The 288,358-nt window shown below is 33.4% G+C and overlaps 8 protein-coding genes across 9 annotated transcripts; 5 read left to right on the top strand and 3 right to left on the bottom strand.

Annotated features, from left to right (window-relative positions):
- Window positions 1-602: 602 nt before the first annotated feature.
- LOC133325552 (prohibitin-2-like) lies at window positions 603-3,396 on the bottom strand. Its single transcript, XM_061534292.1, has 6 exons — window positions 3,325-3,396; window positions 3,092-3,226; window positions 2,312-2,658; window positions 2,010-2,243; window positions 832-909; window positions 603-761 (listed from the first exon to the last, which is right to left on the bottom strand). Exons 2-6 carry the CDS (start codon window positions 3,222-3,224, stop codon window positions 654-656), a joined length of 900 nt encoding a protein of 299 aa, XP_061390276.1. The 5' UTR covers window positions 3,225-3,226; window positions 3,325-3,396; the 3' UTR covers window positions 603-653.
- Window positions 3,397-7,580: 4,184 nt separating this feature from the next.
- On the top strand, window positions 7,581-9,464 carry LOC133325549 (tubulin--tyrosine ligase-like protein 12). Its single transcript, XM_061534288.1, has one exon. The coding sequence runs from the start codon at window positions 7,581-7,583 to the stop codon at window positions 9,462-9,464; it is 1,884 nt and encodes a 627-aa protein (XP_061390272.1).
- Window positions 9,465-21,244: 11,780 nt separating this feature from the next.
- Window positions 21,245-35,464, top strand: LOC133325555 (ATP-binding cassette sub-family G member 4-like). The gene is made up of 10 exons (XM_061534296.1): window positions 21,245-21,374; window positions 21,652-21,769; window positions 31,933-32,268; window positions 32,328-32,566; window positions 32,639-32,910; window positions 32,979-33,147; window positions 33,416-33,672; window positions 34,072-34,345; window positions 34,934-35,139; window positions 35,192-35,464. Exons 1-10 carry the CDS (start codon window positions 21,245-21,247, stop codon window positions 35,462-35,464), a joined length of 2,274 nt encoding a protein of 757 aa, XP_061390280.1.
- A 1,481-nt stretch (window positions 35,465-36,945) lies between these two features.
- Window positions 36,946-41,753, top strand: LOC133325551 (D-aspartate oxidase). The gene is made up of 5 exons (XM_061534290.1): window positions 36,946-37,133; window positions 37,195-37,318; window positions 40,755-40,900; window positions 40,967-41,382; window positions 41,611-41,753. Exons 1-5 carry the CDS (start codon window positions 36,946-36,948, stop codon window positions 41,751-41,753), a joined length of 1,017 nt encoding a protein of 338 aa, XP_061390274.1.
- Window positions 41,754-45,657: 3,904 nt separating this feature from the next.
- On the top strand, window positions 45,658-88,536 carry LOC133325556 (ubiquitin-conjugating enzyme E2 W). Its single transcript, XM_061534297.1, has 4 exons — window positions 45,658-45,709; window positions 85,319-85,410; window positions 87,889-88,223; window positions 88,302-88,536. Exons 1-4 carry the CDS (start codon window positions 45,683-45,685, stop codon window positions 88,313-88,315), a joined length of 468 nt encoding a protein of 155 aa, XP_061390281.1. The 5' UTR covers window positions 45,658-45,682; the 3' UTR covers window positions 88,316-88,536.
- Window positions 88,537-93,124: 4,588 nt separating this feature from the next.
- LOC133325554 (CDK-activating kinase assembly factor MAT1) lies at window positions 93,125-94,078 on the bottom strand. Its single transcript, XM_061534295.1, has one exon. It carries the CDS (start codon window positions 94,076-94,078, stop codon window positions 93,125-93,127), a length of 954 nt encoding a protein of 317 aa, XP_061390279.1.
- An 8,508-nt stretch (window positions 94,079-102,586) lies between these two features.
- Window positions 102,587-216,138, bottom strand: LOC133325550 (uncharacterized). The gene is made up of 9 exons (XM_061534289.1): window positions 216,047-216,138; window positions 214,564-215,977; window positions 214,285-214,437; window positions 209,602-211,743; window positions 105,463-105,625; window positions 104,960-105,261; window positions 104,557-104,760; window positions 104,230-104,480; window positions 102,587-102,596 (listed from the first exon to the last, which is right to left on the bottom strand). Exons 1-9 carry the CDS (start codon window positions 216,136-216,138, stop codon window positions 102,587-102,589), a joined length of 4,731 nt encoding a protein of 1,576 aa, XP_061390273.1.
- Window positions 113,343-116,252, top strand: LOC133325553 (V-type proton ATPase catalytic subunit A). 2 transcript variants are annotated; one of them, XM_061534294.1, is made up of 4 exons: window positions 113,343-113,476; window positions 114,136-114,277; window positions 114,379-116,054; window positions 116,123-116,244. In XM_061534294.1, exons 2-4 carry the CDS (start codon window positions 114,202-114,204, stop codon window positions 116,213-116,215), a joined length of 1,845 nt encoding a protein of 614 aa, XP_061390278.1. In that variant the 5' UTR covers window positions 113,343-113,476; window positions 114,136-114,201; the 3' UTR covers window positions 116,216-116,244. The 2 variants fall into 2 exon arrangements, with proteins under 2 accessions (XP_061390278.1, XP_061390277.1); XM_061534293.1 differs by having other exon boundaries at window positions 113,349-113,472; window positions 116,123-116,252.
- Window positions 216,139-288,358: the final 72,220 nt, after the last annotated feature.

The raw sequence follows: 288,358 nt of genomic DNA, 5'->3' as shown, positions 1-288,358 counted from the left end.
ATTATACAGTTTTTTTCTTTTAAATCCATATGGTTTAGGGGAGGAAGAAAGGAGCTGCTACTAAATTGTAGATGAAGAAAATATTTCTTTTCCCATATGTATATGGATTCAGCATTAAAACAATTAAAAAAATATAATTAAATGTAAAAGTTATTATAAATGAAATTAACAAAAAAGTGATTCGAAATGAATAAAACTGAATGGCTCATCAAATGCATTTCTAGCAGAAAGTTCTTGTTAGTGTTGCTGCTGCTGTTGTTGACGTGGATGATCGAATATATCCTCGGGTAAGGCTAAACATCATTGGAGGTTTTAGCAATAATAATTAACAAAAAAATTTAGATCAAAAAGCAGAAAGAAATACCAAAAGAAAAGAGAGAGATAGAGAAAATACAAGTAAATTTTTCATCATTTACATCTCCGGGAACACTAGTTTTTGTTTATAAATTCATAAGTTTAGTTAATAATGGGTACCAAGGTTTATGGTACCGCAAACAAATGCAATGTGACATGATTTGCCAATTTTGTTTCTTTTCACACTTTTTTGTTAATCTTCTTTTCTTTCTTTTAACACATGGTGTTGGTTAAGATAATTTTTAGTTTATTTTTAGTTGATGGGGGGTTGTTGTTTTGTTGATGTTCATAGAAACGATTTATTTACTTTTGTAAACTTTTTCAGTCATGTCATCAAAGCTGGAATCTTGGATGTTCAACATCAAGCTATCAGCCGAGAGGTAGACCTTGTTCTGTGAGTTGGCAATCTGTAAGAGAAGGAAACAAATTGTTTTTGTTCAGTAGAAAAAAAGATTTTGCTAATAAATTGAAACTTACGGTTCTAGCTATGCTTTGAGCAGCACGGATTTTACGCAATTTCAAGTAGGCGGGATTCTGTTTAACAGCCAGACCTAAGTAAACTTTGCAGTTAAGAAAACCATGTTTTGTTTTTTGGGGAGTAGAAAATATTTGTGTTTAATAAATAGGGAGAGGGTTATGGTAAATTAAGACTAGAACCGTGACGAAAAATTAAAAACTCCGTTATTCTACACAGAATCTCTCTGAAAGACATATCAGCAGCAAACTCTAGAGGTGTTCCATATATAGAAAAATATTTAAGATTTCCTTAAGGTATTTTATCTATGTAAATCTATTTATAGACGACATCTAAAAGTCTCCTATTTTATAGGAGGGTAGGGTATTCTATTTGTAGAAATCCTCTGACAGATCTTAAAAGTAGTCTTATCTATGAAATACTTTTGAAATGTCTTCTATAAATAAAATATCTCTTAATGGTATCCTATATTTAAACATGATTTTCTGTCTATAGATTTCTGAAAGGTTTTGTAACAATAATGAAAAGATTTTCAACAATGAAAAGTAACCCTTCTATAAAAAATGTTTTAAAGCCATTTTAGAATAGATGTTCTGTGAAGTTTTTCTACACCTAAAATAATTTATCTGAAAAGGCTTTGGGAGGCTTTTTGATATAAATAAGTCCTTTGGATGCCACCAATTAATAATAATTTTCTATATGTAGAATAACTTCGAAGTACATTCTAACTAAGCAATAGCTCTGTAAGGTCTATCAGAGCAACCTATGGGCGTACTTCCATCTTTAGAAGAACTCTGAAAATTGTTCCATATGTAAAAGACATCTGATGTGTCATTAATTACTAGAAGTCCTTTGGAGGAACATTTGCATTATACCTCTGTAAGGTCTGTCAGGGAAACTTAGGGACGTCCTTTAATCATCATAAGAACTCTGGAATGTTTTCCCTGTGTAATAGATACCTGATGTTTAATTTATTTCTAGAAATCCTTTGGGAGGACCATTTGCATTATGCCACTGGAATGTCTTATATTTTTGAATGGGCTCTAAACTTCACTTTTCTCTTTTTATGTTCCAATATGTACCCTAAATTCAAAAACCAATTTCTAACATTTCGCAGCAAGTCTAAAATTACCATACCCACTTTGATTTAAAAATTGTAATAATGTTTTGAAAAGGATATCATTTTTGCGGCTTCAGCTTCACCCTCAGCTTGGACAATCTTTTGCTGTTTCTCCTGCTTGGCGCGTTCAACAAAGAACACAGCACGTTGGGCTTCTTGTTGAGCAACCTGTTTGGCTTCAACGGCGGCGGTATATTCCTTGCCGAAACTCAATTCTGTTAAGGAAACATCATCCAAAATAATGTTGAAGTCACGGGCACGTTCCATCAATTCTTTGCGGATCAAGAGGGAAACCTAAAAGCACAAACAATTTCAATAAAAATCTATTTTCAATTTGAAATTTAAAAAATTCTCCAACTTACTTGTGCACGCTGTGTAATCAATTGGGAAGCATTGAATTTGGCAACAACACCCTTCAAAACTTCATTACAGATGGAGGGCAAAACCTTCTCATCATAATCCAAACCCAATTGACGATGAACTGTGGGAAGACGGGATGAATCGGGACGTGAAAGGACACGCAATGAAATGTTCACCATTTGCAAATCCTTTGAACCGGTAGGGGAAGAGATTTTACGGGGACGAGAACGGATATCGTAGATAATGGGATATTGGAACCATGGAATGCGGAAATGTAAACCTTCGGAGTAGATATCATTTTGGATGCCACCAAGTCTGCTGAAGATAATGGCACGGTGACCACCATCAACTGGAAAAGTTAAAGAAAAACAAAATCAAATCACATTCTTAATTAATCAGTTCATGTTATGGTGTGTAATACAACATAGCACCAATCAAGGCGGCAATTGGTATATGGGTTTAAAGGTTATGCAACCGGTCCACCATTCAACGTTCAAAAACATTTCTTGACAGAATTCTAACACAAATTCATTTCACATTAGCAGTTTATAGTCTTTTTCATTGAAATAATTTAAATTATTTCAAGAATCTTCATTCATTTTTGTATTTTGCAACATCACGTTGTTATTATGAAATTTACCGACAAATTATCGGTAACATCTTTGCATGCACACAGACACACACCGATTTGAGGTTAGGTTTTCACAATAAATGTTTTCCAGTATTTCACAATTTCCAAGCTCTTTTCAAGAACTTTGGACACTTTATTTCAAGAAACTCACCGGTATACAAGGATTGGTTGACACCATAGGCAGCAGCTCCAACGGCAGCCAACAATTTAAGACCGGTGGTCAAACCTGGTGGACCACCTTTGCCGAATTTACCAGCCAAATCGTTCAATTTGCTTTGAGCCATTCCTAAACAAAACACAAATGCACGCACACACAAACACGGAGAAATAATTGATTAGTGAATAATTTAAATATTTTTCTTTTGTAAATTAATAATAAATTACTTTTTGCTTAAAATAAATGCAATCCTCTGCGAGTAATTTCAATGAAAGAAACCCGATTAAACACACTCGTCTCTCAACTGAATGACAATCAGTTCGATTCTTTGCCCTAATCGTTTTGCTGATAACGAGGATAATCGATTACACATTGATTGTTCTGTTGTTATCGAAATGTCGTGATATCGTGTGTGGATATAGACACGATTTACACGATGCAATTTCGCACAAATGAAGGTTTATAAAAATTAATGCTGTAAAAGGTGGAAATTAGTCACTGCCATTTGGAAAACAAATTGAATTTTTTGGAATACTAAGGATATTCCTTAATCGAAAGTTGAAGTTAATTTATAAATACATAGATAAACCAAACCTAAAGCAACTAAAATTGAAAAGTTAATAAATTGTTCCTATACTTATTTTGATTTTTCTACATCATTTTTAAAAGGATGTTATTACAATAAAATGTGCCTGTTTTCATTTTTGACATACGGCAAAAAAAAATAAAAACATACAAATATGTCATTATATCAGTAGGGAGGGAGGCAGTGGAAAACATCAGTTCGTACTTTGGATATAAACTCAAGATCAGAGCGTGAACCTACGGTAGCAGGCCTACATGCCCGGTTCTTTTCAGAAATATTATTCTATTTCTGAAAGAATCGAAAAGCCAGATTGACTTTCGCAAAAGCTCATATTAATTGAAATCCGTCTCAGTGGAAAAATATTATACTCCCGCATAAATTAAAGGTAAAAAATAAAGACTCGGACATGAAAAAAATTGCCGTGTGAAAGTCCACAAATGAAAGTCATGCCACAGTATTGCAAGGGTTCTGTTAAGAATGGAGGAAGGCAAATAATGGTATTGGGCTGTAGTTTTTTATGGAGTTCGATATATTTACGATATTTATGAAGTAATAGATCGGATTGTCTATACAATTGTGTTAAAAAACGCTATGGTCCCCATCGCTGAAGAAAATATACCGCTTGTTTGGGTGTTTCAGCTTGACAATAACCTCCAAATTATACCAAAACATGTCAAATATTAGTTGTAGGAGTCAAAACAATCATCACAATCAACCAACACAATCATCAGATCTTCATCCTATAGAGAATCTTTGGAACACCATAGATAGCAAAATCAAAAGGGATTCACTAACAAACATTAACTCTTCCCTCTGACCTACAGACGGCACAGGCTAGTGGGTGCCCACTTTCCACCGTGTCTAAGCTTCTTTGTAACTATGGAACCTGTTTTAATTTACGTCTTCATCCATGGTATAATAATAGAAGGTAACAGCAAGTGTTGTTGTACAAAAAACGATACAACAACCACATGGAAATTTGTTTTTGTAAGTTCTACTAGTGTCAACTCTTTTGACAGAAAAATGTAAACAAATAAACAAATTATCATCAAATTATTTTTATTTTGAAAATGAAATATTTTCGAATCTTCAAAATAAAAATTGAAAAACATGAATGAAAATCTATCAAATTTATATTTCTATCGCTTCCACATCTTTCCTATAATTGAGCCATTGCCATATATATGTGTAACACATATGAAAGGAGCACATTTAATAAAGAACAATTTCAAATTGTATGCGTTCCCAATTTTCCTGTTGGGTGATTTTTAAAAACATAATTTGTCAAATTCATATTGACACTAGTATTACATTGGAATCAAATCAGCTGGGATTTGCTGTTACCTTTTATAATTGTACCATGGTCTTCATCTTAAGTGGTTGGGAAAGTGCAACCTTAGCACGTAATATGCCTTCTGTTCAAATTTCTATAGCCATCGAAACTATTTCTTACCTACCTCTTCATACTTCCATGTTTTAGCTTATTATCATTTCTATCCCCAGCTTTTTTTAGTGACTGCCCATCCACAAAACTAACCTCTTCCGCAAGGTTTAGGATAAATAATAAATATTACTTTTGTATTCTTTCGTTTTTTAAAATGAATAAATTACCTATTTATTTCTGAAAAAACTTCCACTATAACATTACTTTCAAAAAAGTTACAGGTCATTTATTCAATTTGTCATTTCAGTTTCTTTAGTTTTAAAAAATTAATAAAATAATAATTGTTAATCTATTTTTCCGGTTAGCCCCCATATAGGTTGGTCATTTTGACCTCTTGTGAAATATTAAATAATCAAACTACTTTTATTATTGTATAAAGTAAATTTTTTATATGACCAGATCAGTACAACAACATCGAAACCCGTTTGCTACTCTAAAAACACATACGAACACACAAATCGGGAAAAATTAATTTTATATTTCCAGTCGATTTCGCTCTTACAGCCTGTTTTTGTAAACGAACGAATTCGAGTGACTTACGACCAAACTCCTTGGTTTTGAAAAATATGTCATTTATTTTTGTTTTGAATCAAAAACACATTTCGAGTGACTTACGACCAAACTCCTTGGTTTTGAAAAATATGTCATTTATTTTTGTTTTGAATCAAAAACACATTTTTCTACATAAATAAAGGTTTGGTAGTAATTCGTCCGAATTGTTTCGATTTGAATTTTACAAAAACAGGCTGTTAGAGTAAACACTCTTTTTCGAACATTTTGTCCGCGTTTTTTTATTTTTCAAAAAGGGAAACTCGAGAGCCCTCCGACCGAAAACAAATAATAACAACGTTTTGTATGATTGTAAATTATGTAAAAAATAAGTTAAAAAAATTTCTTTACACAATAAAAATTCTTTCATTCGGGATTCGAACAACGTAGTTCGCTCTCAGAATTACGTACATGAATTAACCCGTTCATACAACACTATTCTTAATTCATGTCATCACAGTTTTTTATTTCAAACTTTTTGTTTCTTGTTTTACACCAAAATTCTAACATATTTGCATGAAGCACATATCGATCTAAATAGAAAAATTAATTCTCTTTCTCATGACTATAGTATGAAACCATATCTATTTACTTTTAATTCATGTTTTCCATTTTTTCTGAAAATATTGTTGTTTTCATACATTTTTATATTTTGTAAATTCAAATGTCACACATAAAAATTTGGAGAATTTTTTGTTTGAGTTTCCCCAAAGTTGTTTCTTGTTTTGTACGCTAATTAGAACCAAGGGGAAAGAAATTCATATTGCATTATGTAGATAACAAAATTTACATCCTGCTGCATATATAAAAACTAAACAATTTTTTACTTTTCATTCATCATTTTCAATTTTATTAAAAAAGTCTAAAAAATGTATAAATATTTTCAAGCTGTCAAAATTAAATTGTTTTCGATAAATGTTCTCAATTGTTAGGGATGGGACAATTTTCTTGGTTATTCGGAGAGTGATTCGAATTGAACAACGCACAAAAGTCGGTGTTCGCTCAGAAAATTTTGTATGGGGAACTAAGTAATTACTTAATAATTAAGGGTCGAACAACGAATGAGAGAGCGAACAACGCTCGTCTGTACATGGCATTAACAGAGCTCTTTTAGGCAGACTTAGTAACTTGCAATCTTGGTCAAATTAACCGATTATCTATTTGGTCACTGAATGTAATCAGAGATAATGACACCGACTGAATAAGATAGTTTTTTGACTTTAATAATACAGGAGAGAAGAAGAAGAATTTAATTGTTTTATTAGTGTTAAATGTCTGTTTTTATGTTTAAATATGAAATATAATACGTTGTGTTAATTTTATTGTTTCAGGGAGCAAGTTTGAGAGTATGCTGTGAGTGCGTATGTGTTAGATCCAAATTCAATAAGTGTTCATTCCCTAGAGTTGATGGTGGCAGAGTTAAAAGCCTCCCCTGAATGAAGCTTTTTCCGACAGCCCCCATATAACGGTCTCCCAAAATTTCAGTATTTTGGACTTGAATTTCAATTGAATTCGTTGCAATTTGATATTTGATATTCATATTGAGTAACAAATCTCCCTTCCAAAAATTATTTATATTCGCGTTTAAGATATTTTTTCCGTTACATTAATTTCACTTTAGATATCCCGCATTATTTTACCATTACGTTACGCAGTCGAATAATTACTTACCTTTCTTCAATGCCCTCTTTCTAAACATGACCGGTGCCATGACAGCGTTATGCTTTATACTCATTCGTAAACATTACGGACCATTCTCTCCTATCTCCCGCATTCGTAGCTTTCAGAACGTTTTTAACCTCACATCATATGTTCCAGACTAATCGGTGGACGACGGTATTCATTCATTTCGTACATATACAAATCGAATCATTCACATTTCACCGACAACTGCCCTGCAAATAATGGACGGCATTAATCTATTTCATCAATTTGTGGCACGCCACAAACCCCAACTGGAAGCTGCTGCTGTACCACAACATTTTTGGCAATCAATTTATCGGAAAGTAACAACGGAGACCTTCGATGCTGGTGTCGTGTTGCAGCTGATGCTCATCGAATATGACGAAGAGGATGCCGAGGATACCAATGTGACAGATGATGAGAAGGAGTGTCGGCCAGTGTTTGCCCTGTCCGTCGCTGCCGAGGGTGGTGTTCGTGCCAATGATCCAAATGCTGTATTCTTGGTCGATCATGCCTGGACATTTAGAACAAATATTGCCCGCCAGCAGTTGGAACAATATGACCATTTGCTGAATCGCATGTGCGCAATTACGGGTGTGGATTTGGAGGATGAACAACGTGTGGACAAGGTGCTTGCGAAAATCTGGAAATATGCCCAAGTTTATACACTGAACAGTGAACAATTATCCGATGAAGATCGTCAACCAATTTGGTATATTATGGATGAAGTGGGCTCTGCGGTGGTCCATTCAGATGACCCCAACTTTAGAATGGTACCATTTTTGCATTTAGACAGCCAGGTGACCTACAGTTTACTGTTCCCCATTAAGGATTGTGAGCAGGGTGATCAGGTGTGTCGTGACTTTGTGGAATATGTGGCCAAAGATGCCGAGGAACGTAAGGTGTTGCTATTGCCATGGCAATTTACCGATTTAACCGATGAAAGTTTTGTACAGTGTGAACCCTCGGTTGAATACTACACGGCAGGTCACATACCCGAAACATATCCCAATGAGGATAATTTGTGCGAACCAGAAATTGATAGAAATGAACCCTTGAAGGTATACGCCGAATATGATATTGTTAGGCAACACTTGACATCCCCCTATTTTACACTGGTGGACAATTCTGAAGATGCCGACGTTTTGTGGTTGACAACACATTTCAAAGATTTCGACGAGCTGGCTCGCACCACCCCTAATAAATTTGTCAACCAATTCCCCTTTGAATATGTTATAACCATAAAGGATCTGCTGAGCATCACCTGCCGTAGGGCAGCCACTGAACATCACAACAAGGAAACACTGGAAACCTATCCCAAATGGTTGCCAACAACGTATAACCTAAAAACGGAACTTTTACAATTTGCCTCGTATTATCAGAATAGAGCTGCCAAGGGACTGGACAATCATTGGATTGTTAAACCATGGAATTTGGCCAGAGCTCTTGATACACACATCTCCAATAGCCTGAGTCATATTGTACGTCTACCCACCACGGGGCCTAAAATTGCCCAAAAATATATCGAAGATCCAGTGCTGTTCTATCGTGACAGTCTCAGTGCCAAGGTTAAATTTGATGTACGCTATGTGGTGCTGTTGAAAAGTGTGAAGCCCCTGGAAGCATTTGTGCATCGTAAATTCTATTTGAGATTTTCGAATAAACCTTTCTCGTTGGACCATTTTGACGACTATGAAAAACATTTTACCGTTATGAATTATCAAGACAATGCCGAGCTGCATCATGTCAAGTGTGATGACTTTTTGGAGATGTGGCAGCAACAATATCCCAAACATTCTTGGTCGGAAATTGAAGATCGCATTTGTTCCATGCTGTATGAAATGTTGGAATGTGCCACCAAATCACCAGCACCATGTGGCATACAGCCATGCTCGCAATCAAGAGCCTTGTATGCGGCTGATATTATGTTGGCATGGGAGAATAAATCCAGCATCATGCAACCGAAGCTGTTGGAAGTAAATTGGACACCAGATTGTAAGAGAGCCTGCGACTATTATCCTGATTTTTATAATGACATATTTAAGTTGTTATTCCTCAATGAGGCAAACGATGAAGTTTTTAAACCATTGCAAAAGGAGTATTAAGATGCATGTATATGTGTGTGCTGGCAAAAATGTAGCACCCCTTTATGTAGACACAACGAATACATAGCATATGGGTTGCAACAATGGTAGGGTATACAAGCTATCGAAGCCGTTTTATTAGCCGTTTAATTAACGGGCTTATTGTTTTTTTATTTAAGAATTTTGTATTCTTATATATTGTAATTACTATATTGACTGCAAAAATAAATGCAAAGTTATTTTGATGAGCTTTTTTCAAACAAAATAAATAAAATTATTCTTTATTTTTTTGTGGTTTGTTCATGTTGTAACAAATAGGTTGAAGTCCAAAGTTAGGCAGAAAATAAGAGGAAATGGAAAGGTCTATCAACACATTGGCGGAAGCAAAATAATTGTGCGAGCTGCAAAAATAGATCGTTTTTTACATTTGAAATATTTAGTCTTATTCTGGATATTCGTTGGGAGATATCTAGCATTGTAATTTAATTGTGTAATATTTTTCAATAATTTATTAATTGATTTTTTTATTAAAAATGTTTACTTTTTATTGTTATTTAAACTTTATAACAATACAAATGTGAAATATCAATAATCCGCTGTATAAATGCTTTGTAATTAAAAGAAAATAAATTAAAGTTTAAAAATATGGCAACCTAAAATATGCCATGTGAAACAGCTGTTCATTGTCCTTATGCAATTTGATGCAACAACTACAATAGATTACAAATAAAAGAACATTTTTTATGATGGCAAAAACACAACGAATAATGCGAAGAAATCTGCGATTGAATTAATTAATTCACAGTTTATTATTTCACTACATAATTATGTGCCTTTTTATTTAATTTCGATATTTATCTCCCCAAATTCTTAAAGTGGCCAGTTATGTTAAGATTCGCTCCTACTCCTTTATTTCTTCCTTCAAATCACGTACACGATAATTTTGAAAAAAAAAAATATTTTTTGTAGCTTTATTTTTGTTCTTTCATAATTTTTATTTAAGTTTTTCACTGTTAAGCTCATTAGACAAATTTGGTTTTTCCATAATTTTTAAAATTTGTTTCTTGAGAGACAGATCCTCACGCAAAATGTCTTTATTTCGCCTCTAAAATGCATCAAACTCGACTTAAATATTCCTTATTACCTTTATACATTCCTTGGCAATATTTGGTTCAGCATTCATCGTTATCAATAGGATTTCAATGGCATTTTATTTGTTGTTTTCGAGTTCAAAATTTGCTTACTATCATTTATAATATTCTAAATCGTCATAGAATAACTATTGTGTAAATATTTTTCATAAAAATAGTTATTACTTATGTTTTTGTAGTCAGCTCCCTTTGAATTTATTAGCGAAAAATTTCACACAAAATTCCATCTCCAAAGTTCCATTCTCCTACTCCCTGTAATCCAGAATACCTAATCTTTCCCCAAAGCGGATTTTTTCGCTTTCGAACTTCATTCAGAATAAGGCGAAAGCGAGAATGCGAAAAAATTCACAGGAAAATGTTGTTCAGAATAAGTCGAAGGGCATGACGCAATAATAAGGTGATGTATCAAAACAAAAACATTTGTTTTTGTCTCGATTATCTGTCGAATTTTTCCATATAATATTTCAAATGGTTGGCAACACTGCACATCGAATTCAAGTAGAATTTACCCACTTTGACAGTTAATCAAGACATCAGCTGCGCTAAATGGACTACCTATTCATTGTGCCATGTCGAAGGGGAAGAGCGAGTAAATTCACGTGGAATTGACATCCAGAATAATGCTGATTATTAAATAAGCATGAACAGAAGAATAATAAAGCAGCAGATGTCGATGAATAACCAGCCGAACAATTGAAGGCCGGTGGCCAGATGCTGATCAGGAGCATCAATTGATTAGTACAATTTGGCTAAAGGAATACATGCCCAATGATTGGAACCTCAGCATCCATCAACATGAGCAATATGTGCCAACTACAGAGACATTAGTCTTAGTTACCCAGCGTGCTGTGTGAACGACTGAAGCCTAGGGTCAATGACATTATTGGACCATACCAATGCGGCTTCAGACCTGGCAAATCCACCTTTAACCAAATTTTCACAAATCCACATAGGCATATTCCACCTATTCGTCGACTATAAAGCGCAGAGGTGTTTAAAGCCATGTCTGCGTTTGACATTCCTGACATACGGCTATACAGCCTAACTTTAACTGGACAAGATCAGCAGTTAAAGTCGGAAAGTCAGAGTCCTTCAATACCGAACGTATCAGTTTGTCGTGTGAACTGTTTAACATCATGCTGGAAAAGGTCATACGAGAGGCAAATGTGAACAAAAATAACACTCTGAACATCAAATAACACATGTTACTAGCTTAAACCGATGACATCGATATAATCATTGCGAGCGGTAACGGCCACCTTAGAACGAATTGAGAAGGAGTCTACAAAAATGGGACTGGCCGTAAATGTCCAGAAGACCGAGTTGATGGTATCAACGCGCAAGACGTCCACTAGATTCGGATCAACTGTGGAACTTGAAAACAACAGCTCCGAGATAGCGAACGATTTTATATACCTCGGTACCGCCATATACAAAACTATTAACATCAACTTTGAAATCCGGAGAATAATAGCGTGGGCCAACAGATGCTACTATGGTCTGAGTAAGCAATTTAAGAACAAGGTCACCTCTCGTCGAAAATCCGAAAAAAATACCCAGGTTTATGATATGTTTTGGATGAACTTTCACTTTGTAATAAGTGTGTGGATTAATTATTATTTTGATTAATTAAATTATTATTTTAATAAACGGCTGTACTTAAAAATATAATTGCAAAAATAAGTTGTTTAATGGTCTCTCTAATCTATCGACCTGACAATTCCATTTTTAAAATCGCTTTTGTATATAATGGATGGGATGTTTTGTTGTCACAATAAAAATTATTAACATATTACTAGACATTTTATTTTTTTTAAAGTAAAATATCAACAACTTTAACAAAATAATGGATACTACTTAGTTACATAATCTGCTGGATTGAGTGAGATCTTATGCATAGTATAAAATTAAAAACAAGTTGAACGTTTAGGGCGTCTATATACAAATAGAAGTAAACAAATCCCAATATTTTAGATCTGTCCATTTTTCATTGATTAATTTAAACAATTTTTTTTAAAAATGTTGCTGTGCCAGAAATATATAATAATAGTAAGCATAGCATGTCGAAGATTTCCCCGATAGTGTAACATCAATGGTATAGGGGAGACTGGGCACCTTCGGCATCGGGGCACATTCGGCATTCGCGTTTTCGATATGAAGCTCTCATCCATGCTGCAATAATAAGGTGATGTATCAAAACAAAAACTTTTGTTTTTGTCTCGATTATCTGTCAAATTTTACTATATAATATTTCAAATAGTTGGCAACACTACACATCGAATTCAAGTAGAAATTACCCACTTTGACAGTTAATCAAGACCATGATGCAATAATAAGGTGATTTATCAAAACAAATGCCATTGTTTTTGTCTCGATTATCTGTCAATTTGCATCGAATTCAAGTAGGTATTACGCACTTTGACAGTTAATCGAGACATCAGCTGTTCTAAATGGACTACCTATTTATTGTGCCATGATCAAGACAGTTTGACAGTCAATCATTTAGCTCAGCTGATGTCTCGATTAACTGTCAAAGTGGTTGGCAATATCGAATCCAAGTAGAAATTACAAACTTTTACAGTTAATCGAGGCATCAGCTGAGCTAGATGGACTACTTATTTATCATTCCGTGGTGATAACCTTTGCCTCTCGTATGTCTTTCCCCAGGATGTTAAAAAGATCACGCGGCAAACTGTCACCTTGTCTGAATCCTCGTTCGGTAGTATTATCCTGCATAAGTATTGTGTCAGTTAGTATTATCCTGCATAAGTATTAATTTTGCAGGAATGCCGAACGCAGGAATTGCTACTTCTTTTGTATTCTAATGAAATTTTTAAAATCAATTTTAATTATATGATGATTTTTTTAAACTTATTTATATCTTACAATATGTTTGTGGGTGGGATATTTTCAATAAAATTAATGGCTTGAAAATGCCATGACTAACTAAAAAATGTTATAAGGGATTGGGAAAGCTATTGAGGTGTTACATCTAAACCTTTAAAGTTAAAGGTAATCAAAATAGTGTTCAATTGCAATTTTAGTGTAACTGTATCTAATTTTCGTTTAAATTCAAAAAGGTATTCAAATTTTATGTGGGCAGTTAAAGAGGAAAGAACATACCACTTTCGGCGAGCTAAGCCTCAGCCCAAGATTTATAAATAAGGTCACCCAGCTAGCGAAAGTCAGCCGTTTTTTCTGAAGTCTATTTTTTGATTTTGTTTACGTTTTTATAATGGAAGTCAATTCACAACAATAGATTTGACAGCAAACTTGGGAGGCAGCTGATAACCAGCGGCTCTCCCTGGATGACATGATTAATTGATCTTGTCTCAGCCTAAGACCTAAATACCAAATCCGCATAAAATTATTGTAACAAATCAGCTGTTTCGGTACAAACTTTTTACTCGATTACAAACGTCGATTCCATAATGCAATGATAAGGTGATGTATCAAAACAAAAATCTTTGTTTTATATGTCAAATTTTTCCTTATAATATTTCAAATGGTTGGCAACACTTCACATCGAATTCAAGTGGAAATTATCCACTTTGAAAGTTAATCGAGACATCAGCTGCGCTAAATGGACTACCTAATCATTGTGCCATGCTCGATTCCATAGTGTATACGTCACGTTAATCCTGTTCACAGTGGATTTTATTTGACGTATACGCTGTGGAATTCACATTTGAGATTGAGTCGTTTTCATGAATCTAAATGAACTTTTAATGAGTTTTTACAAATTCATACCGGACATTTACTCAATACAAATTTTAAATTATATCAGCTGATGCTTATTTGTTTATTTTTTATGAACAGATAAGAACAGTTTTCAAAATTTCTTGCGGAATTGAAATTATAATATATAATATATGAAATTGGCTGAATTATGCGTTGTAACTTTAATGGCTTTTTTGTGGTGTATTTCAAAGATGAGATTTATCGAAAATGCGTCTTGGAAAAAGATTATTAGGTGTGTCTGGTTACTTTTCCAGTAACATTTATTCAGTAAGTTCTAGTTCAGAGAGTAAGCCTTTTTTACGCTCTTTTGCGATAATACCGAAAAAAGTAAACAGACAACATTTAGTAAAATTTAGCAAATAAACAGCTGATTCAAGAAAACATTTGATTTGCGCCAAAATAAACAACAAATGAAGGACGAACACAATTATTTGTATTGCATTTAATATTAAAAATAAAATGAATAATAAAAGAAAAATTGATCTGGTATGTTCCCCGGGAACATTTAAGCTCCCTGCATCAATACATTGCCTTCTATCTGGAACTTGCCTAAAAATATATAAGGAATTAGTTTCTAATTTAATGAAACTTTGCATTACTTACGAATTTTCTTCCATTTTATGTAATTATCTTTAAATTGAACTTTGCAAATTAAAAATAATGTTTTAAATAATTTTTGTGTTTGGTGAGTTGCAAAATCTTACTGAATAAAATTCTTTCAGTAAACACCAGTAACTTTGTTGTTGTTCAACTGTCAAACTTGCGCTCTCACTTGACTCTCTTTTACTGGATTTTTGTGTAAACAGACAACATTTAGTAACATTTGATAACAATTGTTACCAAATATCGAGTTAACAGACAGAGCTATTATCAGATTATACAAATTGTATTTGTGGTTCAATTTTGATGAGTATATAATTTTTGACATTCACACGTTTATTTGTCCGTTTTTTTTCTTTTTTACAACTATAAAGTGTTTGGGCATAGCAAGTTATTACTTGTTATCGTTTCTTTTAAATTTATGTGTGTGTTGTTGTTACGGAAGTGTTCGTTTTTGTTTTTAATATTTATTATGATAGGTCAGATTTTAATTAACACATAATTTGCTGAGTGGTGATTTGTTGTAGCTTTTTTGTCTATTCGATAAATAATTACAATGCACGCTATTTTGAGAGTTTTATTTAAAAATAAATGTTTAGCATTATTATTTTGGAATTGGTCACCAACAGTAGATAGCTATCATTTCAAATCTACCCATAGATCCTAAGGAAACTGATCGGCAAATTTTAAAGACAAGGAAGACTATAGTTTCAAATCTAGCCACAGATCCTCTCTTAAACCAATTTTATGAGGATTTATATATATATATATATATATATATGTATATATATATATATATATATATATATATACAATAGAATTGACAATTTAAACCCACTGGGTTAACGAAATCCAGTGCAATGTAAACATACCATTGGACTCCTGTTTCTTAAGTATATTCTCCCCGAAAGTTACTAAACAAGTCTTAAAAGATTTATACGGAAGTGAAAATATTTTTGTAAATTTCTGACACAATTGAAATACTAAACTTACATCGTCGTGTTATGAGTTTAAACAAATATATTAATTAAAAATAATAAACACAGTATTTTAATACCAACTGACGAATCAATTACTAGGCGAATATCCAATCAATGGTTTTGAAAACAAAACCAGCCATGGCCCACACACACTCGCACACAATTATTTATGTATTATTGCATTTAACCTCTTTGTCAAGTGAAAATCAAAACGACTGAAACAAAAATTTATACGCAGTCACACCAATTTCAATTTCATATGCATTGTTTTTTATTTCATTATACCCTACATCATGGCACAATAAATAGGTAGTCCATTTTGCGCAGCTGATGTCTTGATTAACTGTCAAAATGCGTAATTTCTACTTGAATTCGATGTGCAATGTTGCCAACCATGTGAAATATTATAAGGAAACATTTGACCCATGATGCAATAATAAGGTGATGTATCAAAACAAAAACATCTGTTTTTGTCTCGATTATCTGTCAAATTTTTCATTATATTTCAAATGGTTGGCAACACTGCACATCGAATTCATGTAAAATTATCCACTTTGACAGTTAATCGAGACATCAGTTGCGCTAAATGGACTACATATTCAATGTGCCATGATTTGACCGATGGTCGAGAGAAAAACAAATGGCTATTATTAAGATCACACAGAAAGCCAGAAACATATGTTAGTTCGCATGTTAAATGTCAACAAATTTGGACGTTGAGAAACAATTCACAATAATAATTCCATTACATATTTGTCAAATAAATAATAACGTAGTTTAACCATGCAAAAAGTTCTAATGTACATGTCGTTTTATCTTGAAATTGCATACCAAGGCCTTTAAAAAAGTTATCCAGTGTGCTGCTGCTTTTCAAGTTTGCTGTCAAAATCCATTTTTGTAAATTGACTTCCATTCTGAAAACCTAAACCAAGGCCAAGTTTTTGAAATTCGTCTTGAGAACAAACTGCTGACTTTCGCTTGCTGGGTGACCTTATTAATAAATCTTGTTGCATACTTATTATCATGGTACAATAAATAGGTAGTCCATTTAGCGCAAATGATGTCTCAATTAACTGCCAAAGTGGGTAATTTCTACTTGAATGCGATGTGCAATGTTACCAACCATGTGAAATATTATAAGGAAACATTTGACAGAGGGTCGAGACAAAAACAAATGCGTTTTATACATCACCTTATTATTGCATCATGCTTATTATTTTTGCTACACCTTGAAGGGTATTAAACGATTCGGGGCGACCAAACGTTAAACTTTATTTTGTACTTGTTCTTTATTTATAACAGAACAAAAATGCATACAAATTACAGTGGTGTTTACAAGAGTGTGGACGGTACAACAATTCAATATTTAAATTCAGGTTCACCCTAACCGTTTACACATACTTTTGGTCGTGATCTAATTGGTAATCAGCTGATTTCGCTTTATGGAAGATTGCACTTTCGGCAACAGAACGAAACTAAATTTTGAAATAGCTTATAAAATAATTATTTGAAAATAAAAAAAGAGTATACAAATTGAAATGTTCCTTCAATATTGTGACCTTTTGGGTGGTAATAAAATCCTTCTAAAAACAATAATTAAAAAGGTGTATGCATGTATTACAAAAACAACATTATAGTCAAGGTTTATTCATACGGTTAACAGGGAGGCGAATTCGAAGTCTTAATTGACTGTCAAATTTATTGTTTGAAGAATAAATAAACAAAAATTATTTTTTCGAACTAAAATATATGTTCACATTTCTATCATTACGTTTTCCTTAAATATATTTTGATTTTTTATCCTGTTCTGGTTGGTATTTCGCAATTAAAATGTTGACGGCAAGAGAAGACTAAGGCATGAATTCGTCTGTCTATTAACCTTATGAATAAACCTTGAATATTGTTATAGAAAATAAATTGTGAATGCCTAAAATTGAATAGTAGGGTTGGTTGGTCATAGATTTGTTCGGAAAATATATAAAATGATTAATCTAATCTCCTAATTTTGGGACCAATTTAAAATAAGTTTAATGAAAATATTATTTGAAGTGAAGCACCCTAATATATTCTCACAATTTATTTTACAAAAAAGTAAAAAGACCACATACACCGTGGTGCAAACATTCAGACATATAATTTAAGAAGTAACAGCATCTCCATTGTTGCAATGTATACTAACAAACATCAGCTGATTGACATTTATATCACGAGTAAAGGTATTTGTAAACAATTAGTGTGTATTTCTGGATTTCAATAATCAAGTCGAGTCTCGTCTTCGAGGACCAACAAGAGCAATTGAGTTAATTTGCTCTCTCAAAGGAAAAATATTGCTAAATGTAAACGAAAGAAATATGCAATTCTTCCTCTGAATTGACCAGAAGTGTATTTCCCAACAGGCAGATTGAGTAAAATGAATACGGGAGGACATTTAATAAAGAACAATTTCGAATTGTATGCGGTCCCAATTTTCCTGTTGGGTGATAAAACAGCTGATTAAATATCAGCTGATACAACTGGAATATATATAGAGCAGGTATATACTACAAAATACACACGATTTCAAACATCCCGTACTAATTTATAAAAAATATTTATCTTAAAAGCATATTTTATTTTTAAGTTTTGGAATATTTTTGAAAATGTATTGTGCAGGAAAGGATAGGATTCTCCTATTGCAGAGATGAGTTTGTACACTTCATCTGATAATCAGCTGTTTTTGATTAACCCTTTATGGCCCAATGTTGTCCACAGGCAACAACAAGTTTTAAAGCTTATATTTAATATGTAGCCAGTAGATATATATTCTTTGGATTTAATACGTCAAAGCCTGATTATGGACGACACATATCAAAAGAAAAATCTCAAATATTTAAATTTGTTGTATAGTTATGAGCTTTTCAATGTATATAAGGGGAAAAATGTGTACAGTACTAATTTTTGTATACAGTCCAAATTTTTTAAATCGCTTCGTATTCGAATTGTACGAAGATTGTCATCAGAATTATTTATGATTCTTGTAAAAATAAAAAAGGGAATAATTTAAATCAATTTTTCCGTCGATTTTGCATTTGGTTTTCTTGATAGTGTACTTTTTAGAAACTTTGTATCTCTCGAATCATATCCTATTTAGGATAGTTGCTTTAAATCTCTGAACAGAAAATTGTTCTATGTTAACGAAAAAAAAATTCGAGCCACAAAGGGTTAAAGAATGTTCTCTTGCCTTACTGCAAGAATCTACAAATTTTTAATATTTTTTCAATATCCCATAGAAAAAATTGTTATCGTAGTTAGAAATTAGGTTCGGGAGCAGCTAGTAAAAGGGAAACATTTCAAAATCGCTCTCAGAGTACAAAATAATTTGAAAAGTTCGGGAACGCAAATCTAGTAAATATGCCAAAATTAGATGGCAATACTTCAAAATCAACATAACGGCCAATCAGAAGTTGGAATTGGCTGTTTACCATTTTTACTCGGCATAATTTTTCGAGTAAAAAGTTTACAAAGAGGACGTCATTTTCTTTTGTGTTCTCTTAAAATTGATTCAATGTTTTACCAGTTTTGTGGGTTCGGGAACGCTTGCCGAGTAAAAAGTTGCAAAACCTGTCAAATTAGTAGATTCTTCTTGTAGGTTCTGGAACGGAACTTATATTTAAACCAGCGTTAAATATCATGGCATAATTATAGAAGGTAGTCTCATTTGGGAAATATTGGCAACTCTTTTTAATTTGCGGCAAGTCTTTGACTGTAGGAGGGAGTGGCAAGGGGAATAGAAATGGAAAAAAAATTGCTCGTACCGACAATTTTCTGGCAATTCGTTTTATGTATTTCGTATTTGTTGACATTTTATATTTATTTAAATGTGGAAAAACTATTGACATCAAATGAAAACAGAAATATTTTCGAAACCAAATTGCCTTGTATAGACGCATGAAGCAAGTTCAAAAGGGAACGATAATAATTGCCGCAAGTAATCTCGCCTAATATAAATCAGGACTATCAATATCAAATTGTTTGTTAAAAAATTCCATAAAATTGTATCCATGCTGAATGGCATATTTTTAAAAAAATTAAACATTTATATTTTCTGGTAATAAATATCTCAATTTTGTTATTAATATTGCTCTTAAGACATATCTATAGATGTTAAAAATTATATTTATAGATTATAGATATTGCCACTGAACACGTGTTGTGCGTACATTTCGAAGGAGGATATTTTCATTTGAATTTTGAAAGCTGAATGTTGTCAAAAGTAAAATTATGAAAAAATTGGAATCATATGTCTGCATGAGACACCTTGTGTAATTATGCCATGTATTTTGCTAAATGCGGATTGGAAATTAGTACAGTAAACCCCGCTAAATTACCTCAGTGAAAATTTCAAGATTTTTGAGTAATTATCCGTGGAAGGGAATTAAGCGTGCACTGTAAATTACCTCGCTAGGGTAATTATCCGTGGACCCCGGTTAATTTTGTTTTTTTCTTTTTTGCTTGAGATATATTTTATGTGCACATGTGTGGCAAGTCCACTAGCAAATTTAAGCCATTTGAAGTGAAGTTGCCAGATTTAAAAAATACATTGGGTAATTACATGGGACAGATTTAAAGGTACGGTTACTTTAGAGTAGGTTTTTAGGGGCAAATAAATGAAATGGGTAATTAAAAGGGGGTAATTAAACGTGCAATTTTGTAAGATATTGTACTGGAAAATGTTAATAAAAATATAATTTTTAAATGGAAAATGTTAATAAAAATATAATTTTTAGACCTTTAAATTACCCTGGTCTTCCTATTCCAATAATATATTTAAAATACATTTCAATTATTAGTTAATATTACTATTTCCCTAATTAATATCGTCAACATCCTCATGAATACCAAATTATTGTGTATTTGAATACATTAATCATTCCAAAAATAATTTCGCTCTTCAGACGCAGTTGTCTGCAAAAAAAATCTGCCGATGATGCTTACGATAGCAATTAAATGGTCTTTGAACCCAATTCAGCAGCATTTCAGCATTTTATCTAATATTTTCGATACAGAACAAAGTTTAAGATTTATTTTGATTATTCATTGTTTTTTTGAAAACGAAAACAAAACGAAAGAAAAACAACAACAAAAAAACCAAAACAAGTTTTCATTTTACTTTTTGTGCCGGAATTGGTATCGTTTGGCAAGCACTGTAGCCGTAAATGCCGAATACTAGAACTCCAGCTTGTTGATTGGTGGTGGTAGTCAGTGGCACTACTTAAGAATTAGTACAATATTAGAGCGCCAAGTGAAAACATATCGAGCGGAATACTACTACAAACGATTTCCAATTGTAATGCGTCGAAATTCAGCGATAACTGCCTGCTTGACAGGTCCCGGTTCGGTGGACTATAGTATATTTCAGCGTACCACAAATGATGCGTCAATTAATTTACAATTCAGCGAATTAACATATGAAACTGAAAGTAATTTGTATTTTTTGTGATGATTTGTATTTTTTGTTTTTGTGATGATGATTTGTATTTTTGGTGTTATATATAAAAAATTAAAGTAAAGAAAAAATAATGAAAATAAAATCAACATTTTGAAAAGTGCTAAATTGATTTTGAAAATATTTTATTAATTATTATTCTGGAAAAATTAATATTTAAAAATGTTATTAAAATAATTAATTATTAATAATTAATTATTATTAAAAAAATAAAATATTTAAAATTTTATTAAAAAAATTTCATCCGCTAGATTCCAAAAAAATTGTTAATGGTGTTAGTGGTATATTTCGTTCCAATGAATTGACAGCCATTATTGGTCCTTCGGGATGTGGAAAAACAACATTATTAAATCTATTGTCAGGTTATCGGTAAGTTTTAATCTGCAGTGCATTTATATTTAAGTAATACCTTTATTACCTCAGAAAATGCAAAACATTGTTGCAGCATTTTGGTCATTAAAACCTTTTCAATAGCGGAATTATTTTGCTTATTTAAGCATTTTTAAGGTGTCTTTTTTACTTTTCCAGTTAGATTTATTCAGAATATTTTACTCTTTCTTACGAAAATAGAGCAACAAATAAAAAAGAAAACTTATAGTAAAATCGAGCAGAATTACAACTTAAAAGTTTCCGCAACCTTAAATGAAAATAAAATGAGAAAATAAAATTGTAAAAAGTGACAAAATGTATATTTTTTTACGAAATGAAAAATAAATATAGAAATTGAATAAATTGTGAAATAGATTTTAAATGAGAACGAGTGGACAGTCCATTGTTTGGCAATGTTTACAAATTTTAACTTTAATCGTCTGATTTTCAAAGCAATTGGATTGTGATTACTTGAGGAAATTTTGGAATAAATTTAGTATTAATAGTACGTTTACATTCTCTCACATACAAACTATAGAAATGTATATCAGGACTAAGATAACATTTTTAACTTTTTTCAGTAAAAATTGCTGACATTTATAGTACATTTGCATTGTACCGGATTTCGTTAATTCGGTCATTAAATTCGTTAAATTGTAAATATACATATGTCAAAGAAATCCTCATAAAGTCCTAATGAAAATGCCATTTAAAAGTATTTATAATAAGCATTAACATTATTTAATTTAACATTTATCAAAAAACCAACACACAAGAGTTCCGTTCCCGAACCTAAAATAATCTACTAATTTTACAAGTTTTGCAACTTTTTACTCGAAAACCGTTCCTGAAACCACACAACTGGTAAAACACTGAATCAAATTTAAGATAGCACAAAACAAAATGTAAACTTTTGACTTTAAATAACAACGCCTATTAATTTTTCTATATATTTTATCTGATAATAAAAACAAACAAATAAAAAGAATCAATATTTTTAATAAATTCATGGAATTTGTTTTGTTTATTCTATATAACAATTAAATATTATACATAATTTCCACACAGAAATTAGTACAACATTCTAAATAGTAAAATGTATGTTGGAAATTTATTAAAATTAATATTATAAAATAAAAAAAAAAATATTTCGTTACCATTCGAATATAAATGCCTACACACAGTTTCGGTGATTATGTTTTTTTTTAAGAATTTGTTAATCAAACCGGAAAAGATAAACATATTTATTCGTTATAGAATATTCTACATTTTCAATGATATTTTTTTTTCGTTTATTCTAATTATGCTAATTTCTATCTCGAAAAAAACATCTGGGAATAACAAAACGAATGCTGAGCACACAAATAAGAATTACAAATAACCGAATAAAAAATAAAAGAAAGTTCCAATCTAGATTAAATTTACCAAGATCGTTAAAAATGTGCAAATTTAAAGCAAATCTTAAAATACATTCGTAAATGGCATTTAGATTAGAACTTTTTACCGTTTAAAAAATTTAAATTTAAACCCACTGGGTTTACGGAATCCGACACAATGTAAAAGCACTATAACAGTTTACAAATTTCTTGCGATAATAGGTATGTCTGTTTACTCAATATTTGTACAAATTGTTATTGCATGTTGTTCGTTTACGCAAAATTCCAATAAAAGAGAGTTGTGTTACCGAGTATTTGCAAATTCTTACTATGTAACATCAGCTGATATTTTATCAGCTGTTTTGTAAACAAATTATCAGCTGTTTTGTAAACAAATTACTTTTTCTCTTTTTAGTTTATACTCTCAGTAAATTCTCTTTTTTTAACAAATGAATACCAAGAGAAAAAATAAATGTTACAAAAATGAAAAAAAAAAACAAATTGCTTGACATCAATTTGTTTACAGATCATAAAAAAAGAGCTAATTGACTATCAGCTGATGTTATTGGAGAATCTTTAATGGGTAAATTTTTCTTGTATGCATTTACAAATACTCAGTAACACAATTCACTTTCTTCTACTGGACTTATACGTAAACGAAAAACATCCAGTAACAATATGTATAAACTATCAAGTAAACGAACACTCCTATTATAAGATATTACACTAGACTACAGTTTTTATTAATTTCGCCAAAAAATTCTACTTTTTATTGTGACATGTGTTCTTATACATATCTAGGTTCGTTCGTTTACTCAATAATTTGTACAAATTATTACAAAATGTTGTTCGTTTACCCAAAAGTCCTGTAATTTGTGTTATAAATTATCTTACAAGGAAAAATTTACTGAGTAAGAATTTTCTTGTGCCATCAGCTGTTATTTAATCAGCTGTTTTGTTATGTTTTGTAAACAAATAACAAAATTGTTGTCATGCAAATTGATTGTTTTGTAAATTTTATTAGGATTTTGTATTATTAAACATTAAAATGGACGAAGAAAACTAAAGTATTTATTTTCCGCTTGTTATCCATTTTTCTGCTTTTTGTTTGCGCCAAATTGTGTGTTGTTGTAATCAGCTGTGTCGATACAACATTTTTACTGGATGTTGTTCGTTTACTTTTTGCAATTTTCTCTCTTCCAAACGAAAAATGTATATTTTACTCTCTGCAAATTATTACTGAGTAAATGTTACTGGGATAGTGAACGAACGGACTTTCTGACCTATGAAAGTATCGACTGAAAATTGCCACAGAAATTATGAAACCATTGAAATGTGTATGTACATATAACCATAGTATAATTATTACAAGGTAGGGTACATGGTATAATAATAGAAGGTAACAGCAAGTGTTGTTGTACAAAAAACGGGAAATTTGTTGTTGTACTTCTACTAGTGTCAACTCATTTCTGTAAATAAACAAACAAATCTCATCAAATTATTTTTATTTTGAAAAATGTATATTTTACTCTCTGCAAATAAAAATTGAAAAATATGAATGAAAATCTAAAATTTATATTTCTATCTATTCCACATCTTTCCTATAATTGAGCCATTGCCATATATATGTGTAACACATATGAAAATGCTTGGAATAGCGAGTTATTCCTTGAAGAAAGATTTGCTTCCTCAAACTTTCCCAGCTGGCAGATTGAGTAAATTGAATACAGGAGCACATTTAATAAAGAACAATTTTAAATTGTATGCGTTCCCAATTTTCCTGTTGGGTGATTTTTAAAAACATAATTTGTCAAATTCATATTGACACTAGTATAACGTTGGAATCAAATCAGCTGGGATTTGCTGTTACCTTTTGTAATTGTACCATGGGTAGGGTACAGCTACCAACTGATTCTCAAGGTGGCTTGTTCCATCAAATCAAAATACATATTTTGTGTATGTGTGTATTGTTTTGAATACTATGTCAAATAAATTGAAATATATTCAAGTTTAATTGAAATGAAAATTATGTTTTTAACATGTTCGTCTGGAAGTAATTACATTGTTATGGATGAAACAAACATTTGATGGTATTCCCTACTGGATTTTGGGAAGAAATCATAACCTTTCATCCATTTTTCGCGTTTTTATAAACACAAACACTTGTTGCGTATATTATTTTATTTTTGACAGAAGCCACACGTGCATAGTTGCTTTTTTGTTATTCGCCTCAAGCTGCCCTACCTTGTATTATTGTACCATGCATATAACCACGACACAATGAATATGTAGTCCATTTAGCGCAGCTGATGTCTTGATTAACTGTCAAAGTGGGTAATTTCTACTTGAATTCGATGTGCAGTGTTGCCAACCATTTGAACTATTATATGGAAAAATTTGACAGATAATCGAGACAAAAACAAAGGTTTTTGTTTTGATACATCACCTTATTATTGCACCATGCATATAACTAAACGAACAACAGGTGATTGTCAACTTTATATAACTTTAATACTAGGATTTGGTAACTCGATTAAAAAATCAATTCGATGAAAAAGACATGATCTAAAGACGCCTTTAAAAATTAAATGTAAAATTAAACTGGTCGATATTTTATAAAGATATGTGGTCTCTGTACAGAATTAGGCTACCTTAAGACTACTAAATCCAAACAGTTTTAAACGTCACTTTTATAGCGAATACGCCACGTTAATTTTGATCACAAATCCAGTGAATTATATTTGACGTTCACGCAATAGAATTGACATATGAGTGGATTTCATAAATCTAAACGTACCTTAATCGATCCAATTGTTATTTATAATAACATGTGGTTTCTATATAGACGAATTAGATTGTAATAAAGATCTGTATTTTCTATATAGAAGAAATGTTGTCTTAAAAATGATCTGTGTTCTCAACACAGGTAAAGTGTTCACTTTTTAGTATCATTATCGACTACAAATGTGCCAACCTAAACGTTTATACATATTTTAAACTAGTTCTCACCTTTCTTTTACGTTTTCGTTCGGTTCCATGTCTGCACATTCTTTTGATCAGCATTCGTTTTATTTCCAGATGTTTATTATTATTATTTTTTAAGACAATAGAAATTTACATAATGAGATTACATTGTATTCTATCTTGTATACGATTATCTGTTCTTTTGATTTCCGGTTTGATTAACATTTTTTGTATTCGAGTGAAAACGAAACCCACTCTTTTAACCAACAGAAATTTATTAATAATATATGTATTGCTTTAATAAATATTATTAAATAACAGTATTTGCAATAATTAAATTTGTTTGTGTCTTTATATACACATGTATGTATGCTAATATATGTATATTACATTTTACGTAGTTAAAAAATATTTCCATTCGCTGTCTATCACTCGTCGTATTACGGAGAATGCGAATTATGCATAATAATTAATTGCTATACGTATTTAACGAAAAATTCCATGAATTTATTAGAGAAAATTTTGATTTGGGGTGTTTTGTTTGTTTTTTAATTACCAGATGAAATGGATATACAAAATTGATAGGTGATGTAATTTAACGGTACATGTTTCAAAGTTGTTACATTTAATAATATGTATAATACAACAATTGCAATCAATTTAAATAATCTATAATATTATTCATAAGCTAATGAAATATTAGGTAATATTCTACATTTATTTCACGATCATGTTAATGCCACTGAAAATCACATCAGTGACATCTTTCCTAATAAATTTGACGTATGATCAAACGAGTTGACAATCTAAATTACGCATTTTACTAAAACAGGTTTGATGTTGATTATTAAAGTTGATTTTTTCATTGGATGTTGTTTGTTTACGCAAAAGTTTACTAAAAGAAAGTGTAGTCGAATATTCTGGATTATCAATAAAATATCTTTGAAAATATATCAATCAATATGGTAGCAAAGATTCTGGTGATAACGCTGAAATAGCAGACATGTTTGCAGATTTCTTTCAAAGTACTTACTCTACATTCACATTAAACTCTAATTATGCTTTTAATATTGATAAAATAAACAATTTCCCTACTTTTCTTCTAACAGAAGATGAAGTGTTGAATGGTTTAGTGTCAATAAAGTATTGTTGCTCCCCAGGTCCTGATGGAGTACCTGCGAATATATTGAAAACTTGTGCTTGTGAACTATATAAGCCCCTCACTGCTATTTTTAATCTTTCGCTATCTACAGGATATTTTCCTCTGTTCTGGAGATCTATCCACTTACATAAGTCTGGTAGCAGAAATGTTATTGAGAATTATAGGGGTATTGCAAAATTAAGCGCCATTCCAAAACTTTTCGAACTTCTAGTATCACGTAGAATAATTCATTTCGTTTCGCCAATAATTTCACCTTGTCAACATGGTTTCATAAAAGGGAGATTGACTTTAACTAATCTGATGGAATTAACATGCCATGCACACCATGGATTTTATACAAAGCAACAAACAGATGTAATTTACACTGATTTTAGTGAAGCGTTTGATACGGTGTTACACAAACTTTTATTATTTAAAATTGACGTCATGGGTTTTTCATTCAAAATTTTGTCCTGGATTTCATCCTACTTGCAAAACCGTACTCAAAGCGTGTCTTATAATGATATTTTCTCTAAAAATATTTATGTTCATTCTGGAATCCCTCAAGGTAGCCATTTAGGTCCATTATTATTTGTGTTATACCTTAATGATCTTCCATCAGTGATTAAATTTTCTAAAGTGTTGATGTAAAACTTTTCAGAAATTTAGACTCACAAAATCAAGCCCTTACTCTACAAAATGATTTGCACTCTCTTGAATACTTGTGCAGTATTAACGGCATGTCACTAAATCTTAAAAAATTGTAAAAAAATTATGCCTATCTAAATGTCGTTCAATTTCTACCGATTATTTTATAGGATCTTACAAATTAGATAATGTTGACTCCTTTGTTGATCTTGGCGTTATCTTAGATGATAAATTGCGATTTAATTTGCATATTAAGTCATGCGTAAATAAAGCCAAATCTTTACTAGGATTCATAAAACGATGGTCTAAAGAGTTTGACGACCCTTATGTGACAAAACGTTTATTTGTTAGTCTAGTTCGGCCTACATTAGAATATGGACGTGTATTGTGGAGTCCGTTTTACAGTTGTTAGAATAAAATCGAATCTGTCCAAACACAATTCCTCTTATTTGCTCTTAGAGGTTTGCCTTGGAGTACAGTTGAAGCACTCCCCCCTTATGAAAATCGTTTAAAACTTATTAATCTTCCAACACTAGAACGAAGACGTTTAATGCTAAGATCTATATTTTTAATAAAACTTTTACGCGGTCAAATTGACTCGAAATTTTTAATCGGTGAAATCAAGTTTAATGTACCTGCACGTCTTACTCGTAATTATATATTCCTTTATCTTCCTTTAGTGAGATCTAATTATGAGTTATGTAATTTTAGATCACTATGTGAAACATATAACAACCTGTATAATCGCATCTCTTTATCTGATCCAATACATGTAATAAAAAATTCTATTCTACGTTTAGAACTGTAGAGTGCAAGCAGTTGCCAGATGTTTGTGTTTGTCCTTATTGTTCTGTTGAATTAACTTTAAATTGTAACCGGCTGATGTTTTCTGTAGCCGGGGTTCCCAAAATTACTAACCCTCCATAATCCGGATTATGGGGTGTACATTCTCCCTACGTTATGGGGAGGAGGCCCTCTCGGCCGGCAGGGGCGAGTAAGAGTGGCGTGGGAACGATCGAAAGACTAGTGCTGATTACAAAAACAAGCTGATATGACCGATAAAAAATTAAAAGAAAGCGCGGAACTGTTTTAAAATGCTTAATAGAAGAAATATTTGAACTACTCTAAAAACTGCAAGAATCTTCTATTGATCGAAATAGTTTTTTTTTTTTAATTGCAAAACATTTTCTATAATTTTAAACAATAAATTGGTCTGTTCCCGTAATTTAATTTTTTAAATAACGAATTTTCCTCTATGATATCGAAGAAAATGGTAAAATCTATAGATTCTTGCAGTACGGGAACAGACCAAATGTGTGGCATTCTTGAAATAATGAAGTAAAATTCTCAAAAAAATTTTGAAAATATTAATTGGAAAATTACCACAGAAATTATCAAAGCGGTAAAATGTGTATGTATACGTTAAAAAATAACAGTAAAAAAATTTACATTCTGGTTAGGATTTGATATCTCGATTTACAAATTGAGTCGATTTAGAAGGTATAATCTAAACGCGCCTTAAAAGAAGAACATACAATAGGGAGTGCCAAAGTCGTATTATCCAAGGGAAATTGCAGTAATAAGTAATTTTTGCAGAACATTTTCAATATTAGGTGTGTCTGGTTACTTTTTCAGTAACATTTAGTCATTAAGTTCTAGTTCAGAGAGTATGCCGTTTTTATTCTCTTTTGCGATAATGCTGAGAAAAGTAAACAGACAAAATTTAGTAAGATTTAGCAAATAAACAACTGATTCAAGAAAACATTTTATTTGCGAACAAATAAATTACGAACACTATTATTTGTATTGCATTTAATATTAAAAATAAAATGTACAATAAAAGAAACATTGATTTGATATGTTCCCCGGGAACATTTAAGCTTCTGGCATCAATACATTGCCCTCTTTCTGGAACTTGCCTAAAAATATAAAGAATTAGTTCCTTCCATTTTCTGTAATATTTATACACATTAACTTCAAATTGAACTTTGCAAATTAAAAAAAAGGTTTTGAATAATTTTTGTGTTTGGTCATAAAACAGCTGATCCAAAAATGGATGAGTTTGCAAAATCTTACTGCATAAAATTCTTTCAGTAAACTCCAGTATGTTTTTTGTTGTTGACCTGTCAAACTTGCTCTCTCACTTGACTCTCTTTTACTGGATTTTTGGGTAAACAGACAACATTTAGTAACAATTATTACAATATCGAGTAAACAGGCAGAGCTATTAGGTATGTTCGTTTACTCAATAATTTCTGCAAATTTTTACTGGATGTTGTTTGTTATCCAATAAAACATAGAGAATTGAGAGAGAAAATTTAACAGTTGTTTTACTGAGTACTTGTTGGGAAAATTTAGGCGGTAAAGATTTTTCTGTAATATCAGCTGATATTTTATCAGTTGTTTTAATAAAATTTGTAAACAAACAAAACAATTTGTTTACAAAAAAAATTGAATATTAGATGAATTTTTTTGTACTAGGTGTTTAGACTACTAACGATTTCAAACGTCAATTCCATAGCGTGAACGTCACGTTGATCCTCTTCAAAATCCAGTGGATATTTGACGTATACGCTATGGAATTGACATTTGAGATCGCACGTTTATATCATTAAACATTAAAATGGAAAAAGAAAACGCAATTACCAATAAAAATAAATAATATAAATAAGATTATATCTAGCTTTTCACGGTTTCATTAAAAATTCTAATAAAAATTAGGCATTTATACCGTACCAAACTTTTTGTTGTTGTAATAAGCTGTATCGATACAACATTTTACTGGATGCTGTTAGTCTACTTTTTGGAATTGTCTGCATTTTTCCTTTTTACTCCAAGTAAATTTCTACTGAGTGAATGTGACTGGAAAAGTGAAGGAACATGCCTATTGTATGTGTGAAAACATGTATCAGCTGACGGTCATTTAAATTATCTTAAAACGTGTGTAAATAACCTTAATAATTAACCATAAATCTACATAATTTAAAGGGTATATATCAATGTGCTATTAACATCCTCTATAATGACTTTTTTGACATATATGCAATAGATTTGACAATTTTGATCTATCCAATTTACAAAATCCAGTGCAATGTAAGTATACTACAGATTGATTGATTATTTGTCTGTTTACATAGTTGTGAAAATTTTCATAAAATTTACAAAATGTAAATGGAAAACAATTTAGATTAATGGGGGATTCTTGAAAGTTTTGGAACAGAGTAAATATAAGTTCCGTTCCAGAACCTAAAAGAATCTACTAATTTTACAAGTTTTGCAACTTTTACATGAAAATCGTTCCTGAACCCACAAAACTGAACCAAATTTAAGAGAACACAAAAAAAATTGCGTTCTCCTTATAAACTTTTTACTCGAAAAATTTGTCCGAGTAAAAATGGTAAACAGCCAATGCCAATTTCTGATTGGCCGTTATGTTGATTTTGAAGTATTGCCATCTAATTTTGACATATTTACTAAATATGCGTTTCCGAACTTTTCAAATTATTTTGTTCTCTGAGAGCGATTTTGAAATTTTTCCCTTTTACTAGTTTTACTATTAAAAAAGTACTGGAACAAACCAAAAGTTAAACCGGTAAAAAATCTAATATAAATGTCAGCACTTTTTACTGAAAAAGTTATCTTAGTCCTGATTTATATTTGACAACCTTAGTTGCCTCAATTCTATAGTTTGTATGTGAGAGAATGGAGGTGAATGGAAACCACTCTCGTCCACAAACTGACAATTCGAAGTAAAATTGCCTAATAGTACGTTTACATTTAACCGGATTTCGTTGACCCAGTGGGTTTGAAATTTCAATTCCTTTGAATATATGTCAAATAAATCCTCATAAAGTAGGTCAACCCGGTAAAAAGTTCTAATGTATATGCCGTTTGAAACGGCATTTACATTAGAACTTTTTGCACCCTTAACCTACTTTATGGGTTAACTAAATCCGGTACAATGTAAACTTACTATAAAGTAATTTTGGTATTATTTTCCTTATTAAAAAAATTGTCTATTTTCTTTCTTACAGAATCCGCAAAACATCCGGTGAAATTCTAGTCAATGGCGAACCACAAAATATGAAACAATTTCGCAAAGTATCACGCTATGTCCTACAAGATGATCACATTAGTCCCTACTTCAGTCTCATGGAGACAATGATGTTTGCCAGCGAACTGAAATTGGATACGAAATTTACAATGGAACAACGGCAAAAAGTTATCTATGAAATTTTAGATATTTTACATTTGCGATCACAGGTCAATACGATGATTGCAAATTTATCGGGTGGACAGCGGAAACGTTTGTGTATTGCCTTGGAGCTAATTGATAATCCGTCAGTATTATTTTTAGATGAACCAACGACGTAAGTATTTCGAAATTATTATATAAATGCAGATTTTGTAAAAAAAAACTATTTTTCAGTGGCCTAGATGAATTCTCCGCCTCGCAATGTATACGACTTTTGAAGAAGTTGGCCAAATGTGGCCGAACCATAATTTGTTCGCTGCATTGTCCCTCGGCCACACTGTTTCAGATGTTCGACAAAGTCTATGCCATGTCGGGTGGTCAGTGTATATATCAGGGTGCGGTTAACGATATTGTGCCATATTTACAGCAGTTCGATTTAAATTGTCCCCAGACATATAATCCCACAGATTTTAGTGAGTATGATTTAAATAGGATTTCGAAAATTATTTCAAATTTTTAATAATTTTTACTTTTTATCTTCCTAGTTATCGAAGTGGCAACAAAAATCTATGGTGATTACAACAAAGAATTGGTGGCAACAATTGAAAATGGCAAAATTGCCAAATGGATACCCACGTCCCCCAATAAGTTAGACAATTTTGAAATGTTGCATTCCAAATCATTGGAATCCAAACCCTATTTGGATAATTTAAGCGAAGAGGCAAAGAAAAATACGGCGACTCCTTTCCGCAATTCATGGTGGTGTGAATTTAAAATTTTATTTTTCCATATTTTAAATCAAATGTGGCGTGATAAGGTAGAGTATATTGAAAAAATATTCTAAATAATAAAAAAAATCTAATATTATGTTGCATTTCTTTGCAGTCAAATTGTAAAATGAGAATTGTTATACATATCCTGTCATCGCTTCTAATTGGTTTCACTTATACGAAGGTCACAAGCAATGCTAGCGTTAGCATTTTTACCTATCATCTGTCGATGATAATTATTATTAAATACTTTTTCTTGCCGATGACACCGCTGCTGGCATGTGGTGAGTAAATTTAATTAAAATTTATACGAGTTCAGAAGTAACCAAGGCGGTGGAATCCACCCTGCATTCGGAAAACGTTTTAATTCCGCAATACAGTGGTCCTCTATATCTGTATATCATATCTGTTTCATTTCATGTTGTAATTGTAAAAATTAGATAATAATAATGCCTTTGGTTCTCCTGAATTATCGCGACTGAACTATGTATTTTCAATATCCCTCATCCCATTAATATATATTTTAATTTTTTTATTTTTTTTAATTTTCAGTGCCACGTGATATGATGTATTTGCGGCGAGAATACTTTAATCAATGGTATCGTTTAAGTTCATACTTTATGGCCCTGATATGTGCCCAACTGCCTATGCTGAGTTCGATGGCAGTGCTTGGTTCAGCAATAATCTATGTCTCAAGTGGTCAACCGATGGAATTATATCGTTTTATGTTCTTTGTTGGCATTTCATTTTTAATATCCCTGATGGCATCGAGTTTTGGTTTGCTATTCGGTTCCAGATTTAATGTGGTGGTAAGTAGATATCGAACAAGATCTATTAATACCGGAAAACAGCTGTTTTTTCTCAAGTGTCAAAAACTTTGACAATGAATGAAGTTATCAGCTGCGCTAAATGGACTACCTATTTATTGTTCCATGGCCTGATCTAGAACAAGGATAGAACAAGGTTATCCATGGAGACCAGCTGCATCTCCAGATTGCTGTGAAAATCCATTATTGTGAATTGACTTCCATTATAAAAAGATAAACAAAGTTCAATTTTTTTGGCATTAGACTTAGAGAAAAACAGCAGACTTTCGCTTTTTGGGTGAACTTATTGATAGATCTTGATCTAGAAGAAAATTCAACAAATATATATAAATATATATATATATATATATATTATAACTCATTTTCCCCCATTCTTTCCAGCACGCTCTCTATTTGGCCCCCTATGTCATGGTACTGATGGTTGTAATAGCATCCTATACTGCCGAACGTAATGATCTCTCGATATGGGAACAACTAATGGTCTATAGTAGTTTCCTCAAATATGCCTTGGATGGTTATCTATATGCGCTGTTAGATTTTAATCGTAAGGATTTCCCTTGCCCACCGTCCGAATTGTTTTGCATAACCTCAAAACCTAAATATATTCTTAAATTAGCCGGTAGTTTAAGACCAAGTTATATATTCTCTGTTCTAGGTATGTTTGGTTTCTATGTTCTATTCACCTTCCTATCGTATATGATATTTAAACAACGTTTAGCAAATCATAGAAATTCTAAAGGTAAATTGGCGAAAATTTTTAGGAAAATATTTAATTTTAGATTAGTTAAAATGTAAGTAAATATATTTTTTATAATTGTTAATTTGTATGTAATAATAAAATACATTTTTTGTAGAAAATAAAAAATAATGTTTTTTTTATTAATTTCCCAAAATTATATTTCTACCTCTTTATGAGAAAGCTTTCATATTTTAAAACAGCTGTTTTAAGGAGCTTTTATTTTAATTGAGTACGGATATAAAGAGTTGCCAGTATGCTAGGTTTTTTTTTTGACTTGAAATCCCTCTAATAAAATAAATAAATTGTAATAAATTAAAATTAAGTATAGTTTCATCTGATAATAGTAAAATCGGTATTAAAAAGTCAAAATTATAAATCATACTGTAAAAAATTCCAATCAGATTTTAATATATGCAAAGAGCATTATCGACGCTGTCACGATGGGCCAAGGCTAACGGCCTTGCAGTAAATCCAACAAATACAGAACTGGTTAATGTTCACTAGGAAATGTAAGCTCGGCGTCTTTGCTCTATCAACAATGGATGGAGTGTAGCTTCATACGTCGCCCGAAGCAAAATAACTTGGCACAATCCTGGACTGTCAACTACGATGGAATAGGAACTGGCGAAGAGAGGACAGATTGCACTCTATGCATACAAGAACTCCAGCGAGAAAAGCTGGGGGCTAAAACCATCGACTATACACTGGTTGTATAACACGGTGGTAAGGCCCATCATTTCCTATGGTTCGCTTGTTTGGTAGCACTGCTTGCGCCACAATTCGACATCCACCAAACTAGACAAGGTACAAAGAGCCGCCTCGATTCTAATAACTGGAGCCGCGAGAAGCACCCCACAAGTCGTTATCCCTAGTAGAGACGACTGGAACCGTAGTAACCCTCCTTTGGACGGTTTGGCTTTCTTTACAGACGGACCCAAGATAAAAGAAGGTACAGGGGCCGGCGTCTACTGTGAAAGGCTAGACCTTGAGCTCACCTACAAGCTGGATAGCAACTGTAGTGCTTTCCAAGCTTAAATCTTCGCTATTTGGAAGCAGCGGAATTGATAAAAAGTCTGGATGCAGAGATCGTTGATCTGGTGACTCTGCGGATCTCTGTGGATAGTTAGGCGGCTTTTAAAGCCATCAAATCCTGTAATATCAAATCTGATGTTGTCCTCGAGTGTAGAGCAGTTTTGGGAACACTCACTTACAGCTTTCGGCTGTGTTTGGTACCACCGTGACACGTGGGTAATGAAAAAGCAGACAAATTAGCTAGACGAGGATCTCAATCTACAGATCTAGCAATTCATGCCCAGTCCTGGCCTACAGACGGCACAGACTAGTGGGTGCTTACTTTCCACTGAGTCTTAGGTTCTTCTCAACAACGGAACCTGCTCTAATCTACACCATCATTAGAAAACTAAAGTGGTTAGGAAAGTGGTACCTTGACACGTAATATATATTCTTTCCGATCTCTATAGCCATCGATACTATATCATAATAACCTTCTCGCACTTCCTTGTAAGCTTCTCATCTCTTTCTATCCCCCCTTCTTTTCTCCCCATAGATCTCTCCATATCTGATGGTCTCAGAGTGCTGCAACCACATAAGTGACTGCACATCGTCAAACCAAACCTAGCTTCAATAATAAATAGAAAGTGGACAAGTTGAAGAAGGAGTAAAGACGAAAAAAAAAACGAAAACTGCGCCTGTTCTGTACAACGTGCGCACATTCCACGTGCAGATTCGCAGATTGTGGTCCTTTATACGTTTGCGGGGGTCTTTTACATTAGGGGGTTTCGTTGCTTTTTCATAGTAGAAAGGGTTTTCCGAGTGTGGGCAATTAACCCAACGTCTCCACCCAGCGGGTGATGAAAGTAGCTACCCCAGGTGACACTGCGGGGAGGTCAGTGTCCACAATTGAGATGAAAGAGGCCGTACTATAAATTCCAAGATTTTGACACGCCCAAATATTTTATCTTTAAATATCGCAGCCTATATTCATCTTCAAGCCTACTTGAAAATCTATAAAAAATAAACCGAGCTTATTTTCTTTAAAACCTCTTTAAATATTTACACGCTTCTTTTCGTATACTACTACTTGACCCTGTCTTCTATGGACCAAAACAAATCTATAGAAAAATTAAACCTCCTCATAATCTTTAGGTTAGGGATGTAAATTTTATGAAAATACATCGGATTTTCAATACTTATTAAAAAAATCCCATTTCTTTAAAAATCCCAAATTCTGGCAACACTGCAGCCTAATAAAAACAAATTGTTTTTCATTTCTGATAAGAACGCAATTCTCTTTTACTCTCATTTTGTGATAATAAATCAACAAATAAGAAATAAAAAAAGAAACATTTATAAACTATCTGGTGACCGGCAGAAACTCAATCAGTTAAACAAAACGATTTCAGAAGACGACAACTTCCTTGGTCGATTGCTTCGTCTAATTTATTTCTGAATATTTGTCCCATTTTGTGGCCGGTTACTTTGTCTAACAGCGCACCATGCATTTCGGTATTGTAGGTAGCGGTGTTATTGGTCTAACCACTGCTTTGGAACTGCAAAATAATTTTCCCAATGCCAAAGTGACCATTTTGGCTGATCGTTTTAATGAAGATACGACCAGTTATGTGGCAGCTGGAATATTTAGACCTGGTACCAGTTTTATGGGTCCAACACAAGAGATAACACAGTAAGTTTATATAGTAAAATAACGGTTGGTATTATTTTGAATAATTTTTTTCTTTTTGCAGACAATGGATAACTGATGCCTTCCATTATTGGGATGATATTCGCCGTTCGAGCAAAGCATCTTTGGCAGGTGTATGCCAATTATCAGGTTATATATTCTCCAGTACATCTCCTTCGATAGTAAGAGTAAGTAGTAGTGACCAATTGAGATATGCATGCAGGGATGTATGTATATAGTAGATGTATATATATTTCTAGATTATATTTTTCCAAAGTGTTACTGATAAGATTTGTGTACCTCTGTCTGCAAAAGATTCTTAATTGATTTTAGTGTCGATTATGATAAGCATTTCCTACAGCTAGCTATACAATAATTAAATGTTAATTGTTATTGCCTTAAAAATGGTTGGCAAAAAAAAGAAAAAAAAATAAACAAGTTCGAGTAGTAGGTATAAATTCAATATCGATTGGAAATATAGATCATTATCGAAGATGTAAACAAGGGAATATGGGGGTAGAATGAGAATATAATAATGATTGGAAACATTGATAATTATGTCACAATTTTTAATAAATTTAATAACGAATGAAGACTGACCTATTTGGAAAACATATATCTATTTTCAATTCAATTGAATTAAAATTTAAAATGTATTCGATTTGTGTTCGTTTTGATTGTGAATTATAATGAAATAATTATAAGTAATGCATTCTTCAAATCTTCTCTAATTTGAACTAAATGTGGCCGCTGTAGTTTTCGCATTTTTATGACATTTCTTATCAAAAGAAACGCTATGTTCCTAATTGCCTACTGATACCCTAAGAAATTTGTCAAAATATTAACAGTTTGCTACAAAACAACAAAAAAATTATTCAGGGGTTCAAATGTACCAATTCTGTTTAGTTCGAGTCCCTGGATCACGAAAATACCTTTGGTTTTTCTGGGTCACTTCGAAAATTAATTGTATAATGGTAAATGTAGAGAAAAACATGGTCTCATAGATTTTTAATTTGAGACGCGAATTATATATTTGCTTTATTACGGATTTATATTGTTCTTATTTTCTTTCAGTACAAAAATGTGTATAAGTCATCCATTTTTTAACCGATTCTAAGAGATGGAATCTTATAGAGATGGAATCTTGAAAATAGGAATTGAGGTAGCTTTAAAAATCTTACTTATGTGCACCAAAGGCACTAAATTGTACTAAATTTGGAACAAGGTATTGGAAATGAACAAATAGATCTGGACTTCTTAAATTGAACTTACGATTACTATTTGAAAGCAGGATTGAGGTAGAAATTTGTACTAAAGGGCAGTAATAGAGGTGGAATTCGAAATTATAGTACAACAAAGCATAAGGTATTCACGATTTCCATATAAAATAATGTTTTTTGTATTTCCTTTCCGCATACGAAGTAGCAGTCACTTTGCTAAAATTCTATGTCGATTTATGATAGAGCTTTGAAAATTTCCACATACATTGCTACTACTCCTAGGACATTTGGTATTGATAATGGAATATATATATAGCCCCCATATAAGGGTACACCAAATGTTCGGTATTTTGTGGATTTTTGGTACGTGTTTGGACTGAATTGGCCTTTATTTGGTACTTAGAGTTTTCATTGGCAGCCACATCTTCCTATCAGAATTCATTAATACCGGTCCACGTTTTGGTATAGCCCACATACAACATCACCCCAGCATTTTCCGTATTTTGGTACCCGTTTTACGATAGCTCCCCTATAATTACAGATTCACATTGTGTAGCAAACCGTTCTTCTACAAACTGGCCAAATTTTTACAGTAGACCCCATATAACGGAACCGACTTTTATTCGACATGTTGAGTGTTATGAGGCAGTTTTTTACCCTAATTGGCTGTAATTTCGTTCTCATTGGGTTATTGCATATCCCACGATATATATATCCAAAAATTCTTAAAAAAAAGTAACTTATAGCCTCTAGCTTCGCTCTTCCAAAAAATCTTTGGAAAATTAGGTAAAATTTTCGATACTTCTCGCCCAAAAATTCCACCGATATTCATACCCCAGCTCCACCAACACATCTTTGGAAAATTAGGTTAAATGTTCGTTACTTCTCGTCCATAAATTCCTGGCTTCACAAAAAAACTTTAAAAAATGCACGCCTATTTTTACCTTTTGCTCCACAAAAAAATATATATTTTTTGTTATTTGAATTTTGCCTTGTAAGGGAAAGTAATTTTTTTAAGTGATTATTTATACTCTTTCGAGTTAAAAAAACACTCTTATTTTCAAAAAAAAAAAAAAAAAAAACAGTAAGGAAAGTAGTAATGTCGGACGGGGCCGACCATATGATACCCTTCACGACTTTGGGTATATTCAACAGATGAGTCCTAACAGACGTTGAAGGGCCATAAACACGAAAATGGATCCATAAACAAGTCATTCTGCAACCTATACTAAATTTTTCATTTGGTCAGATATATATATATATATATAATGTGAACCGATTTCAATGAGACTTGCCAGAGATTAAGAAGAAAAGATATATATGAGCTATATCTAAATATGAACCGATTTTCACCGATTCACGACACGACACACTATGTCCTGAAAATTAAAGACTGTGGTGCACCATTTACATTAAATCGGAGGAAAATATATATGGGAGCTATATCTAAATCTAAATCATTGCGTTATGACAAATTTCGTACAAATCGAAATATATGTAGGGACTTTGATACACCATTTACATTAAATCGGACGAAAATATATATGTGAGCTATATCTAAATCTGGACCGATTTTCAAGAAAACTTAACACACATCATTCTAGAAAAATATATATCTAAATCTGGACCGATTTTCAGGAAACTTGACACATATCATTCTAGACCTAATTCAGTACGCTGTGCCAAATTTCGTGCAAATCGAAAGATATATAAGGACCTTGGTAAAAAATCGACGCCTATTTTCACATTCAGTTCACCGAATAATATTAATAATTATAATTATTTTTAATTCACGCCTATTTATATCTATAGCTCTACTAAAAATTTTTAAAAAAATCCTCTCCTATTTTTACCTTTAGCTCCACCAACAAATATTTAAAAAATCCACGCCGATTTTTACCTTCGGATCTTCTAAAAAAAATCCAAGCATTTTTTACCTTCAACACCTCCAAATATTTTATAAAAAGCACGTCTATTTTTGTCATCAGCTCCACCAAAAAATCTTAAAAAACCAACCCAATTTTGTATCGTTTTCTCCCGCAAAAAATTAAAAATCAAAGCCTTTTTTCAATTTTTATTTTTAGATTTAAAAAAAAATCCACGCTTATTTTTAACATCAGTTCTGCAAAAAAAAACAGTAAAATATGAATCCCTTTTTTATCTTCATCTCGGCCAACAAATCATTAAAAAATCCAAGCCTCCTTCAACAAATCTAAGAATAGTTACATCTTCAGCTCCAACAAAAAATCTTTTTTTTCAACTAAAAAACCTCCAAAAAATCTTACAATTTAGGCTGTATAAAAATTTGTAAATGTTTTTAATACAAGACAATTTTCTTCTTATTCCGACGTATGTCCGATGAAAATCTAGTAATTTATCTTCATTGATTTAATTCTCTTTTCAGAATCATTTTATTGAAAAATTACTACCCATTTATCGTCAAGCCACCGATGAGGAATTGAAATTGTGCCAAGGCAATTGGAAATATGGTTCCTTCTTTACCACCTGTGTTACGGAAAGTCGACTTTTCCTGCCCTATGCCACACAAAAGTAAGTTTACAAAATTTTTTTAATTAATTCTTTACTTAAAACTAAAAAAAATGGTCTTCCTTTCAGATTCAAGGAAGCTGGCGGTGTTGTCTTATTCCATCACGTCAATTCATTGAAAGCTCTTCCCGAAAAATATGACATTGTTGTGAATTGTACGGGTATGGGTGCCAAGGAATTGTGTGGTGATCAACAATTGGTACCCATTCGTGGTCAAGTGTTGAAAGTTCGTGCTCCCTGGATTAAGACAGCATTCTATGGTGATTATGATACATATATTGTACCCGGCTTTGAGACAGTGACTCTTGGTGGTTGTCGTCAATATGATAGTTACAATGCGGATGTTTGTAAATACGATTCAATGGCCATTAAGGAACGTTGCTATAACATGTTGCCAAGTTTGCATAAAGCCGAGGTTGTACGTGAATTGGTGGGATTGAGACCGCACCGCTCTGTTGTACGTGTTGAAAAGGAAATTATGCAACGTTCGGATGATGGCAGCCCAATAGGTCTATTTATATCTTTAGCTACATTAAAAAAAAAATTTAAAAAAATCCTCGCCTATTTTTACCTTTAGCTCCACCAACAAATATTTAAAAAATCCACGATTTTTTTACTTTCAGCTCCACCAAAAAAATTTAAAAAATCCAAGCCTTTTTTACCTTCAACACCTCCAAATATTTCATAAAAAGTACGTCTATTTTTGTCATCAGCTCCACCAAAAAATCTTAAAAAACCACCCAATTTTGTTCACAATTATGGTCATGGTGGTTATGGTGTTACCACGGCTCCGGGTACGGCGAAATATGCTGTTAAATTGGTTCGTGAATTGTTGGTGGGCAATAGTAAATTGTAAAAAAGAAATAGAAATGTGTGATGATGTCAGTTGTTGTTGGAAAGTTAATACAAGAGATTTTGTATTTTTAGATTCCACAACTTGTTTAAATGTTATAAATATTAATATGTTATTATAATTCCAATAAAGATATTTGGTCTGTTCCCGTACTGCAATAATCTACTATTTTTTACTACGATAACACTTTTTTCCTTTATGATATCGAAAAAAATAGTAAAAACTCGTAGATTCTGGCAGTACGGGAACAGACCAATTGTTATATTTTACCTTTTTTGTGTTTTTGTCATAAAAATAAATTTTATAGTTTTGCAATAATTGCCTTATTGGAATACCATGGTACAATTATAAAAGGTAACAGCAAATCCCAGCTGATTTGATTCCAACGTTATACTAGTGTCAATATGAATTTGACAAATTATGTTTTTAAAAATCACCCAACAGGAAAATTGGGAACGCATACAATTTGAAATTGTTCTTTATTAATGTGCTCCCGTATTCAATTTACTCAATCTGCCTGCTGGGAAAGTTTGAGGAAGCAAATCTTTCTTGAAGGAATAACTCGCTATTCCCAGCATTGTCATATGTGTTACACATATATATGACAATGGCTCAATTAAAGGAAAGATGTGGAAGCGATAGAAATATAAATTTGATAGATTTTCATTCATGTTTTTCAATTTTTATTTTGAGGATTCAAAAATATTCCATTTTCAAAATAAAAGTAATTTGATGATAATTTGTTTGTTTGTTTACATTTTTCTGTCAAATGAGTTGACACTAGTAGAACTTACAACAACAATTTTCCATGTGGTTGTTGTATCGTTTTTTGTACAACAACACTTGCTGTTACCTTTTATTATTATACCATGTTGGAATACGATTATTTAGATATCATAACTGTCAAAGATTAAAATTTTACAGTAAGAAAAGGTTATACAAAATTTATTTTTTTATAGTTCGAAGTGATTTTTATGATCCTTGTTTATCTTCAATGATAAAACCAGAACGTTAGAGTTGCTTACTTTATTAAACGTAAGGACTTTTCGAACCTCGCAATTTTATTTGATATTTTGAATTTTAATTGGTTCTAAAAGTTCCCCTCTTAAGTGCAAGCAATTTAGTTAATGGCAGATTTACTACTTCTGTATGAAATGAGTTAGGAAAATAGGACTTAAAATTCCAACTTGCAAGGTTAGTAGCTATTACGTACCAACCGAAAATATACGTACGAATCTGAGTCGATTAATTTAAATTACACATCGTGTTCGCTTGCGTATGAAAAGCAATTATAAATGAGCATCTAAAAATATTTTGATAAATAGTGGATTCATACAGTTTCTTCATAATAACCAGAGGGGCATGGCCGGGCATATATGTATATAGTTTGTTGGAAAAGAAAAATGGAAAAATATATTGACTTGTCTTAATGGGGTGAGGATTTGAGGAGGGTAGTCGTAGAAATTATTATATAGAAAATAAACTTAATTTTGCTGTCTGGAGGGACACCTATTTAGCATTCCGGGACAATGTGCTCTCGATATGAATTGAGAACATTGCTATACCCGTATCTTAGTTGTGGCAGAATCGAACGGGTTTGCCTAGGAAGAAGCCTCTCACTGTCCAAAATTGCAGGCGAATGTTGGTGTAGGACTTTATTGCATCTGTAGCTATTTATGATTTCCGAGAACGCCTGTGGATGCATGGATTTTATCCCGTTCGCTATCGACGATCTGTTGACGTCTGATGGTTTTACGCATTTGATGGCTTCCCGGTAGCGCCTGGTCTCCTCTTTGAGGTAATCGACGCTTGTCATCTGGATACACCTGTTTGCATTTCGGAGTGCATTATTTTGAGTAGTTTGCAAAGATCTCCATTGTGCGTCACTAAGGAAAGAAGACCCGATTGGGAATGCTTAATTAAGGATGGAAAGACCAATGGCCTCGCATTTTTATCCTTGCCCCAGGAGGTGCCAGCCAAAGTTTTCAGAAGTTTATTCCTGGCTTTCACCTTCTGATTAACGTAGTTGGAATGCAAGTCAAAATAAAGGAGGTTATCGAAGACCATCCCAAGGATTTTCGGAATTCGCCTATCTTCGATGGAAATGTCAAGTTTTATATTGATTTCAAGCGTCCAGAAAGTGAAAAGTTTCACAGTAGACTGCAGTGGTGATATCTTGTTTTGCACGGCGTACCCACAAGAATAAGGTGAGCATGATGAGCTTTGACGTACAAACTATACTACAGATCACTGATTCTGTCACACTTACCGATAAGAAAATCCGACCCGATCAATTCATAGATAAGCACAGTAATGACTTAGATATCTTGATTGTGACAGATCATTTGTTCCGACCGTCTCTTGCGCAGCTTTTCAAATTTGCGCCAAAATGTTGTCTTCCACTTGATCTTTCCATCGGATTCAGTTGGCTCGCGTTTATATGCTTTATGAGGTGGGGCATCCTCATCCATTCTCACAACATGACGTAGCTGCAGCTCGATGCGTCTTACTTTGTCTATGTCCGAGAATATATGGTACAACTCATGGTTCATTCGACAGAGATATTTACAGTCAACGCAGATCGGCCCATATATCTCTCGGAGAATTTTTCTCTCAAACACTCTAAGAGCTGCCTCATCGGATTGAGCAAGAACCCATGCTTCAGATTCTGTTGCTTATTCTTTTTCCGAATTGCTTACTTAGACCATAGTAGCATCTGTTGGCCAACACTATTCTCTTCCGAATTTCAAAATGGATGCCATTAGTTGTGACTACCTTATCGCCTTGTTCCCATTTTTTGGGCACAAGACACAGATTGCTGGGGTTCCAATCGTTGGATATGCATTCCTCTAGCCAAATTGTACTAATCAGATGGTGTATGCTCCTGTCCAGCATCTGAATAACGGTCTTGAATAGTCCGACTGGTAATCCATCGACACTTGCTGCTTTATTGTACTTCAGCCGATTAATTGTTATTCTGACCTAATCTTGGTTAGGTGGTATACAATCTATACCGCTATCTCTTATTGGTACCTCCTTGCCGCAACTATTCGATACCAGAAGCTTTGCAAAATGCTCAATACCCTATCTATATCTGTCACCAGGTTTCCATCTTCATCTCCTGCACCAAAGCTTTCGATTTGGTGTTTTACTCGTTGGAAAAAATTTCCGGACTTCATTCTGACTCCTGTACATTCCTACTCCGGTTAGAAGAAGAACCAAATTCTCAAATATAAATACCGAACAAGTTAAATATAGAAGCTGATCTACCGGTAGGATTTTTTAACAAATAATTTGGCCACTTGTTGCCGTTTCACAGCACAATGTAGCGGCATAAATCCATCCATTCGGACTTTGTAATCGATCCCCATAATTAATTTATTATTATTTTTTTAATTAAAACAAAATCCAAAACAACCCGCCAAATGAGCGAACCGAAAAACAATTCGTTGTGCTATCCACTGTAAAATGATTGCTTGTCGGCTTTCCAATTGGATTTTCACTGCTGATAGTACTTCGGCCCTTTTGTACACACACTTATTCGTAAACAACCATGTTTTGCTATTTTATGTTGTGTTCCCTCTTTTATCGTTCGTTCTCTCTCTGTCGCACCTATTCGTATCATTTGGAATAGTTCCTAACGTTCATGTTCCGGAATTTGTATCTTTGAACTAGTTCGTGGTTTTGACAAAACATTAGCAAGTCTACGAAGAAAAAAGAAAATTGAAAATTACAAAAATAAACAAAAACATTGGAAAAAAACGATTCGTATTCGAAATCTTAGTTAGAATTAGGCTGATTGTTGTGTTGACACCAGAATCGTAGTGCAGTTGCACAACGGAGAGATCAAGTAGTGACGTAGACGAATATCAACTAAAAAATATTTGGAGAGAAAATCAGGAATAATCACGACGAAATTGTTTGCACGAAAAATGTCAACACCACAAAGTCCGAGTGAGGTGAGTTATTATTAATAATTAATTTATATTTAATTGCCTGGTCTAATTATTACTGCCACGACTTCAAGAACACAACACAAAAAATCCCCCCGGTTGACCTGGTAACAGAAACAGTGTCGTTATTGATATTCTAAAAGAGATTTACGAGTTAATCACCCCTTTTTATGTGAAAGGGGGGCTTTTGGTGGTATTGTATATTACAGGTATGTGCTGCACTCTACAACTGCCCTTTTTGGGATGTATCAAAGGGAAAGACGGGGAGTAGTGGAATTTTTTGGTGGTATTAAAAGTTTCTTTGTTTTCCTTGGGCCAGGCAGACAAAGAAGTTTCTATGCGTTTCGTTGAATCGCGATATAGCAAAAATAAGAAGAACAACAATAACAACAACAGCATCCCAGCATGTGTGTACATATTGGTCTGTTTTCATTTTCAATATGGACCTACTGACAAATTATCTTATTTGTTTTTTGTAGTTGTTGTTATTTCTAGCTGTTGGGATGGTGTATTTTTTCCATTGTCATAATAGTGTGAAGTAAAAACTTTTGGGAGTTTTACAAGTTTTCCTATGAATACTCCTTTGTACAAACCTGTTTAAAACAATAGAACATTTTGTTTTAAACGGATTTAAACATGAATTATTTTAGGAACTAGTCTTCTTTAGGGGCTAGTGGTGGGTCGTTTTCATTACATCGGTATAAATTATTTATTGCGGAAATCTGTATTTCCGTAAGTATGGGCCTCCAAAGTTCCACTTGGACCCTTGTATTTTTTCATGATTTAGAAAATTCACTATGACAATATGGGTATAATTTATAGCGTTATCTTCCCTTACTTCCATATTTTAAAATTCACCACTACAATATCCTGTTTATAGAACAGACATACAATCTTTAGAGGACCTTTGAAATGGAATCGGTCGAAATTAAATGTGTGATCTACATAGATATTTGAACCTATTATAAAACCCCCTACACATGTCATTCTGAAATCTATGAAAAAGTTCATGTCAATCGAGGAGACTTGAATTATTTGGTGCACCATTTGTATGAAACCGAGCAAAATTGTGTATGTATATAAATCTGGGCCTCCACAATTCTATCTCATGGCTTCTCGGCGAGCCATTTATATAAAATCAGACGAAAATATATGGGAGCTATGTCTAAATCTAAACTAATTTTTGCAACTTTAGTACACATAACATTAAACTTATCTCTTTCAAATTTCGCACAAACATCGAACAACGAAAATATATTTGGGTGCTTTATCTAAACTGAATTGATCTCAAAAAAATTTCGTATACGTCTATCAGGGCCAGTATACTGCGCAATATATTGCGAGTTTGATGCACCATTTACATAGAATCGGGCGAAACTATTTATGGGAGCTATATCTAAATCTGAACTGATTCCAACAAAATGAGGACATAATTCAGTACGCTGTTGAAAATGTTGTCTGGATCGGATAAATATTGGGTGTTTGGTGAAACATTTAGATAAAATCGGACGAAACAATATATATGAGAGCTATATTTATCTCTGAACCGATTCCAACAAAATCAGGACATCAATCAATCAGGACATAATTCCGTACGCTGTGTAAAATTTTGACCCAATCGGACAATCTGTGGGAGTTTGGTGCACCGTTTACATAAAATCGGACGAAAATATATATGGAAGTTATATCTAAATCTGAACCGTTTTCAACAAAACTTCGCACACATCAATCTGCACCTAATTCTGTACGCTATGCAACATCTTGTGTCAATCAGCCTAACTTTAGGTCTTTTTGTGCACCATTTACATAAAATCGATCGAAGCTATATATAGGAGCTATATCTAAATCTGGACTAAATTCAGTACGCAGTGCAAATTTTTGTTTCGATCGGACAAATATTAGGTGTTTAGTGCACCATTTAGATAAAATCGGACGAAAATATGAATTAACTCCGAAAGTGATTTTATGCATATTCTCAAAAGGAACCATGTGTCTATCTCGTTTTCTTTTGCCTTTTACAAACATATATAATTATATTAACGTATAAAAAAGTCCATAAAAAAGTCCAGTGACATCCCAGGTAACAATTGTGTGCTGGTGCCCACGAATTCGGAAAGTTTTGCCGAAGAAAAAATGGAAAATTTGCAGATAATAGGAAGACTTTCGGAACCTTTAAGAAGTTCTAAAAATATCGTTCGTGTGATCTAAAATTCGGAAAATGATCGGGTGTTTATTTCGATTTCGGAAATTTATCGAATGCTTGATCCGAAATTCGGATGTTTGTCTGGTGTTTGATCAAAAATTTAAAAAAACAGAATACTTTGGAACGTTTTATTTGAAAGTTGTAAAATATTCGGACATTTCTTCTTTCCTTCTTAAATACGATGACTTTGTTCCTACATTTTGATCAGAGTTGTATGTCCTTCGACCTGAAAATTACGTTGGATGTCTTAAATTTAAATGGGCAAAAAATTGCATATGGACTGTAGCAAAAGGTGGTTCTAATGAGCCTATGCCTATGTCCTAAATCAATAATTTGGAATATTGTTATTCAATAGCCAGTAAGCAAAGCTATATATTCGGAAGGAGACAGATACAAGTACCACAATACTTCAGTTTGGTAAAGCATTCCAACTACATCAACCAGGAGGTGAAAGCTAGGAACAATGTTCTGAAAGCACTCACTTGCTGGGGCAAGGGTAAAGAAACGTTGGTAACGACATACAATTACATAAAATCGCACGAAACTATATATTTGAGATATATCTAAATCTGAACTGATTCCAAGGAATCCAGACAAAATTTTGTCTGGATCGGATAAATATTGGGTGTTTGGTGCACCATTTTCCATCCTTAATTATGCTGTCCAGGGCTGGACTTCCTTTATGAAACCCAGTAGAGATCCTTGCAAACTACTCAAAGTAATATACTCTCAAGCCATAAATGACTATAGATGCAACAACGTCCTACCCCAACCTCCTTCTGCAATTTCGGACAGTGAGAGATTTTGATTCTGGCACAATTACCATTCCGTTAGAGCAATGTTCTTATCCGTGCCGAAATAAGTGTTATCCTGCCAACACCGCCCCCTCGAAAGAACGTTCAATTTGTTACAACAACAATCACAAGACTTTGTTCCAACTTTTTGTAACTCCCAAAAATGTTGGAAAATCACATTTTTGAATAAAAAATAATTCATCGATTTTATTTTTTGTAAACAAAAAACATTTCTTATACAAAAATTGTCAAAATAAATAATTCAAATAAACGGGGTTTGTTTTCATAACAACTGTTTTGAAGACAGATTAGGCTATTTGTTTTCCTAATCAGACTGCAATAAATATTTGAATTATATACAAAATAGAAGAAACGCTATCTGCTGTTCGTTCGATTATTCTATTACCCAGGAAAAATGATAACATATTTTTGTATTTTCTTTTTTTTTTTTTTTTTGTATGAAATAAAGTTGAATGCATTTTCAAATAAACTGATTAGATTGCAGTAATGCAGACACAAAAAGCATGATGAAATGTGACATTTAAGACAATTTCTGCTAAATTTGTTTGTTTTTTAATGCATTAAATAATAAAATTTGATTATAAAATAACTTAGTATTTTTACAATGAAGCAATATGGTCTGGATCTATCTCCAAATTGGGATATGTGGTTACTTCCAATGGCTGCAACCACAGGTCTTGCGTTTTATATAAGGTTAAACATTTTTTTCTGCGCTCTAAATATTGCCGACGATTGAGTACGATGACTTTGTTCCAACATTTTGATCAGAGTTGTATGTCCTTCGATAGTTTGACAGCAGGTGGATTTGCAGCTATTCGTGGTTGCATCGTACCCTCCTTTCTACTATCATTTATACGGGCTCCCCTTCTGGTCGACTTCGACACTACCTTGTCCTCTTCGTAGTAGATGATGATGCCAAGAACCTCTCAACATACAGAGGGTTCTGAGTGATTATATTCATCTAGCTGAATTGAAGTAAAATGCATATTCAGCTAGCTGAATTGAAGTATAATTCATATTCAGGTAGCTGAATTGATGTACAATGAAATCTAGATTTTTATACCACATGATGGAACAATAATGTAGTTAATGATATATTCAGCTGGCTGAATTGTACCAAAATAAATTATATAAGGATTTTATACAGCAATCTTGAAAGAAATATCGTTTTTGAGCATATTAAGTTAGCTGAATTGAATAAATATACATATTCAGCTAGCTGAATTGTAATAAAACCACGAATTATAATTATTTTTTTTCAAATTATGATGATAATCAGCTAGCTGAATTGTGAGAAAATGTGCAATTTTATCGACTTATTTCAAAACTATTAAAATATTTTCTCTTTCATTTTCAGGTAAGCTGAATGTACATTATTAAATCTATTTTTTGAAGGATGGGGTAAGTTGATTTTTAAAGAATATTTTTTCAAGGCCCAATCGAGGCGTAGATTTTTAAAGAATATTTTTCCAAGGTCCAATAAGGTGTGCAATTTCAAAGAAAATTTTTCAATGCGCATATAAGGCGTGGATTTTGAAAGAATATTTTTCCAACGCCCAATCGAGGCGTAGATTTTTTAAGAATATTGTTTTCAAGGCCCGATCGAGGCGTAGATTTTTAAAGAATATTTTTCCAACGCCCAATCGAGGCGTAGATTTTTTAAGAATATTGTTTTCAAGGCCCGATCGAGGCGTAGATTTTTAAAGAATATTGTTTCCAATACCCAATAAGGCGTGAATTTTTAAAGAATATTGTTTCCAATACCCAATAAGGCGTGAATTTTTAAAGAATATTGTTTCCAAGGCCCAATAAGGCGTGGATGACATTGCGAAGGACTTCTTAATGGAAAGAATTTCTACGACGCGTGAGAAGGTGACCCCAGTCACGCCTCCAAAGAAGGAAAATACTGTGTGTAGTCTGAGCACAGCCGGTAAGCTCAGACTACACACAGTGTTCTCGTTTGGAGGGGTGACTGAGGTCACTTTCACACGCGTCGTAAAAATTCTTTCCATTAATGTGGCCTGGGTTTCAAAAAATCGGCTCCATAAAAGTGTTTTCAAGTGAAAACCTGAGGCCAGTCATGGCAAAGCCTTCGATCTCGGCAACCAAAACTGAAAAACTTGTTGAGACGCGCAACATGGCTCTATTCACCATACCCATTTTAGGTCGTAAATGACCTTACACCTGAGAAGTGGGTATTTAGGGGCATCATTCTCGCCTCGTGGATCATGGGATCGACGGCACTGAATCATTCTCTCCAAACTTTCTCCCAAGACCCACTGATTGTAATAGTTAGCTCTTTAACGAATGTCGATTATTGTATGGATTTAAGAACGTCGTTAATTTTTGATTTCCTTATAAAATATAATCATTATTTGTATTGTTATTTGCCATGACCCTATCACTTATATATTACCTCATCGGAGCTCCTCAGTCAATAAGACGAAAATTCATATCTCTCCGCTGGAAATTTTAAAATAAATCTGAACAATTTAAGGAAATGTTTTTTGCATCTCTGTATTTTGTTTTCTTCTTTGGAGGCCTTATCATATTGAAATGTATTTTTTTTATTAACAAAAAAAAAATAAATAAAATATATTATATAAGTTAACCAATGTTGCTGGTTCACTGGGCCTTGTGGGGAATACAAGTGATTTTTTTGTTTTTTTTTTATGTCATACAAAATATTATGTAATGATTTGCATGCAATGAGCCATCATTTCTTGACATGAAATAAATAAATTCCGTTCTTGTTTTTATGCATTACAAAAATAAACTGACAGTCGTGATAACAATTTTGGATTGTTGGGTGCTGTCGGTGGTGGTGGTAACCTGCAGTATAATGGATTATCGTCAAATGTCGTCAAACAAACAGAAAAAATGCAATTTCCTACCATTTACGGTGTTCTCTTTTTTTAGAACAATATATAACCGAATACAATAGAATGTCTATTGTCCTTGCACGCGATTCTGGAAGCAATAACATGTTAGACATTGTATACCAAAGAGATTTCCAATTAAGGAGGTATAGTTTACCACACTAAACTAGAATAAATATTTTATTCCGTGTAGTACTACGGGGTTTATTTTTGTTTTATTTTAATAAAGCGTATAGTAAATTTTACCTTAACATGTCAATGCAACAGACAAAAAATAATTTAACGATTTTTATATGTTTAAATTTTTTTTATTTTGATGGGCAAAATACGTGTCATACAAGGGTTTAATGAGCCTAAGTAATTGATCGCTGATAAGTCACTGTGTGATAAACTTATCAAGTTTACAGTGCTTTTAACTTTTTTTGAAACAAATTCTATATTTATTTTTGTTTTAAAAAATAATTGATAGAAAACATCTTTATTTATTACGACACATTTGTTTGCTGTCCAGGAAATTATAGCAGGATAAATATTTTAACTTTAATTTTGTTTTACTTTTTTCAGTTCCTTTTGATAGCTGGCAGTCATGCACACATATTACAGGTGGAACTTGGTCATGTTGTTTTTTTACTATTCTTGGCCTGTAACCACATAAACAAATGCAGTTTCACACTTGCATTGAAACCAAAGTGATGAAACCTTGGATGAACACTGCGAATACTTTAGGGCATTTCTTCTCAAATGCATTCATTGTTTTCCAAACTATGCTGCAGGTATTCGGATTTTTTGTTTGTTTTGCATGCGTGCATGTAGAAGTGAAGAGGTGCTTATTATGAGTAGTTCAAAGTTGTTGTGAAAACTATGATGGGATATGGCACTTTCATTGTAAGTCTATATAATGGGTGTTTAGAAGGAATATAATTGTTGGCGTTATATATTAGGAATATAATTGTTGGCATCATAGAAGGAATAGAATGGGAATTTATAAAAAATGTTGACCCTTTGTGGGAGGGTACTACAAGGAGTGGATCGGTACCATCATTCCACATTTCGTGCAAACCGAATGATTTATAGGGACTTTGGTGCACAATTTACATTAAATCGGGCGAAAATATATATCGGGGCTATATCTAAATCTGAACCGATTTTCACGAAACTAAGCACACATCATCTAGACTCAATTTAGTACGCTGTAGGATATTTCGTGCAAATCGAAAGATATATAGGGTATTTGGTACACAATTTACATTAAATCGGACGAAAATATATATGGGAGCTACATCCAAATCTGAACTGATTTTCACCATACAAATTTATCATGGTCGGTACTAAAATAATTGAATGATGCGCGACCTAAGCAGAAGTAGTAGTGACGACACCTGAAACCTGTGTATAATTGTGAGATTAAGTGAGGGTGTACGCCTGGATAATGTCTAGAAGCAGGAACAATATTCAAGTATCTATGGTGTATGTTTAAGTAAGAATCTCTTTTGTATGCATCGTTTGCAAATGCATCCTTTGAACACTCGTGTTCATTGTGTTTGATGGCGCAAAAACAATACTCATTAGAAAACTGCATAATCCTTATTGTTACAACATTGGACTGCCAGTTTTCTAATGAATATTGTTTTTGCGCCAATGTCATTTTTCAGAATTATTATTGTTCGTACTCGAAACACAGGTAATCTGTTTTTTTTCTAATTCTCTTTATTTCCCATATTATTATTTATATGTCAATATAATTCTAAAATCTGAAACTAAAACTAAAACGTTCGTGTTTAATTTTCTTAATTTTTCGAGACACAATTTCGGCGCCTTTACATTTTGGTCCTTCGAGCCGGATTCGGATTCGAGCATTGACACCAGGTCATTTCTTGGTAGGCGCACCGTTATTCGCTCCTCCTGAACCTGTCGTAATTGACGAACCTATATCGTTTGTGAATAGGTTTCGTAATGTTCAAGCGCTTGCGGATTTGTTTTGCACTCGATGGTAGGAGGAATATTTGAACAATTTTCACATGCGATATAAATGGAAATTTCTGTATGATCTTGTTTGTATTCGTAACGAGCAACTTCCACCGACGTCGTGGAAGTTAGGCCGAGTAGAAAACGTTTACCCAGGTATTAATGGTCACGTTCGAATTTTCGTCGTTCGGACCGCAAACGGCGTTGTAAATCGGGCTATTTCTAAATTAGTCACTTTGATCCAACAATTAATCTCTTCATCCAACTAAATTCTCATATTTTCCTAGTAACATGGATTCATCAAATATTTACAATATCGACCTCGTGAGCGAAATCTTGGACCATATTCGTATGGTTAATTCGGGGAGGTCGCCCGTAACTGCGAGCGATTCGAATGATCCGCATCGATAGAGTTGTCGTATTTGCCAACGCCGAGCGCATGCAGTGCATTTCTTGCCATGACGTTGGATTCGCGTATTAATAATGTGGCCAAATACCGGGAAAATGACACCAAGCCCGAGATTGCCATAGCAGGAAGGCCTGCAATAAATGTGGCGGCGGTCAAACTCATTGTTGCACGATGACCGAAAAGATGTTGCACAAACCTGTCAACCATTCTTCCGTCCGTGTCAAAGTTCAAGGTTACGTCCGTATCCCATTTCTGCGTCTCGTCCGAGTTCAAGGTCCGAGTCCCGCTCGTCTGAAGATTTTCACACTCTATGCCGTTCAAATGGTTATTCACTTGACACTTTGCCTTGCCGTTACAAACGGTGTCGACTATATCTCCGAGTATAATAGTGAGACTTCAATGCGTCGGACCGTCCTTCCCATTACGTGCGGTACTGGACTCATGCTCCATGCAGAGTTTAATATGCTCCTCCATGGTAGACCATTTGCAGCTACCCACCTCCAATAAAGACGGAGTGAGACTTGTCCGAGTTTCGGCCACGTCCGTCTATGATTCCACTCAAATTATATCGTTTACGGTGAGAGTAATAGATCTTCGGCATGTTTACACGCCAAGACAAGAAGTGTCCGCACAGGTGAAAGATGCATTTTTTGGGTTGCCGTAGGCGGACCCTAACTTTCTTAGTACTAATCGGGTTGCTTTGGCCTCGGTCCCGATGTTTACGTCAAAATTGTAACTCACCGAGTTACATATAGCACAATAGACCATATTTGATTGGGTATTATCTGGCGTGTGCTATACGTAGCCCGACAATATATGTACCCTCATAGTGTTAAGTTCGAACGATTCTTATTGATTTCTTGCCGTCATTTTTACTTTTATAATATAAGCCGTTTTGTTTTCTCTGCTTCTATTCATTTCGTTTCGCTTATGCAATTGATCCAAGCTATCTGTCCACACCGATTCTCAAGTGCATTCTCTAAGTTGAGTATCTGCAACACGTCATTTAAATAACAACAGGAGGTGGACAGTTGCAAAGAAACATTTTTTTTAAATGACCATCAACTTGACATTAGGCCACGCAATCATCACCACCTCCACCACGCCGTGAAATACGGAAGTTCAGTGTAAATATATTTTCTGGTTGTTGTTGTTGTGCTTTGCATTTTGAATTCATTGTTCGACAGTGGATACTGAGATGTATTGATGTTTAAATTTTGCCATCATTAAAAATGCACAGGAGGACATGTAATGGGATTAAGGTCGGGTGCGACACCTTTTATTATATATAATATATATAAATACTTTATAAAAACAATAATAAATATAGGTCCTCAGATTTATATTTTTGTATATTTCATTGGACATTTTTATTTTATAAAGAATATTTTTGTCTCACTAGACTTTGAATATTACGTTGCTGTTTTCCTCTTTGTCCCACTATACCCTCCAACATTGTGCAAAAGGTTTAAATGTAATTAAGTCCGTGTCTATAATTATTTTATACGCCCGCATTCTCTATGAAAAGAAATTATAGATGAATGACCAGACAAAGGAAGTGCTGGAAACTTGTGTAACATAGTTTGCGGATGTCAATATGTGTGTGTGGCAACGATGGTGATAATTGATTTTCTTTAACATTCAACCCCAACAGCCTATAATGGGTTACAGGAAAAAATGTGCAACAATTATTACATATCTATAGTCTCACCAGTTATTACATTGAGACATAGAAACAATAGTGAAGACAGGAAACAATAGTTGTCTAGAAGATGGTAATTTTAGCCATGCCAGATTTTTGACAAAGCCTAGGATCTGATCTCTCAATCGGAAGATTGGACGACTGTGAATCCCCTCGAGAAAGCTCCTCGGCTATCTCGTTCTCTTCTATGTTGCTATGTCCTGGAACCCAACATTAATTAACTATCCGTCGTATATGATGCAGAGCAGACTTGCAATCATGAATTGCTTTTTGAGTTTATAGTGCACGAATTTAAAGCCTTGGGGGCCGTCTGACTATCGTCATATATAGTCAGCACTCCCGTATTATCGGCAGTAAGTGTTTTATATATCTCGGCCGCTTTCGTGTTTGCAAGGATTTCTGCTTGAAAAACGCTACAAAGATTGTTAAGTTTATATGAGTTGTAGATTTCCAATTCCCTACAGTAAACGCCTGCACCACTGCCTTCCTCCATCTTTGACCCGTCTGTGAAAAATGACAGACCTGACAGAGGTAAGGAATCACTAGTCCAGAATTTCCTGCTAGGAAAATCTACTCTGATGTCGTTAAAGTCTCCATGAGGGGGAACTTAGTCACTAATGTGAGTACTTCTCCTCAAGAAGTCACAACTTGGCGTTATGTTGAGGATACTAGCGTGACCATAGTTCAGCGACTACCAGGCATCCGTTTCTCGAAGCCTCAGGGCATATCTAGTAGCCTGAACGTTAGAAGTGAGGGGATACCTGAGCTTACGAGAGCAGAATGGATGGCCTCCAGCTTCACATTGTTGAAAGCTCCCTTAATATCGAGGAACGCTGCCAAAGTGTCGCCGGAGGACTCAATCTTCTTCAGCCTTACCTCATGTAAGGCTGTATCCACTGACTTGCCTTTGATGTAGGCATGCTGGTAGTTGCTAACTTTATTTTGGTCAATAGTATTCCTACTTTCTGAGTGTTGTAACCTTTCTAAAGTCTTGAGTAGAAAGGACGAGAGGCTAATCGGTCTATAGTCCTTTGGTAGCGTATGACACGGCTTCCCGGATTTCGGGATGAAGGACACTGTTACCTCGTTCCATAGACTCGGTATGTACGATAGGAGTAGACAAGCCCTAAAAATGTCTTGCAGAGAGGCTAATACACGTTCATCTGCGTGTTGCTGCATACTAATTGGAATCCGACTCAGTTGAGAAATATGCTCTCAGATTTATTATTGGTTGCTGGATTTAAAAATCAGGTTTTTATAATGGCCAACGCAATCGTCAGATTTTTACCCTATAGAAAAATCTTTGGAGTATCATAGATAGCAAAATCAAAAGAGTTTCACAAACCAACAGACATATCCTCTTGCCACAGGGTTCAGTATGCAAAGAATAGTAGACTCATGGACCAAATTGAGCATTTTTTTGATACAATGCCTCGTAGGTGTGCTGCCGTAATGAAGAATAATGGTTATGCTGTCGATAACTAGGAAAATTTGCTTTTTATATCAAACCAGTCCGACGGCGCCGACCATATGATACCCTACACAACTTCCACGAAAAATCTAACTTTGAGTAGTTCTATATTCTGAACTTGGGCAATATTACGTGATATTTTTACCCGACCGACTAGAGGTCAACAAATATTAGTAATATTAAGTACAGAACTTGTAATTACTTGTCCAGATTATTTTGAGCGTGGGTTGTGTTGTGATGTTCGTCTTTCAATGAGGCCTAAAGATCGACTCGAAAAAAAACACACAAAAATAAGTTTTCGGTCCACTTCATCCCAAAATTATTAACCTAAACATCGCCACATCCGAGCACATACGACAATATAATTGGTATCAATTTAAAGGCCAACCACTCCTCTTGGATATACTATCAACTTCTCGGCTCTATGTCCTTCAGGAGTAAATATATACGCTATAGAATACAATTTTTCACACAAAAGTCAGGGTCTATTTGACCCTCTAAATATTGACCGATCGTTTTGAAAACAGGCATGATTATTCTTTGGCCCAATCCCCACAATCCATGTAAAAATTCGAGATGTTTGGGCAATAATTGCGGCCTCTGGAGCGACCAGAAAAACCGACAAAAAAATTCAGAATTTGGTCCATTTCATCCTCTAAATATTAAATATTAATCTTTACCAAAAACAATAGGGGTCTTCATTGGGCCGAACCCATCCTACATGCAAAATTTCGTGAAGATTAGTCCATAACTGTGGCCTGTATCGTGTTTACAAATTATAAGGGACAGACGGACGGACACACTGTCTCGTGGTGAAATTAATATTTACGTATTTACATATTCAATAAAATTACTTAACACCTTCGTGTAGCTTTCGTTTTTTCAGAAATCATTTTACATTTGAGTGATGGCGATGAAGTATTCCCTTGAATTGTATATTTTGGAACGTTTGTTGTTGACTCATCCGCAAATCCCGTTTCGTGACAATTATAAATATTATTTAAATAAATACAAAATCATTTACATTTCACAGTCGTGAGTAATACTTGAAACTGTCAAGCGAGATATATCTAGAAGTCTTTGGAGGTTTGTATGTTTCTTAACATTTTTTTTGGGTAGCATCACTAGCTGTTAAATGTTGTAAATGTCCGAAAGTTGTTAGAAAAAAATTGAGTATTCTTAAGATAAATCAATCTAAGCTGATGCGGTAGATACTTGTTTGTATCGACTACAAATACTCCTAAAACTATACAGCGCTTCTTAAGAATCTTGTACAACATGATGGCGGAACAGCATTGGAATATGCTGTGATTTGGAAGTTTTTTTTCTAATTTCTTCAGATCATCAATAGCTATTTAATATTGCAGATGTGCCAAGAATTCCTGGAGAAATTCTGAGCGATCGATTTAATGTAAGGCTGTATACAACCGCCATAACGGCTCCAAATGCAATGCTTCTTAAGAATGTTGTAAAAAATGAGGTATAGATGGCGAAGGTGCATTGTTATATAGCTTTGCACATTTCACTCGATTTTATAATGAATTTTCTAAACAATCCTCGACATTCGTTAATGAGAACTTTTATGTTTTTTTTTAATATCAGAAACGCATTAAATTATTTAAAAATAATCAGGGGTATATTAAAAAATCTCATGGCTGAAGTATAAATGGCGCACGTATATGTGTAATATCGCTTTACATATTTCGTCCATGATTAGAGGGACTTCAAAAAGTGTGATATTAAAAATGTATACAATATTTGTTGGCTTTAAACAATAAAATTAACTCAATACTATAGTCTATAGTCCTCACACTTATAACGCTAATAATTTGTTAACCAAAATATTTATTTATTTGAAAAAGGAATTCCTAACTAAATTCCTATAGTTTTTAATTAATTTGCCGGAATTTCCCTAAAATAAAATAGCAAACCAAACCATTTAGCCAACAAATACTTTAATTACCTGCACATTTGCTGTTTTTTTATTTTATTGCATTATTTATTTACTTAAAACGGTTTGGAGTGTATTTTGGAAAATATTTTCAAATATTTGTTTACAATTTAATGGCCTCAAGTCAATTATAGTTTACTTAATAGTTTGTTTATGTTTTTCTTCCAAACTATTTCTATAGTATTGGAAGGAGCATGAATTCAATATTGCCCTGTTTGTTTGTATATGTCTGCCATTACTTGGCTTTCATATAAATATACATAATATATATATATATCCAATTGGTGGTCAAACACTAGTTGAGGATCATCTATAGAATTTTTTATTGAGTCAAAAAAATTTTGAAAAATAAACAAAAAATATATTTTTTTGTTATTTTCGGAAAAAGTGCGGCAAGCAATAAATCTTTCCCGAACCATTACGATTGAATGTTTTTTTCTTTGCCAATTTTTCGTCATGTTCTTCTTCTTCTCTTTATGATCCATAATTCTCTTTTTTATGCTGTTTGGTTAATTTTGGATGAATTATTCATAACTTTTGTTTGTGGCGACTTGTCATAGCAAGAGGGTACTCCAAAATATATACTTTGTTTAAAATTATTGTGAATATCTGACGAACTGATTATTCACTTTGAATTTGATATAAAATTTTGATGTATTTTCAAACATGTATGCTATGGATTTTTGTATTTTTTGCCGTTGAATGCAAAATAACCTAAGTAATATTTTCCTCTTATTAAAATAAAATACAATAATAGGTTAGTATTTAAGATAGGGTTTTGAATTTTTACAGATACATTGCTACTGGATCTAGGTATGGAAAATTATATAAATCGGTCCACGTTTTGGTATATAAAGTTGCTTTCAAATATTCCGTATTTTCCTCCTTATTATCTACCTTGATACACGAAGTTAAAAAAAAAACTCAAAAATCCAGGCAACAAGATTTTGGTCAGTTATAAAATTCAAAAAGAAAATCTTGCGATATCCCATCTACTGTTAAATATAACAACATGACATACCGGTGTGGGCACGAGGTTTGCTAGTTTTTTTTCAGTCAAATTTTAAGGACTTGTAACAATACACCGATAATTTCATATTCTGCCATGTACATGGGACATGTTTATATATGTGATGATGACGTCCTGGAAGCTATTAATAAGAACAAAATAGTTTTACTCTATCGGAATTGTACCAAATATAGTACCATTTAGACAATTTGCAAAACTATCGACATCCAATACCAATCTTACATTGTGACGGTAATTTCAAATTTCAGGATTCCAGCTCCATCCGATTCTCGAAATTCAAATTGTATAGTAATGTTTGGTAGGTACTTTTCGTATTCATGATAACCAAAATAACCTCCTAATATCGACCCTACTTCCCAACATAAAATCGCATTCCAAATTTCAAGTATTTAGCTCCATTCATTCGGTACATAGTACCAAATTTAGTACATTTTATGAGAGCAGTTCGGAAAGTTCTTAGACTAGCACAAAAAGCGTGGTACAAACAGAAAAAAGTTAAATGTTTTGGAAACTTCCATCTCTGTTATGAACACATGTTCAATTTTCTTTCGATCTGACAACTCCTTCGTTTAGAAACAGGTGTTCAAAAAAGACGCATACGATTTTTTTACATTGGAAAAATTATAAATGCGTGATTTCATAGTAAAAAAATTGCGGATGCGTCTTTTTTGAACACATGTTTCTATATGAAGGAGTTGCCAGATCGAAACAAAATGTAACATGTGTTTATAACAGTAATGGATGTTTCCAAAACTCTTAACTTCTGTTTCTTCCGCGCTTTTTGTGCTATGCTAAGAACTTTCCGAACTGCCCTCGTAGTACTTTTAGGATACTTTTAGATCGAATTTCCAAAAGATATTTACCACAATGAATGGATTCGAAGTTTTGAATGAATATTACGACGTGCATGCCGGTTATTCCCTTGGTGAGTCATCATCCGTATATAAACTATTATTCACCTTCGCTGAGGGTATAAAAGTTGTCAAGTTTGGTTAAAAATTTGGATTCGAAATAGCAAAAACTGTTTGAGGTTATGTCGAAATATTCTGCAAGGGAGCTTTTCATCCTCTTAGAAATTAAATATCAACATACAATGTTGAGGATCTGAGGGTGGCACAATTGAAGCGGAATCTTGATATAGGTTATCCACAAACTTTCGATTTTAAGGAATGTTTTGTATTTTTTATTTATTTGATTTCATTACTTAAGTCATTTTGGTTTTTATCAACCACAAAATGATATATGGTATGTTGTTGCTGTTATTCTTCTCATCACCATTTGGCGTTATGTTGGCTCTTTGTTCTTTTTTTATTTTTTTTTATTTTTGTTCTTTTGAGCATTGCAATATTTTGCCGGTCTCTCGCAGAACAACAACATCGACACTATGGATAGCGGATTTATTATTTCATTTTATTTTCGCGGGAGTTCATAAGAAACAAAAACATGGTCTCCATCCTGCTCTGTCCTCTGGCGGGTGGGTCGTTCTATCTGTTTGGGGGCTTTTCGTATGGTTTTTGCGTTAAGTTGTGTTGCGTTGCCTTTGTGGGGCTATAATAATAACAACGACAACAACAACAAAACTACTAATGATGATGATTATGATGATGATGTTGTTGGTGGTGACCGACCGACCACACAGTGTCTGTCTTCTGACATTAGTCAGTTAACATTTGGCACGCGAATGAATACGACGACGACGATTTGGATTTCTGTTTTTTCTTGTTGTGCGAAACAAAAAATAAACCAAAAAAATATATAAAAAATTAAACAAAGTTTGTTTTCCTCTTCTTGATATTTGTGTGGCTTTTTTTAGTGTTAAATTAATTTTGTTTAGTTTATTACCATAAAAACAAAAATAATTTGAAATATAAATTATCTTTTTTTTAGAAAATTAGAAACAAGAAAAAAGTGAACAAAAATTGTTGGTGTAATTTTTTTCTAACCAAATTTTATTTTCCAATTTTATTCGAATTCTTATTTGTTGTTGATTGTTATATTGAACATTTTCGGTTTGTGTTCAGTGATATTGTTGTTGTGTGTTGTTTAATTGTGCTGCAGTAAAATAAAAAAGTGAAAGGATTTCAAAAAATTCGAAAATCTATTTTTTTATAACTTCGAATAGAAAATACAGAGACGAAATTTAATCAATCTCATCAACACGTGGATCAAACAAAAAAATATACGAAAATAAGTCCTCTATGTCAACCAGTGTTGCCGTTTTGGGCATTTCCGACGAAGTCGGTCCGAAAAAGTAATAAATTAGCAATTTGGTGCAATGGTTAAGCCATGCTACTAATTTAGGAAAATTTTTAATGTTGGATTGAAATTTCGGATTTTCCCCTTTTTGGGGATTATTTGGACCGATTTATCGAAAGCAACACTGATGTAACCCACACTTCAATGGATAATCCCATTCATATGGGTATCTTTTTTGTATTAATATATTTGGCACTTTACGGACAACACTCACAAAATTATGAAATTTTTACCATAGATAGATCTAATACTTATAACGAAAACATATTTCCGGGGGAAATCAGAACTTTCCGATATTTGAGGTTCCAAAGTTAAAAAAATACCTCCACTTTTTATTAAACATCTTTAAGACTACCACTCCGAAACGTTTGAGATTCATTTTATACGATTTTGAGTCGAAAAGTCCCTCTCTATTTAAAAAAATTAAATTTTTTGTAAGCATATATGAAGTTTATGGGTAGAGAATATCGGGCCGCTGTTTCTGATACCCACCCATTACTGCACTATTTAGAGCCGATTAATAAATATTCCTACGACTGGATAGTGCTCACGATAATTTGGAAATCAAGACCAGGTCGTGCTAACTTAGTACCAAAAATAGTTGAATGGGTCCTGATTACAACAACATACTTTTTCAACAACAACATACTTTTCTTTTATTCAGCAATATAATTACATTATTTATCACATCTTCATTCGCTTCCAATTATTGAAAAAATTGCCTAGAAGTTGGAATAAATTGAACATTTTGTGCAATTTTTTTTTACTCACCAAGAACCCGGAATACCAAACTACAGCCGGAATATCCAATGTCAGCCAAACTTAGTACATGGTAATATATTTATCATTCATAGATCGTGCTTGGTTCATTCCTTCTCATACCTTTTCCCCACAAAATGTCAACATTTTGAAAATTTGTTATTCCAATCTCAAGATCTAATTTGTTTCAAACCTTGTAAATTGTATAACATTTCCAAACCTATTTTGAAACCTAAGATGATTTCTTTAAGGCAACCTCTTCTGGTACCTCCCCTTAGATGATCAAAACTTATCATGAACATTTTCTGTCCGAAGTTGTCTGGGGTAGCCGATGAACAAGAAAATTCCGCCCAGCCGAATTTAAAGTGTATGTTCCCTGCCGTTGACCATAGTTTACACGCACCGATTCTTATGATGATTAACCATCTATTCTGTGACTAATATGCTGACATCCATAGTAATTTCTTTGACTTTGGGATCAGGGACATTAGGTCTCATCTCGGGTATTCAACCCAACAGGTGCCTCGAAATTTCCTTATTGCTACCTGAACTTCAGAAGTTATAGGTGAAACAATGGTTTGTGAACTCTCTGAATTCCAAACTATCGGATTTTCTATAGTTAATAAATGTGAGCCGTTCAGAGTTAATGAAATAAGGTGATCGGACTGCCAATGGCCATATGAAAAAAATTTCAGCAAATATGTTTTCCACACTCCAGAAACACGTGGCTCATCAGGCATATTGGGAAAAATTTCAGCAAATATGTTTTCCACACTCCAGAAACACGTGGCTCAGCAGGCATATTGGGAAATGTGGCTTACAAATGTCGTTACTTGATATATGGTATTTATTTCGAATATTGTTCCGATATTGCATTTACGAATTAAATTCAACGTTTCAAGATTCGGACATTTGACCAGAACATCCCTTTTCAGAGCAGATTTTTCTTGTAGTGACGGACTTTTTTTCCATATAACCTAAAATATTTTTTCTTCCATGGTATGCAATTGCATATTGTGCAAAGCCACCTCCTTATATTCCTAAGGCGTCGGACAACAATCAATAGGTGCCATGGGAACCAGGACGCAAATCGCAGCCGTGCTCAAGCGTTTTTTTTATCTTCTGAAATTCCGAAATGGAGGCTTATAGCAATTTCGGATGGAAAATTCCCTTATAACTATCAAAATACCCAAAAAACTAAAATAAGGGGTGGCCGATTTTCGAAAACTCTAGAACTATTGTATGTATGGTATATTTCGGTATTTTGGGGTTCTTGAGCGCGTCAACCGAATTCGCTGCAAATCTCCCTTCCAAAAATTTTTAATAATCGCCCCTTTTTGGGGTCGTCCCCATATAACCCCCTTTTTATATTAAAATCATATTCATCTGCGGAAGAAAAAAATAGAACATAAGGTTCGATAATAACTTATATATATATAAGAACTATGACCCGCATTTAGGTCTAGCCCCTGTGTGGAAGGTACCAGATGGAGTGGACCGATATTCCCCATTTTCGAACTTGAACAAATTTTTGAAGAAATAATAAGGTGGGCAAAGTTTGGATGAAATCAAAAATTTTTGAAACAAATTTGGTCCAAAAAAAAACCTTGGTCTAGGACCAATATTTAGAACCATAATCGGTTTGTAGAAATGTCGGTATAGGTACATTTTTTTGTATGTTCCCTATATTTTTATTTCATGTACCTGTTAGTATATCTATGGTGGAGGGTATCCAAAGTTCGGCCTGGCCAAACTTAACGCTTTTTCACTTGTTCTGGCTGCAATTTACCACAAAAAAAAGTTCCAATAAAATTTAGGAATATCGCATGTTTGTCTACATTTTGGTAGATGGTCTAAAGAGTTCCGCCCGACCGAACTACACGAAGTTTTGCACTTGATTATTCAAAATTTGCTAATTGCCAAACTTTTCCCTTTTGAATCTTTAAAATTCAAACCATATTATATATTTATTTATTAAGCTATGTTATTTTTTGTTCCTCCCCCAAATTAATATAATAAATGATCTAGACTTTATACCTTAACTATACATACATATCGTATATTAACGAATTTAAGATTCTATAACCGAAACATAAACGGTTTGCATTTAATTTGTATTTCATGCGAATTAATTATGATAAACACAGAATGGCAAACAAGGCACGCAAAAACACCAAAACCCCTCCAACAAAGTGCCAACGTCATTCCATCAATATTTGTTATGCAAAACTCATACAATGGTGGCGGACAGACAGACATAAAGGCAGGCTGTCTGTCTGTCAGGCATACGGATGGAATGCTTTTCGAATATTTTATTTATCTCTGGACTTGCGTGCGGATATTTAATTCTTTTCTTTTTGTGACGCCATAATAGGTTTTTGTTCACACATTCCGATAAATCAATATTTAATCGAAAAGAAGAACAACACAAATGAATATTCCGCCGTTGCCGATGATGGAGAAGTTATGGACATCGAACTTATTAATAATTCCACACTCACTCCTCCACTCCAACAACAAAAAACAACAGTAATAACAATGATGTTGATAATTATTATTAATATTGATTGTTGTCTTGTTGGTTGGTCGGTTGACTGACTGGTTGGCTGCCTGGCTGCCGGGCTGGCTTGCGTATTTTATTGAGACTTCTTGAATTTCCTTAAATAAATATATAATTATGTAAATATGATGAGAAAGGTTCAAAGAATTTCTGTTTACAAACAATTCACTTTTATTTTCCTCGCCGTGTCGAATGATGGCCTTTGTTTGGATATCAAGCAGATTGTGGTCGGATCGGTTGAGTGACTCCTTCATAGCCACGACAATAAAAGTGAATGGAAGCAAGAGTTCTTGGAATTTGTTATTATTAATTTTAATTAAGCCGAATGGTTAATTTTTATATCCGGCACTTTCTGGTTCGTAATGACCAAAATGTTGATGAATTGTCAAGAGTCATCCACATATAAGGCCACAAATTTACTACACTACCGTTTGTACCATAAGCCGAGCTGAACAAACATTTCCAGGCGCGACGGTCTTGTGCGCAGCTCATCCAATTTGAAAAGCCATGTTCCAAGATGTTGTCTTCTACTTGATATTTCCATCGGATTGTGCGTGAACCATCACTTGCCTTTTGAGTGGGAGAATCCTCATCCATTTTCACAACATGACCTAGCCAACGTAGTCGCTGCAGCCCGTCCCGTCTGACTATATCGATGTCCGAGAATAGATGGTACTGCTCATGGTTCATTCGATGGCGATATTCATCGTCGGCGCAGATCGGCCCATAGATCAGTGTATAATTTGTCTCTCAAACACTCCTAGAACTGCTTCATCTGCTTGCAAGAACTGCCTCATCTGTAGCCATGCTTCAGACCCATACAGCAGCACGAGTAGTATTAGCGCCTTGAAGAGTGTGAGTTTATATGGAGGTGTCATTGTTCTTGAATTGCTTACTCAGACCATATTAATATCTGTTGGTCAACACTATTCTTTTCAAAGCTGATATTATAAAAAATGTAATGTATATAAAATCGGTCACTACCTCGAAGCTGTAGCTCTCAAGTTCCACATTTGGCCCGAGTCTACTGGACGTCCTGCGCGTTGATACCATCACCTTAGTCTGCTCGCAATTTACTGCCAGTCCCACTTTGGTCGACTCCTTCTCATTTCGTTCAAAGGCGGCTGTTACCGCTCGCAATATTCGACTCATTATGCCGATATCATTGGTGTAGGTGAGTTGTTTGGTGTGCAGGAAGTTTTTTTCAGCAAGATGTTAAACAGGTCACACGACAAACTGTCACCTTGTTAGAATTCTCGTTCGGTATTGAAAGGCTCCGAGAGGTCCTTTCCGATTTTAACTGCTGACCTTGTGCAAGTTAAAGTTATCCTACATAGCCGTATTAATTTTTCAGGAATGTCGAACGCATGGCTTTAAACACCTCCGTCGAATGCAACATTATAGTCGACGAATAGGTGAAATGTGTCGATGTCTTTTTCGTGGGTCTTTTCCAGGATTTGGCACAGAGTGGTAATCTGGTCAACGGTGGTTTTACCAGACCGCATTGGTATGGTCCAATAATGTCATTGACCATTGGCTTCCGTCGTTCACACAGCACGCTGTATATCACTTTATATGCGATGAGAAGGAGAATTATTCCTCTATAGTTGACCCAAATCGTCTTGTCTCCTTTCTGTGCCCGGGGCATAGGATGCTGAGGTTCCAATAATTGGACATGCATTCCCCTAGCCAAATTGTACTAATCATCATGCTTGTGACCAGGCACCTGCTGCTTTATTGTCTTCAGTCGATTAATTGATATTCTGACCTCATCTTGGCTAGGTGGTATACACTCTATACCGTAATCTCTTATTGGTTCTGGGGTATCTTCTTCGCCGCCGCTATTTGATACCAGAAGCTTTTCAAAATGCTCCTTCCAAATCCTCAACACGCTATCTGTATCTGTCACCAGGTTTCCATATTCATCTCTGCAGGAGGATGTGCCTGCACCGAAGCCTTCGGTAAAATTTCCGGACTTCATTCTGACTCCTGTACATCTCGATTTGCTCACTTTTTCCTTGTTCGTTTTTCTGAAAATACGTTTCTCCTCTCTCTCGATAATTCTCCCTCGCCTTACGTGTTGCTACTGTCTGCGGTGATTCCCTATACGCTGCGTTTCACATCAAGACTTTACCACACTCCTGATCGTACCATGGGTTTCTTGATGGTTGTTTTTGTTGATACCCAAGTGCTCCTTCCAAATCCTCAATACGCTATCTGTATCTGTCACCAGGTTTCCATATTCATCTCTGCAGGAGGATGTGCCTGCACCGAAGCCTTCGGTAAAATTTCCGGACTTCATTCTGACTCCTGTACATCTCGATTTGATCACTTTTTCCTTGTTCGTTTTTCTGAAAAAACGTTTCTCCTCTCTCCCGATAATTCTTCCTCGCCTTACGTGTTGCTACTGTCTGCGGGGTTTCCCTATTCGCTGCGTTTTTCACATCAAAGCTTTACCACACTCCTGATCGTTTCTTGATGGTTGTTTTTGTTGATACCCAAGTGTTGATCTTGCTGCAGTTTGTAGGGAGTGGGCAATTCTTTGCCATTGTGCTTCTATACTATTATCGGGACAAGAAGTGTTTTCGTCAAGCAGGTGGGTAAGTTAAGTGGAGAAGGCTTCTGCTATCGGTTGTGTTTGCAGCCTTTCGACGTCGAGTTTCCGTGTTGTGTTAGATCGCACTTTTGCTGTAACAGACGAGTGCGAACCTTGGCTGCCACAAGGCAATGTTCCGAATCGATATTCGCTCTTCGTATCGATCGAACGTCTAAAACTCTGAATGAATGCCTTCCATCTATCACAACGCGATCAATTTGATTTCTTGTTGTTAGATCGGAAGAAAGTCAAGTGGCCTTGTGTATATCGAGATGCTTGAATCTGGCGCTGTTCACTACACCCTGTTTTTATGCTGCCGCGAAGTCAATCAACCTCATTCTGTTGTCGGATGTTCAAACAAAAATATTTTCCCTTTCGATGTTTGCATTAAAGTTTACTGGAGTGAATCTGGAGACGAGGTCTTTTATTCGTTTGATTTACTTACGCCTGTCCCTTTCCATCGCATTTCCTGTACATCCGCCAAAGCGAAAACTGCGCCTGTTCTGTACAACGTGCGCACATTCCAAGTGCAGGTTCGTAGATCGTGGTTCTTTATACGTTTGCTGTGGTCGTAAATATTGGGGCGGGAGTGGTTTTCTTTTTCGTTGCTTTTTTATGGTAGGAGGGGTTTTCCGAGTTTGGGGAACTAACCCGACGCTTCAACCCATTTTTTATAGTTCTTATGGGTGAACTCGCGGCACATATTAGCTCACTATTTCAACGGATGATGAAAGTTGAAAGAGAAAAACTATATGAAATTATACAATGTTCCTAATACCGGGAATATTTTTAAAACATAAAGAAAAACCAGTAAGGAAAGTGGTAAAGTCGGACGGGGCCGACTATATGATACCCTTCACCACTTTGGGTAAATTCAACAGATGAATCTTAACAGACGTCGCATTTTTTATTTTCACGAAACTTAACACACATCATTCTAGACTTTATTCAGTACGCTGTACCAAATTTCGTGGAAATCGAAAGGTATACAGAGACTTTGGTACATCATTTTCCTTAAATCGGACGAAAATATATATGGGAGTTATATCTAAATCTGAACCGATTTTCACGAAACTTAGCACACATCATTCTAGGCTTAATTCAGTACGCTGTGCCAAATTTCGTGCAAATCGAAAGATATTTAGGGACATTGGTGCACCATTTACCTTAAATCGGACGAAAATTTTTATGGGAGCTATATATAAATCTGAACCGATTTTTATTAAACTTAGCACACACCATTCTAGGCTTAATTAAGTACGCTGTGCCAAATTTCGTGCAAATCGAAAGATATATAGGGACTTTGGTGCACCATTTACCTTAAATCGGACGAAAATATATATAGGAGCTAAATATAAATCTGAACCGATTTTTATGAAACTTAGCACACACCATTCTAGGCTTAATTAAGTACGCTGTGCCAAATTTCGTGCAAATTAAAAGATATATAGGGACTTTGGTGCACCATTTACCTTAAATCGGACGAAAATATATATGGGAGCTATATCTAAATCTGAACCGATTTTTCCCAATTTCAATAGGGTTCGTCCTTGGGCCAAATAAGTGACGTATGCCAAATTTCATCCAATTCGGATAATAAATGCGACCTGTACTTTGGGTCTATCTTGATTCCTTTTGCCTGTTACAAACATAACACAAAGACATAATACCCTGTACCACAGTGTGGTGAAGGGTATAAAAAACCAAATTACAATAAGTTTTGGTTGAAAAACGCGCTCAAGAACCCCAAAATAAATTGACCTATATTTATAATTTATAGTGGAGAGATTTGCTACCTAATAAGAACTCGACGTACTAAATTACAGTCAATTCGGTCGAAAAATACGATCAGAACCCCCAAAATACCAAAAATTTGGTGGTACCGTTATATGGGGACTACCAGAAAAACTGGACTTTTATTTATAATTTTTAGTGGAGTAATTTGGTACCCAATAAGAACCCAATGTACAAAATTTCAGAGAATTCAGTTATAAAACGAGCTCAAGAACCCCAAAATACCGAAAATTGTGGGTACCCTTATATGGGGACTATCCGAAAAAATTGACCTATATTCATAATTTTTAGTAGGGAAATTTGCTACCCAATAAGAACTCAAAGTACCAAATTTCCGCAAATTCGGTCCAAAAATGCGATCAAAACCCCCAAAATACCGAAAATTGGGGCTACCCTTATATGGGGACTATCCGAAAAATTGACCTATATTTATAATTTTTAGTAGGGAGATTTGCTATCCAATAAGAACTCAAAGTACCAAATTTCAGCGAAGTCACCTAAAAACGTGCTAAATAACCTCAAAATACCGAAAATTGGGGGGTACCCTTATATGGGAGCTATGCCTAAACGTGGACCGATTTTCTCCAATTTAGTGACCTGTGCCAAATTTCATCCAAATCGGATCATAAATGCGACCTGTACTTTGTTAACAAAAATACATGGACGGACGGACAGACGGACATGCATAAATCGACCCCGAAAGTGATTCTATGCATATTCTCAAAAGCAACCATGGGTCTATCTCGATTGTTTTTGCCTTTACAAACATATGCACAAAGACATAATACCTTGTACCACAGTGTGGTGAAGGGTATAAAAAACAATCTCAACAGTTTTTTCTAAACAATTTTACAAAAAAAGACGTGCGAAGTCAACACCCAGTAACCGCAATAAAGATATTATATGATTAGTTGCTTTCATATATTTAATATACAATTTCATATTAAATTAATATGCCACTGATTATTATGACTCACCCAACTAAGCTGATAATTTCAATTTGAATAACAAATTGAATAAACGCGTGGTCAATATATTCCCTTGCCCTAAACAACTTGTTTTGATTTTTTTATTTTGAATATAAAACACTTGTCATGTGGGAAATTATACACAAGAAGTGGGCATAAGATACGGTTCAATAATTAATGGATTTTACCTTATAAACAAAACCAGAATAAGCCAATAAATATTTAATTTATTTTTTTTTTTTTATTTTGCAAAAAAAATAAATAATATTTGTTTTGAACTTTGTTTTCTGGCATTCATTTTATTGTAATTTCCCCCGACTTTTGTTGTTACCCCTTTTACATTGCGGATATAATTTCTGCGTTCTGTGACCTTTTTGTCTTGTTTTCATTTCTTTTCTGTGGCCCATCTTATAAATATTTATAATCGTTAAAGAAATAAAAAAATATATATCGCCTCTTAACAACAACCGCAAATATACATACATACATTTGGTGTAAATAAACAATTAACATTGATTCATGGTAAATTTTAGTTTTGGTTTTTATTTTCAGAGGCCTTTGTGATTTTATTTATTATTTGACAGCTTTAAAATCGAATTAATTAAATTGTAATTTGTTATAGTTTTACTTAGAGTATTTCGAAAGATTAACGGAATGAATACATAAATTATATTGCAATGAAGGCAGGCGGACTATGGAAATGTTCGTATAGATTTGTTTTCGTTTAACCTCAATGTGTTGCAGCGTTTTCTTTTTCTGTTTATTTCAATGGGCCAAATGCAGACAATATCGTCGACTATATAAAACTCAAAATTATATTCGGAATTAGTTTTTGGTTTAAAAAAATCGATTATTTTTTGCATTTGTTCGCTTGGATATGTATTAACAATAAGACTTTGTTTTATATCTACTTTTAATATTATTTTTATTAAGGGCCCCATACACTATACATCATGCCGTACAGCATTTATCATAGTATGTGTTATTTTTTGAAAGTTTATTTATGTATGTGTGACACACACAATGCATGAAGAAAATCAAAATAGTTTTGATTTTGAAAATGAACCCTATCAATCTGGTGAATAATATTCATTTTGAAAGTTGTCAGTAAATAATTTTGTGTACAAAAATAATAGAATTGTGACGGAATAAAAAAACAACTGAATTTACGACTCAAAATGCAATTTTTGGAACAAAAATCGATTTTTTGGAATAGTGATTGAAGAGTTTGCCATACACTAGTCAATCTCAAGGGTCCCATACACTATACATCATGCCGTACAGCATTTATCATAGTATGTGTTATTTTTTGAAAGTTTATTTATGTATGTGTGACACACACTATAGTGTGAATTTACGACTCAAAATGCAATTTTTGGGACAAAAATCGATTTTTTGGAATAGTGATTGAAGAGTTTGCCTTACACTAGTCAATCTCACATATACACAAAGGAGTTCATCGGCATGACGGCATGATTTATAGTGTATGGGGCCTTTACATATAGTAAGCTTTGTAAGTGACTTCCAATGAACTCCAATAATCATATTTCCATTTGAAAAATTATGTTTTTTGATTCTGATAAAGCCTTTGAATTGAAAGCAATTTGTACATTCTTCGCATTTCGTTTTTGCTGAACCATCATTTAATAGTTTATGGGCTGTCGCAAGAAAATACATTTTCGTATTAGATCCCAGCACTAATAACCTTATCATAGAGCAGACACGTTGGCTTTCTTGAAGAAGATAAACGTTGAATTTACGGAAACTATAGTCAAAGAAAATTATGAAATCGTAAGTGGATCAAATGATAGCGAAGAGGCTATAAATAACATAGAAGAAACTATCGAAATTGTATCAGGAGATGAAGAAAATTCTCTTTTCGAAACTGCAATGGACAAAACTATTTCTGAAGATGAAAATTCTGTTATCACAATAAGAATTAGAACAAAATGTAAGAACGTTCTGATGCTAATTTGAAGCATCCAGAGAAAGATAAGTGGATTCTTGCGATGAAAGATGAAATGCAGTCCATGTACAATAATAACATATGGGACTCAGTAGAATTGCCAAAAGGTAAACAGCCTGTAAACTGTAAATGGATTTATTAGATAAAATTCGGTATAATGCACGACTTTTTTCAAGGGAATTTTTACAGGTGAAGATTACGACCCCAATTTTTGTTCCGGGTGTAAAACACACAACATTTCGAACACTACTTGCAGTTGCCTCTTATAAAAATCTGAAAGTTCACCACATACAGTATGAGATGAAATAACTGCAACCAACTTCAGACTGCTGTCATTTCTAAGCCACTCGTCCGACAGCTGTTAAAATTATCCCGTGACAGCTCATTTTATTGGTTGCAAGCGTACAAAAACATTTTGATGAGAATTTTCCAGAAAAAAATTGTTCGTGATGGAATTTTAGCGTGATTGTGTGATTTCTTTATATTTGACTGGAAAACCACAAGTGGTTATCGTTAGAGCACTCCAGCATTTAAATGTGAATAAATTTTTTGAGTCTCGTGCCATCGCTCGTTACCTGATACTTCCGATGTCAAGGAAGTGGACGGAAGAAAACAGCAACATCAGCAGAAATGGTTCGAAAAGTAAAGAAGCGACTTGATCGAAACCCGCGTCGCTATGGCCGAAAAATGGCTCGTGATCTGAACATATCGCAATATTCCATTCGGAAAATATTGAAAAATGAGCTCGGGGTTAAACCATTAAAATTCCAAAATGTTCAAGAACTTAAACCGCAACAGACTTAAAAGAGTTAAAGAATTGCTTCGCGTGGCCGAAAGTGGTGAACTGGCGAATTTGGTTTTCTCCGATGAGAAAACATTCGTTGTCCAGCAGTTTGTAAACAAACAAAATGATCGTGTTTACTTGCCAGAGGTCAACTAAAAATTTGCACCTTCGGATGGCAAGCAAAACTCAAACGCCATGGCCATGGTGATGGTGTGGGCTCGTATTAATCTGCCGTGGCATCACAATAAATGCCGAATATTATCGCGAAAATATTCTTGAGGGTGTATTAAAGCCTTGGACACGCAGGCCGCAGACCCTGGACATTCCAACAGGACTCAGTACGCGTCTCCCAAGAATAGTTACAAAATTAGGTTCCTCGATTCATTTCCAGCGCACAATGGCCACCAAAATCTCCGGATACCAATCCGTTGGACTATTGTGTCTGGAGTATTTTGGAAAGCAAGGTTTCCACTAAAAAATACCATCACCTTACGATCACCTTAAGCAAGCGCTTTGCCGGGAATGGGCCAAAATACCGCAGAGAAACATTCGGACTGCGATGTGACGGATTTATTGGCCGTTTAAAGGCCTAAATTCGTGTCAAAAGTGACCAATTCGAACACATCTAAAGTTATTCTAAAATTTAATGCTATTTCCGACATTTTTGCTTTCATTCAATAAAATTATAAAAAAAAATTATCTCAATACTCTTGATAAAATATGGGAGAAATCCTGAAATCTGTTTAGGGGTCTTCATATTTTAATATTGTTTAGTAATACCAAATATCACGAAATATTGCCCAGATTCGGAATATAGATATGCAGAAAAATTACAATTCAGTGGTAGGGTATCAAATTGTCGACTCTGTTCGTCTTTGCTGTTCCGCGCACTGGTTTTTAGTATAATTACATTACCTTTGAATTAAAAAGTTTGTATAAGCCCAAATTTCATAGAACAAGGAGTTCTGCTGCTGCCATAAAAACACCTATATAGCCACGATGACCCTTCTCCTTGTACTTCGTTTGGAAATTAGTAATGACATTTGCTGCCGTTGGCAAAAAGTAATTTGTAACGTTATTTGCTGCCTTTGGCAAAAAGTGATCCTATATTGAATTGAAAACCTTTCCCAAAGGGAACTACACTTCGACTACGCTAAATATTTGGTATCTCGTAAAGCATTTTGTGTTTGTCATTTTATTTCGAAGTGTTTGTATTTTTTTTAATGGAATTTTCCAATTTATCTATCTATGCACACAGATGTTCAAAAAAAATCAAAGAAAAATCCATTCAAAACCGTCAATTTCAATTCACACGATTTCAAATAAATTGAAAATGACTTAATAAAACTGTTCTAATGTATTGGTGTGCTTCAATTTATTTGAAATCGTGTGAATTCTATTACAGCATTGCAACGAAAGTATTTGATTTCAATAAACAAACGGAAAAATTAAAAAAAAAAAACAAAACATTGAATAAAACTGAGAAGCAGAAAAACAAGAAGAAGAGTCAAACAAATAAACAATTTTGTAACCAGAAACTGCAAAACAAAAAGAAAAAAAACAACCAATGTCTGTTGGTTGATTTCAAAAGTAATTGTTCAAAAACACATATTATTCGGAATGTCTGCATATTTTTCCTTTTTTTATATAAAAAACGAACTACATGGTGTAATTTTTCCAAAAGAAAAATTGTTTCGATTTTATATAAAAAATGCAATTCCTAGGTGGCGACACTATTTTATTTTTTTTTATTTTGAAATTGCACTTATTTATTGTAAAAAAAATAAAAATAAAGAAATAAACAAAATAAAAAAATCAGAATCACAAATACAAAATAATCAAAACAAAACACGTGAAACTTGCATGTCAAACAGCAACGCTGCTACCAACCACCGACCCAACTAAAAAAAAAACTTGGTGAAATTGTAAATAATTAATTATTCAATACTATAGAGATCAGGTTTTTTCCTACTATATTTATTTATTTTTTTTTTTTTTTTGTGGGTTGTTTTTGTTGCCGTGCATGTGCTTAGCAAACACAAAACCCTAGAACTTCGTACATTCATAATTATTAAATATGGGTCTCCTCGGGTGTTCTCTTTGTATTGAGCTTAGTGACTGAAAAATTAATAATAAAAAAATGATAATCACGACGCATTTCAAAAATATAGAATGATAGTTTTTTTCGTATGGTTTAATTGTAACTTTGTGGCTTTATTTCTGCTATTTTGTAGGTCATTGCATTGCAATAAAATTAATTCCTTTTATAAGCCACAATTAAATATAACAAGATTTTAAATCATATCAAAAAAATACCGGGTTTACTGTTTTATGGGGCCTATACCGAAATGGAAACCTATATTGATAATTTTTGATAGATTTGAAAACCAATGAGAATCTAAAATATCAACGTACTCAACTTAAAAAAAAAATCTGAATAATGGGCAGTATCGCTATATGGGGACCACTCTCAAACTTGGGTCAATATTGTCAATTTTCGCTTTTTTTTTTTTTTTTTGCTTGCAGCTTGATACGTCTGCCTATGTCTATGCCCGAGAATAGATGGAATAACCCATGGTTCATTCGACGGCGATAGCGATGTATATAAAATCATTCATTACTTCGGAGCTGTACTTTTCAAGTTCCACAGTTGGTCCGAGTCTTCTGAACGTCTTGCGCGTTCATACCATCAGCTGGGTCTTCTCGCCATTTACTGCCAGTCCGACTCCTTCTCAATTCGTTCAATGGTGACTGTTAAAGCTCGCAATGTTCGACCCATTATGTCGATGTCGTCGGCTAAGGCGAGTAACATATGCTGTTTGGTGTACAGAGTACAATTTCTCTTCACCTTTGTCTCCTTTTCCAGGAGGATGTTTAACAGGTCACACGAAAAACTATCACCTTGTCTGAATCCTCGTTCTGTATTGAATGACTCCGAGAGGTCCTTTCCTACTTTAACTGCTGACATTGTGCCAGTTAATGTAATCCTGCATAGCCGTATTAATTTTGCCGAGAATGCCGAACGCAGACATGGCTTCACACACCTCTGAGCGGATTGTGCTGCCGAATGCGTCTTTATAGTCGACGAATAGATGGAATGTGTCGATATGTTTTTCGTGGGTCTTTTCCAGGATTTGCGCAATGTGAAAATGTGGTATATGGTGGATTTGCCAGGTCTGAAGCCGCATTTGCATGGTTCAATAATGTCATTGACCATTGGCTTCACGCTGGATAGAACTGTATATGCGATGGGAAGGATAATAATTCTGCTATAGTTGAACCATATCGTCTTGTCTTCTTTTTGGTGACCACCGGTCTTGAATAGTTCAGCTGGTAACCTATAGTTCAACTGCTGCTTTATTATTCCTCAGCCGATAGATTGTTATTCTGACCTCATCTTTGCTAGGTGGTATTCTCTCTATATCGCCATCTCTTATTGGTTCTGGAGTATCTTCTTCACCGCCACTATTTGATACCAGAAGCTTTGCAAAATGCTCCTTCCAGATCCTCAACACGCTGTCTGTATCTGTCTCCAGGTTTCCTTCTTCATCTCTACATGGGGATGTGCCTGCATCAAAGCCTTCGGTTTGGTGTTTTACCCGTTAGTAAAATTACCGGACTTCATTCTGACTCCTGTACATTTCGATTTGCTCACACTCACATTTGTCTTGTTCTTTCTTTTTTTCTGAAAATACGTTTCTCCTCTCTCCTTTTCTCTCGATAATTCTCCTTCGCATTACGTGTTGCTTTTTTTGTTGCATTTTTCATATCAGTAGCATTACGACACTGCTGAACGTACCAAGGATTTCTTGATGGTGGTCCCAAGTGTTGCTCTTGCTGCAGTTTGTAGGGAGTGGGCAATTCTCTGCCATTGTGCTTCGATATTATTATCGGGACAAGGAGTGCTTTCGTCAAGCGGTTGGATAAGTTGAGCGGAGTAGGCTTCTGCTATATGTTGTGTTTGCAGCTTTTCGATGTCGAGCTATCGTGTTGTGTTAGATCGCACCTTTAGTGCTACATTAAGACGGATGCAAAACTTGGCTGCCGCAAGGTAATGGTCCGAATCGATATTCGCTTTTCGTATCGATCGAACGTCTTAAACACTGGCTGAATGTCTTTCGTCTATCACAACGCGATCAATTTGATGTTTCGTTGTTTGATCAGGAGAAATCCAGTTGGTCTTGTGTATATCGAGATACTTGAATCTGGTGCTGGTAACTACCATGTTTTTTTGCTGCCGCGAAGTCAATCAACCTCATGCCGTTGTCGGATATTTCTTCATGGAGGCTGAATTTTCCGACGGTGGGGCCTTTGGCCCCTTCCGATTTTTGCATTAAAATCTCCTATCAGTATTTTAATGCCATGGCCAGGGTAGCGGTCAAATGTGTTTTTAGGCGCTAGTAAAAAATGTCTTTGGTTTGTTCATCTTTATCTTCGGTCGGAGCATGGGCGCAAATGAGACTGATGTAGAAGAACTTCGCTTTTATACGGATTATAGCAATTCGCTCATCTACTGGAGTGAATCTGGAGACGGGGTCTTTTATTCTCCTATTAATTATTTATGTTTCGTTCAATGGCAGCTATAATACATAAACATAATAAAAATAGAAAATAATGGGATACAAAGCAACCAGCGAGGCTGCACCAATCAACCCCTACCAATTTGGAAAATTTACTTAGTATCAAAAAATGAATGAAATTGTATACGGAAGCCAGAAATTCTATTATATTGATCCAATGCTAAAAAAAAGTGCAAAGTTTTGACCGAATAGGATGGGATATAACATCCTATAATAGTTATCGTGTGCATGACATTTTTGGAACAATTTACATACGACTCTGAATATTGTATGAAGCGAATTATGTCCTAAAACAAGATCCCTTGGTTTGATGATGCACATTTTTGATTGTAAATAAAAGTCAAGAATTATTGATCTGTCCTTATACTATTGGATATCCATTAATGTGAAAGAAATCATTCTTCAGATGCGTGCACAATTATTTACTATTTCATGTTCATATTTCCATTGATTGCTTGAATTTTTTTCGTTCAATATTACCCTTCCTAACTCCTCCCTAACTGATACACAGTCATATTCAGAACATGCAATTGAAAGTGATTTTTGCAATTGAAATGAATCGCAGCGGGACATCAATAACTGCATCGCTTTTGATCGGTGGATCACTTTGAGTTCCACAAAGTCTGCATACGAATCGATTTATTGTTGTTATTCAAGTTTATTTGATTTTATTCTGATGTTACAAAAGAATTTAAATTCATTATCAACTGTCAGTCGCCGGATGAATGTCAGGATGATGGGATGGATGTCTTTATCAGATAAATGATAATATTACATTGTAAGGGAGGCATGCTGGAAATACATGTACGACTTATGAATAATTTATTATACTTCGTTTTTTATCTAATTATTTAGAAGAATTCTCCCATATTCTTCCTTTTTTTCAAAATATTGTTAATATTTTTTTATGAAATAAAATTGAGATATGTGACCCACAAAACCTTAGCCAATAATTTTCCATTTCGTACTGTAGGTCAGTGCTGTGTTTTCGTAAAATTTCGAGAAAAAATACCACACACTGTTGTGGAATTAAAGGCACGTACTTCTTGGAAAAGTGTGTGGATTTCACTCATAAATATTGTTATTGTTATTATTATTTTCATTTCATTCATTCACGCCTATTTGAAATATTTACGATTTTTATTCTGTTGTTTTCAACTAGACTCAAAGGCTTTCACCGGGTCTGTTGTTGTATGTATTTATTCTGGCTTTAATCTATTTTAAAATACCCTGCATAGAGATAAGATAAGCCTAGAAAACAGACCGGTAGAACAATACACCCCAATACCAGTAACTACCTCTGTCCTGATAACTGTCGTCGTCTTTGTTGTTGTCTACCTTTGTATTTATTTAATTACCAGAGACTGTTTTTGTGGTTGGTTGGTTGAATGGATGGCTAAATGTGGATTCAGTCAGTCAGTGGTGATGAGTCCATGTCTTCCTTATCTGTTTTTCCTATTGCAAAATTAATCTGAACAAAAAAATTAACAGTAAAAAAACATAATTACAAACAAACGTTTCAATACTGAAATATGAAGCTTTTTTCTTTGCTATCGTTTGTTGTTATTTTTGTTTTTTCTTTTTCATTGCAAAAAAAGGGAAATAATACCGAAATAAGCAACATTTTTTTACTTCTTGTTAGTTTTTTTTATATTTTTTCCGTATGTACGAGGGGCTTCTGAAAAATCGTCAATTACATTGACTCCGGTCAATAATGTTGACGCTAGACAATAATATTGACTCTAGTCAATAAAATTGACTCTTGTCAATAATATTGACTACTGGCAAAAATATTTACACTTGACAATAATATTGACTCACGTCAATTATATTGACTCCTGTCAATTATATTGACTCTTGTCAATAATATTGACTCCGGTCAATAATATTGACTCATGTCAATAATATTGACTCCTGTCAATAATATTGGCTCCTGGCAATAATATTGACTATTGTCAATAATATTGACTCTTGTCAATAATATTGACTTTCTAAGTCAATAATATTGACTATTGACTCTAGTCAATAATATTGACTACTGACTCCAGTCAATAATATTGACTATTGACTATAGTCAATAATATTGACTATTGACTCTAGTTAATAATATTGGCACTAGCCAATAATATTGATTGTAGCCAATAATATTGACTTAAATCAATAATATTGACTCTAGTCAATAATATTGACTTTTGTCATAAATACTGAAACCTGTCAATAATATTGACTCCTTTCAACAACATTGAATCCTGTCAATAATATTGACTCCAGTCAATAATTTTGACTCTTGTCAATAAATTTGACTTCTGTCAATAATTTTGACTCTTGTCAATAAGTTTGATTTGTGTCAATAATATTGACTCTTGTCAATAATATTGACTCCGGTCAATAATATTGACTCTTGTCAATAATATTGACTCTTGTCAATAATATTGACTCTAGTCAATAATATTGACTTTTGTCAACAATTTTGACTCTTGCCAATAATGTTGACCCCTGTCATATTGACTATAGTCTATAATATTAACTCTATTCACAAGAGTAAACTTGTGAAGTAAAATTTCTTTTAAATTCCCCATCGACATTATCTTACCGCCTATACTACCCCTCGTTAATTTATTTCGTATTCCTTTTTTTATTTTGTAAACAATTTGCTTTTTGATAGCGCAAAGAAGAAAAGTACGCTATTTTTTTTCGTTGTGTTTGTTGTTTTTTTTTTACGGCTAAGAAAAGTCATATTTCTAGCCGTGCGCCCGTTCACAATTCTGGTTATTTTATTTTCGCAAGCAAACGGATTTTATTCACTTTGCGGCACTAAAACAATCAACAACAAATCATTTCTATTTCGCGTGTTAAGTGTTTTCGAGTGAAAAAATATTTAATTGTTGTCACCTCTTGTTTGGGTTGGCAAGTGAAAACAACATTTATTATTTTGGCAAATAATTTTTAATTTATGTGTGAATTTTGAAAAAAAAAAAAACATTAAATTTTATTAAAAATGTTTTGAATTGTATCCAACAATAAAAATAATATTTCCTAGAAATTTGATACATAGTGAACAATAACTGAGAAGTTGAATAGAAAGCAATCACACACACTTAAAAACTATGTCCAAAATCGTCAAATTATTTAAAAACAATAAAAAAGACAAACCGCCAAAGGCGGAGATCATCACAGAACCCAAAGAACCAGAACCGATACCAACAACAAAATGTGGTAAACCTTTAGTATTGGATAATACACGATGGGAGGCAAGTATTTATTTATTTTGAAGAACTATTGGAAATTTTTATGTTGTGTTTTTTTCTGTTTTAATGAAATACGTAACAACTGTTTTGAAACTTTGAAAAGAACTTTGGACTGAACATTAATGGTATTCACATTTGAATGCCATATAAAGTCCATAAACCGGCTGCCACTCACAAAAGGCATTTAATTCCAATGTGCTGATCGTAAATTTGCTCGATATTGATATAACTCAGATATCCGATATGTATATATTTGTTTGTTATGAAAGGAACCAAACTTTTTACATCAATTTTGAAAGTGTTTTAGCATGTGATTATGTGACTAGTTCATATATTTAAAAAAAAAAAAAAACAGTTCTTAATTTTCATGTCCGGACCATTAAAAATTTCTACACGCAGAAGGCGATGACGAAGAATAAGCAGGACTAGTAGTTGAACCACATTCGTCTGCCTGTTGAAATCACGCTAGAGATTGCAATATTTTCGATCCTGGAGATATGGCGTGATTTTTTTGCTGGTGATCCTATTATAAATGAAAAGATAGCTTAACATATTGATTTGTAGCTGTTGAATATATTTTTTGAATCTAAATCGTATGAGGAATTTTTTGTAGAACATTTCGTTCTTCTAACTCAATCTCTTGGGTGTCGTTTTCGTCTTTAATTTATTGAACTGGACTTCAATTATCCCAAGATGCGATTTTTCATCCTCGAAATATTCTACAAAAATGTTGTCATTAGATTTTAGGTAGGATCGTCAATGACGAGATAGCGATATTTTAACGTGTTAATGGATATTCACAATTTTACCCATGTCATGTTACTAAAAAACCGGTATGCATTTCAATAAAATCAGTATAAATTCTTTATTATGAAGAACTATCGAATTCGTCCAAATTATAATTATGTTAATAAAGCAAAAAAATCGAGAAAGAAAGAACCGATTTTCTAAATTTTTGAACCGGATAATAAAACCGGTTTCAATACCACTAATGCATATCATTATCGGTTTTATTATATAGAAAAAGATAAAATTCCAGGAAAATGGAACCGGTTTTCCAAATTTTTGTACCGGATATTTAGATAATAAAACCGGTTTCAATACCTTTTATGCATATCATTACAAAGCTGATAAACAAACGCGCTAAAATTACTAAACCGGACTAATATCGTTTTTATTCTCTGCCAATAAAATTAATTTCGAGGAAAAAAGAACCGGTTTTCCAAACCAGATATTCAGATAAATCACCGCTTTTAATACATTTTATGCATATCATTAGAAAGCTAATAAACAAACGCCCTCCAGTTAGTTAGACTATTTTAAGTTTTTAAATCTATAAAAAATTGAAGGAAAAAACCGGTTTTCTAAATTTTTGAACCGTATTTTCGGATAATAATGCACATCATTAGAGAGCTGATAAACAAACGCGCTAAAATTATTGAACCGGTCTATTATCGGTTTTATTGTCTACCACAAAATAAATTTCAAGGAAGAAAAAAACAGGTTTCTTTATTTTTAAACCGGATATTGATATAATAAAACCGTTTTAAAACCCCTTATGAATATTAAATTATTATCGGTTTTTACTACTATCTGTTTTAGTATCTACCAAAAATTAGTTAGTTTCGAGAAGAAAAAAAGAACCGGTTTTCTAGATTTTTGATCCGGACATTCAAATAAATAAAACCGGTTTTAATATCTGTTAACCATATCATTAGAAAGCTAATAAACAAACATGCGGAAATTATTGAACCGGACTATTATCGGTTTTATTACCCACCAAAATATTAATTTCGAGAAAAAAATAACCGGGTTTCTAAATTTTTTAACCGGTTTTTCAGATAATTTTGTCATTTGTAATTGTCAAAACTTATTTTAAACGCTTTGATATTGCTCTATTGGGTTCATGTCAGTGGACTTTGGCAGCGTTCGAAGCTGCACAGGTTTGAAAATAGGAGAGGTCATTTGAAGACCTTGAAATAATCTCTCTTCCATTTGGTCTTTCTTTTGCCTATAACCGCATCGTCCAATAAGAAATATTTTATTTTTTAGTTTTGTTTCCTTTCTTTATTTTCATTCGATTTTCATATCACTTTATCATTCCATTCCGTTTAATTTTGTATTTCGAAACACTATTCAGATTTGCAGTTCCACTATCTCATTATTAGAAAAATTTGTCATTGATGATATTTATGAACACCTTCAAAAACAGAGGGGGCTTGTTAATACAAAATTAACAAATTCTATATGCGCAATATGTTGTAGTACCGCTTCAAGTGCTTCGATTAGCTTTTCCTATGAAAAACTACTTCACATTCTTCTTCTTCTATTTTTTTATATATAATGCATTTTATTTTGTTCGCAAATTGAAAACAAAAACAACAATGTGCCGATGTTATATACAACACGTACTCCATAGTTCACTTGAACTCATATCATAAAAAATAATACTAATAATGTCTAATCAATGTTTACGATATACAATTATTAGTTATTTAATTATTGTTTTATATTGATGGTGTGTTGTTTAGGTACTGCATTGGGGGTTTCCCCTAACAATGAAAAGTATTATCACTTAATATGTTTATGATTCTTGAAAAATCCTCTCCCCTGATCTCGCTCAACTCGTACAAAATACTCTCATAGTTTTTACAGTCCTCGAAAAAATATTCTATAAAACCATTTTCCTCGATCTGACAGTCTGCAAACTATAAAAAGGCGTTGAAAAATATTTTTTTTATCAGAGCTTATAAATAGCCGTTGAAAAATATTTTTAAAAAAATCAACGCATATAAATAGTCAATGAAAAATATTTTAAAAAAATCTAAGTTTTTTCATAATAACAATGGTAATAAAAAACACACATGGAGGTGCTATTCGGAGGAAGAGAAAGATGTGTGTATTTTCCTTTTTGATATAAACGCAACAAACTATACCCTTAATAAAATGCAATAAAACACAATAACCTAAAAAAGGTGTAATAATGAACTTCAAATCAAATCCGCAAAAAAACACTCATTTCCCAAGGCCTTATCTTATTTTCCACACATCTTTCTCTTCTTGCTAATAACACTTATATGTGTGTTTTTTATTATTATTAAAACTCAAAATGATAATTCAAATTTCTAATAAGTTATCTTATCTAATCGCCTACCTCTTTCCAAACGACCCACCAACCTATCTATCTACCTAGCTCCCTCTACTAATAATAAACAAAACCTATTGGTAACGGGTGATCAGCCAACCCAACCATTGACGTCGTCCATAACAAATAAAACAAACAGAAAAACGACTGCCTGCCCTTGTATTGGTTTAAGCTCTTTGTGCCATTGTTTTTTTTTCATTATTATTTATTTAATTATTACTTTTTTGTTTTGCAAAATTGATAAGAAATTACTCTGAAGTACCTATGGTTTTTACCTACCTTTACCTTGGTGAAAGTCTAAATTTTCCAAATGATGAAATGTGTGTTCATTGCATCAAATCAAATTTCACCAATGACGTCAATGACACTTCTCTATATCTCAGACTGTAAAAAAATGTGAAATAATCACAATGACAATTGCATTTTATTGTATTGAATGCGTCATAATCTTTTGGATGATGTGTAACTTTATTATTTTTACGAACATGTTGTTTTTCTTTAGTAAGATAATTTATTTAAAATTTCTATTTACAGAAACGTCTGCAAAAGGAACTGATGTCCCTTATCAAAGAACCACCACCAGGTGTTTCGGTCGATACCGCCAGTGTTGCTAGAAATTTATCACAGTAAGTTCAAAAATGAAATGCGTAGTAAATATCCATTATGATAAATTCAAACACGTGGTAAAATTTGTTTTCGAAATCTTCATAAGCTAAAGTCTAACTGTGACGAATCAATAATTCCGAGAATATTCTCTTAAAAGTCCAAGTTCCTAGTTTGGATAGTCCTTATAAAATCTTCGTAAAATTTTTAAATAAAAGAAAAAATATAATCGTATCGGACGGACCAACTTCTACCTGGTGGTTTGTCTTCAAAATTCCTTCATTTGTCGGGACCTTAATATGTGAACTATGTTATAATGGCACACTTTCTTGTTGTCTTGTATTTTTAAATAAAATAAAAAAGTGACGTTCAGATCGGTCGGACCAATTTCTTCATAACTTCCACCATGTGTTATGCCTTCAAAATTACATAAATCTGCCGACGCCTTTATATGTGAACTATGTAATTATAAATTGTCTGCTGTTTATGATCTGAGAAAAATAAATACTAAATTACAGACACTCTGGTTGGAAAATGGGTACCTAATTTTGACAAATTTTCTGAAAAGAAGTCTTTTATTTAATAGAAATCAGTCCAAAAATGCGCCTACAGCCATGAAAATATCGAAAATGAGTCTGGACCTATAGATGGGGCCATGTTTTGACATAGTTTATATCAATTACTGCAAAACTACTGCCACATAAATTGAAAATGGCGGCTCAAACCCTTGAAAATATGAAAAATGTGGCGGGATCTTTATAGGGGACCTAGGTTAAAACTTGTGCTTGGGACATTGCGTCTAAAATCCCTTAAAATAACAAAAAAGGCATAGGTTCTTCTAGAGCATATATCAAAAACTTTTTGCAAAAATGTTTTTATTCAGCAAGAACATACACAGCCAAATTATTGCCATTTCGGCGGAAAATTGCGGCTGAAACCTTCAAAATATTAAAAAGTAGGACAAGAGGTTTATATGGGATATGCCATTATATGGGATATTGTGCATATATTGAAAATTTCCTGCAACGATGTTTATCTACTCCAAAGAACCCTCCTGAATGCCAAATTACAGCAACATCGGTGGGAAATTGCGTCTGTTTAAAATAACAAAAAAGTCGCAGGTCCTTCACGGGATTGTACGAAAATTTAAATCCAAAAATGTTTTGTTTACCCTTCAAGTACCTACAATGCCAAATTACTGCCACATCAGTGGAAAATTCAGGTCGAAATCTTCAAAATGTGAAAAATGAGGCGGGACCATTATATAGAATCTATGTCAAAACTTGGGCCTACATCGAAAATTCTCTGCAACGAAGTTTTCTACCACCAAGAACCTTCCTGAATGCCAAATTAGAGTAATATCGGTGGGAAATTGCGTCTAAACCCCTTTAAAACAACAAAAATGTTCTTAAAAATTTTTTCTCTTACCTTCCAAGAACCTACAACCTACCGCGATGTGGCAATAATTTGGTGCACCGGTGAAAAATTGCGGCTGAATCCTTCAAAGTATGAAAAAAGTCTGAACCTTTATATGAGATCCATGTTAAAACTTACACCTATATCGAAAATTGCCTGAATAAGGTTTTTTGTCACCCCAAGAACCTCCCCTGGATGTCAAATTAAAACTACTAAAACCCTTTAAAATAAATAAATAAATATATATCCTTGGTAGTCTTAGGTTCTGAGAGTCTTAGATTAAATATTCTTTGAAGCTTCTAGTCTATTCTAAAATATCGCTTCTTGGTAGTCTCAGGCTCTAAGAGACTTGGAATAATTTTATTTTTAATCGCTTCTTGATAGCCTCAGGCTCTGTAGTCTTAGGGCTCTCCCTCTCTCTCTCTCTTAAGCTTCTTTGATAGTCATAGAACAATCCAAGCTCTAGTCTATTCTAAAATATCGATTCATGATATTCTCAGGCTATTGTAGTCTTACAATAATTATTCTTTAGAAATCCACACTTATGGTTCTACGAGTCTTAGAACAAATATTTATTTTTAATAGCTCGTTCTTGATAGTAACAGCCTGCAATAGCCTTAAAATAATTATTCATTAAAAATCAAAGTTTATGGTTCTCTAATAGTATTAGAAAAATATGCTTCAAAAAACCAAAGCTTATGGCCCCGATAGTCTTAAAAAAATATTTTTAAAACAATCCAGAGATTGGAAAAATATGCCTGATGAGCTGCTTAACAAACGGCGAAACGCGTCGCATAATGGTTGGTACGTAGGTTCATCTCTTGGCTTTCATTTTCATTGCAAAACCTAGATCATTAAGCTCGACTCGAAAGAAAATAATCACTTAATATTTATTTATAAAAATTTACATTTAGATGTTTGCTATAAGTTGATATATATATTTATATCTCCGGGGATACTTAGACAAATATTAAAAAAATCCTCATTTAAAGCTCTAAACATCCTTAAGAACATTTATTATTACTTTTTTTTTTTAAATAAATTTTCTACTTTTTTGTCGTATGTTTTTTGTTTTCTTTTTCTAGATGGAAAATCAATATTACCGGTTTTGAGGGTACCCTCTACGAGGGTGAACATTTTCAATTGTTGTTCAAATTCAATCATAAATACCCGTTCGATTCGCCGGAAGTAACCTTCATTGGCAATAATATTCCCGTGCATCCGCATGTCTATTCGAATGGTCACATCTGCCTATCAATACTCACAGAAGACTGGTCACCGGCATTGTCGGTGCAATCGGTGTGCCTCAGCATAGCATCGATGCTAAGCAGTTGTCGTGAAAAGAAACGCCCGCCAGATAACACTTTATATGTGAACACATGCAACAAGAATCCTAAAAAGACTAAATGGTGGTATCACGGTAAGTTTTCGTTATTTGCGATGTCAACTCTGGAATTTGAAAATAATTTGTGGTTTTTCTTTCTTTATATTTTTGCAGATGATTCCGTTTAGTTAAATGTTAAACGAAAGCCCCACACAATTGCCTGGGCTTTGCTGTGTTATCCATACAAGGTGCTGGAACATGAATTACAACAAGAAATCAATGATATCATCACTTTAAGAACTAAATTGTCTGTAAAACAAATTCGCCGGCGTTTAAAAAAGTTACTGCTGAAACGTTTCAAGCGAACGTTTGTGAAATTGTTCAAAACATGTTTACATCTTAAATATTTATAAGAGACAGAGAGAGAGAGAATTATGATTTCGATTTGGAAAAGAAAACAAACAAAAAATATATACCGCAGCTTTTTGCATATATCCGTCTTCACTCTTTCTCATCCTCATTTAATTTTAAATTAAGTGTATTATGTCTAATGAACAAATTTAATAATTATGCTATAAAGAAAACAAAATTATCACAATAGCTAGTTTTGCTTTTGATTGAAACGTTTTTTCCTGAAAACATTTTTTTTTTCAATATCCAACGCAAAAATATAACCATGATTCTTATATAAAATTTGTTATGTATTTCAAATCAGTAAAAAAAGAACACAGTAAACGATTTAGGAAGACATACTGCAATGTGATCTAGTGTCCGTCCACTATGCCCCTATTGCAATATGTTTTCTTCAACAATTGTCTGGCTTTGTGTTCTTATTGTTGTGATATAATTGTGATGATTTTTATTTGGTTCCATTTTTGTTTTCGCTGACATTTCGATCTGAAGCAAACTGCCGAACACCCCCAGTATTCAAGAAAAAAGAAAAGAAAACAGACAACATATTAATATAAACTAATAATAATAAAAAAATATAGACCCCTACATCCCTCTACTCCTCCTCCTCCACCCCTTATGATTGTATTAAATTAAGTTATTATTATAATGAAACTGTAATTCTAAATGCTAAATCTAATAATATATTTTTATTAATAATAATATTAATTATTATAATTATTATGTGTAATACAAAAAAAAACAAAAATAGTAATAAAAAATTCTAATTTATATTTAAACAAAAAACACACGAACATATTTAATACATATTATATTTTAAATAAAATATATTTTATTTAAAATTCCATGATTTTGTGGCTTTTTCAAAAAAAAAAAAAATTAACGACAGGACCTACCCAATTCAACTTTTTTATTTATTTTGCTTTTTCGAACCCTCAAAAAGAAATGCTGGCACATTCCAAAATTAAGTGTTTTATTCTTCAAATTATTACAAAATTTAATTATTGTAAATAACCAAATAACACAAAACAAAACCATGGAATATTTATTTACTTTTGCTTTACAATAATGCTGAAATATCTACATATACATACATATAAAAAATAATGAAACAAAACATCTGTACCTTTTTAATAGATTATATATATTCCGCTAAAAATGTTCATATGTTTCAAATTTTTGGAAAAATTTCATTATGCCATAGGTTTTTTATTTTTTCTTTAAATCGTATAGTTATATACATATACATATATTATAAATAGATTCCTTATTAATTTATATAAACGTATATCAACAACAACAACATATGATGACTTATTACTATTAAATAAGCAAGAAATAAAAAAAACAAAAGTAACAACAAATAAAATATTTAATTTGGATTTTTATTATTTATTTTTGGGTTCGTAAAAGCCGAAATCAACATTTTTGTATTAATTTAAATAGTTTGGATGAAATAAATGACTCCCTTCGGATGAATAAATGATGAATGACATGGACCAAATCAATATTTCGATGAGGAACATTTTTGCCGCAGTAAAATGTAAATACCATGTTTTATACCCTAAGACTGTGGGTATACAACATGGCCGATCAAGAACAGGATACGTAATTTTTAAAATATATTTTTTTCAAAGACTAATCAAGGCGTTATTTCTTTAAAATATCTTCTTCAAAGACTAATGAAGGTGTAGATTTTTTATAATTTTTTTTTCCAAAACTAATAAAGGCGTAGATTTTTAAAATATTTTCTTTTTAAAGACTAATCAAAGCGTAGACTTTTTAAAATATTTTCTTTTCAAAGACTAATCAAAGCGTAGACTTTTTAAAATATTTTTTCAAAGGAGTGGACCAATGTGTTCCATTTCTGGACTTGATCTAGGCTTAGTAAAGATAACATATTGTACAAAGTTTGGTTCTAATCGGACATTCCATTATCCTGATATTGGTATTATAAATATTGAAAATGTTAACCCTTTGTGGGGGATGTACCAGAAGGAGTGGACCAATGAATCCCAATCTTTGGACTTGGTCTAAGGTAGACAAAAATATAATAGATTGTGCGAAATTTGGTTCAAATCGGAAATTCCATTATCCTCATATTTGCATTATAAATATTGAAAAATTTAACCCTTTTTGGGGGTGGTACCAGAAAGAGTGAACCAATGGGTCCCACCTCTGTACATAATCTAGACTAGATAAAAATCGGACATTCTATTCGCCTGATATTGGATTTACAAATATTGAAAAGGTTGACCATTTGTGGGGCAGGTACCAAGAGGAGTGGGCCAATGGGTCCCATCTGTGGACCTGATCTAGGCTAGATAAAGATAAAAGATTGTGCAAAGATTGGTTCAAATCGGACATTCCATTCGCCTGATATGGATTTATAGATATTGAAAATTGTGACTAATTTGGGGGGAGGTATTAGAAGGAGTGTACCAATGGGTCCCATTTTTGGATTTGATCTAGGTTTTGTAAAAATAATAGATTGTGCAAAGTTTGGTTCAAATCGGATAGTATGTTAGCATGATATTATAAAATTAATTATTAGCACAATTTTTACCATTTTGTACGGGAGGTACAAGAAGGAGTGGACCGATATTCCCCACCTGCGAACTTAAACTAAGTTTGGAAGAAATATGACGATGTTTTGACAAAAAAGGTTATCGTGCGCACCAGCCAGGCAGGCAGACATTAGGAGGGACATTTGTAAATCGACCCCAAATTCTCTGAAACGGATTTGGTCCAAAGAAACATGGGGTCTAAAATCAATATTTCAATGAGGCACATTTTCATGAAAATATGCCTCATTGATTATAAGGCTGAGGGTATAAAAACAAACAGTCGATATTTAAAAATTGTCAATATGGAATAAAACTTTAGAATTCCCTCGAACCATTTGTGCAAAATTTATAAAAATCGGTTAAGTAGTCGCTGAGTTATTTGCATTTTAATGCAACGATGTTCCGAAATATACTTACTGTTCGGTGCTGGGCGAAGAATTGACTTTTTAACAACGTTAATTTTTTTTCATAATGGCCGCTGGTTTGTAATGAAAATTATAGCATACTTTTATGTCTAGGCCATTTCAATATATTGCACCAATAGATGGCGTTTCATTTTGCCCTATAATATGTTATGGATTATCCTTTTCATTAGAAAAAATATACTTAGAAAATCCTCTTCTTAGTTGGGGCTTAAAAAATTATTGTTTAAAAAATCTTATTCTAAAGTTGACATTGAAAAAATATTCTTCGAAACATAAAGTCTATTCATGGCCTTGAACAGAGGTTTTATTATTCGTTGTATAATATATAGGGGAGAGGGGGGCACCTACGTGTATTTCATAAAATCTTGGTTTAATATTTTTCCGACCCGCAACCACATTTTTGTATATGGCAATCTTGTTCTCTATATGCGTAAACCACTTTGGCTTGATTTTTCAGTTGTCGAAAAATTGTGCATGGGTGACCATGTTTTCAAGTGTCATTGTAAACTTTTATTCATTTGGTTGTAAGGGCGCAATTTTGATTGTTTTCCTTCGCCAAGCAAATTTTTTGCATTCCAACAATCATTTCAAACATAACTAATGTAATTTCTTTCACATATATTTATTACAAAAAAAGTTATTTTAAATTTCCGTAAAATGCCATGGGTGGGGCACCTTTGAACATGCCCATTAAACTCGGGTAAAAAAAGGATTTTTTAACTTTTCGCTTCGATTTATCAAAATTTCAAATGGGCAAATAAGATTACGAAATTAACTGTATTTTTCACCATATTAATTTTTGTTTTTAAGTCATTTTATGTTTTAATAACTTTTGATCTAATTTTTTTAAATTTTGAACATTTTTTATATATTTTTTAATGATGTAATGCATTTCTGATATGTATGAATAAAATACATACATATTTGAACATAAACACTGTAAAAAAACATGTCGTTCAAAAATGCCAACCCCTGTTCAAAGCTGCCCCCCTGGGGGGCAGTTTTGAACACTTTGAGTTCGTCCATTAAAACAGTAATAAAATATATTTATCAAGCTTATAGTATGTCATATGTATATTCATTTTAAAGGTTACATATGTACCTATTAGTTAAAATTTATTAAAAACCAAAAATTATAAAATAAAAAATTTTATAAGGCTTGAAAGCAAAAAGTGTTCAAAGGTGCCCCCCTCTCCCCTATATATATATATATTTTTATCAAAGAGTCGACCAGAGTGGTGCCGGAAGAGGTTCGGATTTACTGTATGTTTGGTAAAATATTACGATGTACAGACAAAAAATTAAATCGCTTATTCCCTTCGTTTCGAATGAAATTTGTAGGTTTTGAATGAAAGAAACATTGGGTCTAATAACCTCAATAGCCATAAGGCTGAGGGTATAATAAGTTCTTTGTTTTATTTATACATATTTTTTATTTATTATCAAATTGTTTGTTTTCATTTATATAAAAGAAAAATACAATATAAATTAAATTTGTATTTCAGTAATCAACAAATTAACAGATATTTTATTCCCTGCCAACATTCTACTACTTTAGCCAGCTCTTATTTCTTCTCCCACAGCAGCTTCAATTTCAGTTTGTAACGGCAGCACCATGAAATAGACCTTGCATTGCTTCGAGCAATGCTCGTTGACAGGCATATGTAGCCCGATAACCACCAGCCCGTTCGGTTAGATTTTCCGCTCGAACATGTGCCATATAGCCACGACTTTCAATTTCTTGTACTGGTGGTGCTGCAGGCCCCTCCATATATAACACAGGTCTTTCGTGAATATAGACAGGACCTTCTTCGACTTTGGGAACGGGTAGAAAGTGATGATCAGCCGAACGACCAAATTTAATACCCGATGAAAATTGTGTTGCCGGTTTGGGTGGTGGTGGTAATTGTTTTTCTTCTTCTCGCAGCTTCTCGACTTTCACAGCAAATTCATTAACGATGGCATTTGCATCCTTTCCACTGCACATAAGTTCATCGATCAGAGCTTCCTTCTCGCGAGCTTTCTTCTTTTTCTGTTCAGCTTCGAGATTTAACAATTCCTGGCGACGTAATTCCTCCTGTGTCTTTTCCAGCTCTAACATTTCCTCCAGTTCAATTTCCTCACGACCCATGCGGGTACGGTTACGTTGTATTATTTCACGATTATCCTTTTTGTATTGTTCGATTCGTTTATTTGTGCCAATAATGTCGATATTGTTGCAAAGGTTGTATATAATGGTCTCTATTTCCTCCAAATAGTCATTGTATTCTTGTAGTGTATTGAAATCGTCTTCCTTCTTATTGTAATCCCTGAGTATGCGTTTACGTATATCGACCTCCTTTTCCACCATAGGATCTTCGAATAGTTGTATACGGAAATTGTTACGTCTGAGAGCGACATTACACTGAGGACAGGAACCTGAACCCTTTAAGAAGAGTAAATCCACACATGATTCACATAACGTATGCCCGCATACGTTGACCATCAACTTCAGTGACGGGTTACGATATTTTGTGGTTTTACATCGTGGACAAGCCTGATCGTCCATTGTGTTTTAGGAGAGATGTGAGGAAATGAACGCAGCTTCAAATTGATCTATAAAAGAAAGAAAATATTTATTATAAATATAATACATAATATAATACAAAAATTTTAGTCATTTGAATATGATTACTATAATACCAAAAACGTAAACACATCTTAAAACTTCTGCCAATACGGACTGTATATCGAAATACAATATATAGGAAAACAACTTTGCAAATTAATAACAAAGAGGATTCTAATAAGACACATTATTTTTATTTCCCTTATTAAAAGAATTGTAGGGTATAGTTAATTTTGAAGGAAGAGGTCATTTGTTAGGACTATCAATCCTAGACAATGATGCTGTGTTGCACTCCCACTACGCTGCACCTTCCTTCTTTAGACTTATTCGTGATATGACACAGCGAAATTCCTTATCAAAGATTTGTTTATAGGAAACATGTAGTCACGGAACATTTTTAAATGTGCACCACATGTTGCTCCAGTGTCCCTGATTACAACAACATAATTATTTTCTTGCGGAAGTATATTATGGACTTCAAATCTTCTTGGAATACAAGTAGGGAATCGCTATTCATTATTTGGTTCTGGCATCAGTGTGTCTATATTCTGGAAGGTTGTGACCTGTATAGACTACATCCACAACAGGTTAATAGCTCGCTGCATGAATGAGTTAACGTGTCGTGTCCTCCAAGTCCACATGTTGGGTACATGTTAGGTGTCGTGGCTTCAATACGTGTCCAACATAAGGCGATTACTCTATCCTGAACTTGGCAAAATCAAGGCTATTCGTGTTTGTCTGGGTAGATCTTGCTAAGGATGGTCTCCAAGTATAGCATCCATTTGGGTGACTGCATCTACATGCATGATATTCAAACTTGCATGATCAACTTTTAGCATATAGGTGCACACATATACCTTTGGAAGTCTCTCGCTCTTACTAGATCATAGAGATCTGACCTGATAGGGGAAGTATGTCCATTAGCCATTGGCAGGTGTGATCAAAACGACAACACCCAATATTTGATTGTGTCGATGAAGGCTAAGATTTCCGTGTCATCGTAAAAATTATTCACAAATGTTAAGAGGTGACACCATAATGCTGTTCTCAGGGAAATTTGGAAGGTCTGGATTTTACTCCACTGCGTATCACTCACATTCGCAAACCACTGGCTTAGAAATCACATATCGTTTACCACTGACCGGCTTTTCAAGATGGCAACATATTTTTATCAGGGCCAACAAGACTATATGTAAACAACCGCGAACGGGCCTACCAAATTGTGATAATTAGGCCGTTTATAAATGTTACATTTTTAATCTTTGAGACACTTAAAATTTGTTCGGATGGTACTATAGTTTCTCTGGCGTGACCAGTGCATAAATGGGAATCAATTGGCACTTAACCTGACAACGGCAACTCCACTCACGTCTCGTTTGATGTGCTGAACATTTCCAACGCACTTTAAATACACGAGAAAATACTACAAAGAATATGTAATGTAATCTTAGTAATTTCAATACTTAACCCTTTTTGTAACTCCTTTCGATTTGTTTGTCTTCTGTGTTGCTTTCTTTTTTTACGCTAAAATCATTACTGAACAAACCCAACTAATTTAAAAACGTTCCACTTGCAACGAATATAGGGAAGTAAAGAGAAAATCTGTGATAAATAACGAATTTGAAACAAATTTACCGGCCACTGCTTGTTTACGAATGAAGGCGATGCATAACGCCGATATCCACGTTTTGTTTAGAAAGAGACATGGAGGGATGTGAATTGTTCAAAGGGAAGTAAGTGAACTAGTGTCCGTGTCGACAGAACGCCGTCAATCATAATTTGCTGCGCCTTTGTCACTCTACAGAGTTTTCTGTCACAGTAACACAAATCGAGATATGTGAATAAACTTTTGGCTAATAATAATTCAATTTAAACACGAAATCATTGAAAATACACCGGATGAAAACAGAACAAAAATCGACCATCATAAAATACCAAAGCTTTAGTATAAATATTAACGTCGTTTGAGTTTGACAACCTGCAAACGCCGTTTGTTGACTCAGCCGCCAAAATGTGTTAACGCAGTGCTAGCACAATTGATTCATTCCAATTTGAATGTGAGGAATCGTTTGAAATAAATTCAAAACTCATTGAAATAATAAGAAATTTATTTAATTTATAAGAAAAACGAGAAAATTCTTTAAATCCAACAGGGACAACTTTTATTAGTATCAATTATGTGGAAATTACTCATGATCGATATTGGTAATTTTTAGTAAGAACACAAGGTATAATAATAGAAGGTAACAGCAAGTGTTGTTGTACAAAAAACGATACAACAACCACATGGAAATTTGTTGTTGTAAGTTCTAATAGTGTCAACTCATTTGACAGAAAAATGTAAACAAACAAATTATCATCAAATTATTTTTATTTTGAAAATGAAATATTTTCGAATCCTCAAAATAAAAATTGAAAAACATGAATGAAAATCTATGAAATTTATATTTCTATAAATTTTTCCCATAATTGAATTGCCACTTATATGTGTAACACATATGAAAATGCTGGGAATAGCGAGCTATTCCTTGAAGAAAGATTAGCTTCCTCAAACTTTCCCAGCAGGCAGATTGAGTAAATTGAATACGGGAGCACATTTAATAAAGAACAATTTCAAATTGTATCAATTTTCCTGTTGGGTGATTTTTAAAAACATAATTTGTCAAATTCATATTGACACTAGTATTACGTTGGAAACAAATCAGCTGGGATTTGCTGTTACCTTTTATAATTGTACCATGGTAAGAACACTTTTTCCAGCCAATAAGAAATAAATTATAAATTGGGTATCGTCACATGTGGGCTATGCCAATGCCTTCCAATGAGTCCAAATATTTATTTTACAGCCAATTTGGTTAAAACCAAGGCCTATACAATAGGTCATCGAGTAAGGTCAGCTGATATCTAAATTTTTTGTCAAAATATTTTATTTCGTATTAAAAAATCGTAGTTGGCTATAGAAAATATGTAAGATAATTGTTCTATTTTAATAACAATTGTGTACAAAAACAGATGAATAGTTACTAAAAAATTAGTGCGGTGATATAATTTTGCCCTTGGCGTTGCAAAAATGTATAAAATAAATTAAATTTTCTATACGAAATATTGTGTTTTTATCGGAATTCGCCTTCTGAATGACCTGATATTTGGGTCATGGTTAAAACATTTATGAAATTCATATTTTTGTTTGACATATATCATGGTGCAATTATACAAGACAACTGCTGATTTGATTGCATCGTAATGCTCGTGTCAAGTTAGATATGGCATTTTAGAATGCCAGAAAAAAATACAACGCAATTTTTATTTTTTATATATTCCCCAAAAAAATATAGTATCAGCGTTTTTCAACCATGAATTGGCATGAAAATTTCAATTATATTAATTTACAAGAGCATTAATCGCGCGTTAACTATTATACATTATCAAAGAAATCGCAACAGAAATTCGTTGCCCTCTGGTTCACAATTTACTTCAATTTCCTATTGGGAAAATGTGAAGTAGCAAATTCCTTTACAATAAAAAAAACTCCTATTTTCAACGCTAATTTTAGCGTGTTACTCCTTACATATGGCAATGACTCAATTCGAGGAATAACCTGGAAGCTATAGAAATATAAATTTGCAAGATTTTCATTCATGTTTTACAAATTTATTCTGAAAATTCAAAAATTTTGTAGTTTTGTTTATATTTTTGACACTAGGGTTACATACAATGACAATTTTCTATGTAGTTCTTGTTGAATTGTATTTGTTGTAGTTTTGTAAAATTATACCATAGACAATATCGCTAATTTGTGCAAGATCGGCATAAATCAAAAATCGTGCAGAATTTTTCCTTATATCAGACTTCTTATTGTGTAAAAAAATTAGATGATTATGTCATACACACTATAATTTTTTCATTTATGCCGAGATATCGAGTAGATTTAAAATACCAACAATTGGGGGTAACGTTACATGGGGGTTATTCCAGAATGTGGGACGATTTGGGCATAAAATACCCCAAAATACAAAAAATTTGGAATGTGTGAATTGAATTTTTTATCATTATGCAGAAATCATACCTTACCTTTGTACATAAAATAAATAAACAAATAATATATTTTTTTAACATTTTCATAATTTATTAAATTGTTTTCTTTATACATTGAAGAGATTAATAATTTTTTAATACATTATTATATGTATTTACTATACTACATATATGCAAGTACATGTGTGTATATGTATTTTATTTCATTTACGTGTTTATTTTATAATTTCAAGATGTTGATAACTATTATCATTTAATAATATACATATTTATAAATATTTTTTTAATTAAGCTATTTATATTACACTAACTTTTTTCATTTTTTGTTAAGAACATTTGATAATTTCCTTGGAATAGCATATATTTAAAAAAAACACAGCATAATATACATGGAAATCATGTGAGATATATTGCTAACTACAATTATACAAGCTATGCATATATATTTCCTTATTTTCCAGTCCATGTATTAAGCAGATTCAATTAAGGTACATTTATATAATAGAATTATATAAATATTATGGAATTAAAAAAATTATGCTACAAATGAAAATAATATATTTATATAAAATCACTTTATATATTTTAATGATAATCTAATATGTTGATGTAATTTTGGCACCTATCAAAACCAAAAAATAAATTTGAAGATATGTTTTTATTTCATGTAAGCAACATTTCATAGACATTTTTTATGGTAGTCATTTAACTACGAAGTCTATCTAATGAGATGTTTGGTTATTTTTATTATTGTTAGTATTTAACATTAACTAAATGGAAACACTCAATATTCAGTCCTTGCAGATTTGTTTTTGTTATACAAAATCCCAAAATAGTTTGCAAATATATTTTTCACCCTTAAAAAACACGGAACTACATTCACGTTGGTTGGGGAGGTGCCGTTGTATGGGGGCTACACGAAATATCTTATTTTTAATTTCAAGCTTTCTAGAGATCATGGCAAAATTCCAATGTTCGATCTTAAATCTTGCTAACGGTATCGTGATTTAAAAGACGGAAATGCCTCCTTCAACACAACTTTTTCAGATAAAGAAAAATACTTTTCATTTTACATGAATTCAAAAAAATATATATTGTCAAGGTTCGTCAAATTGCCATCCAGGGAGTGATAAAGTTCCTTACACTTTATTCACAATTATAACTGAAAGGAAAGTCTGTAGATATACCTATCACCATATCGCAATGTACACACAGGCAGACAGACGGACATTTGTAAAACAATTCCAAATTGTTTCAAACATTTCAAATGAGGCACATTTTTGTCGTAGGCATATCAGCCATAAGTCTGAACAAGAGAAGACATTCTAGACTCAATTCAGTAAGTTATGCAAGATTTCGGTTAAATCGAACAGAGTTGGATCTACATGGTTTTCATTTAACAAAAAATGAATAAATATTTTATATATCTTTGAACTTTCAAATACTGCTGATTTTCTCTTATTTATTTATGTTTTGTCAATATGGAATACAACTTTAAATTTCACTCGAACCATTTGTGCAAATTTTAAGTAGTCGCTGAGTTATTTGACGTTCCCAAATATACTTACTGTTCGCTGCTGGGCACCTATTACCTGAAAATGGAAAACCACACAAAAATTGACTTTTTAAAATCGGCAATTTTTTCTTTTATAGTGGCTGCTAGTTTGTAAAGAAAATTATAGCATACTTTTAGGGCAAACACAGTCTGTATGTAGTCCGATTTTTAGAGTGATAGGTGATTTTTTATAACTTTTGCAGATTGCTAATAATCATCGAAATATTGGTTTTATACCCCAGGTTTCTTCTGACCAAATTCTTTTCAGATAATTTGGAGTCGATTTACAAATGCCCAGCCATCTGTCTGGCTGGTGCGCACGATAACACTTGAAGGGAGTAACCGATTTCATTCAAAATTTGCACATCGCACCCGTCGTCAACGCCATCTATTGTTTACCATGATTCAAATCATGCAAGTGTTTCAAACCAACATGCCCGCCATTCACAAAAGAGAAAAACGCGTTTAATGTTTGAGAAGCCCTTCAGCCGTCACTTGATGCTGACAGAATAAATCGGCTATATCTTCAAGAGTTCTTGAGATTTTCACTTGAAATTTTGTAGGGACATTCTTGAATTCGTGTAGATTCGAATTAAATCAAAAAAAAAAAAAAAAAATTTGACCCCGAGAATGGGGGGGGCGAGGTGTCCCCTTAAGTAGAAAAATGTTATGGTATATTTTTGCCTTAGCCTTAGCAATGTGTATATACCCTTATAAACCATAAGGGTAAACAATCTCATATCAATTTATAAATTAGACTAGACACAGACTGTGTTTGATCTGACAGTTGCTGGTTTGTAACAGCAGACATTAGGTTCGTTCGTTTACTTTCCCTATAACATTTACTCAGTAAGTATTTGCAGAGAGTAAAATACGAATTTTTCGTTATCAAGAAGAAAATTGCAAAAATTAAACGAACCATTTGAGTACCATTTTGATGATTGTTTACAAAGCATAAAAAACAGCTGATTTAATATCAGCTGATGGTACAAGAAAATTCTTACAGAGTAAATTTTCCTTGTAAGAATTGGCAAATACTCAGTAACACAAAATCTGCTCTCTCAATTCACTCTGTTTTACTGGAATTTTGAGTAAAGGAACAACATTTTGTAATAATTCGTAAAAATTATTGAGTAAACGAACCTATTATGTGCCACCAGTTAGAAGATGGTACCTCCCCCACGTTGGGAAAAAATTTTAAAACAATAACAATCATTTGAAATGTCTGATTTGTCGTAATATTTCATTCAAACTTAAATCAAGTTCGAAAATGAGACACATCGGACTTCTCCATCTGGTACATCCCCCACAAAATGGTCAACATTTTGCTGAAAAATAAAGTTATAATATAATGCGAAGGAAATATCCGATTTGAATAAAACTTTGCACAAGCTAATATTTTAACCAAACATGCATAATCTTTGAAGATGGGACTTATCGGTCCACAATATTTTGGTCAAACATCGAAATTTTGTACATCGTAATATGTTTACCTTACATAGATTAGGTTTGAAGGTGCGCCCCGTCAGTCCTCTTCTTTTGGTACCTTCCCCACAAAGGGTAAGTTTTTTACAAACCTGTAAATCCTATTTTATGTATTATTTGCACATAGTAATGTTTTGATAAACCTACTTTAAATCCGAAGATGGGATCTATAGTGTAACCTCTTCTGGCACCTCTTCCCCAAACGTTCAACTCTTTGATAAAAACATATACCTCATATAAAAAGAAATATATGTATGTATATATACATATATATCAAAAAGAAAGCTTGTTTTTTTAAAACTGCATGAATATACACAAATTTAGTGTTTTTTTTCATTTTTAATTTAACATTGAATTACAGTTGTATGCATCATTATTATTATTAAGTAATATATCTACTAATTGAAACTCAACAAAATATTTAAAAGTTTATTTGCTGTATTAAATAATAGTAGCCTAGCCTACGAATAATTACAATTTAGCTTTAATACATGGATAGGTACATAATAACATGTGTTTTTTTTGTATATGTATGTATGTTTGTAATATATATTTAAAAATAAAGTTGGAAATATAATTTTTGTTAATTACAATTAAATGTTTGTTTTTTTATTTAAGTCAAAAAAGCATTTAAAACATTTGTTTTTTTTTCATTTCGTTTAAGTTAAATGTTTTTATAATTTGTGTAAAGCTATCGATTTAAATAATTTCCATTATTCCAAATCGAATCACTGTAAATATCACAATTTTTTTAGTTAACATTATACGTGCACTTATTATCTATGATAATAGAATGAAGTAATTCATATTATTTGTTTGTTTTGCTATTTAATTAAAAATATTATGAAATAAAAATTTTAAAAATAATAAAAAATAAAGAAAATATAATGTACATTTTTTCATAATTGTTATTGTTTTTTCTTTAATTTGTTCATATATATGTAATATGTATTTAACAAGGTTTTCATTATTTTGTTTTTCGCTATTAAGTTTTAAAATATTTGGGTCGTTATTTAATTTATATACTGGTTATATATATAATATCTAAGTTATTATTTTTATTATAAGAAATATCGTATTGTTTTGTTCCATTCTTTATATTGGATTTGATTTTTTTAATTTGTTTTAACTAGCATTTTTCTTTTTTAATTTTTTTTAACATAAAATCCAATTTTATTGTTCTACTTTTTATGTTGAGTTTTTTTGCCTATTTTATTTTACTTAAGCATATTAATATATATGTTGTTTTTGTTTTTAATTTTAAAAATTAAAAAATATATATTCATGTTATTTAAGAGGAATATACATATAACTAAAAATGTTTATACATTGAAATACTATATGAAAAAAATAACTGCAGTCGTATATATATTTTAGTTGAGGCTGTAAAGGAAGAATTGGAAAAAAAATGTTGATTAGTAAAAATAAATTATTAACAATGGGCTTCGTTTGGAAAAGAAATAAAAGTGAAAAATGAATTCATCAGATATTTGCCATTAAAAAATCGATTCTTCAAACATTTGTTATATATTTCCTTCTTTAGAAATTTTCTATACAAAAGGAATTCCATTTTTATACCCTTCGTGTGTAATGGTGCACCAATCTCCCAATATTTCTCCGATTGAGACAAAATTTTTGCACAGAGTATTGAATTAGGTCTAGAGTGATAAATGCCAAGTTTTGTTGAAATCGGTTCAGATTTAGATATAGCTCCCATATATAGTTTCGTTCGATTTTAGGTAAATGGTGCACCAAACTCCCAATATTGAGATAAAATTTTGCACAGGTATTGAATTGGCCCATATTGATGTATGCCAAGTTTTGTTAAAATCGGTTCAGATTTATATATACTCCCATTTTTAGTTTCGTCCAATTTTAGATAAATGGTGCACCAAACTCCCCATATTTGTCCGATTGACACAAAGTATTGAATTAAGCCCAGATTGATGTATGCGAAGTTTTTTTGAAATCCCATATAATTTCGTTCGATTTTAGGTAAATGGTGCACCATACTGCCCACATTTGTCCGATTGAGATAAAATTTTCCACAGAGTATTGAATTAGGCTCAGATTGATGTATGCGAAGTTTTTTTGATATCGGTTCAGATTTAGATATAGCTCCCATATGTTGCTTCGTCCGATTTCAGGTAAATGGTGCACCAAACTATAGTTTCGTTCGATTTTAGGTAAATGGTGCACCACACTCCCAATATTTTTCCGATTGAGACAACATTTTGCACATAGTATTGAATTAGGCCCAGATTGATGTATGCCAAATTTTGTTGGAATCGGTTCAGATTTAGATATAGCTCCCATATATAATTTCGCCCTATTTTAGATAAATGGTGCACCAAACTCCCCATATTTGTCCGATTGACACAAAGTATTGAATTAAGCCCAGATTGATGTATGCGAAGTTTTTTTGAAATCCCATATAGTTTCATCCGATTTTATGTAAATGGTGCACCATACTGCTCACATTTGTCCGATTGAGATAAAATTTTCCACAGAGTATTGAATTAGGCTCAGATTGATGTATGCGAAGTTTTTTTGATATCGGTTCAGATTTAGATATAGCTCCCATATGTTGCTTCGTCCGATTTCAGGTAAATGGTGCACCAAACTATAGTTTCGTTCGATTTTAGGTAAATGGTGCACCACACTCCCAATATTTTTCCGATTGAGACAACATTTTGCACATAGTATTGAATTAGGCCCAGATTGATGTATGCCAAATGTTATTGGAATCGGTTAGGATTTAGATATAGCTCCCATATATAATTTCGCCCTATTTTAGATAAATGGTGCACCAAACTCCCCATATTTGTCCGATTGACACAAAGTATTGAATTAAGCCCAGATTGATGTATGCGAAGTTTTTTTGAAATCCCATATAATTTCGTTCGATTTTAGGTAAATGGTGCACCATACTGCCCACATTTGTCCGAAGCAGTTTTTTTTTTTTTTCGAAAAAATAACATTCACCGATTTTCGGCGGAAAAACTTTTATACATACCTTTGTAATGCTGTAGCTTCATCCATATCGACATCACCTTCATCTATTTTGGAGCCACTGCAACTGCGACATTTACAACAAATAATACAGGGTGCTGCCAGCAATAGTAGTGGCGAGGCCACCAATAATAATATACCAAAGCCAGCAAAAATGCCTATCACTTGAGCTCGATGCCATACCACCGAGGCACGGGAATGTCCAAGTTTATTTTTACATGGTCCCTTGTCGTAATGGCGCAAAAGAAAGTCATCCTGAAAAGGACACAAAAAATGCATTAATGCATGTATATTGGAGGAAAAATTTGCAGACAACAACAACAACACTTACATCCAAACTGGCCAGACAATACCAACAGAAGACATGCTTGCAACGTTTACACATCATTTGGGCACAGCCTTCATCCTTTTCAATGGGCACAGCACACATGGGACAACACTTGATGAGGTCATTATCGAACGGTATACCAATATCGTCCTGGCCATCCGCGGCCAAACGACGACTATATTCTTCGCATGTAATATTTGGATGCCACTAAAGAAAAAAATGTAAAAAAACGTATTAAATAAAAAAACTTACTTTCGTCGTGTTGTTTTTTCGAATTTACTTTTTTTGTGCAATTTATAAATGACAACAGAAGGATTTTCGTATTTATTTAAAGGGACACTGACAACAGGGATATATGTATGGATTTTATAGTTTTTATAGCATAGAAGACGACGCCATTACATACCGTTTTCTTACATGCCGAACAGAATTCATCCTTACACGATGGACATTGTACGGCACACAGTAGGGGTGTATTGGCTGCCAGATTACCACCACCACCTCCTACGCCTACAGCTCCATTGTTGCTGCTATTCGGGCTGCTTAAACTTTGGTTGGTTGCATTCGCTGCCGATGACGTTGATGCAGCCGCCACATCTGTCTGTGCCGTAGATGACGCTGATGATGATGATAATGTTGAACCTATTAAACAAACAGTTTCACAACCAGCTCGAGGACACCAGGTACGTGTTTTATCCAATTCAATTTCTATTTACCCAAAGATAACAAGAGAAAAAAGTTATTATTATTATTATTTCGTTGTGATGTTATTGACAGCAATTGACAATCAATCTTGACCAAATAGAGTGCAGTGGCACTAACCACCAACCAACATTGTTTGGCAAGTGCGCCAAGTAAGCCAGGTGTGCAAGAGTGAATGCGAATTGCAGAATTGGATTATATGCTTACCTCGATTTAAACGATATCTGTGATGTTTTTTCATTAGATTGGTTGTTGTTAGTTTAGCGATTTCGTTTAGGGTCATAACACCCTGTTCCGGACACTGAGCATCGGGACATGAGATCTCATATGCGCCCTCAGATATTTCAAATTCCACATAGGCTTTCATGCACTAGAACGAAGAAATTAAAAAAAGAGAAAGGAAGAAATAATTAGTTATTTTACTGGTCAGATGAAGGGAAAAGAAAATTGGAGAAATTACAAATTAAGAAAGCAGAATTAATTTATTATTAGAAGTATTAGTTCTTTACGATAACATTTCCGGATAAAATTACTCAGTAAATTTTGTGAAAAGATCGAAAAAATATGAACAAACAATTAAGAAAGAAAACTAATATTCTGCAAATTCGAGTTGTTGAACATCTTTAGGAAATTACATTTTTTTATTAATTGAAAATAAAAACCCTAATAAGAATATTTAAGTAAATATTAGAATTGTGAATTTATAGGCACTATTATCTTAAATATAAAAAAATAGTAGTGTTGGCGGTTTATTTGAGATACCATTTTTATTTTGTTTTTGTAAAATAGTCAGGCTGAATCCCATTTTTTTGTTATTATAAAAAACAACTATTTATTAGTGGGAAATGTATGGCATTGTTTGCCGAGCGGTAAGGTAGGGAAGACTATAGTTTCGGATCACGCCACTGATCCTCATCACCTATTTATTATTATTTTTTTTATAAAAACAACAAACTGGGATTCAGCCTGACTATTTCGCAAAAACAAAATATAAAAAAAATATTTAAAATATTGGTCAAAAATAAAAAAAAAACTTTACAACTCAGTTGGTGATATTTATAAAACTTTATTCTGTAATTTTTAGAGATTTTCGGTATTTTTAAGATCTGGAAAGCGATAACCGAACTGACTGTAATTTCATGACTTAAATTGTGAATAATTGTTTATCCATATAAAATTCACAAAACAATCAATTTGCTTGAATTCAATTTTGTTGTTTGTTTACAAAATATAACAAAACAGCTAATTGAAACAAGTTGAGTTTAGGGGCTCATCTCGTATTTTTCTGAAAATTTTATCACAGGTAGACTCCCTGATCACGAAAATATATGACTTTCATGGAGGAAGTCCATAATTTCCGGGATATGGACCTCTGAAGTTCCGAAATTCCTATGCTCATAACTTCGTTATTTATGAATCGATGAAGGTAATATTGGTATGATTGTAAAGCGTACACATTATATTTTCACTTAAATTCGTCTTAATTTAAAATTATCCAAAAAAGCCGGTCTACGGCCGGGGATTTAAGACTTTCTCCTTTGTTCTAGATAGCCGGCCTTCGGCCGGGGATTTAAAACTTTCTCCTATGGGCAGGTGGAAAAATTGGCTACGCGATTAAAATTTCCTTTATACCAAAATGTTTTTTATATAGCCGGCCTTCGGTCGGGGATTTAAGGCTTTCTCCTATGGACAGATAGAAAATTCGGCTATGCGATTGAAATTTTCTTTTAATAAACATATGTCCCCAAATATCCGTCATTATTACCATTATCGGCCCATAAATGTCAAAGTTATTATATGAATTCCGGAACTTTAGAGGTCCATATCTCGGGAAATATGGGTTTCCCACATTAATATAATATATTTTCGTGATCAGGAGACGAGAAAAATCGGAGATGAGCCCCTAATCTCAACTTAAGCCTTTTACTAGTAAGAATTTGCAAATACTCAGTAACACAACTGTCAAATTTTCTCTCTCAATTCCCTCTCTTTTACAGGACTTTTGCTTAAACGAACAATATCCAGTAACAATTTGTACATATTATTGAGTAAAAGAAAAAACCAATTGTGGGTTCTGATTCAGTAACAAATTACCCTACCAAAGGGATGACGCGTTTTTTCAATTGAAGGCAAAATACTGATATTTTTTAAACATTTATAATCAATATTGTCTTTAATAGTTATTTATAGACTCAGAAATCCAGTATGTCGGATAATTAAAAAATATACTTGAGACATACCAATGTATACACCGAAATACCATTATTGAGATACTTATGTATCACTTCAAATACTATTACCTCTTGCGTATCCATTCACATCCTGCCTATATATATATTTTAATCTCTATAAATTTTGTAATCTAATGAAAAAACAACAAGATTTCATTAGTGTCACTTTGTTTGCATTCATAGTATTCACATTCCTTGAAGGATAATAAATAATTGTTTTACAAATTCCAAGAAAACAAAAAATACGAGATAAACAACAATTGTCATTGCAATACTGCAATAGTAATAACAAATTGTATGAAATTATGTGTACTTTTTAGTACATATACAACATTTCGCAGAAACAAAAAGAAAAAAATCGGCGTCAGCAACAAAAAAACTAATTTAAAAAGTTTCTCATGTTCATAACCTAACTTCCGGTTTCCTAGCTAGCGTGAGTTTGTGCACACAGGGAAATGATGCTCATTTCCATTTAACAACAATCCAGGCTATCGTACGCTATATCCTGTTAAGTATATCACACTTATAAGTTTTTAATATGTACATATATATGTATAGTATTATTTGCATTGCATACAAAAGAAGGGTTTAAGTTCTACTAAACAACTAGAGTGAGAGAGGCCTGAGGATATGCCAGGATGTATAGTAGTTGTAGTAGTTTTAAGCAACAATTCAAAATTTTAATTTGTATCCAAATAAAAAAGCTACAAAAAGGGGGAAAACAAAATATTCTGAAACAATGTCTGCAATAAATGTTTGCCACTTTGTAATGAGAAGTTCCCAAGCTATGCGACTTTGCCAAAAACTATAAACTATGGATTTGATAGTTGTTGCAAGCATTCGTTCCGTTTTTTGTCCTTTTTAGTTGTGGAGATTTAACATAAATTTATGAAATTGTAGCAACTAAACACATTTTCAAAAAAAGTTTATTTACTATTTTTTTGGAGAAGTTTGCAAAGTCATTGTAGATTTGTAATATAATGGGCGGCCACAAGTTGGGAGCGGTGTAATAACGATGAGAAAATTCAAATGTGTCTTCTCTTGTTCGTTTTTCGAATTTCTCCGAAGACTTTTGAAAACAAATAATTGACAGTCATACGTTGTTCAAACAAATTAGACATTACACAACGAGTTTTGTCATAAAAATAGGCGGACATTTGCTTCGAAGTGCTTCATTCACGATTTGTCTCGTCTAGGAAGATCCGCCGCACGGTCTTATAAACATATTCAAGACCACCGAAATCTTTTTAATATTTTGGCATCGATGGCATCTTTATTTTTAGTCTACAGGTGGTCTTTACAAACTGTCTATAGGTCGCATATAGTACGTCTTTATATACGGCTAATATATCATTTTATTGACTGCAATAAGTCGTACTTATAGACGTCCAAAAGGTCGTATTTATTGAAGTCAAATATGTATTCTAGATTGACGGTCAATAGGTACTTTTTTTAGAAGGTCAATAGGTCGTCCTTTTAGACGACTAATAGATTGTCTTTATAGACCACCAATAGGTTGTCTTCATATACCGCCAATAGGTTGTCTTTATAGACAACCAATAGGTCATATTCATAGACGGCCTACAGGTCCTCTTTATAGCATGACATACAGTATACCAAAGCAAAACCAAGATAGTTTCTGATTTCCACGAGTCGCCCTGATGACCCCATGTTGTCTAGGGCCACAAAAATTTGCAGAGGGGTTGAGGAACACCTAAATAAGATCCCAATAAAAAAATAACTAAAAAAGCTTAACCCATTCGAAAGCTTTAACGAATTTACTATGATTGTTTTAGATAGATTATAATTTAAGCATGGTTAAATCCATGCTTATAATCTATATTATATATATATATATATATTATTTTAATGTATATATAATTTTGAGTTCCTACATCTAGATCAGATCCGTATAGACTAATTTAAAACAAAGAACCTCACGATAGTTTAATTTTTTTAATGAGTTACAGAGCTATCTTTGGATGGGTACAAATGTACCACGGTTATTGATCTACGTATACTTTTTTTGGTTGTTGGCCGAAGGGTTAAGAGAAAAAATTGCAAAAGGAAACGAACAACATCCAGTAAAAAGATTTTATTGATACAGCTGATTAAAACAACAAACAAATTGGCGCAAGCAAAAAGCAGAAGTTTTATAATCCATTTTAATGTTTGATGTTACAAAATCAAAATAAAATTCACAAACAATAAATTTGCATGAGAAAAATTTTGTTTTTTTGTTTACAAAACGTAACGAAACAGCTGATTACATATCAGCTGATGGTACAAGAAAATTCTTACCGAGTAAATTTTCCTTGTAAGAATTTGCAAATACTCAGTAACACAACTGTCAAATCTGCTCTCTCTCTCTCTCAATTCACTCTCTTTTACTGTACTTTTAGGTAAACGAACAACATTTTGTAATAATTTATACACATTATTAAATAAACGAACGAAGTTAAGTTAATTAAGAAATATATTTAGACTCAACAATTCCATTATTGAAGGGATATTATTGAAGATCAGCAGCACATCGTTAATCATTCATTCATGTGATCTAAAAGAAAAACATTTATTTGTATTTCCTTAAATTAATAAACCCCTTCATACGATGCGGAATTCCCAACAGAATAAATTGAAAAACTATACATAAGCACAACAAACTAAAATGGCAGAAGTTGTGATTTTTGCAAACTAAAAAAAAGAAAATCATAAAAAAACTAACAAAACAAATAATAAACAAGTAAAATTTATGGCATTTTCTTTACAATGTTCTGAGGCTTGTCCCACCCGTCTACATTCCAATTTAAAAAGATTTCACGCCCAGATGTGATCCACTAATAAAAACCAAAAACAATATATGGGTAGTTGTAAGTTAACAAATAAATGGAGACCTAAATAAAAATAAAATAAAAAACACAACAAAAATATTAGTAACAAAAATAAATAAACCAAATAAATGCTTACACTACCTAGCTAGCATGTGTGTCAAATGTAAAGAAATAGTTTCAAATGTTATTTCGTTCCGCAGTTGTTGTTTTTATCGTCATTATTCGTTCGTTTACTATTTGCCTAATTTATAAACCCCTCTCCCCCATCAATTGTCGGACGACTGCATACAACGGACACTTGTTTTGTTTGTTGTTCTTATATAATTTAATTGTCTGTTGTTTTTTTCTCTAAGTGTATAAATCAGCCAGTAAAAGTTTTAAAAGCTTCGCTTAGATCATGCATTTTATTCCAATAAATATTGCCATATCACATGAGATTCCTTAATATTCCAGTCGAATCTTGATAGTAATATTATAAAAAGAGTTGCCATACATAATTTTTACAGTAATGGAAGTGGTTATTCTATAGAGAAAAGTAATTGGAAATTTTTTAATATAGAAAATACCCGTATTTCGCAAGGAATGAAATTACATTAAATAGTTCACATTGCAAATAATTGGAAAATAAAAAATGGCAAATAATCAGAAAATTATTATTATACTGATAATAAATTGTGCATTTTTAATGAATAATGAGCCCTATATCTATTATTTGGCTGACTTCTGAGCATATGGAACTGCAAGAATATACTAAGTTTTGTTATTTTTTTCGATATCATATAGGAAAAATGGTTATAAATATAAGTATAAAATATTTTTACATTCTTGCAGAAAAGACATACAATTACATATTACTAAAATAAGTCATATATCAAAAATATATTTAATGAAATAGTTGATTTTTTTTAAGACAACTTACGTAGGAAATTGCTTATATACAATATATATGGAAGTTAATAGTATTCAAATTATAAAATGTTTATTGGCGGATTCAGGAAATTGTAGGAAATGTCTTTTTAACTAGAAAAGTTTAAATATAAACATAAAATGGTGGGTTTTAGGATTGTAGTATTTAAATTTAAAATAAATATGGGAATCATAAATTATGTCGAGCAAGGTCTAAATAAGGAGCTAAAACTCCTTGTACATTAGAACTTTTTTCCGGGTTAATCTACATTATGAGGATTTATTTGACATATATACAAAGGAAATGACAATTGAAACCCACTGGTTTAACGAAATCCGGTTAAATGTAAGCGTACTGTAATTGTCAATTGTTTTACCTGGATAAAAAACTATGTTTTAATTTTTTTAATAAAACAATTTAAATGTTTTAAAGAAATGATTGCTTTTTAATTGTATTATAAGCCAGAAGGCAAATATGCCCCTATCAATAGCAATATTCGACTTAATGGTCGTACAATAGGTTATTGAAGGACAATAGGTCGTCTTCATAAACGACCAATACGTCGTCTTTATAGACGCCCAATAGATTGACTTTATAGACGGTCAATATGTCTGTTTTCTATACTGTATGTAGAAAGTCAATACGCCACCTTGATAGGTAGCCAAGAGTTCGTCTTTATAGTCCGGCAAAAGGACATATTAATAGACAACATTCGGACTATATAGAAAATGAAAAAGGGGAAGGTACTACAAAAAGTACTTTTTAATAAATAGCACAGATAACGCAAAATAAACTTTTTATTCAGTTTCATAAAGATCGATTTTCAATATATCGTCACCTAATCCATCTTAACAATATAAGAATCCTTGCCTTTTCCGATTGCATTACAAAATGTATGCTATTGACCAATTTTAATTCGTGTTTTTATTGTTTTAACATTAGTTCCCCTAGCTATTTCCTCGAAAGTCAATATATTTTGCGGATCAAATGGCGTATACATTTACCCCTGAAGGCCATATACCCGATAAGTTGATAGTATATCCAAGAGGAGTGGTTGACCTTTAAATTGATACCAATTATATGGTCGTACGTACTCAGATGTGGGAGTTACACTTAAATATTTACAGGTGCTTACGTACTAAGATATTATTTAGTGACCCATTACCACACTAGAGGGCGGAAATATAACGCTGATCGCTTTAAATTTTTCCATGAGATTACAGCTGTGGTCAAGGACAAAGACTATAATTTTCGATGATGAACAGAAAATAATTTTGGGATGAAGTGGACCAAAACTTAGAATATATAACCACAGAAAGTTAGATTTTCGTGGAAGTTGTGTAGGGTATCATATGGTCGGCTCCGTCGGACTATGCAGCCCCGCTCCCTGGTTTTATTCTATTTTTACAATTCAATATAAGTGATAGTGTAGTTTAGGTTAAATGATTTTTGTAACGTAAACGACTATATTAGCTTGGTTATCAGAACATGAAATTCGTTAAATTAAATTAAAATCGGACGTTTTCGCTTAGTTGGTGCCAAACAAATATATATCTACTAAAAATTGAAATGTTTAAAGACACCGAATACAATTCATTCGAAAAAAATATGACTAAAATCTTCAATGTGCAGAAAATCCCGATATATAACGTGGATTTATATCTATAAACACATCATGAAAAATCTTTGTGAACTATACATTTTGTTATTCGAATTATATTAATATACATTTCTTTATTTGCAATTCGAAATTGTATTATATTTATTGTAATTCAACTTCGATATTTAAATTAATTTAAACAAAATGCAGAAATGCAAATTGTAAATTTAATAATTTATATTTAAATTTCGAATGAAATCATAAGGAAAATTAATCGAAATCAACAATAAAATGTTTGCTTGAAACATCTTTAAGACACCACTCGATTCTTTTTATAACAGCTATATGCATTAAAATAATTATATTTATTAAAAACACATATATATTTTCCACATATCACATCCCTGTGTGCTTCACATGACAACCATGTGTAAACAATGCCGCGATATGGCAACACTAACTAAGTAATCAACACACAAAAAGTAACCACAACACATTTCCAGTGATGTTTAATTGGAAAGTAACTCCGAACTTCCAAATGTCACGTGAAATAAAAGCTTTTCCACCAGACGTTGCAGTCGAGCTACATACGTAGTAATGTCATTATTTCGTTGATCGTCGTAGTTCGGTGTGGCGCAGAAGAAACCTGTTGGTAATAATCTTGTCGGCTCTCGTTATTTTATTTTTTTTTTTATTTTATCGAAAGTGGAAAAATAAAAGAAAAAATAAGCAAATAAACGATATCGTCTGAGCTATTTGGACAAAGTAAACTGGAAAATTAAAAGAAATAATCGAAAAAAGCAAAAGAAAAACAACCATGCAATGCAAAAACTTGAAAACATGAAAATTCCGCAAGAATGAAAGAACGAGCGAACGAACGAATAAATGTAATGGAATTTTTCAACGAAGCGAAAACCGATGGAGGAAAAAAAGCACCCATTTAAAAAAAATACTGGAAAGTTGCAAAGGCAAGCAACAACAACAATGTCCGAACAAAACACACTCACGCACACACAAACACAACGACGGGCGAGAAGAAGAACAAGCAAAAAAGTTTCATATGAATGTGTGATTTATCAAGTGACCTCCTAAAACGCAAAGTCAGCTGACAAGAGACGAACTGAAGAAAAAAAAGTTTTCAAGTTTTTGCAGGCGTGAAAAAACCCGAAGATTATTATTTGCTTGTTTGTAATTGAAATTAAAATAAAATACGCGTTAATTCTTATTATTGCCTATATGTTGAAAATAATTTCGATTCGGATTTTAATTGTCTTGTTTTTTTCGTTCTCTCCTTCCTCCCCCTCCTTTTAGATTAATCATTCCATTTTCTATTATTAAGTAAGAGCTCACACTTGTAACTCCACACCACCAACAAACATGTCCAACTTGAAGCGTTTCGATGATGAGGAACGTGAGTCCAGATATGGCCGCGTCTATGCTGTCTCCGGTCCTGGTGGGTATAATCCCTGGTGGCACACACTGATCTGTTGCCCATGATCCTTGGACAATGTAATTTATTTCTCTGTTTGCTTCTTCCTTATCTTCTCTTTACAGTCGTCACTGCCGAATGCATGTCTGGCTCTGCTATGTACGAATTGGTACGTGTAGGCTACTATGAATTGGTCGGTGAAATTATCCGTTTGGAAGGTGACATGGCCACCATCCAGGTATACGAAGAAACCTCTGGTGTAACTGTCGGTGATCCCGTCTTGCGTACTGGCAAGCCCTTGTCCGTTGAATTGGGTCCCGGTATTATGGGCAGCATTTTTGACGGTATCCAGCGTCCCCTGAAAGACATCAACGAATTAACCAGCTCCATTTACATTCCTAAGGGTGTCAATGTACCCTGTTTGTCTCGTACCACCAGCTGGGAATTCAATCCCCTCAATGTTAAGGTTGGCTCACACATCACCGGTGGTGATTTGTACGGTTTGGTCCATGAAAACACCTTGGTCAAGCACAAAATGATTGTCGGTCCCCGTTCCAAGGGTACTGTTCGCTACATTGCCCCCGCTGGCAACTATCATGTCGATGATGTTGTCTTGGAAACCGAATTCGATGGTGAGGTCACCAAACACACTATGTTGCAAGTTTGGCCCGTACGTCAACCTCGTCCCGTTGCTGAGAAATTGCCCGCCAATCACCCCTTGTTGACCGGTCAACGTGTCTTGGATTCGTTGTTCCCTTGTGTTCAAGGTGGTACCACTGCCATTCCCGGTGCTTTCGGTTGCGGTAAAACTGTCATCTCACAAGCCTTGTCCAAATACTCCAACTCCGATGTCATTATCTACGTCGGTTGCGGTGAACGTGGTAACGAAATGGCTGAAGTATTGGGTGACTTCCCTGAATTGTCCGTTGAAATCGATGGTGTCACTGAATCTATCATGAAACGTACCGCCTTGGTTGCCAACACCTCCAACATGCCTGTCGCTGCTCGTGAAGCCTCCATCTACACTGGTATCACCTTGTCCGAATACTTCCGTGATATGGGTTACAACGTATCTATGATGGCTGATTCCACCTCCCGTTGGGCCGAAGCTCTTCGTGAAATTTCTGGTCGTTTGGCTGAAATGCCTGCCGATTCTGGCTACCCAGCCTACTTGGGTGCCCGTTTGGCCTCCTTCTACGAACGTGCCGGTCGCGTCAAGTGTTTGGGTAACCCCGAACGTGAAGGTTCCGTCTCCATTGTCGGTGCTGTATCTCCACCTGGTGGTGATTTCTCTGATCCCGTTACTTCTGCCACTTTGGGTATTGTCCAAGTGTTCTGGGGTTTGGACAAGAAATTGGCTCAACGCAAACATTTCCCCTCCATCAATTGGTTGATTTCCTACTCGAAATACATGCGTGCTTTGGATGATTTCTATGACAAGAACTTCCCCGAATTCGTGCCATTGCGTACCAAGGTCAAGGAAATCTTGCAAGAAGAAGAAGATTTGTCCGAAATCGTACAATTGGTCGGTAAGGCCTCGTTGGCTGAAACCGATAAGATCACCTTGGAAGTTGCCAAGTTGTTGAAGGACGATTTCTTGCAACAGAACTCGTACTCATCCTATGACAGATTCTGCCCCTTCTACAAGACTGTGGGTATGTTGAAGAACATCATTGCCTTCTACGATATGGCCCGTCACTCGGTTGAATCCACCGCCCAATCAGAGAACAAGATCACATGGAATGTGATCCGTGAGGCTATGGGTAACATTATGTACCAATTGTCTTCGATGAAATTCAAGGTGAGTTAAAAAAAAAATACTACGAAATAAATTGCATTTTTCTAATAAAAAATTCTTTGTTTTTATAGGACCCCGTTAAGGATGGTGAAGCTAAGATCAAGGCCGACTTTGAACAATTGCACGAAGATTTGCAACAAGCCTTCAGAAATTTGGAAGACTAAGAGATGTCATCATTGGAGTGTAGCCGTTAAGACCCCCACCACTTCCACACCACTAGTCTTTTGATGTGTATGATGATGATGATTCCCCCTCTTCCTCTTCTTCTTGTGGCTGTGGAACTATTAAATCACATTCATCCTCAGTATTCCAAAATTGTTGTAAACACCACCACCACCAGAAATCTTACTTAACATTGCAGTACTTGTTAACTTTGTTAAAAAAGTCGTCCTCTTTATTATTATTATCTTAATAATTATGTTTAATTGTAAAAATGTTGACCTACTGCTTTATTTCTAAATTAGCTTTAATCATCTTCCAGTTATTTTTCTTTTTCGTTTTTTGAAGATGGTTGGGGTTAGGAGAAACATTTGTATTTTCGAAACGAGAAAATATAGAAATGCAGCAGGCAGCTAGGTTCTAACTATTCCACAAATTGTTTATATATTATTATTGTTGTTTTTTTCCGTAATTTTTCCATTTTTTTTTTAATTTTTATCCTCTCTTTTTGTTATAATTAATATGTTGTAAACAACACCAACTGGGCAACAACAACAACAATAACTTACAAATGTATGTTAATAATAATTATTTTTTTCTTGTTTTTTTTTGTGTGCAAAAAATATGTATTCTTAATATGTAGTAATAATAAAATAAAAAAACAAATTTATTATTGTAAAAAATGGAAACAAAAATATACATAAAAAATCAAAACTAGTTAATACCAAAACTGTTGGCGCATATCATTTGAAATAGTTTGATGAGAGCGGAAACTTGATTTAGAGTAGGGGGAGAGACAAATTTATCACGTGATTTGTTGTTTTTTGATGATTTTCTTTTAATGTTAATTATTTCATACATTTGTGTTAATTAATGTTGGATGGAGTTAACAATTGATGTTAAAGAAAAATAGGTATTGTTGTTTGTTTGCTTATAGTTTTCTTTTAATTTTTTTTTCAAGAAAATTAACATTGTGTGTACATAGCAACTCAGTGAGTTGGAAAAAAGATAGGGGTCTTCTGATAAGCAGCTATATATGTAGATGTGTATATAAAGGTCTTACCACTAGCCATGCCGGCTGTCGTCATAATTTTGTCTACATTAGATTGTGTTATATTTGTGTTTGCTTTTTCAGTTTACAAATATTAAATTTATTTATCACAATTTTCCGGTGTCATGTGCAATAAGATAATGCAACGGAATTTTCGTGTAGGTGATTATCGTATGTTTCTTTTTTTCCGAAAAAAATTATCAATGAAAGTACGACAAAACTAGTATCGGTTTCGACATCAATAAGATATGTGTGCAGGGAAAATTTGGACACATGACTAACAGTTAAATGTGTTATTCAAGGAAGATATGCGAATGTTTCAGAATTAATTAATCTGATTTTGTCAATCAATGCTGGCTTCAATGTTCTGATCAAAAACATATCAAGATCTCTAGGTCTCTTTTGCTTTTATTTTTAAAAGCAGGAAATCAGATCTGAACTACAAAGGTCTACAAATTTTGTGAGACAATTTTTTTAAACTAAAGTGGGTTGATTCTTATGACCGGTATATTCCGATACACATCTCAGGCTACTCTGGGCACGATCCTCAATAGCCCACCCTTTAGATATTCGGTTTATGGCCGGCTTTAAAATGTGCAAAGGGGATAAAACAAATAGGAACTCTGACAGGCTAATGATGTACGATTGAAAGTTATTCTATTCTGTGCAAGGACAATCACGTTAGTGACTTGCCCTTTGAAGATTTTAATGTAATCATTTGTAACAGCAAACCCTGTGGGTGGCTTGCAGCCTCGAGGAAGGTACAGTTGTTGTCGTAGTGAGACACGGGTCGATTTAGATCGTAGACTCCACTGCGTCGGACATTGGTGGAGTGGTATGTTGTGTATATGCATTTTTAGGGACTTAATGAACATTGTAGTGCTTTTCAGTTGTTTGGAAACAGCCGAACTTGTCAAAGACATTTTGATTTAATTAATTTAATTAATTACAGTAAGTAATAATGTAGCACACAATTATCGCTTTTGTTCGAAAAAAAAAATCATTGTATATATCAATCTCTGTAACATTAGATATAATTTTTCCAAATGGGATGTTAGTTAAATTTACTAATGTTTTCTATGTGAAGACAAAGAGGAAATAGAGAGAATTGAACATCTACTCTAGACATGGTCCATCTTTAGTAGTAAGAAAAATCAATCACAGTAGTTGCCAACAAGAGAGTTTTTCTGACATTAAAATTATATCCTCATTAATTTGTATGATCGTAAATTGAAATTTAATTATTTAATTTATCCGAAAATATTTCGGTTCAAGAGATACTAATAACAATGACGATTTGAGTCGATGTAGTGTGTTCAGACATCACGATAGAAATTGAAATATTTAAAAAAAGGCTCAGCAAATTTGCACACACATCTAGGATGTTTGGTATTGTAAATAGGATATATCGATCCATGTTTTGGTCCCCATATAACGGTACCCCAAATATTAGGCATATTGGATATTTTTGACACGAAGTTCTAATTGAGTACAAAAGTGCATTCAATATTGGTCAACTCTTTATATTATCTCCCATATAAGGTAATTTTGCGGAGTTTCGATATTTTAAGGAGTTTGGGTCATTTTTTCAAACAATTTGACTGTAATTTGGTATTTTGGGTTCCCATTGCTTGGCAAATCTGTATTTTGAGAATTTCAGACATATTTTTACCCATCACACATCATTTTCGGTATGTTCAATATCCTAGCCCAACCTGAATGACGACCTTTTAGGTTGGGGAAGAAAATAAAGCCATTATATTTATATGTAATATATGACATCATTTAACATGCTTCGGAATGTCCTATTTTGGCCAAATATGCACCGTTTTGTTGTATGATTTGTTGCCATTTTAAAGGTAACTTCATAATGCCTCTCTCATAGAAGTCCTGCTCTATATTAGCAAAAAAAAAAAAAAAAAAAAACTCTAGTAGTCGATTTTCACAATCCACCCAAGATATCAAAATGTTTATCATTAAAAAAATGTTGCAATCTAAGAACAAAATGATAATCGCTCGGTGCCAAGTTCGGACTGTAAGGCGGATGCATTAAAACTTCCCAGCCAAGCTCCCGAAGTTTCTGACGAGCCACTGTAGATGTGTGTGGCATAGCGTAGTTCTGTTGGATTGTAGTCAATTGTAAATGGCTTAAAAAAGTTTTATGGTCGTTTATTAGCTCCTGGGCGATGTTACGACTGCTGTCGGTCAACTTCGATAATTTCTCCGATTTTATCGATATTTTCGACGACTTAACATCGAAAATTCCAGAACGGAATCTACGAAACCAAAATTGCAAATAATTGGCTGTTACAGTATCGGAACCATAAACACAATTCACAATTTTAACCGCTTGGCTTGCATTTTCGCCTTTTGTCAAAGAAAAACTGCAAAATGTACCGAACTTTCTCTTTGTTCACTTCCATTTTTAACACCCTGTAACTCACAACTGAATGCACGAGAACTCTATCAGTACAGCCATCTACCGAAAAAATAAAGGGTTTGTTTTCCCCCAAACTAATATGCATTAATTTTCTCTTGGAAGACCCGATGTGGATATTTTTAATGTCCACTTCATGGCGGATGGTATAAAAACTTCTGCCCCGCTCAACTTAAGACCTTTTTATACACTCAACCTTATTTCTAATGAGGGTATATACAGTTCGATACAGCAAAAATGTGCCTTATCGATATATTTTATATTAAAACCCATGTTTCTTTAGATCAACTCCGTTTCAGATAGTTTGGAGTCGATTTACAAATGTTCGTCCGTCTGTCTGTGTGTGTCTGCCTGGCTAGTTAGTGCGCACAATAACTCTCGAAGGGAGTAGCCAATTTCATTCAAACTTTAAACATAGTAAAATTTCGTTCAAATATAAATATAAATCAAATTATTTCTGGTACCTGCCATAGAAAATGGTCAAAAGTATGCCGAGAATTAATTTTGTAATATAATGCGAACGGACTATCCAGTTTGAACGAAACTATGCACAGCCTAATATTTATACCAACCCTAAATATTGTTGGAAGTTGGGAGTGATCGGTGCATTCCTTCCAGTACCTCCCCCACAAAAGGTTAAAATTGTCAATAATTAAAACTTCAATATTAAACGAATGGAATGACCGATATGACAGAAATTTTACACATCGCTTACACTTTTACCAAACCTAGATCATGTCCAAAGATTCGACCCATCAGTTCACTCCTTGTGGTACTTTTTTCGCTACTTTCATGAAATCTTATAGCATATTTTCAGGCGCAAGCTCCTTTATTGAGTTATCAATTTCTTAGTCAAGCTTGCTTTGGACTCAACTTAAGGCGTTTTTCTACCCTCATGCTTATTTCTAATGAGGGTATATACATTTTGATACGACAAAGATGTGCCTCCTCGAAATATTGGTTATTAGACCCCATCCGTTTCAGACAATTTGGAGTCAATTCGTCTGTCTGTGTCTGACGATAACTCTCGAAGGGAGTAAACGATTTCATTGAAACATTGAACATCGTATTATTTCTACCAAACTTAAATCAAATTTGAAGATGGACAATATCGGCCCACTCTTTCTGCTACCTCTCACACAAAATTGCCAAAATTTAGCTGAAAATTAATAAATTTGGACTTCTGCAATTTTTAACATAGATCACAGTTTGAAGGCATAAAATATTTCCGATAAATCCTCTCGAGTAATTCTAACGAATTCAGGAACTGTGTGTATCAAATAATTTTATTTGCACTAAAATAAATGAAATAAATTCATTGAAATAATAATTGCTTTCCCAAGGCCTAGTCCCAATTTATATTAGGCGAGTTTAATTGCGGCAAGTCATTGTTTGAAGGAGAGAGAGGCAAGGGGAATAGAAATTGAAAATTGGTAATATGATATGTCAAAACGGCAAACAAAGCGAATTTCAATTAATTCGCTTTGATATATCAATTTTGAAGCAAATTGTTTTCTACCAATCAGAACACAGTATTTTGAAGTATCAAAAAATATTATTTTACTTTTAACTCTGTTTTTAAATTCTTCTCATTTGAGTAAATTATAATTTTATGAATGAAAATCATTATAAAAATTAAAATCCGTATTTGTAAATGCAATATGTGGTCCACGCTGAAGATGTGTTTATAACGCCACGAAATGTTAGCCCTATACCCACCACTTCGTATATCGGATTGGTCATATCTCTACCAGCTGAATCAATCAATCATGTGTACCAGTTCACTATACTTCTGTCCGCAATTATGGACCAATCGTCCTGATATTTCTCATTTAGGTTCGGTTCTGGTCAAAGGCAGCACCCACAGTTTTTCGTAATGAAAGGTTTGGTTGCTCTTAGGGCCACAATTATGACCCGAATCCATATATCCATAAAATGTTACATTTGAAGCGGACCTGATCAACTAATAAGCATGAATGTTTTAATAATTAATATGTTAGATTTTGTGTGAATAATAACCAAAACTTAATCATATCTAATATGTGGTTGTATTTGGTCCGATATGGTATATATATAAAATGTTTGCTTATACTAGAATTTTGTTGTGGCTGCTAGAGAATCAAATATAAGTTATTGTCGGGGATTTTTGCACAATCAGGGTTAAGCTCCATAGAAAATGTAAGACCAGTGGACATTCCAAATGTACCACATTGCTCAGAAGTTGTTAAATATTTCATAAAATTAATTTCAAAACTATTTTAGTAAATTTTAATTTGAAATTTGCATTTTGTATTTTCCTACGGCGAATCAAAATAATATTTGACATATAATGTTACCATCAGCTGCCTTGATACGGTTACCTTATTAATATACCTTGGTTTGTAGTGTCATTTGAAATACCAATCCAGAACATTATCAAAAAAGCAAATATTTTTGAAATCGAATTGCCTTGTATAGACGAATGAAGCAAGTTCAAAAGAGAACGATAAAAATTGCCGCAAGTAAACTCGCCTAATATAAATCAGGACCTATATAAGGTCGGACAGTAAGCACAGCTGAGTAAATCATATTTTGAAACCTATACATACATACATACAAAATTATATTAGACGTCAGAACAAAATATTAATATTTTGTCAATATTTAATTCAATTTTAATTTATATCGTCTTTTTAAAGCACATTTGGACTATTTTAAGGTTTTAAAGAACATTTTCAACTAAATTTTCTTATAAAATTATATATTGTGTTGTGTTTTTTATTTAAAGGCAATAAATTAGTTTTCGCCTTGGCAAAAAAAAAAAAAAAATGACGTTAAACCTAAGTTTTATGAATTCGCTTACTTTTCGACCTTACTGCCCTACCTAAAATTCAACTAGCTCGTTCGACGTTTTTCACCACAAAAGTAGAACACATTTATATGAATGTTACCGAAATACGTCGACGTACGAATTTTCAAAGTTGAAAAAAGTCAACTATGACAGAACGTATTTTTGTTTTTTCAAAAATACAAAACATTTCGATATAGTGGGGAAGTTGAATATTTTTGTACGCTTCGTTGGATTTTACAGCCTTACCTAAAATTCGACTAGCTCGTTCGACGTTTTTCACCACAAAAGTAGAACACATGTATTTATATGAATGTTACCGAAATACGTCCAGCGTATAAAATTTCAAGTTGAAAATGTTTAACTTTGACAGAACGTATTTTTTGTATTTTTCTTTTGTTGAAAAAAAAAAAAACAAAACATTCAGAAAATATGAAATATCGAATGTGAACATAAAATATATGGATTAATTTAATAAATTTTCAACTTTGTTTTGCGGTTTGTATTAATCGCTTGAAGATGTGGATTCGACGTATTTGGGTACTACGGCCGTACACAACATTTTACAAAAGTGGGGAAGTTGAATTTTTCTGTACGCCCCGTCGAATTATAGGTAACGTTGTTAGGTAACGTTGTTATATAGGCCTTGTGTTTTCCAATATCGATGTTGACATTTTTGACGTTTTGTGATGTTTGAATAAAAAAATAAATACTAATAATTCATAAAAAGTTAACCAATTTAAAGTGAAACATTATAAAATTACGATTTATCGTCGATGCAAACGCAATTTATCTCAGTTCTGATAATAGGGAAGCAAATCAATGAATACAATTTTTTTTATTCTCTCCTCAATCCCAAAAATCTAATCCTTTCTTTTATGAAATATTATCTATTATCAGTAGCCCAACATAGTTCACACATAAATTTTAACCAATTATCTTTTATTTGCCATTTTTTATGCACACAATAAAACATACACACACACTTTCTGCCTCAATTTAATATTTAGTCAATACTTAATAATAAATAAGAAAATATTTTCCGGAACATTTTCCATTCGAAATACCATATGGGGTACCAGTCAACCAGCCAGACACCCAAGCAAGCAACGAGAGACACACACAACACAAACTGAGTGCCAGTCATAGATATAAAAATATTACACAAAAAATTCAACTGTAAAGCATATTTTTAGGGATTTTTGAATAATGCATTTTATGGTACACATGATTGCTTTTCAAATATATATATATTATTTTTGATGTGTGTGTGTGTAGTAACAAAGTAAATGATATGAATTGGAATAGTATATTGTGAACTATGTATATAAGATGATGGCGTACAATGTATGATATTTTATGGAAGGGTACAAATCGCTTTGCAGAGATGGGAAATTGAAAGTATGGAAAAAAATATTAGGAAGCATATTTGTATAATAACTACCATAAATGGATCATTTGATTTGTAACACCTTGGAATATTCGTCGGTGATCCCATAAAATATTTAAAGGTTCGTCTGAATATTGAAATCACAATAAAGTTAATATTTAGAGCTCGGAAATAGTGCACATACATAGCAAGCACTACCATGATGTTTGATATTGAAAAAGGAATTTATCAATTTGGTATTGGCTCCTTATATCGGCGGTAACTTTCCAATTTAGTTTCATTGTAGGTATTTTGATGGCTCTGTTCGCCTTTTCCGCATAATGTGGCTGCAAATCGGGTTCACAGAGGGCAACATATTTTCAGAAAGAATTTGTTTTTTGAATGTAGGTTAACGTTTTAACATAGCCCTCTATTTGAGGCCAATACTAATACAATCAAAGAATTTGTTATTAAGGGTTTTTTAATAAATCTGAATGATACACAACAGATAGTTAATTTATGTTGGGTTCCAGGACATAGTGATATTGAAGGGAACGAGATAGCCGACGAGCATGCTCGAAGGGGCCTAACAATCGTCCAATCTTCCGATTGACAGATCTGTGCAACCACCCATTGTTTATTTCACTGGCAAAATCCGCTTGTTTTACGGCGAGGCAGTCGGTAACAGATGGTCGAGAGAACCTGGTTGAAGAATTTCAAAAGCTATTTTACCTTAATTCTCTCGCCGAAGGACAACTTGGCTGTTGGCACATAATGAGAGAGCGAGAGAGAGATCAAAATCATTGTGAGGATCATAACAGGTCACGCCAATATTAGATCTCTCACTTCGAAATGGGACTCCAGCGGAGAGGATTACTGTCGTCAATGTGAGGAGGAAGAAGAGCTAGAAACAATTGAACATATCCTCTGTAGATGTCCATCGCTGATTGGATGATATGAAATTGACAATCTAGCCTTCTTCTCTTAAAATAGACCCCAACTAGATCCTAGGTTTTGTCAAAAATCTGATTTGGTTAAAATAACCATCTCTAGGCTCTCCTTCTCATATTATCTTTATTTTTTCTTCCACTCTCTCTTCTCTTCCCGTTCTCTTTTCAGGTATAAGGGATGATCACAAAGGACGGACAAAGTTTCCGTACGAAGTGCCTGTAATTTGGAATTCCTGGTTCGTGAATGATAAAAAATTCCCTGACAAAACAAATAAATATAGATCTATATATCAACATCGAAATATAGGATCCGCTCCATTTTATATGGTTTTTCCAATCGAAGCAATTTGGTTCTTAGAGCCTAAACTACCTTCTGCCAGAAAAAATTGACAATTTTTCTGTTTTGACATACCTCCACATGACAATCGCCTTAAAAAAGTTCCGCTCCATGTTCGTTATTTTGGAGTTCCAGGTTGCATTTTCAGCCGAAGTGTCTGTAATTTGGCATTTCTGGTTCTTGAATGGTAATGGTTTCACCAATTATCGAAATTTTGAAGTTCCTAGACGCATTTTGCTACCGAAGTAGCTGTAATTTGTCATCGATGTAGCCGTTATTTGGCATTCAGGGTTATTTAAGGATAAATAACATCTTCACAGAAACTTGTCAATGTAGGTTAACGTTTTAAAAAACGCATATGAAAAGGTTCCGCATCATATTCGATATACTTGAGGTCTTGGACGAGTTTTCCGATAATGTAGCTGTAATTTGGTATTTCTGGTTCTTGAAGGGTAGAAAACTTCCTACAGGAAAATCTTCAACATATAACTATGTTTCGACATATCCTCTGTATATATGACCCTGTCCATTTTAAGTATGTGACGGGTTCTGGTTGCATTTTCCAGCCGAAGTAACTTAAATTTGTCTATTGAAGTTATCAGAGGTTAAAATACCTCCTGTCAGAACATTTTCCATAAAGGTCAACGTTTTGACTTATTCTCCATTTGGAATATTTTTCGAGGTATGTGGCTGTAATTTTGTATTTCTGTTTCTTAGTGGACACAAAAAACTTCCAAAAATATTCAATATTGGACTATGTTTCGAAATAGCATCTTCGTATAAGGGTTTCTCTCCATTTTAGGTATATTGATGAGTTCCTCGTCGCATTTTCCAACCGAAGTAACTTCAATTTGTCTAGTAGGCTTCTCAGAGCTTAAAATACCTAATTAAAATTTTAAATATAGGACCAATATGAAGATTCTGCGCATTTTGAATATTTTTTCGAGGTACTAGCCGTTTACGGTATCTGGCAGAAAATTATTCCAGGTTCTTGGAGGATTGTTTCGACATAACCTCGTTATATAAGACCGTCTCCATTTTAGGTATATTTATGGGTTCTGATTGCATTTTCCAGCCGAAGTAACTTAAATTTGTTTATTCAGGTTCTTCTAAATACCTACTGAAAAAAAATCATATTTAATAAAGGCCTATGATTTAATTTATGCTTCTATTTTTTCCAAGGTACTGCCCGGTCGCATAATCCGACTATGTGGTTGTAATATGGTATTTCTGACTCTTAGTGTTATAAAAGCGACCTGGAGAAAATTTTCAATAATGATTCGAGTTTCCACATAGCCTCTATACATAGGACCCGTTCAATTTTTGGGTATTTTGATGGTTCTATTTTTTAGAGTAATCATAGACCCATGTATATCATTCAAGCGATGTGGTTATAATTAGGCATTTTGTTGGTGGGTTTATTCTGATTTAAAGCCTTTGTACTTTGTATTCTGAAGCTGACATAGCTTAGAGCTGTAGGTAGAACCTGTACTAATTTAAGGCATTTGAAAGATCCTCTATGAATATTCCAAACTATTTGGCTTTAATTTTGCTTTCTCGGGTTCCCAAAAAAGGTCCTTTGGCAGATAACCCTACATTATACCCTATTTAGACCACAGCCTTATGGCTAAATAGGGTATATACACATTCGTACGGCAAAATGTGTCACATTGAAATATTGGTTGTAGTCACCATGTTTCTTTGGACCAAATCCGTTTCAGACAATTTGGAGTCGATTTACAAATGTCCGTCTGTAGGTCGCACGATAACTCTCAAAGAGATTGACCGATTTCATCCAAACTTTGCACATCGTAATATTTATTCCAAACATACTTGAAAGTTCGAAGATGGGGATTATCGATCCACTCCTTCTGGCACCTCCCACACAAAATGGTCAAAATGTGAAAATGTGACCAATATGAAGATTCTGCGCATTTTGACTATTTTTTCGAGGTACTAGCCGTTTCCGGTTCTTATTTGGTAAAAAGGTACCTAGCAGAAAATTGTTCCAGGTTCTTGGAGGTTTGTTTCGACATAACCTCGGTATATTTCTTTTAGGTATATTTATGGGTTCTGATTGCATTTTCCAGCCGAAGTAACTTAAATTTGTCTATTCAGGTTCTTCTAAATACCTACTGAAATCATATTTAATAAAGGCCTATGATTTAATTTATGCTCCTATTTTTTCCGGTTGCATAATCCGACTATGTGGTTGTAATATGGTCTTTCTGGCTCTTAGTGGTATAAAAGCGACCTGGAGAAAATTTCCAATAATGATTCGAGTATATCCTCTATACATAGGACCCGTTAATTTTTTGGGTATTTTGATGGTTCTATTTTTTACAGTAATCATAGACCCATGTATATCATTCAAGCGATGTGGTTATAATTAGGCATTTTGTTGGTGGGTTTATTCTGATTTAAAGCCTTTGTACTTTGTATTCTGAAGCTGACATATCACCTTGACATAGCTTAGAGCTGTAGGTAGAACCTGTACTAATTTAAGGTATTTGAAAGATCCTCTATGAATATTCCAAACTATTTGGCTTTAATTTTGCTTTCTCGGGTTCCCAAAAAAAGGTCCTTTGGCAGATAACCCTACATTATACCCTATTTAGACCACAGACTTATGGCTAAATAGGGTATATACACATTCGTACGGCAAAATGTGTCACATTGAAATATTGGTTGTAGTCACCATGTTTCTTTCAATATAAATCCATCGATTCTCCCCGAACTATATAAACATGTGCCACATGGATCCAATGTAATTGTTTAACCAGAATTTGTCTGCCCTTTCTGTTCCCCACAGTGAGTTTGTCATTGAATTGGAATTCTGGTTAAGGAAAAGAGGTTAAACATCAAAGAACTCTATTCTCTTTTGTGAGAAAAACATATATTTCGTCACTCCTTTCCAAGAAAACTGAATGTGGCATTTCCTATTGTGTGCAATTTCCATCTCTGCCAACTTGCATTGCCGAAATAGTGGTAGCCATAACAGCAGCTGTAACATTTATGACACTCTTATTCCCAGAAATTTACTATGTTATAAGGGGGGTTCACATGCCGTGTTCAATTACAAATTATCGGAAAAAAATGTTGTAATAGAAAAATTGATGGTGCAGTTACAACACCCACCCACATAGAAACCAAATTCAAATATTTAGCCATGTCGAATCGTATTGAAATATAAAGTTGTAGTAGTAGTATGAGAGTGGTATGTATGTAGGCACATGTGATATGTTTTGGTAATCCCTATGGATTACAGGGCTACATACATATGTGTGTATGTATGAACATCATTATTCTAGCATAGCTGTAAATTGTTTATTGACAATATTTTCGATTCCACAGTAATTGCTAATCACAATTGTTTGAACGAGCGCATGGACGGACGGACGGACACATGGTTATACAGGCTTACACGTGTTTACAATCGAAATAACAGTATGTAATGCTTGCTGACCAACACCACCAGCAGCAATTGAATTTAAATATTGAGATTGTAAACATTTTTCATTGATGCTGATTTTGTTGTTTTTGTTGCTGCATGCGCACCAGTCATTTCAACAATTAGGAAATTATTTAATATTGAATAATTTGAGTTCATCTTTAAATAGTGTGCACATTGCGAGAACGTGAATTTGAAACCTCTATGGTTGATGTGATCAATTGAAAATTCCCCAATCTGTGACATTAGTCATATTTATTCTTTCCGGGAGAGGCAATTCACATTTCTCAATTCTCAAAAAGTTTATAAATATTATTACTAACCAATATTAAATCTCTATGATATATAACATTTGTTGGTTTACAAATTCTACGTAGAATCGGAAATTTACCAAAAAAAAAAAAAAAAAAAAAAGCGAATAATGGTGATAATGAAGGTATTGTAATGCAGTACGAAGGTGCTAATTGATTTGTGATTATTAAGGAAAACCAGTAAGGAAAGTAGTAAAGTCGGACAGGGCCGACTATATGATACCCTTCACCACTTGGGTATCTTGTACATATGTATTCTTACAATTGCTTGTAAATGTTACCTCGAATTTGATACGTTGTGCAAAATTTCGTGTTAATAGGACAAACATCAGGAGTTTGGTGCACTATTTATGTAAAATCGGACGAATACATATACACATGTAGAAGCTCACTCGAAATCTGAACCGATTTTCCCGAAACTTACCACTCATCATTTAAGACTCAATTCAGTACGATCTGCCAAATTTCCCGCAAATCGTACGATATATAGGGATTAGGTGCACCATTTACATAAAATCGGACGAAAATATATATGGGAGCTGTATCTAAATCTGTGCCGAATTTCGCGAAACTAAACACACGTCACTCTAGACTTCATTCAGTACGCTATGCCAAATTTCGTACAAATCGAAAGATATATCAAATCTAAAGATTTGCAGGGACTTTCGTACACCATTTACAATAAATCGGCCGAAACTATATATGGGACCTATATTTAATCTGAACCAATTTTCACGAATCTTAGCACGCATCATGCTAGACCTAATTCAGTAGGCTATACCAAATTTCGTGGTAATCGAAAGATATATAGGGACATTGGTACACCATTTACCTAAACTCGGGCGAAACTATATATGGGAGCTATATCTAAATCTGAACCGATTTTCACGAAACTTAGCACACGTTATTCTAGACATAATTCAATATGCTATGCTAAATCGTACGAATCAAATGATTTTCAGTGACTTTGGTGCACCATTTACCTAAAATCGGGCGAAACTATATATGGGAGCTATATCTAAATCTGAACCAATTTTCACGAAACTTAGCACACATCATTCTAGACCTAATTCAGTAGGCTATACCGAATTTCGTGCAAATCGAACGTTATATAGGAACTTTGGTGCACCATTTACCTTAAATCGGACGAAAATATATATTTCAATAGGATTCGTCCTTGGGCCAAACAAGTGAGCTGTGCCAAATTTCGTCCAAATCGGATCATAAATGCGACCTGTACTTTGTTTACAATTTAACATCAAAAGACGGACGGACAGACGGGCGGACATTGCATAAATCGACTCAGAAAGTGATTCTACGCATATTCTCAAAAGGAACCATGGGTCTACCTCGATTCCTTTTGCCTGTTACAAACATATGCACAAAGACATAATACCCTGTACCACAGTGGGGTGAAGGGTATAAAAAACATAAGAAGTTCGTCATCAAACGAAAACAAGAACAAAAGTCGTTAAGTTCGGCCGGGACAAACTTTTTATACTTTCCACCATAAGTTGGACATTTAAAATACCTGTAACTATTAAAATCGAACTCTGACAAAACTAAGCAGCTATCTTTATTGCTCCAAAAATGGATGAGTTATAAGTTTAGCACTTTAATTTTTGAATTCATTTTTTCGTAATATTTTTCGACAACGCAAAACCTCTTATAAAAAATGAACATTTATATTTGCTTCACACATTTATATCACGTTGTGTATATTTTAGCAATAAAAATCATTATCATCTCCTTGTCTTCTGTTTTTGAGACGATAAGCAAGTCATTTCTGGATTCATAATTATTCATAAAGATAATTGTTTATCTACTGACGTAGACCAAAAATTACAAAATAGAGATTTGTCATAATTCTAAAACTATTAAAAATCAATTAAATAACTTAATCTAAAAAATAAAAAAAAACAAAAACAAATTGTTTATCTTTAGAATTCCCATCAAAAAATTCCACATGACGAAAGTATTGTGTTAAAAAAATAATAAATTATTTTACAAAATACATATTTGATTTATTGAAATTTTGCAAGTGTTAGAAAAAACTAGTGAAAAAGCTTTAAGTTCGGCCGGGCCGAACTTTGGATACCCTCCACCATAGATATACTGGGAGGTACTTGAAATGAGAATATATGGAGAACATACCAAAAAAATGGACCTATACCGACATTTCTACAAACCGATTATGTAAACAATAATTTTTAATAGAAAATTATACCCTCAGCATTATGGCATTAGTGTGTACAAACTTAGTTCAAGTCCAAATTTGGGGAATATCGGTCCATGCCTTCTGGTACCTCCCACACAGGGCCTACGACTAAGCCTAAATGCGGGCTATAGTTCAGATATAGTTCATTATCGAACCGTACATTCCAGTTTTTTATCTCTATATCTTTCGCAGGTGAAATGATTACAACAGAGTGTTAGAACCAAACCCAAAACGCGGTAAAATCAGATAATTATTTTAATATAAAAAATGGGGTTATATGGGGACTACCCCTAAAAGGGGTTGACTATTAATAATTTTTGGTAGGGAGATTTGTTACCATATACGGCTACAAAATACCAAATGTCAGTGAATTCGGTTGAAAAAACGCGCTCAAGAACCGCAAAATACCGTAAATTGTGGGTACCAATGTATGGAGGTTACCAGAAAAAATAGACTTATGTTTATAATTTATAGTAGAGATATTTGGTACCCAATAAAAACCCAATGTACCAAATTTCAGTGAATTCGGATAAAAAACGCGCTTAAGAACCTCAAAATACCGAAATTTGGTGGTACCTATATATGGGTGCTACCAGAAGAAATAGACTTATATTTATAATTTTTAGTAGAGATAGTTGGTACCCAATAAAAAACCAATGTACCAAATTTCAGCGAATTCGGTTGAAAAACCCCCTTAAGAACCCCAAAACAGCGAAATTTGGGGGTACCCTTATATGGGGGCTACCAGAAAAAATAGACTTATATATATAATTTTTAGTAGAGATGTTTGGTACCCAATAAGAACCCAATGTACCAAATTTCAGTGAATTCGGTTGAAAAACGCGCTCAAGAACCTCAAAATACCGAAATTTGGGGGTACCCTTATATGGGGGCTACCCGAAATGGGCCTATGTTCATAATTTTTTGTGGAGATATTTGGAACCTATTAAGAACTCAAAATACTAAATTAAAGACAATTCGGTGGAAAAATAAGATCAAAACCGCCAAAATACTGAAAATTATGAGGTACCATTATATAGGGGCTACCAGAAAAAGTGGACCCATATTTATATTTTTTTGTGTAGACATTTAGTAACCAATAAAAATTCAATGTACCAAATTTCAGTGAATTCTGTTGAAAAACGCGCTCAAGAACCCCAAAATACCGAAAATTGGGGTGTACACTTATATGGGAGCTATGCTTAAACGTGGACCGATATATCCCATCTTCGAACTTGACCTGCCTGCAGACAAAAGACAACCCTATACAAAATTTAAGCACCCTATACCATTTTCTTCAGAAGATAGCGTGATTACAACAGACGGGCGGTAATATTCTAGATCGTCTTAGAATTTTACCCTGATCAAGAATATATATAATTTATAGGGTCGGAAATGATTATTTCGATGAGTTACAAACGAAATGACAAAATTAATATACCCTCCATGCTATGGTGGAGGTTATAATTAGAAAACAGGAAAGAAGATATCGCATATGTACACTTGTATATAGATAATATATCTATATATATACATACATATTTAATGCAAAAATAAATCACTATAACTTCTTATAGTTAAAAAAAAAGAAAAATCACGGTAAAATGTTGTTGAAATGCTAATAATAAAAATAAGTAGCTAGTAATTGTTGATTTGAAAAAAAAAAAAAATAATTTAAAAAGTTCGAGTGTAAGGTCGGCTGAATGTTAGCCTGTAAGGACAACAGAAGAATGACGAAATTTTTTTTGGGACTCGATAGTAAAAATATTTATCAATGAAATCAAAAAACAATAAGGAAAGTTCAAAAGTCGAACCGGCCGACTATATGATACCCTTCATCACTTTGGGTAAATACAAGAGATGCTCATATGTACAATATCCTGTAGAAATTACGAAATTGATATTAAACTAATTTAAAACAACTTATACACATACAATTCTAAAATCTATGAAAAATTGCAAGTCAATCGGGCGGACTTGGGTTCATTGGTGTACTATTTGTATGAAATCGAGCAAAATTATGTATGAGCAACCATTTGGTAAGCTGCAGCAGAGTGTGCTGTCCGAAATTTATCTCGATCGGAGAAATGGTTATTAATTGGTGCACAATTTGCATGAATTCGGACAAAAAATATAGAGCGGTTAGATCAACATATGCATACATTTTACATAATCCAATATAGCATATTCTAGGTTTAATTTTGTTAAATCGGACGAAAATATATACATATGGGAGCTATATCTAAATCGATTTTCACGAAACTTATCACACATCATTCTAGACTTAATTCAGTACGTTATGCCAAATTTCGTGCAAATCGAAAGATATATGGGGACTTTGGTGCACCATTTAAATTAAATCGAACGAATATGTACATTTATATACGAAAGCTATATCTGAACCGATTCTTTTAAAATTTTGCAGAAGTGTCTCAAAACCTGTAACTTGGGCCCATTAATATACGTTTGAATAAATTGAATTTTTCTATGGTATTCAATTTTTGTGAAATTTCTATTTTAGTGGACTAAAACTTTTAGGGCCTAGTGTGGAACAATGTTTCGTATTCCCAGAAAGATGCCTGAAAGTTTCCTCTTTTTGAGCCGATATGTACTTTTGTAGCCGTACTACTGACTTACAGGTTGGAAAATTGGAATAGGAACTTAAAACTTAGCGAAATCCTCAAAAACTGGGGATATTATATAGAGGCTATATTGAACGAGGTTGGAATTTTTAATATCCATTCTGAAACCAAAATATCAAATTAAAGCCAATTTGTTTAAACAACTGCCTACCATATTCCATATTTTGGGGGTTTAATGTTACAAATCAATTTTGATCCTCTTTTTAGGGTAGCCTTTAAATAATAGTACCTTCTAAATATCGGTACTTTGTGGAGTTTGGGCACGCTTTTCAAATAAAATAGTCGGTCTACACCGAAACACCCCATTCTCTGATATTTTGGTGATTTTTATTTCAAATATAATATTTAGGGTGTAAAATAGTTAAATTTTTCAACACTTTCTGTACTGGGGTACAATAAGGTTCTTGCTCTACGACAACCCGATAATATTTAATATTCAGGCTCCAATATTCAGGACCAAAAGGACAAACAAGGAATTGATTTATAAAGACAAACTTTTATACAAAACAAATTTGATAGCAACAAAATTTTCAAATATATAATTTTGACCCCTTTTTGTAGGAAGTACCAGAGGAGAGGCAGGATGGGTCCCATCTTCAGATTTGATCTAAACTTGGTAAAGATAACAGATTGTGCAAAGCTTGGTTCAAATCGGACATTCCATTCGCCTGATATTGGATTTATAAATATTGAAAATGTTACCCTTTGTGGTAAGTAGCTTGGTAACTGAAAAATATCGGATAAGTGAATTTGATTTCCTGCCCCATTATATTCTAGGTTAATCGTTCACAATTTACACCGCATAAGTGAAACTTGACATAACTGAAAATATCGGATAACTGAAATAGCTTTTGGAGTCAACTTTTGCAATTTCCTTTCAAATCACTCCGCATTACTGAAAATCGTGAGAATGAAAGATAAATGGCAGAATATTTTGCATTGAGAAATGCACATCTTCAAAGCCCACCCTAACAGATATTTTTCTGAAATTCATGTTTTTTTCGACGCATGGAACGTGTGTGTCAAATATATATAAATTTGATGTCGAATAACGTTAAGTTCGTTCGGCTAAAAATTTAAAACCATTTGGTAAATTCGAAAAAAACTCCGTTCCGCATTTCTATATTTTATATACAATTAACAAAGATGTACCAAAATATGTTACAGAATATACGGTTCATAGGGGAAATGTCAAAACGAAGTCCCATATAGTTAACAGAATTTTTTAAATACTCTCAGTTATTATTAAGGCCTTCTAGACGATAACCAAATTTTATATACAAACAATGCAAAATTGGGAATCTATAATGAAGAAATTTTAATAAATAATAATCCTTTAAGCAGTGACCATGTCAACCAGTTTCAATTTCTATCGTCTATTTTCATAAAATTCGATACCTACGAATTCGATACAAAATATGAATTATTGAAATTCCTAAAACTATGAAAAATCGCTTATGAGAATGTCGGATAACTGAAATTATTTTCAATTAACCGACCTCCGCTTAAGTGAAAAGATCGGATAACTGAAACAGTGACCATTAAGCAGTAACCATGTCAATCAGTTTCAATTTCTATCGTCTATTTTCATAAAATTCGATACAAAATATAAATTATTGAAATTCCTAAAACTAAAAAAATTTTCGCTTATGAGAAGTTCAGATAACTGAAATTATTTTCAATTAACCGACCTCCGCTTAAGTGAAAAGATCGGATAACTGAAACAAAAATCCACATTTTTTCCGTTTCAGTAAAGCGGAGTCGACTGTAGGTTGTACAAAGTTTGGTTCAAATAGGGTAGTTCGTTCTCATGATGTTGTTAAGGGGACCCCCCCCCCATTCTCGGGGTCAATTTTTTTTTTGATTTAATTCGATTCTACACTCATTCAAGAATGTCTCTACAAAATTTCAACTGAAAATCTCAAGAACTCTTGAAGATATAGCCGATTTACTGTGTCAGCATCAAGTGACGGCTAAAGGGCTTCTCAAACTTTAAACGTGTTTTTCTCTTTTGCGAATGGCGGGCACGATAACTCAAAAACTAATAACCCAATCGATTTCAAGTTTTTACACGATTCTCTGTGAGTGTATAGCTATCATTATTTTTAAACTTGGTTTTTGGTCAAAAATCGGCGATTTTCCAAAAATATTTTTTCAAAGGTCCGCCATTTTGTTAATTTTAGAGCGATGTCAATAATTCTAGTTCATACGAGAGCCAGACATGTACTCTTTCTAACACCGTTGGAATTTTCAGATTCCGATGTTCCAGTGAGGAGTTATCATGCCCGCCATTAAAAATAAGGACTTTTCTTTGATCACAAAAAACAACAACAAAACAACAACAAACATTTTTTGTAAATTATTTTTCTTAATTTTTAAATCTTCAAATATATATGTGCAAAGTTACACACTTTAACAAGCATTGGTATTGATTTACCAGCCCATTGAAAATCTTGAAAAATCAAAATCGAGAATGGGTGGGGTTCCCTTAAATCAAATTTTGACCATTTTGTGGGGAAGGTACCAAAAGAAGTGTACCGAACTTCATATTCGAACTTGAACTAAGTTTGGAAGAAATATTACGATGGATCAAAACGGTCCTTTGAGAGTTGTCGTGCGCACAAGACGGCCAGACATACGGATATTTGTAAATCGACTCCAAATTGTCTGAAACGGATTTGGTCCAAAGGAACATGGGGTCTAAACCAATATTTTTATGTCGCACATTTAATTAACACTTAATTTTTGAAAATCCTGTATTAATAATTAAATAAATTATTTGTTTAATATATATTTTACAACTTAATTCCGATTTAAAAAACAAAAAATTCAATTGTGAAACATTAAATAGAGATTATTTGAGTGCGTGTGTATGTGTGCGTGACAAGTAATCTGTTTAATTAAGATAGACAAAACGTGAATTATGCCAATGAAAATTAGTTTGGTGTGACAGGTAAACAATGAGTATCATTAGTACCAGTGACATGATTAATCTTGTTGGAAATTTATTGGCATAATTAGGCAGTCATTGAGGGGGATATTTTGTATGTTGGTGTATATTAAATGGCAACGATATGTTGCAAAAATATATAAATATTTCTAATGTGTGGTGCCACACAAATTTACATATGACCCCCTCCCTATTAGGGAGAATGTGAAAACGATTTGAACATGAATGAGGACCAATCCTACAATCTAACCATATCAAGTTAAAAAAGAAATAATAATAAAATTTTAGGTCCTATCCATTTTTTTAAGTTCTCAGATTTGGCAAAGAAATAATTATTGATCAAAATAAAGAAATTTTAATTTATTTAGGTATTATTTTTATCGACCCACCTTGATATAGCCTCCAACATGTATATAATTTAGCATAAACACCCACACATTTACAATTATAATTATTGCATGTATTGTGTGTACATGTGTATGTGTGTTTGCATGCATTCGAGTTGAATACTTTTCATTCAACATAATTATTTTACTTTCTATGTATGGCCTGTAATTAACGCCACCAGAGAACAACAACAAAATATAATGGAGATTTTTCTGGCATTGGGGACTATTTTACACCAGTTTCGAAATTTCAAATAATATAATTAAATAATAATTAAACAATTAGTATTCCATTGTTATTACTCGTGATGATAACGTGACAGAGGGTGAGAAGCGTTACAAAGATAAAAATCCAATGCATGGATTGATGAATGGGTTCCTATTAATTCATATTGCATACACATACATGTGCACATGTGTGTGTGTATTATGGCCAGCATTAACAATAGAATGTTATTTCTAAAATTTATGCATATATGTATGTCATATATTGTAAATGTTAATTATGTCAAGCGTAAATACGATTTATTTTAGATAATAGCATGAACGAACACATTATTTGAGAGCGTTGAAATGAGATTTGTGTTTTTAATTACATTGACATTAAAATTAGCAACAACAATAAGAACAATAATAAATGTTCAAATGGGGCGTTCAAAGTGTCATATTTATACTTTTTTATTGATTTTTCTATAAAAAAATTCAGTTACTAATGACGATTTATTTTCTATAGAAAAAACTGCTCGGTCACTAAGAACAATTTTTGTCTATTGAAGAAAACCTCATAATTGACTCAGAATAGATTTGTCTTTAGAAAAAAAACCTTATCAGTCATTGAGGAAAGATTTTTTCAAAATAAAAAAATGCTGAGGTCTGATTTTTCTCCATTTCTGAAGCCATTTTTTTCTATAGGAAAAAGGCTGTGAAAAAATGTTTCAAATAGCGAGGCCAGATATTTTTCCATATAATAAAAATGCCTCAATTAGGGAGACCAGATTTTTTTACAGGTGCTAGATTTTTTTTATATAGAACAATCTCTCTGTTATTGGGTCTATATTGTTTCTTTGGGAAAAATTAGTTACCGTGGGCAGATTTCCAAATGAGTCCATATTTTTCTCTATACAGGGACTTTGAAGCACCATTAACATTAAATCGGACGAAAATATATGGGACCTATATCCAAATCTGAATCGATTTTCACGAAACTTGACACACATCATTCTAGACTTAATTCACTACGCTGTGCCAAATTTCGTTCAAATCGAAAGATATATAGGGACTTTGGTACACCATTTACCTTAAATCGGACGAAAATATATATGGGAGCTATAACCAAATCTGAATCGATTTTCACGAAACTTAACACACATCATTCTAGACCTAATTCGTTACGCTATGCTAAATTTCGTGCAAATCAAAAGATACATAGGAACTTTGGTACACCATTTACCTTAAATCGGACGAAAATAAATATATGGGAGCTACATCCAAATCTGAACCGATTTTCAGGAAACTTGACACACATCATTCTAGACCTAATTCATTACGATGTACCAAATTTCGTGCGAATCGAACCGTAGGGACCGTTTACATTAAATCGGACGAAATATATATGGGAGCTATATCTAAATCTGAACCGATATTTCCCAATTTTAATAGGGTTCGTCCTTGGGCCAAATAAGTGACCTATGCCAATTTTAACCAATTCGACCTGTACTTTGTTTACAATTTAACATGGACAGACAGACGGACGGACATACATACATACATAAATCGACTTAGAAAGTAATTCTATGTATATTCTCAAAAGGAACCATGTGTCTATCTCGTTTCCTTTTGCCTGTTACAAACATATGCACAAAGACATAATACGCTGTACCACAGAGTGGTGAAGGGTATAAAAAATGTCTCAATTACTGAGGCAACATTTTCCTATAGAAACAAAAAACCCTAATAACTAAGCGCTTATTAATGGGAACATATTCGCCATGTTATTATATATTATTTTAATCTTATTGGTTGCTGCTATATATTATATTTCATTTCCCTCCCATCTTTCTGTACATCATCTCTTGCCCATGAATGAGGTCAAATGAATTCATTTACTGCAGCAAATTGCAATTGACATTAAATATATTTTTGACCGCAAAAATTCGCCCACACCCATTAATGGCTATTTTTAAAAACGTTTATGATTTTTATTGCTCGGCAATGTTTTTTTTTTTTTTTATTTTTTATTATTATTTTCAATGAGTCGATTGAAATTTTTTAATAGCTTCCTGGCAACTGCAATCAATTTATGTTCGCCGCACTCACACCCAGGGCAAAGGCAATTTTCAAAATGGCTTCATTGACTTGGTTGGTTGGTGGACATGACCGGCCATCGGCAAATAGCCAAAGTTCAATAACAAACCAAAATAAAATTAATTTAAAACAAAAACAACATACATTCGCACACACACACACCACCCACACATTGTCATGTCGTCTGTGGTCAGTAATTAAAATATTGGCTCTGGCAGACAATTAAACAATAATTCAACCGATGGATGGCATCCTGCTGAGGGCGTATCAACTGGGCCTCTGTCCACAATTGCAATTCGCAAACAGCAGCAGCAAATCTGTCCTTTTTGATGTCAATGTTCGGTTATGTTTTGTTGTTGTTGTTGTCCGCTGTCCGCAAAAATTAATTTCAGTCAATTACTATCTTTTTCCCCATTGTTGATGTTGTTGTTTTTGTTGAAAAATAGTTATTGTGGCTATAATTTTTATGGGCGGTTTTTTAAATGTATTCTGATCAGACCACAGTTGTTGGAATCATCGAATTAAATGAAGAACTTGTTTTACAGAAAAAAGAAGAAGACTTGTTTCCATAAAAGAAAAATTCTATATGGGAATAAATCAGACTCAGAAAGATCTAATCTTTAGCAAATGATAATTTTTTTAAATATTTTTTTATTTCTGTGTAACTGAAGAATTTGTTTGGGTAGGGAAAATGCCGAAAAATTGTCTCTTTTTTTAATACGAAAGAGTCCTTAGCCACTGGGTACATTTTTAATAGAATTGGCCGTTATTTGGAATTTTGAGTTCCCATTGGGTAGGAATTCTCCAAATTAAAAATGGTCGAAATCGGGATACTTTTTGGGGTAGTCAAAAAAAACCGTGCTTCCCATTTTTCGGTATTTTGGAGATTTTTGGCGAGTAGATCTTCTCTGTTTTTTCTATAAAAAATACAGATTTTAGAAAAAAATTGTCTGTATTAGTCAGTTCTGAGAATTTTTTATTCTTCAAAAAAAAAAAAAAAAAAAAAAAATCTTAATCCTGAGCACTACTTTCTATATCATCTATAGCATTTCTTTCGGGAATAAAGAAACCCCAAAGATTGGTATTTTTTAATAAAAAAATAAAATTATCTAAATTTTCACGAAACTTAATACACATCATTCTAGGCTTAATTCAGTACTCCTCGCCAAATTTCGTGCAAATCGAAAGATATATAGGGACTTTGGAGCACCATTTATAATAAATCGGACAAATATATATGGGAGCTATATCTAAATCTGGATCGATTTTCACGAAACTTAACACACATCATTCTAGACTTAATTCAGTAGGCGACGCCAAATTTCGTGCAAATCGGAATATAGGGGCTTTGGTGCACCATTTACATAAAATCGGACGAATATATATATATGGGAGCTTTATCTAAATTTGAACCGATTTTCACGAAACTCAACACACATCATTTTAGACTTAATTCAATACGCTATGCCAAATTTCGTACGAATCGAAATATATTCAGGGACTTTGTTACACCATTTACATAAAATCGGACAAAAATATATATGGGAGCTATATCTAAATCTTAACCGATTTTCACGAAACTTAACACACATCATTCTAGACTTAATTCAGTACGCCTCGCCAAATTTCGTGCAAATCGAAAGGAATATAGGGGCTTTGATGCACCATTTATATAAAATCGGAAAATATATATGGGAGCTATATATAAAACTGAACCGATTTTCACGAAACGTAGGAGACATCATCTGAACGGATTTTCACGAAACTTAACACACATCATTCTAGACTTAATTCAGTACGCCTCGCCAAATTTCGTGCAAATCGAAATATATTCAGGGACTTTCTTACACCATTTACATTAAATCGGACGAAAATATATATGGGAGCTATATCTTAATCTGAACCGATTTTTTTCCAATTTCAATAAGGTTCGTCCTTGGGCAAAACAAATGAGCAGTGCCAAATTTCATCCAATTCGGATCATAAATGCGACCTGTACTTTGTTTAAAATTTAACATGGACAGACAGATGGACGGACGGACATGCATAAATCGACTTAGAAAGTGATTCTGCATATTCTCAAAAGGAACCATGGGTTTATCTCGATTCCTTTTGCCTGTTACAAACATATGCACAAAGACATAATACCCTGTACCCATAGTGTGGTGAAGGGTATAAAAATTCAATCAATAGGACTGAAATTGTTATTTTTCTCCTCAATCCTGAGGATTTTTAATAGAAAAAATCCTTATCGGAATTGATTTTTTGTTTATAAAATAAAAACTTTAATTTGAAAATTAACTGTTTTTATAGAAAAAATCCTTTTTCCTGAGCATTGGAAAAAAATCATCAGCAGCTGAGAAATATTTTTTGTTGTAGAAACATTTTTTTATAGAAAATCAAGTGAAAAAGCGTTAAGTTCGGCCGGGCCGAACTTTGGATACCCTCCACCATAGATATACTAAAAGGTAGTTGAAATGAAAATGTAGGGAAAACACAAAACCATTATCGAACCTTACGTTCTAACTTTGTCTCGATATCCTCCGCAGGTTAAATTATTACGACAGACTCTTAGAACCAAACCCAAAACGCGGAACAAATTAGATAACTATTTTAATATAAAAAAGGGGGTTATATGGGGACTACCCAAAAAAGGGGGCGAATATAAATAATTTTTGGTAGGGAGATTTTTTACCATATACGACTACAAAATACCAAATTGCAGCGAATTCGGTTGAAAAACGCGCTCAAGAACCCCAAAATACCGAATATTGGGGGTACCCTTATATGGGGGCTACCCGAAAAAATGGACCTATATTCATAATTTTTTGTAGAGAAATTTGGTACCTATTAAGAACTCAAAATACTAAATTACAGCCTATTCGGTGGAAAAATACGATCAAAACCCCCAAAATACTGAAAATTAGAAGGTGCCGTTATATGGGGGCTACCAGAAAAAGTGGACCTATACTCATAATTTTTTGTGGAGACACTTAGTACCCAATAAGAACCCAACGTATCAAATTTCAGCGAATTCAGTTGAAAAACTCGGTCAAGAACCCCAAAATACCGAAAATGGGGGGTACCCTTATATGGGAGCTATGCCTAAACGTGGACCGATATATCCCATCTTCGAACTTGACCTGCCTGCAGACAAAAGACAACCCAATGCTAAATTTCAGCACCCTATCTCAATTCCTTCAGAAGATAGCGTGATTACAACAGACGGACGGACATGGCTAGATCGTCTTAGAATTTTACCCTGATCAAGAATATATATACTTTATAGGGTCGGGAATGAATATTTCGATGTGTTACAAACGGAATGACAAAATTAATATACCCTCCATACTATGGTGGAGGGTATAATAATCTGATATTTGTGTTTTTTATTTTTCATTATTTCATTTCAAATGCATTATTTTCATTTAATATTATCTTTTTGTTGTTGTTGTTTTTATAATTGCCAATTACAAAATCAAATCTAGCATCTAATGACTTATGGATTTGTTTTATGGATTTACAAAAGTGCTGACAATAATGACAACATAAAACTGATAACAAACAGACAGACAACAGCCAACCAACAAATGTTGTCACTTTCTATCCTATGTGAAGGTGTTTGTTGTTGTTGTAATAAAATTACATTAATGTGAAATAATTGTCTGTGTCTAGACCGGATATATTGAAGTCGAAGTGATAATATACCGAGACCGAAAAAAAGAAATTGGCATAGGAACAAATTGGGTGTTAATACAAAATCGTTGAAAGGTAATGGTGGATAGATAGGTGGTAAAGGTTAATAGCCAATAATTTTGTGAATACTGAGATTGTAATGAAAGGGAAAAATTAAAAAAAAATAATAATAATTGGTTCGCCAGGTTATTTTTTATTTACTTCGTTGAAATGAAGGTCCTCTATACACTATGTAGGCAAATCCTTTCACATACTTGAAATCCTATTTTGATACCAGTGTTTGCGGACTCCAGAATTTGGCATTTTGATGAAGCAACATTTCATAATTATGTTTCGAATTTTTGATTTACTTACTTTTTAAGTTCTCGTAGGAATACAAAATAATTACGATAATTATTAAAAATATATAATTACCTGAAATTATAAAAAATAAATAATTAGTGAAATTAATAGTATCAGTAAATAATTAAAAAATGTTTTTTGGACTAATCAAATCTTTGTTAACTTAGAACTAACATCTTTAATTGAAAAAAAATAGGATTATTAAAGACCCTTTTTATTCCTTTAGGTTTATGGCTAATGAGGGTATATACTCTTCGGTACGGCCAATTTTTTTTAATAATTTCTTCCGAAACAGACAGATTTTTTTTTTTTATAGAAAAAAATCCTATATTCTGAGATTTAAAATTTTTGTTGTTTAAAAAAAGTTTTTTCATAGATACAATTTCTAGCCCTTAGCAGCATTGGAATCAAATTCTTTTAAATATCCTTATTTTAAATCATAAATATACATAAGGTGTTCCAAAGTGGGTACTCAACAATCAATTTAACAAATGTTCCAAAAACATGTATATACATGCAGCTCTAGTTCTTTTGCTCAATATTTTGTTACCAATTTATTTATTTTTATAAAAGCATGTTTTTTTTTTGCTAAAATATTGATGACGTTAGTAAATAAATGCAACAGCAATACATCACTTAAGCACATAGATGCACCCTATTTACCAAAACACACACAGATATGCACCCCTAAAAACTCACACACACACATTTTTACACATGAAAAATAAATGCGTGTATTATAGTGAAAAATTGAAACATTTTCCACATGAACACATTTTACTTACTACCCTCCACAATTCAATTCATCAGTGAATATGGAAAAAGAGAGGAGAGGGGAATGGGGCTTGGCGATCGAAAAATATAAATTCAATCAATTTGAAAAGCAGAGTAAAATAGGATGGATGGGGGCTATGAAGAGAATAGTAAAATATATATAAAAAAATACATGAAAGCTATTGCAATTTACCTCCAGACAGCTAGGCGAGGAGAACCGACCACACAATGTGGGCGAGAGTTAAAACCCAAACATGGTAACTATGGCCAATGGATATTTTGTTCAGGCTTTAAATAATTTTATGACTGAATGCACCGATAAACAATTTTTAGTAACAAAAAGAAAAATATTGTAATGTGTGCCACATAAATATTATCAATGGTAGGGTGGAGAAAAACATGCAGTTGCGGGCAATACGTGGTATAAAACTGGATACTTTGAGTATTTAAAAAAATTCGCTCCTTATTTTGATGTTGAAAAAATGTTTTTAAAAAATCCACGCCTAACATAGGCTTTGAAAAAAATATTCTGAAAAAAATATTCTTCAAAAAATTCACGCCTAATATAAGCTTTGAAAAAAATATTCTGAAAAAATATTCTATAAAAAATTCACACGCCTAATATAGCCTTTGAAAAAAATATTCTGAAAAAAATATTCTTTAAAAAATCCACGCCTAATATAGCCTTAGAAAAAAATATTCTTTAAAAAATCCACGCCTAATATAGCCTTTGAAAAAAATATTCTGAAAAAAATATTCTTTAAAAAATCCACGCCTAATATAGCCTTTGAAAAAAATATTCTGAAAAAAATATTCTTTAAAAAATCCACGCCTAATATAGCCTTTGAAAAAAATATTCTGAAAAAAATATTCTTTAAAAAATCCACGCCTAATATAGCCTTTGAAAAAAATATTCTGAAAAAAAAAATTCTGAAAAATCCACGCCTAATATAGGTTTTGAAAAAGTATTCTTTAAAAATCCACGCCTAATATAGGTTTTGAAAAAGTATTCTTTAAAATACCCACGCCTAATATAGGCTTTGAAAAAAGTATTCTATAATAAAAAATCCACGCCTAATATAAGCTTTAAAAAAATATTCTTTAAAAAATCCACGCCTAATATAGGCTTTAAAAAATATTCTTTAAAAAATCCACGCCTAATATAGGTTTTGAAAAAAATATTCTTTAAAAAATCCACGCCTAATATAGGCTTTGAAAAAATATTCTTTAAAAAATAGACGCCTAATATAGGCTTTGAAAAAATATTCTTTAAAAAATCCACGCCTAATATAGGCTTTGAAAAAAATATTCTTTTAAAAATCCACGCCTAATATATGCTTTGAAAAAATATTCTTTAAAAAATCCACGCCTAATGTAGGGTGAAAAAAATATTCTTTTAAAAATCCACCCCTAATATAGGCTTTGAAAAAAATACTGTTTAAAAACCCCACGCCTAATATAGGCCTTGAAAAAATATTCTTTAAGAACTTCACGATTAATGTTTAATTTGATATTTTTTCAAATCCGTCAATTTTTTAAAACAATGTTTTCCGTCAAAAACTTTCACAAGTGCGAATTTTTTATTTTTTGTTTAATACTTTGCCTTTTATGGATTTTATTTCAATTTCCGAAAAAAAACTTTCAGAATTGTTTTTTTTTTTTTATTTTGAAAAGCAAACGATACAAAATCAAACATTTCTGAAAATGTTCATAAGCATGGAATTAGAAAAAAATATTTTCAGAGTCTACAACCGGCATTGATTTCAAAAAAAAAAAAAAAATAAATAATAAATAAATAAAATAAAAAATAAATATTTAATACAAAAAAACATTAAGAACATAAATGTAATCATAGATTGCTTACATATAAGAGCTAATTATAGCATTTTATATATTAAATAAGATTTATTTTTTTTGTATTTGTTATTAATACAAATTTGATACCGTTATCGATATTCCAAATAGTTTTTGGGTAATTACATAACACAAATTCTATATGGCTGGCTATCAATCATCATCTGAGCAATTACATCTGGTTATGATATATTGATTGGCCTTAAACCAATTTGGTTATGAACACACACACAGATACACACACACACATGCAATTTTTTTGGTATAATACATTAAAATGTTAACAGTGTGTATGTAACAATTTGTTTGTGTGTGTGTGACAGATTGATCATATGAATGCTGTTATGTAATATATATATATACATACATTTTTCAAAAGGATAAACTGTTATGCAAATTTTTGGATGTGTTTTCCAAATGTCGAAAGGTCTTATATAAACTGCATAATTATTGAATTTGAATTATTTTTGTCATTATTTGATATGAAATTTTTATAATTTTATTTCAGTATAAATTTATATAAAAAACTAAAATTTGAAAACTTGAAAAAATATTTTTTAAAATAGCCACAGCTCAGATAGGTTTTGAGGAAATTTTCTTTAAAAAATCTTTAAATCGTCTATTTGAAGATATGAAAAAAAATTTCTTTAAAGAATCTTTAAATCGTCTATTTGAAGATATTAAAAAAATTTCTTTAAAAAATCTTTAAATCGTCTATTTGAAGATATGAAAAAAAATTTCTTTAAAAAATCCACGCCTCAGATAGGCTTTGAAAAAATGTTCTTTAAAAAATCCACGCCTCAGATAGGCTTTGAAAAAAAAATTTTCTTTAAAAAATCCACGCCACAGATAAGCTTTGAAAAAATATTCTTTAAAAAATCCACGCCTCAGATAAGCTTTGAAAAATATTCTTTAAAAAAGCCACGCCTCAGATAGGCTTTTAAAAAATATTCTTTAATAAATCCACGGCTTATTTTGATGTTGAAAAATTATTCTTTAAAAAAATTCACGCCTTATTTTGATGTTGGAAAAATATTCATTTAAAAAATCGACGCCTTATTTTGATGTTGAAAAAAAAAAACATTATTTAAAAAATCCACGCCCCGGATAGTGCTTGAAAAATATTCTAAAAAAAACACGGCTCGGATATTTCTTGAAAAATATTCTTTAAAAAATCCACGCCTTGGATAGTCGTTGAAAAAATATTCTTCAAAAAAATCCACGCCTATTTGAAGCCTTGAAAAGAATTATCATGAAATCCATGCCTAATTTTTGCCTTTTATTGTTTCCCATGACATGACCTGTATTTTCCCTTTTTCTCTTTTCAAATTGATTTCCTTTCGACCTTTAGTGTTTTTCTTCTTGTAAGCAGGAAATCCAATATGTTTTGCAAATAAATACAATTTCTAAAAAAAAAAATACAAAAGTCAAACAAGAAGGAAAAGCAACTGATAACAAGCTCCTAGAAAATATACGATTTCAAAGAGACAAAAGGAAAATATCCTCTTTCCTTTGAAAAAAATTATAAGAAAAAAATAATTATTGTACGCACAACTAAAACAAAAAAAAAAACGGCGAAGAATCTGATGTCAGGTGCGTACAAGTTGAGTAGTAGTCCCTCTGTAATAATAGACTAAGGCAAGAAGAAAGGGTAACAAAGCAAAAAATAGAAGAAACGGAAAAAACTTAAAAACACTTTTAAAAGTCACACAAAGTTTAAATGCAGCTCTTATTTTGGAGCAAAGAAAAGAAAACAAGCGGATATTCTCCTTTTTCTTTCACATTTGTTTGACTCATCTTTCATGTCTCATCATAATTTGCATTTTTAATATCGCGTAAAGATCACGAAGGAAGTGGAGACAACAGCAACAACAACAACCTTCGTAACTTTATATTTGTCATCATACTTTTAAGGAAACTTCTTAATAGAAAAAACTTTGCATTTGGTGTTTGTCAACGCATATTTTTTATTTGTTTCTCCCGATGACAAGGTCTACAAAGGACCAAGTGTCTCTAGGAACAAGCTCTTCCAAACAACCCCCTTACATCACCATTAAGGTTAAAAAAAAATATTTTGACTGCACGACGAGAATTATGCAATTTGCATAAATTTTCTTAGCTTGAACTACTACTTCGGCGGGACGGGGATACGCATTAAAAGACATTTTGTAATAACCAACAACATGGAATATATTATTACCTACATTACCGCCAAGAATTTAAGACAAGAAAAAATTACCCACTACTTAAGTTAAAGGAATCTTTTTTCTGAAAATCTCACAAGTGTACCCATTCCAATCTCAAAGAACAACAACAACAACGAAAATAGGAACTCCCATTCATAATGACAATGACGATAAACCACTTACATGGTAAATGAAAACTTAAAGGATACACGACGAGGTAATACACCAGCCACTGAATCAAAAGGATGCTGCCACAAAGAAATTTTTATCATCGTGATTTTTATAGCAACAATAATGCAATCAGTAAACAAATTTTTTTTTAACAAAAAAAAAAAGGTAATTTAAATATTTTAGTGATATGTGGAAATGTTGCATACTTTTAGGATGTTGCATACTTTGACTTAACTTGTATATTTTTTCACTATTTTAGGCGTGGATTTTTTAAAGAATATTTTTTCAAGGCTTCAAAGAGGCGTGGACTTTTTAAAGATTACTTTTAAAGCTTATTTTTAGGCGTGGATTTTTTAAAGATTATTTTTAAGGCATATTTTTAGGCGGGGATTGTTTAAAGATTATTTTTAAGGCATATTTTTAGGCGGGGATTGTTTAAAGATTATTTTTAAGGCGTGGATTTTTTTAAAATTATTTCTAAGGCCTATTTTTAGACGTGGATTTTTTTAAAGAATATTTTAAAGCCTATTTTCAGACGTGGATTTTTTTAAAGATTATTTTTAAGGCCTACCCATAGGCGTGGAATTTTTAAAGATTATTTTTAAGGCTTATTTTTAGACGTGGATGTTTTAAAGATTATTTTAAGGCCTTATTTCTAAGGCCTATTTATAGACGTGGATTTTTTAAAGATTATTTCTAAGGCCTTTTTATAGACGTGGATTTTTTAAAGAATATTTTTGCAAGGGTCAACATAGACGTGGATTTTTTAAAGATTAGTTTTCAAGACCTGCCAGAGGCGTGGATCTTTTAAAGAATATTTTTCAAGGCCTACCCATAGACGTAGATTTTTTAAAGATTATTTCTAAGGCCTACCCATAGGCGTAGATTTTTTAAAGATTATTTCTAAGGCCTACCCATAGGCGTAAATTTTTTAAAGATTATTTCTAAGGCCTACCCATAGGCGTAGATTTTTTAAAGATTATTTCTAAGGCCTACCCATAGGCGTAGATTTTTTAAAGATTATTTCTAAGGCCTACCCATAGGCGTAGATTTTTTAAAAATTATTTCTAAGGCCTACCCATAGGCGTAGATTTTTTAAAGATTATTTCTAAGGCCTACCCATAGGCGTAGATTTTTTAAAGATTATTTCTAAGGCCTACCCATAGGCGTAGATTTTTTAAAGATTATTTCTAAGGCCTACCCATAGGCGTAGATTTTTTAAAGATTATTTCTAAGGCCTACCCATAGGCGTAGATTTTTTAAAGATTATTTCTAAGGCCTACCCATAGGCGTAGATTTTTTAAAGATTATTTCTAAGGCCTATTTTTAGACGTGGATTTTTTAAAGATTATTTTAAGGCCTATTTTTAGACGTGGATTTTTTTAAAGATTATTTTTAAGGCCTATCCATAGGCGTGGAATTTTTAAAGAATATTTTTAAAGCCTATTTTTAGACGTGGATTTTTTAAATATTATTTTTAATTTTTAAAGATTATTTCTAAGGCCTATTTTTAAAGATTACCCATAGACATAGAATTTTTAAAGATTATGTCTAAGGCCTGTTTTTAGACGTGAATTTTTTTAAAGATTATTTTTAAGGCCTATCCATAGGCGTGGATTTTTATGAATTTAATAATGTATAAAATGTTATTTCTTGTTGGAGGTCAGGTCAGCCGTGGAATTTATAAAAGCATTCTTTAAGTTTTTTTTTTTAATATTTTGTCGGTCTCTATAGGCTCAGATTTTTTAAAATCTAGTTCAGCAGTTATCCATACCCCTACACAAGGCTTGGATTTTTATACCCTACACAACTATGTTCTCAGGATGTTATAGCTTTGTGCAGACCCAAATATTTAAGGGATGAAATGGACCAACAACTTTATTTTTGTCTGATTTTTTTGGTCGCTCCAAAGGCCGCAATTATGGTTGAAACATCGCGAATTTTTACATGGAGAAGGGGATCGGGCCAACGAATAGACATGCCTGTTTTGATAAAGATCGGTTAATATTTAGCGGGTCAAATGGACCCTGACTTTTGTGTGAAAAATTATAAAATTTGTATTATATAGCGTATAGATTTACCCCTGAAGGACATAGACCCGAGAAGTTGATAGTATATTTAATTATATTGTGGTATATACTCGGATGTGGGAGTTACTTAATTAATTTTTTGCAGGATTCGATTAGAGTTCAACAGCTTACACAAGTGGTGCTGTTGACCTCTAACAGGGCAAGAGGGTGCAACTATCCCGAAATATTGCCCAGGCTCGGAATAAAAATCCTCAGAAAGTTGGATTTTCGTGGTAGTTGTGTAGGGTGTCATATTGTCGGCTCCGTCCGACTATACTACTCCGCTCAATGGTTTTTTTAATATTTTTTGATTCGTTTTAAGGGCCAGGTTTTTAAAATATTTTTAGAGCCCTCCCTTAAGGTGAGAATTATTTTAAAAAATATTTTTTGGAAATATTTTTTTTTTAATATTTTTTCCATTAAATCTTTAAAATTGATCGAATCAATTTCACTAATGCCTTTCACTAATGCATGAAGCATAATTTTTATGCTGCCAATAATCTAGTGCCAAAATTTTCTTTGTTTACAAAAAAAAAAAAAAAAAAAAAAAAAAAAAAAAATACTTAAATTAATCTTTTTCCTGGAAATAACAAAAACTAAAACAACTGCCAATAAAAACCATCAGAAACCATCCCTGTGAAGAAAACTAATTTGTACTTACAACAAAAAAGTTATTTGGCTTAGCACCTTCCTGTTCTTTTCCATTCATGAACATTCAACATTTTAATTTATGTTTTGAAATGCCAAAAGCGCAATTCTACAACACTAGGCAACAACAACAAAAACTTAAACTATTTTCATTTTTTTTTTAATTGGAAAATATGTTTTTTTGGCGTTTCATTCTTTACTCTCTCATAGATTTGACAGCAACAAACAATAGAGTTGGAAAAAGAAAAAATTAAAACCAAACTAAGAACTTAAGACGATTTTTAAAGGGAGTTGCCAAGAAAAAATAGTATTACCAAAACAAATACAATACAGCCAACATTTAGATGTTAACTAACTGTGAAAAAGTTTGGGGGATTTTCTTGTATTTCATGGGTTGCCATAACAACAATGAAAAGTAAAAAAGTGTATGAAAACTATTTTAAGACTTTTTTATTTTTTTACTCGATTTTTATGAAATATGGCAACTCTGTTTGTTTTTTTTTTTAACAAAGAAAAAAAATATATTTAAATATTTTCTCCCTCATGAAGACTTCAAACTATTCTGCTTAGTTAAACTTCATGCAAAACGCCGAAGAAGTAGAAACAGACGACTACGAAAAGGATGTCTCAACACAAATTACAAAACTTTTCATTTGAATTTTCAATTCTCTATTTTATATTTTATTTAACTTTATTAAAAATGACATTTTTATGACAAGTGTTGGTTGGTTCTCTACTTTGCAAAAAAGAATAAAATCACCAACAACAACTTCTCTGTCAATTAACTAAATTTTTTTTATTTCCACATACAAAATATAATCCACGCCTTGCCTCCACCAATGCCCTGGCTAAAAACTCCTCAAAAACTCTTTTCATTCAAAAATTCCTTTTGAAATCAGCAGGTGCGAGAGTGTGTCCAAATAATGAATTACTTTTCCTAACTATGTGGTTCTGTTCACCAGCAATGCCCGAGAGGAATGTGAATAAATTATAAAGAAAGAGATGAACATTCCATGACGGGAGGGGAGGACGGACGGACAAATGCTTGTTGGTATTCATAAATAAAAATTCCAAAAGAGAACATTTTTATGTCCTCTGTGTGACAGGGTGTAGGCGTGTGAGTGCAGGAATGTTGAATGGCAAATTTAAAGCAAAACTTAATTATTTCATGAACATAAAGATGTCGTAGAAGGAGTCCATTGTTGGTAATGGGCAGGGTGACAAAATGATGCTAATGAATCAAGGGCTAACCAAGGCGTGGATTTCTTTTAAAATATTTTTACAAGGTCTATTTGAGGCGTGGATTTTGTAAAGAATATTTGTTCAAGGGTCAATATAAGGCGTGGATTTTTTTTAAATATTTTTTCAAGGGTCAATATAAGGCGTGGATTTTTTTAAAATATTTTTTCAAGGCCTATATAAGGCGTGGATTTTTAAAAGAATATTTTTTCAAGGCCTTTATAAGGCGTGGATTTTTTAAAGAATAGTTTTTCAAGGCCTATATAAGGCGTGGATTTTTTAAAGAATAGTGGATTTTTAAAGAATACTTTTTCAAGGCCTTTATAAGGCGTGGATTTTTTAAAGAATAATTTTTTAAGAATATTTTTTCAAGGCCTATATAAGGCGTGGATGTTTTAAAGAATAATTTTTTAAGAATATTTGTTCAAGGCCTATATAAGGCGTGGATTTTTTAAAGAATAATTTTTTAAGAATTTTTTTTCAAGGCCTATATAAGGCGTGGATTTTTTAAAGAATAATTTTTATACCCTACACAACTATGTTGTCAGGGTATTATAGCTTTGTGCAGCCCCAAATGTTTGTAACGCCGCGAAATATTGGTCCTAGACCCACCTTTAAGTATACCGATCGTCATATCTCGACTAGCTGAGTCGATCTAGACATGTGTGTCCGTCCGTCCGTCCGTCCGTCCGTCCGTCCGTCCGTCTGTCCATTATAATTTGTAAACACGATACAGGCCACAGTTATGGACCAATCTTCACGAAATTTTGCATGTAGGATGGGTTCTGGCCAATGAAGACCCCTATTGTTTTTGGAAAAGATCGGTTAATATTTAGGGGATGAAATGGACCAAATACTAAATTTTTGTCGGTTTTTCTGGTCGCTCCAGAGGCCGCAATTATGGCCCAAACACTGCGAATTTTTGCATGGAAAAGGGGATCGGGCCAGAGAATAAGCATGCATGTTTTGATAAAGATCGGTCAATATTTAGCGGGTCAAATGGACCCTGACTTTTGTGTGAAAAATGACAAAATTTGTATTCTATGGCATATATATTTACTCCTGGAGGATGTAGACCCCAGGAGTTGATAGCACATCCAAGAGGAGTGGTTGGCCTTTAAATTCATACCAAATATAGTGATGTATCTACTCAGATGTGGGAGTTACAGTCAAATATTTACAGGTGCTTACGTATTCAGATATTATTCAGTAACCCATTACCACATTAGAGGGAGAAATATCGCGCTGATGGCTTTGAAATTTTTCATGAAGTTCCAGTTATGGTTTTCGAGTAGAGTATAATCCGAAAATCACAACACAACCCACCGTGAAGGTAATCTGGACAAGTATTTAGAAGGACTGTACTGAATATTCGAAAAAAGTAAGGAAGAGGTGTTGTTAACCTCTAATCGGACAAGAGGGGGCAAATATCACGAAATATTACTCAGACTCGGAATAAACATCCTCAGAAAGTTAGAGTTCGTGGTAGTTGTGTAGGGTATCGCATGGTCGGCCCCGCCCGACTATACTGCTCCGCTCACTGGTTTAAGAATATTTTTTCAAGGCCTATATAAGGCGTGGATGTTTTAAAGAATAATTTTTTAAGAATATTTGTTCAAGGCCTATATAAGGCGTGGATTTTTTAAAGAATAATTTTTTAAGAATTTTTTTTCAAGGCCTATATAAGGCGTGGATTTTTTAAAGAATAATTTTTTAAGAATATTTTTTCAAGGCCTATATAAGGCGTGGATTTTTTAAAGAATATTTTTTTAGGGCCTATATAAGGAGTGGATTTTTTAAAGAATAATTTTTTTAAGAATATGTTTTCAAGGCCTATATAAGGCGTGGATTTTTTAAAGAATAATTTTTTTAAGAATATGTTTTCAAGGCCTATATAAGGCGTGGATTTTTTAAAGAATCATTTTTTAAGTCCTTTATAAGGCGTGGATTTTTTTAAAGAATCATTTTTTAAGTCCTATATAAGGCGTGGATTTTTTAAAGAATAATTTTTTAAGAATATTTTTTCAAGGCCTATATAAGGCGTGGATTTTTTAAAGAATAGTTTTTTAAGAATATTTTTTTCAAGGCCTGTATAAGGCGTGGATTGTTTAAAGAATATTTTTTCAAGGCCTATATACGACGTGGATTTTGTAAAGAATATTTTTTCAAGGCCTATATATGGCGTGGATTTTTTATAGAATATTTTTTCAAGGCCTTTATATTGCGTGGATTTTTTTAAGAATATTTTTTACGAATATTTTTTCAAGGCCTATATAAGGCATGGATTTTTTAAAGAATATTTTTTCAAGGCCTATATAAGGCGTGGATTGTTTAAAGAATGTTTTTTCAAGGCCTATATAAGGCGTGGATTGTTTAAAGAATATTTTTTCAAGGCCTATATACGACGTGGATTGTTTAAAGAATATTTTTTCAAGGCCTATATAAGGCGTGGATTGTTTAAAGAACATTTTTAAGAATATTTTTTCAAGGCCTATATAAGGCGTGGATTTTTTAAGGAATATTTTTTTAAGAATATTTTTTCAAGGCCTATATAAGTCGTAGATTTATTAAAGAATATTTTTTTAAGTCCTATATAAGGCGTGGATTTTTTAAAGAATATTTTTTCAAGGCCTATATAAGCTTAGATTTTTTAAAGAATATTTTTTTAAATCCTATATAAGGCGTGGATTTTTTAAGGAATATTTTTTTAAGAATATTTTTTTAAGTCCTATATAAGGCGTGGATTTTTTAAAGAATAATATTTTAAGAATATTTTTTCAGGGCCTATATAAGGCGTGGTTTTTTTAAAGAATAATTTTTTAAGAATATTTTTTTAAGACCTATATAAGGCGGGGATTTTTTAAAATATAATTTTTTCGAGGCCTTAAAATAACTGTGTGTTGTAAATTGAAAAACATTTCACCTCCTATACCAATTTGGTGCAGATCTACTTAGTAAATGTCTGTTAGTGTATTACTATTATTCTGACCTCAAAAGGGTGTGGCACATTAGTTAACACATTCATTCATGTCAGTCGTATGTATTCTCGTCGCAAGTGTAAAGACATGCAGTTTGCACCCAACCATATGTCAGGGCGAGAACACCAACACCAGCAAAATAAAAAAAAAAGAAAAACGCGTTAACACAGTTACAACAAAAAGTTAAACGAATCTTAAGCCACATTTAGTTAAGACATGTTCAACAGAGTTCAAACGGTGTTGGGGGCATGCAGGGCAGCAACCAGCGAGCCAGCCACCCGCACACATGCTGGATTCCAAAAGAAAATAAATTTAACAAATCATGGTGGAATAGAACAAGACAAAGTAGATGACGGCGACAAAGAAGTGGAGAAATAAAATAAAATAAACTAAATTAAAACATATGTAGTTTTGCCCAAGGAGCAAGCAAGCAACCAAGGGATGGACGCACCAACCAACATACATTTGACATTCCACCATGTTCTATATAATTTAGTTAAGCAGCTGTGCATCCAACCCCAACCTCAGTAGTATCCTTCTTTATTCCCTCCCAGCTTTTGATGGCATTTCAACTTTAGCCTTTGCTTTAGTTTTTTATTTGGATTTATTCGCCAAGTATTTAACCTGCTTAAGGAAAAGTTGAATCTTTTGCTCCCTTTCTCTGTTCTTAGATTGCCTTTTAACAAATTCTTTAGTCGAAGACAAAACCTGGGGTATTACAAAAGTTGGTTAAAGTCAGATACGCATACACACATGCAACCGCCACGCAATTCTTTCTATGAACCTCGTGGAAGCGATGACAATAGTTTCGTTCCATACGGAGCACGTTGGTGGGGTGGTATTTGTACTTTGGCAAGTTTATACACATTTTTCACACATTATTTTTTGTTATTCTTGTGTTCTTGTTATTATTAAAGTGTTAATTTAACTTAACTTTTAGCATCCGCTCAGCGATATGTTTTTGTTGTCATTGTCAAAATGGGTGTAAAGCATTTGGGAATCAGGTGTATGCAACTGTGCTAATGAACAGTGTGATACCATACATTTGATCACGAGCCTTGTTAGATATCAAAAAACTATTCTTAAAAAATTTTCGTCCAGTAATTCTCTTGAACAAATATTCTATAAAAAATCCACGCCTGTATTGGCCCTTGAAAAAATATTCCTTAAAAATCCACACCTATATTGACCCTTGAAAAAATATTCTTTAAAAAATCCACGCCTATATTGGCCCTTGAAAAAATATTCTATAAAAAATCCACACCTATATTAACCCTTGAAAAAATATTCTTTAAAAAATCCGCGCCTTACATAGGCCTTGAAAAAATATTCTTTAAAAACCCACGCCTTATGTAGGCCTTGAAAAAATATTCTTTAAAAAATCCACGCCTTATATAGGCCTTGAAAAAATATTCTATAAAAAATCCACGCCTATTATAGGCCATGAAAAGATATTCTTTAAAAACTCCACGCCTATATTGGCCCTTGAAAAAATATTCTATAAAAAATCCACGCCTATATTGGCCCTTGAAAAAATATTCTACAAAAAATCCACGCCTATATTGGCCCTTGAAAAAAATATTCTATAAAAAATCCAGGCCTATATTGGCCCTTGAAAAAATATTCTGTAAAAAATCCACGCCTATTATAGGCCACGAAAAGATATTCTTTAAAAACTAAACGCCTATTATAGGCCACGAAAAGATATTCTTTAAAAAATCCACGCCTTTTATAGGCCACGAAAAGATATTCTTTAAAAAATCCACGAGTAATATAGGCCACGAAAAGACATTCTTTAAAAAATTCACGGCTTTTATAGGCCACGAAGAGATATTCTTTAAAAAATCCACGTCTATTGTAGGTCACGAAAAAATATTCTTTAAAAATCCACGCCTATTTTAGGCCACGAAAAAAATATTCTTTAAAAAATCTATGCCAGTATGGCCCTTGAAAAAATATTCTTTAATTTTATCCTCGGCTTTGAAAAATATTCCTTAAAAATCCACTCCTGATATACCCTTGAAAAATACTCTTTAACTTTATCCTCGCCTATACTGGCCCTTGAAAAATCCATGCCTTGAAAAAAAATATCCTTAAAAAAATCCAAGCCTATTTGAAGCCTTGAAAAAAATTATTTAAAAAATCCACGTCTTGAAAAAAAATATCCTTAAAAAATCCAAGCCTATTTGAAGCCTTGAAAAAAATTATTTAAAAAATCCACGCCTTGATATACCCTTGAAAAAATATCCTTAAAAAAATCCAAACCTATTTGAAGCCTTGAAAAAAATTCTTTAAAAAATCCACGCCTTGATATACCCTTGAAAAAATATCCTTAAAAAAATCCAAACTTATTTGAAGCCTTGAAAAAAATCTTTAAAAAATCCACGCCTATTTCAAGCCTTGAAAAAAATATTCTTAAAAAAATCCACGCCTTGAAAAAATATTCTTTCAAAAATCAAAGCTTTTATATAACCTTGAAAAAAAATCTTGCCTTGATATATCATTAAAAAATATTCTTTATAAAAATTCACACCTTCCATCCTTCCTTCCAAACTACTGTTCACAAATTTTTACTACAACATGTCCTGCATTAACAATGAAAGCGTATGTGTGTAAGTGTGCCGTGCGTGAGTTCTAAGCTCTTTACTCGTCTAATTCGCATGTTAATGTGCCAAAATGCGTTTATTAAAGCCCTACGTTTGTGTCCTTCCTCTGTGCGTTCACACACGTTTTTATGTCAAATTATCTACATCCACATCCAAATCCACATCTATCCATCCATCCATCTGTATGACTGTCAGTCTGTTGTGTGTTTGTCGGTTGCATTTGGAGCATTGTGGTTTCACCATCAACAGCAGCTGCATTGACAGCTCTCTCAAGACCAAGTGCGAGTGATGTCTGCGTGTGTTGGCGCAGATGTCACGTTTTCCACTCTACTAAATTTTGGAGATATATGAACGTCCGTCCTCCACTTAGAAGAGAGATCAACGTTCACTTCGTTACGTACGTTTTAGCTAAATTAAATGTGGGATTTGGTTAAAGATTTCTATGTTCTCATTTTTCGCACAAACATAGTTTACAAACCAAAACGTACAAACTAACAAAAACAACAACCTTTAAAACTAATTTCGAAAATTTTATGGCAGAAGAAGAAAAAGACGAACAAAAATTAACATATTATAGTTGTTGCTGTGAAGTGACATAAATAAAAATTGGCTAAAGTTTTTGGGTAGTTGAGTTAACTTATTTTTCTTATAAATTAGATCTGATGGAAGTAAGTAGAGAATTCTACAGAGGTTTCAGTTATGACATAACTGAATTTTACATATTAAGAGGATGCGGGGAATTTGTGCTATAAGAAGAAATTTCCTCAAAAGCTGTGGAGAATTTTTTAATAGGAAAATATTCTCCCAACTAGTGTAGAATTTTTCTTATAGGATGCTCAAAAGCATGTAGGAAAAAATATAGGACGCTTTTGCAACAGGAAAAAAGGATCTAAGAGACTGTAAATTTTGTTCAGTGCAGAATTTTCTGTAGGTAAGCTGCCGAAAATTTGTCCAATAAGAAAAAGTTTCCCTGAAGATTTTGAATTTTTTTTCGATGGGAACAAATAGTTGATAGATACATTTTGTATATAATTTTTCTTATCAGAAAAATATCTTCATAAGCTTTGGCTAATTATTATTATAGGAAAGAGGTTGTCAAAAATTGTAGAGAATTTGGGAAAAATATCCTTTTTTCTATAGGAAATTTAGATAATTTAAATAATTTTCTTATAAGCTGTATATAATTTTTCTTATAAGAAAAATGTCTTCAGAAGGAAGAGGTTGTCAGAATTTTGGAAAAAAGGTCATTATATAATTTCTTCTATAGGAAAACAATTCTCGGCTGTGGGGAAATTTTTCCTATGGAAAAATAGGTCCCCTGAAGCTGTGAAAATTGTTTTTCCTATAGGAAAAGGTCTTGAGAAGCTATGCTGAATTCGTCCAATAGCAAACAATCCTCAGAAGCTTTGGATGGAAAAGGTCATCAGAACCTGTGCAAAATTGTTCAGATGTTATGGAGAATTTCTCTTCTAGGACAAAACGTAGATTTAAATTTTCAATAAAAAATATACCCTTCGAAGCTGTGAACTTTTTTTCATATAGAAAAATGTCCTTAGATGGGAAAACATTCTCAGAAGAAATTAATTTTCCGATAGAAAGAACATTTACAATCTCTTTAGGAATTGTTTTTAGTAAAAACGTCTTCAGAAACTGCAGAAAATTTTAGAAATAGGGTTCAGTTCATGAAGAGCTGTGGAGAATTTGCTCCTATAGGGAAATAGGACCTTGGGAGCTGTAAACATTGTTATTCCTATAGGAAATGGTCTTAAGAAAGTATGGTGATTTTTTTTAATAGTAAACAATCCTCAAAAGCTTTGGCGATTTTGTTCTATAGAAAAACGGTCATCAGAACCTGTGCAGAATTGGTCCTACCAAAAAAGTGGACTCAGATGTTGTGGAGTATTTTTCTTCTAAAACAAAAATCCTCAGAATTTTTAGAAATTTTCTCATACAAAAGATACGCTTAGAAGCTGTGAAATGTTTTTCACATAGAAAAATGTCCTTAGAAGGGAAATCATTCCCGGAAGAAATGATGATTTTTTCCGATAGAATGAATATTTTCAGTCGTTTTGGAAATTGTTGCTATGAAAAAGTTCCTAAGGAGCTCTGGAGAATATTTTTAATTGGGAAAAATCCCTTCAAATACTCAGAATGCTTTGTAGACAAGTATTCAGAAGTTCAGATCAATTTGTGATATGTGTTCGTTTGGTTTTTGGGAGCCTTTTTCTATAGAAATATATTTCTTTCAGCCTCTGAAGGCTCTTCTTCTTCTTAAAAAAAAAAAAGAAAAAAAGACAAAAAAATAATCTTCAGAAGTTCAGTCAATAAAGATCCTTTTTGTCTATAGCAGTTGAGAACAATTTGTTCTTATGTCAGATACGTTTTGAGAAGCTGGAAAAATACTCAAAAGGTTTTGCTTCAAAGCCTGCGAAGCTCCTTCTTAGTAAAATAATTTCCGAACTTCAGTATAATTTCCTTTTGTATGGAGAAATTTTTCTGAAAAGCTGAGGAACTTTTTTTTAAAAGCAATCTGAGGTCCGTTTTCCTAAAGAAATAAATTCTCCTCTGAAGGCCCTCTTTCGTATAGAAATCAATTTTGATCAGTCTCCAGGGCAGCATTTGCCATAGAAGAACATATCTCCAACTTCTATAGAGTAAAAAAGTCAGGAGTTCTAGTAAAAAAAATTAGGAGTTGTGAACAATTATTTTAATGTGAGATACGTTCTGAGAAGTTGAGGAAAAAATTCTCAAAATATTATGAGGGTCCCTTTCCCTACAGAAATCAATTGTTCTTAACTTATGAATGCCATTTTTCAAAGAAAAATAAGACATTTCTTTAGTACAAAATATTTAGTTATTCGGAGAAGCTGATGAAAAATGCTCTAAATATCCTGCAGACCCTTTTTCGTATAGAAAATAGTCTCTCTGACTTCTCTGGATCATTTTCTGCAGAGAAATGTCTACTTTTGAGGGCTTTGTTCCAAGAGAAAAAGGGAGACAATTTTTCTCACCGGAAGTTCTTTTCTTTAAGAAAAATGTACTCCGAAGCTAGGGTGAATTTTTCCTATTGATCAAAGGCAAACAACTCTCCGTAGGTTCCAACGATGCTATAAGATAGGTGTCCTATGAGGCTATAACAATAAGATGTTTAGAAGTTGAAGATATTCCCAAAGAGTCCCGGAAGAATTGATTCCTATTGGAATTAGAAGTATTTGTTATTGTATGTCCTGAAGAGTCCATGAAGTATTGTTTACCATTGAAATTAGTTCCGCCGAATATGAGGCCAATTTGTTCTTGTAAGAGATAAATCTTCTAAGTATGAAGCATGTCATCAGATGATGAGGAAAATAACTCTAAGTAGCTGATGAGATTTTCTGTATCAAGTCTTTTTCTTCTAGGCTAAACAGTAGTGTTTCCTAAAAGTGTAAGATCTTTAGAGGTTCACGAGAAAAAATTCTCATTGAAACAAATAGGAGTCATATTCCCAAAGGAAAGGGATAATTCTAGTATATAAATAAGGTCACCATATCCTAAGAAGGCTTTTTCGAATACGAAACACTTTTTTTCTACTTCTGAGAAAAACATTATCAACAATGTGGAGAATAGTTTTCCATTGGAATTAGATTCGCAAAAGAATGAGGATGATTCGTTATTCTAAGGGAAAATACCTCAATATAGGTCTTCTACAGAAAAAAATCTCTTAAATTTCTAATGACACTTTTCGTATAGGAATCGCTCCTGCTTAGCTTCTGTCAAAGAAAAAATATCAACTTCAAAGAAGCAATTTCTGAGTTCCCTTTCTAAAGGAGGGAATTGTAAAAATGCCCATTGTGCAAAAATTCAAAAAAAGAAAAAAAAATCTCTGGATTGCAGTTTTCTGGAGTCCTTATCATATTGAAAACAATTCAGTACATCCCCTATTGGAAAATAAAAAGCATCCTCAAGTGTTTACAACACTTATTTGTAAATCCAAAATCCTTAAATTCTAAGGTCTTTAAATCTATCGAATAAAAAATCTAGCCGATTTTTAAGGTTCTTTCGTTTCCATATAAGATTGTTAAAATTATTGTCAACTTCTAAGGAACAACTTGACGCTGATACTACCCGGGCTGTTATATGGATCTGAAGCATGGGTACTTACGCAAGCAGATGAGGCAGCTCTTGGAGTGTTTGAGATTCTCCGAAAGATCTATGGGCCGATATGCGTTGCCGGTGAATATCGCCGTCGAATGAACCATGAGTTGTACCAGCTATTCTCGGACATCGACATTGTTAGACATATTGAGCTGCAGCGACTACGTTGGCTAGGTCATGTTGTGAGAATGGATGAAGATGCCCCAAGCCCAGAAGGCATATAAAAGCGAACCAGCTGATGGTTAACGCTGAAGGGGAATGCCGCGGATAAGATGGAAAGATAAAGTGGAAGAAAACATTACCGAATATGGTCTTTCAAATTGGAAAAACTGCGCCTGGAAATCTTTTTTAAGCTCGGCTTGTGGAACGAAAATTCTGTCACAAGCCAGCTAAGTAAGTTCTAAGGAGCAACTTCAATGGGATACCTTTTCTCAGGAAGAAATTCTACTTATTCCCGCTGAGTCCTGAGGAAAAAATTTATCGAAGATTGTATGGACCCTCAGGAGTCTTTTTCCTATTGGAAGCAATTCGGTACAGCTTCTGAGGGTCCATTTGGAAAATAAAAATGATCCTTAAGTGTTAAGTACACTTTTTATATACAATAATTTTTCTAAATTGTTAAGGACCTTAAACCTATCGAAAACCAGTGAACGGAGCAGTATAGTCGGACGGGGCCGACTATACGATATCCTACACAACTAACACGGAACTCAAATTTTTTATGGAGATACCTGTAAATATTTAGGTGTAACTCCCACATCCGAGCACATACGACGATATAATTTGTATTAATTTAAAGGTCAACCACTCCCCTTGGATACATAGTCTACTTCTTGGGTCTATGTCCTTCAGGAGTAAATATATACGCCACAGAATACAAATTTTGTCATTTTTCATACAAAAGCCAGGGTCCATTTGGCTTACTAAATATTGACCGACAATAGGGGTCTTCATTGGCTAAAATCCACCCTACATGCAAAATTTCGTGACGATTGGTCCATAACTGTGGCCTGTATCGTGTTTACAAATTATAATGGACAGACGGACGGACACACATGTTTAGATCGATTCAGCTAGTCGATATATGACGATCGGTATACTTAAAAGTGGGTCTAGGACCAATAATTCGCGGCGTTACAAACTTTTGGGGCTGCACAAAGCTATAATACCCTGACAACATAGTTGTGTAGGGTATACAAATTATTGACTTTTAAAGTCCTTACGTTTCCACATAAAATTGTCAAAATTATTGTCAACTTCTAAGGAGCAACTTCAATGAGGTACCTTTCCTCAGGAAGAAATTCTAATAACTCCTCTTTTGTCGTGAACAAAAAAATCAAAAAAGTTTCACAGGTCCCCCAGTTTTATTTGAAAAATGAAAATTATCCTTAACTTTTTGTAATACCGTAATAGTTCTAAAGTGCTAAGGACCTTTAACTTATCAAATATATATATACATATATATATCTACTACGAAAATATCTACTAGGTCCCTACGCTTCGATATAAAATTCTCAAAATTATTGTCATCTTCTATGGATGGTGAAAGATACATCAGGAAGAAATTCTAATAAATTCCCTTTTGTCCGGGGGAAAAAATTAAAAAAAAAATTGTAAGGACCCCCAGAAGTCTTGGAAACAATTCAGTGCTACTCTTGAGGGTCCTTTTGGAAAATAAAAATTATCCTTATTTGTTGAGTGTTTTTTTTTGTAAAAACTGAAAATTTTCTAAAATCTTAAAGGTCCTAAACCTATCGAGAAAAAAAATCTACTACGACTTTAAATGTCCTTATCTTTTCAGTTTCATTATTTCTTGCACTAACAATTGTCAGCTCTAAATACACCGGAAATAGTTTTTTCTAAAAAATATCGATCTTGTTTCTTAAGAAGATCTTTGTGTTCATTTTCAAAGGACTTGCTTTCTACAGGGTTTTAACGGTACCCTGCGTCTTCTGATACCACTTTTTGTGTTACATGGACAAAATATGTTCATTATCCTAGTCTCTATTCGAAAAGAATTATCTAATTTCCTAGAAAAAAAACCTAATTCCCTTATAGAAAGGATAAAAAATTAGTCCTTTCCAGGATCTTTATTCAGAAAAAAACTACGTTTCTCGTCGCCAAAAACCAATACAAAATATTTCTTCTCACCAAAAAACTAATAAAAATCACTTTTACTTAAAATCGTCTTACATTGTCAAACCCCTACCCCATCCCCCCTCTCATCATTCCTTCGACAGGACAATAAAACTTCTAAGAAGTTAAAGTTGTTTTCTTTTGACAAAGTCATTGATGGCTGCCTGCTGGATGGCCAGTAATCAAATATCTTTGACTGCTGCTACATCTTCAAAATGACAAGAGAAAATCCTTTTACAAATACCACCACACACACACATTGATACAAACCCAAAAAACCGATTCACTCAAAAGGATAAAAACAAACAAATGATAAGAATTTTAGAAGAGAATATTTCAAGGAAAAAAAACGAAGCGAATGAAAGAAAGCAAATCTTTACATTTCAATGGCACAGCATATGTTCGAGTGTTTCTTTTGTTTTGTTACTTGGAGGCAGACACAACAGAACGTCAAAGAGTTGTGTGTGTGTGGGTGAGCGTATGTGTTTGTTCATCTCTTGACTTCTGTAGAGTGTTTGTAATCCAACAATTCAACAGGGGATTACAACTAACACATGCTAGCATTTCATCAGATTTCAGTTTTTTATTTATTTTTGTTTTTTTTTCTTTCTTTTTTTGGTTATATATACAAGAAAAAAAAACTTGAAAAAAGAGATTTTATTTTATGTAAATAAAATATTTGAAGTTGGATTCATAGGAACTAACATAATTTAAGACTTGGACAAGGATAGTCTTTGAAATACCATAGAATTTTTTCTTTAGAAGTAGATCTTCATAAAGAAAAAAAATCTTTTATAAAAAAAATTTCAGACCATTGACATTTGATAGGAAAGCAGGTCCTCATGAGCTGACAGAATTTATTCATATAGGAAAAATAATACCCATCCTCGTAGAAACAACGCTAAGAAGACTTTTTTCAACAGGGAAAAGGATAGGATTATTTTCCTAAAGGAAATAAATCATTTTTCTAATAAAAAAAATCCTCACTCTTCCCCATAAAAATGTTCTTAGTAGGATAATTTGTCCCTCGGTTTCTGAGGTGATGAATACCAAATATTAAATGCTATGATAATTTGATTTTTTAGTACGAAATTTGAAAGACCATAGTTTCCTATAAGAATAAGGTCTTCAGAAACTGATGACAAGTTTTACCTTCGAAGGAATAAAGAGGATCATATAACCATGTGGAAGGTATAATTCACTGTTATATAAATAATGCCTGCAGATTCTAGGAAGGATTACTTTCCATTCCGCAGAGAATTGGGGGATTTCGATATTTTAAGAGAAAAGTCCACAAAGTAGCTCTCCCACAGAATTTTTTGTAAATTTTTTAATAACACTTTTTATATAGGAATCACTTCTGTTTAACGTCTGCCTTTTTGCAAAAGAAAACATAATTGCCAACTTCTAAGGAGCAATTCCTGAGACCATTTTCTACAGGAAGACATTTTAATGATTCCCCTCTATGTGTCCTGAGACCAAAAAATGTAACTAAGGTTCTCAGAATCCCAAAGACTCTTTTTGCTTAAATTGCAAACAATTGCGTAAAGTTTATGAGGTTTCTTGTGAAAAAGAAAAAAAAATTATCCTTAACTGTTGGGTACAACTTTTTTAAAGGCTATAATTCTTCTAATATGACTAAAGACCTCTAATCCTATATAATATATATATATATATATATATATAGTAGAAATATATTGAGCAATTCCAGATACTTTGTTTCTCTAAGAAAAATACCGTTGTGAATTATTACCCTATAGAGAAGATGCCCTTAAAGGTAGTGGATTTCTTCAGAAAAAATGACATAAGAAGCATAAACAAATTTCTCCAGAGAAGCTGAGGAAACAAGTCTAAGCAGCTGAAGGAAATGGCTCTGTCCACCGAGTCTAAAGAGTTCTGTTTATTAAAAAGAATACGGTTTTCAGAGGTGGTAGATATTTTTCCTTGGGAGAAGAAATTCTAATAATTTCCTTATGTGTCCTGGGGCCAAAAATGCAACTAAGGGCCTCAAGGACCGCCCTAATTTTCCTTCAATTGAAGACAAATTCCGTATAGTTTCTTAGCATTCATGGGGAAAATATAAACTATCCTTAACTATTGAGCATATATTTGGTTTAAAGGCTATCATTATCCCAAGGACCTTAAACCTATCAAAAGAATTACCAGAAAAGAGGAGATCAGTTTTAAAAATAGGAAGAACATTTTGTGATATTACGGATACTTTGTTTCTCTAAGAAAAATACCTTTAGACTTTTTTAGCCAATAGAGAAGTGGTCCATAGAGGTAGTTGAATTTTTTCTCTATGGGATCCTCGGATTGGTTGAATTGAGGATTTCTAAAGAAATATGGAAACATTTTTCCTAATAATAGAAGGTCCTCAGAATTGTAAGAGATTTGTAATAAGGTCCCTATAGGGCTAATAGTACTTATTTGAGAAAAATGAGACCCGAATGAGACCTTTTCGAATAGAAAATGAATCATAATAGACTGAAGATAATTTATTCCAAGCAAACCCCAATAGCTATGAAAGGTTATTCACAATTAGTCTGTGGAGATTTTTTTCTATAGGACCAATGGCTAAAATATTGAATAATTATTTTTTCCATAATTAAGTAAAAAAGTGTCAATCGTTGTTACAGATATATACCCTCAGCCAATGACATATCGTATATAGTATACATTAATCCTGACTTTTGTGGCGGATGTACTAGGGATGATGTGCTTTATTTCCCATAGTTGCCCTAATTTTTTTTACAAAATAGTTTATTCCAATTTTTTTTTTCAAAATTGTTTAAACTTTCTGGGGGACGTACCTGAAGGAGTCCCATCTTAATTTGGTTTTTGGTAAATCGGATACTCCACATGGTACCTGGACCAAATCGGAAACTCAATTCCAAAGATATTGGATTTACAAAATGTTGATACTTTGTCGAGGAGGTTATAGAGGGAGTAGATCGAATGAGCCCATCTTCAGACAGGTTTAGCCAAATTTAAACAGGTCATTCTGGACCTACATATCTATCATATAAACTAGGATAAATGTAACCAGGCAGGATCTTCCATATTTTTGGTCAAATATAGGTAATGTTCAAAAGAAAAAAAAAATAATAATAATAATAATAATTTTCCTCGGTCTGCCATCATTTTTCTTCATTTCGAACGAAGCCAATAATCCATGCTCATATCAGAGCCAGAATTGTACTCTTTCTAATTACGGTTGAATTTTGAGTTTCGGATGTTCCAGTGATCGGCAATCATGTCCGCCGTAGAAAAGAAGGAAGAAGGAAAATTGTCGTAATTTGAAATCGAGAGTGAGTGGGGTCCTAATAAGGTCCAAAACCGATATTACGTTGGGACAGATTTTTAAGCTGAAGCTATACAAATTATTCTGAGGATAAAAATAAAGCAAAATAATTTGTTTCATGGTATTCCTCGACATATGGGGACTTTCCTTCGTTATATATTAAATTACTCCAAAAATTTTCTAAGTAGTTTTTAGAGGCGACGGAGAATTTCTTCATACAGAAAATAGATTAACAACAGCTAATGAGAAACCCTACTTTAATCTTAATTTTTAAATATCTCCCAGTTTTTTTTTTTTTTTAATTTTGTCCAATAGAAAAAAATTGGTCCTCAAACGAAAACAAATAGGTCGAGATGCTTATAAGGGTCTACCAGGGAATTTTTAGTTCTCAAAGAAAACAAAAACCACAGCACGAAAACGTGCCCAAGACCTTCATATTACATAAAATTATGCGGAAAATTTATATGTGATATATGGTAAAATATGGGAATCTGTTTTAATCTCCTGCAAAAAAGCTTTATACGCTACAAAACATGATATGCAACGTTAAAGCGATTTCAGTTGGATAATGCAAAAATGAAGGTACGTCAGGAGTATTTTTCTATATTAAAAAATCCTCTAGGGTAATCAGTCCCTAATTTAGTTCCGTACGTAATTTTTATTCTATACGAATAAAGTCCTCAAGAGGGCTCAGGACATTTTTTTTCTTATACGAAAATGTTCTTAGGACGCTAGATTTTTTCCTGGCTCCTGAAGCTGAGGTCTGAGGAGAATTTTTTTTTTCTAAACGAAAAAAATCCTTAGGTGGCTTCAGGACATTTTTTTATATACGAAAAAATACTCAGATGTCCTTAAGACAAAGTGTTTTCTATACGAAAAAAGTCTTCAGGTTGCCTCAGGACAACTTTTTGTCTATGCGAAGTAAATGTTCAGCTGGCCTGGGGACAATTTTTTCTATTTGAAAAAATCCTGAGGAGAATTTTTTTTTTTTCTAAACGAAAAAAATCCTTAGGTGGCTTCAGGACACTTTTTTATATACGAAAAAATACTCAGATGTCCTTAAGACAAAGTGTTTTCTATACGAAAAAAGTCTTCAGGTTGCCTCAGGACAACTTTTTGTCTATGCGAAGTAAATGTTCAGCTGGCCTGGGGACAATTTTTTCTATTGGAAAAAATCCTCAGGTTCCTGCACGCAATTTCTCTATACGAAAAAAGTCCTCAGGGCGGGTGAGGACAATTCTTTTTCTATGCAAAAAATGTCAACTAGAACCAGACGGTAAAGCCACTTCAGTTGGAAAATGTGCGGGGACCATTAAAATATTTAATGTTGACGGGATCTATATGTACGTTATATGTCGAAAAGAGGGCCCAATTTAAAACATTTTCTGCTAAGATAACTTTCACTCCATCTCATGTTAGGCCTATAAATATTATACTTGGTGTGTGGGGACATTTTCCTTCTTATGAAAAAGGCAGCTTAAAATTCTTCTATAGAAAAAATAAACAAATTTTGTTTTTTGATATGTTTACAACATTAGGATTCAAGAATTTTATTTCCTATAGAAAATAAAAATTATTGTCCATATTCCTATTAATAAAAAATCTTTAAATCTTTCGAGGACCTTTTTTGCAATTATTTTCAACGACTACTCTCTAATGGATTTTTAATTATTCAATGGTGGACTAAATGGACATGGATGGTGGAGTATACGTTGTGTTATACTAATACACACACACGCTCATGACTCATACACAGGCAAATCGACAGCACCATTACCGTGACGCCAATGACAGCCAATTGACCAGCTGTTTAAAGTAGACCAATGACTATAATAAAATGAATGTGGTTTGGAAATGTGTCCTTTGCCGATCAACTACACACACACACTCACACATACAAACCACCATATGTAAAGAAGAGCATCAAATAACTGCCATTGGCATCGTAATTGCCCATGTATTTATGAAGTTGAAATATTATAGCGAACGTTTAGTTAATAAGCTATTAAGAGCTAATGGTACGTTGAATGTTAAGCCTTGGTAGCTATCACAAAAGGAGTAGATCATGATTGAGTATCCGGGGATATGGCTTCATTAGTGAAGATTCACAGATCTATATTGGAGCGAATTTTAACCTTTAACATTTGTAAATAAAACTCTGTTGATGGCATAACTCCCCTACCTTTTTGGCTACCTATACACTATGGCTTCCTTTTATTTCTTTAGGTACACAGCCATCCCACATTACAATAGCTGCGCCAAACAATGTTGTCCATATTCGAATTTAAACTTTTCCACCAGAGCATCCTTGATTACCTTGCTGCTTTTTTTCTGCATCTTCTATTTCTCCCAGTCCTAGAAAACGATTAACTCCTTAACATGGTAATCATCGCATAGTTGGACTCTCATTGATATTCCCAAATGGAAAATGTAGTCGTCATCGTTAGGAATTGTGGTGTCCTCCGAACATGGTGGTGGTGGTGGTTGGTCAAGGAATGAGGCTTTTGTAACATATGTTGTATGCATGACACAGAGGAAGTGTGTGTGTGCCCTTCCGTGTGTCTTTGTCTGTATGTGAATGTGTAAAATGTGTAATGAAATACCTGAGAAGAAAAGAGGTAACACAAGGAACGAAAGGACTGAATTGTAATTCTCTACTATTTTTTTTTTTGCCTTGGCTCACTACTTTAACTATTCACCGATTACACTTTAAATACGGTTAAGTGGCTTGTGAAGTTTGAATCCGAGTGATGATGATTGTAAAAAAATTCTCTTGAGGTTTGACAGCAACAAAGAAGAAGAGGAATGTAATAAAAGAGCAATGTCAAATAGCTGCACAATTGTCTGTGAATGGGACAATTCCTGCAGGAGTTACATGTATTAAGTTCGGTATTTAAATAAGAAGGGTAATTATTTGATTGAAATGGAGTTCATGGTGAAATTGAGGAAGAGGGAGAATCTCTCTCTCCCTCTTCCTCCATAAAAAGGGAAAGGGGGAAAATACAATTTACAGGTGACTACATGTAATGATTATTAAATACCCTGTATAATATGAATAGTTAGTCAGAAGTGAAGGGTAGATAATTTTCATGAGGACCATTTTCCTGTAAAGGCAAACCTTAAGGGATGTCAAAAGGATTTTTTTTAATGAAAAAAGTCCTCTGATAGCCAGAGGTAAATTTTCCCTATATATTGAAAATATTTTCAGGTTGCTGTACACAATTTGTTTCCTATACAGAATTAAAATCTTTTTAGGGACTGAGGACAAATCATTACACAGAAAAAAAATCAAAATTTCAGATGCAACAAAATTCTTCAGTGAACCTGAGGATACTAACTAACTAGACGAGAAAATTCCTCAAAGAAGTGAGCAAATTTTTTTATGTTAAAAAAATCTTCAGAGGTCGAGACAATTCATTTCTTTGCCAAAGTCTACAACAATCAGAGGCTACAGACAAAATTTGTCTATATAATTATTCTCCATACGAAAACAGTTCCCAGGGGCTTAAAGTCGTTTTTTTCAGGGAACTGAAGACATTGTGAGCCTTTTTTCTCTGGACAAAAAAATATCAACTAAGAATTTTTTTTTACAAAAAAAAAAAAAAAAAAAAAACTGACTCTTTATTGTCAGGCTATTTGCCTATATATTTATTTTAGGGGCCTGACGTTTGTTCCTTGTGAAGCCTTTTTTATGTACAAAAACATTCTCAACTAAGAATTTTTATAATAAAAAAATCCTCAGTGGGTGAGACATTTTTTTTCTTCGCTAAAGTATCGAAATAAGCTCTGACCAATTTTCTATACAAAAATTACCTCAGGGGCTAAAGACAAATTTTGTCCATAGGAAAACAGTATCTATGAACTCAATTTTTCGTGTTCGAAACAAATTTTCAGAGGTCTGAGGACATTTTTCCCTCATGTGGCTTTTTTATCTGCAGCAAATAAATTCTCAGGTTGCCTGAAGACAATTCTTTCCTCAGGAGGGTTGGGGAAATTTTTTTTCCTATAAACAAGTTCTTAAGGTGGGCTGAGGACAATTTTTTTCTCAACTAATCTGAAGGTAATTATTTTTCTATAGGTAAAATTTCTTCAGTTGACCTGAGGACAATTTCTGTTCTTTATGAGTATACGAGAAAAGACCTCAGGCAGCACGAGAAGTCCCCAGGAGGGGTTTTTTCAACGACCTGAGGAATTTATGTTTCCTCATGTGGTGGAAATAAATTCTCAGATGGACTGATGAAATTTTTATTCCGGAGGGTTGGGGAAATTTTTTTCTTTTGCGAAAAGTCCTCTGGAGGAATAAGGAAAATGTGGTTTTTATACCAAAAAAAACTTAAAATTTTGTTTCTATGCCTCACGACAATTTATTTCTTTATGAAAAAACAATGACAGTCCTCAGGAGGGCTGTTTTCAAGGCCCTTTGCAGTAAATAAATTCTCAGGTGGCCTGATAAAATTTTTTTACTCCAGAGGGTTGATGACATTTTTTTTTCATTACGAAAAGTCCTCTGGAAGACTGCGGATAATTTTATTTCTGGTCTGACGACATTTTTTCTATGACTGAGGACAATTTTTTTCTGCATAAAAAAATTATGACAAAATTTTGTCTATACAAGAAAAACACTAAGGGGCTGAGGACAGTTTTTTTCTATACGAAAAAATATCCTGAAGTGGTCTTTGACAATTTTTTGTCCTATATGAACAAGTCCTCTGGTAGCCGGAAGAAAAAAGACCTGAAGAGTCCTCAAGACAATTTTTTTCCATTCGAAAAAGTACTCAGCTGAACTGAGGACATATTCTTTTCTATGCCAAAAAAAAAAACAAACCTCAGGTTGTTGCCCGTAAAATGAGCCGGCGTTAAAATGAAACACAAAATTTCTAAGAGCACTCCTTGTGCGTAAATATTTTAATTTATTTCTCTACGAAAGAGCAAACGAGCGAGCGAGCGCTTTAAAATAATTTTGTTTGACACCGGCCTTTTACTGACTGCCCTGATGTTTTACAATTATTTTCTAATGACCGCAGATGCCTACGTGATACATAAACGTAGTCCGTTATAATTTATAAACAACTTGTTTAGTACTTATTTCGTATGTACATATGCACATGTGTGCATACGAATATGTGTAAAGCAAGAATAATCTATTTACAAATATATGTAAATCAGTATGTGACAATTGGTAAATTTAAGAATTTAGTGGGAAGTATACCCATATCATAAATTTAAAAAAAATCTAAGTGATTATTAAATATCATGAGGATATCGGCGACAACATTCTCCCCCTCGTAAAGGAGCCAACGGGACGAGTTTACCGCTTATTTTTGTCGACGTCTAGTTTAGCTATCTTTGCTGTTGGTCTTTGAAAGATACCACTTTGTGTTTGAACTGTAACCTGTCGCACTTGACCGTCCTTCGCCATGAGGGTGTCGATTATTCTGCCTTTTGGCCAGCAGTGTCGTGGTAGATTCTCATCAACTATAATAACGATGTCCCCTACTTCTAGTGGAGTTGCTTTTTCATACCATTTTCCTCGTCTGGTGATCGTTGGTGTATATTCTTTGACCCAGCGACGCCAAAATTTATCCGCAAACTGTATAGTACAGTTCCATCGCTGTCGTAAGTCAATTTCTTTGTAGTTGACGGGCTTGAGGCCAGTCGATGATCCTAGTAATAGGTGATTTGGTGTGAGAGCCTCATCATCGCATGATTCGAGTGATACGAAAGTTAGTGGCCTGGAATTTATCATGAACTCGACTTCAGCTAAGGCGCCTCTTAAGGTCTCGTCATTGAAATTCATGTGAGGACAAATGTTGTATAGAGCGGTTTTGACCGAACGTACGAGCCTCTCCCAGGCTCCACCCATGTGGGGCGCTGCTGGTGGGTTAAATTTCCACTTGATGCCATCAAATGCTTTCGAGGTTGCTGTGTGATCGACTTCGGCACTAAACACTTTGGATGCTGACTTAAAATTCGTTCCGTTGTCGGTGTATATTTCTCTTGGAATTCCTCTTCGAGCCATAAAATTGTTGATGCACATGACACAGGAACTGGTATCGAGGCTGTGAGCAATTTCGATATGTACTGCTCGTAGGGTGAGGCATGTAAATAAAGCGCCCCATCTTTTCTCCTTTCTTCTACCAACGGTGACGTATAGCGGTCCGAAGTAGTCAATACCAGTAAACGTAAATGGCTTTTCATAACATGCTAGTCTACCAGGTGGAAGCGAAGCCATTTGTGGCATTATTGGTGATGCTGTTGAATTTTTGCATCTTTGACACGATTTTCTAACGAACTTGTAGAGTATTCTTAGCTTGGGTATGAAATATCTACTTTTAATATTGTTGATGACGGTTTCATGTGACATATGGTGATATGTTTCATGTGCAAAGCGAACTAGTGGAAATGTCACATGGTGTTTGGTAGGCAGAATTATTACATCTTCGTGATTTAGGAATGATGCACGGCCTTTGACCCTTAATACGCCCTCGTCATCTAGAAAGATATTCAAAGATATTAATTTGCTGTCTTTCTCAATATTCTTACCGTTTTTTAAATGATGTATTTCATCATAAAACGCGCTCTGCTGTGCGTTTTTGAACAATATGGTTTTTGCCTGATGTAGTATTTCGAACGAGATACCTTCGGGGGGTTTGCGTCCTTCACATCGCGCTTTAAGTTTTCTCATGTAGAGAATAAATGTTGCCAGCGCTCTATAAAGCCTTCTCCAGTTGGAGAAATATTCAACGTTGAATTTGGCGTTACTTCCAGCTTTTTTGATAAGCAATAAATGGTGTCTCATCTCTTCTTTACTGCATTCGCCTAAATTATTGCAAGTTGGCCATGTAGATACATCTTCTTGTAGAAATTTAGGACCACCGAACCATAATGACATCTCCCAATGTGTCTGTACCTTTGTTGCTAGATCAGCCGGATTCATTTTAGAGGGCACCCATCGCCATTGAGTTACATCCGTAGTTTCTAGTATTTCACCAACACGATGCATAACAAATGGTTGAAACCTTTTTGGATCCATTCGTAGCCACTGCAGAACTGTCTTCGAGTCAGACCAGAAGTACTTTCCGGTGAAATTTATGCGTTGAATATTTGCGACCTTGTTTGCTATCCTAACGCCAACAACGGCAGCTTGTAGCTCCAATCTTGGTATTGAGATCGGCTTTAATGGAGCCACCTTTGACTTGGCAGCGGTGATAGCAACGTCATAATTGCTTTGATTTGCAATTCGAATGTAGCAGACTGCGGCATAAGCATCTTCACCAGCATCGACGAAAGTATGAAGCTCCACCTGAGTCGCCTCATTCAGCTGTTGCGAATAACAGCGAGGTATTTCCACAGAAGCTATGTGAGCAATAACTGTCTTCCATCTGTGCCACTTTGGTAATAATGTATCGAATAGTTCCGCATCCCAATCGATGCCAGATCGCCAGACTTCTTGTAGAAGGATTTTCAAGGTTGTTGTGTAGCATGATATTAATCCCAGTGGGTCAAAAATTGACATTAGAACCTGAAGCAGCTCTCTTTTTGTGGGAACTACATCACCAACAAATACATCACGACGAAGCCTGGCAAATCTGAAAATATAGACAAAGGAGTCTTTATTTGGATCCCAATACATACCCAGAACCTTTTCTGTTTCTGCTAGATCTTTTGGGGATTGATTTTGATCAAGTCCTTCCTTCAGATGGGTGATGACTTCGCTGCTATTTGATGACCAATTTCTGATGTGGAAACCTGCCGCTGCGTGAATGAGTTTTACATGCGTCGCCAGCTCGATAGCTTGTTGATTGCTGTCTACACTATCGATGAAATCGTCTACGTAGTGATTATTCTGAATAGCCTCTACTGCTCTTGGATATCTTTCTTTAAATTGTTCAGCGTTAAAATTACGCACGTAATGAGCGATGCATGGAGCACATGAAATGCCAAACGTTAAAGCTTTCATGGCGTAAACACTTGGGTTGGGAATTTCATCGTTCTTGTCCCACCATAAAAATCTTTGCGCGTGCACATCCCGGTCTATTACATTTATCTGGTGGAACATTTCTGCTATATCACCACAAACTGCAACTTTACCCACACGGAAATTCAGCAACACGTCGAATAAAGATTTTAGTAGGTCTGGTCCACTGTTTATAAAATCGTTGAGGCATACTCCATTTGATTTGGCGGCAGCGTCCCAAACCATTCTTATTTTGTTGGGTTTATTAGGATTTTTAATAATGAATATTGGTAGATACCAAACACGATCTAATGATGAATTAATTTCATTTTCATTTAACTTTTTAGCGTATCCTTTCGATAACAAATTATCTATTTGGCCTTGTAACAAGATTTTTAAATTTGGATCTTTTATAAACTTTCGATTCAAACACATGAGACGTTTATAGGCAGTATTATAACTTTCAGGTAATTTACTCGCATCGTTGTTCCACAACAATCCCGCTTCGTAGCGTGTGCCTACCTTTTGACACGTAGTCTTCAATGTTTGAATAGCCTTAGCATCCTCCGGAGAGAGCATAGATTTTTTGTTTGGCTCTTCTAGACTGAAATTATTCTTTATCATTTGATGTAATTCGTTGTATTGTTTTTCACATTCACAATGATGAATATTGAGCCATTCACTTTGGTAAGCGCTTCCACTATTGCCTTGAATTGTCCAGCCTAATCTTGTTTTTGTGGCAATCGGTTGATTCCACTGCCCTTCACGGATCTTTAGTGGTATTGCGACACTCCAATTATTTAACCCAATCAAAATACTCGGTCTTACATTTTTATAAGACTGTATGGGAAGTCCTTCCAAGTAGGGGTATCTTTCCACAATCTCCATCATATTTAATGTTTGTTGAGGTAGATCCAAATTTTCCACTGTATGCACAGAATTTAATTTAAATTTATTACCATTTGTAATATTCGAGATGTCAATCGATGTTCTTAGAGATGATTTTTCTTGACGAGTGGTATTGCCAGTCCATTTGAGGCACAATGATTGTTCCACGCCGTCTAGATCTAGTAGATCGAAGGTGTTCTTTTCTATTAAAGACACAGAAGATCCCTCATCAAGAAAAGCGTATGTATTAATGAAGCCATTTTTCTTATGAAGACGAATCGGTATGATTCTGAAAATTTTCGATTGATTCTGCTCTTCTGTGGAATGGGAATTAATTGTTTCACCTGTAGTGTTATTTGATGGTGCATTTTGGCTTGTGGATGGTAATGGGTTACTGTCATATTTGTGAAGTAATTTGTGGTGCCTTATATTGCATCCATCAATACCGCATTCTTTGCTGGCAAAACATTTGCCTTTATGTTTATTCAAACACTGTCGGCACAAATTATTTTTCTTTACAACATCCCATTTTCTTGGTAATGTAAGCCCTTTGAAATCACTACACACTGACACCCTGTGATCACTTTCACACACATAGCACTTCACCTTGAAACCAGATTTTTCTTCTGAATGTGCATTAACGTTTGCGTTTTTAATCGTTGGAACGGCTGAAACAACTGTGCTTGCAGCTTCGGCGATTTGAAAAATCCAGTCGCTGAAAGTTTTCACTATTGGCACACGATCGTCTTTTGGGTACATGGCCCAATTTAACTTATATTGGCTAGACAGTTTATCAACAAATTCTTTAACTAACATGGGGTTATTCATATGGGATTCCATTTTGCACGCCTCCATGGTGGAATATATATTTTTTACACTAAGTGCGAGATCAATCATCGACTCCAGCTTATCTTTCGGTGGTGGTAACTTCCTTGCCTTTTCAATTACCCGTTCCAATATATGTTCTGGGCGTCCAAAATACATTCTCAAAGTCTGAATTATTTCAGGCACCATTGTAGGTAACATGAGCTTACTCTTTACCAGTTCTTTGGCTCTCCCTTTAAGGCAAGCTTGAAGCCGCACTAAATTTTCCACATGGGAATAACCAGCTACAGAGGTGCTATTTTCGAAAGAACTGATAAATAGCGGCCATTCTTCAGGATCACCGTGGAAGTGCGGCAAATCACGGGGAATCGCTTGTCGTGCAGCTAACTGCGTTGACGTAGGTCCCGAAACCAAATTCCAGTTACCTGTTTGGTTTACATTTGTTTGTTGAATCAGTTCACATCCATTTATTTGAGACAAAATTTGATATTTCTTTTCCAGGAATTCCTGTTGTAAACGTTGCTGTTCTTCCAACAATTTCAGCTGTAAATCTACTTGCGCTGTCAAAGTAGCGTTCTGTTGAGAAGAATTAGTTTTTTGTTGAACTTTGCTAAATTGAAATAGCGAGCTTGGGGCTGCAGTAGATGTCGAAGGATTTGTTTTTAATGGACCTCCTGTAGAGTAGATCAGCTGTGTGTTGCCTCTGCTGTTCTGTGTGTTAGATAAGGTACTGATTCCGTGGCTCCCCTTTACCGATGAAGTTGAAACTACATTCATCGACGGTAAAATCCCATAACCAATTTCATCTGTGATCGTACTTGCCAATTGCTGCGTCTCTCCTGTCGTTGTCGGTGACGACGTTGCTTGCGGCTGTTTAAGCAGATCCATAGAATTCGGTATAGCTGGATTATCTACTGTATGAGCTGTGGCATTAGTCCCTGCTGCATCAGTGTTGCAATTGCAGCCTTCACAATTCCAACTTATATTGGCAACTCCACTATTCACTGCAACACAATCGTAGTGATACCACTGATCACATTTGTCGCATTGTACCATGCGGTCATTGTCGACTGCATTGCATTTTTTGCAATTAAACTCAACTTCGTTTTCAGCCATTTATTTTTTACTTTATTTGAACTTGTGGTCTTCTTGACTCTTTTTTCTTTTGTTTCACAAAATATTTTATTTTTTGTAAAGAGTTACAAAATTATTTTAAAGAATGTTGCCCGTAAAATGAGCCGGCGTTAAAATGAAACACAAAATTTCTAAGAGCACTCCTTGTGCGTAAATATTTTAATTTATTTCTCTACGAAAGAGCAAACGAGCGAGCGAGCGAGCGCTTTAAAATAATTTTGTTTGACACCGGCCTTTTACTGACTGCCCTGATGTTTTACAATTATTTTCTAATGACCGCAGATGCCTACGTGATACATAAACGTAGTCCGTTATAATTTATAAACAACTTGTTTAGTACTTATTTCGTATGTACATATGCACATGTGTGCATACGAATATGTGTAAAGCAAGAATAATCTATTTACAAATATATGTAAATCAGTATGTGACAATTGGTAAATTTAAGAATTTAGTGGGAAGTATACCCATATCATAAATTTAAAAAAAATCTAAGTGATTATTAAATATCATGAGGATATCGGCGACAACACAGGTGGTCTATGCTGGTAGTCCTCAGAAGGCCTATGGACAACAATTTGTTTTCCATATGAAGATACTCTTCAAGACGGCTGAGGATACATTTTCTATTTATCGAAAATTATCCTTGGATAAATATTTTTCCTTTACGAAAAAAGTCCTTAAGTGGACTGAGAAAATATTTTTATATATTAAAAAAGTCCTCAGTGGGAATGGGGGGAGGACTGACGACATATGTTTTGTATGTCAAAAAAGTCATTAGTTGGCCTGAGGACAGATTGTATTTCCATAAAAAATAAAGTTTTTTTCTATACAAAAAAATTATTTTTTTTATACAATTGTTTTTCAATACGATAAAAACCCTGTGGTCCTAATTTTTTTCTATATAAGAATAACCCCATACGAAACAAAAATTCAAGTGGGATTTTTTTCTAAAAAGGAAAAATGTTCTCACGAGCTGAATATTGTTTTTCCTGTACGAAAAAATCCTCAGGTGTTCTGGGGATCATTTTTCTTATGTAGGAAAAACTCAGCAGCCTGAGGACAAATTTGTTTTACTATGTCTGTGGAAACATTGTTTCTATGCGAACAAAATCCACAGAGTTTGAGGGTCCTGAGGAAATTATTTTTTCTATTTAAGGGAACCCCCCATTCTCGATTTTTTATTTTTAAGATTTTAAATGGGCTGGTAAATGAATACCAATGCTTGTTAAGGTTTGTAACTTGGCACATATGTATTTGAAGATTTAAAAAGGAAGAAAAATAATTTACCAAAATTTGTTGTTGTTGTTTTGTTGTTGTTTTTTGGGTTCAAAGAAAAGTCCATATTTTCGATGGCGGGCATGATAACTCCTCACTGGAACATCGGAATCCGAAAATTCCAACTGTTTTAGAAAGAGGACATGTCTGGCTCTCGTATGAACTAGGATTATTGACTTCGCACAACAATTAACAAAATGGCGGAACTTTGAAAAATTTTTTATGGAAAATCGCCATTAAATCAAAAAAATTTTTGACACCGAGAATGGGGGGGTCCCCTTAATACCTATTTTCCTATACGAATTCATGTCCTCATGTGGGTTGAACAAATTTTCCTCAATTTCATTAGGACTTTTATCTCACGGAAAAATGATTATCAGTCCCAGGGGTCTTGGATTCGTATAGAAAATAATAATACCGTTAAAAAAAAAAATTAATTAAAAATTTTTCCAGAACAAATATAACGTTTTCATTTCCTTCCAGAAAAGTATGATTTTTATCAAAGAAACATCAATGATACGCCACCCAGTAAAAAACGAATACATGGCCTATAAAAATTACTTATACGCCACCGAAAATCTAAATCTACAAACCCTCTAAAAAACAACTGAAAAAAAACATTTATTTAATAAAAACATATTTATGTTAATCTCTTGCCACGCACAGAGTTTGAAGGCCTTAAAAATTTATCTTTCTATTTATTTCCCATTTTTCTATACAAATCCAAGTCCTTATATAGGTGAAAAAAATTTCCTCAATTTCATTAGAATGTTTTTTCTTATGGGAAAAGTGACCCTAAGTCCCAAGGGATCTTGGATTTGTATGAAAAATATAATACCTTAAAATGTACATTAATTAAAAAAAAAATATTTTCTTCTTAAAATAGAAGAACACAAACGCCACCCAGTAAAAAAGGAATACATGACCTATTAAGATCTAAATCTAAAACCCCCAAATAGCAACTAAAAAGGCATTTCTTGTAATAAAAATAAAAATATGTTTTTTTAAACTAGTTTGAAGAAACTCGACGTTGTGTGCCAATAAAGCAGGCCCCACGTTGGGCGCCAGTGAGGAAACTCGAAACAACGAGATTTACATTAATGTTGGCTACTCCTTGTTTAGGAACTACTTCCAGCTTATGATCTAGTCCATCAACTTGGGCTAGTGTGGGTAATGATCTTAAGCCTTCAGTGTTCGCTTAAACGAATTAGAGTCGCTGAAGTCCGGACTCGACGTGTAGCGATTTTATTGAAATTTGGGTTTGCTTAAGTACTACATTTGAGAAGCGAGATTCTAATTTAGTATTGGTTGTATAAAAATGTTGTAATATCAGAGATGTAGGTTTTGGTACTATTTACAGACTATTTACATAAGTAACCGTTAATTTAAAATATTTAAATAAGTGTTGCATTTTAGAATTCCAATGACCAATAAAACGTATATGTTTATACTATAGTAATTAAAATATGAATAAAACTAGAGTTGATCCGCTTCAAGTTATAATTTTCCTCAATAAAAAAGTATGATTTATATTATAGCAACATTAATCATACGCCATCTAGCAAAAACGAACACATGACCTATTAAGATTACTTATACGCCACAGGAGATGTAACCTAAAATTCCCCAAAAACAACTAAAAATTAAACATTTCCTTTAATAAACATTTAATTATGTTAATCTCTTGCCACACACGGAGTTTTAGGGTTCGGAGGAAATTGTTTTTCTATTTATTTCCTATTTTTCTATATGAATCCTAGTGTACATGTGGGTTGAAAACGAAACCTTAGGCTCATTAGAACTTTTATTGTTTAAAAAAAATGATCCTCAGTTCCGAGGACTTCGATTCGTATAGAAAAAAATTATACCTTTAAAATTTACATTTATGTTTTCCTGAATTTAAAAACAAGTTTTAATTTCCGTCTTAAAAAAGTATGATTTATAATCATACGCCACCCAAAAAAGAATAAATGACCTATTAAGGTTACTTATACGCCACCGGAGATCTAAATCAAAAACCTAAAAAAACTGTAAAAATATTTCTTGTAATAAAAACAAATTTATGTTAATCTTCTGCCACACACACATCGTTATATTCATTGCGACGGACGTACCGACCCCAACAAATAAAGCCCAATGGCCACTAGTAGGTCATTTGTTTTAATTAATGCAATGGCCGGCCAACTGTAATTCTCCTTTATGGCCATACATAAGTTAGCAGCTCGACAATTGTCTTGCTTCGATGTCTGTCTGATAATGGGTGTCGGCTATGACAATTTGGGGCTGCTGTTTATTAGTGCCAAAAAGTATATATTTCCCGTGCTCTCCCACAGCAAGGCAATTATGGAGATCATAATCAAGATAGTAAAAGAAGAATCCACAATGTGTAAGGCAGGCATCACTACCACAAACAAATAAGTCTTATATGAGTGTGTAGTTGTGTCTTTGGGAATTTGTCTTGTGTTAGTCATAAATATGACAATTGCAGATTTAAACATGTTCTCCCAAAACGAAAGTGTGTGTGTGAGTGAGTGATAAGGAGTTAGAGTGTCACTTTGAAAAAGGACAATAGATATTATCCCATAACATATGTACTCCCTAATGTAGTTGTGAGCTGAATAGGGTGGGGTTATGTTCTGCTTGGGTTCTAAATGAATACACACAAAATCCTCTTTTATTTTTTTTTGCAAAAATTCGAAAAACTGCAAAAGGATTATGGTGTGTCCTCGTGTCCCTTACCCAAACAAACGACAGATTTTTGTGTTATTAAGCTTAAATTGTTCCTTTGGTCTCTGTTCGTAATGCCATAGTCGGAACATAGATTTCTTTTTAGTTTCAAATGTTGGCAATGTGGTAGTCAGTCTGTTGGGTAACAGCAATGAGCAATGGTAACACATTTCCTTGTCTGTATGTGTGTGTGTGAGTTATTATGATGATGGCGATATTGTAATCCTGTCTTCTGTTTTGTTGTTGTCCATTTCATCGTGTGTGTGTGTGTGTTAGTGTGAATTTAACGTGTATCCCGAACTACACCCATCTTGTTTTCATTCGTTTTTGTTGAGTTGGTGCGGGGTGTAGGGGAAGGGATAAAAATGGAAGAATATACATGTAGAAGGATGGTCCCTTTGCTATATAACACAAGCTTTCTGTTAAATCAAACCAACGAACCAAACCCACAATTGAACGCACCATTCAACATTTTGGTTGTTCGACTTTATCTTCTCGTACGAGGATAGTTTTGTTTTGGGCGAAGCTATTATTTGTTTGCTGAATTACCATCAAACAATGAAGGAAGTGGTCCAGCGGATTTGTGTTGGAGGATTGGTTGGCACAATAGTAGAGAAGAAATTAAAGTTAGCTAAATAAAATATAGCTCTTTGATAAGAGTCCTTTTAGGGACTCTGAATATTTATATCCTCAGCTTTATGACTATTGAGGCTATATACACTTTGCACATCGTTCTAGTATCTCCCCTACTAAAAACTAACATTTGGAAATTTTTGTAAATCTTGTATAAAGCGAATGGAATATTCAATATACAAGGTCTGTTAACAAATATTATGCGAAGATCAGATAATGGGGCAATTGGGTGAAAACCCCTGTGGTTATAATTTTTTCCTGTACAAGGAAACCCCCATACGAAACAAACAGTCAAGTGAAGTTTTCCCCTGCAGGAAACAAATCCAAAGTTCCTAAGTAATTTTTCTTAAAAAGGAAGCTGAATAATTTTTTCTGTACGAGAAGTCGTCAATCTCCTCAGGACTTTATTATCAGTCCCGTAAGGAATTGGATTTATATAATTTTTTTTAAATGTACATTAATTTTTTCTAAACTAAAAAAATGTTTTAATTTCCGTACATAAACCTTAACCGTCCTTAACAGTATGATTTATATCACAGCAATATTAATCATACGCCACCCAGTTAAAAATCTTAATGGTCCCAAAAGCAACTTAAAAAAATCTTGTACAGTTGATGTCCTGATGAAATTGGTTTTCTATTTATGCCCTATTTTTCTATGTGAATCCTAGTGTCCATGTGGCTTGAAAAAGCTAGCGAATGGAATGTCTGATATACTTCAAAAACATATAAATATAATAGAAAAAATCCCCTCCCCAAAATCTCTATACCTACCTCCTATCTATGAAAAATATTTTGTGTATCCATGTTACCGATAATTTCGAAAACTAAACTTCAATTGCCGCCGGTTCAATTGTCTGTATTAGAAGAAGATGATGAAAAAAATGATACCAAAACGCCATGGACCATTGAATAGAAAAAACAGCAGCATCCGAACAATAAAGGCAGAGCTAATGGGGACAGGAGGAGAAAGTGAATGAAGTCTATTGATCATTTCGATTTTCATAAATCCTTTTGTCTGCAATGAGACTATGTAAGTGGGTGCTTCGTTTGGTACACAAATGAAAGAATGCATCTATGTGATTAAAAAAATAAAATAAAAATACTAAGCATGTCTTATTTAAAAAAATATATATATATATTTTTTCGGGACTCTCAGAGCCATAAGTATGGATTTTTAAATAAGAAAAACAATTTTAAGGCCTTTCCTGATAGCCGTAGTATGGACTATCAGAGCCATAAGTATGGACTATCAGTGCCATAAGAGTGTAATTTTTAAAGCATATTTTCAGAGGACTGTCATAATCATAAGTATGGACCAATAGGACTTCAATACTTTTTAATGATCATTTGGTATATAAGTGTGGATTTTTGAAAGATTTTTTTTCAGGGACCATCATAGCTATAAGTTAGAATTTTTAAAATTTTAAAATTAGTGAAATAAGCAGTGGTTTTGTTTAAAGATTTTTTTTCAAAGGGCTAACATGAATTTGTTAACCCCCAGGACAATAAGATGGTATTTTTCCCTCAATATTGTCAAGAAACATCAGGAATATTTTCCGGGACCATTTTTAATTTCGATTTTTTAAGGAATAATTTTCACGGAACATCGTAGATATAAGCGAGGACAGTCATAGGCATAATCGGTGATTTTTTAAAGATTTTTTCTAGGACCTTCACGAATTTGTTAACCCTCAGGAAAATAAGATGGGAATTTTTCTGGAATATTGTCAAGGACCATCCGAACCTTCAGGAATATCACAGCTATAAGCGAGAAGTTTTAAAATAATTTTTTTTCAGGTACAGTCATAGCACTATCGTGAATTTGTTAACCATCTGGATAATAAGATGGGTATTTTTCGTGGATTTTTTAAATAATATTTTGTCAAAGAACATCAGAAAAATATTTCAAGAATATTAGAATTTTTTCAAGAATCATCAGAACATAAGAGTGGATTTTGTAAAAAAAATACTTTTTCATGGACTATCAGAAACATAAGCGCGGATTTGTTTAGGAATATTTTTCAAGGACCATTACAGCCATAGGCTTGGGTTTTTAACGAATATTTTTTTCAAGGACCATAATTACTATGTGGATTTTTTATAGAATATATTTTTTAAAGGAATATCAATACGATAAGCGTGGATTTTGTAAAGAACATTTTTTCAAGGATTATCAGGACTATAAGTATGGATTTTGTAAATAATATTTTTTCAAGAACTTTAAGAACTATCAAGTCGTGGATGTTTTATAAAATATAATTTCAAAGATCATCGGGACCAGAAGCGTAGATTTTTTATAGAATATTTTTTCAAGGACTACTAGGAGAGAAGCGTGAATTTCTAAAGAATAGTTTTCTTAAATATCCAACAGGACAATAAGCCTGGATTTTTTAAGGCCCATCAAGAGCATTTTTTATGAATATTTTTCAAGGGCAATCTTGAAAGCGTGTATTTTTAAAGAATATTTTTCAAGGACAATCAGGACAACAATCGTGTATTTTTTAAATAATATTATTCAAGGGACATTACAACCATAGGCATGGGTTTTTTAAATAATAATTTTCAAAGACCGTCAGGACTATAAACATGGTTTTTTATATAATATTTTTCGAGGGCCATAAGATCTATGGAGGATTATCGATTGCTTTAAGAATATTTTTTCAAGGACTATCTAAGCGTTCTTTTATTAAAGAATTTTTTTTGTGAACTTTCAGGACTATCTAAGTGTTGTTTTTTTTAAGAAAAAAATTTCAAGGACTATAAGCGTCGATTTTTAAATATATTTTTTTTATCAGGACTAAACAATTTGATTTTTTAGGAATATTTTGAAAGGACCAATATATCCATAGGAGTGGATTTACAAAATAATATTTTACAAGGATCGCCAGGACTATAATGTTAGATTTTTGAGGATATTTTTCAATAACCATCAGGATTTGAATTATTTAACGAATAGTTTACAAGGACTATAATCATGAATTTTTTCCAAATTTTTTTAAGGATCCTTAGTACAATATCCTTGGGCTTATAAAGAATATTTTTTCATGCACCCTGAGGATTTTTTAGGACCATTAGAACAATAGCATGGATTGGTTTAATGGACATATTTTCAGGGATATTCAGGACTATAAGCAAACATTTTAAAAGGATTTTATTAAAGGCCCCTCAGAATAATAAGCGTGCATTTTTAAAGATCAAAAAGACTATAAGATGTGATATTATTTGAAGGGCCATCAGGACTATACAATTTAATTATTTAAAGAATAATTTATTCAGGATTGGATTGGGTTGTTACATTCACTTTTTTCAAGGACCATTGGAACAATATGTTTGACTTTTTAAAGATTTTTTTTTTAAATATATTATCAAAGCCCATGAATACTATTATCGGCGATTTTTATAACCTCCACCAAAGGGTGTAGGTGGCATATTTAATTTGTCATTCCGTTTGCAAGACCTGGAAATAATTGCCGGGGTCCTCGACGACCAAAATAAAATTATAGGTGTATTTAGTCATTACGTCTGTCTGCCTGTTGAAATCACTATAGAGATCGCAATATTAAATATAGAGCTATACACTCTACATTGGCGGTACTAGTCTAGGATGTTTGGTATTGCAAATGGGATATAAAGGTCCACATTTTGGCATAGCACCCATAAGACGGTGAAGACACGCCCCCATAAATGACTTATTTTGGGGATGTTGGAAAGGTTTCTAAACCGAATAGGCCGTAATTTCATATGCTGGATTCTAATTGGGTAGTAAATCATCATAGTAAATATTGACCCACTTGTTAGGACAGCCCCCCATACATATAACGCACGCGTCTCATCCAAATTGGTTATAATTTTATAATTTGGATTCTTATTGAGAAGGAAAAAAAAATAAATAAATAAAATAAAAAATTATCAATATTGGCCCAAAAATGTTTAATATTGAACCAACCCCGTTATATGGGGGCTAACCGGTTACTTGGGATGTTGGAAACGTGTTTCAACAAAATTGGCTGTAATTTGATATTTTGGGTTATATTTTCATTGCCTAATATTGATATAAGTTTCGGAATAGCTCCCATAGGCCGGTACCCCCTAAATTTCGGATTTTTTGAGATTTTGGGTACGTTTTTTCAACCGAATGGGCTAAAATTGTATATTATGGTTTCAAATTGGGTCTCCTTACCAAAAACTATCAATATTGATCAACTTTTAATATTTTAAAATAATATTTTTACATATATTTACATATTTTCAAAAATGTCGAAATTTGTCATACTTTTCTCAAATTTCTCACTTGACCAAACTTTTATTTACTTTTAACAACAACATGTTTGCAACGGTTTATATCGAAATAAAAAATAAACGACATATTTCCCCCGTTCAACCACAAATGATAACACCTCTCAATTCCTGCGATATCCTTGAAGAGAAATTTTCTTCTTCTCACATTTGAAAATTAGAGAAATTTGCTTAATTCACCACCTCTGCTGGCTCCCTTTCGAATCATCCTTTGGAAAGAAGTTAAACAGAATTAAAGACCCAAAGGATTCATGAATACCTAAGTAATATTATCCGGCAGGCACAAGAAGCACGTTTGTCACGTTTCATTTAAAGCGTTGGCGAAAAGGAAGGTATTAAGGAAGGTATTTCGTAGAGAGCAAATTCCTATTCCTTTTGTTGTTGTTGCTGGGGAAAAAACCCTAGTAAGCAACCCAGCTAAAACGTTTATCAAAGAAGCAGAAACATAAAAAAACGAAACGAAACAAGAAAGGAAAATCTATTTAATCGAGCATCGGTAATTGAAAAATGTGTTGATGAATTGATTAGCTAAGTGAAGTGAAGCGGAACAACACTAACAAAATGTTCTTATTTTTCTTCTGCTACCGCTTCTTCTTCGTTTCCCGTACTTTGTATCGATTCTTGCACTTCAATAGATTGTTCGCTCGCTTGCTTTGTTGCCATAGCAGCCTTCTAAATGCAAATAAAGCGAAACAAATAGCAAACCGGAAATTGTAGAGAATGTTAATAAAAGTTTTTCGTGGAAAAAGAATTTGAATTTGCATTTCCGTTTTATTTGTAGTATTCTTCTTCATCTTCACTTAGAAAATTAAGCTATTTTAGAGATTACACATTTAATCCTGAAAATATATTCTTTAAAAAGTCCAGGATTTAACCCAGGAAAATAGACTTTAAAAAGTCCAGGATTTATTCCCGAAAAAATATTCTGTAAGATCTTAAAAATATTCTTTAAAAAATCTACGCCCTGATATAGTCTCGAAAATATATTCTTTAAAAAATCCACGCCCTGATATAGCCTTGAAAATATTCTTCAAAAAATCCACGCCTTGATATAGCCTAAAAAAATCCACGCCTTGTGTAGGCCTTGAAAAAATATTCACGCCCTGATATAGCCTTGAAAATACATTCTTTAAAAAATCCATGCCCTGATATAACCTTGAAAAAATATTCTTTAAAAAATCCACGCCCTGATATAGCCTTAAAAATATTCTTCAAAAAATCCACGCCCCGAAAAAATATTATTTGAAAAATCCACGACCTGACATAGCCTTGAAAAAATATTCTTTAAAAAATCCACGCCCTGATATAGCCTTAAAAATATTCTTCAAAAAATCCACGCCCCGAAAAAATATTATTTGAAAAATCCACGACCTGACATAGCCTTGAAAAAATATTCTTTAAAAAATCCACGCCTTGTGTAGGCCTTGAAAAAATATTCTTTAAAAAATCTACGCCTTGTGTAGGCCTTGAAAAAATATTCTTTAAAAAATCTACGCCCTGATGTAGCCTTGAAAAAATATTCTTTAAAAAATCCACCCTTGATATAGCCTTTAAAAAATCCAAGCCTTGTGTAGGCCTTAAAAAAATATGCTTTAAAAAATCCACGCCTTGTGTAGGCCTTGAAAAAATATGCTTTAAAAAATCCAAGCCTTGTGTAGGCCTTGAAAAAATATTCTTTAAAAAATCCACGCCTTGTGTAGGCCTTGAAAAAAATATTCTTTAAAAAATCCACGGCTTGTGTAGGTCTTGAAAAAATATTCTTTAAAAAATCCACGCCTTATGTAGGCCTTGAAAAAATATTCTTTAAAAAATCCACGCCTTGTGTAGGCCTTGAAAAAATATTCTTTAAAAAATCCACGGCTTGTGTAGGCCTTGAAAAAATATTCTTTAAAAAATCCACACCTTGTGTAGGACTTGAAAAAATTTTCTTTAAAAAATCCGAGCCTTGTGTAGGCCTTGAAAAAAGTATTCTTTAAAAAATCCACGCCTTGTGTAGGCCTTGAAAAATTATTCTTTAAAAAAAATCCACACCTTGTGTAGGACTTGAAAAAATTTTCTTTAAAAAATCCACGCCTTGTGTAGGCCTTGAAAAAAAAAATTTTTAAAAAATCCACGCCTTGTGTAGGCCTTGAAAAAAAAAATTTTTTAAAAATCCACTCCTTGTGTAGGCCTTGAAAACATATTTTTTAAAAAGTCCACGCCTTGTGTAGGCCTTGAAAAAATATTTTTTAAAAAGTCCACGCCTTGTGTAGGCCTTGAAAAAAAAAAATTTTTTTTAAAATCCACGCCTTGTGTAGGCCTTGAAAAAATATTTTTTAAAAAGTCCAAGCCTTGTGTAGGCCTTGAAAAAATATTCTTTAAAAAATCCACGCCTTGTGTAGGCCTTGAAAAATATTCTTTAAAAAATCCACGCTTTGTGTAGGCCTTGAAAAAATATTCTTTAAAAATCGACGCCTTGTGTAGGCCTTGAAAAAATATTCTTTAAAAAATCCACGCCTTGTGTAGGCCTTGAAAAAATATTCTTTAAAAAATCCAAGCCCTGTTTAGGCCTTGAAAAAATATTCTTTAAAAAATCCACGCCTTGTGTAGGCCTTGAAAAATATTCTTTAAAAAATCCACGCCTTGTGTAGGCTTTAAAAAAATATTCTTTAAAAAATCCACGCCTTGTGTAGGCCTTGAAAAAATATTCTTTAAAAAATCCACGCCTTGTGTAGGCCTTGAAAAAATATTCTTTAAAAAATCCACGCCTTGTGTAGGCCTTGAAAAAGTATTCTTTAAAAAATCCACGCCTTGTGTAGGCCTTGAAAAAATATTCTTTAAAAAATCCACGCCTTGTGTAGGCCTTGAAAAAATATTCTTTAAAAAATCCACGCCTTGTGTAGGCCTTGAAAAAATATTCTTTAAAAAATCCACGCCTTGTGTAGGGCTTGAAAAAATATTCTTTAAAAAATCCACGCCTTGTGTAGGCCTTGAAAAAATATTCTTTAAAAAATCCACGCCTTGTGTAGGCCTTGAAAAAATATTCTTTAAAAAATCCACGCCTTGTGTAGGCCTTGAAAAAAAATTCTTTAAAAAATCCACGCCTTGTGTAGGCCTTGAAAAAATATTCTTTAAAAAATCCACGCCTTGTGTAGGCCTTGAAAAAATATTCTTTAAAAAATCCACGCCTTGTGTAGGCCTTGAAAAAATATTCTTTAAAAAATCCACGCCTTGTGTAGACCTTGAAAAAATATTCTTTAAAAAATCCACGCCTTGTGTAGGCCTTGAAAAAATATTCTTTAAAAAATCAACGCCTTGTGTAGGCCTTGAAAAAATATTCTTTAAAAAATCCACGCCTTGTGTAGGCCTTGAAAAAATATTCTTTAAAAAATCCACGCCTTGTGTAGGCCTTGAAAAAATATTCTTTAAAAAATCCACGCCTTGTGTAGGCCTTAAAAAAATATTCTTTAAAAAATCCACGCCTTGTGTAGGCCTTGAAAAAATATTCTTTAAAAAATCCACGCCTTGTGTAGGCCTTGAAAAAATATTCTTTAAAAAATCCACGCCTTGTGTAGGCCTTGAAAAATATTCTTTAAAAAATCCACGCCTTGTGTAGGCCTTGAAAAAATATTCTTTAAAAAATCCACGCCTTGTGTAGGCCTTGAAAAAATATTCTTTAAAAAATCCACGCCTTGTGTAGGCCTTGAAAAAATATTCTTTAAAAAATCCACGCCTTGTGTAGGCCTTGAAAAAATATTCTTTAAAAAATCCACGCCTTGTGTAGGCCTTGAAAAAATATTCTTTAAAAAATCCACGCCTTGTGTAGGCCTTGAAAAAATATTCTTTAAAAAATCCACGCCTTGTGTAGGCCTTGAAAAAATATTCTTTAAAAAATCCACGCCTTGTGTAGGCCTTGAAAAAATATTCTTTAATAAATCCACGCCTTGTGTAGGCCTTGAAAAAATATTCTTTAAGGCATCCACGCCTTGTGTAGGCCTTGAAAAAATATTCTTTAAGGCATCCACGCCTTGTGTAGGCCTTGAAAAAATATTCTTTAAGGCATCCACGCCTTGTGTAGGCCTTGAAAAAATATTCTTTAAAAAATCCACGCCTTGTGTAGGCCTTGAAAAAATATTCTTTAAAAAATCCACGCCTTGTGTAGGCCTTGAAAAAATATTCTTTAAAAAATCCACGCCTTGTGTAGGCCTTGAAAAAATATTCTTTAAAAAATCCACGCCTTGTGTAGGCCTTGAAAAAATATTCTTTAAAAAATCCACGCCTTGTGTAGGCCTTGAAAAAATATTCTTTAAAAAATCCACGCCTTGTGTAGGCCTTGAAAAAATATTCTTTAAAAAATCCACGCCTTGTGTAGGCCTTGAAAAAATATTCTTTAAAAAATCCACGCCTTGTGTAGGCCTTGAAAAAATATTCTTTAAAAAATCCACGCCTTGTGTAGGCCTTGAAAAAATATTCTTTAAAAAATCCACGCCTTGTGTAGGCCTTGAAAAAATATTCTTTAAAAAATCCACGCCTTGTGTAGGCCTTGAAAAAATATTCTTTAAAAAATCCACGCCTTGTGTAGGCCTTGAAAAAATATTCTTTAAAAAATCCACGCCTTGTGTAGGCCTTGAAAAAATATTCTTTAAAAAATCCACGCCTTGTGTAGGCCTTGAAAAAATATTCTTTAAAAAATCCACGCCTTGTGTAGGCCTTGAAAAAATATTCTTTAAAAAATCCACGCCTTGTGTAGGCCTTGAAAAAATATTCTTTAAAAAATCCACGCCTTGTGTAGGCCTTGAAAAAATATTCTTTAAAAAATCCACGCCTTGTGTAGGCCTTGAAAAAATATTCTTTAAAAAATCCACGCCTTGTGTAGGCCTTGAAAAAATATTCTTTAAAAAATCCACGCCTTGTGTAGGCCTTGAAAAAATATTCTTTAAAAAATCCACGCCTTGTGTAGGCCTTGAAAAAATATTCTTTAAAAAATCCACGCCTTGTGTAGGCCTTGAAAAAATATTCTTTAAAAAATCCACGCCTTGTGTAGGCCTTGAAAAAATATTCTTTAAAAAATCCACGCCTTGTGTAGGCCTTGAAAAAATATTCTTTAAAAAATCCACGCCTTGTGTAGGCCTTGAAAAAATATTCTTTAAAAAATCCACGGCTTGAAAAAATATTCTTTAAAAAATTCACGGCTTGAAAAAATATTCTTTAAAAAATCCACGCCTTGTGTAGGCCTTGAAAAAATATTCTTTAAAAAATCCACGCCTTGTGTAGGCCTTGAAAAAATATTCTTTAAAAAATCCACGCCTTGTGTAGGCCTTGAAAAAATATTCTTTAAAAAATCCACGCCTTGTGTAGGCCTTGAAAAAATATTCTTTAAAAAATCCACGCCTTGTGTAGGCCTTGAAAAAATATTCTTTAAAAAATCCACGCCTTGTGTAGGCCTTGAAAAAATATTCTTTAAAAAATCCACGCCTTGTGTAGGCCTTGAAAAAATATTCTTTAAAAAATCCACGCCTTGTGTAGGCCTTGAAAAAATATTCTTTAAAAAATCCACGCCTTGTGTAGGCCTTGAAAAAATATTCTTTAAAAAATCCACGCCTTGTGTAGGCCTTGAAAAAATATTCTTTAAAAAATCCACGCCTTGTGTAGGCCTTGAAAAAATATTTTTTAAAAAATCCACGCCTTGTGTAGGCCTTGAAAAAATATTCTTTAAAAAATCCACGCCTTGTGTAGGCCTTGAAAAAATATTCTTTAAAAAATCCACGCCTTGTGTAGGCCTTGAAAAAATATTCTTTAAAAAATCCACGCCTTGTGTAGGCCTTGAAAAAATATTCTTTAAAAAATCTACGCCTTGTGTAGGCCTTGAAAAAATATTCTTTAAAAAATCCACGCCTTGTGTAGGCCTTGAAAAAATATTCTTTAAAAAATCCACGCCTTGTGTAGGCCTTGAAAAAATATTCTTTAAAAAATCCACGCCTTGATATAGCCTTAAAAAATCCACGCCTTGTGTAGGCCTTGAAAAAATATTCTTTAAAAAATCCACGCCTTATGGAGGCCTTGAAAAAATATTCTTAAAAAAATCCGCCTTTGGTAGTCCTTTTTTGTCCTTTGATTAGAAATCGGATATTAATTCTAATAACTTATTTATGTATCACATTTTTCTGTAGCCTTACAATAACGACAAACGAGTATTGCATACTTTGCTTCTCTATTTAAGTAACTACTAAGTAGTGCATACTTTTAGTATCCTATTATAAAAAAAGGAAACTGTTGCATACTTTTAGTTACAAATTAGCTATGCATAGCTTTTGAGTTAATAGCATGAAATGTCTACTTTAGTTGTTCCGACTTATATATTATTTACCCTATTTATTATCTTTTCCTCCGCTTTTTCCCATGACCCTTATAATAAAATATTAAACAAAAATGTGTAGCATATTTTTAAGCTGATAAAAGAATGTTTTTACACTGATTAGTAAGCCGGAGATTGTTTTAGTCTGATGGTCATGTCGAGGTGGATAATGGGAAGGTAAACTATTAGGTAAACTATTAACTAGTTGTTTAATTAAAAAAAGTATAAGATTTAATATTAAACTGTAACGATATTAAATTATCGGAAATATCGGAATTTTAATAAAAACTTATTTTACTATAAAAATCAATTATAATAAATATATTTTTTATTATATTTAACTCAAGTTTGGACAACTTTATTTATTTGTATATATTTTTTTATATATTTTTAATTTTCACATTACATTTTCAATACTTTGTTGTGGAAAGTTTTTTTTTCCGCCCCATCTCCAACAAAAAAGTTCACCACAAAACAAAAAATCTCCAAATAAACAGATTTGCAACAAAGAAAAACAATTATTGCAGGACATGTTCGACGGTTATGGGGACAACCGAACATCATGTCCGGAGTACAATATTTTTTCGTAGTTGTAGTATTTTATTTTTGTTGTTGTTCTTGTTTGTTGAGTGCAGCCAATGGTGTGACATTGTGATGACTAGAGGTTTTATTTATTTTGCGGCAAGGGTGGCTGACTTTGGGTTATCAAAAGTTGGTAAAAATAAAAACAACAACTGTTACAACTTTTTTATTAAATGCAAGTCACGTGTCATAGTTTGGTTTTGGTTTTTGTATAGAAAGATGTCCTCCTACAGGTCACCTACAGATAAGAGACATTCTGAAGATCCATAGGCGGGGATTTTTAAAGAATATTTTTTTAGGGCTTTAAAATGGGGTGGATTTTTAAAGAATATTTATTCAAGTCTTCAAATAGGCGTGAATATTTTAAAAATATTTTTCAAGGCTTCAAATAGGCGTGAATTTTTTAAAAATATTTTTCCAAGCATCACCATAGGCTTGGATTTTTAAAGAATATATTTTTAAGGCTTCAAAATAGGCGTGGATTTTTAAAGAAAAACATTTAAGGCTTCAAATAGACGGGGGTTTTTAAAGAATATTTTCAAGGACCATCCTAGGGGTGGATTTTGAAGGAATATTTTTCAAGGACCATCCTTGTGGTGGATTTCAAAAGAATATTTTTCAAGGACCATCCATGGGCGTGCATTTTTTTAAAATATTTTATTTAAGGAATCTATAAAAATCGGTCTTTAGGACTGAGGAATTTTTTGAATAGAAAAAATTGGTGCTAGAGATTTTTTTCTACCGAAAAAAACCGTCTTTAGGACTGAGGAAAATCAGTCCTCAGTACTGAGGATTTTTTTATATGGAAAAACTCAGTCCTCAGGACTGAGGGATTTTTTTCTATAGGAAAAAATGAGTACTCAGGACTGTCGAATTTTTTCAATAGAAAAAATATCAGTACTCAGGACTGTGTAATTTTTTCAATAGAAAAAAATCCTGCTGGGGACTGAGGAATTTTTTTCTATAGAAAAAAATCCTTCTGGGGACTGATTCTTTCTATAGAAACAAATTTCGCATTTTGTTTCTATAGAGAGAAATCAGTTAAGGAATTTTTTTCAATGGAAAAAAATCAGTACACAGGACTGAGGAATTTTCTTTCTATAGAAAAAAAATCCTGCTGTTTTCTATAGAAACAAATTCCTCAATATTATAGACTGATTTTTTTCTATAGAAAAAATTCGCTGACCCACAAGACTGATTTTTTTCTGTAGAAAAAATTCCTCAACACTGAGGACTTTTTTCTATAAAAAACAGCTCTCAGTACAGGGGAATTTTTTCCAAAAAAAATTGTCATCCATGCTGAGAATTTTTTTTTCTATAGGAAAAAATTCTATTGTCAGGTTTGAAGGGATATTTTTCTATAGAAAAAATTCAGTCCTTAGGACTGAGGAACAGAAAAAAATCAGTTCTTTAGGACAGAGGGATTTTTTTCTATAAAAAAGAATCCATCCTCAGGACTGAGGAATTTTTTTCTTTAAAAAAAATCCATCCTCAGAACTGCGGTATTTTTTCTATTGAAAAACTCAGTCCTCAGGACTGCGAATTTTAATTTTTTTCTTCTGAAGTTCTCCTCTCCGTTACTAATTTACGTAAAAAAATACTTTAAAACTTGGCCTGCTCTCTCATCCAATCCCACCTACCACCCAAATTAAAACACGCACACATAAGCAAACAAATTTTTACAAGTCCCTTGTGTGTTGTACACCATGTTCGATTATTTTGCCTTCCTGGTTGGCTCGCTGGTACCTTTTGTCGTAAGTAAAATTTCTTTTAATTTTATTTAAGCTTCAGTGAAACACTTAAGAAATTTAAAAATTCAAAAAAAAATCCCTCAACCTCATCCTTCTCCTCTACCCCCAAACAATAACAACTTCCAAGGGTGCAATTGAATTTTCATTCTCAAAGAATAAAGTTTCCCGGAATATCATCAACATGGCGTTTGGCCAACCAACGGAAAAAAGAGCGTCACAGAAATTCTGATGGTACGTAGTAGCTGGCAAGTGACACTTTTAAATGTTTATGACATTTCGGTGTCAAAGAAATGCTTTGGGGCGAGGAATGGGCGGCGGACACCTACCCAGTGAGTGGGGTGTAAATGTTGTATGAGTGTTATCTGCATATACATATCTACATAAATATCTACTATTTTAAATTTTGTAAGTATACTGCCTCTCCTGCCACAGAAAAACTTTGTCATCTTTATTATGGCCCCTGTGGGCGTATAGAACACTGAGTGGCGTTATAATTCATTTTTTTTTGTTTTTTGAATAATTATTTTACAAAAGCATAGCAACTCATGAAGTAGGAAATATTTTTTTTTATTTTGAGTAAGTGCTGAAATATTCGACCTTAAATTTTATGTATTTTTAAGGAATAGGATATTTAAAAAAATTCAAATTGCCTTTAAAAAATAGTGGGATAATTTGATCCGAAACAGGTTTCCAATATTTTTTGTCTTTAATATCACAACTTACATTAACGAAAATCGAGATAAATTTAAATAAATAATTACCTGAAATGAAACAAGGAAAAAATATAAATATTATTAAATATCATCGAATATTTGTTTGTGTATAAAAAATTACTATATATGCTTTGAAAAATAATTTTTAAAAAATCCGCGCCTACAGATGTGCTTTGAAAAATAATTTGTAAAAAATTCAAGCCTATAAATATGCGTTGAAAAATAATTTGTAAAAAATTCAAGCCTATAAATATGCGTTGAAAATAATTTTAAAAAAATTCACGCCTATAAATATGCGTTCATAATAATTTTAAAAAAATTCACGCCTATAAATATGCGTTGAAAAAAACTTTTAAAAAATCCACGCCTATAAATATGCCTTGAAAATAATTTAAAAAAATCCATGCCTATAAATATGCCTTGAAATTAATTGTTAAAAAATCCACGCCTATAAATATGCCTTGAAAATAATTGTTAAAAAATCCACGCCTATAAATATGAGTTGAAAATAATTTTTAAAAACTCCACGCCTATAAATATGCGTTGAAAATAATTTTTAAAAAATCCACGCCTATAAATATGCGTTGAAAATAATTTTTAAAAAATCCACGCCTATAAATAAAAATAATTTTTTAAAAAATCCACGCCTATAAATATGCGTTGAAAATAATTTTTAAAAACTCCACGCCTATAAATATGCGTTGAAAATAATTTTTAAAAAATCTACGCCTATAAATATGCGTTGAAAATAATTTTTAAAAAATCCACGCCTATAAATATGCCTTGAAAAAAAGTTAAAAAAAATCCACGTCTATAAATATGTGTTGAAAATAATTTTAAAAAAATCCACATCTATAAATATGCGTTGAAAATAATTTAAAAAAAAAATCCACGCATATCAATATGCCTTTAAATAATTTAAAAAAATTCACGTCTATAAATATGTGCTGAAAATAATTTTTAAAAAATCCACGTCTATAAATATGTGTTGAAAATAATTTAAAAAATATCCACGCCTATAAATATGCCTTAAAATAATTTAAAAAAATCCACGTCTATAAATATGTGCTGAAAATAATTTTAAAAAAATCTACATCTATAAATATGCGTTGAAAATAATTAAAAAAAAACCCACGCCTATAAATATGCCTTGAAAATAATTTAAAAAAATCCACGCCTATAAATATGCGTTGAAAATAATTTGTAAAAATCCATGCCTATAGATATGCCTTGAAAATAATTGTTAAAAAATCCACGCCTATAAATATGCGTTCAATATAATTTTTAAAAAATCCACGCCTATAAATATGCGTTCAAAATAATTTTTAAAAAATCCACGCCTATAAATATGCCATGAAAATAATTTAAAAAAATCCACGATTATAAATATGCTTTGAAAATAATTTAAAAAATCCAGGCCTATAAATATGCTTTAAAAATAATTTTTAAATCCACGCCTATAAATATGCCTTGAAAATAATTTTTAAAAAATCCACGCCTATAAATATGCGTTGAAAATAATTTTTAAAAAATCCACGCCTATAAATATGCGTTGAAAATAATTTTTAAAAAATCCACGCCTATAAATATGCGTTGAAAATAATTTTTAAAAAATCCACGCCTATAAATATGCGTTGAAAATAATTTTTAAAAAATCCACGCCTATAAATATGCGTTGAAAATAATTTTTAAAAAATCCACGCCTATAAATATGCGTTGAAAATAATTTTTAAAAAATCCACGCCTATAAATATGCGTTGAAAATAATTTTTAAAAAATCCACGCCTATAAATATGCGTTGAAAATAATTTTTAAAAAATCCACGCCTATAAATATAATAATTTTTAAAAAATCCACGCCTATAAATATGCGTTGAAAATAATTTTTAAAAAATCCACGCCTATAAATATAATAATTTTTAAAAAATCCACGCCTATAAATATGCGTTGAAAATAATTTTTAAAAAATCCACGCCTATAAATATGCGTTGAAAATAATTTTTAAAAAATCCACGCCTATAAATATGCCTTGAAAATAGTTTTTATAAAATCCACGCCCATAAATATGTTTTGAAAATATTTTTTATAAAATCCACGCCTATAAATATGCCTTGAAAATAATCTGCTTCAATAAATATGCCATAAAAATCTACGCCTATGGGAAGAGCTTGAAAAATGACTAAAAAAAGTCATAACCAAAGAAAGACTCAAAAACCAGCATTTAAAACATCCAAGCATATATTTCCAAAAAAATCTAGTTTGCCACTCTGATATGTTATAAAGAAACTTCCATTATTTGACAGTTTTTTTTTAATCTAAAACCCTCAGGAGATTTGTTCATTTCATTATACAAATGCAAACATATTACCACTCATGTTACATTGCAATTCCATAAATTCCCCGCTTCACATATTTCTTAGAAGACATAAAATATGTACTTCCACCCATTCAGGCAAACACTAGAAATACTTCGACTTGCATCCTTTGTATTCTATACCGCGATGAATGAGTATATTTTCAGTGTAAACATCATTGCCAAGAACATTATGACACTTGACTATGTAAAACAGCGCATTGCTTTAACCATCAAACTAGCTGTCCTTTCTTAGAACACCCACCAAGAACAACAGCGTCACCACTACAACTGACATTACTTCAAAATTGCATAGAAAATGCCAAAATAGAAGAGGAGGAGGAGTAAGCTAATCAAAGGGCGAAGAAGAAATGGAAACAAAATGCTAAGTGTCCTAATAAAGACATTTTACTTTCCTTTCTCTCTCCTTGAAGTACATAATATGCATACATTTGGAGAAGAAGAAGAAAAGGACACAGAGAGAGGAAGTGGAAGCTGTAAGCGGGAGGAAGTTGAAAAGTAACTAACAAACCAGTCAACCATCTAACCGAACAGATTGTGTGCTAATCCTAAAAGTATGTCATGTCGTGGCTGATTTCTTAAGACAGCGCGTAAAAATATGCAAAACTATAAAGAAGAAAAAAAAAACATAACATAAAAACAGCTTAGCATTTGAAGATATTACACAATGAATGTCGTGTTTTATTCTCACACAGCCATAGACACACTCACACACACAAAACATATGCTAGTTGAAAATTATAATTTACATAATTTTCATTATTGTTAATTTGGATAGTCCATTTGGGTTTAAAAAGGGAGAAAGGAAATTTGAAAAACCAATTTTGCTTGACCTTTTTTTAGGTGCATTTTTTAAACATGTTTTTAAAGGCATATGTTTAGGCGTGAATTTTTTAAACACGTTTTTAATGGCATATGTTTAGGCGTGGATTTTTTAAACATGTTCTTAAAGGCATATGCTTAGGGATGGAATTTTTAAAAATGTTTTTAAAGACATATTTTTTAAAAAGTATTTGTCGAAAACTTCTAATAGGAGTAGATTTCAAAAAGATATTTTTCAAAGCATAAATATAGGCGTGGATTTTTTAAAAAGTATTTTTCAAAGCATAAATATAGGCGTGGATTTTTTAAAATTTTTTTTCAAAGCATAAATATAGGCGTGGATTTTTAAAATTTTTTTTTCAAAGCATATCCATAGGCGTGGATTTTTAAAAAGTTTTTTTTCAAAGCATAGATGAAGGCGTGGATTTTTTAAAAAGTTTTTTTCAAAGCATATCTATAGGCGTGGATTTTTCAAAAAGTATTTTTCAAAGCATATCTATAGGCGTGGATTTTTAAAAAGTATTTTTCAAAGCATATCTATAGGCGTGGATTTTTTAAAAAGTATTTTTCAAAGCATATCTATAGGCGTGGGTTTTTCAAAAAGTATTTTTCAAAGCATATCTATAGGCGTGGATTTTTTAAAAAGTATTTTTCAAAGAATATCTATAGGCGTGGATTTTTTAAAAAGTATTTTTCAAATCATAAATATTGGCATGGATTTTTAAAAAGTATGTTTCAAAGCATAAATATAGGCGTGGATTTTTCAAAAAAATATTTTTCAAAGCATAAACATAGGCGTGGATTTTTTAAAAAGTATTTTTCAAATCATAAATATTGGCATGGATTTTTAAAAAGTATGTTTCAAAGCATAAATATAGGCGTGGATTTTTCAAAAAAATATTTTTCAAAGCATAAACATAGGCGTGGATTTTTTAAAAAGTATTTTTCAAATCATAAATATTGGCATGGATTTTTAAAAAGTATGTTTCAAAGCATAAATATAGGCGTGGATTTTTCAAAAAAATATTTTTCAAAGCATAAACATAGGCGTGGATTTTTTAAAAAGTATTTTTCAAAGCATATCTATAGGCGTTGAGTTTTAGATATTATTTCTCAAGGACTTTCCATATGCCTGGATCCACATAGGCGTGGATTTTTTAAAAAGTATTTTTCAAAGCATATCTATAGGCGTTGAGTTTTAGATATTATTTCTCAAGGACTTTCCATATGCGTGGATTTTTTTAATTATTTGCCAAGGATTGTATTATTTATTCAAGACCAAATGTTCTCCTAAAAAATAAACTTGATTTTATTTTGCACCACAAAAACATAGCATACTTTTACATATATATATATATATATATATATATATATATATATATATATATATATATATATATATATATATACATTCCAACCAACAACTGTCCTTGAGTAGTTGTGTGAAATTAAATAAAAATAAAATGCATTGTCTACATTTAGGCAATAAATTTCCCATTTTAATTGCAGACTTGAAAAGTTATTTAATATATACAGAGTAAAGAAAATTGAAATAAATTCACAAAAAAGATATTGTTTGAAATACATAGTAAATTGTTTTGTCAAAAAAAAAAAAAAAAAATATTTTTATTGTTGTCAAGTTTTTTTTTTTGAGAGAGAGAATGAAGTACACTATTCAATGATTAAATTCTATTCAATGATTAAATTCAAATAGATATGTGTGAGACGAGGGCCAAAAATACGTTGGAAAGATCAAGTCGAAGACAACATCGCCGAAAATGGTCTTTCAAATTGGAAAAACTGCGCAAAAGACCGACACGCCTGGAAATCTTTTCTAAGCTCGGCTTATGGAACGAAAGTTCTGCCATAAGCCAGCTAAGTAAGTAAGATATGTGTGAGAAATGATGTTCGTTTTAATCGTGTTTGACTGTATTCTCTTCGACCAGTTGCTTGAAAAACTATCGATGACTGTAAAGGAAAACCATCTAATCTCTTGGTGTATGTGTGTATGAATACTAAAACTATTCTCCTCAATATAAACAAAAACAATTTTCTATTGCATACTTTTAGTCTTATGGTCGTTTTAGCATAATTGTTCACAGCAGCAACAACAACAAGCAAAACTATTTATTTTTTTTTCAAGGTTTAGGGCTATTTTTCTGCTTCTATTCATCATTGTGAGAAACAATATAAAATATTTATGCAGGTATTATTATATATGGGAGAATGTGTATAGTAAAAAACTTCTCCACACATCGAATAAGAAAACTTGACAAAGGCATGCAATATTCTACAAATAGTTTTTCGAATATGGCATACTTTTAGGCAACAAATATTGCTGCATATATTATATATTGTGTTGTTGTTGCTGTTTCCATGTCATAGTTATTTTCAGCTCATTCACAATAAATGCTTGTTAAAAATAAATTCCATTTTTTTATTTTAACACTTGAATGGTTTCAAACCAAAACCCTATTTTGAAAGCACATTTTCGATATGTTTTATTATATATTAAATTTTTCGCATATCAATGGAAAAACTTCCCATTCTTTATTTTTTAAAAATCAATATTGAAATAAGATAAAAATAAATTAATAAATTTTCAGAAACTTCCCAATGGTGTGGATTTTTTAAACATTATTTTTCATAAACTACTGATAGGCGTGGATTTTTTAAAAATTATTTTTCAGAAACTTCCCATAGGCTTGGATTTTTTAAAAATTATTTTTTTCAGAAACTTCCCATAGGCGTGGATTTTTTAAAAATTATTTTTCAGAAACTTCCAATAGGCGTGGATTTTTTAAAAATTATTCTTCAAGGCATATCTATAGGCGTGGATTTAAAAAAAAAATTGTTTTTCGAGGCATATCTATAGGCGTGGATTTTTAAAAAAATTGTTTTTCGAGGCATATCTATAGGCGTGTATTTTTAAAAAAATTGTTTTTCGAGGCATATCTATAGGCGTGGATTTTTAAAAAAATTGTCTTCAAGGGCATATCTATAGGCGTGGATTTTTTAAAAAGCCGATATTATTGCCTTACAGAAAATGCGATGGAAAGCGACAGGCGTAAGTAATTTAGACGATTAGACACTTACGCTGCCATGAAACGATACATGAGCATATGCTCGCTGCCCTGGCCATTAACATTCTTCTAGGAGATTTTTCCGCAAAAATTGGAAGGGAAAATATTTTTGGCCACCGTCGGAAAATTCAGCCTTCACTTCCGACAACGGCATGGTAGCCACACCAAAGCCACCTGGATTTCTCCTGATCAAGCAACGAGAAATCAAATTGATCATATTGTGAAGGCATTCATTCGATCATATTGTGAAGGCACGTTCGATCGATCCGAGGAGCAAACTTACCCACCTGCTTGACGAAAGCACTTCTCGTCCCGATAGTAGTATAGATGCACAATGGCAAAGAATTGCCCACTCCCTACTAACTGCAGCAAAAGCAACACTTGGGTACCAAAAACTACCACCAAGAAACCCATGGTACGATCAGGAGTGTCGTAATGCTACTGATGTGAAAAACGCAGCGTATAGGGCAACCCTGCAGACAGTAACAACACGCAACGTGATGGAGAACTACCGGGAGAAAAGGGGAGAGGAGAAACGTGTTTTCAGAAAAAAGAAGAAAGAGCAAGAAACGTAAGCGTGAGCAAATCGAGATGTAAAGGAGTCAGAATGAAGTCGGGAAATTTTACCAACGAGTAAAACACCAAACCGAAGGTTTTGGTGCAGGCACATCCTTCTGTAGAGATGAAGAAGGAAACCTGGTGACAGATACAGACAGCATGTTAAGGATCTGCAAGGAGCATTTTGAAAAGCTTCTGGTATCAAATAGTGGCGGTGAAGAAGATACCCCAGAACTAATAACAGATGATGGTATAGAGTGTATACCACCTAGCCAAGATGAAGTCATAAAAGCAATTAATCGGCACAAGAACAATAAAGCAGAAGAAGCCGATGGGTTACCAGCAGAACTATTCAAGACTGGTGGTCAGATGCTGGTCAAGAGCATGCACCGGCTGATTAGTACTATTTGACTAGAGGAATGCATGACCAATGATTGAAACCTCAGCATCCTGTGTCCCGTGCACAAAAAAGGAGACAAAACGATATGTGCCAACTATAGATGAATGGCCTTCTTCCCATCGCCCATCAGACCATACCAATGCGGCTTCAGACCTGGCAAATCCACCATTGACCAGATTTTCACCCCGCGCCAAATCCTGGAAAAAACCCACGAAAAACACATCGACACATACCACATATTCGTCGACCATAAATCCGCATTCGACAGCCCCACCCGTTCAGATGTGTTTAAAGCCATGTCTACTTTCGGCATTCCTGCAAAAAATAAAACGGATATGCAGAATAACTTTAAGTGGCATAAGGTAGCAGTTAAAGGACAGGAAAGGACCTATCGAAGCCCTTCAATACCGAACGAGAATTCAGACAAGGTGACAGTTTGTTGTGTGATCTTTTTAATATCCAGCTGGAAAAGGTCATACGAGACGCAAAGGTGAACAGAAATGGCACTCTGTACACCAAACAACACATGTTACTCGCCTACACCGATAATGGGTCGAACACTGAGAGCGGTAACAGCCACTTTTGAACAAATTGAGAAGGATTCCCGCAAAGTGGTTCGAGAAGACCAAGCTGATGGTATCAACGCGCAAGACGTCCTGTAGACTCGGACCAACTGTGGAACTTGAGAACTACAGCCTCGAGGTAGTTGAAGATCTTATATACCTTGTTACTGCCATAAATAAAACGAATGACATCCGTTTTGAAATTCGGAGAAGGATTGTGATGGCCAACAGATGTTACTAAGGTCTAAGTAAGCAGTTTATAAACAAGGCCACCTCCCGCAAGACCAAACTCACACTTTACAAGACGCTGATACTATCCGTGCTGTTATATGGATCTGAAGCATGGGTGCTTGCGCAAGCACATGAGGCAGCTTTTGGGGTGTTTGAAAGAAAAATTCTCCGAAAGATCTACGGGACGATCTGCGTCGGCGGTGAATATCGGCGTTGGATGAACCACGAGCTCAACAGCTTATACGCGGACATCGACATAGTCAGTCGTATTGAGCTGCAGCGACTACGCTGGCTAGGCCATGTTGTGCGAATGAATGGGAATGCCCCAGCTCAAAATGCATATAAAAACGAGCCTACTGATGGTTCCCGTAGAAGGGGAAGGCCACGAATTAGATGGAAAGACCAAGTAGAAAACAACATCTTGGAAAGTGGTCTTTTAAATTGGAGGAGATGCGCACAAGACCGAAGCGCTTGGAAATCTTTTTTAAGCTCGGCTTATGGAACAACCGTTCTGTAACAAGTCAGATAAGTAAGGATTTTTTAAAAATTATTTTTAAGGCATATTTGTATATTTATAATCCACCTTCTGCTTTAAAGTACCTAAAGTTTGCTCTTAACTACCAAGGAGGATTGATTTCATTTATGTTCCTTTTAGTCAAATAGTTAAATGTGACACGTAGTCGATATGTCTATCTGTCGCTTAAAAGTCTTCCTGAGTGTACAATTCCCTGGTTTGTTTATGGCTGCAGCTGTCATTATTCACTTCAACGGCCACCACTACCACCATCATCAGCCTCAGCAGCAGCAGCTGACAATTGTGTGGTAAAATCATTATTGAAACCAAACAATAACCCTACGTCAGCAGTCGTCGACACAGTCTTTTGGCCAGTCACTTCGACAGTCACACATTCAAGTGACTAAATAACCTAACAAAACAAATGTCATGGATCGATGTTCATCTAACCAGCCAGTCAGCAAGGAACAATTTAGTGCTGCTACTCCTCCTCCTCCTTCGTAACATTTTAACCCAGAAATCCAGGGTTTATGAAAGGAAGGTGCATTGTATTGTTGTTGGGTCACAAATCCACTGATATGAGTTAGATTTTTGAACGTGTCTAGTTTTGTTAAAATAACAACACAATCCTCAATGTTGTCCTCATCTCATCCCGTCTTTGTCATTGTCATCATTTTTGTAAATTGTCAGTCAGCATTTTTGGTGCCTCCTGCTGCTATCATCAGCAGTGCTGAGCAGTGCCAACTGGAGTTTTCTGAAGTGGAAATTGCCATGATAGCAAAACCACATCACACTGAAGGATATCTGAGTGAAGTGAGTGAGTCTCTGATGGATGGATGTATGGTTGGATTTGTTGTTGTGTTATTATTGTTCACTTTTATTTAGGAGTAGCTGGAAATACACAAAAGTTATGCACTAGTTATTCTTCTACCATTTCCTGCTGTCTCCATCTTTCATCCTCCCGATTTTCTCTTCATGTGTGTCGGTTGTATGAAAGCTTTATTTGCAAAGCTGTTTAAAACTGACATATCTGTGCAAAATTGTCACCAATTTCAGTGGTGTATTTCTTTCATATGTGTATAAGGTGTGTGTGAGTGTGTGTGTTTGTATTTGGCCAAAACTACAAAGCCGTATTAACCCGTATAGTGCTGTAATTATTTTTTCGAATTTTGGGGCGAAACTTTCAGCGACTCTCGATTGTGGGTCACTGAATAAAAAAATTTGATTTGCATCCCTTTTTCTTTTCAGCATAATCGCCAGGATCAGTTTTTAGGATTTGACTATATGTTCACACCAGCACTGCTCGGGCACAGGTTTTTTTAACATGATTTATGGAACGTCTTATGAGTGTGACCATATGGTCACGCTGGCACAGCTCGGGTTAATTGTTGCTGTTATTGTGTGGGGGACAAAACACATACGTATACTTTAATGTGAAAGCTGAAGGCATATTTATGGGCGTGGATTTCTTAAAAATCATATCTATATGAGTGGTTTGTTTTACAAATTATGTTTCAATGATGATCTATTGGCGTGGATTTTTTAAGAATCGAATAGATTTTAGAAAAAATATCTTTCAATGCATTCTGTAGGTGTGGATTTTTTAAAAATACTTTTTCAAAACATATATATAGGCGTGGTTTTTAAAAAAAAATATTTTTGAAGACATATCTATTGGCGCGGGTTTATTAAAAAATATTTTTTGAAGGCATATCTACAGCATCGATTTTTTAAAAATTATTTTAGAATGCATGTTTATATGCGAAGATTTAAAAAAATATATATTTATAATGCATATCTATAGGCGTGGTTTTTTAATTTTTTTTTTTTTTTTGAAGTAAATTATTTTAATATTTTTTTCTCGGCATATCTATAGACACGGATTTATTAAAATCATTTTTCATAGCATATCTATAGGCGCAGATTTATTAAAAATTATTTTTCAAAGCATATTTGTAGGCATGGATTTTTTTAATTAGTTCTTAACAACTATCTATAGGCTTGTTTTTATAAATACTTTTCAACGATTATCTATAGGCGTGGATTTTGTAAGGAACATTTTTTAAGACATATTTAAAGGCGTGGATTTTTCAAAAAAAAAAAAAAAAAATAATAATAATAATAATTTTCAATAACTATCTAAAGGCGTGGATTTTTTAAAATGATTTTCCCACGACTATCTATGGTTTGGATTTAGAAAAAAATGTTTAACGCTTATTTAAAGGCGTGGATTTAAGGACAAATATTTTTCATGGCATATTCAAAGGCGTGGATTTTTTTTATTATTTTTGTAAGGCGCATATAAAGGCGAGGGATTTTTTAATTATTTTTGCTAGGCGCATCAAAAAGTGTTATTTTTTTTTTTAATTATTTTCAATGACTATCTATGGCGTGGACTTAAGAAAAAATATTTTTCAAAGCTTAAAGGCGCGGATTTTTTTAATATTTTTACTAAATACTTCTATAGACGGGGATATTTTTAAAATGGCTTTTCAAGGCATATCTATTGACGTTTTCATAGGATATCATTAGGGATGGATTTGTATTAAATTAGTTTTCATAGCATATAATTAGGCGTGGATTTTGTAAAATAAGGCATATGTTGAGGAATGAATTTTTTAAAAATTATTTTTCAAGGCATACGTTGAGGAGTATTTTTTTAATTACTTTTCAAGGCATATCCTTAGCTGTGATTTTTTTTTTTTTTTTAAATTAGGCATTTCTCAAGACACATTTATAGGTGTTGGTGGAAGTTTTTTTTAATTTCAAATTTAATGTTTAGAAGAGTGGATTTTACACAAAGTATTTTTATGGTATTTATGGTATATACCACATATATGGTATATATGTGGATTATTTTCATGGCCTGTTTTAGGCGTAAATTATTTTTATGGCCTATTTTAAGGCATGGATAATTTTTATGGCCTAGTTTTAGTCCTGGATTATGTTCATGGCCTATTTTTAGGCGTGGCTTATTTTCATGGCCTATTTTTAGGCGTGGATTATTTTCATGGCCTATTCTAAGGCGTGGATTATTTTCAAGGCCTATTTTTATTATTGTCATGGCATATTTTTGGGTGTGGATTATTTTGATGGCCTATTTTTAGGCGTGGATTATTTTCAATGCCTATTCTAAGGCGTGGATTATTTTCATGGCCTATTCTAAGGCGTGGATTATTTTCATGGCCTATTCTAAGGCGTGGATTATTTTCATGGCCTATTTTAAGGCGTGGATTATTTTCATGGCCTATTCTAAGGCGTGGATTATTTTCAAGGCCTATTTAAAGGCGTGGATACTTTAAAAATTATTTTACCAGAGTGTTTTGAGGCGTGGTTCTTTTAAAAAATTATTTTCCCAGAATGTTTTGAGGCGTGGATCTTTTAAATAATTAATTCCCCAGAATGTTTTGGGGCGTGGATCTTTAAAAAAATTATTTTCCCAGAATGTTTTGAGGCGTGGATCTTTTAAAAAATTATTTTCCCAGAATGTTTTGAGGCGTGGATCTTTTAAATAATTAATTTCCCACACTGTTTTGAGGCGTATATCTTTTAAATAATTAATTTCCTACAATGTTTTGAGGCGTGGATTATTGTCATGACATATTTTTAGGTGAAGATTTTTTTCAAAATTATTTGCTGGCATGATTACAGGCGTCAATTTTATAAAAAATATTTTTTCAGCATGTTTTGAGGCGTGGATGTTGATTACATTATTTTGATGACATATTTTACTGAAGGAGGACGTATGGTCGTGATTTTTTTAAACAAGCATTTCTAAATCCATATCTTTTGGCATAAATTTGTTAAAATTACTTTTTAGAGCATATCTTTGGGAGATTTCTTAAAATAATAATTGTTTGAATAGGCCATTCAAAAATTTTTATTGTTTTAAGCCATATTGAATGATTTCAAGGATACTTGATCAACTTATCCTTGTATTGTTATAAATTCCCTTTCTTTCCGCTCCATGATTTATGAAAACTTAAATTCAATTACAAATTACCTTTAAACGAAATCCAAACCAAATGAAATTAAATAAATCCCCGTACCCCACCCCACCTCAAAATGCTGTTTGCAAACCACGTCAAATTGAATTTATGTGCGGACATATGTTTGTGTTTCGCCAAAAACGAAGAAGACGAAGCAGAAACCCACCAAATATAAAAACAAACAGAAAAATGTGGAATATTTCCAACCGAACTGCTTGGGTAAATAAAATCCTGGTAGAGAGGCAGTCAAAGAAACAGGAGAAATGCCAGGATCAACAATAAAGTTGGCTTGTGTACTTCGCCACCGCCATCATGCTACCCAAGAAATATGCTATGTAAAAAAGAGACTGATTGTCGGACAGACTTACCTCTGTACAAAACTGGCAACCGCATTGATGCAACACCGTCGAATTGCTGGCATCTTCGACTTCGATAAGACATAGCTTACAGGTGAACAGTTCAAAGGGACGAATTGCCACAGCCAATGATGATGTTGAGGATGCAATGATGTCAGGTTGGATCAGATCCGTTGTTGTTGTTTTTGAAGATTCCCCACCCACAGCATTTGCCGATGATGAAGTCACGTTACCATGCGACTCTGTGCAGGTGCTGGGAAGACCATCAATCACCACCATTCCCCCAGGGCCAGGACCGGCGGCAGCCATCGAAATGTGGTTCTTCTCTTCTGTTTCTTGTTTCACATTTGGCATTTTAAGATGTGAGGATGTTGTCTTTTCCATGGGAAAGAATGTCAACTCCTCGGCTTTATCACGCCGTGTCTGGCCGTCCACCACATCGGTGTGTTGGCCCTCCTGGCCACTACTGGATGCAAAGAATGGTGAGTGTAGGCCCAGATATGAGGCCGTAGCTGGTGGTGTCAGCAGTGATGTTTCGGTGGGTGGCGGTGTTAGCTTTAGAGTGGAAGCGGTAGTTGCGGTCGTGGTTGTTATGGTGGTGGGTGAGGTTAGCGATGGTGTTCGACTTGCCGTTGCACTGCAGCTGGAGTTGCGTTGCGAGCCGCCCGAATTGTTCGACGATGATGAGTTGCGGTTATTGCGTTTAACGGCAAAGTGAAGACCGCCACCGGCATCTAGGGAACCATTGCGGCTATGCTGCTGCTGCGGCTGCTGCTGACTATAGGTACTACTACTTAGATTACTACTGCTTAGATTATTACTAGGATTGGGTTGCTGGTGGTATTGGGTAAAGTGAGTGGTCGCTATTTGCTGGAGAGGATACTGCAGCTGCTGATGGGAGTGCTGTTGCGACTGCTGTGGATGCAAATAGTGCTGATGCTGATGATATGGATGCGGATTGGCCGTGGCACTGTTCAGCGAGTATCGCGAACTGGAGGCGGCCAGTGACAGTAGACTGGAACACCGTGAGCAAGTATTGTTCATGCTGGAAACACTATTCCTCAGTCGATTTAATGGACGTATTTGTTCTACCCCGTTGGCACTGAAAATGCCGCTACCCGTGTGTGGCAGCCGTTGCTGCGATTGGCTGTTGCCTATCTGATTCCCGCCACCGCCCCCAGCCATTGTTGGCGAACACGGCGAACTGGCCTGCCTTGTTAAAGCTATAACCGTCTCACACTTCCTCAGACCCGTATAATGAACTATCGATTGGGATTTCTCCTGATGTAGACTTATTGCACTACCCTCCCGACGCATAATGTTCCACAGCTTCTGTTGCATAACATTTAGCGATGAGGTACTACCACCTCCGCCACCACCACCGGGCTGGACTATCCGTTCGCCATTGGACTGGGCTAACTTTTCCCGACTGCTATAGACCACATTGTAATCCTGGGCACGGCCGCTAGGATCGCGCATAACGACCATATTTTGTTCGGATGGGGTACGTGTGATTGTGATTTCCGGTGAGGAGGGTATTTGCACAGTATCCGACTCACCACCACCACCACAACCGCCACTCGCAGCATTATGACCCCCCGTAGTTGTTTCCCCACCTGCATTGGCATTCTTCGTAGCCACCGAAGGCCGCAATCCCACCAGGGACTTAAGGAAATTACCAAAACGTATACGCCTCGGCTGTGGGCCCCCTGCAAGCCCCAAAGAGCCTGCATGAGGGCCCTCCAAATCATAATTACCGCTACCCGCAAAACCTTCAACGGAGGCAATATCTCCGCCGCCGTTGACACCACCACCGCCACCAACGACCTTGCCGCTGTTCGTCAAACTACCTCCCCGGGAGGAGGTATTTTTCGTGTGCTGCAAAGCTAACTTCGAGGGGTTGAGTTGTTTGGTTATGGTATCACGTTTCAGGTGATTCACCACCACCGCCGGTCCACCTAAATGGGCCTGAATATTGATGTTGTTACGGGTCTCCAAGAGGGCTTCACGTTCTGTGTCTGTGGTGAGGGTGTCGCCGCCTGCTGTCAGTGTTGACGAATTGAGATCGTTGGCACGCTGATGATGATGGTGGTGGTGGTATGGATGAAGGTGGTGTTTCTTTGTGTTGGCCAGATTGTGAATTGGAGAGGAATCCTGGAAAAGAGAGGGAGAAAAAAGAGAATATAATGAGGGATCATAGAATTGTTATGATTTTTTAAAAAGTGGAAGTTTAAAAACTATTTCGCCAAGGATCATCAGAACCAAAAGCGTGGAATTTTAAGGATTAAAACAAATAATAATATAATATTTTTTCAAGGACTTTCAGTACTAGATTTGGGGATTTTCAAATAAAAGTTTTTACAAGGACCATCAGAACTATAATCGTGGATATTTTCGATAATATTTTTCTAAAGATTAGAGGGACCCAAGGCGTGGACTTTTTAAAACATATTTTTCGAAGACTAACATGACCTTAAACGTGGCTTTTTAAAGAAAATATTCAAGGACTAGCAGGGCCTTAATCGCGGTTTTTTAGAAAAAAAAGATTCAAGGGCCGGCAGGACGAAAGGCTTGGATTAAATAACAATATTCAAGGACAGGTGAATTTTTTGAAGAATATTTGTTCAAGGACTAGCAGTACCATAGGCGTGGAATATTTTTTTGAAAGAATATTTTTCCAAAGGCTGGATTTTTTAAAGAAAATATTTTCCAAGGATTTGCAGGACGAAAGCGTGGATTTTTAAAGAAAATATTTTCTAAGGACGAAAAGTGTGGATTTTTAAAGAAAATATTTTCCAAGGACGAAAAGCGTGGATTTTTGAAGAAAATATTTTCCAAGGACGAAAAGCGTGGATTTTTAAAGAAAATATTTTCCAAGGATTTGCAGGGCGAAAGCGTGGATTTTTTAAAGAATATTTGTTCAAGGACTAGCAGGACCATAGGCGTGGATTTTTTAAAGAATATTTGTTCAAGGACTAGCAGGACCATAGGCGTGGATTTTTTAAAGAAAATATATTCCAAGGACTAGCAGGACCATAGGCGTGAATTTTTTAAAGAATATTTAGTCAATGACTAGACGGACGAAAGGCGTGGATTTTTTAAAGAATATTTGTTCAAGGACTAGCAGGACCATAGGCGTGGATTTTTTTAAAGAATATTTAGTCAAGGACTAGCAGGACGAAAGGCGTAGATGTTTTAAAGAATATTTAGTCAAGGACTAGCAGGACGAAAGGCGTAGATGTTTTAAAGAATATTTAGTCAAGGACTAGCAGAACGAAAGGCGTAGATGTTTTAAAGAATATTTTCCCAAAGACTGGATTTTTAAAAGAAAATATATTCCAAGGATTTGCAGGACGAAAGCGTGGATTTTTAAACAATATTTTCAAAGGACTAGCAGGGCCATGGTCGTAGACATTTTAAATGAAATATTTTCCAAGGACTAGCAGGACGAAAGGCATGAATTTTTTTCTAAAAGAGAGCTGAATATTTTCCTTCTAAGGATTATTAGGAAGCGAACTTCTGTTCTTCTATGAAGAAGAAGCAGACCTTCTGTCCTTCTATGAAGGGCTCTGACCTTCAGCACTCCTACGAAGGGAACTGACCTTCAATTCCTCCATGAAGTGAGCAAACCTTCGGACTAAGCGTAGATTTAATAGATTTTTTTTTTCAAGGATATAGACGTGGATTTTAAAGAATATTTTTTCAAGGATATAGGCAGGGGTTTTAAAAAATATTCTTTCAAGGATATAGGCGTGTATTTAAAAGAATATTTTTTCAAAGATATAGGGGTGGATTTTACAGAATATTTTTTCAAAGGATCATAAGGACTACAGGAGTGTATTTTAAAAGATATTTTTTCCAAGGATCATAAGGACTACAAGAGTGTATTAAAGACGTGGATTTTCAAGGATATTTTCTTCTTCTGCTCTTCTAGGAATAAGTACTTCAGTTCCTTTAGTAAAAAAAACCTTCAGCTCTTCTATGAAGGGAGAAGACCCTGCCCTTGTATAAAAAAGGAGTAGACCTTATGCTCTAAGATGAAGAAGCAGAACTTCTGATTTTCTATAAAGAGAGCTGACCATCAGTTCCTCAATGAAGGGACCTGACCTTCAGCTCTTCTACGAAGGGAGCTGACTTTCAGCTCTTCTATGAAGAAGCGAACTTCTGTTCTTCTATGAAGAAGAAGCAGACCTTCTGTCCTTCTATGAACAAGAAGTAGACCTTCTGCTTTCTATGAAGGGTTCTGACCTTCTGCACTCCTACGAAGGGAACTGACCTTCAGTTCCTCCATGAAGTGAGCAAACCTTCGGCTCTTCTATGGGGGAAAAACACCCCTTCTGCCCTTCAATGAAGAAGCAGACCTACTACTATAAAGAAAAAGCAAACATTCTGCTCTCTTATAAAGAGATCGAACCTTCTGCTCTTCTATGAGGGAGCAGAACTGCTGTTCTTCTATGAAGGAACTGAAGTTTTGATCTTTTATGAAGGAGAAGACCTTCTAATTTTTTACGAAGGGACCAGATCTTCTGCTCTTCTATGGCAGGATCGGCAGAATTTTGGCTTTCCTATGAATAAGAAATTTTGCTATTAAGAAGCCTTTCCGATCTGTTATGCAGACTCCTCCAAATTAAATTGATGTTGTTGTTCGTATTTATTTCTCTCGTTATTGTTGTTGTTGTTGCTTTAATTACTTACCCTAGAATCGTGTTCTAGTTCCTCCTCGAGTGCACTATAAACCGGTGCGTACCACGAGTACGCGTACTGTTTGCGTGTTGCAGCTGCCGTGTTGTTGGCTAAAGAACTGGAATTATTGTAGGCAGAAGACTTCGGTTGTTGTTGTTGTTGTTGCTGCTGAGTATGCAATTTATTTTGTTGTTGCTGTGATGGCAGTTGTTGGGGATAATTGTGATTATTATGATGAGTTTTGTGTAAAACTGCTGCGGAATTATTGAGGTTCGTGTTGTTCGAAGTTACGGCTGCTGCCGCCGCTGTAGATGCCCCTCCACCACAACAATGATGCTGATGATTATTATTGGCCACCAGACCACAAGTGGATGTAGTCACTAGATTATTGTTGTAATTAAGCTGTAAGCTACGCCGATGCTGTTGATGATATGTGGCGGGTAAATGCTTGGTGGGCGGTTTGCGACGATAATTCTCCTCGGATAGGGAACGTAAAGTGCTTGTGGAATGTTGTTGTCCGTTCGAAGAGGGGGTGGAGGTGGAGGAGGACGTCGAGGAGGAGAATATGGATGAGGCAGTTGGAGCAGATGGTCTCCTCGTATAATTGGTTTTGTTGTTGTTGTGACTTTTTGATTGTAGTTTAAAGTTTGGCTGTTGTTGCTGTGGATGATATGTGGCCGATAAATCCTTTTTGGTAAAAATCAACGATGCACTATTCTTGTTCAAATATATGGAACGTTGTTTGTCCTTAACCGTCGCCTCAATGTTCGTTAGCAGCGGCTCAGTTTCGGATAATGGCAGACAATAGTTATATAATTCACTGCTGCTATGGTTTGTTGTTGTTGTTGCTGCTGTTGTATTTCCAGTTTTAGTTGAGGTGTTGTTGGCCTTTGTTGACTCGACTATCGTGTCTGCTGGAAAATTTATAATGAAATTTTCCGCTGCATCATCAAAGGTATTGTGTCGGGATGTAGTTCTATTTGCGCCCAAGTGGCAGCCACCTCCCGTTGTTGTCGAGGTATTAAGGCTTAGACTGCTGCTATCGTCACTGGATGAGGAACGTGAATACTGGCTGGCATACGAATAGCGTTGTTGTTGTTGCTGCTGTTGATGGCAACTATTGTTGATATAGTTGTTCGGCTGGCTGTTGCTATTCACAGCTTGTATAGCTGCTGCTGTTGTTGCCGATGACCTAAACAAAGACCCACCTGACTCGTCCTGCGAGGGTGGCGAAGTGCTGATGAGATCAAGTAATTTCACACCTGAACAATTGTCATTTGTTGTTGCTGTTGCATCTGATGTTGTCGTACACAACAATGTGGTGGGTCTTAATGGACGTTGTTGGTGTTGTTGTTGCTGCTGATAGAAGTCGTTGTAGAAGACTGGCAATGTCGCTGTGGCTGTGTTGGTGTTATTCGCGTGTGTAGGTGGCGGTTGAGCAAAACAGGCGTTATTCAAATGATTCTCCACCAGGAGTTCACGTTGCTCCAATTTCGATTTACGCAGTGGCGGAGGAGGGGGTATACCACCTGGTCTTATTGTTCTTGCTGTTGGTGTAATTAAATTGTTGGTATTGTGTAGTAGTTGTTGCTGATGATGCGACTCAAAGTCATTAAGATTGTCCTCTGAACATTTGTTGCGGGTCAGTAGGAGATTTGTTGTTCCGGTTGTTGCTGTCGTTAGGCTATTGTTGCCACTACTACAGCTGCTACCATTTGTTGTTGTTGTTAATTGTGGTTGTAATATTTGTTGCTGGTGTTGTTGTTGTAAATGCTTATGTGTTGCTGTTGCTGCAATATGCTGATGCTGTTGCAAACGATTTGCCTCATTTTGTTGCAATGCCGATTTCTGCATTGGCGGTCTCATCGTTGATGTTTTGGGCGAAAGTGTAGCAGCCGCAGATGATTGAGTTGTTGTTGTAATTTGAGTTGCTGTTGTTGCTATGTTGGTTCACTGCAGTATGCAAATATTGCATTTTAATGCAAGCCATTTCTGTTATCGATGCCATTTTGATATTGGTGTGCAAACAAATGAAAATATTCTGCAATGGGAAAACAGAGAGAGAGGAAAATGAGAAATAAAATTGGGATTAAAAACCCTCAACGTCAATCTGATGGGGGGAAAATGAGGTTATGTTGGAAAAACTGGAACACACAGAAGTATTTAATGTAGCGGACAGGACATGGACTAAAACATATTCGAATAAAGAAAGGATTAAAAAAATGTTTAATAAAATATATTTTTCAAACAGTGGAAAAGGCGTGCAATTTTATAAAATATTCCTTCAAATAGCAACAAGTGGTGGATTTTTAAAATAATATTTTTTTGAAAAAGCATTAATTTTTGAAATAATATTTTTCTGCACAGCCTTAAGGCGCGGATTTTTAAAATAATATTTTTAGAGGCACCATTAAAGTATGAATTTTTAAGTAAGATTTTTCTGGACACGCTTAAGGAGTGGATTTTTAAAATAATATTTTTTGATTTTTAAAATAATATTTTTTGAGACACCATCAAGGCGTGGATTTTTAAAATAATATTTTTTGAGACACCATCAAGGCGTGGATTTTTAAAATAATATTTTTTGAGACACCATCAAGGCGTGGATTTTTAAAATAATATTTTTTGAGACACCATCAAGGCGTGGATTTTTAAAATAATATTTTTTGAGACACCATCAAGGCGTGGATTTTTAAAATAATATTTTTTGAGACACCATCAAGGCGTGGATTTTTAAAATAATATTTTTTGAGACACCATCAAGGCGTGGATTTTTAAAATAATATTTTTTGAGACACCATCAAGGCGTGGATTTTTAAAATAATATTTTTTGAGACACCATCAAGGCGTGGATTTTTAAAATAATATTTTTTGAGACACCATCAAGGCGTGGATTTTTAAAATAATATTTTTTGAGACACCATCAAGGCGTGGATTTTTAAAATAATATTTTTTGAGACACCATCAAGGCGTGGATTTTTAAAATAATATTTTTTGAGACACCATCAAGGCGTGGATTTTTAAAATAATATTTTTTGAGACACCATCAAGGCGTGGATTTTTAAAATAATATTTTTTGAGACACCATCAAGGCGTGGATTTTTAAAATAATATTTTTTGAGACACCATCAAGGCGTGGATTTTTAAAATAATATTTTTTGAGACACCATCAAGGCGTGGATTTTTAAAATAATATTTTTTTGAGACACCATCAAGGCGTGGATTTTTAAAATAATATTTTTTGAGACACCATCAAGGCGTGGATTTTTAAAATAATATTTTTTGAGACACCATCAAGGCGTGGATTTTTAAAATAATATTTTTTGAGACACCATCAAGGCGTGGATTTTTAAAATAATATTTTTTGAGACACCATCAAGGCGTGGATTTTTAAAATAATATTTTTTGAGACACCATCAAGGCGTGGATTTTTAAAATAATATTTTTTGAGACACCATCAAGGCGTGGATTTTTAAAATAATATTTTTTGAGACACCATCAAGGCGTGGATTTTTAAAATAATATTTTTTGAGACACCATCAAGGCGTGGATTTTTAAAATAATATTTTTTGAGACACCATCAAGGCGTGGATTTTTAAAATAATATTTTTTGAGACACCATCAAGGCGTGGATTTTTAAAATAATATTTTTTGAGACACCATCAAGGCGTGGATTTTTAAAATAATATTTTTTTGAGACACCATCAAGGCGTGGATTTTTAAAATAATATTTTTTGAGACACCATCAAGGCGTGGATTTTTAAAATAATATTTTTTGAGACACCATCAAGGCGTGGATTTTTAAAATAATATTTTTTGAGACACCATCAAGGCGTGGATTTTTAAAATAATATTTTTTGAGACACCATCAAGGCGTGGATTTTTAAAATAATATTTTTTGAGACACCATCAAGGCGTGGATTTTTAAAATAATATTTTTTGAGACACCATCAAGGCGTGGATTTTTAAAATAATATTTTTTGAGACACCATCAAGGCGTGGATTTTTAAAATAATATTTTTTGAGACACCATCAAGGCGTGGATTTTTAAAATAATATTTTTTGAGACACCATCAAGGCGTGGATTTTTAAAATAATATTTTTTGATACAAATAAATCCACGCCTATAGTTATACCTTGAAAAATAATTTTTAAAAAATCCACGCCTATTGAAGTCGATAAAAATGGTTTTTTAAACAGTACAGGCTTTAAATAAAAATATTATTTAAATATTTCATATTTTTAAAGGTCCACAGATTTTCGAAATTAATTTATTATTCAAATCCAAGCTAGTTAATTGAATTAAAAAACACTTTTCACATTCATAAAAAAAATTTGCAATTATCAATTAATTAATTAATTGACGATCAAATTAATCACAATATTTTCTCACCGCATAAAAACCACACACACACCATGACATATACACATCCATTGACATATAACGATGTGTTAATAGAGCCCATTAAATAGAAAAAACGGCGTCTATCATAATCAATCAAAATTACCGACCTTTCTCAAAATATTGCGTCATTTTTTTCGAATTAATACACGGAAACAATGTGGCAAGTTGGACTGGGTGGCAGAATGGCTAGCTGACTGGTTGGGCGATTGAACGCTTGATTGGTTACACGACTGACTTATCGCTCAACTTAACTTTCTTATCGTCAATTTAAACTAAATCTCTACAAATGCTAGAAAATGAATTAACATTACAACAAAACAGATTGTCGTACGTTCGTTCGTTCGATCACTGTCATATTTTGAACTACTACTGAAATCGAACCGGCACGAACTGAAATCTCAAAAGAGGAATCGACTAGATTTTTAATATTGGAAACAATTTGCATGCAATGCCTGGTTGCCTGCCTTCTGTAGATTAATATGTAGATTAGTCATTTATTGTTGTTGTTATTGTTGTGGGACTTTTGTTACAAAGTACAGAATATAAATATAATATTGTATAATGAAAGTTCTCATCAAACCGCAGATACAATGAGACAACAATGTAGAGATAAATCTACTGCAGTTAATTCCATTTATAAACTCCTACCCTGGGCGAGCAAATGTATCTAAAATCCCGGCAAGTGCTTAGAGATAATTATTGCATAGGGAGTGGTTATATGAGATGTTAGAAATTAAAATGTGGATTTTTAAGAGAATATTTTTAGAGGCACAAAAGATTTTTTTTTAATTATTTTTTTAATTTTCTCCGCCTATAGGCGGAGATTTAAAAAAATAATTTTCATAGGTGACGTAGGTGATGATAGATACAATGCAACGGCTCTGATTGGCTTTTACATGGCGAAGTCCAAGCTTATCTTGGTCCCTCCTTCGTCTCAACTGTGGACACTGACCTCCCAGCGGTGTCACTTGGGGTAGCTACATTCATTATCCATTGAAATATTGAGTTAATATGTGCCGCGAGTTCACCCATAATAACTATAAAAAAGATGGGTTGGGGCGTCGAGTTAGTTGCCCACACTCGGAAACCCCATCTTACTATGAAAAAGCAACGAAAAAGAAAACCAAACCTCCCCAATGTTGACGAGCCCCGCAAATGTATATAGGACCACGATCTACAAATCTGCATTTGGACAGTGCGCACGTTGTACAGAACAGGCGGAGTTTTCGCCTTGGCGGATGTACTCGAGAAGTACAATGCCGATATTTTTGCCTTACAGGAAAAGCGATGGAAAGGGACTGGCGTAAGAAAATCAGATGATTACGCCTGTATTATAGCTGACATGAAACGAGACGTGAATTTGGCTGCGGATTTATGGTTAACAGGAGAATAAAAGACCTCGTCTCCAGATTCACTCCAGTAGGTGAGCGAATTGCTATAATCCGTATAAAAGCGAAGTTCTTCTACATCAGTCTCATTTGTGCCCATGCTCCGACCGAATATAAATATGAACACACCGAAGACATATTTTAAGAGCGCCTAGAAACTGCATATGACCGCTTTCCTGGCCATGACATTAAAATTCTGCTAAGAGATTTTAATGCAAAAGTCGTAAGGGAAAATATTTGTTCGTCCCACTGTCGGAAAATTCAGCCTCCACGAAGAAACATACGACAACGGCATGATGTTGATTAACTTCGCGGCAGCAAAAAACATGGTTAAACATGGTTAGCAGCACCAGATTCAAGCAACTCGATATTCACAAGGCCACCTGGATTTCTCCTGATCAAGTAACGAGAAATCAAATTGACCATGTTGTGATAGGCGGAAGGCATTCGCCCAGTGTTTTAGACGCACCCGTCGTGGGTGTGAGTAAATCGAGATGTACGGGAGTCAGAAATAAGTGCGAAAATTTTTCCAACAAGTAAAAGACCAAACCAAAGGATTTGATACAGGCACATCCTCCTGTATAGATGAAGAAGGAAACCTGGTGACAGATAGAGACAGCGTGCTGCGGATCTGGAGGGGCATTTTGAAAAGCTTCTGGTATCAAATAGTAGCGGTGAAGAGGATACCCCAGAATCAATAATAGATGACGGCACAGAGTGTATACCACATAGCCAAGATGAGGTCAGAATATTAATCAATCGGCTGAAGAATAATAAAGCACCAGGTACCGATGGGTTACAAGCCGAACTATTCAAGACTGGTAAGAAGCATGCACCAGCTGATTAGTACAATTTGGCTAGAGGAAAGCAATTATTGGATATAAAGTGCTATCAAGCGTGCTGTGTGAATTACTGAAGCCAATGGTCATCGACATTATTGGACCATACCAATGCGGCTTCAGACCTGGCAATTGACCATTGACCTGATTTTCACTCTGCACCAAATCCTGGAAAAACCCCACGAAAAACACATCGAAACATTCCACCTATTCGTCGACTATAAAGCCGCATTCGATAGCCCTATCCGTTCGGAGGTGTTTAAAGCTATGTCTGCGTTTGGCATTCCTGCAAAATTAATTCGGTTATGCAGGATAACTTTAACTGACACAAGATCAGCAGTTAATATTGGATACGACCTCTCGGAGTCCTATAATACCGAACGAGGATTCAGACAAGGTGACAGTTTGTCGTGTGATCTTTTTAACATTCTCCTGGTAAAAGGTCATACGAGAGGCAAAGGTGAACAGAAATGGCACTCTGTACACCAAACAACACCAGTTACTCGCCCACGCCGACGACATCGACATAAGGGGCGGACATTGAGAGCGGTAACAGCCACATTTGAACAAATTGAGAAGGAGTCTGCCAAAGTAGGTCTGGCAGTAAACGGCGAGAAGACCAAGCTGATGGTATCAACGCATAGGCTCGGACTCACTGTGGAACTTGAGAACTACAGCTTCGAGGTAGTTAAAGATTTTATATACCATGGTACCGCCATAAATAAAATGAATGACATCAGTTTTGAAATTCGGAGAAGGATAGTGATGGCCAACCGAAGCTACTGTGGTCTGAGCAAACAACTCAAAAGCAAGGCCACCTCCCGCCAGACCAAACTCACACTCTACAAGACGCTGAATCTGGAGCATGTGCACTTATGCAAGCAGATGATGCAGCTCTTGGAGCGTTTGAGAGAAAAAAATCCCCGAAAGATCTATGAACCGATCTGCGTTAACGGTGAATATCGCCATGAGCTGTACCAGCTATTCTCGTACCAGCTATTGAGCTGCAGCGACTACGTTGGCTAGGTCATGTTGTGAGAATGGATGAAGATGCCCCAGCCCAAAATGCATATAAAAGCGAACTAGTTGATGGTTCAGGCAGAACGGGAAGGCCACGAATAAGATGGAAAGACCAAGTGGAAGGCAACATTGCCGAATATGATCATTCAAATTGGAATAACTGCGCAAAAGATTGACGCGCCTGGAAATCTTGTTTAAGCTCGGCTTATGGGAGGAAAGTTCTGCCACAAGACAGCTAAGTAAGTAAGTATTTTTTTCAAGGCATATCTATAGGCGTGTTTTTTTTAATTATTTCAGAGGGCGGATTTTTTATTTCAAATTTAATTTTCAATTTTTCCCATAATATTTTCCCTAACCCCCCTTTCCATTGAGAGGAGTGGGAAATAAATATTCAAATGAAATTGAAATAATTAGCATTGCCTTTGAGAATAGTTGTAGTAATAAAATTACAGAGATAATTAAAAACCAGTGAGCGGAGCAGTTTTGCGATACCCTACACAACTACCACGAACTCTAACTTTCTGAGGATGTTTATTCCGAGTCTGAGTAATATTTCGTGATATTTGCCCCCTCTTGTCCGATTAGAGGTTAACAACACCTCTTCCTTACTTTTTTCGAATATTCAGTACAGTCCTTCTAAATACTTGTCCAGATTACCTTCACGGTGGGTTGTGTTGTGATTTTCGGATTATACTCTACTCGAAAACCATAACTGGAACTTCATGAAAAATTTCAAAGCCATCAGCGCGATATTTCTCCCTCTAATGTGGTAATGGGTTACTGAATAATATCTGAATACGTAAGCACCTGTAAATATTTGACTGTAACTCCCACATCTGAGTAGATACATCACTATATTTGGTATCAATTTAAAGGCCAACCACTCCTCTTGGATGTGCTATCAACTCCTGGGGTCTACATCCTCCAGGAGTAAATATATATGCCATAGAATACAAATTTTGTCATTTTTCACACAAAAGTCAGGGTCCATTTGACCCGCTAAATATTGACCGATCTTTATCAAAACATGCATGCTTATTCTCTGGCCCGATCCCCTTTTCCATGCAAAAATTCGCAGTGTTTGGGCCATAATTGCGGCCTCTGGAGCGACCAGAAAAACCGACAAAAATTTAGTATTTGGTCCATTTCATCCCCTAAATATTAACCGATCTTTTCCAAAAACAATAGGGGTCTTCATTGGCCAGAACCCATCCTACATGCAAAATTTCGTGAAGATTGGTCCATAACTGTGGCCTGTATCGTGTTTACAAATTATAATGGACAGACGGACGGACGGACGGACGGACGGACACACATGTCTAGATCGACTCAGCTAGTCGAGATATGACGATCGGTATACTTAAAGGTGGGTCTAGGACCAATATTTCGCGGCGTTACAAACATTTGGGGCTGCACAAAGCTATAATACCCTGACAACATAGTTGTGTAGGGTATAATGACAGTTTCACTGTAAACAGAAAAATGACAGTGAGATGAAAGAAAATAACAAAAAATCGGCTTATAATATTAAAAATGAAATCAGGTGGAAGAGAAGAGCGAAGAATAGCAATAGAAATGTAATAGGTAAGGAAATTACAAAACCAAAAATGAAATTGTGAGAAAACTTCCACACACAGGTTCAATTGTAGAATAGGAAATAAAGGTATAGGTGCCTTGTCAGAGTTATAGAGTTTTTTCATGAGAAATATATGTGTAGGTATGTACTCTTTTGCATAGGTATTTAAATTTTGTAAGTACAGATTAAAACTGTAAGATTTTTTCTACGAAACGAACATCTGTTAGGCATATGTTTGTATAAATCTCCTATTTTTCAAATGAATAAATTTGATTACATACATATGTATGGATGTATACTATTTTGACAGAAGCTTAAGTATTCCACAAGACAGGTCTCTTTTGCCAATAAATGACAAAAATGGGATTATTTTGTATAAAAATCAAATAGGGATTAGGATGTTTTCCTCATAGAAGGTAATTATTTCCTGACGATATTATGAAACCTCCTACCCACAAAAAAAACTAACATCCATCATTTCCCCTTTGTTATAATTTCTACCCACAAAAAATTATAACCTGCAAAAAATCCAGAGCAAAACTTACAAACAATCTTTTTCCCCCCATTTTATTATGATTTACATTTGATTGCTGTTAGCTATTATTTGTTAAACAATTTTTTTCTTATCTTTTTGCAGCAAAAAAGGGGTGTTGCCATGGCAAATTTGCTAGCTCGCCAAAGCATGGAGTAAGGAAGGCGAAGAGGACACGTGTCAAGTGGCTTACGGCATGGCATTACAAGCCTAAATGGCTCATTTGATATCAAAATTCAGTGGCTATGAATTTTAACGATTGTGTAGTCGACAGCCTCGACACAGAGAATAATCAATCATCGGTGTTGGTGTTTTTGTTGTAGAATGCGGAAGAGAATAGAGATAGTGTGTATAGAATGTGGTAGGAGTAATAACTTTTATTTTTATAAAATATTTGCTCACAACGAAAAAAAACGAAAAAAATAGATTTGTAAAATACTTTTTCTAAATTTTTAAAAATATTTTTTTTTTGAAGTACCATCAAAACGTGGATTTTTAAAATCATATTTATACCCTTCACCACACTGTGGTACAGGGTATTATGTCTTTGTGCATATGTTTGTAACAGGCAAAAGGAATCGAGATAGATCCATGGCTCCTTTTGGGAATATGCATAGAATCACTTTCTGAGTCGATTTATGCATGTCCGTCCGTCTGTCCATGTTAAATTGTAAACAAAGTACAGGTCGCATTTATCATCCGATTTGGATGAAATTTTGCATAGGTCACTTATTTGGCCCAAGGACGAACCCTATTGCAATTGGAAAAAATCGGTTCAGATTTAGATATAGCTCCCATATATATTTTCGTCCGATTTAAGGTAAATGGTGTACCAAAGTCCCTATATATCTTTCGATTTGTTCGAAATTTGGTATAGCCTACTGAATTAGGTCTAGAATGATGTATGCTAAGTTTCGTGAAAATCGGTGTAGATTTAGATATAGCTCCTATATATATTGTTTCGGCCGATTTTAGGTAAATGGTGCACCAAAGTCCCTGAAAATAATTTGATTTGCACGAATTTTGGCATAGCGTATTGAATTAAGTCTAGAATGACCTGTGCTAAGTTTCGTGAAAATCGGTTTAGATTTAGATATAGCTCCCATATATAGTATCGCCCGATTTTACGTAAATGGTGTACCTAAGTCCCTATATATCTTTCGATTTGCACGAAATTTGGTATAGCCTACTGAATTAGGTCTAAAATGATGTATGCTAAGTTTCGTGAAAATCGGTTCAGATTTAGATATAGTTTCCATATATAGTTTCGCCCGAATTTAGGTAAATGGTGCACCAAAGTCCCTGCAAATCTTTTGATTGTCAAGAATTTTGGCATAGCGTACTAAATAAAGTCTAGAATGATGTTATGGTTTTAAATAAATTGTGCACTAAAGATCCATAGCTAGGCCGATTGACACAACGTACTGAAGTTGATATAAATTAAGCTCCGGCGGGTTTGCTTTAAATCGGTTCAGATCTATATCTATAACTTAGCTTCGATATATATGTTCGACTTATTTATGTTGATTGTACACCATACATATGTAGAATATACCCTAAGTGGTGAAGGGTATCATATAGTCGGCCCAGCCCGACTTTACTACTTTCCGTACTGGTTTTTTATTATGCCATCAAGGCGTTAATTTTTATAGAACTTTTTTCCGAGCTACCATAGCCGTGGATTTTTAAAAATAATTTTTTTCTGCAGTACCATCAAGGCGTGGATTTTTAAAATAATTTTTTCCTGAAGTAACATCAAGGCGTGGATTTATAAAATATTTTTTTTTTTCTGAAGCACCATCAAGGCGTGGATTTACAAAATAATTTTTTTTCTGAAGCACCATACAAAAAAAAAGTTTTAAAAATCCTTTCCTCGATGATCTCTCAGAAAAATATTGTTTTAAAAATTCTCGCCACGGTGGTCTCTATGAAATACGTTGTTTTAAAAATCTACGCCTTGATGGTCTATATGAAAAATTATTTTTAAAATCTACGCCTAGATGTCCTCTCGAAAAAATATTTTTAAATATGTACGCCTTAATGGTCTCTGAGAAAAAAATTTAACATCTACGCCTTAATGGTCTTAAAAAAAAAAATTATTTTAAAAATCTACTCCTCGATGGGCTGTCAGAACAAAAAATATTTAAAAAAACGCGCCTTGATAGTCTATCAGATTTTTTTTTTAAATCTACGCCTTGATAGATTTTTGATGCTAATTTTTTTTACGAGATGGCCTCTCCGAAAAATAATTTTTAAAATGTTCGCCTACATGGCATTTCAGAAAAATAATTTTTGAATTCTACGCCTATATGGCATCCACGTCTTGATGATGGCCCCGAAAAAATTATTTTAAAAATCCACGCTTTAGTGGTCTCTCAGAAAAATTATTTTTTTAAACCTATCATACTGTTATCTGTCCCTTTGGCCTCCTTGAACTATTTATTTTGTTTGCCGAACCATTTAATGCCATGTACAACCGAGCATTTAGTAAACAATCAATAATAAATCTAATCGTGCAATTTAATTTGTCAAAATGCTTAGATATTAGATTTCGTGGAGGAGGATGTGGAGAGGAGTAGGATGAAAGCTTTGGGAGGATTCCTATTTTGTCATGTTGACTTATATCATAACATGTTTCTTTTATTCTCATCCACAAGAAACCACACCTATAAAAAATAAGTTTTTCTTTGCGAAGACACTTCTGAGACGGCAACACGACCACAACAATGACGTTGCCTTAGTGGCCGTGGTGAAGATAAAGGCAAAGAGAACCTCCTCCCTCAATAAGCCAAAAGCAAGAAACCATAAATTTTAGTAACTTTAACATTTTGATGGATGGTTGGTCGGTCGGTTGCTAGTTTCGGTATGGAATGGTCTGTTTAAGTTGTGAACTCTTTTCCTTTCCATTTGCCTTTCAAGTTCTCCGTCTTTTGGATTTTCCTCCACTGGGTTTTTGGCCAGTCAGCAAGTGAGTGAGTGACTGAGTGATTCGTTACCATTGTTTGCTTTCGTTTTTCTTTCTTTCTTTTCTTCTTGGCTGTGATGTTTTGTTTACGCTTCAGTAAATGTCAAATTAAATGGAAAACACTTGAGTGAAAATAAACAAACGAACAAACAGACAGACAGACGAACCTACGAACAAACATTGCTAAATAATCATTTAGTGTCATGGCATTGTTTCTTTAGCGGCAACAACTTCGTCATCATCATCCTACCTCCCCATGATCCTTTATTTACTTATTTCCAGCTGATGAATGAACCACCAGTCACTCAGTCAAACAACCAGCCATTAGTTGACCATCATTGCAAACAAAAATGGTTTCCTCCATAAACTTTAAGTTATGAGGACACTTGTTAGAATATATAGTTGGTCGAGGAATATAAACAGACATACCTACATCGTCCATAAAATATTACGATCATAATGGATAAAATTCTCCAGATTTTCATTTCAAGGACTTTGAATTTATGAGTGAGGAGGAAGGACCATCACATAAAAAAAAAATATAGTTTTTCAGAGACCATTAAGACGTGGATTTAAAGTTTTTGTCTAAAATCGAGGACTGGATTTTAAAATAATTTTTTGAGTTCCAATTTAGGCCTGAGTTTTTTTCAAGTATTTTTTTCTGACCTACCATCAAGGCGTGGATTTTTAAAATATTTTTTTTTGAGCTACCATCAAAGCGAGGATTTTTTTTTTGACATTTTATCTGAGCTACCATCAAAGCGAGAATATTTTTTTTGAAATTTTATCTGAGCTACCATCAAAGCATGGATTTTTTAAACATATTTTTCTGAGCTACCATAAAGGCGTGGATTTTTAAAACAATTTTTTGAGTTCCAAATAAGGCCTGGATTTTTTTGAACTACCATAAGAGCGTGGATTTTTGAAATAATTTTCTCTGAGCCACCATTAAGGCCTGGATTTTTTCTGAGCCACCATTAAGGCCTGGATTTTAAAACAATTTTTTCTGAGCTACAATCGAGACTTGGTTTTTAAAATAATTTTTTGAGCTCCAAATAAGGCCAGGATTTTTTTCTGAGCTACCATAAGGGCGTGGATTTTTGAAATAAAATTCTCTGAGCCACCATTAAGGCCTGGATTTTTTTCTGAGCCACCATTAAGGCCTGGTTTTTTTACTGTGCCACCTGGATTTTTTTTCTGAGCCACAATTAAGGCGTGGATTTTTAAAATATTTTTTTTCTGAGCCACCATTAAGGCGTGGATTTTCAAAATATTTTTTTCTGAGCCACCATTATGGGGTGGGGATTTTTAAAATATTTTTTTTGTCTGAGCTAACATTAAGATGGGGATTTATATAATATTTTTCTCTGAGCTACCATTAGGGCATGGATTTAAAGAAAAAAATATTCTCTGAGCTACCATTAAGGCATGGATTTTTAAAATATTTTTTTTTGAGCTACCATCAAAGCGAGGATTTTTTTAATTTTATCTGAGCTACCATCAAAGCGAGGATTTTTTTTAAACAATAAGGACTGAATTTTTTCAATATTTTTTCTGACCTACCATCAAGGCGTGGATTTTTAAAATATTTTTTTTCTGACCTACCATCAAGGCGTGGATTTTTGTTTTGAAATTTTATCTGAGCTACCATTAAAGCATGGATTTTTTAAACATATTTTTTCTGAGCTACCATCAAGGCGTGGATTTTTAAAACAATTTTTTGAGTTCCAAATAAGGCCAGGATTTTTTGAGCTACCATAAGGACGTGGATTTTTGAAATAATTTTCTCTGAGCCACCATTTAGGCCTGAATTTTTTCTGAGCCACCATTAAGGCCTGGATTTTTTTCTGAGCCACCATTAAGGCCTGGATTTTCAAAATGTTTTTTTCTGAGCCACCATTAAGATGGGGATTTTTAAAATATTTTTTTCTAAGACACCATTAAATCGTGGATTTTTAAAATGTTTTTTTCTGAGCCACCATTAAGATGGGGATTTTTAAAATATTTTTTTCTAAGACACCATTAAGGCGTGGATTTTTAAAATATTTTTTTCTGAGCCACCTTTAAGGCGTGGATTTTTAAAATATATTTTTCTGAACCACTATTAAGGTGGGGATTTATAGAATAATTTTGTCTACCATCATTAAGACATGGATTTAAAGAAAAAATATTCTCTGAGCTACCATCAAGGCATGGATTGTTAAAATAACTTTCTCTGAACTACCATCAAGGGATGGATTTCTAAAATATTTTTTTTTCTGACCTACCATTAAAGAGAGGATTTCTTTTAAAATTTTGTCTGAGATATTACCAAGGCGTGGATTTTTTAAATATTTTTTTTTTTATATGTTTTATAAATATTTTTTACAGTAGCTCAATGAGTGGATTTTTTTTTAAATTTTCTCTGAGCTACCATCAAAGATGTTTTGTTTGTTTGTTTGTTTTATTCCGCATTTATTATTTGCAAATTTACAATAAAACTTGTAGCTCTGTTGGTCTCTTTGTGCCGCAATAAAAATACGATAAAAAAATGGTACTGAATTTGTTTCGCAAATCATTAATTCATGTTAATTGACAGTTGTCAGTTGAGTATTTCATTAAAAAGGGATATGAAAACATTACAATACACAAAAAGGACAATTAGTCGTCCTCAATGGGAAATAGTGCTGTTAACATTGGAAATAACTTGAATAATAACTTGAATGAAGGTGGGTGGAAGTTCTAGAAGAACTGTGTGAATTAGTATTGAATTTGTAAGACGATAGACGATGTTAGACGATAGTTTATGTGACCGACTGCCAACCAGGTAATAAATAATTAACATTATTGACATTGACAGAATAATAAATGGGTATGGGAAATCGATAAATAAATGAATATCCTTAGAAAATTATCACTCAATTAGATAGTGATTAGTAGTAAATAGATTACTTACCGTAATTTAAATAAAATCCAGTCAATAGTTGATGACGACGTTCAATAAAGGAGTTTAATCTGTAATGGAAGAAACAAAGGAAAGGTTAATTATAGATTATTACAATAGCATTAAATGTCTAAATATAAATAAACAAATAAAATAACATAATTAATAAATTAATAAAGTTAGTTTAGCTTGAAAAGAGGGGTGGATGATACCACCACATGTCTAACATAAGAAGGACATACACTTAAGCCATATGAGGCCTGTTGTGCGCTCTAGATGTGCGGAGAAAGTACAAATCAAGAATTAGTGAAAGTGTATATTATAAAGAAAAGAAAAACATTTTGGGTTTGATTCCCTATGAATCTAGGAATTCCGTTTTTTTTTGCGACCTCCTTCAGTCTTTTCCATTCACACCCCCACAGATCGCTTAGTCCTTGAAGAGTGTCATTTCCCAAGAATTTTCTCCGAAGGCATGTAAATGCTGGGCAATGGCATAAGAAATGTTCCAGCGTTTACAATCTTGAGTAGATGTGCCTTCAGGCCGAGGTGTGCCGTCAGAACACCCGCCAGTCGGCTTATTTCTTTTTTGTTTAGCGTTAGGATTTGCTTAGTTTTGTCTTGTAGTGCAATTGCACTCCGGCAAGTTGATTTGCTATCTCGTTGCCGTTGGAAGATATTGGCATTAATATCTTGCTTACTGTCTGAATAATATTTAATTTACTTTGTCTTTGGTTTGAAATTAACCAGTTAAGACACTCTGTTATAGCTTGAACCTCCGCCTGTAAGATCGTGCTGTGATCTGTAAGACGAAGAGAAATTTTGGTACCCGGTTCTTCGATGAAAAGTCCCAGTCCAGTTTTTCCTTCTGGTCGAGAGCCATCCGTATAGCAACAGTTACCAGGCGGCATCTGAACTTGTGTTCCGCTATTCCATTGTTCTCTATCTGGTATTATGGTTTCGCACCGTATCACTACTCTCGTTTCAGGTATACGGTCTGAATCAGTGATACTGAAAGTCGACTCATTTGTTGGCTGTAAAATGTTTTTATGCGGTGTGTTGTGTCCGGTGTATATCCACTCGTCCATTGCTTTAACTCTTAAAGATGCAACCGCCCATTCATATTTTATTTGGATGTCTATTGGATGTATATATAATATTGTCTCCAAAGCCCTAGTTGGTGTTGTACGCATTGCTCCACATATTCCTAGGCAACACGTTCTGTGAACTTTCTGTAACGTTTTTACGTTACATTTTTCATCCATTGCTGTCCACCAGACAACAAACGCGTATGTTAGAATTGGTCTAATAACTCTCTTATATATCCAGTGTATCATCTTTGCATTGAAACCGCATTTAGAGCCTACGGCTCTTCTGCGGAAACACCAGCATCTTTGGGCCTTGTCAGCCCTTTGTTGTATGTGGCCTTTCCATTTAAGTTTCTTGTCTGGAATTACTCCCAGATACTTAACTTTGTTTGATATGGCTATCGTTTTGTTTTGGAGGTTGGGCTCTTCGTACTGACAAATTTTTGTCTTTCTAGTAAAAATACATATCTCCGTTTTGTCCGGATTTACGTTTAAGCCCCTCGGCTTTGCCCAATCGTATGCGATTTTTAGCACCGTTTTGGCTTTCCTGCATAGTAAGTTTGGATTCTCTCCCCTAAGAAGTATTATAACGTCGTCTGCATAACAGACTGGTTCAAATCCTTCGTCGGTTAAGTTCGGTGGCAGAATCCCTCCTTGTGGTGTTCCCTGACCTTCTTTGTCTCTGATTGTTATGTCATGTAAACTACAGCTTATCCATCTTTAGCATATAGTTGACCCAGTCTATGATTGGCGGTCCACTTGGAAGGTATCTAGGGATTGGATAAGCGTATTAGTGCTGACATTGTTGAAGGCTCCTTCAATTTCAATGCATTCCGCTAAGGTATACATCTTCTCAGCGATAGTGTACTACCTCATGTAAAGCGGTTTCCACTGATAATACTAACTAAAAAATATATATTTTAAAAATCCGCGCCTTGGTGGTATCTCAGAAAAAAAAATTATTTAAAAAAATCAATTTTTTCTAGGTGACCATCAAGGCGTAAATTTTTAAGAGATTTTTTTTTTCTAGCTGAACATCAAGGCCTAAATTTTTAAAATAATTTTTTGGAGGTGAACGTTGAGGGGTAAATTTTTATACCCTTCACCACACTGCGGTACAGGGTATTATGTCTTTGTGCATATATTTGTAACAGGCAAAAATAATCGAGATAGACCCATGGTTCCTTTTGAGAATATGCATAGAAAAACTTTCTGAGTTGATTTCTGCATGTCCGTCCGTCTGTCCATGTTAAATTGTAAAAAAAGTACAGTTCGCATTTATGATCCGAATTGGATGAAATTTGGCACAGCTCATTTGTTTGGCCCAAGGACGAACCCTATTGAAATTCTGAAAAATCGGTTCAGATTTAGATATAGCTCCCATATGTATTTTCGTCCGATTTAAGGTAAATGGTGCACCAAAGTCCCTATATATCTCTCGATTTGCACGAAATTTGGAACAGCATATTGAATTGAGTCTAGAATGATGTGTGCCAAGTTTCGTGAAAATCGGTTCAGATTTGGATATAGCTCCCATATATATTTTCGTCCGATTTAAAGTAAATTGTGTACCAAAGTCCCTATATATCTTTCGATTTGCACGAAATTTGGCACAGCGTAATGAATTAGGTATAGAATGATGTGCGTCAGGTTTCGTGAAAATCGGTTCAGATTTGGATATAGCTCCCATATATATTTTCGTCCGATTTAAGGTAAATGGTGCACCAAAGTCCCTAAATATCTCTCGATTTGCACGAAATTTGGAACAGCATATTGAATTGAGTCTAGAATGATGTGTGCCAAGTTTCGTGAAAATCGGTTCAGATTTAGATATAGCTCCTATATATATTTTCGTCCGATTTAAGGTAAATGGTGCACCAAAGTCCCTATATATCTCTCGATTTGCACGAAATTTGGAACAGCATATTGAATTGAGTCTAGACTGATGTGTGCCAAGTTTCGTGAAAATCGAAATTTGGATATAGCTCCCATATATATTTTCGTTTTAAAGTAAATTGTGTACCAAAGTCCCTATATATCTTTCGATTTGCACGAAATTTGGCACAGCGTAATGAATTAGGTATAGAATGATGTGCGTCAAGTTTCGTGAAAATCGGTTCAGATTTGGATATAGCTCCCATATATATTTTCGTCCGATTTAAGGTAAATGGTGCACCAAAGTCCCTAAATATCTCTCGATTTGCACGAAATTTGGAACAGCATATTGAATTGAGTCTTGAATGATTTGTGCAAAGTTTCGTGAAAACCGGTTCAGATTTAGATATAACTCCCATATTATTTTTGTCCGATTTTACATAAATGGTGCACCAAAACTCCTAATGTTTGTCCGATTATCACGAAATTTTGCACAACGTATCAAATTGAGACTTGAATGGCGTTACTGTTTTTTTTTTTAAATTGGTGCAGATGCAGCCATAGTTTCCTTGTGTATTTCGAACGGGTGTCTGATTGAAATTTTGCTAAAAATCGTTTTCCATAAATTTGTCCAATGGTACGCAGACGACTCTAAATCTGCCCGAATGAAATTAAATTTATCATAGGTTGCAGAAAGTATGAGTATGTTCCTTCGAGGGAACATTGATATACACTTGTAAGGATATATATGTACAATATATCCATAGTGGTGAAGGGCATCATATCATTAGGCGTAGAATTTTAAAATAATTTTTTTCTAGCTGACCATCAAGGCGTAGATTTTTAAAATAATTTTTTTCTAGCTGACCATCAAGGCGTAGATTTTTAAAATATTTTTTTCTAGCTGACCATCAAGGCGTAGATTTTTAAAATATTTTTTTTCTAGCTGACCATCAAGGCGTAGATTTTTAAAATATTTTTTTTCTAGCTGACCATCAAGGCGTAGATTTTTAAAATATTTTTTTTTCTAGAACCATCGTTATATAGTCGATCGTTTGTATGATTTTTTAAAAACAAAATACCCTCCTTCGTTAAAAAAAATCCTTACCACTCAAAACAAAACCACTTAATGGCATTAATAAATTAAAAAGAAAATATAATTATAACATATTTTAATTAAAAAATTTCTTTTACAAACGAATGCCACAACATTGTATGTGTGTGTGTGAGTGTTGGTAATGTTCGTTTTTGTAATGAAATTATCCCACATGTCACCGCACGTCGTCCCCAAAAGGCTGTTTGTAACTCCATTTATTTATTTTTTGTTTTGGTTTGATAATAAATGAGACCAGAGTTTTTTTGGCGTTAACAAAAAATACAAAAAAACGACCACAAAAATAAAATATTACACAAATATGAAGTACGATATGTGATGATATTCTGTTTTTTTTTAAACAAAAACTGAAAAGCGGATGTTTCTGAAGAAATATATTATGTGGTTTACGGTGTGGTTTGGTGCGGTTGGTTTGTGGACTTCGAGTGCGTTTATATCCTTTCCGCAGAGGGCCAGGCCAGGCCAAGCCATTTATTCCTGGTGGAACGGGACTAGAACATCATTCATGGCAAAGTGTCACATAAATGTTGACCCAATTCTCGCTGTAAGCCACCACAGTAGTTGTGGAGCAATGATGACGATAACCATTCATCCATCCAGCCATCCATTCACCGAAATGAAATGGATGGAAATGTCTGTGTGTGTTTTTTTTTCTCCTACACATGGACATGGATAATGTTGAGCGTTTCTAGTATTCCATAAAGTATAATAATAACAGCAACAACAACAAACCACAACTCTAAATACACTCGTATATAGAACATAAATTCCTGGTTTATTTTGTGTGTGTATGTTTGAGCTTTTTCCATGTATTTTCCTTTGGTCACACAAGCTTTTAGAAAAATGTGTGTTAGTGTGTGTGTTTGTGTTATACACCTCATTGTTTTTTTGTACACCTCTTTACTTTGAAGGATGACAGATGTTTTCTGGATTTCATAAATCCTTCATAACATATGCACAATATTTTACACACACACACGTATATAGATATGATGGCATATAAACTCACAATACAACAATGTTACCATGTGATCCTAAAAGTATGCACTGGGTTTTTGTATCTAAATTCCTAAAAGTATACTTTACTCATATGTGAGTTGTGAAGTATGAATGGTCTCTCTGTTGGATGTCCTATTTAAAATTAAATTGTATATTTCCTTTTTGGAAAGGACTCCAGACAGAGTGGAATAATGAAGTTTTCTAAATTAATTTTCATTACAGACAGGAATTTGTTTCATTTGCAAGAAATGTAGAAAAAATATAATAATTGATTATAATTTTTTTTTAATTCAACATATATAAAATAAAAGGAAACACCTGGGGGATCATTAAATATGATATAGAATAAAAAATAGGTTTTTATATGTTTTAATAGTTTTAATATTTAAAAGAAAAATTATTCTTACAAAACTCAGCACAAAGAGGCTGATGAGTCCACAAAAATATTCCCTTATTTTTTATTCAAAAATCCACACTTTAATTTTTTTTCGAAGAATATACGCTTTTGAATTTTTATTTTTTTTCCCAAAAATCCAAGCTTACGAATTTTAAAGAAAAAAATTTCATTAAAAATCTACACTTCACGAATCTGTTAAATAAACAATTCTCCAATGTCTTTAAAAATCGCATGCCTACGAATCATTGAAAGAATTTTTCCTAACTACTCACGTTTATGAATCACACTGTTTATTAAAAATAAACGCTTACAAATTTTCAAAAAAAAAAAAAAAAAAATATTTTTCGAAAAAATTTACGCTTCAGGATGTCCCTTAAAAATGTTTTTCCCAAAGTCCTTGGAACATTTTTTAAATATATGCCTATTGTTTTTCCTTGACTTTTTCAAATCCAGGATTATGTATAGTCCTTTAATAAATACACCACAATTTATCCCGACTTCCTATTGTCCTTGGAAAGTATTCCTGAAAAAATCCGGTTTAATTTAATGTGTGGTTCTATATTCTGATCTTGAGCCATATTTGCACTCTCTTAATCTTCACCATGGGTTGTGTTGTTATGTTCGGATTTCAATTGTGATCTATAGATCGACTCGAAAAAACCTACAAAATTAAGTTTTCAGTCCACTTTATCCCAATATTATTATATGATCATCACCGAAAATTACAGACGTTTTCCTTGACCATACCTGGATCCTAATGGAAAATTTCAAAGCGATCGAGCTATATTTTCACCCTCTAGGGTGGTACTTTAAGTGTAAGTGTAACTCCCACATCCGAGTACATACGACAATGTTATTGGTATCAATTTTAAGGTCAACACTCCTCTTGGATATATTTTCAACTTCTTGGGTCTATGTCATTTAGGGGAAAATATATACGCTATAATATACACATTTTGTAATTTTTCCCACAAAAGTCAGGGTCCATTTGACCCTCTAAATATTGACCGATCTTTATCAAAACATGCATGCTTTTTTTTTGGCCCAATCCCCTTCTCCATGTAAAAATTCGAGAAGTTTTGGCCCTAATTGCGGCCTCTGGAGCGACCAGAAAATCAGACAAAAATAAAGTTTTTGGTCCATTTCACCCCCTAAATATTAAACGATCTTTACAAAAAAACAATATGGGTCTTCATTGGCCAGAACCCATCCTACATGCAAAATTTCGTGAGAATTGGTCCATAACTGTGGCCTGTATCGTGTTTACAAATTATAATGGACAGACGGACGGATACACATGTCTAGATCGACTCAGCTAGTCGAGATATGACGATCGGTATACTTAAAGGTGGGTCTAAGACCAATAGTTCGCGGCGTTACAAACTCTTGGGGCTGCACAAAGCTATAATACCCTGACAACATAGTTGTGTAGGGTATAAAGAGTCCTACAAAAAAACTATTTTCAAGGATTAAGCTTCTGTAAAGTTCTTCAAAAAATATTCTGTAAAAAATAGCCATTTAAAAAATATTCAGTAGTGTTGGCGGTTTATTTGGGATACCATTTGTATTTTGTTTTTGCAAAATAGTCAGGCTGAATCCCACTTTGTTGTTTTTATAAAAAACAACTATTTATTAGTGGGGAATGTATGGCATTGTTTGCCGAGGGGTAACAATGCCATACATTCCCCACTAATAAATAGTTGTTTTTTATAAAAACAACAAACTGGGATTCATTCTGACTATTTTGCAAAAACAAAATACAAATGGTATCCCAAATAAACCGCCAACACTACTGAAGTTGTAGACGCAGGCACGGTTAAACTGTTTGGTTTGTTGCTGTACACTAGCAACACCAACAAAGTCGTTGTGTGCATTTGTCGCGATGTGACAACACACAACAGTGGGAAAGGTATGGAATTGTTTGTAAATGCCTTGTTAACCTCGAAGTGAGGCTCCAGCGAAATTCTCATACAGTTTATGTCGCTGGTCAGCTAAATACTTCGCTTTGTTACAAGAGACATTTGGGTATGAACGGTTTTTTGTATAGAAGCAATAGCTTCTGGGGAGAATATCCCAACAAAAAACTAAGGAAACTGATGAGGATCAGTGGCGTGATCCGAAACTATAGTCTTCCCTGCCTTACCCCTCGGCAAACAATGCCATACATTCCCCACTAATAAATAGTTGTTTTTTTATAAAAACAACAAACTGGGATTCAGCCTGACTATTTTGCAAAAACAAAATTTGAAAAATATTCTATAATAATATTCATATATGTATAGTTTTCGAAATTTTTTTTAAATACACACTTCAGAGAGTGCCTGAAAAATATTCTTTAAAAATATATGCTTCAGATAGTCCTTGAAAAATAGTTTTTAAAAATTCTTCGTTATTGATAGTCTTTAAAATGATGTTTATACCCTTCCCCACTCTGTGGTACAGGGTATAATGTCTTTGTGGATATGTTTGTAACAGGCAAAAGGAAACGAGATAGACACATGGTTCCTTTTCAGAATATGCATAGAATCACTTTTTGAATCGATTTATGCATGTCCGTCCGTCCGTCTGTGAACCAAAGTCCCTACATATCTTTCGATTTACAAGAAATTTGGCACAGCGTACTGAATTAGGTCTAGAATGATGTGTCTAAAGTTTCGTTGAAATCGGTTCAGATTTAAATTTAGCTTCCATATATATTTTCGTCCGATTTAAGGTAAATGGTGCACCAAAGTACCTATATATATATCGATTTGCACGAAATTTGGCATAGGGTACTGAATCGAGTGTAGAATGATGTGTGTTAAATTTTGTGAAAATCGGTTCAGATTTAGATATAGCTCCCATATATAGTTTCGTCCGATTTTATGTAAAGGTGCACAATCCCTATATATATTTTTCGACCTGCACAAAATTTGGTATAGCGTACTGAATTGCGCCTGGAGTGATGTGGGCCAAGTTTCGTGAAAATTGCTTTAGATTTAGATATAGCTCCCATATATATGTCGTCCGATTTAATGTAATACGCAGAGCGTATTAAAATAGATCCACATTGATGTGTACTAAGTTTTGTGAAAATCGGTTTAGATTTAGATATAGCTCCCCTATACCGATTTGTTGGTTAATGGTTTTCCGAGGATTGTCCGATTAATACAAATTTTGGCACAGCGTATTGAGATAGGTCCATATTAAGGTATACGACGTTTTGTGAAAATCGGTTCAGATTTAGATAGAGCTCCAAATTGACATACAATTGGTCATAGATTTCAGAATGGTATGTGCATGGATTTTTAATTCGTTCAAATATCTATGTAGATCACACATTTGGTTTTCCCCTATTCCATTTCAATGGCCCTCTAAAGATTATATGTCTGTTCTATCTACAGGATATTGTATATATTAGCATCTCTTGTATGTATCCAAAGTGGTGAAGGGTATCATATAGTCAGCTCCGTCCGACTTTTGGACTTCCCTTACTGGTTTTAAATATAGGCTTCTGATAGTCATTGAAAAATATATTTTAAAAAATCCACGCTTATGAATATTCATTGAAATAAAAATATTTATTAAAGTCCATGCTAATTGATAATCCTTTAAGGGGACCCCCCCATTCTCGGGGTCAAAATTTTTTTTGATTTAATTCGAATCTACACTGATTAAAGAATGTCTCTACAAATTTTCAAGTGAAAATCTCAAGAACTCTTGAAGATATAGCCGATTTATTGTGTCAGCATCAAGTGACGGTTGAAGGGCTTCTCAAACTTTAAACGCGTTTTTCTCTAAACATTTTTTTGCGAATGGCGGACACGATAACTCAAAAAACTAATAACCCAATCGATTTCAAATTTTTACATGTTTCTTTGTGAGTGTATAGCTATCGTATGAACTAGGATAAAGCCAATCAGTGAAGATCTTCCTTATTTTGTAACTTGGTTTTTGGTAAAAAATCGGCGATTTTCCAAAAATATTTTTTCAAAGGTCCACTATTTTGTTAATTTTAGAGCGAAGTCAATAATCCTAGTTTATACGAAAGCCAGACATGTTCTCTTTCTAACACCGTTGGAATTTTCGGATTCCGATGTTGCAGTGAGGAGTTATCATGCCCGCCATCAAAAATAAGGACTTTTCTTTAATTACAAAAAACAACAACAAAACAATAACAACAATTTTTTGTAAATTATTTTTCTTCTCTTTTAAATCTTCAATTATATATGTGCAAAGTTACAAACCTTAACAAGCATTTGTATTCATTTACCAGACCATTGAAAATCTTGAAAAATTAAAATCGAGAATGGCTGGGGTTCCCTTAAAGAACCCTCCTCCCCTAACCAGGCTTCTTACTGGCCTTAAGAAGTATTCCATAAACAAATCAGGCTCATTATATTTCAGAAAAAAATATTTCAAATAAAATTCACGCTTATAGTAGTCCTTGAAAATGCATGCGAACGTGAATCCCTTAAAATATTTTTACAAAAATTTGTTAAAAATTACAAAATTATAAAAATTAATGATATTTGGTATAAATAAAATAATTTATGATTAAGATGGAAATCTTAAAACTCAAAATTTCCCATCATTTTCCAATGAAATACTCGATCCTAATCAAATAAACTGTGCTGCTGCTGCTGCTTCCTCAATGGCAATATCTAGCTACGCAATATTCTTGGCATTTCTTCAAGGACTATTTGTTACTAAGAAACTGAAGGTTGGTCCTTAATTCCTTTGAAGGGATCAACAACAATTTTTTTTTAATTTTAATTTTCCAAATCAAATAAAATGTCATGAAAAGTGTCAAACTCACGTCGTATGTCCTTCATGTCCTTGTATTTGATAGACAAGGAACATTTTATTTTAATTTTCGTTCTAACAGCCCATCATCTCATACAAATAACTAGGATACATTGTCGTCTCCTTTTTTGATCCTAACAACCAATTTTCATATAGCTCAGGTGTGTTGAAAATCCTGCCAAGGATCCAAGGATCCACTTTGTCATCATTTCATCATTATCCAAAAAAAGTTTTTAATTACATAACATAGTCTTCAACGTTTACATGCTAATAAAATAGCTAACAAACATGGAGCGTTGTTGTATCCTCCTCCCATATGCTGCCTATGTGTGTGTGTGTGGGGGTATTTTGTTGCCTTCACATCAACGTTGAAATGGATGTTGACACATTTGTTTACATGTCAATGAAAGTGAATTGACTGTGTTATATGGTAAAATTAAAAAACGACGAAACAAAAACAACAAACATATTTAATTAAAAAATTTATATAAAAAAATGGGTCAACAATCTAATAAAGGATGCCTGGCGGAAAGGATATGTTTTGAGAAGAGCATGAGGAGGAAAGTAAATAAAAATATTCTTTATAAAATCCACGCCTTATATAGGCCTTGAAAAAATATTCCTTATAAAATCCACGCCTTATATAGGTCTTGAAAAAATATTCTTTATAAAATCCACGCCTTATATAGGCCTTGAAAAAATATTCTTTATAAAATCCACGCCTTATAAAGGCCTTGAAAAAATATTCTTTATAAAATCCACGCCTTATATAGGCCTTGAAAAAATATTCTTTATAAAATCCACGCCTTATATAGGCCTTGAAAAAATATTCTTTAAAAAATCCACGCCTTATATAGGCCTTGAAAAAATATTCCTTATAAAATCCACGCCTTATATAGGCCTTGAAAAAATATTCTTTATAAAATCCACGCCTTATATAGGCCTTAAAAAAATATTCTTTATAAAATCCACGCCTTATATAGGCCTTGAAAAAATATTCTTTATAAAATCCACGCCTTATATAGGCCTTGAAAAAATATTCTTTATAAAATCCACGCCTTATATAGGCCTTGAAAAAATATTCTTTATAAAATCCACGCCTTATATAGGCCTTGAAAAAATATTCTTTGTAAAATCCACGCCTTGATCCTTAAAAAATATTCTTTGTAAAATCCACGCCTTGATCCTTAAAAATATTCTTTGTAAAATCCACGCCTTTTCCTTAAAAAATATTCTTTAAAAAATCCACGCCTTATATAGGCCTTGAAAAAATATTCTTTAAAAAATCCACGCCTTATATAGGCCTTGAAAAAATATTCTTTAAAAAATCCACGCCTTATATAGGCCTTGAAAAAATATTCTTTAAAAAATCCACGCCTTATATAGGCCTTGAAAAAATATTCTTTAAAAAATCCACGCCTTATATAGGCCTTGAAAAAATATTCTTTAAAAAATCCACGCCTTATATAGGCCTTGAAAAAATATTCTTTAAAAAATCCACGCCTTATATAGGCCTTGAAAAAATATTCTTTAAAAAATCCACGCCTTATATAGGCCTTGAAAAAATATTCTTTAAAAAATCCACGCCTTATATAGGCCTTGAAAAAATATTCTTTAAAAAATCCACGCCTTATATAGGCCTTGAAAAAATATTCTTTAAAAAATCCACGCCTTATATAGGCCTTGAAAAAATATTCTTTATAAAATCCACGCCTTATATAGGCCATGAAAAAATATTCTTTATAAAATCCACGCCTTACATAGGCCTTGAAAAAATATTCTTTATAAAATCCACGCCTTATATAGGCCTTGAAAAAATATTCTTTATAAAATCCACGCCTTATATAGGCCATGAAAAAATATTCTTTATAAAATCCACGCCTTATATAGGCCTTGAAAAAATATTCTTTATAAAATCCACGCCTTATATAGGCCTTGAAAAAATATTCTTTATAAAATCCACGCCTTATATAGGCCTTGAAAAAATATTCTTTATAAAATCCACGCCTTATATAGGCCTTGAAAAAATATTCTTTATAAAATCCACGACTCTGTTAGACCTTGAAAAAAAATATTGCTCGAAGTTCCGATTATAGTTCTAAAAACCTCTTCAATAGCTGTGAAATTAAATTTTCACTTTTTGATTTGTAACTAAATTTCCCTAAGAAAATGTTCAATGTTTGCATCTCTTTGAGCACAGGCTGTGGTGTGGTGCACCATATGGTGGCATTCATGCATGCGGGCATGCATATTCAAGTGGCAAACAGAAACGTGCAAATTAGAAACTTTTATCAACGCTGTAAACTTTCAGCCGCTATTCATTTGCCATAACGAAGAAGATTGGATTCTTACTTTGGCCTGAATGAAGAAGAAAATGTATGAATGCGCTGAGAATAAGAGGCTGGTTGTCTGGCAAGAAGTTTGTGGCATTGGCATGTACGTGTGTGGCGGGTCACATATATATTGACTTGGCCTATTACTATTATCACGGCGTCTGCCACCGCTATTGTTTCCAAGCACGATGAGTTCGACATGTTGAATGGTTGAGTAGTATACATCGTCTAGACACTGAAGTGCATCATCCTTTTTATGGAGAACAATAGAATAGTGTATGGAAATCTTATAACAATTTTTGTTTGAGGACCAGAAAGTCTTTGGAAACATTTTCCTAAAAAATTAAGAAAATTAAGGTCCTGATAGTCCTTAGAGAAAATAATGTTTAAAAATCCACACTTAAAGTCCTGATGGTCCTTGAAAAAAATATATTTTCAAAATCTCCACATAAGGTCCTGAAAGCCCATAGAAAAAATATCTTTTGAAAATGCAAGATCAAGGTCCTGACTGCCCTTAAAAAAATATTCTTTAAAAATGCAAGCTTAAGGTCCTGATAGTCTTTAGAAAATATAATCTTTAAAAATTCACACTTAATGTCCTCATAGTCCTTAGAAAAAAAATCACACTTAATGTCCTGATAGTCCTTAGAAACAATAGTCTTTAAAAATCCACGCTTATGGTCCTGTTAGTCCTTAGAAAAAATATTCTTTAAAAACACATGCTTAAGGTTCTGATAGTACTTAGAAAAAAATATTATTTAAAAATCCAAGCTTAGGGTCCTGATAGTGCTTAGAAAAAATATTCTTCAAAAATCCACGCTTAAGGTCCTGAAAGTCCTTAGAAAAAATATTCGTTTTAAATCCAAAATTAAGGTCCTGATACTCCTTAGACAAAATATTCTTTTAAAATCCAAGATAAAGGTCCTGATACTCCTTAGACAAAATATTCTTTAAAAATCCAAGATAAAAGTCCTGATAGTCCTTAGAAAAAAATATTTTTAAAAAAGATCCCAATAAAATATTTTTTGAAAATCCAAGCTAAAGTTGCCGATAGTCCTTAAGAAAAATAATCCTTTAAAATTCACGATTAAGGTCCTGATAGTCCTTAGTAAAAATATTTTATAAAAATTCACGCTCAAGGACCTTAGAAAAATATTCTTAAAAAAAACGCTTAAGGTCCTGATAGCCCTTGAAAAAAATATTTGTTTATAAATTCACGCTTAACGTCCTGATATCCTTAGAAAAAATATTCTTTGCAAATCCACGCTTAATGTCCTTATAATCCTTAGAAAAACTTTTTTTAAACATCCAAGCTTAAGGTCCTGATAAAATATTGTTTAAAATCCAAGCTAAATGGCCTGATAGTCCTTAGAAAAATATTCTTTAAAAAGGTCCTGATAGTCATTAAGGTCCTCATAGTCCCTAGAAAAAATATTCTTTATATGTCCATGCCTAAGATCCTGATAGCTTTAGAAAAAATAGTATTTAAATATCCACGCTAATGGTCCTGATATTCCTTAGAAAAATATTCTTTAAAAAACCACGCTTAACGTCCTCATAGTCCTTAGAAAAGTTATCCTATAAAAATCAAAGCTAAACGTCTTGATAGTCCTTAGGTCCTGATAGTCCTTAGAAAAAATATTTTTTGAATATAAACACTTAAGGTCCTCATAGTCTTTATAAAAAAAATCTTTAAAAATCCACACTTAAGGTCCTAATAGTACTTAAAAAATATTATTTAAAAATTCAAGCTTAAGGTTCTGATAAAATATTCTTTAAAATCCAAGCTATAGGTCCTGATAGTCCTTTGAAAAAAAAATATTATTTAAAAATCCACGCTGAAGGTCCTGATAGTCCTTTGAAAAAAAAATATTATTTAAAAATCCACGCTGAAGGTCCTGATAGTCCTTTGAAAAAAATATTATTTAAAAATCCACGCTGAAGGTCCTGATAGTCCTTAGAAAAAAATTGCCTTAAAAATCCAAGCTTAAAGTCCTGATAGTCCTTAGAAAGAACTTAAAAATTCGATAGTCCATAGAAAAATCTTTAAAAATCCACGTTTAAACTCCTGATAGTCCTTGGAAAAATAATTTTTAAAAATCCATGTTTAAAGCCCTGATAATCCTTAGAAAAATATTTATTTAAAAATCGAAGCTTAAAGTCCTGATAGCCCTTAGACAAAATATTCTATAAAAATCCAAGCTATCGATAGTCCTTGAAAGAAAATCCTCTAAAAATTCACACTTAAGGACCTGCTACTTCAGGTACAAATATTCTTTACAATCCAGCGCTAATAATCCTTGTCAAGAATTACATAAAAATTCACCCTGAAGATCTACTATTTTTTTTTTTTAATTTATATTTTCAAAATTTCCAAATTGTTTTGAAACTTTATATAACAAAAATAACAAGAATTGAAATACAATATCCATCTACCAATCAAATTTCATAATGTCCCGAACACATGTTAGAATAAAAATGCAATAACATAGCTCACGTATCTGTTGTGGATGCTTAGGATAATCACTCACATGTGAATACACCCACACATACTCTGACAACAAACACACATGCATGTATGTTTTTATACAAATATCTGCACATAAATAACTACACAGATATTACAAGATGTTGTTGTATTGCTTTTAGCAAACGTGACATAATGTCACTTTGCCATTTGTACAAGAGAGATGGGTCTACTCCTGCTCCGGCTCGGCATCCTTATCTGCGATGCGATGCTGACGCTAGAGCGTGCCCAATACTTATTTGTTAATAAAATAACATGAAATGTAATAAAAAGAAAAATAAAAAACAACAACAACGCAACATCATGGAAAAGATAACAATTTTTCTTCCACAAATACGTTTTTGCAGCGTTGTATTCTCATGATTGTTTTTTATTTTTTTATTTTATAATCCAAGCTGACATCTAAACGTGCCGGTAATAACAAAGCAGTAGTCGTATATCTTTCCTCCTCAAAGTATTCAGTTTAGGTATTTTCCGTTTTGAGTTTTGTGGACATTAATCATTTTGTGCAAATAGTGGATGGTAGTGAAGGGGAAAATATATATAAACCACTATTAAGTAAATATTACAGATGATTTTTTTAAATATATATTTTTAGGACTATCTAGATTTAGATTGTTTTTAAAAGAAGTAATAAAGTTTAAATTAAATGAAATAAAAATATTGTAAAGGACCTTCAATTCGGCAGAATTGTTTTAAGACCTTCCATAAGGACTTATTTAAGAAATATTTTAAATTCATCAGTACGGGATTTTATTATGTTGGATTATTTTAAAGAAATAGTTTTAAAGACCTATTATAGGAGTGGATTTTTAAAGAAAAATTGGACTTTTTCGGATAGATTTTTAAATAAATAATTAAGGTCCTTTAGTAAGTGAGAATTGTGGCAAGTTTTTGGCATTTGGCATTATTATTGCACGTCTGCTGCCGCTTCTGCTTATAGACTCAAGCAGAAGTGGCAGCAGACACTTTAGTGCATAAGTCTAGACACTGAAGTGCATAAGTTTACCACTATCCTTTTTATAGAGAACTATAGTGTATGACCACTGGAAATATTTTAAAAATTCTTGTTTTAGGACAAGACGGTCTTTGTAAATTCTTTCATTAAAACTACACACTTAAGGGTTCCATATTCCTTTGAAAAATGTTATTTTTGAAAATCCATACGTAAGGTCCTGATAGTCATTAGAAAAATATTTTTTAAAAATATTCCTTTTGAAAATTCACACTTTAGGTCCTGATAGTCCTTGAAGAAATATTATTTAAAAATCCACACTAAAGGTCCTGATAGTCCTTAGAAAAAATATTCTTTAAAAGATCACGCTTAACGTCCTCATAGTCCTTAGAAAAGTTATTCTAAAAAAATCAAAGCTAAACGTCCTGATAGTCCTTAGAAAAAAATATTCCTTTAAAATCCAAGGATAAGGTCCTGATAATCCTTAGAAAAAATATTTTTTAATATAAACACTTAAGGTCCTGATAGTCTTTATAAAAAATACTTTAAAAACGCTTACACTTAAGGTCCTGATAGCCCTTAAAAAAATATTCTTTAAAAATTCACACTTTAGGTCCTGATAGTCCTTGAAGAAATATTATTTAAAAATCCCTGCTTAAATGCCTTATAGTTCTTAGAAAAAATAGTTTTGGAAAATCCACGCTTAAGGCTCTGATGATCCTTAGACAAAATATTTTTTAAGGTTCGGATAGTTTTTAGGAAAAAAATCCTTTAAAAATCCACGCTTACGATCCTGATAGTCCTGAGAAAATATGTTATTTAGAAATTCACGCTTATTTTCCTGATAGTCCTCAGAAAAAAAATCCTTTAGAAATTCACGCTCATTTTCCCAATAGTCCTGAGAAAAAAATAAAATTTAGAAATCCACAACTATTGTCCAGATAGTCCTTTGGAAAAAATATTCTTTAGAAATCCACAATGATGGTCAAGATAGCACTGAGAAAAAAATATATTTTTTTTAAATCCACGCTTAAGTCCTTAGAAAAATATTCTTTATAAATTCACATTTATTAGAAAAATAGACCTTGGCAAAACATAGATTTAAAATCTAGACCTAAGGATAGTCCTTAAAAAATAAAATTCCACGCTTAGGGACCTACTACTTTATTAAGAAGTATTTTTTAAAACCTTCTATAAGGTACTTTTTCAAAGAAATATTTTACGGCCATAAAAGAGGGCTTTTATTAGCTTGGATTGTTTGAAGAATTCATTTTAGCGCCCTATTATAAGAGCGATTTTTTTACTTTTAATGCAAGATGTTTAAAGTCCTTCTATAAACAAGGATTTTTTATGAAATATTTTAAATAATCTTTTAGACACTTAGAATTTTTAAATAAATATTTTTAAGAACCTATTAAAAGCATGGATTTTTTACGAAAAATATTTTTAAGGACCTTTGGGATTTTAATGAAAAATTTTTAAAGCCCTTCTATAAGATTGAAACTTTATACCCTACACAACTATGTTATCAAGGTATTATAGCTTTGTTCAGTCCCAGGAGTTTGTAACGCCGCGAAATATTGGTCCTAGACCCACGTTTAAGTATACCGATCGTCATATCTCGACTAGCTGAGTCGATCTAGACATGTGTGTCCGTCCGTCCATTATAATTTGTAAACACGATACAGGCCACAGTTATGGGCCACAGTTATGATCTTCACCAAATTTTGCATATAGGATAGGTTCTGCCCAATGAAGACTCCTATTGTTTTTGGTAAAGATCGGATAATATTTAGGGGATGAAATGGACCAAATACTTAATTTTTGTCGGTTTTTTCTGGTCGCTCCAGAGGTCGCAATTATGGCCCAAACATCGCGAATTTTTACATGGAGAATGGGATAGGGCCAAAATCGGTCAATATTTAGTTGGTCCAATGGACCCTGACTTCTGTGTGAAAATGAAAAAAATTGTTTTCTATAGCGTATATATTTGCCCCTGATGGACATAGACCCGAAAAGTTGATAGTATATCCAAGAGGAGTGGTTGATCTTTAAATTGTTACCAATTATATTGTCATATGTACTCGGATGTGGGAGTTACACTTAAATATTTACATGTGCTTACGGATTCATTACCACACTAGAGGGCGAAAGTATAGCGCTGATCGCTTTGAAATGTTCCGTAAGGTTCCAGTTATGGCCAAGGACAACGCCTATAATTTTCGGTGATGATCTGATAATAATATTGGGATAAAATGGACCGAAATTTTAATTTTTTGTGTTTTTCGTTCTATCACAACATCAAAACACAACCCACGGTGAAGGGAATCTGGACAAGTAATTAGAAGGACTGTACTGAATATTAGTAACATTTGTTGACCTCTAGACGATCAAAAGGGTGCAAATATCACGAAATATGACCCAAACTCAGAATATTGAACCACAGGATGTTATATTTTCGTGGAAGTTGTGTAGGGTATCATAGGGTCGGCCCCGACTATACTGCTCCGCTCACTGGTTATATTATATTTATATTTTTAAAGATCTTTTATAAAAGTGATTTTGTAAAGAAGTATTTTTAAAGACCTTTTGTACACATGACATTTTTTAAAGAAATATTTTGAAGGACCTTCGCTAAGCAGTGGATTAAAAAAATACCTCATATAAGTGGATTTTTTTTAAGTTAAGGAACTTTTAGAAGCATGGATTTTTTTAAGAAATATTTTTAAGGAACTTCTATAAACAAGTATTTTTGAGGAAATATTTTAAAGGATTTTTTTAGACACTTAGAGTTTGTTAAGAAATATTTTTGGGACCTTCTCAAAGCATGGATTTGTAAAGAAATATTTTAAAGACTTTCCAAAAGCGTGTATTTTTTAAGGAAATGTCTTTAATGCCGCTCTATAAGCGTGTATTTAAAATAATATATATATATATATATATATATTTTAAAATTCTTCTGCAATTGTGGATTTTTAAAGAAATATTTATCGGGCCTTTTGTAATCGCGGATATTTTAAAAATTTGTTTATAGGCCTTTTAAAAGCGTGGATTTGTTAAAGAAAGTCCTTCTAAAGAGTGGATTTGTCAAAGAAATATTTTGAAGGACCTTCTAAAGAGTGGATTTGTCAAAGAAATATGTTTAAGGACCTTTATAAGTGTGTATTTTTAAATTAATATTTTAATAACCTATTTTATGGATGGATTTTTGGAGTAAAATATTTTTGTGGCCCTTCTATAAACCTGGATTTTTAAAGAAATGTGTTTAAGGGTATTCCATAAGTTTTCATTTTTTACGAAATATTTTTTTTCGATTAGCCTGACATTTTTAAAGAAATCTTCTAAAGGATCTTCCATAACTCTGTTTTGTCTTAAATAAATATTTTTAGGGACCTCCTATAAACGTGAATTTATTTAAAAATATTTTTCAGGAACTTCTATAAGCGTACAGGGTTGCCCATATTCGACGGACCCATGTTTTTTTTTAATCAAAGAAAAAAATTAAAATTTGGCGGTTGGCAATGTTTCTTTTCGACATCAAACGGCCCGCAAACAAATTCTTCAGAAAATCGATTGTCATGCGACTTGTGTGCGGTGGAGCGCCATCTTGTTGAAACCAGAACTGCCTCATACGCTTTCGACGAATAATTGGCATCACAAAATCGGCACTTCTTGAATCTCCTGAGGATTTTCAGTGGCGTAAAAACGGAAATTTTCCTTATTTGCGGTCCCATTCAATGTGAAATGGGCTTCATCGGACATGATAATTTTGTTCCAAAATTGCTCGTCATCTTCGGCCATTTCGATGACTCTTTGGGCCCATTCCAATCGACGAGGCTTGTCCGCAGGCAACATTCTTTGCGGCAATTGAATTTTGTACGGGAACAAATGCAAATCAATGCGAATAATCCGTTGTAAAGTGGATCGAGCCATGTCCAACTGCTGAGAACGGCGTTTTTGGAATTTTCTTGGGGACCTCTCAACACAGGCTCGTACGGCAGCGATATTCTCGGCCGATCGCCTTGGTCGACTTTTATATGGCCTCTTCGGATTAGAAAGAGCCTTACCAGTCGAAATTTTTTCGTATAAACGCTTAATGGTGTTCTTAGAAGGCACACTTCTCACATTTTTAAATGTTTTAAAAGCACGTTGAGTTTTCAAAATTGACTTCTTCTGTTGGCGTGTATTGGTTCATGGTCAAAATCTGCTTGGACTGGCGCTTCAAACGCGGTATGTCATTAAGCGATGTGACATCTTGCAAAAGTTACGGCGTTGCCAGATGGGTCCGTCGAATATGGGCAACCCTGTATATAATTTAAAGTAATATTTTAAAGAATCTCTATAAGCGTGCTTTTTATCAGAAGAAATCAGAAAATTATTTAGTTTTTCGAATCTACACTAATTCAAGAATTAGTGTACAATACACTAATTCAAGAACTCTTGAAGATATGAAAGATTTATTGTGTCAGCATCAAGTGACATCAAGAGTGATTCTCAAACTTTAAACGCATTTTTTCTCAAAATTGTGTCTTTACGAATGGCGGGCACGATAACTCAAAAACAAATAATCTAATCGGTTCCAAATTTTGGCACGTTTCTCTGGGAGTGTATAGCTATTGTATGAAATAGGATAAAGCCTATCGATGAAGAACTTTTAAATTTTCTAACTTAGTTTGAGGTCAAAATTTTTTTAAAAAAAAAATTGTATAAGCGTGGACTTTTAAAGAAAGTAAACAATTAAAATTTTAGTACATTGTTATTGTTTTTATTTCGAAAAATATATTTCCATGAAATCCGCAATTCATTCTTTAATATTTGTGGCCATTTTTTAATTGTTTTCAAGGAATTGTGAGTGTGTGGAATAAAGCATAATGAAAATAATTAAAATGACATTTTCAAATGCAAGTATATTACAATGAAATACAAAGGAATAGAGGGAAGACATACACATACATACTCACACAATAAGTCATATGAAATAACCTTTACCATTTGTTCCGTTGTTCCGTTGCACAGCATTACACAATAAATACAACACATATATAAACTTATACAAGAAGTTATTCATATGTGTGTTCTATGTGTATGGCAACTACGGAATACAAATAAATTGTTAACCGTAACCAAGAATAATAATACACCAACAGCAACAAATGGTTGTGCTATATATATATATATATATTACAAAACTCTATATAATGTCACAAAACTTATTAGGAAAGTGCAGAGATGTGGTTTGGGTAAGGGGAGTGAGTTTGCAGTTAAATGATATGAACTGAATGAAAATATTTTGAAAATTTTCGCAGCAGAATATATGATATTGTTGTTCAGCAAAGTTAATGAAAAAAAGACCTATAAGACCCGTGGATTATTTGAGAAAATGCAATAGTTTTCAAAATTCGACCGATACTTTGCTACTAATATTCGTACCACATTCGAAATTAGAGGTCATTTCGTTTATGAAATTCAGAAGAAATGCCTTCCGATACCCATTTTGAGTAATTGCCCAGTATCCCCTTTCTATAGTCAATAATTGCAATGGCATTTTGCATTTTTTTTTGCTTTACCCACACACACACACACGTGCAGTATTGCACTTTTCCAACTCTGGCTACTAAATATCCGGTGTTATGTTTTGGTTAACTGGTTAACAGGAAAGCTGGCAGGAAGGAAACTAAAAACTGAAACGAAGAGTGCCGATGGGAAACCAAAGCAATGCGACTGCACAAATTGTAGTTGTAGAGGTGTGGGAGAATTTATGTGAACACTGTACAGTAATACAAATATGCAACCACATGCACAAATACATACAGGGTGTATGTGGTTAAATAAATTTGAGGGGATGAGGAAATTAACAAAAAGTAAGCGTTAGGTTTTTAAAGGTAGTTTAAAAACGTCAATTTGTTTTTAAAGAACATTTATTTAAGAAAAAGAAAGAAAAGTGTATTTTTTAAGAATTAAGGACCTTTAAAAAATTTTGGTTTTCAAGGACCTTCGATAAACGTGGACTTTTTAAAGAAATATCTTAAGGACCTTCTATAAACGTCGATATTTTGAAGGTCCTTCTCAAAGTGTGAAATATTTTTAAGGAACTTGTTTTTGCATTCATTTTTAAAAGAAACATTTTTCAAGGATCATCAAAAGCGTAGATTTTTTAAGAAATATTCTTATGGACCTTCTATAAGCGTGGATTTGTAATTTAATATTTATAATAACCTTCTATAAGAATGGATTTTTCAAGAAAATTGTTTCTGACACTCCTTGAATGTTTTCAAAAAAAAATTTCGTGGATTTTTTGCAAAATATATATTTAATAGCGTGGATTTTTTCATAAATATTTTAAGGATCTTCTAAAAGCGTGGATTTTTTAATGAAATATTTTAAGGACTTTTTGGTTTCTAGGGCCTTTTGGATTTGTTAACGAAATACTTTTAATATAATTGGGGATTTGTTAAAGAAATATTTTTAAGGACCTTCTATTAGCGTTTATTTTTAAAGTAATATTATTTTTAAGGACCATCGGAAGTATGGATTTTAAGAGAAATATTCTTAAGGACCTTCTATAAGCGTGTACTTTTTAAATACATATTTTTAGGGACCTTCTATAAGCTTGGCATTTTTAAAGACATCAAGCGTGGATTTTTTAAAGTACCTTATATAAGGGTGGATTTTATTAAAGACATATTTTCATGGACCTTAAATAAAAGAGAAAAGAAAATATTTTTAAGGACCTTCTCTATATTTTCTAAGGACATTCTAAAAGCATTGATGTTTTAAAGAATTAAGAGACTTCTTTTTTAAAGAAAAAATGTTAATACCCTCTATAAGCGTGGATTATTAATGAAATATTTTTAAGGACCTTATAAATGGGTGGATTTTTAAAAATATTTTTAGGGGCAATCAATTAAAAGAAAAAATTAAGGACCATCATAGGCTTGTATTGAGGACGATTTTAAATGGATTTTTTTTAAATATTTTATAAGCGCCATCATAGGCTTGGATTTTTTTTTTTAAATATATTTAAAAGCCATCATAGGTATAGATTAAAAAAAATGTTAAGGACCATTATAGGCGAGGATTTTTAAAAACAATTTTTAAAGGGCTTGGATTAAAAAAAAATAGTTTATGAGTGTCCAAAAAGGCGTGGATTTAAAAAAAATAGATTCTGTAAAAGTGTGGATTTAAAAAAAAATTGTTTTGGAGATTCTATAAAGGCGTGGATTTAAAAAAACATATATTTTTTGTAGCTGCCATAAAAGCGTGGATTTAAAAAAATTGGAGCATCTTTAAAGACGCGAATTAAAAAAATATATATATATTTTTTTTTTTTGACATTCTATAAATATATGTTTTTAAATATTTTTAAGGACCATCTTTTATAATAATGGATATTAGATTCTCTGCATATAAAATAACATTTGACAGTTCTCCGCAGATAGAAAAGTCCTTCTGAAGGTTCTTTATAGATAAAAAAAACTTCTGAATATCATCTATATATAAAAGACTTCGGAATGTCTTGAGTCCTGAGGGCACTTACAGAAATCATATATTAAGTCCTCCATCCATATAACAACTTCTGATAGAACACCTTCATATAGAAGACATCCCTAAAGTCACTTACTGATGAAAAGGCATCTTTGATGGTCCTACCCATAGAAGGCTTCTGGAGGTAATTTTTAGATAGAAACCCTTCGAAGGTTCATATATGACTGCGGAGTGTTTTCTATGGATAGAAGATCTTGAGGCCTGAAGTTCCCTTCATAAAGTTCTCTATACGTAGAACCCCTTCTGAGAGATAAATGAAGACGTTCTGAACGTCCTCTACAAATAGGGGACCTTCAAGAGTCCATATTTATGGAAGAACTTCTATCTGGAAAAGGAAGAGGTTTTATGAATAGAGGACCTTCTAAAGGTTTTCTACAGATAAAAACACATCTACATCAAAAATAAATTATATTTCTATAAAAAGAAACCCATCTGAAGGTTCTTCAAAAATAAAAGATTTTCTGAAGGATATCTATGAATAAGAAACCTGTAGCAACTCGATTGAAATCCATCCCATCTGAATGTCATTTAAAATATAAAACCTTCCGTGGAAGTTCTCTATATAGATGTCCTTCTGAACTTTTCTTATAACTGGGGGAACTTCTGAAGATTTCCTATAAAAAGGAGTCCTTCTGAAGGGTTTCCATAACTATGAAAACTTTTAAAGGTGCTTTTTTGAATAGAAGATCTTCTTAGGATATATTATGGATAGAATAAACTATGGTCTAACTAAAATGCATATTTAATTAATTTCATAAGCAAAATCAGACTCTTCAATTGACTATTTTTGTCTAAAATAATTGACTAGTTATTTAAGGGGACCCCCCCCCCCCATTCTCGGGGTCAAAAATTTTTATGATTTAATGCGAATCTCTCTCTAATTCAAGAATGCCCCTACAAAATTTCAAGTGACAATCTCAAGAAATCTTGAAGATATAGCCGATTTATTGTGTCAACATCAAGTGACGGCTGAAGGGCTTCTCAAACTTTAAACGCGTTTTTCTCTAAACATTTTTTTGCGAATGGCGGGCACGATAAATCAAAAACTAATAACCCAATTTCAAATTTATACACGTTTCTCTGTGAGTGTATAGCTATCGTATGAACTAGGATAAAGCCAATCGGTGAAGATCTTCCTTATTTTTTAACTTTGGTTTTGGTAAAAAATTGGCGATTTTCCAAAACATTTTTTCAAAGTTCCGCCATTTTGTTAATTTTAGAGCGAAGTCAATAATCCTAGTTCATACGAGAGCCAGACATGTACTCTTTCTAACACCGTTGGAATTTTCGGATTCCGATGTTCCAGTGAGGAGTTATCATGCCCGCCATCATTTAAACGTAGATTTGTTTTGAAAAATGTTTTAAAAAGGAGGATCATCATAGACGAGGATTATTTTTTAAATATTTTTTAAGGACTATCATAGGTATGCATTGTTTAAAAATATTTTTGAAGGAGCAATATAAGGTGAGAATTTTTAAAAAATATATTTTTTACCATCATAGGCGTGATTTTTTTATAAAAGGCGTGGATTAAAAAAAATATTTTTAAGGACCATCATAGGCGTGGATTGAGAAAAAAAAATATTTTTTTAAGGACCATCATAGGCGTGGACTTTTAAAAAATATTTTTTAAGGACCATCATAGGCGTGGATTGAAAAAAAATATTTTTGAGCTTCCATAAAAGCGTGTATTTTTTTTTAAATATCTGAAGACCATCAGAATATAAAATATCATATAAAGAATGAATAGTAGATCCTCTACAGATAGAATAACTTTTGAAAGTTCTCCGCAGATAGAAAAATATATTTTTGTAGTTAAAAAAACTTCCTCTATATACAGAAGACTTCGGAATGTCTTCTAGGGATAGAAAACCTCAAGTCCTGAGACACTTACTGATATCATACCTTCTGCAAGTCCACTATACATAGAACATCTTCAGGTTTCAGCTCTATCTATCGGTTCACCCAAATCCAAATTGTACCAATTATTATAGTACGATTTAGTACTTTTCGTACATATAAGTAAAAAATGTCCAAAACTATGTATATATCCCAATCCTACACTCCGACGGTAATTTTTTTCTTCAAATTTTCAGGATTCCAGCTCGATTTGTATTTCCAAATCAAAATTGTACCAAATCGAACACAAAGTACACAAGTACACATATGAGTACACGCTTTCAAAACCATATCCTTATATCGACCCTACTTCTCAACCCTAATTCACATTCCAAATTTCAAGTTTTCATCTCTTTCACAAGCTACGAAGAAATTGTTCCAAATTTAGTACATTTTATTACTTTTCGGATACTTATCGTTCGAATTTTCAAAAAATATTTTGCTACATCTATCCTACACTCCACCAGTAACCCCCATTTCAAATTTAAGAGTTCTAGCTTCCAATAACCCAGCCTTATCTGAAACCTTTGGATCAAGTGTGACCCTCACCTAAAATTTCAAGATTCCAGCTTCAGCCGTTTCGTCTGGGAGTTGATGAATCGTTAAGTCTGCAGTCAATCACTTTACTCTTTTATTAGTATAGATAATGGACTTATACCACTTTCAAAATAAAGGACTCAGGACCCTTTTGAAAGTCTTTTATTGATAGTAGAGGTTTCTATGATGAGAAAGAAGTACCTCTACAGATATATGCACTTTTGATGGTCCTCTACCCATAGAAGGCTTTTTGAAAATCATAAAGACGTTCCGTAGATCATCTATGACTACGGAATGTTTTCTTTGGATAGAAGACCTTGAGACCTTAAACCACCTTCTTCAAGCTCGCTATACATAGAACCCATTCTGAGAGATAGATGAAGACGTTCTGAAGGTCCTCTACAAATATAAGAAGTTCAAGAGTCCATATATATATATATATATACTGAAGAACTTCTATCAAGAAAAGGAGGAGGTTTGTGTGAATAGAAGACCTTCTAAAGGTTTTCTACCTATAAAAACCTCTTTTACAAAAAAAATAATTATTAAATTATATTTTTAAAAGTAAAAATCCATCAGAAGGTTCTTTAAAAATAAGAGATTTTCTGAAGAACCTCTATGGATAAAAAACCTGAGGCAACTTGATAGAAAACCATGCCATCTAAAAGTCCTCTACACACATAGCTCGTCTTCTATATATATAGAAGTCCCTGGGAAGTGTTCATATAAAGAGGAGAACTTCGGATGGTTTTCTATAAACTGGGGTATATTCTGAAGGTTTTCTGTAGCTGTGACAATTTTTGAAAGTGATTTATAAATTTATTTTGGATTTATTTTGGATAGAAGACCCCTTGAGCTAACCAAAATACATACCGAAATAATTCTATAAGCTATATCTATATGTCGGAGTCTTTAATTGACTATTAATGTAAAAAAAATGTATCGTTGTGAATATTTTATTTGAGGAATCTTTAATTCATTAGAAGGTGTGAAAAAAAACTTAAATACAAACAAGTGAAACTGCACACATTTTAATATTTAATTGCACCTTACCAATTTACACCTCATATCGATTTAATAATTTTATTCTAAAACAAATTATAGCAATTAAAAATTTTGACAGTGATTAATATCAGGCCACCACCATCACCGATGTTCATATTCAATTAGAACAAAAAATTAAATTCAAATCGAATTGAATTGAAAAAAAACTATTCACATTTAATTTATAAATTCTAAATGCATTGGATGGCTGTGAGCATTCCCTTAACCCCCTTCCCCCTCTTACTTATCTGATGCCCCTACAACTGATGGCCTATCATTAATTTTAACCAACACTCAGTTTTTTTTTTTTTAATTTTACAAATTAATTTATTCCAATCAGATTGTGGCTGGCCTGGCTGGCGATCATACGATATATGAGCAGGAGTAGGCGTCATAGAACCAAGCCCACCTCCTCCACCATTTCACGTGTTATGGATTCAATTTATTTCTTTATATTTTTTTTTTTATTCACCTAAGGGGGTGTGTGTGGATGAGGTGCCATCGTTGCATATTATTAGTGTGGTTGTTGTTTTTTTCCTATTTTTGTTATCGCATTTGCATTTAATAATTCTAATAATCAAGTTCCTGATCATAATCATAATAGAATAAAAGCTAATAACAATAATTAGAATGTGCTCTCAATGATACTTGTGGACATTCCTATGGTCGTTATTGTCGTTATGCCACTTTTTTCAAGAGAAGTGGTACCATAATTATGCGGTTTTCAAAGAAAAAGGTGGATATACATTTTTTTATTGCAGTCATTTATTATGTTTATGAGAATCATAAAGGATTTATAGCACGTTTATTAGTTACGTGTAGATAATCCGGTATAGGACGCGAAGGAAGGGAAAGGCAAATATTCGTGTTTTTTTTAGAATAAAAAAGTTTGGTATTATTGAAAGGCTCCCTAGAAGATGATATTTCCTATTAAACCTGCAATAACAATACCAAAGTCGCAAAGGATAGACTATACCCCGATTCCAACAGAACACTCCATTCAAGACCCAATTCAGTGCACTGTGCAAAATTTCGTAGTAATTGGTAAAACCTTGGAAATTTGGCGTACTATTTACTTAATTCGGTACGCTGGGCAAAAATTCGTGCAAATACAAAGATTTACAGGGACTTTGGAGCTATGTCTAAATCTGAATCGATTTTCTGAACCGATTTTCGCGAAACATTATTCTAGACTTAATTCACTACTCTATGCCAAATTTCGTGTAAATCGAAAGTTATATAGGGACTTTGGTGCACCATTTACCTAAAATCGGGCGAAACTATATATGAGAGCTATGTCTAAATCTGAAACGATTTTCGCGGAACTTAGCACACATCATTCTAGACTTAATTCAGTACGCTATGACAAAATTCGTGCAAATCGAAGGATATATAGGGTCTCTTGTGAACTATTTACCTAAAATCGGACGAAAATATATATGGGAGCTATATCTAAATCTTAATCGATTTGAACGAAACTTAGCACACTTCATTGTAGACTTAATTCACTACTCTACACCAAATTTCGTGTAAATCGAAAGTTATATAGGGACTTTGGTGCACCATTTACCTTAAATCGGACGAAAATATATATGGGAGCTATATCCAAATCTGAACCGATTTTCACGAAACTTAACACACATCATTCTAGACTTAATTCAGTACGCTATGCCAAAATTCGTGCAAATCGAAAGATATATAGGGACTTTGGTGCCCTATTTGCCCAAAATCGGACGAAACTATATATGGGAGCTATATCTAAATCTGAACCGATTATTCCCAATTTTCCCAATAGGGTTCGTCCTTGGGCCAAACAAATGAGAAGTGCCAAATGTCATCCAAATTGGATTATAAATGCGACCTGTATTTTCTTTACAATTACAATTTACAATTTAACATCAACAGACGGACGGACATGCATAAATCGACTCAGATAGTGATTCTATGCATATTCTCAAAAGGAACCATGGGTCCATCTCCATTCCTTTTGCCTGTTACAATCATATGCACAAAGACATAATACCCAACAGTGTGGTGAAGGGTATAAAAATATAGGGGATTTTTTTTCTATAGAAAAAAATCAGTCCTAAATGATATAGAATTTTTTTCTATACAAAAAAAATTGTCATCAGTTACAGGGGAATTTTTTATAGAGAAAAATCTTTAGAAAACCAGTGAGCGGATCAGTATAATCGGACGGGGCCAACCATACGATACCCTACACAATTGGGAGTTTTATTCCGTTTCCCTAGACGGTGGGTTGTGTTGTGATGTTCGCCTATATTCGACTAGAAAACACACAACAAAAAATCATCCCAAAACTTTAATCAGATCATCATCGAAAATTATAGGCGTTGTCTTTGACCATATTTGGAACTTCATGGAAAATTTTCAAAGCGATCAGCACTATATTTCCGCCCTCTAATGAGGTAATGGTTTATTAAATCATATCTGAATACGTAAGCACCTGTAAATATTTGTATGTAACTCCCACATTCGAGTACATACGACAAGGTAATTGGAGTCATTTTGAAGGTCAACCATTCTTCTTGGATACACTATCAACTTCGCGGATCTATATGCTTCACGAGTAAATATATACGCCATAGAATACAAAATTTGCCATATTTTACACAAAAGTCAGGGTACATTTGACCCGCTAAATAATGAACGATCTTTATCAAAGCAGGCATGCATATTCTCTGTCTCAATCCTCTTCTCCATGTAAAATTTCGCGATGTTCGGGTCATATTTGCGGCCTCTGGAGCGACCAGAAAAACCGAGAAAAATTAAATAGTTGGTCCATATCATCCCCTAAATATTAACCGATCTTTACCAAAAACAATTGGGGTCTTCACTGGCCAAAACCCTTCCTACATGCAAAATTTCGTGAAGATTGGTTCATAACAGTGGTCTGTATCGTGTTTACAAACTATAATGGACAGACGGACGGACGGGCGAACACACATGTCTAGATCGACTCAGCTAGTCGAGATAAGACGATCGGCATACTTAATAGTAAGTCTAGGACCAATATTTCGAGGCGTTACAAAATCTTGGGGTGCACAAAGCTATAATACCCTGACAACATTGTTGTGTGGGGTATAAAAATCGATTACTGCGAATGTTTTCATAAAAAAAATCAGTCCTCAGTGACCTTGGATTTTTTTTTTAAGAAAAATAAGTCATCGGTTACTGGAAAAATTTTTCTAAATAAAAAACAGTACTTAGTAATAGGGGATTTCTTATAGAAAAAAATCAGCCTTCAGTTCAGAGGAATTTATTTTTCAATAGAAAAAAATCAGTTCTGGGGATTTTTTTCTATAGACTGAGAATTTTTTCCATAGTAAAAAAAATCCGTTCTGAGTAATTTATTTCTATAGAAAATATCAGTCTTCAGAGATTAAGGATTTTTTTTTTTGTTTGAATAGAAAAGAATCGGCCATTAATTGTATGAATTTTCTTGAAGTGGACTTTGCTATAGCATATTCCATGTCGGCCTATCCCGCCCTTTTGCCCACTTTTCAAGCCTTATTACCCAAATGAAATGAAATTTGGCACAGCTCGTTTATTATTAGGCTTAAGGACGTATCATATTGCAGATAATCTGTTCGGATTCATGTATAGGTGCCTTATATACTTTTAACCGATTCCACGATTGTACACCACTAGAATGATTTGATGTGGATACGAAATTTTCTACAGCGTACAATCTAGAACGATTTTTTTCTTTCTTTAAATCGGATAATATTTAGAGACAATTCCAACATATATTTTTTTCTCCGATTTTATTATTTCCGATATTCTACCTTAATGCCAGAGATATATCACATCACGTAACTATGTCATCAATGGTACCGATTTCCGCCCAATTTCTTTCAGCATGCGAACATCATTTTTAAATCACAAATTAATTTTTAATAAATACCTTCATTTGGTAAATAATACCCTTTCCTGAAATACCAATATTTGTTCACACCTATTTACCTGCAATGACAACAAAGAGGCAGAACAAAAAAAATTAGAAAAAATTCATAACACATATTTTTTTTTTAATTTCATTAGAGATTCAAATTATCAACAAAACACAAAAACATTGTCATAGAATAAATAAAAACAAAAATGCGCTGTAAATAAATAAATAGTGTAAAAATAAATATATTTTTTTTATTTTAATTTTATACCCAATGTGGTGGCTTTATATCTACCAGTGAATTCAATAATTCATTTATAATGCAAATGCAAACAAAGATAGTAATAACAAAAACAAAAACAAAAAAAAAACACACACACACACAACAACAAATAAAAATAAATAATTCTATTTTGGTTTGTTAATATAAACAGCAACGATAACAACAACACCAACAAACAAAAATTGTAAACAAGCTAAACTTAATTTTATGTCCGAAGAGATTTAAATTAAATTGTACACCAACTGAGATTTAATGGCTTCCGCCATTGAAACGTGTCAATGTAATTAAAGTAGTATTTAACAGAAAAATAACAACAACAAAAACTTCGAAAAAACATTGGTACATGGAACATGTTCTTTTAGAGATCTCCTGCCAATAGTCGATCTTGAGAAAATATTTTATTGTAACTCCTTGAGATTTTCCAATAACACAGTGAGAGAAAATGGTGATCTGCGGGGGAGGAAAAAACCTTATGGGGGATTGAAATCCCTTGGTGAGTACATTAAGAAACCCGAAGGACAAATTTGGCTTAGACCACTTTTTTTTTAATTTATTGCGTGATGAACTATGAAAATAAGGACGAAAAAATCGGCCAAGGACTCGAGATAGAAGGATGATCTGTTTCACAAAAATATTCCTTATTCGATTTGACTGAAGACATATAAATTGAAAAATAACCTGCAATAGCCGAAAACAATGATATGAAGTTTTTTCTTTGTGGAAATTTTATCTTATAATAGACTATGAGGATGTATTCTATTCAGAAGAACCTCAGCAGATCTTCTGTCTACAGCAGATATACAAAAGGTGTTTTGCGAACAGCAGGTCTACAAAAATACGTTTTTTGGCCATCAATACAGCAAGACATCGGAGAAAGATGCGATTAGCCAATACATTTGAATTATAATTAAATGTAATTATTTTTCAGAATTTATTCACAAAAGGTCTAATATTTATAGAGGACCTCCTCAAGGACTTCAATATATAAAATACCGATAGCAATTTTTTCTGTTTGTAAAGAATTTTCAGAACGTCTTCTGTCTATGGGGACCTTCAGAAGGTCTTCTACTCATAAAGGAATATCAGCTGGTTGTCCATCACAAGACAACATTCAAAAGGACATCTATTTAGCAGGACACTCAAAAGTTATTCCATCTATGGATATGAAGGACATCTTTTCGATTCCATGCGGGGCTTCAGAATCAGTCCCCATTGACTGAAGAATTTTTTTATATTTGTTCTATAGAAAAAAAATCCTCATTCAATGAGTACTGACTTCGTTTATAGAAAAAAAATCAATCCTCAGTGAATGAGAATTATTTCTATGAGCTCCGTGAGGGAGGATTTTTTTCTATAGAAAAACATCAGTCCGCAGTGAATAAAGATTTTTTTCTATAGAAAAAATAAGTCATCTATGAATGTGGATTTTTTTTATAGAAAAAATCAGTACACAACTATGTTGTCAGGGTATTATAGCTTTGTGCAGCCCCAAATGTTTGTAACGCCGCGAAATATTGGTCCTAGACCCGCCTTTAAGTATACCGATCGTCATACCTCGACTAGCTGAGTCGATCTAGACATGTGTGCCCGTCCGTCCGTCCGTCTGCCCATTATAATTTGTAAACACGATACAGGCCACAGTTATTGACTAATCTTCACGAAATTTTGCATGTAGGATGGGTTCTGGTCAATGAAGACCCCTATTGTTTTTGGAAAAGATCGGTTAATATTTAGGGGATGAAATGGACCAACAACTTTATTTTTGTCGGTTTTTCTGGTCGCTCCAAAGGCCACAATTATGGCCCAAACACCGCGAATTTTTGCATGGAGAAGGGGATCGGGCCAAAGAATAAGCATGTCTGTTTTGATAAAGATGGGTCAATATTTAGCGGGTCAAATGGACCCTAACTTTTGTGTGAAAAATGACAAACAATTTTTTTCTATGGCGTATATATTTACTACTGAAGGACATAGACCCGAGAAGTTGATAGTATATCTAAGAGGAGTGGTTGACCTTTAAATTGATACCAATTATATTGTCGCATGTTCTCGAATGCGGGAGTTACACTTAAATATTTACAGGTGCTTACGTATTCATATATTATTTAGTAACCTATTACCACACTGGAGGGCGGAAATATAGCGCTGATCGCTTTGAAATGTTCCATGACGTTCCAGTTATGGTCAAGGACAACGCCTAAAATGTTATGTGATGATCAGATAATAATTTTTCGGATGAACTGGACCGAAAACTTAACTATTTGTACTTTTCGAGTCGAAATCCGAACATCACAACACAACCCACGGTGAAGGGAATCCGGACAAGTAGTTAGAGGGGCTGCACTGATTTTTAGTAACATTTGCTGACCTCTAGTCAGTCAAAAGTGTGTAGAACCACAGAAAGCTAGATTTTCATGGAAGTTGTGTAGGGTATCATATGGTCGGCCCCGTTCGACTATACTGCTCCGCTCACTGGTTTATAATAATAATAGGAAAAATCAGTCCTCAGTAACTGAGGATTTTTTTATATAGAAAAAATCAGTCCTCAGTGACTGAGGATTGTTTTTCTATATAAAAAAATCCTCAGTGACTGAGGAATTTTTTTTCTATAGAAAAACTTAGTCCTCAATAGCTGAGAAAAAATTTTTCTATAGAAAAAATCAGCCCATAGTGACTGGTGAAAAAATCTATCCTTAGTGAAACATGCAACAGCAGAGCCGGGCAATTTCTGTGTAATTTCGAAAGTGAATGAAAAAAAAAAACAAATGGAGTTACAGATTATTTTTATGCACTACGTGCGGAGCAACAATCGGAACAATCCACAAAGCAGAGGACAACACAATGTACAACTTTTCCAATATTAACAGTTGTTAGTTGGCCAAAGCGAAGTTTTATAAGGGGAACAGAAAAAAGAAAAAAAAAGACACCAAACAGATATGTGAAGAAGGACTGATTTTTTCTATAGAAAAAAATCAGTCCTCAGTGACTGAGGTTATGTTTTCTAAAGAAAAAATCAGTCCTCAGTGGCTGAGGATTTTTTTCTATATAAAAAATTAGTCCTCAGTGACTGAGGTATTTTTTTCTATAGAAAAAATGAGTCCTTAATAGCTGAAAATCAGCCCATAGTGACTGGTGAAAAAATCTATCCTCAGTGGCTGAAAAGAAAAAAACAATTCTATATAAAAATCGCAGTCCTCAGTGACTGTCGAATTTTTTTCTGTAGCAAAAATCAATCCTCAGTGGCTGAAGAATTTTGTTCTATATAAAAAATCGCAGTCCTCAGTAAATGAGGAATTTTTTCTAAAAGAAAAAACAGTCCTATAAAGAAAAAACAGTCCTCATTGACTTAGAATTTTTCAATAGAAAAAACAGTCCCCACTGACTGAGGATTTTTTCAATAGAAAATATCAGTCTTCCGTGATTGAGCAAGTTTTATCTATAGAAAAAAAATCAGTCACCAATGACTGAGAAATTGTTTTCTATAAAAAATAAGTCCTCGTCGACTGAGAATTTTTTTCTAAAAAAATCGTTCGTCGACGGCTAAGGATTTTTTTCAAGAAAAAATTAGTAGTCAGTGATTTGGAATTTTTTCCATTGAAATAAAATTCAGTCCTCAGCGCCTAAGGATTTTCATTTACTGAATAATTTTTTTTTTCTATAAAAAAAACTGTCCTCATTGACTGAGAATTTTTTTCATAGAAAAAAAATCAGTGAAAACATTTTTTCTATAGAATCCTCCTTACTGAGTATTTTTTTCTATAAGAAAAAAATCAGTCCTCAGTGACTGAGAATTGTTTTTATAGAAAAGCAGTTCTTTATTACTTAGATTTTTCTTATAGAAAAAAATCGCAGATCTCAGCTCTCTGAGGAATTTTTTCTTTAGATTTTTTTTTGTCTATAGGAAAATATCAGTTCTTCTAGTCTGAGGATTTTTTTCTAATGAAAAAAATTAGTACTCAGTGATTGAGGAGTTTTTTTTTCTCTTTTTCCTTAGTCACTAAAGATTTTTTCTATAGAAAAACATCATCTTTGACATTTATTTGAAAACAAATTGAAACCACAAACATTGTTCCATCATTTTTCATGATTGTAGTAGTTGATGTTGTTGCTTTTGTCAACTTTTTTCAAAAGAAAAAAAAAACAACAAAAACATTCTGCCCTTTGATGTTTAACACTAGACCCGCATGCATTTATTTTACGAGCACTGCGATTAAAAGAGGATATGTATCGGTATTTAAACAAAATGTGACTGTATTCTACAAGACCGTCGTGGTGTATGTGTGAATGCATACATGGATGTGTGTGTGTGTTGGGTGCAGCAGCCATACACAGAGCAACAAATGTTTCCTACATACAAAGTAGATTGTCTCAATGTAATACAGAAAACAGAGGAAGGAAGGAAACTCCGAGAGAGGAGGGCGGCAGAAAGGTGGGTGTTGACCCCTTTTTATGTACTACCACGATATTTGATTTCAATGGAGACGAAAGAGGGAGAAAAAACAAACATTTTATTTTCTCAAAAAGGATTATTGTTGCATTCATATGTGTAGCTGGGTCAGGATGGGTATGAGGATAAAGAAAAACATCAACAACAACAATGTAACTTCACATATCTATTTGGCGTTTTTTTCTGTTCCCCTTTTAAAACTTGGCTTTGCCCAACTAACAACTGTTAATATTGGAAAAGTTGTACATTGTGTTGTCCTCTGCTTTGTGGATTGTTCCGATTGTTGCTCCGCACTTAGTGCATAAAAATCATCTGTAACTCCATTTGTTTTGTTTTTTTTTTTTCATTCACTTTCGAAGTTACACAGAAATTGCCCCGCTCTGCTGTTGCATGTTTCAGGAGTTACGTGCTGGTCCTGTTATTACGGCAGTGGAGAATGGCTGCGAATGTATGAATGGATATTGAGCGGACATTCTGTTGTTCCCATTATTTATGTTTTTTTATAGAGATAAATGTGTGCAAATTTTCTCCCGTATAATTGAGGAGTAATAGGGTGAATTGGGAAGGACAAGAGAACTACCTTTTCTATAAAAAATCCTCAGGACCAAAAAATTAGTATTATTTTCTTAAATATAATACCCTCTTCAGGAATTTTATAGACAACCTCAATACACAGAGGACCTCCTGGAAGCTATCTAAAGACAGAGTAACTTATTTAGGTATTCTATAGACAGAATACTTTTCGAGTGTCTCCGAGAATCCTATTTGAAATTTGATGCATGGTTTTAGGATCCCTCTGGGCTCCAGAGGATCACTTTTTCTGTGAAATAAATTCCTGTGGACCCCAGAGAATTATTTTTTCTATAAAAAAACCTATGTATCCCAGATATTTATTTTTCTAAAGAAATAATCCTCCATCTTGAACATTAAATTTTTTATAAAGATCAGTATAAAAAATCCACAGGAATTTATTCCATAGAAAAAGTGATCCTCTGGAGCCCAGAGGAGTCCTAAAACCATGCATCAATCTATAAAGATCAGTATCAGTCCCGCAATATTTTGTATTTGATTATATTTCTTCATAATTTGGTATCCCGCAAAAGTAAAATTAAATATCACAAAAAACGACCCACAAATTTCCACACAGAAAATTGAAAAACTGAAAGCCAAAAATAGGAATTCATTTCTCGCCAAAAAAATGTATGCCATTTTTTCTACCCTGACCACCACTACTCATGGTCATATACTCAATGTTATTGTTAGCAATAATTTTACCCAAAAGAGCTGTGATATTGCATCGTCGTCGTTGTAGCAACAACTTCTACAAATCCCAAACAAAACACAGAGGATTTTGAACGAAAGAAAAAAATGGAAAATGGGTTTTTATCTATCCCCTGTATTTGAATGCAGAGCATGCAACCGACCCGGTTATCCCTCCTCCGCCTGCTGTGTTAATATCAGTGAATGTGTCAGCATTTATCTACAATTCACGATGGTGGTCACATCAGGAGAATTCCTGTATTTTTATGAAAAAAAATTGACTTGTTTGTATTGAACTCTGTGACTTTGCAACTTTGTTGGAAGAAGTTAACATGAGAATATTTTCTATTTTTGTTTTCTTCTTCTTCAAACAATAACAAAAGTTTTCACATACAACCATGGATATATGTTGTAAATGCATAATATGTTATAGTTATGCGGGGGAGGGAATATGTTAGGGGGGGGGGGGGTTCATTTTGGTTTTTCATAAAATAAGGTATTTGTATCTGGCGCCTAAAACTATGCATCACACTTGAAATATTAAATATATTGCCTTTGGGAATTTTTTGACTGAAGAAGATCTTTCTGTCTATAGAAGACCTCCAGAAGATTTTCCAACTAAAGAAAACCCTTGGCAGGTCTTCTGTCTATCGAAGTCCTTCACTACGACATCTGCTAAAAATAAGATTTTTGTCAATGGCTCCTAAAACTATGCACCAAATTTCAAATATGAAATTTTTTTGACTGAAGAAGATCTTTCGGTCTAAAAAAGACCTCCAGTAGATTTTCCTATTAAAGAAAACCCTTGGCAGGTCTTCTGTCTATCGAAGTCCTTCACTACGACATCTGCTAAAAATAAATAATGTCAATGGCTCCTAAAACTATGCATCAAACTTCAAATATGATTTTTTGGAGACACTCGAGTGTAGAGTATTCTGCCTATAAAATGCCTAAATATGTTACACTCTCTTTAGATAGCCTCCAGGAGATCCTCTGTCTGTTGAGGTTGTCCATAGAAGTCCTGAAGAGGGTATTCTATTTAGGAAGGCAATAAGGATGTGTTTTGTCCATAGAAGGCATTCTGTCTGTAGAAGACATTTAGCAGCAGTTCTATCTATTGAAGGCTTTCAAAAGGCATCCCGATTATAAACGACTTTCAGCGGGTATTCTGTCCATAGAAGGCATTCAGCCGATCTTCTGTCTACAAAAAAAAAAAAAAAAAAAAAAAAAAAAGTCCTTTGGGGGAAAAGGAATTTGTTTCTGCAGAAAAAAGTAATCCTTTGGAATAAGAGGATTTTTTTAAAGAAAAAAGTAGTCCTCTGAGACCAAAAAAATGTAGAAAAAAATCCTCTTGAGTGCAGAGGAATTTTTTCTATAGAAAAAAAGTAATCCTCTTGGGTCCAGAGGACTTTTTCTATAGAAAAAAGTAGTCCTCTGGTGTCCAGAGGCATTTTTTTCTATAAAAAAGTAGTCCTCTGGGGTCCGGAGGCATTTTTTCTATAGAAAAAAGGAATCCTCTGGGGAATTTTTTCTATAGAATAAAGTAGTCCTCTGATCTCCAGGGGATTTTTTTTTCTATAGAAAAAAGCAGTCATCTAGGGTCCAGAGGAATTTTTTCCCTATAGAAAAAAGTAGTCCTCTGGGGTCCAGAGGCATTTTTTTCTATAGAAAAATGTAGTCCTCTGGGGTCCAGAGGCATTTTTTTCTATAGAAAAAAGTAGTCCTCTGAGGTCCAGAGGCATTTTTTTGTATAGAAAAAAGTAGTCCTCTGAGGTCCAGAGGCATTTTTTTCTATAGAAAAAAGTAGTACTCTGGGGTCCAGAGGCATTTTTTCTATAGAAAAAAGTAGTCCTCTGATGTCCAGAGGAATTTTTTTCTATAGAAAAAAAGTAGTCCTCTGATGTCTTTTTTCTATAGAAAAGAATTTTTTTCTATAGAAAAAAGTAGCCCTCTGAGGTCCAGAGGCATTTTTTCTATAGAAAAAAGTAGTCCTCTGAGGCCCAGAGGCATTTTTTTCTATAGAAAAAAGTAGTCCTCTGAGGCCCAGAGGCATTTTTTTCTATAGAAAAAAGTAGTCCTCTGGGGTCCAGAGGCATTTTTTTCTATAGAAAAAAGTAGTCCTCTGAGGTCCAGAGGCATTTTTTTCTATAGAAAAAAGTAGTCCTTTTTTCTGTTGAAAAAATCACTCATCTGAGGTCCAGAGAAATGTTTTCTAATTTCGGTGGATAGAATAAGGTGGATATTTTTATAGAGAAAAAAGTCTCCATGGGCCCAAATGATAGGTACTTGGAACCGGGAATCTTTTTCCTGAAGGAAAAAAGAGAACTATTATTTTTTTCTAAAAAATGTTCTCTAGACTCCAGACGAAAGCTTTTTTTATAGGAAAAAATTCCACTGTACCCCAGAGGACTTCCTTTTTCTACAGAAAAAAATCTCTGAAATCCAGAGGACCCTTTTTTAAAAATCTTTTGGACACCAGAGGTCTCATTGTTTCTAACAAAAAAAAATCCAACAAAGAACTCGTTTCTATAGAAAAAATTCCTCTGAAACCTAGAGGTTTGTTTTTATTAATAGAAAATAATTCCTCTGAACCCCCAGAGACTGCTTTTTTCTATGGAAAAAATACTCTGGATCCTAAAGCCTCATTTTGTATAGAAAAAAACTATTGCATTTTTTTCTCTATAAAAAAATTCCACAGTCCGGACATCATCCCTTGATGAAGGTCAGTGACACCTAAATCTTTATTGCCCAGCAATTTCCTCATTATTACCCAATTTTATTCTATCCCCCTAGATTGGTTGCCCAGTAAATGTTCGCAATGTTGAAAATTCCATGCACGCAAAGCCATAGTAGTAGTGGCTACTGATTTTATACTTTACGATGTAAAGCACAAATGTCAGATTTATGTTATCCTTTTTCCATTGCTCTGCCTTTTGTTTTTATGGCCAAAAGAAAAAGGATTTTTTGTCTGTGCGGACCATTACTCACGGAAGGCGGACAGAACGCGGAATAAAACGACGACGACGCCAGGATATTTTCGTAATAGTCGGGAGAACATAAAAATGTTCTCCGCCCAATTTCTTCACGACGGCGGCGATGGCGACGAAAGCATTATCATAAAGAACCGCAACTTTTAAAATAATCAATAAGAGAAGAAAAAAAATCCCATCTGAGATGTTTTTATATTCCAGTTTGGCGAACGTTTTCTGCAATTTTTACGTTTGTAATTTTCCTGCTCATAAACTTTATGACATACAACTGATTTCGGAATTCCGATTTTCCATCGGTGGCAGATGGAAGGACCTCCAAGCTCTAGCAAGCATTGTGAAACAAATCTCAGTGTTAGTAGTAATGGAGCTATCAGATGATTTTGCGTTGTTATTTTTTCGTCATTCCCGGCTTCCTTGAACACCAATCACAGGTTTTTTTGGTTGCATTAACAAAATCAGAATCCTTGCGGCCACGAAGTTTGTAAACATTTGATTTGGAAACAAAGTATTCGCTAGTTTTAAATTGCATCTAAAGTTGTTTTTTTTATTGAAACCAGCAGAAGGAGAAGGATGACGATGTGCCTTGAGGTCATATAACCTTCGGGTTGGTAACTCCTAAAAATACTGTCTAATAAATGGAGGCTTATCGCTGTGACGAAGGGCTTATTAGATTGTATGGAACTCCTGCTCTGCAGAATTAATTAGAACTATTCAAAAACTAGTAGTTAATTAAAATTAATAATCCATGTGCATATATTTTAAGTATGCAAAATATAAATAATCACCCACCCTCCGCCCTGCACCTCTCTATCTGGGCATTGCACCATCTTCCGTCGTCAGTCAAGTGTTCTTTGATATCAAAATCAATACGATTTTGAAATCATAAATCATTGAACAGTAATAGGCACTCTCAGAGAATCTGTTCTTGGGTATTGTCCTGGCACAGTGGGCGACTAGTATAAAAATTCCTAAAAATCCTGCGCCACAGAAAAAAGAAAAAATGTTTTGGGCTCCATGGGATTGTTTTTTTCTACAGAAAAAAAATCTTGACAAAATTCCTCTGGACCCCAGAGGATTGCTTTTCTCTATAAAAAAAATCTTATTGACCCCAGAGGATTGTTTTTTTTTCTATCAAAAACATCCTCTGGATCCCAGATGATTGTTTTTTTTTTATAGAAAAAATTCCTTTGCACCCCAGAGGATTGCTTTTATCTATAGAAAATAATTTCTCTGGACCCGAGAGGATTCCTTTTTTCTATAGGAAAAAAATTCCTCTGGACTCCAGAAGATTGCTTTTTTCTATAGAAAAAAATTCCTCTTGACCCCAGAGGATTGCTTATTTCTATAGAAAAAGAGTTCAAGAGGAAGAACTCTTCCTCTTTCTATAGAAAAAAATTCCTCTGGACCCCAGAGGATTGCTTTTTTCTATAGAAAAAAATTCCTCTGGACCCCAGAGGATTGCTTTTTTCTATAGAAAAAAATTCCTGTGGACCCCAGAGGATTGCTTTTTTCTATAGAAAAAAATTCCTCTAGACCCCAGAGGATTGCTTTTATCTATAGCAAAAAATTCGTCTGGATCCCAGAGGATTGCTTTTTTCTATAGAAAAAAAAAATCGTTTGGGCGCCAGAGGATTGCTTTTTCTATAGAACAAAATTCTCCTGGACCCCAGAGGATTGCTTTTTTCTATAGAAAAATTCGCATGGACCCCAGAGGATTACCTTTTTCCCATAGAAAAAAAATTCCCCTGGACCCCAGAGGATTGCCTTTTTCATATTCCTCTGGTCCGCAGAGGATTGTTTTTTCTATAGAAAAAAATTCCTCTGGACCCCAGATGATTGTTGTTTTCTATAAAAAAAATAGTTCCTATGGACCACAGAGGATGACTGCTTTTTTCTATAGAAAAAAATCGTTTGGATTATAGAAAAAACTCCTCAGAAACTGAGGACTGATATTTTTCTATAGAAAAAATTCCTCAGTCGCTGAACACTGTTTTTTCTATGGACACAAAAACCTCAGTCACGGAGGACTGATATTTTACTATAGAAAAAAATTCTTCAGTCTCTGAGGACTGATTTTTTCTACGGAAAAAATTCCTATGTCACTGAAGACTGATTTTTTCTATAGAAATAATTTCTCAGTCACTGAGGACTAATTTAACTGATTTTTGTCTATTAAAAAAATATTCCTCAGTCACTGAAGACTGGTTTTTCTATGGACACAAAATCCTCAGTCACAGAGGATTTATTTTTTTCTTCAGTAACTGAGGACTGATTTTTTTCTTTAGAAAAAAACTCCTCAGTAACAGAGGACTGATATTTTTTCTATAGAAAAAAAACTCCTCAGAAACTCTATAGGGGAAGACTGATTTTTTTCTGTTTTTTATTGATTTCTTCCTCTTGAACCACTGTTTCCTCCCATTCAGCAGATGTGTATATATGTGTGTGTGTGAGCAAACGTCAAAGTTATCGTTTCGCTTGCCTGAACAATACCAATGCAAATATTATATCGTCTATGTGTCGCCAAGCCGAACATTCTACGTGAATATCTCTGTTCGAATGGTGGATCAGCATTTTCCCTGCTGTCATTCAGTCAGCCATTCATTTAGGTATTGATGTTCGAGAACGAACCACTCATGTGTTCAGTTTAAAATCTACAACCCCTCATTCACCTACACTCCAACACACACATACACTCATACATACATATATTCATTCATACTGGTACCAACGGTCGCTCGTTTCAGGCAATCAATCCTCCTAACGATTCTGACTTCTATGACTGGCTGGTTGGCTGGCTGAATGTCTGTTGACTGCTTTATTTCCGCTTATGCCTTTTGCATTTTTCATTCATTCTGTCAATAAAACGTTGCATATTTTCCGAACATCTTTAGGTTGTGTGTTTGTTCTACCCCGACCATCCTGATGTAACAGGGGCTGTTATTCCTATTAACGCGATATGAATAAAAACTCCGACAGAACCTACAGATGTAAATGGTGGTGGTACACCACTGCCACAAAACACACATACATACGTACATATGTATAAGTTTGAGAGGGTTTCCATTTATACATCCTCCCCGTCCATTCATTCATCTATCGTAGTTATCGTTGTCACTGCCGTCCGTCCATTCGTCTGACACTTGAGTAAAATATTAATACGCTGACGACAATCGGTAAAGACAAAAATACAGATTTTCTTCTTCTGGTCGGGGTTATATTTTTTTTTAACTGACATTTGTGTTGTTTTATGGGGGAGAGCAGCGAAGGGGTCTGAGATCTACACTTTTATTGCACTCAGGTTTTTCACTACATGATTTCCTTTATTATTTCCTACAATAACACTTCATTGCCAAAAGTGTCGTGACGATGCCATCCGCAGGAGAGAAAACAACGGACTATTGGCAAAGGCATTCAATATTGTCGATAAAGTTCCTGCGAGACTAGCTGTGCGTGCTTAATATGCTGCGTATTTTTGATACAAAAAAAAAACAACAATGGAAAAGTGTGGGGAGCACTTTTTAAATCATAACTTAAAGAGGATTTTTTAATAGTCCTCTGGATGCAGAAGAATTTTTCCTCTGGGCCAGAGGCATTTTTTCTATATAAAACAAGGTATCCACTGGGGTCCCGAGGAATTTTTTTTCTTAGAAATAATAGTTCTTTTCTATACAAGCGTCATTTTCTATAGGAACGAGTCCTATGGGCCCAGAGGAGTCCTATGGGACCAGAGTCCTCGGGGGCTAGAGGAACCAGTACGGAAAGTAGTTAAGTCGGACTGGGCCGACTATATGATACCCTTCACCACTTTGGGTACATATGTATCCGAAAAGACGTCGCCTTTTTGAAGGAGTTTTAACATGAAATTGAACGAAGTTAAATATGTGATTTTTATATCTCTTTTTTTACAGATTTGTGTAAATCGATTTAAAGCAAACTTGACTCACGCTATTCGGTATGCTGCACTGTTTAAAATTTAATCTCAACAAATAAGTCGAAATTATATATGGAAGCTGCGAGATATCTATATCTGAACCGATTTGAAGCAAACTTGCCTAGCTGTGGATCTTTAGTGCACCATTTACCTAAAATCGGACGAAACTATGTATGGAAGCTATATCTAAATCTGAACCGATTTTCACAAAACTTAGCACACATCATTCTAGACTTAATTTAGTACGCTATACCAAAATTCATGCCAATTAAAATATTTTCAGGGACTTTGGTGCACCATTTACCTAAAATCGGGCGAAACTATGTGGAAGCTATATCTAAATCTGAACCGATTTTCTTGAAACTTAGCACACGTCATTCTAGACCTAATTCAGTAGGCTATACCAAATTTCGTGCAAATCGAGAGATATATAGGGACTTTGGTACCCCATTTACCTTAAATCGGACGAAAATATATATGGGAGCTATATCTAAATCTGAACCGATTTTCACGAAACTTAGCACACGTAATTTTAGACTTAATTCGATACGCTATGCCAAAATTCGTGTAAATCAAATGATTTTTAGTAACTTTGGTGCACCATTTACCTAAAATCGGACGACACTATATATGGGAGCTATATCCAAATCTGAACCGATTTTCACGAAACTTGGCACACATCATTCTAGACCTAATTCAGTACTCTTTACCAAATTTCGCGCAAATCGAAAGATATTTAGGGACTTTGGTACCTCATTTACATTAAATAGGACGAAAATATATATGGGAGCTATATCTAAATCTGGACCGATTTTTCCCAATTCCAATAGGGTTCGTCCTTGGGCCAAACAAATGAGCTGTGCCAAATTTCATCCAATTCGGATCATAAATGCGACCTGTACTTTGTTTACAATTTAACATGGACAGACGGACGGACATGCATAAATCGACTCAGAAAGTGGTTCTATGCATATTCTCAAAAGGAACCATGGGTCTATCTCGATTATTTTTGCCTGTTACAAACAAATGCACAATGACATAATACCCTGTACCACAGTGTGGTGAAGGGTATAAAGATTCCTCTAGCTCCCGAGGACTCTTTTTTCTATAGAAAAAAATTCCTCTAGCCCCGGGGAATCTTTTTTTCTATAGAAAAAATCCTCTGGTCCCCGAGGACTCTTTTTTCTATAGAAAAAAATCCTCAGGCCCCAGAGGATTCTTTTTTCTATAGAAAAAAATCATCTGCACTCCAGAGGACTCTTTTTTCTATAGAAAAAAATTGAAAAAATAGCCTATAGAAAAAAGAGTCCTCTGAACCCTGAGGACTCTTTTTTATAGAAAAAATGCCTCTGGCCCCGGAGGACTCTTTTTTCTATAGAAAAAAAATAGAAAAATTGTCAGTTAAAAGAACTGAAAAAAACCTTTTGTGTACTGAGTCCTAAGTCCTAAATGCTCTTTCATTTTTTAATGATCAAAAATTTTAAATATTCCCCAAATCTTTTCTATTGACTGCCAGCAAAAAGTTTATCCTTATAAAATAATTTGTATGGAAAATATTTTTATTCTATTTACTATTTTTTTTTTTCGGAAAATGACTAACCAGACAGTTAGTCAGTTTATATGGCCTCTGGGCATTTCATTTCAATATGACTGTTATTAGTTTCTGATATAATTTACAAACTATTGGTAATTGAATTGAATTTTTCTATCTGCAAATGTTATTGGAATCCATTTGAATATCTGTTACTGTAAAAATATGATTTTAAATTATTTTATTTTTAGTTTGTTTTTATTATTTTTGTTTCCTCAAATTCTATTGTGGTCATAAATGGCGGGTGGATTCGTTTTATTGGCAGCAACGAGCGGATGGTTTAAAGCCACAACGGAAATTGAAAATTTTCCAACAGCATATTTTGGCATTGCCGCCATTTACATAAACGGCGGCTGATGGTGGCGAAAAGGAAATATTCCAAATAAATATTTCAAAACAACAGCAACACAAAAACAAAAAATATTAAATCATACAAATACTTTGTCTATATACAGGGCAGTGCCTTTCAACAGCATCCTCATCATGCAGGGACATAGCTTTTTATTTCCAAACTTATAATAATATTTACCAAATACATTCGAATTGGAATTATTTTTAAATTAATTTTTTTAGATACTCTTGTGTCTAACCACAAAATATTTGAAATGTTCATCTGACGATAATTTTTGTCCTATTTTGGAATTTCAATTAAAATAGTATATGTTTAAAACAAATCATGGAGACCAAAAAAAATACCAACTTCCCAAAAAAAATATACAAGACATCCTTGTGTGTTGAAAATATCGAACAAGAGAATCCTATAAATAAAAATATTGCTTGTCACTGTGAAGGTTATTGCTCCTGCATGCATTGCTGCCAGCAGTATTCCACTGCACAGCATGACATGACACACATACAATATTTTTTTCATATCTTCAAATTTTTTTTTTTGGAAAACTGAACAAATTTGAATTTTCCACAACAGCAATTCGTTGAGTTCTGTCCTTTCTTTTCAGTTTGTTCACCAAAGTGTATGAAAATGTAATTTAAGAGGAGGCACACTGACTGACACACAACAAATGGCAGAGGATAACACCATCACTACCGCCAACCCAAAACTATATTTTTGTGGGGAGGATATGTGGTATAAGCCCAGCAAACATTTCCTAGAAAAAAGGAAACTTTGAGCAAAATTTCGATTTTCGTAACGATATCGGCAAAAACTCTGAACGAAATGATGACGAGTTATAGTCAAAAGTCTACGTCCACGTAATCTGAACCAATTGTAGAATAAGTTTGAATGAAATATATGAGTTATCTGAAAACAAAACAAAATTTCGATTTTCCTAAAAATTTCGGAAAAAACTCTGAAGTAACAGATGCTTAATTATAGACAATATCTTCACAAAAAATCTTTGCTCACTTTGAACTTCTTGTAGAATAAATTTAAAAAGTAATTTTTGAGTTGTCAGAGGAAAAAGAACGAAATTTCGATTTTCGTTAGAATTTCGGTAAAAACTCTGACTCTAAATTTGGAAAATTTTAGAAGAAAAGTATATTTTCGAATATTTGATTCTGGTCATTTTTGGAAACATTTCAGATGTTTGATTAGAAAATTTTCGATTTTCGTAAGAATTTCGGCAAACACTCTGACATTTCTTTCACTCTGACTCTGAAAATTGCTAGAAAAATTTAAGATTTTCGGATATTTGATTTTAAATTCTGATTATTTACAGAAACACATTTTATTCGAAAAAAATTTAATTTTTTTTTAAAATTTTCAGATAAAACTCAAGAGGAACTGATTTCGAATTATAGACAATATATAAAAATTCTTTGCCCACTTAATCTGAATTTTTTGTAGAATAAATTTAGAAATATGAATTTAAAATGTCGATTTTTGTAAGAAATTCGGCAAAAACTCTGACCTAACTTTTAAAAGCTGCTACAAAGCTAGAAGTGATTCCGAATTATAGGCAATATCTTTACAAAAAATTATTTTCCCACGTAATCTGAAAGTTTTTTAGTATAAATTTGGAAAATAATACTTGAATTATGAAAAAATCGATATTTCGATTTTTGTAAGAAATTCTGCAAAAGCTCTGACTTAACATTGCTAGAAAATTAAAGCTTTTTGGATATTTGATTTTTAATTCTGATCACTTTCGCAAAACTTTTTGGAGGTTTCATACGAAATTTTCGTAGGAATCTCGGCAAAAAATCTAAAGAAAAAACGAATTTACGTAAGAATTTCGGCAAAAACTCTGAGAGAACTTTTGAACATTTGCCAGGAAAATTAAAGATTTTCGAATATTTGTTAAAAAATCCTGAAAATTTTCGAATGGGATTTTCGATATGAAGCACGAATACATTTTTTATACCCTCCACCATAGTATGGAGGGTATATTACTTTTGTTTTTCCGTTTGTAACGCATCGAAATAATCATTTCCGACCCTATAAAGTATATATATTCTTGATCAGCGTAAAATTCTATGACGATCTAGGCATGACCGTCTGTCCGTCTGTTGTAATCACTCTAGCGTCTAAACGAATTGAGATAGATCGCCATAATTATCTATGTCTTTTGTCTGCAGGCAGGTCAAATTCGAAGATGGGATATATCGGTCCACGTTTAGGCATAGCTCCCATATAAGGGTACCCGTCAATTTTCGGTATTTTGAGGTTCTTGATCTCGTTTTTCAACCAAATTCCCTAAAATTTGGTACTTTGAGTTCTTATAGGGTAACAAATCTCACCACCAAAAATTATAAATATAGGTTAATTTTTTCGGATAGCCCTCGTATAAGGGTACCCCCCAATTTTCGGTATGTTGGGGATCTTGAGCGCGTTTTTTAACCAAATTCGCTGCAATTTGGTACATTAGTTTCTTATTTAGTGCCAAATATTTACACAAAAAATTATAAACATCGGTCCACTTTTCCTGATAGCCCCAATATAAGGGTACCCCCAAATTTTCGGTATTTTGGGGTTATTGAGTGCGTTTTTCAATCGAATTCCCTGAAATTTGGTATATTGGGTTCTTATTTGGTGCCAAATATATAAACTAAAAATTATAAACATAGGTCCACTTTTTCTGATAGCCCCCATATAAGGGAACCCCCCAATTTTCGGTATTTTGGGGTTCTTGAGCGCGTTTTTCAACCGAATTTGCTGTAATTTGGTATTTTGTAGTCGTATATGGTAACAAATCTCCCTACCAAAAAGAATTAATATTCACCCTTTTTTTGGGGGTAGTCAACATATAACCCCCTTTTTTATATTAAAATAGTTTGCTAATTTATTCCGTGTTATCCCCATATAGCTGTATTCCACCATAGAATGGGGGATATTCTGTAGACGAAATTTTCAGTTCATACCCTGCATGGTAAAACTATTTAGTCGATTTAGCCATATGTTGTAGTCATTTTTCTATCGGAGGATATCAACATAAAAACTAGAACATGAGGTTTGAGAAGGAACTATATCGACCCGAATTTATGCCAGGTCCTATATGAAACATCCTACATATTTAATATTTAGCGTGGTTTTATACACACGTTTCACCCAACTATGTCAACATTTTAGGGTTTTGAAATTTTAGGGAAAATCCCCATTGAAATTGCTGAAATTTCTATTTGGTTTACAACAATCGACAATCGACTGGTAGAATTGTATTTATATATATGTTCCCTATGTTTTCATTTCTTTGGTGGAGTTCGTCCCGGCCGAACTTAACGCTTTTTTACTTGTTAATTTTTACGAATTCTTTACCATTTGTATGAAAAAATTTGGGCACTTCTAAGAAATTTCGATCATTGTAATAATATCGGAAAGAACTCTGAAAGGACTCTTAAAAGATGTCAGAAAAATTTACGATTTCCGAATATTTCATCCGAGCTTCTGAACGGTTTCGGATACATTCTAAACATTTTTGAATCGAAAATCAAAAATTCTCGCTAATCCTCTGTAGTAAAGACATTCGCAAAAGAAATTCTAAAGAAAATATGTTTAATTTGTCAGGTAATTTTGTACATTTTCTATTCAAACGTCACAATAACTCGGAAAAATTATCAATCTATCACAAAGCCCTTGGCCAAAAATATACCATGTCAGAGGATTTTTCCCGCCGTATCTGACAGGATTCTGTTCAGAGCCCTCTACAAAACAAAATGCCGGACTTTGGAAATGTTTGAACAAAGTCGGAAATGTCAAAAGAAAGTAGGAAACACTTTATGTTTCCAGCATACCGAATGTTATATATCCGATACCTCAGCATAAAATCGGAAGAAATTTACGGCACGTCTGATAGATTTCTGTACTTTTTTAACTGATCGAAATAATCTCTACGATCATTCCAATTCTGTCCTTCTTGGTCGCTTTAAAACGAGTTGTTTCATATAAAGCCGAGGTAAAATAATCCGCTGTCAGGGTTAACTCAAGGACATCGCTAGCCTTAATAGAGCTGAACGTTAGTGAAGGGTATGACTAGTTTTGTTGACTACTGGTCAACTTCTATGACTACATGACTGACCTACCATGGTCGTCAACTTAAATGTGTGATATACTTAATCATATGTTGTTGTCAAGTGAATGAGAATTATTCTGTATTATATTAACGACAAAAAAATGAGATAAGTATGTAGATTATATGATCGAGTTATCCTATGGAGCAATTTAAGTACCGGGAAGCGTTCAAAGACTTTTCAATGCTTTGGAACAAACCCCTTTTTAAACTACCGGCGATTAAATATGACTACCGATGTTCCACATGCTGCCATCACTTGTAGGTTACAGAACTCAAATGGTTTCTGCGGGGGAAGAATTTGAAGAGTTTAATTGACTCCCGACGAGCATCAATGACTGCTGATTTAATTATAATATTCACTATGTTTTTCGCTTTCGTTTCTATTAGCAAACGACTGTGAGGAGAAAAGCGCAGTAGCGAAAACATTTCTCAACTATCCAATATAACTATTGATGTTCCTCACGATGTATTCTCTTGTACCGATATTTTGGTTATTGTCAGATTTAGTAGCGTACGTTGACATACTTATCCATACGTTGTTATGAAGTGAATGAGAATTATTGTGTAAGAGTTTGTCAACTACTGACAATCTACTATGACTTCCGGGTTTGAATTACTTATACAACAAGTTGAAATCTTGAGGGAGCTTAATGACTGCTAACCTGCAACTTTGGGATTGGACTTTAATTGCGTTATTATTCACTAACTGCGGTTCTCAGCAACTTCGGAAATACTTAACCGTGTGGTGTTAGGAACTGAATGAGAATTTTTCTGTCGTATCTTAGCGATTATTTGCACCAAACTTATTGTTTTGGAACTATGATAGTAGAATATAATATTGTGTTAAATAGCGGAACAAACTAAGAGGAAATTTATGCTGAAAGCAAGATTGAGCTACACGCAGCAGCAAATTAAGTGGCGAAGGGAGAAAAATCCATACTACACAAGAAAGGCGTTGGAAAGAAAACTTTTGTTAACTACATGACTACGGATCTACTATGACTACGGAAGTGCCACACGTCGTATATGAAGACTTATCGACACATACGAATGTGTCGATATTCGCTAAAGCTGTTTTTTTTTTTTTTTTGGCGATTTACGTGGTGAAAGGTGTGAAATACTTATCCGCATGCTGTTATAAAGTCAATGAGAATTATTCTGAACAATTATTAGTAGACTGCGGATTTCACTTGTACTACCATTCTATAAATCTGTTTGTACGACATGAGATTTTTTAAAGAATTTTTGTTTGGGACCACTAGCTAGAGCTTATATATTTAATGAATATTTTTGGGACCATTACAGAGCATAGATTTGTTAAAGGCTATTTTCCGGGACCATTACAGAGCGAAGATTTGTTAAAGGTTATTTTTTCAGGATCATTACAAAGCGTTGATTTGTTAAAGGCTATTTTCCGGGACCATTACAGAGCGTTGATTTGTTAAAGGCTATTTTTTCAGGACCATTACGGAGCGTAGAATATTCCTTCTAAAACTGTAGTTTACTGGGTAGATTTCCTAAAGTATGAAACCAAAATATTCAAACCAAGATGTCACCACCAACGATGAATATTTTGTGAGCTCAGAAAAATAGTGATAGAGATTGAAGGGGGAGTGAACACTGGAAGGGAGTACAAAAAAAAAAAAACTTTCCATAACAAAGATAAGTGTGAAATTGTAATGCAATTAAGATTAAAACTAAAGTTATAAGAAGAACGAACTAGCAGCATGGAAGTGGAAATGAGCAATAAATGCATCACTCCATGCCAGAGTGGGAAAATAATAACAGGGCCATATGATAAGAGACAATTTTTTCACAGCAAAATATGTAATAAATTTTTAAATGCCATATATGACCAAGGACAATTATAAAAGAGATGGGGAAAATAATATAAGATTAAATATAACATAGTTATTTAGATTAATTACGGTGGTAATTGGAATTTTGTTTGTAATTAGGAGGATGTGTGCAGATTTGTGATGATATGACATGAATATATTTTCGGAAAGGCTATTAATTAAAAGGGCGACGAAATTTTGTGAGAATAACAACTATTGGGTACACTGAGAAGCCAAAAATATAAATTCAGAAACACTTTTAGGGACCGTAGATTTTTTAAAGAAAAATTTTTGGGAGGCGTAGATTTTTTAAAGAATATTTTTTGGGGTCTGCAATAAAGCGTAGATTTTTTAAAGAATACTTTTTGGCGTCTACCTTAAGGCGTACATTTCTAAACAATATTTTTTGGGGTCTACAATTTTACAATTTTTGGGGGTATACCAAAAGGCGTAGATTTGTTAAAGATTATTTTTTGGAGTATACCAAAAGGCGTAGATTTTTTAAAGAATATTTTTTGGGGTCTGCAATAAGGCGTAGATTTTTTAAAGAATATTTTTTGGGGTCTGCAATAAGGCGTAGATTTTTTAAAGATTATTTTTTTGGGTATACCAAAAGGCGTAGATTTTTTAAACATTATTTTTTGGGGTATACCAAAAGGCGTAGATTTTTAAAGAACATTTTTTGGGGTCTGCAATAAGGCGTAGATTTTTTAAAGAATATTTTGTGGGGTCTGCAATAAGGCGTAGATTTTTTAAAGAACTTCTTTTGGGGTCTGCAATAAGGCGTAGATTTTTTAAAGAATATTTTTTGGGGTCTGCAATAAGGCGTAGATTTTTTAAAGAATATTTTTACCAAACCAAAAGGCATAGATTTTTTAAAGAATATTTTTACCAAACCAAAAGGCATAGATTTTTTAAAGAATATTTTTACCAAACCAAAAGGCATAGATTTTTTAAAGAATATTTTTTGGGGTCTGCAATAAGGCGTAGATTTTTTAAAGAATATTTTTACCAAACCAAAAGGCATAGATTTTTTAAAGAATATTTTTACCAAACCAAAAGGCATAGATTTTTTAAAGAATATTTTTACCAAACCAAAAGGCATAGATTTTTTAAAGAATATTTTTACCAAACCAAAAGGCATAGATTTTTTAAAGAATATTTTTACCAAACCAAAAGGCATAGATTTTTTAAAGAATATTTTTACCAAACCAAAAGGCATAGATTTTTTAAAGAATATTTTTACCAAACCAAAAGGCATAGATTTTTTAAAGAATATTTTTGGGGTCTGCAATAAGGCGTAGATTTTTTAAAGAATATTTTTACCAAACCAAAAGGCATAGATTTTTTAAAGAATATTTTTACCAAACCAAAAGGCATAGATTTTTTAAAGAATATTTTTACCAAACCAAAAGGCATAGATTTTTTAAAGAATATTTTTACCAAACCAAAAGGCATAGATTTTTTAAAGAATATTTTTACCAAACCAAAAGGCATAGATTTTTTAAAGAATATTTTTTGGGGTCTGCAATAAGGCGTAGATTTTTTAAAGAATATTTTTACCAAACCAAAAGGCATAGATTTTTTAAAGAATATTTTTTGGGGTCTGCAATAAGGCGTAGATTTTTTAAAGAATATTTTTACCAAACCAAAAGGCATAGATTTTTTAAAGATTATTTTTTGGGGTATACCAAAATGCGTAGATTTTTTAGAGAATATTTTTTGGGGTCTGCAATGAGGCGTAGAATTTTTAAAGATTATTTTTTGGGTTCTACAATAAGGCGTAGATTTTTTAAAGAATATTTTTTGGGGTCTGCAATAAGGCGTAGATTTTTTAAAGAATATTTTTACCAAACCAAAAGGCATAGATTTTTTAAAGAATATTTTTACCAAACCAAAAGGCATAGATTTTTTAAAGAATATTTTTACCAAACCAAAAGGCATAGATTTTTTAAAGAATATTTTTACCAAACCAAAAGGCATAGATTTTTTAAAGAATATTTTTTGGGGTCTGCAATAAGGCGTAGATTTTTTAAAGAATATTTTTACCAAACCAAAAGGCATAGATTTTTTAAAGAATATTTTTACCAAACCAAAAGGCATAGATTTTTTAAAGATTATTTTTTGGGGTATACCAAAATGCGTAGATTTTTTAGAGAATATTTTTTGGGGTCTGCAATGAGGCGTAGAATTTTTAAAGATTATTTTTTGGGTTCTACAATAAGGCGTAGATTTTTTAAAGAATATTTTTTGGGGTCTGCAATAAGGCGTAGATTTTTTAAAGAATATTTTTTGGGGTCTGCAATAAGGCGTAGATTTTTTAAAGAATATTTTTACCAAACCAAAAGGCATAGATTTTTTAAAGAATATTTTTACCAAACCAAAAGGCATAGATTTTTTAAAGATTATTTTTTGGGGTATACCAAAATGCGTAGATTTTTTAGAGAATATTTTTTGGGGTCTGCAATGAGGCGTAGAATTTTTAAAGATTATTTTTTGGGTTCTACAATAAGGCGTAGATTTTTTAAAGAATATTTTTTGGGGTCTGCAATAAGGCGTAGATTTTTTAAAGATTATTTTTTGGGCTCTACAATAAGGCGTAGATTTTTTAAAGAATACTTTTTGGGGTCTGCAATAAGTTCTAAAGAATATTTTTGGGGTCTGCAAAAAGGCGTAGATTTTTTAAAGAATATTTTTTGGGCTCTACAATAAGGCGTAGATTTTTAAAGAATATTTTTTGGGCTCTACAATAAGGCGTAGATTTTTAAAGAATATTTTTTGGGCTCTACAATAAGGCGTAGATTTTTAAAGAATATTTTTTGGGCTCTACAATAAGGCGTAGATTTTTAAAGAATATTTTTTGGGCTCTACAATAAGGCGTAGATTTTTAAAGAATATTTTTTGGGCTCTACAATAAGGCGTAGATTTTTAAAGAATATTTTTTGGGCTCTACAATAAGGCGTAGATTTTTAAAGAATATTTTTTGGGGTCTGTAATAAGGCGTAGATTTTTTAAAGAATATTTTTTGGGGTCTGTAATGAGGCGTATATTTTTTAATGATTATTTTTTGGGTATACCAAAAGGAGTCGATTTTTAAAGATTATTTTTTGGGGTATACCAAAAGGCGAAGATATTTTAAAGAATATTTTTGGGGTCTGCAGTAAGGCGTAGATTTTTTAAAGAATATTTTTTGGGGTCTACAATAAGGCGTAGATTTTTAAAGAATATTTTTTTGGGCTCTACAATAAGGCGTAGATTTTTAAAGAATATTTTTTGGGCTCTACAATAGGGCGTAGATTTTTTAAAGAATATTTTTTGGGCTCTACAATAAAGCGTAGATTTTTTAAAGAATATTTTTTGGGCTCTACAATAAGACGTAGATTTTTTAAACAATATTTTCAGGGGTCTACAATGTGGCGTAGATTTTTAAAGAATATTTTTTGGGGCGTGGATTTTTTAAAGAATATTTTTTGGGCTCTACAATAAGGCGTAGATTTTTAAAGAATATTTTTTGGGCTCTACAATAAGGCGTAGATTTTTAAAGAATATTTTTTGGGCTCTACAATAAGGCGTAGATTTTTAAAGAATATTTTTTGGGCTCTACAATAAGGCGTAGATTTTTATTTTTTGGGCTCTACAATAAGGCGTAGATTTTTAAAGAATATTTTTTGGGCTCTACAATAAGGCGTAGATTTTTAAAGAATATTTTTTGGGTTTGTAATAAGGCGTATAATTTTTAAAGATTATTTTTTGGGTCTGTAATAAGGCGTATAATTTTTAAAGAATATTTTTTGGGCTCTACAATAAGGCGTCGATTTTTAAAGAATATTTTTTGGGGTATACAAAAAGGCGTAGATTTTGTAAAGATTATTTTTTGGGGTCTGTAATAAGGCGTAGATTTTTTAAAGAATATTTTTTGGGGTCTGTAATAAGGCGTAGATTTTTTAAAGAATATTTTTTGGGGTCTGTAATGAGGCGTATATTTTTTAATGATTATTTTTTGGGTATACCAAAAGGAGTCGATTTTTAAAGATTATTTTTTGGGGTATACCAAAAGGCGTAGATATTTTAAAGAATATTTTTGGGGTCTGCAGTAAGGCGTAGATTTTTTAAAGAATATTTTTTGGGGCCTGCAATAAGGCGTAGATTTTTTAAAGAATATTTTTTGGGGTCTGCAATAAGGCGTAGATTTTTTAAAGAATATTTTTTGGAGGACCATTTATTCCATCTCCTTCTCATAATGTATATATTGTGAAACTTTTACAAAAACATGACATAATATTTTATGATGTTGTCTCTCTATTTCTTACACAAATGAGATCTTTTTGCATTAAGTCATGAATTCCTGCGGATGTGCACTTCCTTCTAATTCCTTCCTTCAGTTTACCATCAATCACAACATGCCATCATTGTGTCATCAATTAATGGCAAACTTTTATAGGATGGAATATTTAATAAGCCCAAAAAGTAAAAATACTTATAAAAAGTTTGTTTTAGCTCTGAGAAAATTAAATTGATTTGATTAAAACACAATATATGTGAAAAAAAACAAAAAACAGCTCTCATTGATTATGCATTTGACAGCCTATAAATATGCAATATATATTTTGTCGCTAATTTACCTAAAATCCTAATTGATATGCAATATATGAAAACAGCAGCAACAACAAAAACTATTTTATTATCATTATGATTATTAAAAATTTATACAAACATGTTGACCTCAAACTAATGAAAAGAAATTGGACCAAAGGGAGCAGAGAGGCTGAGGGACCAATACGAGTCCCTCTGGTATAACTATAATAAATATTATATATGCTCTGGTAAATATTATATATTTACAAAAGTATTTTTCTATTTTGTCATAATTAATAATTCACACATTGCTGTTTTTGTTTTCATGTTTATATTTGCCATTACTATGTGTGTGTGTTTTGGGTCGGCTGAAATTGTTCACCCAATACAAATAACCCTGAAATTAAGTAATAACAATAAAATCTGCTGGACACAATTATTCACTTGTTGTTGTAGCAGCCCTATTGCTTTTACACAATGGGCTGAGGTGACAGACGTTGGCCGAGTAAGACTCGGGTCGTTTCGGATCGTAGACCCCTCTGTCGTTTCCACGACAGAGGGGTCTACGATTTCACAATTATTCACTGGTTGTTGTTGGTGTTGCTGATTATTTGTTTAAAGTGAAAAAATATTTCTGTTCACATTATATTTAAAATTTAATTTTTCCCTTTGCTGCAGAATAAAATCGGTGAAAGGGGTTGTGGCAATTCGGTTGCATTCAGTAAACATTAAACTCAACTTTTTATGGCAACTAAAGTGGAGTAATGGGGGTTACGATCTGAAGGTGTTGAATTTTAATCGATGTCAGGACATTAAGTTTTTAAAGGGTATTTTTTAAGGCATTTAACAATTCGTAGATTAAAAAAAAAATATTTTCTTGGGTCATAACCCAATCGAAGATTTGCAAAAATATTTTTTGGGATTAAAAACGAAGAGTAGATTTTTTAAAACATATTTTTGAAGGACCATGGGAACGCTGCAAAATCGATATGTGAAAAACATATTCAGAATATAGTACATTTTCCGATAACCCCATGGTCTAAAAAAATATTGCGGATTTAAAAGAAAATGATCATAGTTACCTTAAATTACGGTTTTCGAAAAATCTACGCCTTATGTGACCTTCAAAAATATTCTTTAAAAAATCTACGCCTTACTGTAGACCCCAAAAATATTCTTTAAAAAATCTACGCCTTACTGTAGACCCCAAAAATATTCTTTAAAAAATCTACGCCTTACTGTAGACCCCAAAAATATTCTTTAAAAAATCTACGCCTTACTGTAGACCCCAAAAATATTCTTTAAAAAATCTACGCCTTACTGTAGACCCCAAAAATATTCTTTAAAAAATCTACGCCTTACTGTAGACCCCAAAAATATTCTTTAAAAAATCTACGCCTTACTGTAGACCCCAAAAATATTCTTTAAAAAATCTACGCCTTACTGTAGACCCCAAAAATATTCTTTAAAAAATCTACGCCTTACTGTAGACCCCAAAAATATTCTTTAAAAAATCTACGCCTTACTGTAGACCCCAAAAATATTCTTTAAAAAATCTACGCCTTACTGTAGACCCCAAAAATATTCTTTAAAAAATCTACGCCTTACTGTAGACCCCAAAAATATTCTTTAAAAAATCTACGCCTTACTGTAGACCCCAAAAATATTCTTTAAAAAATCTACGCCTTACTGTAGACCCCAAAAATATTCTTTAAAAAATCTAAATTACTGTACGCCTTTAAAAAATCTACGCCTTACTGTAGACCCCAAAAATATTCTTTAAAAAATCTACGCCTTACTGTAGACCCCAAAAATATTCTTTAAAAAATCTACGCCTTACTGTAGACCCCAAAAATATTCTTTAAAAAATCTACGCCTTACTGTAGACCCCAAAAATATTCTTTAAAAAATCTACGCCTTACTGTAGACCCCAAAAATATTCTTTAAAAAATCTACGCCTTACTGTAGACCCCAAAAATATTCTTTAAAAAATCTACGCCTTACTGTAGACCCCAAAAATATTCTTTAAAAAATCTACGCCTTACTGTA

This window comes from Musca vetustissima, unplaced genomic scaffold, assembly GCF_032173495.1.
Source record: "Musca vetustissima isolate MV318-11 ecotype Yass unplaced genomic scaffold, APGP_CSIRO_Mvet_v1 utg37601, whole genome shotgun sequence".
Lineage (NCBI taxonomy): Eukaryota > Metazoa > Arthropoda > Insecta > Diptera > Muscidae > Musca > Musca vetustissima.
This window is presented reverse-complemented; position numbering and strand designations above follow the sequence as displayed.

Bases quoted from the DNA above. Each gene is read 5' to 3' on its own strand.
- LOC133325552 (XM_061534292.1), bottom strand. From the start codon at position 3,224: ATGGCTCAAAGCAAATTGAACGATTTGGCTGGTAAATTCGGCAAAGGT. The intron at 2,659-3,091 runs GTGAGTTTCTTG...TAACTTTTCCAG, and splicing joins CAACCAATCCTTGTATACCG to TTGATGGTGGTCACCGTGCC. The intron at 2,244-2,311 runs GTAAGTTGGAGA...TTGTGCTTTTAG, and splicing joins TGATTACACAGCGTGCACAA to GTTTCCCTCTTGATCCGCAA.
- LOC133325549 (XM_061534288.1), top strand. From the start codon at position 7,581: ATGGACGGCATTAATCTATTTCATCAATTTGTGGCACGCCACAAACCC.
- LOC133325555 (XM_061534296.1), top strand. From the start codon at position 21,245: ATGCGTCGAAATTCAGCGATAACTGCCTGCTTGACAGGTCCCGGTTCG. The intron at 32,911-32,978 runs GTAGAGTATATT...ATTTCTTTGCAG, and splicing joins ATCAAATGTGGCGTGATAAG to TCAAATTGTAAAATGAGAAT. The intron at 33,673-34,071 runs GTAAGTAGATAT...CATTCTTTCCAG, and splicing joins GTTCCAGATTTAATGTGGTG to CACGCTCTCTATTTGGCCCC.
- LOC133325551 (XM_061534290.1), top strand. From the start codon at position 36,946: ATGCATTTCGGTATTGTAGGTAGCGGTGTTATTGGTCTAACCACTGCT. The intron at 37,319-40,754 runs GTAAGTAGTAGT...TTCTCTTTTCAG, and splicing joins CATCTCCTTCGATAGTAAGA to AATCATTTTATTGAAAAATT. The intron at 40,901-40,966 runs GTAAGTTTACAA...TCTTCCTTTCAG, and splicing joins CTGCCCTATGCCACACAAAA to ATTCAAGGAAGCTGGCGGTG.
- LOC133325556 (XM_061534297.1), top strand. From the start codon at position 45,683: ATGTCAACACCACAAAGTCCGAGTGAG. The intron at 45,710-85,318 runs GTGAGTTATTAT...TTCTATTTACAG, and splicing joins CACCACAAAGTCCGAGTGAG to AAACGTCTGCAAAAGGAACT. The intron at 85,411-87,888 runs GTAAGTTCAAAA...TTCTTTTTCTAG, and splicing joins GTTGCTAGAAATTTATCACA to ATGGAAAATCAATATTACCG.
- LOC133325554 (XM_061534295.1), bottom strand. From the start codon at position 94,078: ATGGACGATCAGGCTTGTCCACGATGTAAAACCACAAAATATCGTAAC.
- LOC133325553 (XM_061534293.1), top strand. From the start codon at position 114,202: ATGTCCAACTTGAAGCGTTTCGATGATGAGGAACGTGAGTCCAGATAT. The intron at 114,278-114,378 runs GTGGGTATAATC...TTCTCTTTACAG, and splicing joins CTATGCTGTCTCCGGTCCTG to TCGTCACTGCCGAATGCATG. The intron at 116,055-116,122 runs GTGAGTTAAAAA...TTGTTTTTATAG, and splicing joins TGTCTTCGATGAAATTCAAG to GACCCCGTTAAGGATGGTGA.
- LOC133325550 (XM_061534289.1), bottom strand. From the start codon at position 216,138: ATGAGACCGCCAATGCAGAAATCGGCATTGCAACAAAATGAGGCAAAT. The intron at 211,744-214,284 runs GTAAGTAATTAA...TCTCTTTTCCAG, and splicing joins AACTAGAACACGATTCTAGG to GATTCCTCTCCAATTCACAA. The intron at 104,761-104,959 runs GTATGTAATGGC...TTTTTTCTTTAG, and splicing joins GTTCGGCATGTAAGAAAACG to TGGCATCCAAATATTACATG.